The sequence below is a fragment of the Loxodonta africana genome, chromosome 14 (genome assembly GCF_030014295.1).
Source record: "Loxodonta africana isolate mLoxAfr1 chromosome 14, mLoxAfr1.hap2, whole genome shotgun sequence".
Classification (NCBI taxonomy): domain Eukaryota; kingdom Metazoa; phylum Chordata; class Mammalia; order Proboscidea; family Elephantidae; genus Loxodonta; species Loxodonta africana.
In genome coordinates this window covers 44,338,971-44,627,328 of record NC_087355.1, presented here as the reverse complement: position 1 = coordinate 44,627,328, position 288,358 = coordinate 44,338,971, and the positions used below count along the sequence as shown (strand labels likewise).

Genomic DNA, 288,358 nt, shown 5'->3' with positions numbered 1-288,358 from the left:
TCAGTGGGACAAGAGCAGAGGGGTCGATAGTACAGGACCTCTCTGTAATCTCTCCAGTTTTTTCACCCTGAAAAATCCATCATTGATTTCAATGCCATTAAAACAAAAAAATTAGTCCTACCATTGAATACAGAACATAAAACTCACCTGTAAGTATATTTACAAAGTTGAAGCTACACCTCAAAGACATAGCACTCTTGAGAATTGTTAATGTAAAAGTTAGGTTTTAAAAAAAGAGGCCTAACAAAGTCCATCGAGAATGGTAAGTTGTGAAACATTCATACAGTGGAATGCTAATTCAGTAATAAGGAACAGGCTACAAATACATTCAACATGAATGAATCTCAAAATACTGCTGAACAAAAGGCCCTACTCAAAAGAGTATCTATGATTCCATTTACATGAAGTTCTAGAACAAGCAACACTAATCTATGATGACAGAAGTCAGAACAATGGTCGTGTGAGGAGAGATTTACTAGAAAGGGGCATGAGGGAATTTTCTGTGGTGACAGAAATGTTCTATATTTTTACTGGGGTGGCTTTTACTGAAACTCAAAAGTAACTTAAAATCTGTGCATTTTGTTGAATATAAATACGTCAATAAAAAAATGTAAAATATTATTTGTCTACTGGATCCTTAAGTTAAATATACCACTACAGAAGGCACCTATCATTTAAAAAACCAACACAGGCATTCAGAAAGCAGATATGAAGCTTTAATTCACTGTGGGCATTTCTATGACCATTCTCTTTATTATATACAAACATACATGTCTACACACAAATACATCTTTTATAACACAGTGTTCCTACCTAGTACTGTGTACCATACCAATATTCCATTTAACAAGGGAATACTATAAATACCATGAACCACTGATTAAATATAAATACGGAAGTTGAATACATACACTAGAAAGTTTAAACAATAAAAAATTTAAGGCTAAATACAATGAAAGTTTACATGTATTCTTTAATCTAGTTATTACATCACAGTGACAACCAATTACAACAAAATCACAATTGCTTTTAGATGACAGTACATTTGGATTCTAATACGCAGTTATTCCCATTTCTACAATGACGCCATCCACACTGCGCATTTTCATTGCCACAGATAGTAGACCAGCTTTCAGACTGCCCATCAAGTTTCTTGTGTCATCGTAAGACCTACCATCTTGGTCATGACCACAGGAAACCAATGTCTATGCACTGTATGATACAGATGAGACTTTATTAAGAACATAATATGGAACTCTTCTGTTCAAGAGGAATTCGAATAGTAGCAAAAAGGGGGTCTTAATTGCTACCACAGTCCACATACATTCCATTAAAAGATGGAGTCTCTGTCAAAACACCTACAAGTAAATATATAGTATAGCCTTTACTCCTTCCAAAATATTGCCTGGAAAAAAGTTCCAAGCTGACTTAAAAAAATAAAAATAAAACTCAGTAAATAAACAATATATGATGCTCTGAGCTGCAATCTTCCTGAGTCTATTTTCACTTGGAAAAAATCAGCAGCTAGTAATGCATTGCTTCAGTATCCACAGCCCAGAGGCAGCCCTCGCGTATCTAGTGCATATTCTACCAAAACTCTGAAAGGGCTCCTGAACACCCCCCAGCTAATTACACAACGGATGGCTGATGTTTTATATTAATATCTATATGAATATCAAACACGGTCTTTTTTTTTTTTTTATCAGTAATGCTAGAATAAGCAAAGAAAATAAATGCACAGCTGTACACAGATCACCATTAAACACAGGAATACCACTTGCTGCATATCAAATAAGCTCCCAAAAAGCCAATTTGAATATATTTACTTTCACTGACTTTGATAAAGCATCTAGAAGGGACTGCATATAATTAGGGAGACTGCTGCAAACACTTGATGCCATTAAGTGTTCATTTAAGCATCAGGCATGCACAATAGTTACCTTTAAAAATTTTTCATGTATTATCTTAACATTCCTATTTATAAGCTACACTATGTTTAAAGCACTTAGCAATTTTGAAACCAAATGTTTTAACTGACCTAGGGAAAAAATTAAAGCTCTTCCTCCTCCCCTTCTCAATACTGGATGGTAATATTAAATCTTACTCCCCAAACTAATATTTAAACGTGTGTTTATGTGTGTTTGTGTGTATATATATATACACACATATACATACATACACTGTGTGTATGTGTATATATATATATGCCATCCTTAAAATTCCAAAAGGGATGACAACTGTTATCATTACTAAATTAGAAAGTATGATTTCCAGCAGCAGTCTACCCACCCCACACTCCCATCATGCCACGGCTTTGGGGATTACATGACAGGAGCAATCTGCTGGTGGCTACAGACAGCAATAATGGAACATACCAGTCTCCTCTCTGTATGCTGCTATCTTTTTATTTCAAACTAAATAAAGCTTTCCATTAATACAAACTAAAAACGGTTTTCTTTAACATCAATGTAAGAGTAGATAAAACTAAAAATCTTTATTATCTTCAAGTATGTGGCAAAATAGAAAATGTTTAAATTACATTAGGAAATCAGAGGTGGGGAAGGAAATAGAGCTTGTTCTTGCATGTAAGGAGCATTTCAGTAAAATCATCACTAAAACTTATGGGTTCAGACTGCTTGGTTTTTGGTCATTTATGGCTTAAGTACTGGATTAGAAAACCATTTCAGGCTAAAATAAATTTTGATGAATAATGCATAGATTGTGTATCTCAGAAATCACGCAATAAATAAATAAATGTTATTGTCTGCAATAGAACCTTAGCGATGAAAGGGGTCTGCAGGTGGGAGCAGTAATGTTTCTTCCCTTTTACCATGAGAATATGCCCAGTAAAACACCTGTTTTTGGACTATTTAAAATCCTATTTGCCAGGTCATCCTGATTTTCTCAGACTGGTAAAAGTCAATGTCTTGAGACACCCGCAATAAGGGGTGCCTCAAGTGCAGGTCTGGGAAGTCCAAGCTAGGCAGAATTAGACCCTCGCGATCCTGCCACCCTCCTGCAAAGTCAATTTGGAGTACTTGACTAGCTACATTATCAAACGGGTAAATGCTTAGAATGACCCATGGCAATGTTTATGATATCCCGTTTCAATCTATCTGCCCTTTAAACGTATTTCATTTTAGAATTGCCAGGGTAAGATACATTCACTATTCTTGGTTTTGATATGCCCCTACGACATGAGAATTGAACTGAACAACGATGATTGTAATGTCATCTCTGTACATCCGAGCAAGCTCTTCAGGAAGACTAAGCATTTTGGAGAGGCGCTCGTGATCAACTGCTCCAAACTCATTGTTGCCCACAGCATGGCGGATGAGATGGGTTGCTGCATTCTGATCCTCAAATACTGAGGACATCTTGGCTCTCCTTTCTGTTAAAAGGCCATGCATCTGTCCCAGAGTCACCTTGTAGCCACCAACAGCTATTGGCTGTTGGTGATGCATGCCAGTTAGATACTCACCCACAATTCTAACCACATCCTGCCTATGCATAGTCTCCCACAACCCATCAGTAGCCAACACCAGAAACTTATCCTGTGGCCTTAATCGGTGGTAAGTTACCTCTGGCTCAGCAGTGAGATAAGGAGGTGTGTAGTAATTAGGAGGGATAAACTTGGTATATTCATTATCATTCAATTGGTCTGGGCCAGATTCTATCACTCTCTTTTGAAGGTCAATGCTCCATTTGAACTTGACATCTCCAAAAGCCCTAAAAGGCATCAGCAAGCCAAGCAGCCGATCCTGCTTCACCACACTCTTGGCCTCATTCTTCGGGTGTTCCAATTTCAGCCGTTCCAGTTCTCTTTGATTCTGAGCATTGTGGTCATTAGAGAGAGTAACTGCTGACCAAGAGCCGTCCTCTTCCTGCACACCCAGCATGGCTCTGCTATCACCCGTATTGGCCACATGAAGGTCAACACCATCCACATGGGCCACACAAGCGGTGGCCCCAGAAAATGCCACTCGAAGCACCAGGTAGTTGAGGAAAGAATTGGGATCACCAACTTGGGCCTCCAAGGAGATGTCATTATCAAGCCTCTTAAAAGCATTAATCAAAGCTTCCTTAACATCAATGTCGGCTGACTCCCCAGTATTGAGGTCTATAAGCTCTTGCCAGTAAGTCCTTAAGCTGTTGAAGTACAATTTGGATGCCTCCTTACTGAAGTAATCATTAGGGTGCTTGTGCCACTGGAGAATGGGTAACAGTGCTCGACCACTCTCCACTGCATTTTCAATCTCTAACAAGGTCTCGTGGGGCAACAAAGAGACAGCGATATAATAAAAGAGTCTTTCACTGACCGCCTGGGAACAAGCACAGCCTGCATGGCCATCGAAAACCCCCAAGAGCATCCCTCTGGTTTGCAAGCAGGTTGCTGCACTTCGCCGGTCCTCGATAGGTGCATTTGCAGGCAGCTGGTTGCTGTCAAACCCAAGGATAGAGCTGACATTTTTGCCATCAAATTCTGGCACCTTGAAACTATATTCATTAGCTTTAAGAATGCTGTTGACCTGTGGAGGCGTGAGGTAAAACTTCTGTGGTGTGGAAGCATATCTCCTTCCTTGGGTGTACTGCCACCAGTTCTCCTTTGGCCTGCAAAAGGTAGCATATGCTGGATGGGGTGTGCATCTCAGGCGGCTCTGAGGAACGTGGGGTGACGAGCAGCAGAAGTGCTTGTGGTGACAGTAACATACAGTGCCGTAGATTCTGCTCAGTTCACAGTTACGGATCAGGGGAAAAAACAGTTGAGTTGGTGCTGGCATGGCATCCGAAAATAACGGCAGGCTGGAACTTCTGACTGGGATTCCTAGACATCAGATTAGACAAATACACACAAAGAAAAAAGAGTTACAGTTGAGATCACTTCATCTATCCTTGCTTTTAATAAATATTTAGAAGGTAAATCTAAATGCTAAGTCCTTTGCTAGGAGGCACTATGTTTTACACACATATCATGTACTATTTCTAGAAAATACATTCTGCTAAGTGCAACTCTCAATCATTTATGGAGACAGGACTGAACCACAGTCTAGCTTCACTTTTCTTTTTTCTTCCTATTCCTTTGTGCAGTACAAACTGCAGAATGTACAATAAATTTGGCTGGGGAAAGGAGAAGAGATGAAGGTTATATAACATTATGCAACAGCAGTCTACCTGGCCAATCATCCTTCTCCTTTTATATCCTTAGAAAAGGCCTTGGATCTCCCAGGTTACAAAGGGATTTCTCTTATTTATGAAGATCTTGTTTCTAGGCCCGGGGTCAGTCATTAGCATTTGATTACACATGGCTGTCAGAGTGTTAAGATGCACCCCCAAATAAGCATATTTATAAATTATTTGTGAATGATATTCATATTAAAAACAAAAAAACAAACCAGCTGCTGTCCAATCAGTTTCCACTCATAGCGACTCTACACTGCTGTATTAATGTAATGTTCATTATAACACAAACAGAAAATAAATTTTAAAATAATGAAATAGCAATAGAAATTCCAATTTCCTTCCTGTACCCCAGTGGACAGTCTTGCAAAACCCTATTTCTCTAGACCACTGCACCAATCTGGCCCACTGAGGGATTCAAATCTGCCACCAACTCGCCAAATAACCCTGGAAAGCCAGCTCACTTCTTTGAACCTCAGTTTCCTAAATTTAAGTGAACAGATCAGAGTAGATACCATCCAAGGCCTCTTCTAACACTGTATGCCTTTAGAAGGTTTTTATTTTTGTGAGTCTCGAAATCAAATGCAGATTTCATTTACTCACTGTTTAATTTTACTGTGGCCTTTATAAAAAAAAAAAATTAAATATTTGTGTAACTCTAAAACTTTGTTAGTAATGTAAACGGTCTCAGTTCTAGAATTTAATTTACTTGCGAGCGCTGTCCCTGTTTATTAGCCACAAGGGAAAACTATGGAAATATTATTTCCATCTGCTATGAATCTCAAGTAGAATTCTCTACTAGAAAAATCTTTTCCACTAAAAAAAAAAAAAGATATTTGCCCTATGAAAGCAATGAATAATTATAGAATAACAGTCTGAAGTCTGGATTAAAAAAGTACAGCATTGTTAGTGTGAATAAAAAAAATTCTCATCACTCATGATACAACATTGAAAATATTTTGCTGGGCAGTTATATGGAAAACTTGAAGAATATGTATCATTAATCCAGATAACTCATGCAAAAAAAAAATTCCATCTCCCTCAATAACATATATTTCCCCTTAATTTTTTAGGTACTACCTCAAAGTATTCACTTGGCCTATAGAGAAACAAGTTTTAGAAATACTTTAAATAAGACAACAAAAGCAGTGAATAAAAAGGAATAAGGAAAATAAAACCATTTAAGTCTTAATACCAACAATTCTTCTCCAAGCTAAATACATAAGAAAAAAAAGTCATGAGAGTGTTAGCTATATACTAATTTTCACATATCCTTTTTTGAAGAGTAAAGTAGAAAAGAAGTGCTAAGCGGGGTTGGGGGTGAGGAGCAGAGAAAACCAAACACTGAGTTCACCAATGCTTGTTTGCTTCTGAAATAAGCACTGCGTAAGCAAGCCTTAAAGGACCCCTTTCATAGGGATAGAACTGCACTTATTTTAACTGCACTAAGAGAAGATTAGGCAATAAAAGTGATAGTTAGGTTTTTGGAAATAAGAATCACAACTAAATAAACTTCCTGAAATACAGTATAGAAAAATACAAATTCCAGAACAAGAGGAAATTTATCAGGACTAACCAATTAAATAACAGCACTTCAAACTGAATACCTGAAAGTCATCCAAAGGTTAAGTGTACATGACTGGGCCAGGAGATGTGCTCAAATGTTGAGCCACATGATACTGGCTTCTGGAGATAAATCAGATCTCTTTTTAGGTCTGCTTGCAGAAAGCTCGTCAACTCTATGCATAAAGATTTTCTATTATTAAAAATGTAAACATACGCTAATCTTAGTGAAAAGAAATTTTCTTCCCAATTTTATGTAAGTTTGCATTTGTTCTTACTTTAAAACTTAAAAATCTTACAGTAAACAAAGTATTTCTGTCTGTAATGCAGACTGAATCTAAGTACCGTTTGTGTGTGTGTGTGTGTGTTGGGGTGGAGTTTGACAGACAAATACATAACAGGGTTTGAGTATATGACAACCTAGCCAAAGTGTAACAAATCCAGGAAACCTGCACTTTCCTGAAATTCCCTTGTTTTGACAATTTTTTTTTTTTAATTTTTGTAGCTGACTGCAAAATGAATGAAATCTTTAGGCAAAAGAGCTAATGATTCATGGATGAAGTGCTCTGAATAATACTTTAAATGGCGAGCAACTCAAACACTCAAATAATAACCTACCATTTTCCATCAAGGTAAAAGTTCTTAAAATTAAAAACAAAAAAGCAGAGTGAATTTTATCAACTCTACCTTTCAGCTGTTCAGGGGCTCAGCATATGGACTGAGATTGTATCCCAATCCTCCAGCTCCCAACATGTCTTCAAAAGACACATTCTTAGAGAAGGTGGAATTCATGAAAACCTTGCTCTGTGATTAGTGAGTACATCATCATCACTGGTATAAGTGATATATTCTCTCCACCAGGCCAGATACCCTCCGAAGTCAAAGTATTTTCAAATGTTTTCATAAACAATAAGTGAGCATTCAAAAATTGAATGTCTTTCTGAGTATCCTGTGATTCAACAATGAAAACAACCCTATGAAATCAAAACTTTTGCTGACAAACTTACTAAATTAATAAACTAGAAGGCTCTTGACTAGGCAAAAAGAACAGCAACCAAGGTACAGTTGTTAGTAAACTGGAGCAGTGTCAAATTTTCAAGTTATTTCTGAGCAGAATTTCACTGAGGAGCTCCTGCTCTCTGATGGAGATGCAGCATCTCAGTCCCAGGCAGATTCTGCCGATTTTGCCAATGACTAACAAAGGTGCGCTGCAACCAGAAACACACACAGGAACCCATCCTTTCTTACTGATGTGCTTGGCAGAGCCTGTGCCGAGAAATGATTCCACTTCATCATCAATAAATCTGCAGACCAAATTTATTAGAAAATGCCGTTACTGCACCTACTCCGGATCTCTTCAGCTTTGCAAAGCTTTTGGGGTAAATGAAAAAGGAAATGCTTATATCAGTCATTAAATGTGTGTCAGAACTCCAATTTATGTAATCCGATTGCATTAAGCATCGTGCATAAGGATTCTTCACGATTTTTCAGCATTTTCTAGCCATTTCACAGCTCCTGTTATCTCTGCCTGAAAGAAGAAACCGATTTCCTTTGCAGTACAAGAAGCATCAAGCCAGCACTTGTTTGATTAGTTTCCCTTGTCCCTACCTGAAAAGTGTACTCCCTAAGCCATCAAAGCTATCCCGGACCGGGACACCTTTGTTCCCTTTTCCTATCTACCTCACCCCTAATTCCACACCAAACCACCTAAAACTAACTACACACGAAACCGGTCAGCATCCTTCCTGGGTACCCAACAGCAGGTAGTTAAGTGAATACCTACCAACTCGTCTGGGCCCGGGACACACACACATTCTCCTGTCATCACGACACGGAGCCGACAACATCCACAACCCGCGCGGACAGCAGCAGCGACAGCGGCACCGGCCCATTGAAAGCAAGGCAGAGATGCTCATTAGAGGAGGCGGCGGCGGGGGAGGCGGGAGCGCAGGAGGGGCGGGGGCTCGCTCCAGCCGGGTGAATGGGGCTGGGAGGGGGAAAAGGATGGAGGCGGCAGAAAGGGGTGGGGAGGAGGAGGAAACCAACCACATAAGCCCACCCCGCGGGAGAGGCAGAGCCACCACCGCAGCCCGATTCGGCGGGGGCCCTAAGCGCGGAGCCCACGGCGCGCTGCATCTCCGCCCGCTGTCCGCCCCCACGCGGCGCGGGCTTCAGTCCAGACAGCGGGGGCCGGTCGGCGGCGGGCTGCCCGCGCGGTTACACCGGACCCCCGCTGTGTGAAGGGAACCCCCGGAAGGGACCCCCGCACCTGGAGCGCCGCCGCCTCCCCGGAGCTCTCCCTCCACCGGGTCCCCATGGCGGCCCCGGGAATGACAGCGGAGGCGGCGGGCCCTGCGGAGGGCGGCGCGGCTGCCCCCTAGCCCGCCCGCAGCCCCCGCGCACACCTGACCCTCCGGAGTCGTCCCTCCCCCGCCCCGTCCGCCGACGACCCACCCTGTGCACGCCTCGAGGCCACAGCTTCCCACACGCACGGGACGCCCCGAGCCAGCGCCCTCCTCACAACTTTCGGCGGGTGGAAGGAGATCCGAACGGGGCGGCTCGGTGCCCTGAGCAGGGAATACGAACCGGGCTCGGCAAGAAACGAGCTGCTTCTTTCCCGCAAGGCGACGGCAGCAGTGGCAGCAGCCCCCGGCACTTCTTCCACCCAGCTCCACGCGCGTCCTCCGCGCTCGACCCCTCACCCCGGGCCGGCCCACTCCGCACCCCTGTCCCGCGGGGCCGCCACCCTGCCCCGCCCGCACGTTCGGGCCGGAGCACTTCCCGTCTCCTGATTGGCTGCGCAGTGGCGGGTGGGTGGGGAGCGAAGAGCGGGCCGCGGCCGGGAGGGCGGGGGCGGAAGAAGAGCACTCTTCCCACCAGCTTTGTGACGTCATGGGGGTCAGACAATCCCTTCCATTCGGTGCCAGCCGCCCATTGGTTACACGGGTGGAAGGTGGGGCTGCGCAGCGCTCGGAAGGCGCGGTCGGCGGGATGCGGCGGGGTTGCGAGGGTTGGCGGCGGGCGGGGAGGGAGGAATCTCATGGGCCGGCGCTTGCCTCTCCACGCGCGTGGGCGCCGAGGGCAGCCAGCTTCCCCCGCCGGGCGGGCTTCCGCGAATCCCTGGCACCTTGGCTGGGGGCCGGAGGCGTGGTTGGCCGGCCTCAGTGACCGAGCCTGCCCCACTCCTCACTGGAGGGCCCCCGGCTTCCTATGGTGGGCTGCAGGGCGCCAACGGGAAACCAAACTCCGTGCAGCTCACCCTGGCCTGAACTGTAATGCATGGCAAAGAGGCTCGGGAGTTTATTGCTTCTGATAAGTGCTCTGTCTTTTTCTGGACACCGCTTAGATCCCAGAGAGAGGAAGCAGATCTAAACAGCAACAGGAAGCTTGATGAAGGAATTCTTTTCCCTTTAGAGTTGGACTTTCTCTTATTCCTCTTGAATAGTTAAAGGAAAAGGGGTAGGGTATAGCCTGCGGAAGTGGGAAGAGCTCTGGACAAGGAGTCAGAGGACGTTCACCCAAGTCAGTCCCAGGAAATCATTACCTTCCAGGAGACTGAAGTCTCCGCAGTTGTAAGATGCGGACTGGCGTAATGACTCTTAGCATCCTATGATTATTTTAACCAAAGGCATCACAAATGCTTCTTCACTTTTCTCCATCCACACATAGCCCCTCTTTATGGGAACTGAGGCACTGGCTTCCTTGGAGATGTCAGGTGGATCATTGCACCTGTCATCCTGCCTAGTGTTAACGAGTTTGATTTATTCAGCATCTGTGAGCTACATATAAAAACTGACATGTTAACTGAAGTTGTCTAGGTAGTGTTGTGGAGTTTTCCTTATTTTCATTAATCCCACGTTATCTGATTTTTCTGTAATGAAAGAAAGACTTTGCACCCCCACACACAAAAAAAAACCCCATCTTTATTCTTCTTAGTGCAGAACCTTATTTTTCTCCATCCCCAGGCTGCCCTTGGACTCTCGTGGCTGGTCTCCCTGGCCTTCATTCCAGTTTATATGTGTCCTCTACTTTTCAGATGAGCTGTAAGTATGTTTCGTTGCTCATTTTCCTGTGGGCTTTATGTATCTGGTTTTCTCGTCTCAGAGGCAGTATAGGGTGGTATAGCATAGTGATTAAGAACACAGTGATTAAGAACATGGCTAGAGCCAGACTGCCTGGGTTCCAGTCCCAGCTCTGCAGTTCACTGTGTGGTCTTGGGCAACCTCTTTGTGCCTGATTTCTTTCATATATAAGATAGGAATAAAATTAGTATTAACTCGCATTCTATCCAAGACCATCTCTTGTGTCCCTGGTCAGAATGGCTATTAGTGGTAGCTGGGTACCATCTAGTTCTTCTGGTCTCTAGATAGATGAGGCCATGGTTCTTGTAGGCAGTTAATTCTATAGATTCTTCTCCGAGTCTTTAGTTTCCTTCTTTCTTTTTTGCTGCAGACGAGTAGAGACCAACAGTTGTATCTTAGATGGCAGCTCACAAGCTTTTAAGACCCTAGACACTATTTCCCATACTAGTATGTAAAAGATAAACTTTATAGACTATGTTGTGCCAATTGACCGAGTTGTCCCATGAGACTATGGTCCTCAACCTTCCAACCCAGTAAACGTATCTTGCAAGGTGTTTGATAATATCTAGGAGGTAACCATGACTGTGTCTCCTCTGTGCTGTTATATATGTGAATATATGTGCAGCACACAAACACTTATATATGCATGCCTACAGATACGCCTATATATGCGTGTGTATATACACACATACTCCTTGCTGTATACATATGCGTATATGTACGTACACACACATATATGTAAAACCAAACCCATTGCTATCAAGTCAATTCCAACTCATAGTGACCCTATAGGACAGGGTATTTTTTTTTTTGCCCCATAGGATATATATATATATATAGCCCTGGTGGCGCAGTGGTTATGAGCTCGGCTACTAACCAAAAGATTGGCAGTTCGAATCCACCAGAAGTTCTACTCTGTCTTGGAGGGTGGCTGTGAGTCAGAATCAACTTTATGGCAATGGGTTTGTTTTGGTATTTTTGGGTTGTTACTGATGTTGTTGCCAAATTATATATGCAATAGCTTATTTACCATAAGGCCCCTTAATCTTGTATATTTCTTATTGTCATCATTTACCTTGGTTGAGCTGTGCATACTTCACACAAATTAGGTATTGCCTTTCCCATCATTGAAAATGCCACGTATCCACTGTTTAAAGAGCAGACTACCACAGAATGTTGATTTCTATATGTATACCAATTTTTGTCTATTTATATAAGGGATATTATACAATATTTGTCCTTTTGTGCTTATTTCATTCAGCATAATGTCTTTCAGATTCATCCATGTTATGCTTTTCACAGTCCCATCATTATTCTTTATAGTTTTGTAGTATTCCATGGTACGGTGCAGTGAGTTACTTAATATGGCCCTTCTAGCCATAGTCTTTGTAACTCCCACCAAATGACTGGTGAGGACTATGCAACTGAGATACTTGTGGCCCACCAAGAGGGTTAGATAGCTTGATAATAATGTAAATAAGGTGCATGGCATCCTTGTGGGGATGGAACCATGCAAAAAAGGTGTATGGAACCCTAAAGAGGAGATTGATTGGTTTTGCCATCCTACTAGGCTTAAAATGAGGCATCCCAGAGGCAGAAAGAGAGGATCTTCATCACCACCAAGAAAAAAGAGCCAGGAGGAGAATGCCTTCTTTGGATCCAGGATCCCTGCATTGAGGCGCCCCTGGAACTGAGAGAGGGAGCTGTAACACCAAAGACAGCAAAAGGCTGCAGCTCAAAATAGCAGGAATCAGGAGACCAGCATGAGATGAACGCGATGGGGCTTGCCAACCCACCACAGAACTAAGAGCTGTAATGCTTGCCTGAGAAGGCCCCCAGCAGGGCCCAGCAGCAGAGGGTGAGAAGAAGCTGTCCTGATTGAGGAACTGCGTCCCAAGTTGTTCCTGTTACTTCCAAGTGGATCCCAATCCTGAGTTGTACCCTGCTACTTCCATAATATACCCCATAATGGTATTATCTGTGAATTCTGTGTGACAATTGCAATGAATTATCGAACCTAGCAGAGAAGTAGAGTGTCTCATAGGAATCAGCCTTGGGCAGTTCATCTTTTTTTTGTGCGTGGGTGCTTTAGATGAAGGTTTACAGAGCAAATTAGTTTCTCATTAAGCAATTAATATACCTATTGTTTTGTGACATTGGTTGCCAACCCCACAACATACCAACAGTCTCCCTTCTTGATTTGGGGTTCCCCATTACCAGTTTTCCTGTTCCCTCCTGCCTCCTAGTCCTTACCCCTGGGTTGGTATGCCCATTTATTCTTGTTGTGTTTTATGGGCCTGTCTAATCTTTGGCTAAAGGGTGAACCTCAGGAGTGACTTCAGTACTGAGTTAAAAGGATGTCCAGGGGCCATACTCCAGTCTCTGTCAGACCAGTAAATTTAGTCTTTTTTTGTGAGTTAGGATTTTGTTCTACATTTTTCTCCAGCCCTGTCCAGGACTGTCTACTGTGATCCCTGTCAGAGCAGTTGGTAGTGGTAGCTGGGCACCATATAGTTGTACTGGACTCAGTCTGGTGGAGGCTGTGGTAGTTGTGATCCATTAGTCCTTCAGACTGATCCTTCCCTTGTGTCTTTGGTTTTCTTCATTCTCCCTTGCTCCAGAAGGGGTTGAACCAGTGGAGTATCTTAGATGGCTGCTCACAAGCTTTTAAGATCCCAGACATGACTCACCAAAGTAGGATGTAGGACATTTTCTTTGTAAACTGTGTTATGACAAGTGAGGTAGATGTCCCCCAAGGCCATGGCCCCCAGCCCTTATGGACTGTTGATCTTGATTTTCCTTTTTCCTTGTAAAGTTAGAGGAGGTCAGAAGCCCCTGCCACACCATTTTTACACACCATATGTATATAACACATTTTGTTTATCCCTTCATTCATTGATGGACATTTACGTCGTTTCCATCTTTTTGCAATTGTGAATAATTCAATGAACATAGGCGTGTATTTGTCTATTCGTGACACTGCTATTAGATCTCTAGGGTATATTCCTAGAAGTGGGATTCCTGGGTCATAAGGTATTTCTACTTCTAGCTTTTTAAGGAAGCGCTGTGTTGTTTTTCATAGTATACCATTTTACAATCCCACCAGCAGTGGATAAGGGTTCTAGTCACCCCACAACCTCACCAGCGTTTGTTATTTTCTATTCAGAGCTCTTTTGAAATTCCATTCTCAATTTGATTTTGGAACTGCACAGAGAATGCCAACTTGTTTAACCATAGCCAATACCTGCTTTTGTACCAAAATAGTATTGATTCCCCATCTTATTCTCCTTAGTTCTGAATGACTTGGCTATTTCTGAAAATAACTAGTACTTACCCAACCAAAACCAAACCCAGTGCCGTCGAGTCGATTCCGACTCATAGCGACCCCACAGGACAGAGTAGAACTGCCCCATAGAGTTTCCAAGGAGCGCCTGGCGGATTCGAGCTGCCGACCCTTTGGTTAGCAGCCATAGCACTTAACCACTACACCACCAGGGTTTCCAACTAGTACTTAAAAAGTACTTACCACCACTAAATATAATCAAAAGAATTTATCATACATATTGATGACGTGCCAAGGTATTTCTGGAACCAGAATAAAGTGACTGAAATAAACTATCTCATTTAGAAGTGTAAGTTTTATTCTGTAATTGCAAAGTTTTAAGATTCAGTCATATGGATATTTTAAAGTCACGGTCCTTCTGCAGAGCCACTGACTGTACCACAGGTGGATATCCTTTAGACTCTCAACCTTGTCTACCCTCTGGCCTGGCTTCGTTCCTGTATCTAGATCAAGTTTCATTTGGCCACCCAATAGGGTTGTTTTAAAAGTGCTGTTTGATATCACATGGCCATCTGGCCAGGGCTTGGGCTGGTCCTTGGGCTTGCCGCACTGACCCCACAGACTGTTTTAGCCACCAGAACACCTGATGACACTTAGACACAGGAAGGTGTTGTAAGTGGCACCGAAACCACTCAGGATTGTTGTGGAAAAAGACAGTCAAGGCGAGAGGAAGCAGCTTCAAAAATAGTATCGTCTAAAGAAAGCACTGTACAAAAATCCTTGTTTTGCCTACACAAATGCTTTCTTTGAAACCAAAAATGCAAAGACAATTCCTGAATGTGACTGTTAATACTTAAGTAGCTTTCCTGTACTGGAATAAACCAGATAATGAGCAAATGTATGACCAGGTTGGCCTGGTGTTCTTGTGGGTGGATGATAAGACTCTAGGGGATATTCATGGTTAGCTATGATCCCTTAGAGATGGTCCAACAGAGTCTAGGCAGTGCCAGCCGGGAAGCTTAAAGTAGATCTGTACGTGGGTCTGAGATGCCGTCATCCTGATGGTTCCAGACTCACTGCGGCTTTTGCCAAAATTAGCAGTCAGTGGGCATAGAGACTGGCTCTTAGCACTCCTCTTTAGCTCCTGCTTCCTACAGGTCTTGGATAGGAAATCTGGCAAGTAGTTACCAAGTACTAAAGCAATAGGTACCTGTTGTATTGCCACCCTAGTGTTGATAATTGCTTCTTTGAAATTGGGTTATTTGGAGCTATGCACTGAGATCAACAAATGATGTGTAAGAAAGAAACAGATTCAGGTGATATAAAACGTTTGGAAATGGGTAGTGATGATCGTAGCACAACATGGTGGATGTAATTAATGCCTCCTGAGTTGTACACTTAAAAATGTTTAAAATGCAAGGCACAACAATTGGTCTCTATTCACTTGGAGCAACAGAGGATAAGAGAGAGTCAGGAATAAGAGGAGGATATGGAGTGTGTGACTAGTTGCCTCCATGAACAACTGCCTCCTTTGACGTGAGACCAGAAGAGCTGGATGGTGCCCAGCTACCACTACTGAGCATTTTGATGGAAGATTCCATAGAAGAATCCTGATCAAAAGGGGGAAAATGCAGAACAGACTTTCAAAGCCTTATAGACTCTAGACTTTCTGGAGCCACAGAGGGTGGATGAACCCCTGAAACTATTGCCCTGAGATAATCTTTAAACCAAAAATATCCCCTAAAGTTATCTTAAAACTGAACAATTGTTCAGCTTAACTAGTAAAAAAAGGTCTGCCTTGAGCATTATGCTCTTTTAAGAACTATATGGGATCAAATTGACAACAGCAACTCATTAAATAGGAACCTTAGGGGGCAATGAGTTTATGTTAATGGAGGAGGAACAGCTTAGTAAAAGAGGGTGATGATGGTTACACAACGCAAAGAATGTAATCAGAAACAGTTGAATGTAGACACGATTGTATGTTTCACTGTGTATATTCTCAACAACAGCAAAATAAAATTTAGGAAAAAGTGAACTGAGAAAAAAATGGTTAAGGTGGCAAACTTTGTGTTATATATATGTTTTACCATAATAAAATTTAAAAAAGAAAGAGAACATGTGTTGTAGCATTTGGGCCAGAGACTGTGCTAGATATTTTCACACTGTTCTCATTTTACACTTTAAAAGTACTCAGTTCTTGAATCTTGAAAACATTATGCTGAGTGAAATAAGTCAGTCACAAAAGGACAAATATTGTATGATCCCACTTACATGACATGGGCAAATGTATAGACACCAAAGCTTATTAGTGGTTACCAGGGACGGGACCCCCATCCGTCTGTCAGTTTGTCCTACAATGGGGCTTGCCACCAGTATTCAAATACCAGCAGGGGCACCCATGGCAGACAGGTTTCAGCTGAGTCTCCGGACTAAGACTAGGAAGAAAGACCTGGCAACCTACTTCTGAAAAGAATTAGCCAGTGATAACTTTATGAAGTGCAGCGGAGCATTATAAGGATGGCACCGGACCGGCAGTGTTTCATTCTGTAGTTCATGGGGTCGCTATGAGTGGAAACCGACTCCAGGGCACTTACCAACAAAGAGCAGGAGGCAGGAGAAAAGGGGAAGTCTTTGCTTAGGAGGCACTGAATTTCTGTTAATGGTGGTGGAATAATTTGCAGATGGATAGTCATGATGGTTGTACATGATGAATGTAATCAATGTCACTGAATTGTACATGTAAAAAGTGTTGAATTGGCAAGTGTTTTGTTATATACATTTCACCAGAATAAAACAATGAAAATAATTCTGAGAATTCCTGGGACAATAAAATGTTTAAGGGAAAAAAATAAGCCTTCATTCTCTTGCAAAATTAGAGGACAAAAGCCTCCTGGCTTTTAGCATGACAAAAAATGTGAAGGGTAAGCCTCCTTAATTAGAGATTTTGGTGCTTTTAGCCAGAGGGCTGTAGGTCTTTGTATGCAGACTGGCACATACTCCAAAAATCCCTGTTAGTGGGCTATCTTCAAGTATCAAGAAGGGTATTCATGAGAGGGGTCGAGGGAGCGGGTACTATTGTCTAGCTGCCAGCAGATCAGGATCAATTTTTCATTCAGTGTAAATCTGTAGACGGAGTTCCCAAAGTACAGAGGTGAAAGGTAGGGGAAGGGCTTCAGCGGAGCTCGGATGATAGGGTGGGCCTAGAGCCCATTCCACAATAAGTGCCAGGTCGCAGGTGCTTCCGAAGCAGGCACTGCTGATAAGCAGTCTTCCACAGAGTCCCCAAGCTGTGAACTCGAGAAGAATAGCTGCTGATTTATACACTTCTTAAAAGCTATAAATCCACCGTAATTACTAGAGTATAGGCTTTTCAAGGGCAGGGACCATGTCTCTTGTTTGCATATACCAGTACAAACACAAGGCCTGACACAGAGTAAAAACCAACGGGTGGTGAGTTCGTACTTTATACCACCCCTGTTCTAAGTGCATTGTCTCATTAATTTCCCTTAACACCCATACGAGATAGATACTATCATTATGAGCCCTGGTGGTGCAGTGGTTACATGCTCGGCTGCTAACCGAAAGTCGCGGGTTCAAACCCACCAGCTGCTTTGAGGGAGAAAGATTTGGCAGTTTGGTTCCCTAAAGATTTCAGCCTTGGAAACCCTACTGGGTTTGGTTTTTTTGATACTGTGTGTAGTGGTTACTACAGCACAGCGCCTTAAAGTGCAAGCTGTGGGGTAGATGGTTCCACTACTTCCTGCTTCAAATGACTCTGGGGCAAATTAACCCTTTTGTGACTCAGCTGCTTCTTTAAAATGGCTACAACAAACATAAACCAAAAAACCAAACCCGTTGCCCGTCGAGTCGATTATAACTCATAGCGACCCTGTAGGACAGAGTAGAGCTGCCCCATAGAGTTTCCAAGGAGTACCTGGTGGGTTTGACCAGCTGACCTTTGGTTAGCAGCCATAGCTCTTAACCACTACATCACCAGGGTAGTAGGTGCTCGATAATGAACGTATGAACTCAGTTCAAATGAGAAAAAGTGACATGTGCAACAGGTGAGTGCTTTGAGAATTTTCATGAATGAATGAATGTGTCATCTTTCATTCTACTCCTCAGGTTTCCAAAACGGTTTTGTCGGAATTAGGATTCAATTAATTATAGCTTTGTGAGAAGTAAAGAAAGTTTGCATTTTCATTATGGATTTGAGAGCAAACTATCATTATTATTACATAATTTCTACCCATGCTTATTGGATAAGCAATGAATTTTGTACTGCAGGTATATCAATAGCCACTCTCGTCAGAGAACTGCAGGGTTTGGTTGTGATATTTCAGGCGAACCAGTTGTGGCTTATAACAGCACATTTTTTATTGGAAACCAGGTGTTATAAATATTTGTGGATAAATACCTCACATACGCATTTCCCTATGGGGCAGTTCTACTCTGCCCTATTGAGTCACTATGAGTCAGAATCAACTGGACAGCAATGGGTTTTTTGGAGCCCTGGTAGTTCAGTGGTTAAGAGTTTAGCTGCTGACCAAAAGGTTGGCATTTGAACCTACCAGCTGCTCCTGGGAAACCCTATGGGGCAGTTCTGCTCTGTCCTATAGGGTCGCTATGAGTCAGAATTGACTCCACGGAAATGGGTTTGGTTTTGTTTGTTTATATTCATTTCACATTGTCAACGAGAAAAAGTAATAATGACAGTTTACTTTGATTTTAAGTTTTTTCTTATCCAGGAAATCAAATATTAAACATAAAAATTCTTGATCCCAAATTAATCCTGCCAGCAGCTTTTTTTTTCACCTGTATTTTTCTTAATTTAAATTTCACCTGTCTGCAGGTGGGTGGAGGACCGAGGATCACCTTGTGACCAGACAACAGTTGATATCAGTAAAATGAGGAGGGTAGAATTCAGACAATCATGTTAAGATTAGCCAACGGGTGCTCTTCAGTTCTTCTCCCTCCTCTTCTCTTTATTAAAAAAAAAAAAAATTTTTTTTTTTTTTATAAGCTTCACTGAAACTAGCCTACTTGAGCCATTTGCTTTTTTTTTTGGAATTAGAATGGTCTCCCTATGTGTATATAGAATAACTGCTGAGAATAAACCTAGGTTTTAATTTCTTTGAGTTTTGATTATTTTTAACAACATCCTATAATTAAAAGAAACTAGTAGCAATTTTTTTTTTTTTAGTAGCAAAGCTGTAGTTGATTACATGTTGTTGATTACATGTTGTTGTTGTGTGCTGTCAAGTTGATTCCGACTCATAGCGACCCTATAGAACAGAGTAGAACTGCCCCATAGGGTTTCCAAGGAGCAGTTGGTGGATTCGAACTGCTGACCTTTTGGTTAGCAGCCAAGCTCTTAATCACTGCACCACCAGGGCTCCAGTTAACTACAGGTTATGAACAATTTGACCTATCAGAAGCAATAAGTACATGTAACTTTACACAGAACTGAAACCACTTCAAAGTCCACCTTTCAGACAAAGATTAGACAGGCCTATAAAACAAAAAAATAACAATCAAGTTTATGAGACTGAATGGGCAACACCTACCCAGAAGCAGGAAGGGACAGGAAAACTGGATGAATGAACATGGCGGGGCCGGGGCAGAAAGGGAGAGAGTGCTGACACATAGCTGGGATTGTAACCAATGTCACAAAATAATTCATGTATAAATTTTTGAATGAGAAACTAATTTGTGCTGTAAACTTTCACCTAAAGCACGACAAAAAATTTTTTAAAAAGTAACTTTATTTTTAAGCAGTATCAACTGGAGAGATTAAAGTTCAAGAAGAGAGAAAGAAGGCAATAAAGAGGTATGTTAATAATGTGTGCCATCCAGTCAGCCTGACTCACAGCAACCCTGTAGGATAGAATAGAACTGCCCCATAGGGTTTCCCAGGCTGTAAGCTTTACGGAAGCAGATCGCCAGATCTTTTCTCCCAAGGACTAGGTGGGTTCCAACCTCTGATCTTTTGATTAGTAGCTGAGCGCACGACCATTGCACCACCAGGGCTATTTATGTTAATAATAGCTATCCAATTATGCATCCTGTTTCTGCTAGGCACGATGGGCTCTGGAACCTCTAAGCAGAAAATTTAGAGAATTATGTCGGCAGGGCTGCCTTTCCTTCTGGAGGCTCTAGTGGAGAACCTGTTTTCTTGTCTTCTCCAAGGCTATCCTTATTCCTTGGCTCGTGGCCTCTTTCTCCATCTTCAAGGCCAGCAGCATAGCATCTTCCATTCTGTCTCTGACTCTGACCTCTTTTTCTGCCTCCCTTTTTAAAGGACACGGGTGATTAAGTCCACCCAGAGGTGTCTTAGAAGAAAAGCCTGGCAATCCGTTTCTGAAAAATCAACGATTGAAAACTCTATGGAGCACAGTTCTACTCTGACACACATGGGGTCGCCGTGAGTCATAATTGACTTCATGGCAACTGGTTTTATTGTGATCACATTGGGCCCACTGAGATAATACAGGACAATCTGATGTGAAGGTCAGCTGATTAGCAACCTTAATTCCCCTTGCCATGTAATCCAACATACTCACGGGTTCTGGGGATTATGACTGGGCATCTTTAGGGATGGGGGACATTATTCCAGCCACCACAGCACTTTCCTCCCTTAATACTCCTTCATTCATTCATATACTTATGGAGCACTTACTGTGTTCATGACATTAAAGGAAAATATGAATAGTAAAAATATCTTTACCTTCAAGAAATCTTCTGTTTAGGTAGAGAGCTTAGATATACACACAAAATTAACCAACAATACAAGGCAGCATGTGCAAGCCCCATTATGAGCCGTTCAAGTTTGTGCTACAGACTTTTGGGGGAGAGATCACTTAGATATGTAAGATAGAAAGAAAAAAAAAAAGAATCAGTAGAAGTTTTGATTGTAGGCAACAATGTAATGAGGGCACTGACCTCCCTGTCCCCAAAAGGTAAATATGATCTTAGGCTGCAATAAGAGAAGTTGAGAATAAAGTTGGTGACAGCCTTCATCCATTCTGCCTTGGTGAATACCCACCAAACTTTGAAGGACAAAAAAACTCTGCCAGTGTAGCCAGAGGAAGGCAGACAGCACAGTGAAGAGCCTAGAATCAGCACATACAAGGAGCTACACAAGATAACGGTGTTTAACCTTAAAGAGGAGTCCAGGTTATTCATAGCATTGTCTTCAAATACTTAAATGGCAGTCATATGAAAAGAAACCTAGATTTCTCTTTGAAGGCTCTGGGATTTGAGAAAACTAGAATATATGTGTGGAAGTTAGATTTAACCTCAATATGATTACCTTAAGGAGCCCTGATGGCTCATTGGTTAAGTGCTCGGTTGCTAACTAAAAGGTCAGCAGTTCAAACCCGCCAGACACTCCGTGGGAGAAAGATGTAGCAGTCTGCTCCTGTACAGATTACAGCCTTGGAAATCCTATAAGGCAGTTCTACCCTATCCTATAGGGTCACTATGAGTTGGATTTTTTTTTAATGTGGTTTGAATCCACCAGGCACTTCTTGGAAACCGTATGGAGCAGTTCTACTCTGTCCTATAGGGTCGCTATGAGTCGGAATCAACTCGATGGCAATGGTTTATGGTTTATGTGGTTATAATTTTCTGATAACAGAATGAGCTACCTTTTTAGGTAATGAGTTTCCAATGACTAGAGGTATTCAAGTAGAACCTAGACAACAAGTGACAAAGAATGTGTGTGCACAGCACTTTGTTCACGTCTTGAACATTGTATTTACCTTCATGTAATCATTTGCATACTGGTCTCCCTGTATAAATTGTGACCTCTTTCTCAGCTGGAACCCTATCATATTTATTTTTACTTGCTTAGGAGGTACCCAATACACGTTGGATGAGTGAGTGGATGGAAGGCTGGATGAGGCTGAGGGGTGGACTCAGTGCCTCTAGAGATCCTCCAACTCTGAGACTGTCAATTCTCTGAGTGAGGGTTTGAGCTAGATTTAAAGAATGGGATGGGAACCCATAAAGGGAGTGGTGGTGGTGCTGTCCAGGTGGGAACCACAGAGTAATAAAGGGCCCAGAGAGGAAAGTTGGTAAGGTGTGAGTGGAGGAGCTGTGTTGGGTGAAGAGCAGGAGTTAGTACTGGGGCAGAAGACTGGATCTTAATTCTTGAAAGTCTTCAATTTCAAGGATGTTGGACTTTCTCATCCTGCAATCTACACTCGGGCTGACATTTGACTGAATCATGATGAAAGAGTGCTCTGATGATCTTAGGTATCATGGCTCTGTTGGGAAGGACAAAAGGCAGGAGACCAGCTGAGGCTATTGCCTAAATACAGGAGTAAAGAAATTAAAACTCAGAGCTGGCCAGCAGCAGCAAGAATGTCAAGGAAGGAACAGAAAAAAAAGTCAGGACTTGGTGGCAAGGTAAGTAAGAAAGAATGAAAGGGAGGAAGGGAACAAGGAGGACCAAAGGTTTGCACGTGGGAGATCATGAAGATGGACATTCAAGCCCACTGAGTTCTTCTTCTTTCTTATTGAGTTAGAAGAAATATAGGAAATATATCCAGGACTTTCTAAAATTGTTTCCATTAAATACATAGCTGAAAATGGATGTTTTTAGTGTTTATGAGAATGGGAAGTCATGAAAGTGCAGTGAATTACTTACTATCGTCCTTTTAGCCATAGTCTTTCTAACTCCTACCAAACGACTGGGTGGGACTATGTGGATGAGGTGCCTGTGGCCCACCAAGGGGATTGGATAGCTTGCTAAAAATGTAAATAAGGTGCATGGAACCCTTGTGGGGGGGCATGCAAATAAGGTGTGTGGAACCCTAACTAGGGGATTGGTCAGTTTTGCCATCCTGATAGGCTTAAGGCGATGGGGGAGGGGGAGGGGGCAAGGAGTTGTAACATGGAAGACAGCTGTCTTAGTCATCTAGTGCTGCTATAACAGAAATACCCCAAGTGGATGGCTTTAACAAAGAGAAATTTGTTTTCTCACAATCCAGTAGGCTAGAAGTCTGAATTCAGGCCATCCGCTCCAGGGGAAGGCTTTCTCTCTCTGTCAGCAATGGAGGCATGTCCTTGTGATGCATCAGTCTTCCCTTGTTTTGGGAGCACCTCAGCGCAGGAAGCTCAGGCCCAAAGGACATGCTTTGCTCCAGGCACGGCTTTCTTGGTGGTATGAGGTCCCCATGTCTCTCTGCTTACTTGTCTTTTTCATATCTCAAAAGAGATTGGCTTAAGGCACTATCTAATCTTATAAACCTCTTCAATATAACTGCCACTAATCCATCTTATTACATCATAATGATAGGATTTATAACACATAGGGAAATCACATCAGAAGATAAAATGGCAGACAATCATACGATCCTATAAGGGAATCATGACCTAGCCCAGGTGACAGATATTTGGGGGAAACACAATTCAATCCGTGACGACAGCAAGAGTCAGCTGCACAGCAGTAGAAAGAGCGACAGGAAGCAGGAGACCATCGCGAGACAGCTGCGATGGGGCTTACCGACTCACAGAGCTAAGAGTTCTAACACGTCCCCAAGAAGTCCCCGAGCAGGGCCTAGTGGCAGAGGGCAAGAAAAAGCTGTCCTGATGGAAGAACTGTATCCTGAGTTATTCCTGTTGCTTCCAAGTTGTACCCTGTTACTTCCCTGATAAGCCACTTAACTGTAAGTACGGTTCCTGAGTTCTGTGAGACGTTGCAACGAATTTTGGAACCCAAAGACGGGAGGGAGAGTACTGAGGGGAGGGGGAGTAGTCGATGTTACAGATGTTGAAGTGGGGCCGCAGCTTGGAAAAGTTGGACATTTGGGATCTTTTTAACCTCTGGCTCATAGGATCAGCTTTGTGCTGATCCTTGTAAAAGAAATTATTTGTTTAATGACTATTAGTCCCTGAAAGAAAAACGTTTTTCAGAGTTGAACTGTAGTGCTGGTAAAACCTTTCACTAAATAGTAACAATGGCAGGCACTGTTTTTCGAGAGCCATTGTGTGATGCACAAAATGAGACACTTTGTCTGTATCATCCCATTTCATTACATGACGAGTGGGGTGAAGGCATTATTAGCTTGTACTCCACACGGTGTCTGCTTTAGGGCGGCACCCAAAGAGAAGTACCATCCGTGTGAGTGCCAAGAGTAATTATGTCTCTTAAGTAATTGGATTTTCTTTTTTTAACTTTTGAACTCTGAACTGACTAATTAGCTGACATGTTTCTCCGTGTGTGTTGGGGGAGGAAGAAGTTTGGAGGAGTTACTCAAAGTTTCAGAGCCAGAATTGTGGCCTAATTACAGGGTATGTGTAATATATTTATTTTTTAGCCTCTTTCCTATTTCCACTTTATATCCTTACCCTTATTTTTCCTTTCTCCCTGTCCTTTTAACTTTATGCTATCTTGTATTTCATGCATTCCCGAAAGTAGCCATAAATTCATTCTGAAATGAAGGAGAGAAAAAGCATATTTCCCTTTACCCTCACTATATAAATGACAGATGAGAGTAGCCCTAGTGGTACAGTGGTTAAGTGCTCTGCTGCTCACCGTGAGATCAGCAGTTTGAATCTACCAGCTGCTCTGCAGGAGAAAGATATGGCAGTCTGCTTCTGTAAAAAAAAAAAAAAAAAAACCCTACCGGGCAGTTCTACTCTGTCCTACAGAGTCGCTATGAGTCAGAATCAACTCAATGGCAATGGGTTTGGTTTTTGGATTTTTTATATAGATGAGGAAGGACCCTAGTGGCACAAGGGCTAAGCCCTCGGCTGCAAACTGAAAGATTGGTGGTTCAAACCCACCCAGCCGCCTTTGGGAGAAAGACCTGGCAATCTGCTCCTGTAAAGATTGTTGTGAGGTGCCGTCGAGTTGATTTCGACTCACAGTGACCTCAGATGACAGAGTAGAACTTCCCCATAGGGTTTTCCAGGCTGTGATCTTTACGAAAGCAGACCTAGAAAACCCTATGGGGCAGTCCTACTCTGTCGCATGGGGTTGATAACAGTCAAAATCCACTCAATGGCACCTAATAACAATAATGTAGTTGAGGGAACAGAGGCTCAATTGAGTTATCTAATTTACTCAAGATCATAGTAGGTGTATTACCTATCGTTGGGTAATAAATCACCCCCAAAAGTAGCAACTTAAAACAACAAACATTATTTCACAGTCTTGAGGGTCAGGAACCTGGTAGCAGCTTAGCTGGGTGGGTCTAGCTGAAGGTGTCATAAGGTAACAATCAGACTGTCAGCTAGAATAGCTCTCAGTCATTTGAGGCTTCATTGTGTCTGGAGAATCTTCCTCCAGTTCACTCACATGGCTGTTGCCAAGAGGCCTCAGTTCCTTGCCAAGTGGACCTTTCTATAGGGCTGCTTAAAATATGGCAGCTGGCTTCCCCCAGAGCAGTACCCTGAAAAAGAGAGACAGACAGAGATACCAAGATGGAAGTTGCAATGTCCTGTATAACCTAATCTCAGAAGTGATGTTGTATCACTTCTGTCGTATTCTGTTGGTCACACAAACCAACCCTGGTAAAATTTGGAAGGGGACTCTACAAAGATGTGAATTCCAGGGGCAAAGATCACTGGGGCCATCTTAGAGGCTGGTGGCCTCCGTAGATTCTGGAGCTGAGCCTACATAAAAGCATGGGATAGTTCATCTAGGTCGTGTTGTTGTTGGGTGCTGTAGAGTTGATTCCGACTCAGTGACCGTATATAATGGGGGTAAAACTGCTCCACAGGGGTTCCTAGGCCTGGTGTCAGAGTGGTTAAAGTACTTGGCTGCTAACTGAAAGGTTGGCGATTTGAACTTATGAGCCATTCCACGGGAGAAAGATATGACAGTCTGCTTCTGTAAAGACTTATGGCCTTGGAAACCCTGTGGGGCAGTTCTACTCTGTTCTATAAAGGTCTCTATGAGTCGAAATCAATTCAATGGCAATGGGTTTGCGTTTTTAATCTTTACAGGAGCAGATCACCAGGTCTTTTCTCCCACAGAGTGGCTGGGTAGGTTCAATCCATCCACCCTTCAGTTAGCAGCTTAGCACTTAAAAATTGCTCCTAGATCCTAAGGCCTACAAAAATGAGCAGTTGAAAAAAATTTAGCCATTGGCTTGAAACATGCTCAAGTTTTATCTTGACATAGGGAAATGAGCACCAGCAAGTGACGGTGTTCTGGGTTTCCAGTTTTCTTCCTGAGATCACAATCGCCAGTGCTGCCACAGTTTCATCCACAGAGCTTCATGTGTCTCCCTGTTCTACTTAATCACAACTAAAGGTAAGTCCAAATTTGAACCTTAAGTCAACACTAAACAATTGCACTTTTGGATACCACTAAAAAAAAAAAAAAAATTTTTTTTTAATCAATGCTCATGGAAGCGGCACTCAAAAAATCAAACCACATATTGCATTGGACAAATCTGCTGCAAAAGACCTCTTTAAAGTGTTAAAAAGCAAAGACGTCACCTTAAGGACTAAGGTGACCCAAGCCATGGTTTTTTCAATTGCCTCGTATCCATGCAAAAGCTGGACAATGAATAAGGAAGACTGAAAAAGAATTGATGCCTCCGAATTATGGTGTTGGTGAAGAATACCAAATATACCATGGACTGCCAAAAGAACGAACAAATCCGTCTTGGAAGAAATACAGCCAGAATGCTCCTTGGAAGCTAGAGTGGTGAGACTTCGTCTCATGTACTTTGGACATGTTATCAGGAGGGACCAGTCCCTGGACAAGGACATCATGCTTGGTAAAGTAGAAGGTCAGCAAAAGAGAGGAAGACCCTCAACAAGATGGACTGACACAGTGGCTGCAACAATGGGCTCAAGCATAGCAACGATTTTGAGGCTGGTGCAGGACTGTTGTACATAGGGTCTCTATGAGTCGTAATTGACTAGATGGCACTTAACAACAACAGTAACAAGGAGTTAAAATAACAGCTAACACAGTGTTGATGTATGCTTACATTCTCTGAATTTGATAGTGTAAGAAACAATTGATTATAATTTTAATTCCTTGTACTTTTATGCTCTTCGTTTTATGAGAAATGTGCACATATAAAGGATAGAATTTTTTGTTGATTGCATCCCTGTAAGAAAAAATTGTCAGTGTAATGAGAAAATCCATAAAGATATTTTTATGGAAAATATTTGTGCTGCATTGCTGAAATTTAGTCAGATTTTGCCAGGGAAATACATTAGGACGTGTTGTTTTCCTGGTCTCAGGGAACTGCTGGCTGACTCAGTGTTCAGTATTCAGACCACAGATCCATGACTCACCAATAACCAACCTGGGGAAATGAATACAGAGGTTGTCATTTGCTGCTGGCTATTGTTCTACTTTTGATGATTCTCACCCTGTTCTGCATCTGGAAATCCCATTTTCATTTGGAGTATGTATAAATCCAATGCCACAATCAGTGTTTCAACACCATTGAAAACGAACTTCTTAGCAAACAATGATGTTCACTAATTATTTCATCTTCAATTTAAATCTGCAAGCCATTGCAGTTGAATGTTTTGGCAACTTTCTTTACTTCCCTAGGCCTTCCCTTCAGGGCGTTTTGTTGTATGCCAGCTTGCAAATAAGGTGAGCAGTCTTGTCTTCTGTTTATATTTGAATTATTTATGTGCAGATCAAGTTGATAAACACTGTTGGTGCTTACTGTGCTCTAGACTTCCGTGCTCCGTTCTTGAAGCAGAAAAATAAATGACACAATCTTTATACCTTTAAGAACTTGTGGTCTAATTACTGGATAAACATTAACAGGAATAATAATGAAGCTATGTGATATAGCAGAAGCATTCACAAAATGCTTGTGGAGGAGAGGGGGACTCGTTCTGTCTGGGGGTAAAAGAGGGAGATGTCAGTTAAAACGTTCTCTTAAACCGTTGCTGAGGAGTCGATTCCAACACATCATGACATCATGCGTGTCGGAGTAGAACTGTGATCCATAGGGTTTTAAATTGCTGTTTTTTCAGAAGAAGATATCAAGCCTTTCTTCCAAGGCACCTCTGGGTACCTCCAGCCTTTAGATTAGCAGCCAATTGGTTAGCCATTTGTACTACCCAGGCACTCCTCTCTTAGATCAAACCCAAAAAAACCTCCTAACCTAGTGCTGTTGAGTTGATTCCGACTCATAGCGACCCTACAGGACAGAGTAGAACTGCCCTATAGAGATTCCAAGGAGCGCCTGGTGGATTTGAACTGCTGACCCTTTGGTTAGCAGCCATAGCAATTAATGACTACGCCACCAAGGTTTCCTCTCTTAGATCAGTGGTCCCCAAATGTGGGTCCCAGGGCCTGAGCTAATTTATAATGGAATTTTCACTGACTTATAGCAGAATGAGAAAAAGAAGAATAAGGTGGTGATTTTTTTCTATAAATAAACTAAAATTCATAAACTAACTTTAAGGGTTTTTTTTTTTTTTTTCAATTTTTTAGCCTGAAATTACACACTTCATTGTTTCTTCTGTTATGTTGTCCTTTACTTTATGAAGTCATCATGATAATATGCATTATTGTATGTTTTCCTTAGTTGCAAAGTGACACTTGGCAACTTCACATCAGTCTACCTTTTCTTGTTTTAGTTCATTTATTGGTCCTTGAAATCCCAAAGCTTAAGAGCCATTGTTAGGGGTAGTTCCATTTGAACTGGAACTGGAAGAGACACATGCCTATGCAAAGGAGTTCCTGATACTTGCCTGTCAGCTGTTTAACCACATCTGTATTAAAGGGAAATAAATTTGAGAGAAAGAAAATATATATGCTTTTTTTTAATTTTAATTTTACTGTCTTTATTAGAAGGAGCCCTGGTGGCACAGTGGTTAAAGCAATTGACTGCTAACTGAAATGTCGCAGTTCGAAACTACCAGGGGCTCCACAGAGAAAGATGTGGCAGTCAGTATGCTTCTGTAGAGATTTACAGCCTCGGAAAACCCTATAGGGTCGCTGTGGGTTGAAATCAACTTGATGGCAGTGGGTTTTGGGTTTGAGTCTTTATTAGGATACAATTTTCATATAATTTAATTTTATTTTTGTTGTTGAAAATATACACAGCAGAACATATGCCATTTTAACAGTTGCTGCATGTACAGTTCAGTGACATTGATTACATTCTTCCACCTTTTCTGAGTTGTTCCTCCTGGATTAATATAAACTCACTGCCCCCTAAGGTTCCCAGCTAGTCTTTTTAGTTGCCCTTGACCATTTGACCCCATATAGATCTTGTAAGAGTATATCGCTCAACGCAGACATTCTTTACTAGTTAAGCTAAGCTGTTTTTTGGTTTTAAGGAGACTTCAGGGCATATTTTTGGTTTAAGGTTTGAAGATTATCTCAGGGCAGTAGTTTTGGGGATTCATCTAGCCTCCATGGCTCCAGAAAGTCTGGATTTCATGAGAATTTGAAATTTTGTTCTGTATTTTCCCTCTTTTGATTAGGATATACACTTGCTTTTGAAGACCGGTTTTTGAATGTTCATGTATGTGGCTGTGGGCATGTAGGGTAGGGTGCGGGGTGGGAGCTTGGAGGCAGGGGGAAATGAGTAGTAAGAGAGAAAACCTGTGCCCACAGTGCAGCAGAATTTGAACTGCAGCTTTGTAAAGTGGCTGTTGCCAATATGAAAAGCAGTTTTAGGAGAACTTCCCCCCGCCATAAAATCTTGTAAAGTTTCAATAAGATTAAGCTGATGAATACAAACCTTTTGCTTATTTCTAGGTGTTAGGTTAGAAAATAAAAAGAAACCTTTGTATATACGTGCTTTTCCCTCCTAATTTTTTGCAAGGGGAAAGGGAAGGGATGAGCCGTTTGGATCTGTGTGTGTCATGGATTGAATTATATCCCCCCAAAAATGTGTATCAACTTGGTTAGGCCATGCTTCCCAGTATTGTGTGGCTGTCCTCCATTTTGTGATTATAATTTTAAGAGGATTAGGGTGGCATTGTAACACCACCGTTACTCAGGTCACCTCTCTTATCCAGTGTAAAGGCAGTTTCCCTGGGGTGTAGCCTGGACCACCTTTTATCTCTCAAGAGATGAAAGGGAAGCAAGCAGAAAGTTGGGGACCTCATACCACCAAGAAAGCAACACCAGGAGTAGGGCCCATCCTTTGGACACGGGGTCCCTGCGCCTGAGCAGCTTCTCAACCATGGGAAGATTGAGGACAAGGACTTCTCCCAGAGCTGACAGAAAGAGAAAGGTTTCCCCTGGAGCTGATGCCCTGAATTTGGACTTGTAACCTACTAGAATGTGAGAAAATAAATTACTCTTTGTTAAAGCCGTCTACTTGTGGTATTTCTGTTATGGCAGCACTGGAGGACTAAGACAGTGTGTATAAGAAGGTCAGCAGAAATAGAATCTTTAACTCGGCCTTGGGGAAGGCTGAGTCTGCCAGAGTCCCGTGATCAACTCACCTGCGGTAGCAAACCATTTCATCTATTTGCAAATGGGTGCCTTGCAGGAACTGAGCAATATCTATTACTTTAGCAAATGTGTCATTTTTGGAGAGGGATCCAAGGAAGGCCACAAAGACAAGAAAAGGACTGGATAATGCAAAAAAGATACTTAAAGAGAGTACAGGGAACCTCACTCTGAACTCTGGGGCTTATCTGCCTCAAATTCCTCCCAACATAAGCACTTTAAGAAATGATCAAAGATTTCCTTGTAAACATGCCAAACAATCCTTGTAAACAGCAATCTTTTGTCTCTACTGTGTACTTGGAAGCATTTCCTGTGTATGACAAAGTAAGAGGGCTGTGAGGTCAGAGATGCTCGGCTCAAATTTTTGTTCTACCCTTTACTGGTAAGTCAGAGCATGCTAAGCCTCAGTTTTCTCCTCTGTACAATGGGGATAATACTTAGCCCCTATTTCATAGGGTTGTTGTGAACAGGATTAATAAACATGCAATAAGCACAAAGTACTACTCTTCTTATATTTTAATTTTTATTATTGCTGCTTTCTTTTGGGGAGAGAGCCTCTTTCTGCCCCCTTTTTCCTTCTCTACGGTGCGCCATCTACCATCTTTGAGTCTGGAGGATCCTGGTTCAAGGGAACATATAGTCTGCTTGGTTCTTTCAGGTTACCTGAAACCAAAGCAACTACACGTGAGTAAAAAATACACTAGTATAAAAATGGCACGGTAGGGGCATCTGACCTCTTCGTCTAACTTCACAAGGGGGAAGGAGAATCAAGATCAACAGCCCAAGGCTAATTCTATGAGGCAGAGGTAAGACATACCTCCTGTCTCCAAACTTTTTACCAATTCTGATACCAACTGCTCCTCCCACGGCACTCTCTTCTTCTCCGCTGGGTTCGATAATTTGTGGTAGTGGCCACACAGAACTCACAGACCATACTCATAGTTAAGGGGTTTATTAGGGAAATAACAGGTTCCAGTTCAGGTTCAGAAACACTCAGGATACAGTTCTGTGATCAGGACAGCCTCTTTTCAGCCGTGCTTGGAGGCAGGCCTCTCTGGCCCTTAGCTCCTTGGCCTGGCCTCTGCCCTGCTTGGGCAAGTGTTACAAAGCTCTTTTAGCTCTGCCAATAAGTGCCCAGAGGCACCCCACTCCACCAACCAGCCTCCTGCCTGAAGGTGCTTAGCTTTCTCGCTCCATAGGTCAGGAAGCCCACCGTGCTGTCTCCTGCCGGTCTCCTGCTGGTCTCCTGCCTCTGCTGCTGCTGTTTCTCTGCCACTACTTCTCGCCATCTTTGGTGTTACCCAGTCCCCTGGCTCCAGGAGCTTCTCAGCTCAGGGATCCCAGATCCAAAGGACCCTTCTACTCCTGGCTCTTCTTTTTTGATGGTGGTGAGATCCTCCCTTCCTGCCTCTGGGATAGCTCCTTTTAAGCCTAGCAGGGTGGCAAAATTGACGAATCTCCTCATTGGGATTCCATATGCTTTATTTGCATGGACCTACTGGCACACAAATGCCATGCACCTTATGTACATTCTTAACAAGCTATCCAATCCCACCGATAAGCCACAAGCACCTCATTTGCCTCGTCCCACCCAGCCATTTGGTGGGACTTACAAAGACCATGGCTAGAAGGGCCAAATTAAGTAATTCATTGCAACGCAATTAGTGTTTCTAAAAACCAGTCGTTGGCAAGTTGATTCTAACTTATGGCAACCCTGTGTGTATCAGAGTAGAACTGTGCCTTTAGGGTTTTCAATGGCTGTTTTTTCAGAAGTGGATCACCAGGTCTTTCTTAAGAGGCACTTCTGGGTAGACTCAAACCTCCAACCTTTCAGTTAGTAGCTGAGTACATTAACCATTTGCACCACCCAGGCTGTGAAGGGCAGTGCCTTCGATGGCACCATGAACCGCCCTTCAGGCACAGCTATGGTGAGGGGGCTGGCAAGGGCATCAAAGACGTCGAGTGGGTGGTGGGCAAGGACAAGCCCACCTACAATGAGATCTTCTACACCCTGTCGCCCATCAACGACAAGGCCACGGGGGCCAATGCCAAGAAAGAGATGGTCAAGTTCGAGGTGCCCAACATGGTGCTGGGTAAGATTTGGAAGCTGGCTGACGTGAGGAAGGACGGCCTGCTGGATGATGAGTTCACCGTGCTTCCTCAGCTCTTGAAAAGGAAAACCACTGTCTTTCTTTTAAGTCTGTTCCTGGGCCAACAGGGGAGGAAGGGGTGATACGTATATGTGAATGATGGAATTTTGTGCGCAGCAACTATGGATATTTTTAATATATAACATTAGAGGCATTAAAAAAAAATTAGGGACTCCTACAGTTTACAGGGCAGATAATTTTGATTAACCACCACGGGTTTATGTAAATTAACCAAAATTTTATATCACAGTGCTTGTACATGAAGTCATGCAGATAAACAATGTTAAGTATTCAAGCAAATTATGCATTCTATTGATAATCCTCAGACTTCTTTCTCCCCATGACCTTTAATAGCTCAGCAAAGGCAACATTGGAAGGAGGTAAACACACTAGTGATGATGGCACATTTCTTCCTGGTTCCTGCTTTGCAAAAAAAAAAAAAAGAGTGACACGTGGCCTTGAGGGGTTGAATTGTGACTGACCTGACTCACAGAGGTGTGCCTGGAAGCCTGCTCTGCCTCTAAATGACTGGCTGAGCTGTTGGAAGTTGAGAGAGAGAAACTAAGAAGGCCCCCTTTACTCACACTCCCAAAACACAAGTTTTGTAATTAAAAGGAGATGAAAGTTCATGAGGTTACATTGCTTGCTTGGAAAGTACAGGGAAATGTTGAATTGACTTGATCTTGAAGAGTACTACTTTTAGTTATTAATTCATTCAACCAGTAATTATTGGACATGCAATGTACAGGGCCAGATAAGCAAACTCTTGTTCTCATAGAAGTCCCTGGGTCGACTACTATCTGAAAGGTTGATGGTTCAAATCCACCCAGTGGTAACTCAGAAGAAAGGCCTGGCAATCTGCTTCCAAAAGGTCACAGCCTTGAAAACCCTATGGAGCAGTTCTACTATGCAACATATGGCATGGCCATGTGTTGGACTTGACTCTATGGTAACTGGTTTGGTTTACCTTGGTTCTCATGGAACTTACAACACTGTGGAGAATAGAAGATTTCCACAGGAGTCCTGGCCCTCTCATGGCACAGGAATGGCATGAGGATGGGCTTTGCATACATTGTGCAATGTGACCACCATGTTTAATATGCTAAGAGACTTGGGTGTGCTTTTCAGTGTTGGAATACTAATTACCAATGCAGCATGTTCTAGTTAAAGCAGCAAGGATTTTTGACCTCTCAAAAATGATTGACATTGGACTCTAGACTTTCTGGAGCCATGGAGGGTGGAAGAACCCCTGAAATTATTGCCCTGATATAATCTTTAAACCTCAAACCAAAAATATCCCCTGAAAGTCAGCACAAGTGGACTAAACCAAAAGTTAGGAAGTTTCCTGAATACAACCAAACACTTCAAGAGACAGAGTAGCAGGGGCAGGGGTCTGGGAACTATGGTTTCAGGGGAGTCTAGGTCAATCGGCATAACAAAGTTTATTAAGAAAATGTTCTGCATCTCACTTTCGTGAGTGGCATCTGGAGTCTTAAAAGCTAGCGAGTGGCCATCTAAGATGCATCAATTAGTCCCAACTCACCTGGAACAAACGAGAATGAAGAACACCAAAGACACAAGGAAAATATTAGCCCAAGAGACAGAAATGGCCACATAAACCAGAGACTCCATCAGCCTAAGACCAGAACTAGATGGTACCTGGCTACCACCAATGACCGCCCTGACAGGGACCACAACGGAGAGTCCCTGATGGAGCAGAAGAAAAGTGGGGTTCAGAGCTCAAATTCTAGTAAAAAGACCAGACTTAATGGTCTGACTGAGACTGGAGGAACCCCGGAAGACATGACCCCAGGTTCTTTGTTAACCCAAAACTAAAAACAATCCCAAAGCCAACTCTTCAGACAAAGATTAGACTGGACTATAAGACATAAAATGATACTCGTAAAGAGTGTTCTTCTTAGTTCAGGTAGATACATGAGACTAAATGGGCAGCTCCTGTTCAGAGGTGAGATGAGGAGGCAGAAAGCGACAGGAGTTGATTGAAGGGACATGGGAAATCCGGGGTGGAAAGGAAGAGTGTGCTGTCACTTTACAGAGAGAGCAACAAGAGTCACATAAATTTTTGTATAGAAACAGAACCTAACCTGAGCTGTAAACTTTCACTTAAAGCACAACTAAAAAAAAAAATCCATCGACGTCATCTTAAAACTGAATAATAGTTTAGCATAACTAGTTAAAAAAATATGCCTTGAGCATTATGCTCTTTTATGAACTATCTATATGGGATCAAACTGACAACAGCAACTCGAAAGATTACATTGAAACCTTAGGGGGAAGTGAGTTTATGTTCATGAGGGAAGGACAATTCAGAAAAGGAGGTGACAATGGTTGTACAACTTAAAGAATGTAATCAACATCAGTGTTCAATTGGTGTGTTTTGCTGTGTATATTCTCAACAACAACAAAATAAATAAAATTTAGAAGAAAAAAAAATATTGACATGGCTGTGGAGATCTATTTTTGTCCTGCTTTCTCAAGTTCATGTCCTTTGTGCTAGCCAGCAAAGAAAATACCACCCTGCTGCAAGTATAATAGAATAAGCTCTATGTTATCTGTGATACTTCAGCCTTTAAGTACTGAGAAGCAAACACTGGTTTACCTAATGTAATTTTGTGTTTTAAGCATTGGGATTACCTACCTAGGATGTTGTTGGTCTTTGATAAGGTTAATTTTTTTTTTTTGGTACAGCTTCTTAAATTTCACTGTGAATTTTAATAAGGGCCAGAAAGCTTGAACGAGGCCAAAATCCTGTATAATAGCAGATGTGCTGGAAAGCCATGAGAATGACCTTCGGATTTCAGCAGGCTGGTGGTTTGTAAAGGAGGAGGGTTAGTTTAATCTTTCCCCCTCGTGTAAAAAATGTGTGGTAAGTCAAGCAGGGCATGGGAGGTGTTGCATTTCAGCTGTGGGGTGATATCTAATATCAAGTCAACTTTTTTTTTTTTTTTTAACTCTAGCTGCACTGCATTAAGTAATTAAGAACAAGTCTTCCCTCAAAATATTCCCCCCAAAGCTTATTCATTCATTACTATGGAAAAGGATACCTTGAAAATGGGGAGTCCTGGTAGATACCGCCTTAACCAAGTGATGGGACATCATCAGTCATGGTGAGCAGTGACTAACATGTGCCTCCCAATGAGATGCAATTGGCAGTACACAGCATCACTATGTAACTCTTACCAAAAATGTGTAGTGTGAATCTAATCAAGAGGAAAGAAGCAGACAAATGCCGATTTGGGGACATTCTGTAAGGCAGCTGGCTTGAACCCATCAAAAATGTCAATGTTGTGAAAGATAAGCAAATTAAAAATAAAATAAATAAGGCCAGGACTGTTCCAGATTTAAAAAAAACTAAAGTGACATGACAGCCAAATGCAACAGCTGGGTGAGTGGGTGCTGGATCCAAAAATGAAGGAAAGGAGAAGAGAGGGGAGAGAGGTGAGGAAGGAAGAAGGCAGCTATAAAGGACATTTTGGGGACCATTGGGAAAATTTAATGATACTCTATTTTTTAGGTAATACTTTTGCGTTGGTGTTAAGTTCCTTGCATCTATCTGACAGCTATGAAGGAGAATATCTTTGTTCTTAGGAGACACATACTGGAATACTTTAGGTGTGAAATGTTATAAAGTCTGCAACTTTCAAATGGTTCAAGAAAAATGTATGTGCATATATGGAGGCAGAGAGAGAGAAATAGACAAGGCAAAAATATTTATTGCTCAATCTAGGTAAAGGGACTAGGTGTGTTCATTGTTTTATTCATTTAATTTATCCATAGGTTTCAAATTTTTCAAAATAACCCAAAAGCAAATAGAAAGGAAAAAAAGAAAAACCTATCTGAGGGAAATTATTATAATAAAAATTCAGGATGAAAACAAAAGATGTAAGAAAACATATATACATACAACTTATGTGTGATGTCTCAGAGGAATAAAGCCCAGGACGGTGGTGGACAGAACTCTGGACTGGGAACCACAAGGCTAAGTTTTGGTGTTGCCACTGCCATCACCAGCTTTACGATGGTGGGCAGTTTGCTTAAACTCCTTTTTTTTAATTGTTGAAAGTATACACAGCAAAACGTACACCAATTCAACAATTCTACATGTACAATTCAATGACACCGATTACATCCTTCAAGTTGTACAATTCTCACCCTCCGTTTCCAAATTGTTCTTCCCCTATTTTCATGGACTCACTGACCCCTAAGCTTCCTAGCTGACCTTTCGAGTTGCTGTTGTCATTTTGATCCCCTACAGATAGTTCTTCAAACGAACACGATGTTCAAGGCAAACATTCTTTACTAATGACACTACCCTATTGTTTGGTTTAAAGAAAACTTAAAGGGATATTTTTTGTTTAAGGTTTAAAGATTATCTCATGGAAACAGTTTTGGGGGTTCATCCAGCCTCAGCGGGTCCAGAAAGTCTGGATTCCATGAGAGTTTGGAATTCTCTTCTGGATTTTCCCCCTTCCAATCAGGATTATTCTATAGAAGTTTTGATCAAAATATTCAGTAATGATAGCCAGACAGCACCCTGTTCTTCTAGTCTCATGGCAAGGGAGGAATTTTTTCATGGGACCAATTAGTCACGCATTCCGTTTCCTCATTTGCCTAAATTCTTGACCCTTGTTCTCCAACTCCCAAATGGGGCTTGGCAATGTGGTGGTGGGGCTGGTGAATCAAAATGAACTCTGAAGTCCCTTCAGCTCGGGGAGTCTGAAGTTCTGCATGTCGTCGTTCCAAGTTCACGTTAGTCGTCACCCTTGGGCAACTAAGGAGCCCTCATGGAGCGGAGGAGGTCTCCAGATCATTATAAAACATAAAAAATAAAGTGGCTTTTGGAAAACCTGATTCACACGAATTCTTGGCACAGCACGCTGTTTTATTTTGCTCATCATAAGTCATCCTCTTTGTCCTCATTTTTATTTGTTTGAATGATTGTTAGTCAAAAAGTTTTCTAAGCTGAATTCCCTTCCTGTTGCTCATAAAATTACATAAGATGAGTTGTTAGCCCCCCCCCCCAAATAATTGTTACAGCAGAAGTGATTTCAGATGTTGGACAGGCAGCCAGCTGGAGCAGATTAACAGGGAAAACCAAGACTCTTCTCTCAGTCTTTGTCCTTCAGGTTAAAAAAAGGCAAGATGAGAAGAGAGAATGTTCTGTAATGAATCAGGGCAGCTGCACCTTCAAACTGGCCAGGGCCCCTCCTGCTGGGTCTCCTCTGGGTGTCTGGAGCAGTAGACCCTTTGAACGCTCAGGGGAATTGCAGGCAGAGGAAGCAGGGGGTGGAGGGGGGATCATAAATGGAGATGAGAATCTATCCAAATTCTTTCCTGATGTCCCTGTGCTTCAAAAAGAGAACTGTGTTGAAGACAGGGAAGGGGGAGAGCACTGAACAGAGCTGAAAGAGGACATCTTCCCAGAACCCCAGGCCTACCATCCATCCTTGGTGAGGACGCGTTCTATACAAAGATGTTTCCTCCACCCCCTCCTGCTTTCCCCACCACATGACCGGAGGTGGACATTATATAAACCAGGACAGGGTAGTGTCCCATTGGAGAAATCTCTGACTTGTGAGCAGGAGGCAAAAGCCTTAGAGAAATGGAATCTTACCCAAAATTAAATAGTGTACTTTTCCCTGATTTTTAGAAACTATTTAACAGAAACCCTGGTGGCATAGTGGTTAAGTGCTACAGCTGCTAACCAACAGGTTGGCAGTTTGAATCCACCAGGCGCTCATTAGAAACTCTATCGGGCAATTCTACTCTGTCCTGTAGGGTCGGTATGAGTCGGAATCCACTCGATCGATGGCAGTGGGGTTGGTTGGTTGGTTATTTAACTTAACAATTTGTAACTTAATTAAAATATTGTCATTACGAAAGCCTGTTCTGTCACTTGCTGCCACACTGGGAATTCACACTGGGTTATTATTATTCTGGTCTTTTTTTTTTTTTTTTTTTTGCCATTCCTTCAGCAGTGGGAGTTATGGGTTTGTCAGCATTTCCGTTATTACCTCTTATTTTCTAATGCATTTTAAAATTGCGTTGTATTGGATGGAAGCCTAGAAGTAATTTCCTTTAGTGTTATAGCAGCTGTGGTCCTTTATGGCTGTGTGTGACTTTGCAAGTGATTTCAATGTCTTTTTATTTAAAAAAAAAAATTGTTTCATGCCTAAGTCCCAACTCTTTTTCTTATGCATATATGTCTTATCCAAGATTGAGATACGAATCCTGTGAAGTAAATATTTACAAACAGTACCAAAGTTAAGACAGGCTCTGCCTTGTGGCAACAGAGTATAGCATGACCAGATCAGCGTGTGTATGATAATCAGCCTTAGTTCTCTGTGGTCATACATTATGTGTCTCTGGGATTTACAATATAAAAGAGTGGGAGAAAAGAAGACATAGTCATAAATACTAAATATAAATTATATCTATTACGCATCATGCTTGGTAAAGTAGAGGGTCAGCAAAATAAAAGGAAGACTCTCAATGAGATGGATTGACACAGTGGCTGCAACAATGGGCTCAAACATAGCAATGATTGTGAGAATGGCACAGGCCTGGGCAGTGTTTTGTTCTGTTGTACGTGGGGTCACTAAGAGTTGGAAGTGACTTGATGGCACCTAACAACAACTACAACAATGCTTTTTGTAGACATTGAGATTTTATTATCAAATCATAGAATTTCAGTATCTGAAAAGGACCTTAGATCTTATCTCATCCAACTTCCCTTCAGATGCTTATTTCATCCAACTTCCCTTCAGATGCTTATTTCATCAATTCCACATTCTGTCGTCTGTCCTCCCAAAAATGTGTCAGTTATCTATCGCTGCATAACAAGTCAGCTCAAAACTAGGTGGCTTAAAATACAATCACTGAGTAGGTCACGATTCGGGGTGTCAGCAATTTGGACTGAGGTCAACTGAGTGGTTCTTTTGTTGGTTTTGTCAGGGCTCACTTATGTGGCTACAGTCAAATGGCTGGTCATCTGGGGGCTGGTTGATCATGGATGGCCTCACTCCCATGTCTGGTGGTTGGCTGTGGTGGGGAGGCAACTGGGCCATGTGTCTGCAGTATATAGCGGGCCACTCCAGGCTTTTCATTGGCTGTTGGGTTCCAAAAGCAGCAAAACAGGGCAGACCCCATTGTACAAACTTTTTTCAAGCCTTTGTGTCACATTTACTGTGTCATTGGCCAAAACAAATCACATGACCAAGCTGACATGCAAGGAGGTGAAGAGATACGACTATACCTCTTAATGGAAGAAATGTTGTTGTTGTTGTTAGAGGCTGTTGAGTCGATTCTAACCCATAGTGACGCTATGTACAACACAGCAAAACATTGCCCGGTCCTGCGCCATCCTCACAATCGTTGTTATGCTTGAGACCATTGTTGTAGCCGCTGTTGTCGATCCATCTCATTGAGGGTCTTCTCTTTTTCATGGATCCTTTACTTTACCAAGCATGATGTCCTTTTCCAGGGACTGATACCTCCTGATAACATGTCCAAAAGTATGTGAGACATAGTCTCAACATCCTTGGCTCTGAGAAACATTCTGGCTGTATTTCTTCCAAGGCAGATTTGTTCGTCCTTCAGCAGTATATTCAATATTCTTTGTCAACACCGTAATTCAAAGGCATCAATTCTTCTTCGGTCTTCCTTATTCATTGTCCAGCTTTCACGAGCATATGATAAAATCAAAAGATGCATTGCATTGCATTGGCAAATTGGCTGCAAAAGACCTTTTTAAAGTGTTGAAAAGCAAAGATGTCACCTTGAGGACTAAGGTGTGCCTGACCCAAGCCATAGTGCTTTAAATCACCTCATATGCATGTGAAAGCTGGACAAAGAATGAGGAAAGCACCACTACTACCACCTTCACCATTATACTCACATACAAAGCTTTCTTTGACCAGCTTGCCCCATTGTCTCTCCTTTTCTTCCACATTTTTTCAGAGAGTATTTTATACTCCCTGCATTGGTCTTGTACCCCACTATTTCTCTACCCTTGGAAATCTACTTTTATTCCCATGGAGCAGGAATGGAACTAGCGGAAGAGCAAAGAGGCCAGTTGGGTTGGAGTAATGTGAGTGAGGGAGAGAATGGGTGGAGATCAGGTGTGAAAACATGCCTAGGAGTCTGCTACATGAGAAGGTCTTTGACAGTATGGTGAGTTCTATTTGGAAAATGTCCCTGAGTGGTGCAAACAGCTAATGCACTTGACTGCTAACCAAAATGTTGGAGGCATGTCAGAAGACAGGCCTGGTGATCTACTTCCAAAAAATCAGCCACTGAAAACCCTAGGGAGTACAATTCCATTCTGACACAGATGGATCTCCATGAGTCAGAATTGACTCAATGGCAACTAGTATTTGGAAAATGGAGGTATGCATCCATTTGCCTTTATTTTGAAGCCAAAGTCCTATCCTGACAGCCTAGGCTGGGCCCTCCCTAGTATTCAGTCTTCCCTGAAAAAAAAACAGAAGAGGAGATAGTTATGAGCCTATTTGCATAAAGGACTAAAAAGTTTCTTAAGGGAAGTGAGAATTCACCTTAGGGAAAAAGAGAGTGGAGAGTCACAAGGCTGTCCAAGGACTCTGAGTCGTGATAAAGGGTGGGATTGTCTCAGTACGACACTAGTCTATCCCTCTGATGGCCCCTGCCCTGCCCCTATGATCTGTGCCCAAGGCCAGAGAAGACGTTGCAATAAAAAGAACAAAAGAGGGATTCAGTGAAGTCTCTTAGAAAGGGTGATAGGAACATTCCCCATTTGGGTCCCATTTTAGAACTCAAAAAAGGCAGAGCAGTTGAGGGTGGAGCTGAATCCAGCCTTCCTCTGGACCAGAGATGATGTGGGAGAGGAAACCAGCCTTGGACATGCGTCCGAGCCCTTGACACCAGCTTTGGTGCAAGGTCCAGGAGGACTCACTGCCTCTGGGGGTAAGGCAGAGGACAGGATTCATTCTTAAGTGACACCTTCTGAGGGTGTCACTAGATACCCTCTGAGGCCTCCCGTAACCAACTGTAGAAAACTGAAAAAAAAAAAAGAAATTTTTTTTTTTAGAACTGAAATTCCTACAGAGACAGCAAGGCTGGAGCCAGAGAAAGGTCTTTTGGCAGCTGGTATCCTGACCCAATTTTTAGTTTCAGTCTGTCCTGGCCTGAGCAACAGGGATTATAGTTGTCCCCTTTCGGTGAGCCCTGTTTGTTTTTTTAACTTGGCCTTAGGCAAAGCTGTAAATTGTAGTTTTTGACATGTCTTATCCTTCCACATAGATTCTCTTTTTTCTTTCTTGTCCTGTCTCCTCTATATTTTATTTACCGTAACAAAGGGCTTTTCCTTTCCGTTATTTGACAGTTAATTCACTCTAGGCTTAGATTACTTCCCCCACCTTGGAATATTTGCCTTTTGATAGGAGATTCCTGATGACCAAAAATTCCCCTTAGATCCCCTTAGAATAAATCCTTAGCAGCATCCCTCCGTGGTGCAAATGGTTGGAAGCTTGAGTAAAAAGGCCTGGCAATCTCCACCTGAAAAATCAGCCATTGAAAACCCTATGGAGCACAGTTCTACTCTGATACACATGGGGTCTCCATGAGTAGGAATTGACTTGACAGTGTCAAAGAGAGAAATTGATAACAGATATTTTGCTTTGATTTTGGGGTTTTCTTACCCATGAAACCAAATATTCGCTTTAAAGAGATCCCTGACCAAAATTAATCTGCCAGCAGGTTTTCTTTCACGAAGTTGTAAATCCTTTCTTTCCTATTCAAAGCCAGGCTTAATAACTTTGAATCTCAAAAGATATGGCTGAGTGGAAGAGCAAAGGCTGTCTTGTGAAGTAATATCCTTTGATCTCAGTAAAAGGGGAAGGGCAGGGTTCAATTATGTTAAGATTAGCCGAGGGTTAATCTATATTTCTCCCTCCTCTTTTCTTTATTAGCCCCATTGAACCTAGCTTCTTTAAGCTATTTGCTCTTTCTGGAATCAAAATCATCTCCCTATATGCATATGGAAGCCCTGGTGGCATAGTGGTTAAGAACTCAGCTGCTAACCAAAAGGTCAGCAGTTCGAATCCACCAGGTGCTCCTTGGAAACTGTATGGGGCAGTTCTACTTTGTGCTATGGGGTCGCTATGAGTTGGAATCCACTCAACAGCAATGGGTTTGGTTTTTTTGGTTTTATATGCATACAGAACAACTGCTCAGAATAAACCTTATGTTCAAATTCTGGTGAGTTTTGGTTATTTTTAAAAACAGCAACTGGTAAAAACTTTCAGGAGTTGCAACAGGAGAAGAGGTGGGGGATGTTGAGCAGAAAAGAAGGCCTCTGGAGTCCCTCAGATAACACCATATAGGTATCTCTAGTCACAAGGCTGTCTCTATACCTCCAGGAACTGGGAGACCCAAAGGAAATACAAAGCGGAGGATGGATGCACCAATTTTGGAAGATGAGAGAAGCTAATGAAGTTTCATTTAATATTCTGTTATGAAAAATTTTCAAACATATAGAAAATTTGAAAGAATTTTACACTAAATACTCATATACCCATCACCTAGCTTCTATCATAATATGTTACTAGGTTTGTCACATATCTACTAGAAATTTCTTTGTTCTGCCTTCATTACTGTTATCTGATGAGATAAAAGCCAATTAATTCTAATTGTGCTAGGTAGCAGAATATGCTAAAGTTTAAGTTATCATTGCTGTTCTCAAGTTAGTAAGGTAATTATATAAAAAAAATTATATATGTATTACTAAATGATGATACACAAGTAATAATTGATATCTAGATACGAGTGCCATAGGAGGGAAGCTGAGGAATCCTAGATTAAAGCGAGACTTCAGAGAAAAGACTAAAGTTTGGTCTCAAAGACTGGAGAGTATTTAGATAGACAGTGAATACTACAAAGAGTAATACCCATGAAAATAAATTAATATTTTAATGAGAGCCTTACTCTTTTATTAAAATTACTTTGTCTTAGATCACTATGGCTGAGACACTAGAGCAGGAACATTTGGAAAATTTTAGGACCAGGGGAAGTTGCGAATGATGTTCACAGGTGCCCTTGGAATCTCAATACTCAGAATCACTAGTGAAATTAAGTTACCTTAGCAACGGTATTTGTCTTGTCAGAAATACCACAAGTGGATGCCTTTAACAAATAGAAGTTTGTTCTCTCACAATTTAAGAGGCTAGAAGTCTGAATTCAGGGTGCCAGCAGCAGGGGAAGGCTTTCTCTTTTTGTCAGCTCTGAGGGAAGGTCCTTGTCATCAATCTTCCCCTGGTCTAAGAGCATCCCATCACAGGGACTTGGGGTCCAAAGTACATGGCCTGCTCCCAGCTCTTCTTTCTTGGTGGTTTGAGGTCCCTCTCCTAATCCTGTAGATTGAGTCCAGCCTCATTAATATAACCACCTCTAATCCTGCCTCATTAATATTGTAGAGGTTAGAATTTACAACACAGGATAATCACATCAGATCACAAAATGGTGGACAACCACACAATACTGGAAATCATGGCCTAGCCAAGTTGATACACATTTTGGGGGGACATAATTCTATCCATAACAGCATTGGTAAACTATTGCCAAAGAATAAATGTGTGTGTGTGTGTGTGTGTGTGTGTGTGTGTGTGTGTGTGAGGAAACCCTGGTGGCGTAGTGGTTAAGTGCTACAAGCTGCTAACCAAAGGGTCAGCAGTTCAAATCTGCCAGGCACTCCTTGGAAACTCGATGGGCCAGTTCTACTCTGTCCTATAGGGCCACTATGAGTTGGAATTGACTCGACGGCACTGGGTTTGGTTTGGTTTTGGGGTGTGTGTGTGTGTGTGTATGTGTGTGTGTGTATGTGTGAAATGGGAGCAAGAGGAAGCAGAAAGAAGAAAGAAATAGGATTTTTGGATAAAACAATGAACATATAACAAATTTCTTGACATATACTTATTTATCATATTTATACATACCCCTACTTTGATATGTGGGGCAGTGGTGGTTCGGTGGTAGAATTCTCACTTTCCATGTGGAGACCTGGGTTTAATTCCAGGCCAATGCACCTCCTGCTCAGCTACCACTCATCTGTCAGTGGCGGAACTTCAAGACTCAAATGGACTTGGAAGAAAGGTCTGATGATCTCCTGAAAATCAGCCAATGAAAACCCTACAGGTCTGTCAACGAGTAAGAACACATACTCTGTGAACAATAAAAGCAAAGAGATTCTTTGAAGTTTCAAGACAGTTCCAACTAAGGACACGTCTAATCTCACAAAGTAAAACTAAACTCCAAAATGGTGGAGTTACAGAGGCATTTTTATGAGGTAAAATGCAACGTTCTGACTGGAAGTTGCAAGATTAGGTAAGCAGGAGGTGGGACAACTTGAAGGGGGTGGAGGGCTTTACAGTGATTGGTTGGAAACACAAATATGGGCAATTTGGATTGGTTAGTTTAAATACACGACTAAGGGGGATTTTACAGCGTGGTCTGAGTGGATTCCTAATAAGGGTCTTGTGTCAAGACGCTACCTTAGGAACATTCTTCAGTTTAACCACAGAGAAAAAACATTATTACGTACTTAAGTCCATCTAAGGGTTTGAAGGTTGCAGGGGAAATAAGCAAAAGCTGAGATGGAGTCAGGGCTCAAATTGGGCCGATAATTCTGACATGAGACTAGCGCCTCAATTTTGGAACTCTCATACAGATTACAACGGTCTCATCTGCAATCCGTATTTAGGATGGCTCTGGACTGGGCAGTGTTTTTTTCTCGTGCATGGGGTAACCAGGAGTCAGGGGCAGATTCAACAACAGCTAACAACAACCTGTTCAGGAATGAAGTTAAAAAAAATAAGGTGACTTAAATGGAGACATATACGATAATGAGAAGGCATATATTTTAAATGGGAGAAAAGAATTTTGCATGAGTTTTTTTCTGTATCATTTTATTAATAGTTTTGAACTGGTAGGAACAATTGAGTGCCAGAATTGACTCAACAGCAATGGGTTTGGTTTTTTGGTTTATATTCTTCTACCTACAGGTGTCTGACTATTATGCATCAGTTTTGAGAACAAATTCTGCAACCTCATCTAGCTTAAGTTAAGAAATAGGTTTTACTGGGCAAAGGGAAAACCTATAAGACCAGGTCACAAGGGAAGAGAAGACATGGGTTCCCTACCTTCCATAACCCACAGACAAGCCAGGGTGCTCTGTAGGACATGTAGAATGTGTCTGCTTTCCAACAGAGGAACAACATCCCTCCTCTTATTCTAGCTTTTTTATAAGGCAAGTATGAGAAAGCTACCTTATCAGTGGGAAAATGCCCAGGCAGCTTGGTTCAGGCTGCCTGGATTTGGGGGCCAACTGTTTACAGGAATTGCTGGGAAAGCCACCGGCCTAGCACCTAAAGACCTTGGCATCCATGGGATGCTACAGTCCTCCTTTGGACGGGGGAAGGGACTACCAGTCCCATGGGAAGCTAAGCTTAGGTGCAGCTTCTTCCATTGGAAGAGGAAGGCCTTTGGTCCCTGCTAGCTCTTTGTCCAGGTAACCAGAGTGAGCTTCCAGGGCCATTTTCGAACTATCTCATTCATCAGACTACATCTACTGAAGCATCTAGAGCCTAGAAGCCTAAAACTTGCTATGTAACCTTAGCAGAGTCACTTCACCTCTGTAACTCTAATTAGAGGGGCTTGTTAGGGAATCAAATATGGCTGACCAATAGCCAAAAACTAAAATGGGAGACCAGCAATATTTTTCAGCACTCTCCTTTTAGAATTAAGAAGTAAATTATAGCCAAACAAGCAAATGTTGGTAATTGTTTAAAATGTAACTTCCAAAACACCTCCTAGGAGCCAACATAAATTCAGTTAATTATTTCCAACTTCCTAGTCCTAGGCTCCAATATAATGAAAATTTGATGCTTAGAATAGAGAACTGGAGCATTTCAATACCCTCAATCATTAAAAAAGAGGAACGCGGGTAGGCCAACACACATGAGAAAAAAAAAAAAAATAGGGTGGCTGTGGCAGCCCCCTTCTTCCTTGCTAATACAGCCCTAATTTTTATTAACCTTCATGGGATTAGGAGAGTCCTTCACAGCCCAAGGAGTAAATCTTTATTGTTCTTAGCCAATCATGGTGATTCTAATGGTTTATGCACAGGCTTATGATACGATTCTGACACGAGAGAAGTTCTGTGGGGACTCCTGGGACAGGGTCTCCTTGCTCTTGAAAGTGGATGAATGCAGAGAATTATTTGGCCTTTAGACTTGCTGTGTGAAGAGGTGGTGCCTGGGGTTGTGGTGTTTTTTTGCAACTCAGGAAATTGCTGAGAATGAAGCCAGCTTTCTGAGGATGTCACAATAGAAAGATACAAATAACTTGGATTCTCAGTGACATCAATGAACTCTGGAAACCCTGACACTGCTCAAATCTGAGCTCATGTTATGTAAAATAATAACTTTCTTTTTTTTTTTTAAATCAATCGAGTCATGGTTTCTCTTACTTGCAGCCAAATACATTCCTAACTGATGTACTGGCTAAAGTTTACTTTTTAACTAGAAAATGTTAATTAAAATACTTCATTTTGTTACATAAAGGTTTTATGGTGGTAAGTATGAAAGAATCTTTTTTTTAAATTAAAAAAGTAAGATGTAAATTACTAGGATATCTTTTTAAAAATCTAGTTCTTTGTATAGTGCCATTCTTTCTGCAATTATTTTTAAACACTTCCTTTTGCAGTCTACTGCCCAATTCATTTTAGTGAGTAACAGAAAAAAAAAAAAAAAAACACTGATTATCTTGGAGAATTTTGCTATATCCAACTAGGTTGTGCTGCGGTAGAATTATGTTCAACGATGCATGTTCAGAATTTCCTGTGGTATTCCACATGCCAACAGAAAACATAGTAGCCAGCTGTGGATTGAATTGTGTCTCCCAAAACATATATTGAAGTCCTGGGCCCTGTACCACGGGATGTGATCCTGTTTAGAACATAGAGTTTTTCTTTTGATATGTTGAGGGCATACCAGAGTTATGTGGGTCTAAAACATAATCGTTTCTGAGTTATAAAAAGAGAAGAATAGACACAGAGACACACACAGGAGGAAGATGGGCACCAAGGAATGCCAAGGAACTCCTGGGACTACAGGCAAGGAAGAACTTTCCCCTAGAACTATGCCCTCAATTTGGACTTACAGCCTCCTGAACTGTGAGAAAACAGATTTCTGTTATTTAAAGCCACCCACATATGGTATGTTTTGTTACAGTGGCACTAGGTAACTAAAATACAAGCTCATGGCCAAATGGTTCATGAAAGCCCAAATTCACTGAGAGGAAGTTCAAATTGAAGACAACCTGTGTTGGAGTCCATTCATTTTCTAGTATAGAGGCGGCCTCAAGAACACAGGTATAAGACAAAGAAGATGCAGAAGATAACACCAAAATTGTAGTTCTCTTGCAACTAAGAAAATACAAGCATGCACAACAGCAGGAGCTGAGGGATTTAAAACAGCTGTGGCTAGAGTTAAGCAACTGCTTGGAGTCCTTAGAAAGGGGAATGTGGAAATAGCGAAGGTCCCTGTTTGATTAAAGGGAAAGCTGAAGTTAAAGGAGGCCCATGTCCCACTTCCAGTTTGGTCTTCTAAGAAGAGCCCACCTCACCAGGGAAAGTGCAAAAGAGCAGAAATGGCGAAGTGGCATAGGTAAGCAGAGGGCCTGAGGGAAGATTCCAATTTCCCGGGGCCTGCACATTTCTCTGTCCAACTGGAGAAATGCAGAAGTTTGAGTGGACAAGAGGGACCTGGGGTTGTAATAAGGAAGGAGTGCAGTACACAGGCAAAAGATGTTGGTGCACACTCAAAGGCTAGATGGGCCCAGTTGCATCAGATTAAAGGCCAGGTGGGCCCCAGAGGGTGGTAAACGTACCAGTGGCCCCTTCTCCTGTGAATGGGTTAAAAAAAAATTAGATGTCTGCTAATAGCTCATTAGCCAGGGCTGTCTCACCCTTGTAGCTGAGCACATTACTACCCAGAACAAATTCAGAAGAGGAGGAAAATGGATATTGGAGAATACCCTTCACTATGATATTAACACACTCTTCCCCTGTGCCAGATGCTTCCAAAGCAAAGAGAAGGAGCAGGAAAGGTGAAGAATCTTGAAAGATTATTTTTCCCAAATATAGCTCAGCTTTAAATAGGACAGTGACTGAAAATCACAGTTGAATTGTGCTGGGGAAAAGAAATCACTGGTTGGGATAATGATAATAGAATAAGATAGGCTTAGTTGTCTGCTTTAAATAGACCAGGACTGTCCGAGAGGGGCAGCCATTAGCTACATGTGGCCATTGAGCACTTGAAATGTGGCTGTGCAACTGAAGAACCAAATTTTTAATTGTATTTAATTTTAACTAAGATTAAAATTCAAAAACTGATACTTAATTTAGTTATTGGAAACCTTTGAAGTATGCTTGGAATTCCTTGGATATGTGAGTCTACGTTTTCAAGTGTAAATTTTATAAATCTTCGAACAGATCAAATATTCCTGATGACAATATGTAACAGCTGAATTGAGATATGATGTAAGCATAAAATATACACCAGGTTTTAAAAACTTAGTATGAAAAAAAGAATGTGAAATATCTCATTAATAAATTTTATATTGATCATATATTAAAGTGATAACAGTATTTTGGATATATTAGGTTCAATGTAATATGTTCTTAAAATTATTGTTTTTTTTTAATTCTTTTTATTTTATTTTTTCTAACTAGCAAATTTTAAATATTATAGGTGGCTCACATTGTTTTTCTTTGAACAGCATCGAGATGGACATGACTCAAAAGCAAAGTTGAACTTATAAAAAAAAAGAAAAGAAAGTCACTCTTGTGGCAATATCTGAATTATAGCTATAAATTCTATGAGTGTATTAAGCATTTACCATGCCCTGGTGGTGCAGTGGTTAAGAGCTTGGCTGCTAACCAAAAGGTCTGCAGTTCGAATCCATCAGCCGCTCCTTGTACCCTACGGGGCAGTTCTACTCTATCTTATAGGTTCTCTATGAGTTGGAATCAGCTCGATGGCAATGGTTCGGTTTGTTTTTTGGTACATTCCAGGTACTGTTCTAGACACTAGGAATATTGAAACAATAAGGTGCAAACTCCTCTCCGTAGTTACAAATTTTTAGTGAGAAACAGACAAATTCACCATGGTGGAGGAGCTGATTCTCAGCTTCATATGACCTGGAATTTGATCTTGTTTGTTCCTTAGGAAAAAGCATCCTGGAACACTGACTGACAGCTACCATGCTCATGAGAGACTGGATAAACCACAATGCCACTGTTTATTTGTTTATAATGAGATCTGTAATAATAAGTTACTGTTATCGAGCACCTCTGTACCAGGCATTCTACATGCGTTATATCACTAAGTTCTCACAACAACCTTTTGAGATGGGACTATTATCATCCCCATTTTGCACATAGTCCACTCGTACCCATTGCCGTGGAGTTGATTCCGACTCATAGTGACCCTATAGGACAGAGTAGTATTACCCCATAGAGTTTCCAAGGGGCGGCTGGTGGGTTAGTACTGCTGACCTTTTGATTAGCAGTCAAACTCTCAACCAGCGCACCACCAGGGCTCCGTATAGTCCACAGTAGGGTCAAAATATAACACTGCATAATGGGACAATTGAATTTGGGGGAACATGGAGCCTCTTCCCCTAGATACTGCCAGGTTCTGCCTCTGTGATTATGTTTTTCTTTTTAACTGTTTCTGGAAGAACAACGTCTTTTCCATTGATACATTCCTTCTTCCGACTGCAGATTATCTGCAGTTAAGTTCTTGCTCTTTCTGTTTGTGGCCTAGAAAAATATTTTGCTTTTATTCTGGCCATGGTTTACTGTACTCCTCCAGTGGGTGTTGGCTGATTAGTCAAAGTAGCAGACTGAATGGCCACATTCCATCTTCCCATCCCTTCTCATATCTAATCTACTGCTTCAAGTCCTGAGAATTCTCCACCACCACCACCACCATGCATATCCCAATACCTCAGAGAGTTGATTTAGACTCATAGTGACCGCATGTGACAGAGTACGACTGCCCCATAGGGCTTTCTAGGCTGTAATCTTTACAAGAGCTGATTGCCTGATCTTTCTCCCATGGAACCGTTGAGTGGGTTCAAACCTCTGAATTTCAGTTAGCAGCTGAGCTCTTAATCATTGCACCACTAGCGCTAGCCTGGATTAAAACAATAGAATTTCACCTTCTTGGCCTCTCCCCCCTAGAACCTTTTTGTTTCTTGTCCAGCCTCCACATGCTACCATGCAAAAGAGCTCCAATCTTGACATACTCCTTAGTGGGCTTCCTTTAGACTTCAGAATAAAGCCCAAGCTCCTTATCATGGCATTCTAGGCTGCTCATGCTCTGCCCACACCCTCAGCTCCAATTCTCCTCCCATCACGGATCCTATGTCCTTCAGCCCCTCTCCCTTTGCTTTTCATAGTCTCACCACCTAGAATGTCTTGTCATCATCCCCCCTTCCCCCCACATGTCAAAACCTGTGCCCCTTCCTTTGAAGCCTGTCTCGTATAAGGCTATATGGTCTCTTTGACTGATCTCCTTCCACCCCTGTCAGCATTATTTTTCACTTCTCACTCTTTTCCTCTCTAGTGTAGCCTAAGTTATGTTTAGCTCTGTGGTGGTGGAAGAACCATGGGCTCTGGAGTCCCACTGCCTGAGGGTGCCCCCAGGACCCTAGCTGCCTATTTTAAAGGCAAAATATCTTTATACCACTATTCTGTCATAATTTGGTTGCAGTCTGTTTCCCCTTTTGACTGTGCCCCACCCCAGCCCTGATCACCACTTTCTTCTCAAGCCCAAGCCCATTGCCATTGAGTCTATTCTGACTCATAGTGACAGTATAAGACAGAGTAGAACTGCCCCATAGGGTTTCCAGGGAACGGCAGAGTTGGACTGTTGACCTTTTGGTTAGCAGCTGAACTCTTAACCCCTGTGCCACCAGGGCTCCATGGTCTCCTCAGGCTCTAGCAAAGTTCATGGCATCAAAAGCACCCAGTAACTCTTTCCTGAAGGAGTCAGACAGTGAATTAATTACTACGAATAGCTTTCCTGTTGGAGCCCTGGTGGTGTAGTGGTTAAGAGCTTGGCTGCTAACCAAAAAGTCGGCAGTTCAAATCTACCACCTGCTTCTTGGAAACCCAATGGGGCAGTTCAGCTCTGCCCTATAGGGTCACTATGAGTTGGAACCGACTACACGGCACCTAACAACAATAACAACAACAGCTTTTCTTCCAAACAATATGATCTTGGGAAAGATACATAACTTGGCTGTGACTTCGTTTACTCACTTATAAATTGGGACAATAACACCTACTTCTAACGCTTACTGAGGTAATGTATTTTAAAAAATAAAAAACTAAAAATGAATCAGAGGGAAGATCCCTGTTACTTGACATGGGTAAGGAACAAGTCACATAATAAGGATAATATAATAGGTAGAATTTTTTCAATAGCTGTCACATACTAAGTGCTTATTATCCCATTAACTCCTTACAACTCTTGAGGATTAAATTGAGTTTTATCCTACAGGTGACAACACTGAGACTCCAGGAAAGGAATGTCCATGTGTTGGAGCTGGGATTGAGAACAAACCTTGCAGGCTAAGCTTCAGCATGCCTGTGCCCTTCTCGGGTGAGAGCTGGTAGCTGGTTCCGGGAGGTGTGAAGGGGAAGACCTGGTTTAGGCTGTCCTCATTTAACATCTATTCTTAATAACCAGAGGATGAAACCAAAGCAGATGCTCAAAAGAGCTTGTACAGAACAGGAGTGGAAGATGGAATTCAGTTTGGGGAAGTACAAACCAAGGTAGCCACAGGGAGCTAAAGCACAAGGAAGATAGAGAGGTCAGGAGAGAAAAAAAAGGAGAGCTGGAGGGTGAAAAGCAGCTGATGGGGGCGATGGGCAGTCAGCAAGATACTGTTCTGTAATGTGATGAGGCACGGAGAGGCGAAGGCTATTCTGGGCAACGCTGACTGGAGCTGCTGAAGTACAGAGAGGTCCTAGATTCCCTTTCATGTTCACAGAGGTAAATCCATATTAGAGGCTAAGGACACACTCGGACACACACACAAAAACACCCCTTGATACTGAGCCCCAGGACACCTGATGAAATCTTTTTTAACTCTCTGTTTTCCAATAGTTGCCTATACATCTCCTAAAGTTTCTAAGAGAAATTGTGGGGATGTTGCATCGGTAGAATATAGGGTATAGATAAGAGTGGAAAGGGAGACAGTGAGAAAGGAACTGAAACAAGCAGCACTAACACACTGAATGAGCTCTGGTGGTGCAATGGTTAAGTGCTTGCTGCGAATTGAAAGGTTGGCAGTTTCAAATCCACCCAGCCGCTCCATGAGAGAAAGGCCTGCTGATCTGCTCCTGTAAAGATTGTTGTTGACGTTGTTAGGTACCATCGAGTTGGTTCCGATGCATAGCAGCTCTATGTACAACAGAACGAAACACTGCCTGTTCCTGCACTATCTTCACAATTGTTGCTATGTTTGAGCCCATTGTTGCAGCCACTGCGTCAATCCACCTTGTTGAGAATCTTCCTCTTTTTCACTGGCCCTCTACTTTACCAAGCATGATGTCCTTCTCCAGGGACTGGTCCCTTCTCATAACATGTCCAAAGTATGTGAGACAATATCTCACCATCCTTGCTTCTAAGGAGCATTCCGGCTGTACTTCTTCCAAGACAGATTTGTTTGTTCTTCTGGCAGCCTGTGGTATATTCAATTTTTTTCACCAACACCATAATTCAAAGACATCGATTCTTCTTGGGTCTTCCTTATTCATCATCCAGCTTTCCCATGCATATGAGGCAATTGAAAATACCATGGCTTGAGTCAGGTGCTTGAGTCAAGGCGACATCTTTGTTTTCGAACACTTTAAAGAGGTCTTTTGCAGCAAATTTGCCCAGTGCAATATGTCATTTGATTTTTTTCACTGCTCCTTCCATGGGTGTTAATTGTGGATCCAAGTAAAATGAAATACTTGACAATTTCAATCTTTTCTCCATTTGTCATGATGTTGCTTATTGGTCCAGTTTTGAAGGTTTTCGTTTTCTTTATGCTGAGATGTAATCCATACTGAAGGCTGTAGTCTTTGATGTTCATCAGTAAGTACTTCAAGTCCTCTCTACTTTCAGCAAGCAAGGTTATGTTATCTGCATATCATGGGTTGTTAATAAGTCTTCCTCTAAACTTGCTGCCACATTCTCCTTCATATAGTCTAGCTTCTCAGATTATTTACTCGGCATACAGATTGAATTAGTGTGGTGAAAGGATATACCTCTGTGATGGTTAAAGCTGTGTGTAAACTTTGCTGGGTCATGATTCTCAGTGGTTTGGCAGTTATCATGTAGTTTGGCAGCTATGTAATAATGTAATCACCTCCATGATAAGATCTGTTACCAGCAGCCAATCATTTGAAAGGGAGTTTCTTTGGGGTTGTGGCCTGCATCCAATATAGGTGAACTTTCTGGCAAAGCTAGTTGGATCTGGCTACCTCTGGATCCTGCAGCTGGCTCCTGTTCATTTGACCCCCGGTTTTTGGGACTTAAGCTAGCAGCTTACCTGCCGATCTTAGGGTTCATCAGACTCTGCAGACTATGAGCACGAAACCTGCTGTCTGACCTGCCGATCTCGATTTTCCCAGCCCCTACACCTACGGGAGTCAAGAGAAACCTCCAGCTTGACCCACAGACTTGGAACTTTCCAGCCTCTACAAAATGAGCCATTTCCTTGATATAAATCTCTCTCTATATATATTTACACATTTTACTGGTTTTGCTTCTCTAGAGAACCCAGCCTAAGACAACCCCTGATGCACATCTTTCCTAATTTTAAACCACGCAGTATCCCCTTGTTCTGTTTGAACGACTGCCTCTTGGTCTATGTACAGGTTCCACAAAAGCATAATTAAGTGCTCTGGAATTCCCATTCTTTGCAATATTATCCATAATTTGTTATGATCTACACAGTCGAATGCATTTGCATAGTCAATAAACACAGGTAAGCATCTTTCTGGTATTCTCTGCTTTCAGCCAAGATTCTTCTGAGATCAGGAATGATATCCTTTGTTCCACATCCTCTTCTGAATCCAGCTTGTGTTTTTGGCAGTTCCCTGTCAATGTACTGCTACAACTGTTTTTGAATTATCTTCAGCAAAATTTTACTTGTGTATGATATTGTTCAATAATTTTCACATTCTGATGGATCGTCTTTCTTTGGAATGGGTACTAGGTCTCTTCCAGTCGGTTGGCCAGGTAGCTGTCCTCCAAATTTCTTGGCATAGACCAGTGAGTGCCAGTTGCATCTGTCTGTTGAAACATCTCAATTGGTATTCCATCAGTTCCTGGAGCCTGGTTTTTCGCCAATGATTTCGGTGCAGCTTGAACCTTTCCTTCAGTGCCATCAGTTCCTGATCATATGCTACCTCCTGAAATAGTTGAATGTTGGCCAATTCTTTTTGGTACAGTGACTCTGTATTCCTTCTATCTTCTTTAGATGCTTCCTGCATCTTTCAATATTTTGCCCATAGAATCCTTCAATATTGCAACTTCAGGCTTGAATTTTTTTTTTTTTCAGTTCTTTCAGCTTGAGAAATGCTGAGCATCTTCTTCCCTTTTGGTTTTCTAACTCCGAGTCTCTGTACATTTCATTATAATACTTTACTTTGTCTTCTTGAGCCACTGTTTGAAATCTTCTGTTCAGCTCTTTTATTTCATCATTTCTTCCTTTTGCTTTAGCTACTTGATGTTCAAGAGCAAGTTTCAGAGTCCTTCTAACAACCATTTAGGTCTTTTCTTTGCTTCCTGCCTTTGTAATGCTTTATTCATGTATGATGTCCTTGATGTCATTCCACAACTCATCTGATCTCTGGTCATTGGTGTTCAATGCATTTATTCTTGAGATGGTCTCCGAATTCAGGTGGGATATACTCAAGGTCATACATTGGCTCTTGTGGACTCATTTTAATTTTCTTCAGCTTCAACTTGAACTTGCATATGAGCAATTGATGGACTTTACTGCAGTTGGCCCCTGGCCTTGTTCTGACTGATGATCTTGAGATTTTCCCTTCATTTGTTTCCACAGATGTAGTCAATTTGATTCTTGTGTATTCCATCCAGTGAGATCCCCATTTATACTGTAGAGTCTCCATTTATGTTGTTGTAAAAAGGTATTTGCACTGAACAAGTTGTTGCTCTTACAAAATTCTATCATGCAATCTCTGGCATTGTTTCTGTTACCAAGGCCATAGTTTCTAATTACTGATCCTTCTTCTTTGTTTCTAGATTTTGCATTCCAACGTAATTAACAATGCAACTTGACTGCATGTTTGATCAATTTCAGACCCCAGAAGTTGGTAAAAAGACTTGGTAACACTATTCAAATAGGACTTAGCTCTCTCTCTCAGAATACACATCATGGCTGTGAGGGGGAAATCTCTGGGAGTTTCTTTTTCCCCCTTTATTTGGGGACTTACAGAGAAAGACATATCTGGGCACTCTCAGCTGGCTAATTCCCAGGAATAGAAAGGGGCCTCTCTTCTACCTGAAAGGGTTGTCTGGGGTCATCCAGTCCAGCCTCTCAAAGGCTTGAGTGCTGACATTTCTTGCCTGAGTCCCTTGCCTAGGCAAGTGATAAGCAAGTCCACCAAGACTCCCAAGACCCCTTAGCCAGGGCTCTTCCACTACAAAGTCCTGGGTGAGTGGGGACCATCCAGGAAATTGGGGGAGAGAAACTAGCAAGGAGAGTCTCTCCTTTTCAAACCAAAAGAGGTAAAAATCAGAGAAAGGCAAGTTGTATGACATTACATTTTATCTGCAGGACTAACTCAGCAAAATTATGAAGAACAGGGCCAAATGGATATTTCTCCTAGATCATAAACTTAAATTTGCTCTTCTTGTATTTTATTTATTCAATTAATAAAATATTTACACTCTCTGTTTTGCCTTTAAAATAAACAGATAAATTTCCTCATAAAATGTCCTAAATGACTGTTTTTTGATTGAATATGACACTCCGTGATGATTTTGTGCACATTTGGTTGCCAATAGTTTGACAAAGGAGCCCTGGTGATGCAAACGGTTAAGCTCTTGGCTGTTAACAGAAAGATTGGCAGTTCAAACCCACACACTTGCTCTTTGGGAGAAAGACCTGGCGTTATGCCAAGAAAATATTACAGCCAAGAAAACCCTATGGGACTGTTCTACTCTGTCACAGGGGATCATTATGAGTTGGAATCAATTTGCTGGCACCTAACAGCAATAGTTTGACAACCCTAGTAAAAATGGTTATTGATAAGGCTTATAATGGTTGCCATTGTTAGCTGCCATCAAGTTGGCTCTGATTCATGGTGACTCCAGTGCAATAGAATGAAATGTTGCCTAGTCCTGGACCATCTTTGTGATCGTTGGTATACTCAAGTCCATTTTTTGGCCACTGTGTATCTTGAGTGCCTTCCAACCTAGGGGGCTCACCTTCTATTACTGTATCGGACAATATTTTGCTGTAATCAATAGGGTTTTCATTGGCTAAATTTCAAAAGTAGATCATCAGGCCTTTCTTCCTAGTCTGTCTTAGTCTGGAAGCTCTGCTGAAACCTATCCATGATGGGTGACCTACTGGTATTTGAAATACTGGTGGCATAACTTCCAGTATCACAGTAACATGCAAGCCATCACAGGATGACAAACAGACAGATAGGTGGTAGATTATAATAGTATCTCTCTTGTAAGGACACTTTAACCTAGAGAGTCCTCAAAAAAAAAGCAAAAAACTCCCATAACAGTATTTAGGAGATTGACAAGTAATTAGATATAGAGAATGAAGGGAGAGTCCCTCACTCCCTTGCATTTGTTCAGCAGGTCTGCTTGAGAAGCTGACCTTGTACATTCTTCTTTGAAAAGTTTGCTTTGCTTTGTTTTATCTGATAAAGATGCTGAAGTGTTTTTGCCCATTTCCAAAGAAGGCAGAGTTGCTGCTTCTGAGACACAGTGGTAGGAGTATCTAGCTCCCTCACATAGCCAATAAGGATGGCTCTCTCTGGTGTAGTGCCTACCCTTTTTAACTGTGTAATCCCGAGCAAATCGCACAACTTCTCTGGATATCGGTTTCCCTATTTAAGCAATGGGAATATTAACAGCTGCCCTACCCATCTCGTTAGGTTGCTGTGGGGATGAAATGGAATAATGTACAGGAATAAGGCAACATGCCATACCTGTGCATGGGAAATTACTATGCTCTTACTGCTGCCTGCCTTTAACTGGAGCCATTCTGGAAAATTTTATTTCCCCAGGTGAAAATGTCTTTGTTTCAAATTTAAAATGGTTAAATTCCATCAAGGACTACAGTGTAAATCCATTGATCTTCCCGCTCTCACTGACAATGGAACAGTATCTCTTGGAGACAAGTCTAAATTTTATCTGTTTACTCACTAGTAGTGTCAATGAAGAAAATTTCATACTCTTTCAGGGGTGAAAGAGAAGAGTTTTATTGAGGAATAATACAGCTCAAGCTGGGCAGCACAAAGTAAAAAATACAAAGCACTCCGATGTTGACAAAGGAATGCAGAGTTTTTATATAAGAAGCCTAGCGTTACCGCAATCAAAAACAGAACTTCCTCATATCAGTTAATCTGTTTTCAAATGCATTCTTCCTGAGGCAAGCATCCCCTCCCCCGCCCAACCATCGCACAATCTCCACACACTTCCTGGAATCATAGTCAAGCAAATATACCACATTTGTTTGCAAAACAACACTTGTTTACCCAAAAGCAATGCCTATACTTTACAAGCAGCAACAGGGGTTAAAACGAAATGGAGTCTGATCCAGACCTGTGCCGGTCATTTAGTTATGCCAAACATCTCAGTTTTACGGTGCTTTGGGATTTGGAAATCATTGCCCAAAAAAGTCTTTTTTCTTCACAAATCTGCATAGGTATTCTGCACACACAGAGCTGGCCAGGGTGGGGCTCAAGCTCTCTTCATTAGAATGTCAGGAACAAGCACTTGCTTGTGGTTGAAGAATATTTCAGGAGAGATGCAGGGACTTGAGGGAATGGAGCCAAGTGGGCTTCACTATACTGACCAGTCTGTTCTTGTCATAAATACCGAGGTCATAAAATTATGTGATCTAAACTCTTCATTGTAAGGTGAGGAAATTATGACTCAAAATAGGTTAAATAACATTCTAAGTAGTTATTTTTGACAAACTTGGTTTTTGTGACTTCCAGGCCAATACTTTTCCAGTTTATCATTAATAATCACAACAGCAGCTGCTGTTTATTAAACAAGGACTACGTGCCAGACATTGTACCATTTACATATATTCACTCATTTAATTCTTAGAAAAAAACAGTGAGGCAGATATTATTCCTATTTTACAGATGAGGAAAGTAAAGCTCAGAAATACTACTTGCCCAAGGTCAGGATTCTGATATTTATACCAGTCTGCAGCATAAAGACCAAGAAGAGGTGTGTGTTGTGGTTGTCGCTACTGGTCAGTGATGTGAGAAACCACCGGTGGCGACTGACGCAGGCAGCCGCTGGATGGCAGCTGGGCAGAGCTAAGCTGCTGTTTTCTCTCACTGATGGCCCCAGTGCGACTACACCGATCTGAGGATGTCTCGGCATCATTACAGGGGTTGATGGACCACGCCCCTGGACACACCCTGAACATGCCTTGAAGAAGAGCCCACCCCTTCCCTGCTTCCTTCCCCTATATAAACCCCTGCGCCTGCCGATGGAGGAGCCGTCTTGGCGACGCAGGTCTTGGTGTTCTCCTCTGCTTGGCCAACCAAATAAAGTTTTCTTCTTTTACTTTCACCCGACTCATTTCTCAGTGTCATGCTGAGTGAAACCTGGAGAGACGGTAACACTTAAGTACAATATTGTAGCTACACTTTTTTTTTTTTAATTTAGAGATGAGAAATCACTCTTTACCCTAAATATCAAAGGGTCCCAGAAAGTATGCTCTGAATTGAACTGTCACACAAAACTCACCCTGGAGTGCAGCCTGACTTTATATCGACAGGGGTTAACTGGAAATGAGGATGTGCATCTTCAGCTTCCACCTGGCAAGCTTCTAGAACTTAGCATGGAGATGAGAGAAATATGCAGGCTTTGGGCCAAGCATCAAGGCCAACTATTTTTGTGTGATAGAAATGTTAAAAGCATTTTTCAGTCTTAGTGTTGCTTTTAAAATAATTAAACCCATCTTTGCTTCTCTTGCTCTGTGGTTTCATTTAAAGACCCTGTGCTCAGGCTCTTTCTCTTGCTTTTTGGGTGTTAGGATGAGAAAGTCACTGGGCCAACCATCATCAGGTACCAGAATAAATTTGCCTGCTCTTTAATCTCAACATCGCATTTTGCTGACTTTGTTAAAAAGCACAATTCCTCTATTAAGTACAGAGCTTGAATGTTTAAAACCCTGAACATGTTTTTAATTGTAACTCAAAAGATCAAAGAACCTTTTTCAGAAAGAAATTTTATACTCCCTAAAAAACTTCACATTAAACAATGCTATGAACAAATGTTCTAAAAGCACCAGAATAGTTCCTGAAATTTCTCAAGTACAAAATAAAAGCATGATAGGTATTATGCATTGAATTGTGTTCCCTCAAAATATGTGTTGAAATCCTAATCCCTGTACTTACAAATGGAGCCCTGATGGCCCAGTAGTTAAGAGCTCAGCTGCTAATCAACAGGCTGGCAGTCTGAATCCACCAGCCACTCCCTGGAAACCCTATGGCGCAGTTCTACACTGTCTTATATTGCTATAAGTCGGAATTCGCTGGATGGCAATGGGTTTAACCCTATTTGGAAACAGGAACTTTCTTTTGTTATATTAATAAGGTCATACCAGAGTTGGGTGGGTCCTAAACCTAATCACTCATGAGTTATAAAAAGAGCAAAATAGACACAGAGACATACACCAAGGGGGAAGACAGACACCAAAGAATGCAAGAAATTCCAAGGAATGTGAAGGAACACTGAGAAATTCCCAGGGCTACTGATAAGGAAGACTCTTCCTTAGAGTTGATGCCCTGATTTGGACTTCTAGCCTCCAAAATGTAAGACAATAAATTTCTGTTCTTTAAAGTTACCCACCTGTGGTATCATTTGTTATGGCAGTACTAGGTAAGTAAGACAATATGAAAAAAGAACAACAGTGTGGGGTTTACATTAACTTTACCCCAAGAATTTGGTCTTTGTCCTTGGTCCTGAGAGATAACCTCTAAAACCTTGGAATTTCCCCAGTAAATTTGTGTCTTTGATGAGGGCTCCAGACCACACCTAACCTAACAGGATATTCTAATGAGGTGACTCTTAGGTGAGGGCTGGCCAAGCCAGAAGGATACACAGGGTGATATCAACCTTGGGATCATCTCGTGATATTGACCATCCTCAAGAGAGAGGTGCTGGAGTTCAAATTACCTAATGAGACCCCAATAAAGGCTCTGAGCAAGGAAGCTCCATGGGCTTCCTGGTTGGAGAGAGACATCTATGCATATGGGAGGGTTGCACCCTGCTTTTTGGGACATGGAAGATTAGCACTGGAAACCCTCCCAGACCTCATCCTATGTGTCTCCTCATTTGTGTCCTCTTTGCTATAATAAAAGTATAATCATAAGTTTAGCATTTTCCTCAGTTCTATGAGTTGTTCTAGTGAATTATTGAACCCAAGGTGGTAGTGGGAGTCAGCAGGTCAGAAGTGAGGGACCCTGGGGAAGCTTTTGGTTATGGCTGCCATCCTATAGGGGTAGAGGGGACCCCTGAATTTATAGCCAGCAAGTCAGAAGTGAGGGTGTTGTGAAGACCCCCAAGGTTGTGGCTGATGTCTGATATATTAGGCAGACTTGGTATTCTGGAGGACTGTGTCCTATAACTTGTGAGGTCTGACCTAGCTCAGGGTGGTTAGGTCAGAGTTGGCACTTGTCCTACTATATTTTGATAGTAACAAAAGCGGTTCACCATTATTGAGCAGTACTTTGTTTAATCCCTGTAACAACCTTTGGTGATAGGTACTATGACGGACCCCACTACACTGATGAGAAAACTGAAGCTCAGAGAGAGAAGGTAACTCATCCACAGCCACAACAAGTAAGTAGTAGACACAGGATTCAAAGTGAGGTGATTGGGCTTCTAACTCTGGGCTCCTAATCACGCACTACACACTTAAATTTCTTTCCCATAGGCCATGTGCATTTTAAGTCATTGAGCGCTTCTTAATTTGTACTCCACAGCACCTGGCACAGTGCCTGGCATATAGCAAAAAAAAAAAAAAAAGAAACTGTTGAATGAATGAATGACAGTGAATAAGTGGTAGAAAAAGAGTAAATAGTGGTAGGTAGAGGGAAACACAGAATTGAGGGGGAATTTGTGTGTGTGTGTGTGCATGTGTGTGTGTATAGATTGAAGAAACTTAATCATGCTGGTTGGTTAAGCGCTTGGCTGCTAAATAAGAAGTCAATGGTTTGAACCCACACATCGTCTCTGAGGGAGAAAGACCTGGTGATCTGCTGTTGTAAAGATTACGGCCTAGAAAACCCTATAGGGCAGTTCTTCTCTGTCACATGGGAATGCTGTGAATCAGAATCAACTCAAGAGCACCCAACAACAACAAACAATCACGCATCTAGGCTAGAGAAAAGGAGCCAGTGAAAATGGAAAGACTGAGACATAGAAGAGAAAGAGCTTCATTCTGTGATGGCTTCCAGATTTCACACAAACAGATGGGATCAAGCTAGCATCTTGAATAATTTAAGTTAGCCCTTGAAGATCATTCGCAAGTTTTACGTTCAAATTTTCACTTAACCACTTAACCTTTTTTAAAGGATGTATCTTCTTGAGGTTTCCATTTAGAAACTGCTTAATATTTGTTGACTGAGTAAGTGAATGAAGTAAAAATCATATTAACCTAATCAACCTGTTTCTTCGCATTTGCAAGCTATTCTAAAGGTCAAGTTTGGGACATACTAGGATAGGAGTAGGCAGGCCACAGAATGTGAGAAAATGAAGAGGACTTCAAGAACAGATAGTCGAAAGCCCTTGTTGTACAAAGGAGGAAAATGTGAGGCCCAGAGAGGACAGATAAGTGACCTGGGACCACACAGTTCCTAAGTGACAGCAGAGACATAGCGGGGCCCTGAATCTTTGGCTCAAGATTGTCACCTTTTGTTCTGTTTGGCTTGGCACAGTGAGCAGTGCACAGATATGGAGTCATAGAATTGAGTGCAATCCTTAGCTTTGAAATGTATTGTGATGATTAAAAAATAGTGTGTGTCAAGAACCTCATGCATAATAGATACTCAATAGAAGGCTGTCTACTGTGACTCCACATTGAATTGCACCATAAAGATGTGTGTTTTTGTTCACCTGCATCAAGCCAACAATTACCCAGGCTAGTTCCATTTCAGAGCCCCTGGGCGGTGCAAACAGCTAACACACTCAGCTGTTAACCAAAGCATTGGAGGCTTAAGCCTACCAAGAGGCACCTCAGAAGAAAGGCCCGGCAATATGCTTCAGAAATATCAGCCACTCTGTGGCCCACAGCTCTGTTCTGACACACACACGGGGTGGCCATGAGTCAGAGTTGACTCTATGGCTACCGGTTTGGTAGTTTCATCCTATTCCATTCAGTCATGGAGGAACGTATCTTTGATGACTTGGAAAATAAGTTCAGCAGTCCTAGATTTCGTGAGCACAAACTGAAATAGTAAAGGTTTAATGCTTATTCTGGGAGCAGTGATACATATGATTTTGCTGACAAAATCCGTTATCTGAATCTGTATAATTCAGGCTCAGATCTTGGACGAGTGTTTCACCAAGTCTGAGGCCCATGCATTGAGGAACCCTGTCCTGGGCCTGGCAAACTCACCAAAGTAATAAATACTTCCAGGCTGCTCTCCCCCCACCCCCACCTGGAGGTAGGCTTCCAAGAGGTAGGCTGGCCAGCTTTGCATTATCCATTCTCCATTACAGGCCTTCTAAAATCTGCCCCCAGGAGGAAAGAGGCCTGAGAAGGGCTGCAAAAGAGGCATGGTGACCTTTGCCCATGACTGAGCCTGGCCAGGAGAAGTTGGGGCTTTGGTAACTTAAGAGGTTTAGTACACATTTTCAGAACCTTGGGGCCCAAACCTCCATGATCTATGGACCCTCTGTGTTCCCTTCTGCCCACACAGCCACTCGTTTGTTCCCTGTCCTCACTGAACTCCATTTCATCTGTGCCCAGGGCTCTGGAGCCTCACACAAAGCCACAGTGGTGCCCTTTTCTCTGTTGGCGCAGGACTTGCTCCAGGCCTCACTTCCCATCCTCTGCTTCAAACCTTCTCTTGTTCTTGACTTCCTAGTCTCCACCCTGTTGCTATCATTCCCATATTCTTCCTGTTTGACTTTAATCCAGCTTCTCCTGAGTGCAATGCCTTTGGATCAGTCCCCTCAGTACCACACTCGGAAGCCTAAGGGCAAGCGAAGTCCTGCTCTTGGGGCCAACCCAATGCCCAGGCCTAGGCCAGGCCAGGCCAAGAGCCCAGGCTTGGGGGAGCCAGGGGGTGTCTTAGTCAGGATTCTCTAGAGAAATGAAACCAGTAAGATATATATATAGAGAGAGAGATTTATTTTAAGGAATTGATTCATGTAATTGTGGGGGGCTGGCAAGTCCAAAACCGGGTGACTGTCGGGAGATTCCTGCAGTCTTGTGTTCCAACATCTGTAGGTCAGGTGACAGGAAGAGCAAAGAGTGAGGAAGTTCTGGCAAAATGTCTACTAATAGTGGAGAGGCACTTACAGTGTCAAGCGATTGACTATCAGCCAAAAGGTTGGTGGTTTGAACCCACTCAGAGGCTCCTCAAAAGACAGGCCTGTTGGCCTGCTTCTGAATGGTCACAGCCCTGAAAGCCCTATGGAGCAGTTCTACTCTGCACACTTGGGGTCGCCATGTGGAATTGACTCCATGGCAACTAAAAATAACATAGTGTGGAGGCAGAACACACTCTAGAGAAAATTCTCTTTTTGCTCTTAAGGCCTTCAACTGATTGGATGAAGCCCACCCACATTATGAAACCAAAAAAAACAAAAAACAAAAAAACCCAAATCCGTTGCCAGTGAGTCGATTCTGACTCACAGCGACCCTATAGGACAGTGTAGAACTGCCCCACAGGGTTTCCAAGGAGCACCTGGTGGATTCCAGCTGCCAGCTTTTGGTTAGCAGCTATAGCTCTTAACCACTAAGCCACCAGTGTTTCCACATTATGAGGGCGATCTGACCCATTTAAGGCCAACTGATTGGATCACATGAAACTACTTCATAACAGAGTCTACAAACAACTGGGCACCATAACCTAGCCAAGTTGATTTAAAAAATTAACCATCACAAAGGAGGTTCAAGTAATGTCTAAATTCTATTTCTACTGCAGACATTGTTAATGTCCTCAACCCAAGCCACCCCAGGAGCCCTTGGACAGTAAAGTTGCAGTGTCTGCATCTCTGAGCCTGAGCGCTTTTGTCCCGACTTTGCTCAGAAGTACCACAGCCCCCAGAGCAGCTGATGGGAGTTGGTGTATAAATACCCTAGGCCCCTCGCCCTTCAGGTGGTATAATTCTGAGGTGTGTTTTTCACACACCTTGGAAAGCTGGCTTAATAACTCATGCGTTATTGGCTGCCTTCCCTTCCTTGTTACTTCCCTACCAGTGGTTCCTGCAGCTCCCAAATAAACTGTTGTCATTAGTTGCCATAGTCAATTCCAACTCATGGTGACCCCGCGTGACCCCACATGGGCAGAGTAGAACTGCTCCATAGGGTTTTCAAGCTGTGATCTTTCAGAAGCAGCTTGCCGGGACTGTCTCTTGAGGACACTGGGTGGGTTCGAACCTCCAATCTTTTGCCTAGTAGCTGAGTGCCTAACTATTTTCACCATTCAAGGACTCCCCCAAATAAACTACTTGCACTCAAATCTCTGTCTCAGAGTTTGGTTCTGGAGGAATTATACAAACTAAGACAGTTGCAAAATTCTTTCCTTGTGGGAGACTTGGAAAGAGGGCCGGGACTAGGGCAAGGCAAGTAAGGCACCTAGGGCATAAGATTTAAGGAGATGCTCCCTCTCAGGGTCATGAAAGTGCTGACCCTACCCTCCTGTGACCTGAAAGAGTACCTCCTTCCATGTTTTGCCTTAGGCCACTCACTGACCTCACTCTTTGTCCTGGCCCTTCTTGGAAAAGTATTTCAAGTGGGAACTGGAAAAAGGAACTCCTATTGTGTATAATGTCTTAACAGTCTAGGGTTGTTTAACCATTTTATATCCACATAATTGTTATTTACATAAATATCTTCCATTTTTAAATGTAATCTTCGAGACAGCCTGTGCTGATCTGAATTGCTTTTGGATTATGCAGTATAGTACCATATGTTTAAGTATCTAACACTCTTGTTTTCATTCATATGTTCATTCATTTATGCATTTCACAAACATTTAAAGAACATCTGTAAGTGAGTAAAGGGTGGTGATGCTTTATTTAAAAGCATTTATTTATTTACACATAAGAATAGACACTTTTCCAACGCTGATTCAAAGGTCATGTCATCATCAGTATTATTTTGTGTGTGTGTGTCCTTTTTTTTTTTGACATTTTATTGTGAAAGTTTACACAGCAAATTAGTTTCCCATTCAACAAATCATACACAAACTGTTCCTTGACATTTGTTGCTGTCCCTGCAATGTGTCGGCAATCTCCCCATTTTCACCCTGGCTTCCCGTTTCCATCCCTCCAGTTTCCCTGCCCCTCTATTATGGTTTGAATTGTGTCCCCCAGAAATCTGGATCAACTTGGCTAGGCAATGATTCCCAGTATTGTGTGCCTGTCCACCATTTTGTCATCAGATGTGATTTTTCTACGTGTTGTAAATCCTACCTCTATAATTTTAATGAGGCAGGATTAGAGGCTGTGTCAATGAGGCAGGACCCAATCCATAAGATTAGGTTGTGTCTTGAATCAATCTCTTTTGAGATAAAAAAGAAAGAAGGGAACAGAGAGACAAGGGGACCTCATGCCACCAAGAATGACGAACCAGGAAAGAAGTGCATCCTTTGGTCCCAGGGTTCCTGTGCTGAGAAGCTCCTAGACCAGGGGAAGATTGATGACAAGGACATTCGCCCAGAGCTGACAGAGAAAGAGAATATTCTCCCGGGGCTGGCACCCTGAATTCGGACTTCTGTCCCCCTAAGCTATGAGGGAATAAATTTCTCTTTCTTAAAGCCATTTACTTGTGGTATTTCTGTTATAGTAGCACTAGATTACTAAGACACCCTCTTTGCCTTCTCATCTTTGCTTTTGGACAAATGTTGCCCATTTGGTCTCATATAATTGATTATTCGAAGGAGCACATTTCTTATGGATGCCATTGCTTATTTTATAGGCCAATCTATTATTTGGCTGAAAAGTGACCTCCATGAGTGGCTTCAATTCCAGGTTAAAAAGCCCTCTTAGGGTGATAGTCTCGGGGTTGCTCTAGTCTCTATCAGTCCAGTAAGTCTGGTCTTTTTTATGAATTTCAGTTTTCTACATTTTTTTCCCATTCTAACCAGGACCTTCTATTGCGTCCATGGTCAGAGTAGTCAGTAGTGGCAGCTGGCCCTCATCTAGTTCTGGCCTCAGGCTAGAGGAGGCTGTGGTTCATGTGGGACATTAATCTTTTGGACTGATTGCTTCCTTGAGTCTTTGGTTTCCTTCACTCTCCTTTGCTCCAAATGGGAAAAGACCAATAGTTGTATCTTAGATGGTCTCTTACAAGGATATAGAACATTATCTTTATGAACTGTGTTATGCCAATTGACCTAGATGTCCCTGATACTATGGTCCTTAGCCTTCAAGCCAGTAATTCAGTCCCACAAGGTGTTTGGATATGTCTAAGAAGTTTCCATAGCTGTGCCCCCTATGGGCTCTATTATACATATGAATATACAAGCAGCACATACAAATATGTATATATGAATAACTAAAAATAAAAATGAATACCCACAACTATATCTATATATGCACTCGCATCCCTTCTCATACGCCCTCCTCCATCTATATAGCCTACTTATCTACCTAGGTAATCACTCACAAATTTTGGTTGTTACTACTGTTGTTGAAGACCTGGTGGCTCAGTGGTTAAGCATACAGCTGCTAATCAAAAAGTCAGCAGTTTGAATCCACCAGGCTCTCCTTGGAAACCCTATGGGGAAGTTCTACTCTGTCCTATAGGTTCACTATGAGTTGGAATTGACTCAACAGCAGTGGGTTTATTACTATTGTTGCAGAATTGTATATGGTATAGTAGTTACCATTGTTATAGTTAGGTGTCGGTTCTGACTCATAGGGACCCTATAGGACAGAGTAGAACCACCCCATGGGGCTTCCAAGGAGTGCATGGTGGATTTGAACTGCCAACCTTTTGGTTAACAGCTGAGCTCTTAACCACTGTCCCACGAGGGTTCCAAGCAGATACCATAGTTTTCCTTTACTCTTGCATGCCTTTAGTGTCTTCATTTGCCTTGGTCACATTATGCTAACTTCCCCCATATCGTGTATTGCCTTTCCCTTCACCAGAATTAACACGTATCTCTGCTATTTTTTTTTTCTGCTATACTCAACTATATTGCCTAAAACCCATTGCCATCCAGTCGATTCCAACTCATGACAATCCTATAGGACAGAGTAGAACTGCCCCATAGAGTTTCCAAAGAGCACCTGGTGGATTTGAACTGCCAATCTTTTGGTTAGGTGCTAAACTCTTAACCACTATGTACACCTTGTTTATTTAGGCAGATTACGAAGCTACTGCTACCATTTATTTAGCTAGTTCACTAAAACAATAAATTTCATGTGAGAAAATGTGCTCTGTATTTGGTCCTTTAGGATGAGCTTGACACTTAACAATACCAATTAAAAAGGAACAATTGAAATTGTCTTTGGACACTGCATCTTCCTAGTTAACTTGAAATATGTCCCCCATAAAGGCCAGTGTTGCCATTCAGAAGGTCCCACTTCAGACCCATCTCTCACTAAAATGGAATGCCTTGACTTATGCTTGAGTTTTGTTTGTCTGTTTTGTTTTTGTAATTAGTGCTATTAGACCTGCCTTTTAACTCAAAACTATGAGATAGCATCCAATTGACTCAATCAGCCAAGAACTTCAGGGTGGGTGGAAGTTATAAATCCTCTCCCTCACCATTAATTTCTCATCTGTAAATTGGAAGAACATTATCTTCTTATAGAGGTGAGAGTTAAATGAAAAAACAAAACAACAAACCATATGTGAAAAGGCTTTCAGTTTTCAAAATATATCACTATTATAAGATCTTTAGGCAGGAAGCAAGTTATAAACCATTTGACGTCAAAGATAAAACACAATAGCAATTGTGCTAGAGCTAGCAGAGGGAGAACTTTACAAATAGAAGGGCATTCGTATATTGTTTGACTCTCAGGGACGGATGACTACCACAAAGCAGGTACAATTCCAGCACGCCACGCCACTGCACAATTTCCAGGAGTTCTACCACACTGCAAGTCCTCTTAGAGATTATCTGCATCCATCTCTTTCCCTAGAGGGGAAAGAGAATGGAAAGGCAGCTAGTCAGGGCTGGTAAATTCCTGTTCCAGCTAACGTGTGAAGTCTTAGTACATGGGAGAAGGCCTCACACCCCAGGCCCCAAATAAGGAAGGTCACACAACCAAAAGCTGGGAGTCAGGAGGGACAAGATCAAAGCAAATGGAGATGAGAACAAGAAACAGAGATAAGTGGGAAAGGCCAGTTCTGAGGAATTTCCTCGAATACACTTAGGGCCCACAGAGTACATAAAAGTGGCATGGTTAAGAAAAACACCTACCTGGACCATATGGCAAAATCTTCAAGTGAAGGCTGACCTACCTTGGGATCCCTCTCCTTCCCATGATTCTGACTTTAAGCAGGGCTTACTGCTACAGGGAAATAACCTTGTGTCTTTTTTGAATACCAGTGGTTTTCAATCCATATGCCTTGGGCAAGGAGCCCTGGTGGTGCAGTGGTTAAGTGCTCGACTGCTAACTGAAAGGTTGGCAGTTTGAACTCTCCAGCTTCTCCACGGGAAAAAGATGGGGCAGTCTGCTTCTGTAAAGATTACAGTCTATAGGGTCAACTAGGAGCTGGAATTGACTTGAAGGCCACGGGTTTGTTTTGGTTTTTTTTGCCCTGGGCACAAGTTGTATACTTCAGGTACAGCACAAACTCACCTTGAAGGTGAGGGCACAAAGGAGAGCCAAGATGCCACCCACACCAGGCTCATCGGGCCTTGCCCAGGAGTAGGGCTGCATCTGCATCTGCCTGGAAGAGGAGGCTCATTCTTTGCTCCAAAGCACCTGCAGGGTGGCCTCCATCACAAAGCATCAGTGTGGGATGGTGGAAGTCCTGGCCTTGCCCTTGTGTGCTGCAGGTTCCCAAACATTATGATTCCATTTCATTTAAAGACCATTTTAAACTAAATTTAAAATTGTACTCTTAAATGCCCTCAAGGGTATTATATATCAATTTTAACTTATTTGGGACCATCAAACCAGGCTATCTTGTCTGGGGACAAAGAAACCTTAGAATAAAATTTCTTGCCATTCTAAGCATATATCTGAACTCTCTGTCATTGTGTTATTTATTCCAACAGTTATGGCTCTGCACTGGAATTTAATAATATTTGAACCTGCATGTAATTCAGCAAGTGATCAGCATGCAGCTAGAAAAGGGGAACTTATAAGATCGTGATGGGTCACTGACTCTAGTACCTTTGGGGTGGGAATGGAGAAAATGTGGAGGCAGTGATTCCGATCTGTCTTGTTCGCCGGGCAAGGAGATTCCTATCATGGAGGTGAGGGCCTCAAACTACACATTTTTACATTAAATCAGGAAATAGTATCTCCTTGCTCTGTCTCCATATTCACCAAGGAAGCTTCTAAAGATAATTTAGCTTCCCTGAAGATTCTCCTAGATAGAAAGAATGTGGTGACCAGAGAACCCATTGTCAGTGAATGACCTGGCATTCGGTCTTAACACATCAATCCCTTCAGAGTTTTGTTAATGTCAATCAGGACACAGAGCCTCATCCACCACGAGGACACAAGCCAAACTGAGTCTCTGGACATAAAAACCTGAGGGGAAGATATCGAACTGTGATGATTTCACCTTGTGAGACTGTCCGAGTGGCCCCTTGGCTTTGCTACATGACCTCTCCATCTCTTGGCTCTCTGACTTCAATAGTTGCTAGACATTTTAGATATTCAATGTTTTTTACAAATGCAAAAAATAGTTTTGTTCATAGAATCAACAGTTTCTCTCTCACCCTTTCTCTTTCTCTCCCTCTCTCTTCCCTTGTTTCTCTTTCACACACACAAAAACACATGCACTCTCACTCTCTTCCCATTCTTTCTCTTTTGACACATTAAGAAAGTTTACAGTGTCCATGATTAACTAGAGGTTAATCCTGTGGAGAGCTCTGGAGCTTTGGAAAGCAATGCAGAACACACGTTTCAGAATTATCCTCCCAAGGGATGAGAGAGCTGGGGTTATAGATACCTCAACTTCAATCAGCCTCTGTTTGAGGGCTGCTCCCAGGTGTTAATTCCTCCCCACTTCCAGCCTGCCAGAGGACAGGGAGGCTCCCTGGGAGGTGCTGTAAAAAGCCCTCAGGTGCAAAGATACAGAGAGAAGTAACTGAAAGTCTGTCAGATTACACAGAGATTACAGAGTCTGAGGGAAGTGGGCAGGCACTGACAGTTACGCTGCATAGGTACTTGGTATATATCATGGAACAAAACAGATTAACCTCTGGCCTAGTGGAGGTTACATTCTACTGGACCTAATTTCTGTGAACTGGGTTATCCACCATCATGGCCCGTAACTGCTCCATATACTTGAAGGAAATGTGGTGAGTCAATGTTGGTCATAGACGTAGAGGATTGAACCAAATGACCTCTAAATTCACCGAAAGTTCTTAGATTCAAAATCCTTTTCACAGTCAAGCCCCAGCCTAGTCAAAAGTATAATCCCAAACTAAATAAGTGATATCATTATCTAAGACTCCACTTTCTGCTGTCTTCTTTGAACCAATCAAATTCAAGCTTTAGTGTTTTGTATTTTTACCTTGAATTATCTGACTTGAGAAAAATTCGATGTCAGGTTACTGAAACTGTAAAGGCATATAAAGGAGTGGTTTTGGGTCATGCCTGATGTGATTAGGAAAACATTCAAGCAATATCTCAAAATAAAAAGGAATAAACAATACTAAAGCTTGGTAGGCCAACCCATTGAAAATCATTTATTGTCTTGCAAAACAGTTTTTGTTTTTGTTTAATTTACTTGAAACCTAGGAGTGAGATTGCTGGCTTATATGGTAATCATATGTTTAACTTTTTAAGAAACTGCCGACTGTTTTCCACAGCAGCTGCATCACTTTATATTCCTACAGCAATGTATGGGAGTTTCATTTTCTCCATATTCTCTCCAACACTCATTATTTTCAGTTTTTTTTTTTGTTTTAATTACAGCCATCCTAGTGAGTATAAAGTTGTATTGTATCTCATTGTGGTTTTGATTTGCATTTCCCTAACGACAAATGATGTTGATCATCTTTGCATGCGCTTATTGGTCATTGGCATATCTTTTTTGAAGAACTTTTATTCAAATCCTTTGCCCATTTTTTTAAACTGTACTTTAATGAAGGTTTACAAAACAAGCTAGTTTCTCATTAAACAGTCAGCACACATATTGTTTCATGACTTTGGTTAACAACCCACAACATGTCAACACTCTCCCTTCTCAACCCTGGGTTCCCTATTACAGCTTTCCTGTCCCCTCCTGCCTTCTAGTCCTTGTCCCTGGACTGGTGTGCCCCTTTAGTCTCATTTTGTTTTATGGTCCTGTCTATTCTTTGGCTGAAGGGTAAACCTCAGGAGAGACTTCATTACCGAGCAAAAAGCATGTCCGGGGAGCATACTCTTGGGGTTTCTTCAGTCTCTGTTAGGCCAGTAAGTCTGGTTCTTTTTTGTGAGTTAGAATTTTGTTCTACATTTTCCTCTAGCTCTGTCTGGGACCCTCTACTGTGATCCCTGTCAGAGCAGTCAGTCTTGGTAGCCAGGCACCATCTAGTTGTATTGGACTCAGTCTGGTGGAGGGCGTGGTAGTTGTCGTCCATTAGTCCTTTGGTCTAATCTTTCCCATGTATGTTTAGTTTTATTCATTCTCCCTTGCTCCCAAGGGGTGAGACCAGTGGAGTATCTTAGATGGCCACTTACAGGCTTTTAAAACTCCGAAGCTACTCACCAAAGTAGAATGTAGAACATTTTCTTTATAAACTGTTGTTGTTGTTAGGTGTGGTGGAGTGGGTTCCGACTCATAACAACCCTATGTACTATAGAACGAAACACTGCCCAATCCTGTGCCATGCTCACAATCGTTGTTATGCTTGAGCCCATTGTTGCAGCCACTGTGTCAATTCATCTCTTTGAGGGTCTTCCTCTTTTTTGCTGACCCTGTACTTTACCAGGAAACCCAGGTGGCGTAGTGGTTAAGTGCTAGGGCTGCTAACCAAAGGGTTGGCAGTTTGAATCCGCCAGGTGCTCTTTGGGAACTCTATGGGGCAGTTCTACTCTGTCCTATAGGGTTGCTATGAGTCAGAATCGACTCGACAGCACTGGGTTTGGTTTTTTGGTTGATACTTTACCAAGCATGATGTCCTTCTCCAGGGACTGATCATTCCTGATAACATGTCCAAAGTATGTGAGGCATAGTGTTGCCATCTTTGCTTCTAAGGAGCATTCTCATGGTACTTCTTCCAAGACAGATTTGTTCATTCTTTTGGCAGTCCATTGTATATTAAATATTCTTCGCCAACACCACAATTCAAAGGTGTCGATTCTTCTTTGGTCTTTCTTATTCATTGTCCAGCTTTTGCATGCATACATGAGACTGAAAATACCATGGTTTGGGTCAGGCGTTCCTTAGTCCTCAAGGTGACAGCTTTGCTTTTTAACACTTTAAAGTGGTCTTTCGCAGCAGATTTGCCCAATGCAATGTGCTGTTCGATTTCTTGACTGCTGCTTCCATGGGTGTTGATTGTGGATCCAAGTACAATGAAATCCTTGACAGCTTCAATCTTTTCTCTATTTATCATGACGTTTTGCTTATTGGTCCAGTTGTGAGGATTTTTGTTTTCTTTACGTTGAGGTGTAATCCACACTGAAGGCTGTAGTCTTTGATCTTCACCAGTACGTGCTTCAAGTCCTCTTCGGTTTCAGCAAGCAAGGTTGTGTCATCTGTTTATGCAGGTTGTTAGTGAGTTTTCCTCCAATCCTGATGCCTCATTCTTCTTCATATAGCCCAGCTTCTCAGATTATTTGCTCAGCATACAGATCGAATAGGTATGGTGAAAGGATACAACCCTGATGCATACCATTCCTGACTTATACCACACAGTATTCCCTTGTTCTATTCGAACAATTATCTCTTGATCTATGTACAGGTTCCTCATGAGCACAATTAAGTGTTCTGAAATTCCCATTCTTTGCAATGTTATCCATAATTTTTTTATGATCCACACAGTAGAATGCCTTAGCATAGTCAATAAAACATAGGTAAACATCTTTATGGTGTTCTCTGCTTTCAGCCAGGATCTATCTGACATCAGCAATGATATCCCTAGTTCCATGTCCTCTTCTGAATCTGGTCCGAATTTCTGGCAATTCCCTGTCAGTACACTGCTGCAGCCACTTTTGAATGATCTTCAGCAAAATTTTGCTTGCATGTGATATTAATGATATTGTTCAATAATTTCCACATTTGGTGGGATCTCCTTTCTTGGAAATAGGCATAATTATGGATCTCTTTCAGTCAGTTGTCAGGTAGCTGTCTTCCAAATTTCTTGGCATAGACAAGTGAGCACTTCCAGCACTGCATCCATTTGTGGAAACATCTCAATTGATATTCCGTCAATTCCTAGAACTTTGTTTTTTGCCAGTGCCTTCGGTAAAGCTTGTACTTCTTCCTTCAGTACCATCCGTTCCTGATCATATGTTACCTCTTGAAATGGTTGAACGTTGACTAATTCTTTTTAGTATAATGACTGTGTATTCCTTCAATCTTCTTTTGATGCTTACTGTGTCATGTAATATTTTCCCTATGGAATCCCTCACTATTGCAATTGAATTTTTTCTTCAGTTCTTTCAGCTTGAGAAATGCCGAGTGTGTTCTTCCCTTTTGGTTTTCTATCTCCAGCTTTTTGCACATGTCATTATAATACTTTTCTTTGCCTTCTGGAGCTGCCCTTTGAAATCTTCTGTTCAGTTCTTTTACTTCATCTTTTCTTCCTTTTGCTTTAGCTACTTGACTTTCAAGAGTAAGTTTCAGAGTTTCCTCTGACATCCATTTTGGTCTTTTTTTTTCTTTCTTGTGTTTTTAATGACCGTTGCTTTCTTCATGGATGAGGTCCTTGATGTCATTCCACAACTTGTCTAGTCTTCGATCATCAGTGTTCAATGCATCGAATCTATTCTTGAGATGGTCTCTAAATTCAGTTGGGATATACTCAAGGTCGTACTTTGGCTTTCATGGACTTGTTCTAATTTTCTTCAGTTTCAACTTGAACTTGCAAATGAGCAACTGATGGTCTGTTCCACAGTTGGCCTCTGGTCTTGTTCTGACTGATGATATTGAGCGTTTCCATCTTCTCTTTCCACAAACGTAGTCGATTTGATTCTGGTGCATTCCATCTGGTGAGGCTCATGTGTATAGTCGCCATTTATGTTGGTGAAAAAAGGTATTTTCAACAAAGAAGTCGTTGGTCTTGCAGAATTCTATCACGCGGTCTCCGGCATCTTTTCTGTCACCAAGGCTGTATTTTCAGCTACCAATTCTTCTTTGTTTCCAACTTTTGCATTCCAATCCTGATTGCATGTTCAATCAATTACAGACTGCAGAAGCTGGTAAAAGTCTTCAATTTCTTCATCTATGGCCTTAGTAGTTGGTGCATAAACTTGAATAATACTCGTATTAACTAGTCTTTCTTGTAGAGGTATGGATATTATCCTATCACTGACAGCGCTGTACTTCAGGATAGATCTTGAAATGTTCTTTTTGATGATGAATGCAACGCCATTACTCTTCAAGTTATCATTCCTGGCATGATTGTCCAATTCAAAATGGCCAATACCAGTCCATTTCAGCCCCAAATGGCCAATACCAGTCCATTTCAGCCCAGCAATTCAGTTCCTCAGGGAGTTTGGATGTGTCTGTGGAGCTTACATGGCCTTGCCTTGTACAGGTTGTGCTGGCTTCCTCAGTATTGTGTACCCTTCACCAAAGTTACCGCTTATCTATTGCCTCATTAGTGTTTTTCAGTCCTCACCCTCCCCTCCCTTGTAATCATCAAAGATTCTTTTTGTGTGTGAACCTTTTCATGAATTTTTACAGTAATTTTCTCATACAATATTAGTCCTTTTGTGATTGACTTATTTCACTCAGCGTAATGCCCTCCAGATTCATCCATGTTATGAGATGATTCCCAGATTTATCATTGTTCTTTATCATTGCATAATACTGCATTGTGTTATGTACCATAGTTTGTTTATCCATTCATGTGTTGATGGGCATCCAGGTTGTTTCCATCTTTTTGCTATTGTGAACAATGCTGCAATGAACTTTGGTGTGCATATGTCTATTCCTGTGACAGCTCTCATTTCTCTAGGGTATATTCCTAGAAGGGCATTTGCCTATTATTTAATTGGGCAAAGAATTTCATTTGGTCTTTTATTATTGAGTTCTAAGAGTTCTTTATTGTGGATACTAGAACCTTATTAGATAGATGATTTGCAAATATTTTCTCCCATTCTAAGCCTGAACTCATATTTTTTTATTTTTGTTTTTGCACATGTTTTGGTAACATGTTTACAATTTATTCATAAATACAAGCATACAAAATATTAGGGAAATGGGTTAAAAAGTGTTTTACTGATACCCAGTATTATATCAGTGTGTCCAGTGCTATATAAGACAAGGCAATGGATTGGACTATAATGATCAGATATGTAATCCTATGCGTATCCATTGATACAGAAACAAAGATGTTTACTTTGCTTAAAACTAGGAGTCTTGGGAGAAAATGAGTTCCTGTCACTGGAAGTCATTGAAAAAGAGGAAGACCCTCAACAAGATAGATTGACAGAGTGGATACAACAATGGGCTCAAACATAGTGCTATGGATTGAATTGTGTCCCTCCAAAATATATCAACTTGGTTAGGCCATGATTCCCAGTATTGTGTGTTTGTCCAGTATTTTGTGATCTGATGTGATTTTCCTATGTGTTGTAAATACTACCTCCATGATGTTAATAAGGCAGGATTAAAAGGGGCAGTTATATTAATGCAGCATGACTCAATCTACAGGATTAGGTTGTAAATTGAGTCAATCTCTTTTGAGATATAAAAGAGAGGAGAGGGACAGCCAAGAATGAAGAGCTAGAAGGGGAATGCATCCTTTGGATTTAGAATCTCTGTGCTAAGCTCTTAGACCAAGGGAAGATTGATGGCAAGGAAATTCCCAGAGCCAACAGAGAAAGAGAAAGTCTTCCCTTGGAGCTGGCACCATGAATTTGGACTTCTAGCCTCTTAGACTGTGAGAGAATAAATTTATTTTTGTTAAAGCCATCCACTTGTAGTATTTCTGTTATAGCAGCACTAGGTAACTAAGACCCATAGCACCTGAGGATGGCGCAGGACCAGGTCGCTATGAGTCGGAATCGACTGCTGCCAACAATCACTGAAGCTGTTCAAACATAGATTATATTGTAGAGGAGAGTCAAGTAGCCTTTGGAAATTAGACTGGATGACTTTCAAAGGCCTTTCAACTTGAATTCTATACTCCTGATTCTTCTGTGTTTCCAACGCATTTTGGTTCAACTTCTTCCATGGCATTTATCTTGTTCTGCCTTTTATTATATTTATATATGTATTTGTCTCTTCTGGTAGATTAAATTCTTTGAGGGCAGAGAGTGCTTTGTATTTATCTCTGTATCACCAAATTATCTGCAATGATCCTTTGTACATTGGAGGCATTCAATAAATGCCTGTTCAAAGGACAAATATTGTATGATCCCATTTACATGAAATATCTAGAATAGGCAAGTGTATAGAGGCCAAACTTTATTAGCGATTACCAGGGGTGGGCAGGAGGGAAAAGGAAAGGAGGACTCAGTGCTTAGGGGACACTGAGCTTCTGTTAAGGGTGATGGAAAACTTGGTAATGGGTAAGGGTGATGGTTGAACAGCATAATAAACATAATTAACATCACTGAACTGTACAAGTGAAGATTATTGTTATGGCAAATGTTTTGATATGTATATATTTACAACAAAAATCCTTGTTCATTTAAATTATAAAATGTGATTGTTTTTAATTTTTAAAAAAGCAAAAAGTATTGTTTGACTACTTGGGGAATAAAACCAAAGAAAGCAGTGGAGGAAGTTGTTCACAGGCTACCTCCTCCAATCATTTTTGGCATTGAGTATACCACCATTTATTAAAATGTTGTCCTTGTTGCAAAGACTGTAGGACTACCACATCACAAATAGGTCATGGCACTGCATGGGGTTTCGCTCCTCCCAATGATGGCAGCAGTTATCCTGTGTCAAGAGCTGTGTTGTGCCCTGTGGGGTTTATATCATAAGTATTACTATGTTTTCTGTTTTTAAAGAGACAAGAATTCAGTTCAGAAGATAAAGGAGAAGGGGCACTCATGAAGCAGAGAATGCTGAAATACTAGATATTACAGCAGCATAAATTGGTTCCAATGGAATGCTCTAAGATTCCAGGGCCAAGAGGATCCCTCTGGACCTGACAGATTGGGCAAGGCTTCTTGGAGGAGATTGATTCAACCAGGACTTTGAAGAGACTGACTGCTTTGTTAGCTGGTGAGAATGGTATGCCACTTCAGGGTATCAGCACTCTCTTTGTGATCCATCTGAAACATTTGCTGCTAGAATTCTAGGAATCTGGGCCACAAATTAGAGAGCTTCTTTGTCATCAGCATGGTCAACAATAAGCCTTTGTCTGCGGCCGTGATAAAAACCCAAACTCAGTGTTTTTATCTATAAATGTGGCAAAATATGATTGGGATGATGTCAAAAATTCCTTTCAGCTGTAAAAGTCTGCAATTTTATAAGAAAAAATAATTTTCTGAGAGAGAGATCAATGATGGAACTTAGTCTTGTCAGATGCTCTGTATAGCCTGAAGAAAGAGCAAAGCCTTCGAGCTGTGTAGGTAGAGCTACACCATGTGAGGAGACCGTAAAGCTTTAAGCACGGGCTTCACAATGACCTGAGCTGCCGAGTGACCCTTGTGTAGGCTCCGTTGCCCTGCTGTGCTGTGGGTGCCTCTAGGATGGCTGGCCCTGCTGAAGTGGTTAGCAGACTTGTTCTTGCTAACTTGAGCCTGGTTGTCACCTGTCCCTACAGTAGTTGCTGCAGTCACAAAGAGAATTGATTTGGCTTCAAACCCATCTCTGTTGCTAAGCACAAGAGCTGAGCTCTTATGCAGAAACTCTAAAATGACAGCTTCTGGAGGGATGCGTTTGCCATTAATGGGTCCAGAGAGCAAGCTATCATGAGCTCAACAGAAATAGGACAAGCGGAACTCAGGCCATCTTTATCATTTTTGTATCTATTATTTATATGGGATGAAGATGGCTACATAAGAAACCAACTGTCAGAGACATTTGTATTTTGCCTTTTGTATTTCATTTAACAAGTATGAATTGAACAATATGAGTCCCTGGGTGGTGCCAACGGTTAAGTGTTTGCCTACTGTCTTAGGTTGAGTTCTGTAGCAAAGTAAAACCAGTAAAGAGTATAAATACATACATAGAGAGATTTATATCAAGGAAATGGCTCACATGGTTGTAGAGGCTGGAAAGTCCCAATTCCACAGGTTAGGCTGGAGACTTCTCCTGACTCATGTAGCTGCAGGGGCTGGTGAACTCAAGGTTGGCAGGTCAGACAGCAGAGCTCTGGCTCATAGGATGCAGAAACCAGTGAATCCCAAGACCACCAGGCAAGATGGCAAGTAAGCTGCTAGCTCAAGTCCCAAGCACTAAAGGTCAGATGAACCGGAGCCAGCTGCAGGATCCAGAGTGAGCAAAAAGCACTTGAGCCTTGCCAGAAAGTTCACCTATATTGGATGCAGGCCACAGCCCCAAGGAAACTCCTTTTCAACTGGTTTGTTACTCAGCAGATCCCATCATGGAGGTGATCATATTACATCAGGTCTCATCCTGGAGGTGATTACACCATTACATGACTGCCAAGCTACATCATAACTGCCAAACCACTGAGAATCATGGTCCAGACAAGCTGACACACAACCTTAACGATCACAGCTACTAAAAAAATGTTGGTGGATCAAATCCAGCCAGCGGCTCCTTGAAAGAAAAACCTGGTCATCTACTTTCAAAAGAGCATAGCCATTGAGAACCCTATGGTGTGTAATTCTACTCTGAAACACATGAGGCCGCCAGGAGTTGGAATCAACTTGATGGCAACTGTTTTTCTGCTTGTTTGTTTGTTTTGTCAATTGAGCAAAATCTATTCATTTATGTAACTGTTCATGAGTTCATTAATTCAACAGATTTTTCTTGATGTTCCAGCATGCCAGGCACTGTGCTATGTATGCAATGTAGGGACCAACAACACCCTGTCCCTGCCCTCTAGGAGCTAACAGTTAATGGGGAGACAGGAGAGAACCACAGCGAGTACAATGCATGGTGACAAGTGGATAAAACAGCTGCGTGCTGGATGCCCAGGGAATGTAGAGAATGGAAACTGAGAGCTCATGGTTGGGAATCAGGGAAGAATTCCAGGGAGCTGAAGTTTTGATTAAATGTGGAAAGTCTGAAAGGTGGAATAGGAGAATTCCAGGGGAAAGATTGGTTCAGGCAAGGGCACAGAAGCAAACACAGAGGCAAACCGCATACTAGTGCAGTTCTAGTATGAAATGCACTTGTTCAGCAAATACTTAATTGAGCACCTATTATGTATCAAATACTGTTCGACTTAACGGCACTGGGTGGGGTACTGTTCCAGGTGCCGGAGATAAAACACTGAGCACAACAAAGAATCCCGCCTTCATGGAGCTGACATTCTGGCAGGGCAGACTTACAAGAAAGAGTAAACAGAACAAGTAAGTCAACTATGCGGCATGCTACAAGGTGAGAAGCACATGAGGGGAAAAAAAAATGAAGAAGAAAGAAGGGTAAAGGGATGGGGGATGTCAAACCAAACCAAACCCACTGCCGTCAAGTCACTTCCAACTCCTAGCAACCGTATAGGGCAGAGTAGAACTGCTCCATAGGGTTTCCAAGGCTGTAATCTTTTACGGAAGCAGACAGACACATCTTTCTTCTGCGGAATGGCTGGTGGGTTCGAACTGCCAACCTTTCGGTTAGCAGCCAAGCACTTAATCACTGTGCAACCAGGGCTACTTGGGGGGATATCAAGGGTAGTTTAATGTTTCAACAGGGCAGGATGCAAGTAGGGAGACTGTAGGGGACCACACTGAGTTGCTTCTCTCCTTATCTTCAGAGGTCCTCCTCCTGAGCCCATCCTCCAAACTTTTGCCTTAATGATTATTCTGAAATTGATCATGTCATTCTTCTGATTAACATCGTTCAGAGGCGGTTCACTGGTTTCAGCATCAGTGCCAACCTTAGCATGGCAGAAGTGGTCAGCCTCTGCCCTCCTCCAGGATCACTTCTCCTGGGCTTGTGTATTTTGGTTGACTGCCTCCCCACCATCTATTTCCCCCTTCATGTTTCCCCTTGAGATTCAGGTGATTCCAGAGAAATTGGAGTCACCTCAGCTTCAAGTAAAACCCAATCCACATATTCCACCCAGAGCAGTTTACCAAACCCATAAATTCCCTTTACAGTTTAAGTCAGTTCGAGTTGGGTTTCCTGTTACTTGTGTAACCTGTACTTTGGACAAGTAGGACTAACATGGTGTAAGGCAAATGGGACTTCATTTGTGTGTCTCTCTGTTCCTTTAATCCTGCTCAATGGGGGGAGTACTGGCCAGAGTAACTGGTATAGAGGGCATCAGATCTAAACAGATCCAATTAGTCTTGTGCCTGGAATGCTGGGACAAAGGCCTTTTCTCCTCCTCTGAGCCATGTGGTATGCAGATGTGAAACCTGGAAATGGGGGAGACATTTTAGCTGCCATGGGGAAATCAGCCTGCAGATAAGTTGAAAGAAGGAATAGAACCAAGGGACGGGCAGAAGACCAGAGCCAGAGCCCTGATGACATCTGGGTTCTCCGTCAGTGGTTCTCTGAGCAACCTCAGCACCACCTGGCAACTGTTTAGAAATGCAAATTCTCAGGCCCCACCCCAGACCCACTGAATCAGAAGCCATGGAGGTAGGGCCCAGAAATCTGTGTTTTAACAAGCCCTTTAAGTGATTCTGATATTTTATTAAAGTTTGAGAACCACTGACCCAGAGTGGTTACCAAATCCAGTAAATTCCCTTTATAGTTTAAGTTGGTTTGAGTTGGGATTCCTGTTACTTGTGTAATCTGTACTTTGGACAAGTAGGAATAATGTCATTTGTGTTTCTCTCTGTTCCTTTAAATCTGCTCATTGTGAGCATTCCTACCACTGGGTGAAAATTTGGGCATGCCCTATAATTTTTCCATCCCCTCAAGTAATAGAAAATGTCTTCGCCACTCTAACATGAAACACAGTCTGGATTCAGAAATTAGAAAGCTCATTCCAATATATCAACACTGCAATCTTTATTGAAAGACAAGACTTTCTAGAAATTGGGCTACCGCCACTCCCAGCCAGGACCTCAGCTCTCTGCAGTGAGGTAAAAAGGAAGAGGGAATAGGCAGCTTCTCCTCCTCTTGCTTCCCCCACCCTAACATCACTATTTGTGACTCCTACCCTTAACACCCCCCCATCTCAGGACTAGAGAAGGAAAGAAGGAGAAGAGGGAAGGGAGATCAAGAGGTTCGTCTTTAACGGGCTTTTTTTTATCGTATGATGGCTTTGCACTATCTAGACCCAAGAGATGTACTAGGACATTTTTGTAGATTCATCAGAGACTCTCAACATTGGAACCGCCTTTGAAGCTCCTTCTAGCAGGCAGGTTCTTTCCTGATTCTGCGCAGCCTCTGCCTCTGGGGTACATCCCCCAGTCTCTTACCCCTGAGTGTTCTCTTGGTCAGGACCCCTTTTAACAAAGCCTCTGGCTGACATCTCTACTTCAGATTCCATGTCTGAATGAACATGCGCAGGGCTTATTAAAACATAGATTGCTGGGCCCTAACTGCATAGTTTCTGATTCAGTGAGTCTGGGGTGGGACCCAAGAATTTGCATTTCTAACTAGTTGCCAGGGGGTGCTGAGGCTGCTTGGAGAACCGCCGAGGTAGGGGCTCAGATGTCATCAGGGCTCTGGCTCTGGTCCTTCGCCCATCTCTTGGTTCTAATTTCTTCTTTCAACTTATCTTTAGGCTGATTTTCTCCAGGAGAGCTAGAATGTCTCCCTCACTTCCACATCTCATATCTGCATACCACCTGGCTCAGACGAAGACACTCAGCCTTCTGCCTGGTGGCCATGGGCAGCCTTGGCTCTCTCAGGCAGGAGCTAAGTGCCAGTCCACCATTCTAACCACTTTGAGAAACACACGTTGAACACTTCTCCTTGGACCATAGTCAGGGCTCAGAGCTAGCCCAGGTTTCTCCAGAGAAACCCTTATTGCCAATCCACTTACAAATCCTCTCTCACTGTCTACTCCCTCACCATGGGGTGAGGGCTCTTTAGAGTCCTGAAATGGGTTCTGAATACTTAGAATATTGTACTGCTTGTATATTAAACCCTCATTCAAAACATCCAACTCAACGTCCTGTTCTACAACTGAAAACACATGAACTGTTGCCCATCCTTTGTGATAGTTTTTCAAGTATGAGTCACAGCCCTATCCTCAGAGAGGAAGGAAACCCACATGTATTTAGAGATTACTGAGTGCCCGGCCCTGGAAAGGGGTTTACTTTTTTATCTTTTAATCTCATTTAATTCGTGTAACAAATCGTGCCAAATGAGAATTCTTACTTTCATTTACAGATGAGGAAACTCAGCTTCGGAGAAGACAAGTAGCACAGTCAGAAAATGGAATCCAAACACAGGTCTGCTTGTCTGCTAAGCACTTTCACAAACTTTCCATTCTGCTGCAGTTCAGCATCTAACTAGAGAGACAAAACCGTGTATAAGTAAATTGTAGAGTATGGAGCATATGTCAAGCCTCAGAAAAGGGGAATACCAGTCATAGGATGCACTAGAATAGTCTGTTAAAAATGGAACTTGGGTCTTGAGGAATAAGCAACATTTAGATAAGCAGAAGTTAGAAGGAAGGGCATTCCTGGGGTGAAGGCTGTTCGTTTGACTAGTAGGCAAATGTTGGGAAGAGGAAGTGAGTAGAGTACGTGAGGGACGGGAACTGGACCTTGGTGATTGATAGAGGGTGCCTGCTGGAGAGCAGTAAAGGATAATTTTAGGTCAGAAGGTTTCTCGCTCATTAGAGCAGAACCGGAAGTCCAAGCAGCTTTTTAAAAGCAGCATTATGTTAGTCTTGGTCATGAATTTTTGCCAGAAACACATAAAACAAGGTTACTTATTGATCAGTTGACAAAAATGTTGTGACCAGAGCGTAGCAGGAACATAACCCTGTATTTTGCCTCGTGGCAGTGGTTCAGTATCTGTTAATTCGGTGTTTGTAATGTCTTTATAGAACATAACTACTGTGAATGAGAATCAACTGATTAAGGAGAGGAAAAAGTCCACATCACCAAGCTTTCACCTCTAAGTTAAGGAGGAGGATGAGAACACTTGTGTCGTGAACTAAAAATGAGGAAGGAGAGCTGAACGTTTGGGGAGCAGAGATGCTGCAGGGAAGCTGCTAAGGTCAATTATAGGAAATGGTAGGACGCTAAAATAAAACAAAACTTTTTTTTTTTTTTTATGGGGTTAGTTGGAATTGATATAAGAGAAAATGGATAAAAAACAAACAAACAAAAAAATAGAGTGCCCGAGAAATAGAACAAAGCAAGAGTATTGATGTGGATTGAAAGAACTGACATTTCTCTTCACACAAAGAATTGCCATTATTGAAGATGTTGTTGTTAGCTGTTGAGTCGGTCCCTACGATTAGACCATTGCAATCCATAGGGTTTTCACAGGCTGATTTTTCAGAAGCAGATGGTCAGGTCTTTCTTCCTAGCCTATCGTAGTCTGGAAGCTTTGCCGAAACCTGTTCAGCGCCACAGCAACACACAAGCCTCCACTGATGGACAGATGATGGGTGCACGTGAGGTGTAGCGGCTGGGAATTGAACTTGAACCTTCTACACGGCAGGTGAGAATTCTACCACCGAACCGCCACTGCCCTACTAGGGGCATAAAAAAACATTGCACTTGTTTTTACTGAGGAGAAAGTCCCAGAGACCCAGGAGCCTCAAGATTCTGCATGGCTGCCCTTTGCTTACTGAGCCTACAGCTATTACTTGGTTGGGCAAAGTGCCAAGTGGTCAGTGCTTATAGCTAAAGGGGGGAAGGAAGGCAGTGTGATAGAAAGTTGCACATTTCTACTGCTGGGGAAGTCTGATCCTTTGTCTATGTATACCTCATGTGTCAGATAATACAACATGAACTTAATACAACAGCACTGATGCTAATGGAAAAATGGTGACATTTATGTTCTCCTTATGTTATTTCCACACACTTATAGGTTGCTAGGATACTATTCAGAACTACCCCTGGATCCCCACTATTTTAACTGTTGACTATTACTTTAAAAAATTAAAATGTAGTTTATTTGATTTAATAGTGTTCACAAGGTTTTTGTCCTTAGCTTTTAGAAAATGTCTTATTTCAGCAAGAATTGGCTAATGCAAGAGTTATTCTCAGAGTGAAGGGTTCCTTTTGATTTTGAATCATATCTGATTATTTCTATGTAAATCACAGTGTTGATGATTTCTCCAAGGAACACAAGCATCAGAATGTAGGTACATTTATTATTTGGATGAAATGGCACGCATCATTTGTTGAATCCTTGATGTGGGTTCCATCTTACTGCTATTCTGAGTTCAAGCAGATATTAAATGAAAGCCTTTAAATTTTACACATGTAATACAAGGATTCAGAAAGTGTCTTCCCAGTAGGAGGGAGGTGGAAAAAGCACTTTTATGTTGGTCTTTCTTGCTAGGTGTTATGGATTGAATTGTGTCCCCCCAAAATATGCACTGAAATACTGATTCATGCACCTGTGGATGTGATCTTGTTTGGAAACAGAGTTTTTTTGTTGTTGTTGTTGTTATGTTCATAAGGTCATACCAGAATAGGGTGGGTCCTAAACTTAATAATTTCTGGATTATAAAAGGAGAATAGACACAAAGGCACACACAGGGGTAAGAGAGAGGCCAAGAAATACCAAGGAACCCCAAAGACCTCACCAGGCCACCAACAAGGAAGAACTTCCCCCTAGAACCAATCCCTGAATTCAGACGTCTAGCTTCCAAAACTGTGAGACAATAAATTCTTGTTCTTTAAAGTCACTCGCTTGTATTTTTTGTGATGGCAGCAGTAGGTAATTGAAACACTTGGCTACACAGATACCCAAACTTCAAACCTGAAGATTTCTGTAAAAATGGCATGGAGGCGGTATCTGAGCTCCTTTCTCTTCACAAGGGGGAAGGAGGATCAAGATCAGCCCAAGGCTGATCCCTATGATGCAGAGGTCAGACTTGCCTCCTCTCTCCATCACCTTTACCAATTCTAACACCAACCATCCCTCCCACATCGCTCTCTACTTCTCTGCTGTGTTTGATAATTCATTGCAATGGCTACACAGAACTCACGGACCATACTCATGATTATGGGGTTTATTAGGAAAGTAATGGTTACAGTTCAGGTTCGGGAACACTCAAGATATAGTTCTTCCATCAGGACACTCTTCCCAGCAGTGTTCACAGGCACACCTGTCCCTGGCCCTCTGCCTCTGCCCAAAGGCACTCAGTTTTCTCACTCCATAGGCCCAGAATCCCACTACGCAGCCTCTCCTGCCAGGCTTTCCTACCATTGCTTCTCTGCCACCACCTCTTGCCATCTTCAAGGTTACAGCTCACTGTCTCCTGGGTCCAGGAGCTTCTAAGCATAGGGATATCGGATCCAAAGGACGTGCTTTTCCTTGATGGTACTGGAATCCTCTCTTTCCCATCTCTGGGGTGGGCCACTTCAAGCCCAGTGGGATGGCAAAATTGACCAGTCCCCATGGTGGGCCACAATTACCCATCTGCACAGTCCCTCCCTACCACCTGGGTTGGAGTTACAAGGTCATGGCTAGGAAGGCCACACAAAAGTGATCCATCGCACTGCAATTTCATATTACCAGCTTTTTTGTTTGCACATGTTGTATTAGCAGAAGCTGGTCGGAAAAAAAAACCAAAAAAACAAATCCAGTGCCGTCGAGTTGATTCTGACTCATAGTGACCCTACAGGACAGAGTAGAACTGACCCATAAGGTTTCCAAGGAGCACCTGGTGAATTCAAACTGCCAACATTTTGGTTAGCAGCTATAGCACTTAACCACTCTGCCGCCAGGGTTTCCATGAGCTGAGCCCAGGTGAAATAGGTCAACCATATGCAGAAACTTCCTGATTTTTTATTTGTTGTTGTTAGGTGCCGTTGAGTTGATTCTGACTCACAGTGTCCCTATGCACAAAAGAACAAAACACTGCCCAATCCTGAGCCATCCTCACAATTGTTCTGCTTGTGCCCATTGTTGCAGCCACTGTGTAATCCATCTTGTTGAGGGTCTTCTTTTTTGCTGACCCTCTACTTTACCAAGCATGATGTCCTTCTCTTTTTATTTATATAATTTAAATAATAAAATGAAAGATTTACCAGTGGTGTCACTCCTATTTTACCCTGACATTCCCCAGCCTCGGCAGACTGTGGTGTGATTGTTTGTTTTTTAGTTGTCTGCTCCATTAAATTGTAGGTTCCATGAGGAAGAGACCAAGTCTACCTTATTCACCATTGTATCCCCAGGAGAGTTTTCTGCCAAGATGCAAGTTGCACGCAATACATATGTGAATATATAAATGCATGAATGGCGGCAATTAGATAAGCTAGTTTTTCGACTTTAGATACACACTGGAATCACCTACAAGCTATGCAAAATACGGATGCCTAGGCACCACCCCCCGAGATTCCAGTGCAATTGGCCTGGGATATGGCCCAGGTATCGCCAGCCTTAAAAGCTCGCCAGATGATTCTAATGTGCAGCCAAGGTTGAGAAACGCTCTTACATAGCAACCTTTTTATTTTGCAGATAAAGAAATTGGGGTCCAGAAAGGCTAAGCAACTTGCCCCATGTTATCAGCTAGTTAGTGGCAAAGGATGGAAACCTAGGTGTTCTGGCTCTGAGAGCAATGTTCCTTCCATTATACCTGGATTTCTCAATCTTGACTCATTCACAAACCTCTTACTCCATCATTTAATATTTTCCTTTAAATTGACTCCCTTTTTAGAATTAAACATATTTATTTTAAGAGGAAACTTTCTATGGTTTGGTAACTGGAAAATCTGTTTCGCTTGCTATACATACGTAAGTAAACATAAAAATAAGGAAAAGAAAATGTTACTAAATTCTAGCTAGATAAATTTGTTTGCTGAACATTCTCAGCCTGAAGCTTGTTCTGTAACCAAAATCAAACTCATGGCCTGGCCTTCTCGAGTTGATTTCAACTCCTAGCGACCCTACAGGACAGAGTGGAACTGCCCGCAGGGTTTCCAAGGCTTTAACCACTTCACCCCAGGGCTCCTCTGTGTTCACATAGCATCTACAATTACCTCAAGTGCCACAGAGATGCACGTCACATACTTTGTAAAGTGCGCCGCTGCACGCACAATTAGGGGCTTGATTGTTTCACTGGTATCTTTGGAATGGGCATCTAACCCGAATGATCAAAGATCAAAAGATGTTAAAGGTAGAATTCTGGCATAAAGAGGTCTGTATACTCTGGGAAAGAAAATCAAACAGAATGTGCTTTTGATATGCCAAAGAAAGGAAAAAAAAAACCTTCACCAGGGACTTTTTTTCTTTTAAGCTTAAAGCTCTTTACAAACTATTAAGTGATCAAGTTCTGATGCCAGTTACAAACCAATACAAACTGACTAAGTACTCTCTACAGACAGAAAAAGCAAAAATACTGGATGGAATGAAAACAGGAGATAGAAGGGATAGAAGAACCTTTTGTGACTCTTAGCTAAATAAAATTCCATTACGCCACATTTCCTCAGGCAAATTTTTATTTTCTGAGGCAAAACTTTTTTTTTTTTTAATCAGACATACCTCAACGGCATGGATGAGTGGTATACGACAAATTGTGAGGGTCCCAGGCCTGATGTATGTTACCCTAAACATTATTCAATAACAAGAAAACATTTGCTGGAACCATTTTTATACTTTCCATAAAATGCAGACTTATTGGCACCTATTCAGTGTCTGGTTTAGAGACTGAAATGGCTTTATCTACTTTGTGCTGCTTGAAAGTTGCCTAATCAACGTTGGCCTAATGCTCTTTTCCTTACTGCAAAAAGCCAGCTGGGATCCTTGTTCTCTCAGGGAGCAAGCTGTAATGTAGCCACTTTCCTTTCAACACATGGGCTAGGAAATCTCCCCTGCCAGGAACTTAAAGGCATTAATTTTATGAATATCATCAAAGCTTTTTTTTGTACATGGTGTAGAATAACCTTTTCTTTTCGAAAGTTCTAATCCAATAGCCTCCCAGACCTCAGGATGCCACCAAGTGGCATGTGCGTGGTGTGCCAGAACAAAGGAGAAAGCCATTCAAAGGCCACCTGCATATTGCATAACACCTTGTATTAGAAAATCCATGACCCATAAAACGCTTACCTACTTTGTGGAGTTTAAATAAAGCAGGGTGGTGTTCCTTTTTAAAGAACTGCTTAATGGTTATCTTCCTGTCAGAATTCCAATTATATGACTCAGTGAGTATGTCTCTAGCTTTTCTAAAACTTTCTTTGGGTTAAGAATGAGAAGCTTGTGAAGGAAAAGTTTATATAATAATGCTGAGCAGCATTAGATAAAAATAGCTTTTATTTTTTTTAAATAAAAATTTTTGAAGTACAAGCATACCTCTTTTTATTACACTTTGCTTTATTGCACTTCACACATATTGCGTGTTTTACAAATTGAAGGTTTGTGGCAACCCTCTGTCAAGCAAGTCTATTGGAGCTGTTTTTCCAATAGCATGTGCTCATTTTGTGTCTCTGTGTCACATTTTGGTAATTTTTGCAATATTTCAAACTTTTTCATTATTATATCTGTTACGGTCCTCTATGATCAGTGAGCTTTGATGTTAGTGTTGTAATTGTTTTGGGGCACCAAGAACTGCACCCATACAAGACAGCAAACTTAATCAATAAACGTTGTGTGTGTTCTGATTGCTCCACCAAACAGCCGTTCCCCTGTCTCTGTCCTTCTCTTTGGAACCCCCTATCCCCTCTATTCCCTGAGACATGACAATATTGAAATTAGGCCAATTAATAACCCTATAATGGCCTCTAAGTGTTCAAGTGAAAGAAAGAATTGCACGTTCCTCACTTTAAATCAAAAGCTAGAAATGATTCAGTTTAGTGAAGAAGGCATGTCAAAAGCCCAGACAGGCCAAAAGCTAGGCCTCTTGAGCCAAATAGTTAGCCAAGCTGTGAACGCAAAGGAAAAGTTCTTGGAGGAAATTAAAAGTGCTCCTCCAGTGAACACAGGAATGATAAGAAAGTGAAATGCCCGTATTGCTAATATGAAGAAAGTTTTAGTGGTCTGGATTCAAGATGAAAACAGCCATAACATTCCCTTAGGCCGAAGCCTAATCCAGAGCAAAGTCCTAATTCTCTTCAATTCTAGGAAGGCTGAAAGAGGTGAGGAAGCTGCAGAAAAAACGTTTGAAGCTAGCGGAGGCTGGTTCATGGGGTTTAAGGAAAGAAGCCATCTCCGTAACATAAAAGCACAAGGTGAAGCAGCTAAGTGCTGATGCGGAAGCTGCGAGTTACCCAGAAGGTCTAGTGAAGATAATCGATGAAGGTGGAGACACTAAACAACAGAGTTTCCACATAGACGAAACAGCTTCCCACTGGCAGAAGACGCCATCTAGGGCTTCCATAGCTAGAGAGGAGAAGGCAGTGCCTGGCTTCAAGGCTTCGAAGGACAGACTGACTCTCTCGTTAGAGGCTAGTGCAGCTGGTGACTTTAGCTGAAGCCAGTGCTCTTTTACCATTCTGAAAATCCTAGGGCCCTTAAGAATGATGCTAAATCTACTCTGTGCTCTATAAATGGAACAACAAAGTCTGGATGACAGCACATCTGTTTACAACATAGTTTACTGAATATTTGAAGCCTACTGTTGAGTCTTACTACTCAGAACAAAGATTTCTTTCAAAATATTACTGGTCATTGAAAATGCACCCAGTCACCCAAGAGCTCTGATGGAGATGTACAAGGAGATTAATGTTGTTTTCATGCCTGCTAACATAACCTGCATTTTGCACCCCATGGATCAAGGAGTCATTTTGACTTTCAAGTCTCATTATTTAAGAAACACATTTCAGAAGGCTGTATAGCTGCCATAGATAGTGATTCTTCTGATGGATCTGGGCACGGTAAATTGAAAACCTTCTGGAAAGGAGTCACCACTCTAGATGCTATCAGAAACATTGGTGATTCATGGGAAGAGGTCAAAATATCAACATTAACAGGAATTTGGAATATGTTAATTCCAACTTCATGGATGACTCTGAGGGGTTCAAGACTTCAATGGAGGAAGTAACTGCAGATGTGGTGGAAATAGCAAGGGTGCTAGAATTAGAAGTGGAGCCTGAAGACGTGACTGACTTGCTGCAATCTCATGATAAAGCTTTGGCAGATGAGAAGTTGTTTCTTGTGGAAGAGCAAAGAAAGTAGTTTCTTGAGATGGGGTCTACTTCTGGTGAAGATGCTGTGAACATTGTTGAAATGACAACAGAGGATTTAGAATATTACATAAGTTGATAAAGTAGTGGCAGGTTTGAGAGGATTGACTGCAATTTGGAAAGAAGTTCTACTGTGGGTAAAATGCCTTCAAACAGAATTGAGAAAGGAAGAGTCAACTGATGAGGCAAATTTCACCGTTGTCTCATTTATTTATTTTTAATTTTTATTGCGCTTTAAGTGAAAATTTACAAATCAAGTCAGCCTCTCACACAAAAACTTATATACACCTTACTACATATTCCCAGCTCTCCCTCTAATGAGGCAGCCCACTCCCTCCCTCCACTTTTATCTTTTCGTGTCCATTTCGCCACTTTGTCTTATTTTAAGAAATTTCCACAGCCACCCAGCTGTCAGCAACCATCACCCTGATCAGTCAGCACCCATCAACATCAACATAGCATTTTTTAGCAATAAAGTATTTTTTCATTAAGGTATATACAGTGTTTTTTTTAGACATAATACTATTGCACACTTAATAGGCTACAGCATAGTGTAAACATAACTTTTATATGCACCGTGAAACCGAAAAAATTTGTGTGACTCACTTTATCGCGGTGGTCTGGAACTGAACCCTCAATACCTCCAAGGCATGCCTATATGGTCATAGTATTTGTACTGCCATTGATCTGAATCTGGTTGTATAACAGGAGTTTCAGAAAACTGAGTGCTCTTTAAATACCTCTACACGGCCTAAGAATTTACACTGCAGGAGCCCCTAACACCCACAGCCATTTTTCTGGGAAAGGATAATTTATTCAATCAACAAGCATTCGTCAAGGACTTAATTCTAAACCAGGTGTTATGGACAATCTACCAAGATCAAATACAAGGTCTCTCTGCCCCGGATGAGTTCAGTCTAAAGGACCAGAAAAACAAATTGCACCAAACAGTGTGATAAGAACTAAGATCATCTTTAGTCGGTCAGTCCTATAGTTGGTCAGTCCCTGGAAACTGTCAGCTTTGGAGAGGTTAAAAACGGGGGGCAAACTAGGCCAGATGCCAGAGAGAGAACGGACAAGGGGCCAAAGCTTTGCACGTAAAATGAGCATAGCACTGGCGTGGAGCTGAGGTCATAGCTGTCAAATTGCTGGAGTTGGACCATAGGGCTGGCAAGTTGGAGCAAGGGCAAGCTAGGGGGAAAAATATGACATCAGCAGAGGCAGGGGGCGGGTAGAGGCAGGGCAAAAACCAAACCCATTGCCTACAAGTCGACTCTGACTTACAGTGACCCTATATGACAGAATAAACTGCCCCATAGCATGTTCAAGGCTGTAAATCTTCAAGGAGGCAGACTGCAACATCTTTTTCTTGTGGAGTGGTTGGTGGGTCCAAACCACCAACCTTTCAGTTAGCAGCTGAGCACTTTAACCACTTTGCCATCAGGGTTCCTTTTGAGGCAGGACAAGAAGACAGGAGAGCTTGAAGCAGGAGACCTGGAAGAGTTTGTGGGAAGGGCATTCTGTCATTGTGGGGGCTCTCTCCTCTCTCGAGGACCTATTGGCCAACCCCAGGGGACACTCCCAGTACTGATCTTAAGGGCTGCACCATCCAACCAAGTATCTAACTTTAGAGGTGAGTACAAAGTGTGTGTGTGGTGGGGGGAGTCACAAATTGGGAATGTTGGGACTTGAAGGGTAGACAATGGAAAGGAGACAGTGCAGGACAAAGCTGGTAAATTGGTATCAACAGCCAACATTCATCGAGCACTTTCTATGGGACAAGTAACGTGCTTATACTTCCCATGCATAATCTTATTTAAGCCCCACAGTCACTGTGGGATAGACTCTATTATTACCCTATTATTATCAGGTTAAGAAACAGGTTTAGAGAGGTTACATAATTTATGCAAGGTTTCACACTAGAATGTGGGTTTTAACTCCAGAGCTGGATTATTAGCAACGTAGAAACTTCCTTGGGCACCATTACAAAGAGCCTTATTTGAAATGCTGAAAGGGTTTGGACTTTCTCTTATAGGCAGTGGTGAGGAATTGAAGGTCTTAAAGCCAGGGACAGATGTGTGTTTGGTATAGTGATTTAATGTTACCAGCATATAGAGTCCGCAGGTCTGGGTTCAAATTCCAGCTCTACTATTTATTAATGGTCGCTACTCAAAGTTAAACTCATTGCTGTTGAGTCGAATCTGACTCATAGTGACCCTATAGGACAGAGTAGAACTGCCTCAAAGGGTTTCCAAGAAGTGGCTGTTGGATTCAAACTACTTACCTTTTTGGTTAGCTGCCTTAGCACTTAACCACTACGCCATAGGGCTACTATGGGTTGGAATCGACTCGATGGTAACGGGTTACTCAAGGTAGGAGTCCCTGCATGATGTAAATGGTTAAGATGCCTGGCTGCTAGCCAAAAGATTGGAGGCTTGAGTCTATCTACAGGTGCCTCAGAAGAAAGGGCTGGTGATCTACTTCCCAAAAATCAGCCACTGAATTCTCTGTGGAGCGCAGCTCTAGTCTGACACACATGGGATTGCCATGAGATGCAATCAACTCAATGTGAACTTCTTTTTTGTTTGTTTCTTTGTTCTTTTTGAAATCAAGGTAATTTTCTTAAGTCTCAGTTTCTTGTTCTAAAGTAAGAATAATAATGTCTTCTTGCTGGAATATTGTGAGAATTAAATGCAATAATGTACATGAAAACAGTTTGCTAACAGCAAAGCTAAAATAAATATTAACAATTGTGATTTTTTTCTGTATTTTAGAAAGACCCGTAAGGCAGCCATGGGGTGGAGTGATATGAGAGTCATTTGGAGACTATTGTAACAGTCCAGGTACAGGATGGTCACAAGGGCCATACTAAAGCAGTGGCAGTGAAGATGAAGAGGAAGGATGTAAAAGAGACAATTAGGACATTTTATAAGCAGGACTAAATGACTGAATATGGAGGGGGAGAAAAGAAAGCGGGGGCAGAATGATTCAGAGCTTTATGTTGGGTAATCAGGGGGATGGTGATATCATTAATATAGGAAGAAGAGTAGGTAGGATAATACGTTCTATTCCAGGAATATTGCGATGGGGTGACTATGAGACACCCAGCAGGAGATGATGAAATATGAGTGGGACTGTGTGTGGGAGACCCAGAAAAGAGATGTGCTGCAGATTCAGATTCGACATCATTGGGTACCTGTATAGCTAAAACTATGTCCAGGTAAGACATATGAAGCAATGGTTTGTAACTCTATAAAGTCGAGGAAACCTCCCTGAACAACATGTCACACACGCAAAAATAAACACTTATGCAGGAAGCTCAATTTTCAAAACAGACCAAAATGAAATTCTTCCAGCTTCCAGTTAAATCTGGAGCCAGGAGCCCAGAGCCTACTTCCTGAAACAGCCCCTGACTGGGTAACACTGAGCCCAGTTTAAGAAACCGCCAACACGGAACAAGAGAGAAGAAAGAGAAGGTATAGTTGTCATTTTGAGTCTGGAAGAAAGCTGCTTACATGAAATCAGATTGGAATTTTAGATTTTTTTTTAAAAGCTGTTTTGAAACTCTAATTCTTCTGTGAGCCTCACCCAGTCCTATGCAGTACTAAGGCTTTTTCTGGCCTGCTCTTATACATGCCTGCTACTGTGTCATGATGCCCATGCCCACCTGCTGAAAGTCACAGTGCCATTCAAATAAAGATAATTGGCTGAGTGCTGAGGGTAATACCTTCAAGTTCATCCACACTGGTTTTCCTCCTTTTCAGAAAATGGTTGCCAGGCACCCATCAGCTGGGTCATTAGTGCTGAGATAACCACATTTGTGACAATCACCACAAGACTCTTATGTGATGTCTAAACTACATAAATGTTGCCCACCCACTCAAGCAGTTGTTTAAGGTAAATTATCCTCAGTGTTCAACTTGCAAAGTTTTTTAAAAGTTGAACTGGCTGCACTTTATCTCCCAATTAAATTGAGTCTGCATGTTATTTCAACGTTGTTAAGACAATCACGAATTCAATAAAGGCAGTTTGGTTTGGTTAGTAAATCAGAAAGACCTAGTCATATGATAAAGAAAGACAGGCAGGGAAGAAAAGAGAACAGAGGGACACAAAAAGAAGAAGGGACAATGGCTGATGCATTAGTAGCTACAATTAAAAAAAAAAAAACACTCCAAAATCTCAGTGATTTAAATAATTAAAGTTTATTTCTTGCTTATTCAAAGTTCAATGTTGCGAATGTTTATGATTGACACCTGGCCTTTCATCTTGACATTAGTAACCCCTTAAGGGCCTCAGGGTTGCCTTCTGGATTTGAGATCCAGTGAACTGACCAGAGATGAAAGAGAAGCCTGCACACCGGAGGTTTTACGGGCCAGGCCTGAAGGTGAGCGCATCACTTCGATCCACATTCCCTTGGCCACAACTAGTCACATGACCATACTAATCTGCAAGGGGGACTGGGAAATGTAGTTTAGCTCTATGAAGAAGGTGAAAGTGGGGGTAGTGACCTGCTAGCCAGTCGCTGCTACAGATGAAATAGAAGGTGCCTGTGCACAGGTTTTGTAAAAATTTAGAAAACGTGAATCCCCTGTAAATACCAAATTGACAGCCTGGTTCCTCTTCTTGTCTAGAAGTCTTAACCTAAAGGCTGGAGAGAGATAAACATTGAATATCCTCCACTCTGCCATAAAAATAGATATCAGTTAATTCTTGAGCAGAGTGGGTTGTGTTTCCAAGGTACCAAAGAAAATGTTCACCACTTTTTATAGGTAAGGCCCATTTCTTAAAACATTACAGGCATACCGAGGAGATATGGCAGGTTTAGTTCCAGACCACGACAACAAAACAAATATCACAATAGAGCAAATCACACAAATATAAAAGTTATGTTTATACCATACTGTAGTCTATTAAGTGTGCAATAGCATTATGTCTAAAACAAAGTATATACTTTAATTAAAAAAATACTTTATTGCTGAAAATGCTAACCACATCTCAGCCTTCAGCGAGTCATAATCTTTTTGCTAGTGGAGGGTCTTGCCTCGATGTTCATGGTTGCTGACTGACTGATCAGGGTGGTGGTTACCGGAAGCTGGGGTGACTGTGGCAATTTCTTAAAATAAGACAATGAAGTTTGCCACATCAATTGACTCTTCCTTTCTTGATTCTGTTTGATAGCATTTTATCCACAGTAGAACTTCTTTCAAAACTGCAGTCAATCCTCTCAAACCCTGCCACTGCTTCATCAACTAAGTTTATGTAATATTTTAAATCCTTTGTTGTCATTTCAACAGTGTACACAGCATCTTCACCAGGAGTAGAAACCATCACAAGAAACCACTTGTTTGCTCATCCACAAGAAGCAACTCCTCATATATTACAGTTTCATCATGAGATTGCAGCAAGTCAGTCACGTCTTCAGGCTTCACTTCTAATTCTAGCACCCTTGCTATTTCCACCACATCTGCAGTTACTTCCTCCACTGAAGTCTTGAACCCCTCAGAGTCATCCATGAAGTTGGAATTAACATATTCCAAATTCCTGTTAATGTTGATATTTTGACCTCTTCCCATGAATCACCAATGTTCTTGATGGCATCTAGAATGGTTACTCCTTTCCAGAAGGTTTTCAATTTACTTTGCCCAGATTCATCAGAAGAATCACTATCTATGGCAGCTATAGCCTTACAAAATATATTTGTTAAATACTAAGACTTGAAAGTCAAAAAGACTCCTTGATCCATGGGCCGCAGGATGGAGGTTATGTTAGCAGACATGAAAACAACATTAATCTCCTTGTACATCTTCATTAGAGCTCTTGGGTGACTGGGTGCATTTTCAATGACCAGAAATATTTTGAAAGGAATTTTTTTTCTGAGCAGTAAGTCTCAACAGTGAGCTTCAAATATTCGGTACACCATGTTGTAGACAGATGTGCTGTTACTCAGGCTTTGTTGTTCCATTTATAGAGCACAGGCAGAGTAGATTTAGCATAATTCTTAGGGGCCCTAGGATTTTCAGAATAGTAAATGAGCATTGGCTTCAGCTTAAAGTCACCAGCTGCATTAGCCTCTAACAAGAGCGTCAATCTGTCCTTTGAAGCTTTGAAGGCAGGCATTGACTTCTCCTCTCTAGCTATGAAGTCCTAGATGGCATCTCCTTCCGACAGAAGGCTGTTTCATCTACACTGAAACTCTGCTGTTTAGGTAACCACCATCATCAATTATCTTCACTAGATCTTCTGGATAACTTGTTGCAGCTTCTACATCAGCACTTAGCTGCTTCACCTTGTACTTTTATGTTATGGAAATGCCTTCTTTCCTTAAATCTCATGTACCAGCCTCTGCTAACCTCAAACTTTTCTTCTGCAGCTTCCTCACCTCTCTCAGCCTTCCTAGAATTGAAGAGAGTTAGGATTGTTAGAGTTGTTCTGGATTAGGCTTTGGCATAAGGAAATATTGTGGCTGGTTTCATTTTCTATCCAGATCACTAAAGCTTTCTCCATATCAGCAATAGCCATTTTGCTTTCTTATCATTCATGTATTCACTGGAGTAGCACTTTCAATTTCCTTCAAGAACTTTTACTTTGCATTCACAACCTGGCTAACTATTTGGCCCAAGAAGCCTAGCTTTTGGCTCACCTGGGCTTTTGACATGCCTTCCTCACTAAGCTTAATCATTTCTAGTTTTTGATTTAAAATGAGAGATGTGCAATTCTTTCACGTGAACGCTTAGAGGCCATTGTAGGGTTATTAATTGGTCTAATCTCAATGTTGTCGTTCGCAGGGAATAGGGAGGCCCGAGGAGAGCGAGAGAGAAAGGGCAACGGCTGGTTGGAGGAGCAGTCAAAATACATACATTTACTGATTACGTTCACCATTTTATACGGGTTTAGCTCATAGCGCCCCAGTTACAGTAGTAACACCAAAGCTCACTTATTACAGATCACCATAATAGATATAACAATAATGGAAAAGTATGAAATATTGCGAAGTGAGCACATGCTGTTGGGAAAATGGTGCCAATGGACTTGCTTGACACAGGGTTGCCACAAACCTTCAATTTGTAAAAATGCAATTACCTGCAAAGGGCAATGAAGTGAAGCACAATAAAATGAGGTATGCTCGTGTGTGTTTCTTTTTCACCAGAATATAAAAGCACTCCACCTATAAAAGTTTTCCTTATTTTTTTCTATTACATATTGGTAGGTTTTTATAAATTTGTTCATGTCATCAACAGTCTATTCACTTCACTTTATTCTTCACATTTTCAAGGTTAACTCTTTGCTTTTACCAAGTACCTGGTTTATACCAATCTCTCATTAAATCCTTTCCTGTTGCCATGGCGTGGATTCTGACTTACAGCGACTCTGTAGGCTGAGCCACTGAGAGGGCTATACGAGGAAGGACCGCTTTCCTTAATCGCCTTCTCAGATCCATTACAGTGCAAACCAGATAAACAGGGAACTCAGTATCTCAAAATCGGAGTCAGGAGAACTGCCCAAGCCCGCCAAACCCGCTGCCCACCAGTGGATTTCGACTCATAGCCACCCCACGGGACAGAGTAGAACTGCCCCACAGGGTTTCCAAGGAGCCCCTGCTGGATTTGAACTGCCCACCTTTGGGTTAGCAGCCGTAGCTCTTAACCACTACACCACCCCAGGGTTTCCCAGGGGACTGAGTATTTCAAAATCAGAGTCAGGGGTCTGAGGAAGAAGAACCTGGCTGGGGGCAGGGGGAACAGAGGAGGTGGTGCAGATGTGAAAAAACACAGAAGGAAGGAGGGGAACCCATCTGTGGGACCACCTGTCTGGGCGCCCCACCAGGATGCAAGCAGACTGGAGAAAGGAAAGCGCTTTCTTTCGCCACCTTCTGGTCTACACGTGTATGTGCGCCAACTAGAAAGGTTTCCTGCTGCGCAGCGGCTGTACTTCCGATCTTCTAAATAGTTAGAACATAGTTAAGAGTTTACAACGAAAAAATAATCAAAAGGTCCAACAAAAGAAGATAGCTTGAGAAAATTTTTATTGAGGATTATTAACTAACGTGAAACAATCTTCACAATATATTGTTGAGAGAAAAAAAGGTTACAAAAATGTGTGCAGTCTTATTTCTGTAAAAAAGAGTTCCCATTTATACACATATATGTATGTACCCAGCCACAAAACCAGAAAAAAATATGGAATGGTGTACTTCAAGGTGTGAACAGAATTCTAGGCACTGGGGATAGAAACGGCGGCAAATAAGGCAGACAAGGGCCCTAACCATGAGCTTTCATTCTAGCGAGGAAGTATATAACAAATAAGTTAATAATAGATAAAATACGTGCCACAGACTGCTTTCCGTGTTGGGAATATAATTTGTGAACGAAATATATATGCTCCCTGTCTTGACAGAAGTCTCTCAGTCTTTCTGTGGAAGCAGCCTAGAAAACAGCTCAAGTCAATGTCATGATAAATGCTACAAAACGGGAAATAAGTAGGTTGTGGCAATGTACAAAAGGACACCTGACCTGTTCTCAGGGGTTCAGGGAATGTGTCCTGGAGAGTGAAGTCCAAGCTGACACCTGAAAGATGAGGTAGGAGTTAGGCAGCTGAAATCAGAGCGAGCTTCCAGAAAGGTCATCCAGGTTTGAAGGCCTGAAGGAAGGGTGGAACATAAGAGAGCTGACAGACAGGCCGACTGGCTGAAGAATCAGCTGATTCATTCCAGACACTCAGTTCCGTGTCCTTGGCACTTCGAGTTTGAGGGTAAAGAAAGGAATGAGGAGAGAAGAAGCTGGGGAAGTAAACAAGGGCAGTTCCTGAAACCATGTTAAGGAGTTTGAACTTGATGCTGAATGTTCTCTTAAAAGTCATTATGAGTGGTTCAAGGGATCATTAAATGGGGTCAGCCCTGTGTATACCTCTTCAGGAAGAAATCATTTCAATGATGACAAAAACGATATTAATAACATCTTTAAAATCAATTTTATGAAAAATACGTAATCACATGGGGAAATGCATACCCTATAAAAAAATTTTTTTATAGTGCTAAAAGAAAGCAGGTTATAAAACAATGTATAGTATATAATCCCGTCATGGAAAAAAAGCATAAATAGAGTATATATTATAAATACTACAAAGAAAAAAGTCTTAGGTAAATACATTAATGCCGAAATGTAATCTGTGCTTATTTCTAGTGATAGAATTAGAAGTAGTTTAATTTTCTCTCCTTTATGCTCTTCTGTATTTTCCAAAATTTTCACAAGGAATATATATTAATTTTATAATCAGAAAAAATATTTAAATATATAAGTGTGCTTTAGGGACAGGTAGTACAGTCTTATGGGTCAGAAGTCACCAGGCATCCTAATGATATGAAAGAAATAAAGGCAGCTATTTTTTTTATTCAGTGGGGGAAAAATTCAGACTCAACAATGAGACCAGGATGGGACTAAAGGGACAGTAAAATTTTACTCGTATTTTTTTCTATAACAATTTGAATTGCAATCTGAGCAGCACTAAAAGAAGTGCTATCTTTTGACAATACAACATAAATTTCCCTGTTGGCAGACAAGTTTCACCTGTATAACTAATACATATGCACATATTTTTGCATGTCTAATCATACTGTTTGCATATTATTTAAACCCCAAAGTCATGTTGACATGAATTCTGAGCTACATTGGTTGCATTCAACAAGCAAGGTGAACCACCTAAATTCTATCTTGTCTCCATTAAACTACTATTGCACCGGCGGTGGCTGTCCTGAGGTGGCTTCTCTAGTCCCAGCTCTCCACTGAGTGGCTTGCCAGGGAACTTAGGCCTACCATCGTCTGCTCTGACCTTGGTTTTCCAATCCACAAATGAGAGCGGTGAGCTACTAAAAAAAAAAAAAAATTGCTAAGGCCCACTAAATTCTACAATTTGAGGATCCTCTCCCCCATGGCAAAATGTGACAAGATCCTAAAGTCATAATGAAGACTGAACATTTTGAATACCAATAGTTTTTATTCTGTAAGTTTTACAGAGAATTCCTATTTTAAAAAACAACATCTGAAGTTGCTTTCACATTCCAGAAGGTGGAAGAGACACCACTTTCTTTGTGCGTGTGCATGTGTGTTTATGTATGTGTTTTGTTTGAAAAAACATCGGAAGGGGACTTTAGGTTATAAAAGGTGAGTTCTGCAAGGCCTGTTCTGGAAAGAGAGGGGTTTGACAGAGAACTAAATTGTTCTGTAGGTAAAGCACAGAGATTGTGGATTTGCAGTGGTAAAAGGAGAGGGTAGCCATGTCAGTGGTTGGGGCTTTAGCCCTTTTTTATAACCTCCATTAACCAGTTCCATTGAGCTGATTCTGATTCATGGCAACCCCACGTATGTCAGAGTAAAAATGTGCTCCACAGGGTTTTCAATGGCTGATTTTCAGAAGTAGATCTCTAGGCCTTTCTTCCGAGGTGCCTCTGGATGGCCTTGAAACGCTAACCTTTCAGTTAGCAGCCGAGTGTGTTAACCATTTGCACCACCCAGGGACTCTATAACCTCCGTTAGACCACCCCTACCCCATCCCCTGGACCCCAATCCATCCCCAATTAATCTAAGTAAAAACACTGTGCTTCTAAGAGGACTTCAAGGTAAGTCCTTTAGCACCGACTTCCAGTCAAATTGCTCTCCCGAAGCCCCTTCTTCTGTATAGTTTTAGAGATTCCCCAGCAGAAGGAGAAAGGTTTAGGAACCTTGGGGACTCTGAGAAGAGGATAAACTGGAGACGGATTAAGGTGGAAATGAAAGCAGGTCCCAGCAGTACATGAGGGCAGGACCTAAAAGAAAAGACAAGAATGGAAATTTTCTGTGGTGGAGAGTTGGCCAAAGGACTTTGAGAAAGGCAGGGCCTGATACTCAACTTGAAGTTGTTCTCTGGTCTGTGCTATGCAGTCACTCCCCCTCTATGATTATCCCAGCAAAAGCCCAAAGCATACATTGTTTAGTGTCAATAGTGCTTTAGGAACTGAAGGACAAGGGGTGGGGTCCCCACAGGGCTGAAGTGATAGGAGCAAGGGCTGCAGCTGCAGGAGACAAGATGGGAAACAGGAACCTCCCAGAGCCATCCATAGTGAGAGGCAACTTGAAGAACATAAGCCAGCACTCCTCCCCACACACTTTGGTCCTCTGTGGCAACATACACACACGTGCACACATACACACTCTCTCATTCATGTACACACCCCCACAAACACATATGCACGTGTACACACACTCATACACCACATACAATTGCACACGCACACACAGTTGTACACACACCACACATACATGCACACACAAACACACATATGTGCACACAGTCACCCACAGTCTGCCTGGAATCCTCAGAAATACTGGAAGGAGACAGGATTTCTCGTAATACATGGGTTAGGGGTGGAGGTTCATCATTTAATTTGGATATTATAGGACAAGGTATTTTCAGGAAGTTGGAAGACTGATGAAGGGATTTCATTTGAATGTATGATTCTTGACAGAAAATGTTCCTGTTAAATTAATAAAATTGAAACTCAGTTGGCTGGATTGTTTTTCTTTAAAAGAGGTAGTAATTTCCATTGTAATAGAAATAACTTATCCAATTGTTGGCAACGTTTTCAACAAGTTCACCTTCTATTTTAACCTCTTGCTCAGTCAGCTGAGCTAAATTCACAGCTTGTACTCACATGTGCTCCTTATCTGGCCATTCCTTCAGCTCTGAGGACCCTAAATCCCTTCTGAGATCCCTTCACTGAGGGAGCCCAAAGAAGTGCCTGCTCCACACACATGGGCCATCTCCCCTTACTTGACATTGAGATGTTTTCATTAAATGACTGCATTTTGGCATTAGATGCTTCATACACTCCCTCATCTGAAGTGTGTAAAACTGGGAAAACTGTTTGCGACTGTAACAGAAGTAAATATACCAGATGTATGGAGGACCCATTTTCTCCTGCCTTACTCTGTTTTTTTTTTACTCTGTTAGCTCCTCCGACCTCCATGGGCTGAAGAGAGGTCCAGACCCTCTGCTTGTGCTCTCATTGCACTTCCATCTCTAAAAACAAAGTTCAAAGTATGAGACCGTGAAATGATTCTGGGAAGCCAGAACCTTCGTTGGTTACTCCTGAAAGTACGTGAGCAAATGCCTCTTGTGTATAATGATTTTCAGTGTAACAAGTTGGAAAGAAATATTCTATTAGCAACTGGTACAAGGATTCCTCCTTGGGAAAGCTTGCTTTTGTGATGAAAATACTACTCCTACCTGGGGAAAAGCTGTGTTTACAGAGGCTGTGACTGGCTTGTTGTACCAAGAGGAGCTCCTGGGGGAATCTGGGAAGGAGGAGGAAGAAAGAGAAAAGGTATCATGGGTTGAATTGTGCCCCCAAAACTATACATTGAAATCCTGGCCATATGGTGTTATCATTTAAAAAAAAAAAAAGTGTTAAATTAGCTGGCCTTGGGTAGAGTGGATTCCTTCTGTGATATGATGTGATGTGATATAATGATCATCCATAATGCAATCTAATGTCATAGAATTAATCAATCAATCAGTTGAGGTCATCCCAATGTAAGGTGAGTCCTAAAACTAATCACTTTTGAGTTACAAAAAGAGCAAATCAGACATAGACACGCACACACACACATGGGGAAAGACAAATGCCATGTGAAAACTGCCAAGGAACCAAGGAATGCATGGGGCTACCAACAAGAAATGAACTGACATGGCCAAGACGCTGATTTAGGCTTTTAACCTTCAGGATGGTGAGAAAATAAATTTCTGCTGTTTAAAGCCACCCACTTGTGGTATTTCTGTTATAGCAGCACTAGGGGACTAAGACGGAGAGAAAGTAAGATGGTGGAGATGTTAGATCTGTGCCCAAAAGAAAAATACATATATATCATAGAACGCTTGGTGTGACTGAATTTCTTATGGAAACCCATAGAAGAACTGAGGAGCCGAAGAGCTATAACTTGTGCAATTACAGGAACAAGAAGCCCCACAGAAGGACAGCCAAGCGAACAAAAGTTGAGGAACTGTAGCAAGCATGCGTTCTAGGGACGTGGAATGGGTTGGTTATTGAAAAGATACAGAAACTTATAAAGAGCAGATAAGGAAAATCTCACAATTTTGAGGGAAGGCTCAAGTGCAAGAGCTGCAAGAAAGAAACTTGTCCTGTCCAGCAGGCACATTTACAGGAAGAAGAAATATGTGCCTATTGTCTGCTTTTAAATGTAGTGAGGGGATTCCTGAAAACCGCATCATAAATGTGCTGCTATAAAATAGAGCAGTAGGAAAACAGAGCAGTAGCATTCTGACCAAGAGCTCAGCATCAAATAAATCATAAATATAACCAATGCTATGTCATAAAAGCAAAATTATAAGTATAAATTTCTATAATCACTTATAAACATACAATTATTCAAGTTCTATAAAACAGGCATACATGTAATATACAGACAATTAGATAAGAGGCTCCCAAACACTATAAAGTATGTAATAAATTTAACACGAAATACATTAGTTATAAAAAAAAAACTACTGCTGTCAATTCCAACTCATCGCGACCCTATAGGATAGAGTAGAACTGACCAATAGAGTTTCCAAGGAGCGCCTGGTGGATTCGAACTACCTACCTCTTGGTTAGCAGCCATAGTACTTAACCACTATGCCACCAGGGTTTCCAGTTACGTGTTAATTAAACAACTACTAATAATTGTTTGCCTTCTTAGCATTTAAAGTTTTACAGAATGATAAGTATAATACTTAGGAGGGCTACTTAAGAAAGTTTGCTTTTTTGAATAGTTTCTTTTCTCTTGATAAACGTTCCTGTATTAATCCATGCTGCTTAGGCAGTTAATCAAGAGTTCCTTAAGGTACATAGTAGATGCTCAGGACTCGCTTGTTATCTTTTTTGTTGTTGAGGGTGGTGATGATGGTAAGGAAGGTGTTCCTCTCTGAAGACACTGAACAGCATATGTAGAAGAAGAAAGAAGGAAGGTAGAAGAGGAGGATTCTCCAACGTGTCATTAAATATTGGCTGACTGACCGTTACATGCACATTTAAGAGGTAGGACATTCTGAAGGGTATGAGGTGCAATTAATTCCTACTATGGTGTATCTACAGGGTCCTGGTGGTACAGTGGTTAAGAGCTCAGGCTGCCAATCAAAAGGGTCACCAGTTCGAATCCACCGAGTGGCTCCTTGGAAACCCTATGGGGCAGTTCTACTCTGTCCTATACGGTTGCTATGAGTCGGAATTGACTGGATGGCAACAGGTTTTTTGTTTTGTTTTGTGGTATACCTAGGAGTTTCTGGGTGGTGCAGTTAAGTACTTGGCTACTAAAAAGTTGGTGGTTCGAGTCAACTCTGACCTAGAGGCACCTCAGAAGAAAGGCCTCTTGATCTAGTTCCAAAAGTCAGCCACTGAAGGCCCTATGGAGTACAATTCTACTCTGACACAAATCGGGTCACCATGCGTCAGAGTCGACTCCAAGGCAATTGGTGTATTATCTGAAAATTCTTTTCTCTCCTGGGTGAAAATCCACCATCTCATAACTTCCATTGATTGATCCTAGTTCTACACTCAGGATCGATATGGATAAGCTAACTCCCTCATGTTGCTGGTTAATCTCTTATCCAGTTCCTTCTATTATTCTCCATGGGGCACAGTCTCTAGATCTCTCTTCATTCAGATCACCACCCTTTGAATAACATCTGATATATCAAGGCCCCAGAGAGCCAGAAACATTCAAAACTAGACACGACAGTGTGGATAGGGTTTGAGCTATATCTTAATTATCTAGTGCTGCTTTAACAAAAATACAAGTTGATGGTTTTAACAACAGAAATTTATTCTCTCATAGTCTAGGAGGCTAGGAATCTGAATTCAGGGTGCCAGCTCATGGGAAATGCTTTCTCTGTCAGTTCTCGGGGCAAGTCCTTGTCATCAATCCTCCCCTGGTCTAAGAGGTTCTCCATGCAGGGACCCGGGGTCCAAAGGACATGCTTCCCTCCTGGTTCTTCATTCTTGGTGGCATGAGGTCCTTCTCTTCTCTGCTTGATTCCCTCTTTTGTATCTCAAAAGAGATTGACTCAAAATACAACCTAATCCTGTAGATTGGGTCCTGCCTCAGTAACATAACTGCCTCTAATCCTGCCTTCTTAATATCATAGAGGTTAGGATTCACAGCACATAGGAAAATCACATCAGATCACAAAATGGATGATAACCATACAATACTGGAAATCATGGCCTAGCCATGTTGACACGTTTTTAGGGGACAATCTATATAACACTCTATTAATGTGGCCTGAAGTTACATTCCAGTGAGTGTCGCTCCACACCGAGCTAGTGAGTCACTTGAAAGGATTATTGTTTTTCTGGAGACTTGCTGCTGGGCCAGGATTGCCAGAATTACACTTAGGTATAAAAAATACCATAGAAATATTTTAAGAAATAAATGTCATGTTATTTTGTGGTTGTAAAAATAATAACTCAGGCACAATAATATACTATATTCATTGTATCGTGACCTATCCCAGGCACTGTGATAAGAACTTTATTATCGCCTTCAATCCTCGTAAGACAGATATTATTCAGTTTTACAGATGATAAAACAATCCCATTGTGGTTAGAGTTTGCTCTAACACTAAGTAGAGAAGTTATCAGAATTCAAAGCTTTTGCTCTTAGCCACAGTTCTACTCTGCCTCCTTATCCTAAGCATACAGGGGGTGGGAGGGAAGGTGATTAAGTCCAGCTTTATAATAACCAGAGAGGACAGGTAGAATAAGGGGAATGGCTTTGGAGTTCTAGTTTGTTTAATGCCTAGGGCAGATGGTCTCACGCATAACATCTTATAACTCTTTACCCCCTGGGGGTTACAGCTAACTTGGACTAGTCACTTAAGGAGATACCATCTAAAATACTACTTTAACGAACCTTCATGGCAGCTGGCATTGGTGTCTTGCATAATACAAGGAAGCTAAAAAGGATACATGGAATGGTGCGTAAGTATTTATTAAAATATTGGGAAGCATTGTGCCATGCAAACATTGGCTACTATTATTTCTAATCAGAGTTGGCTTGAGTTTTAAGGCTCAATAGTGACAAAAGGTGGAAAAAAAGCTACGTGATTCATTTTAAAGCCATTTTTTAAATGCCCTGGTCTGCTAACACCTGTTTTTTCCTGCTGCGTCAGTTCTGCTGCTCAGCTCCTCACGGAGAGAGTGGCTGTGAGTGAAAACCGCCAATGTGAAAACATAATCAGAATAATAGCCAGCCCACAGCAAGAAGCAGACCTTGACCAAACAAGATTAGATAAACTGGCTCTGGCTTTGTGCTCTGAGCTTGGTCTCTTCCCTTCTACATAAGGATCCTTTGAAACTGCGTGTAATGATGGCTTGGAGAGAGGCTCCATAAAATGAGAAGTGTTCAGTGGATTGAACCACACGCAGCCAGCTAATAAAAACTTGCTCTGGGAGCTGCAGTGGGGAAGGCCGAAAACATGAATTAGATGGAATAAGACACTTAGGTTTTTCTTGCTATGAAACTATTTGCTTGACTTTAAAGCAAATCCTTTTCTTCTCTGTTGCTGGTCAGTTCTGTCAAACTGCCGATTCAGAGCCTCTGTAGGCAACGCCTGCTCCCTCCTCAGGGCCTATGCACATGTTGTTTTTCTGTCTCTCCAGAAAATAGATGAAAGGAATTATCTTTACATTTTTTCATTCACTTTCCCAAACTAAGTTAGAAAAACTCAGTACTAGGTATAGGGTACATTTTAGTCATTCGAGCTGCTGACCACTCTGGTGCAGAAAAGGGAAGGGATAGTAGAAATTAGGGGTGGTGATGAGGTAGCAAAATGGGAGGAAGAGGACGGTGTTTCTCTTGCTCTGCAGTCCTGTGAGCACAGCCTCCTGTAGGGATGATGCCATCAGAAGAGCTGCCGCCTGTCCTGAAAGCTTACTGAGCACTCTACTGCCATCTGCTGTCACCCACGGGTCTTCACGTCTTTAACATACAGAAAAAAAAAAAAAAAAAATTCACTGCCATTGAGTGGATTCGGACTCATAGTGACCCTACAGGACACAGTAGAACTGCCATAGGGTTTCCAAGGAGCAGTTGGTAAATTTAAACTGCCGACCTTTTGGTTAGCAGCTGAGCTCTTTACTACGCCACCAGGGCTCCAAAATACTGCAGTTTAAAGTTATAAAAAAAAAGTTATAGTTAAAGGCAAATTCCCTCATTTAACATAATAGAAGATACTGTTCTGGGTGACTGCATTTAGTAACTCATCTAATCTTCACAACTCTATGAGATAGGTTTTATTATCCCTATTATCTGGTAGCACAGTGGTTACACACTCGGCTGCCAATCCAAAGGTTGGCAGTTAGAACCCACCGGCCGCTCTGTGGGAGGAAGATGTGGCAGTCTGCTTTCCTTAAGAAACAGAAACCCTGTAGTGTAGTTCTACTCTTCCTTTTTTTTTGGTATTATCTCCATTTTACAGATGAAGTAACACTCCCGGAAAAGACCAGATAACTTGCTTAGATGGCTCATTAGTGAATTAAACCTTAGTCCACTGCTTCTCAGACCAGTGCTTTTTTCACTACTCACTTTGCTACTTCCTTGAACATTGAGGAAATAAGAGAGATAGAATGACTGTGCCTGGAATAGTGATAATTCTCAAATAGAACTGTAGCATTTTAATAAAGATTTGTGATAAACCTTACAGTTCATAAAATCCTTTAGCTATATATTGTTTCTTCCACTTCCTGCAGCCTCAGGAAACTGACGTTCAGTGAGGATAAGCGCTGGCTGTCAAGAAGCAGGGCCAGATAATCACCCCAAGATCTCTGACTCCAGTGGAAGATGGTTACTATGCTGAAGACCCTCAGACCAGTTTATGAGACAACCTGGCCCATTCAGACAAGCTCTGCTGCTCCTTGAGGTAAATCGCTTCAGCCTGGCTGACTCCTCAGTTCCGGTGAATGTGCCATACTTTCAGCATGGACCTCCATGCCCTTGCTCAAGAAGAAAATTAGTAACAGACATCTTAGTCTGATTTTAAGGTTCTTCTTACTGCAAAACCAAATATTAACCATAAAAAGTCTGACCCAAACTGCAAAAGCCTGCCAGAAACTGCTCTATAACAATGTAAATTTGTTCTATCCTGCTAGACAGGGCAGCCAACCAAAACAACAACAACAACAAAAAAAACCAAACTCGTTGCCATCGAGTCAGTTCCAACTCATAGGGACCCTGTAGCAGAGTAAAACTGCCCCATAGGGTTTCTCAGGCTGTAATCTTTACAGAAGCCAATTGCTCTTTCTCCCAAGGTGCAGCTGGTGGATTCAAACCACCAATCTGTTGGCTTGCAGCCAAAGGCTTTAACCACTGTACCACCGGGGCTCTTGTGCAGGTGGATGGAGGGCCAAATTATTAGCAGCCAGGCCAGAAGTAAACTGATACCACTTGATTTCAGTAAAAGGGGAAGGCAGGGTTCAATCAATCATTCATATTCAACATTCATCAATTAGCCAATTGTTGATCTTCTATATTTTCCCCTCCTCTTTATAAGTTCATTGTACCAAAAGAGCCATTTGCTTTTTCTGGAATCAAAATGGTCTCCCTATATGCATATAGAGTAACTGCTGAGAATAAACCTTATGTTCAAATTCTGGTGAGCTTTAATTATTTTTTTTACACCCTTTACCCTGGAGATGTCTTCATTCTGTTCATCCAAGTATCTAAGTATTTCCCAAACCTCACGCTGTTTTAACTCAGATTCATCCTGCACCAAGGCTACTTTCCTCCCCAGCAGCTTCATTCTCTTCTAACTGCCTTCTTTGCTGAACTCCTAAGAACTTCTGCTTTTAGTATTCCTTTTGGCATTTGATGGGCGCCCTGGTGGTGTAGTGGTTAAGAGCTTGGCTGCTAACCAAAAGGTTGGCAGTTCTAATCCACCAGCTGCTCCTTAGAAACCCTATGGGGCAGTTCTACACTGTCCTATAGGGTCACTGTGAGTCAGAACTGACTCGATGGCAACATGGCACTTGATATATTACTGTGTAAACCTCTAGAACCCAGTTATCATGCCTTAGTTTTCTATGCACTTTCCCCCTCTCACTATCAAGACTGGGAGAAACAATTTAATTTGGAGTTATGGAAATGTCTTCTTTGTGTGTCATAATGGATGTTCTTTTGTATTTTAAGTATTAAAATAGTGTAGTTTAAGGATACTAACTTCATTTCATTAAAAAACCACTTGGCTTTACTATTCTTCAAAGTATCCAACATGTCTACAATTAAATAAATATGCCCTCAAGTACTTGAGAATTAGCGTAACATTAATACATGCTTTTTCATTTTTAAGGTGGAGCAAACAGTTGAGCGCTCAGACTACTAACCTAAAGGTTTCTGGTTCAAATTCACCCAGAAGCTCTGCTGAAGAAAGGCCTGGTGATCTGCTTCTGCACAGATGACGGCCAAGAAAACCCTATGAAGCCCAGCTCCACTCAGTAACACACTGGTTGACATGAGTCAGAATAGACTTGATGGCAGTAAGTTTGTTTTTTTGTTTTTGCTGGCTTCGAGAATAGTCTGAACTGTAAAAAGTAAAGTAAAATAAATTACTCCCGATGTCCTTTAGCTGAGAGAAGAACAGTTTCACTCCCAAGGACTTACTAAAAAAAATGAAAAGAAAGCTAACAGAGTACTGATCACAGCTCTCTAAGGCAAGAGTTTTTGTCCAGGGCACTCCAGAGGCACAGTGGGGGGAGGGGAGGGAACCGAGAGGGACACTTGCCCCCGGGCATAAGTCTAAGAGGGTGCCAGACAAGGTGCAAAATGACATTCTGAGGCACCACAAATATGAAAGGCGCCTGACTCAGAGGCAGCCGGACAAGAGAGGGGAAGGTGCTTCTGCTGACTCGCAGCTATCAACGTCTATTCATCTTGAAATTGGTGGGGAAGGTGCAATTTAAAGATTGCCCTGGCGCTCGTTACCCTCACTCTGCCCCTGGTGCACTCCCCTGGCTCAGGGGGCTTTAATGAGCTACTTGGACTGCCCACTCTTTTAAGGTTAAGGCTGCATGGTCAGCATTCATTTTTTCATTATACATTAAATTTCCTGTGGGCAGATTCCAAGTACTTTCATACTATATTCTGTCACCCCTGCCTTGAGGGTCTTAGTAGTCCTTGTATGCAGCAAGAACTCAGTAAATGACTGCTCCATGAAATGTATATTTATTTGAAGAGATTCCTTTAATCTATGGCCATGATGCTCCTTTTAAAATCTGTCTCTGTCGTTCTGTTTCTTGGCATTCTTAGCTTTGTATAAAATTCCTTTGTTCAGAAAGGTCATTCTTGCACATGCTATGACCCACACACAGAAAAATATCTGATAAAACATATCCCAGACCATTAAAAGTAGATACTTCTGAGGGACAGAAGAGTGAGATTAAGAAGCATATTCCATTTTTATGCCCTGTACCAGAAAAAAAAAAAAAATTTTTTTTTTTTTTTTTACCAGATAGTTTCTGATTTACAACAGGGCTCTGTTCCGATGACTCTGTCACAAGTCAATTTTGGCGTTAACTCGAATACCTCATTTTTTTTTTTAAGTTTTCATATTATTGCCTTTTATTATCAGTATCTTGATAGATCAGATCTTTATTTGTCTTGGGGGTTGGAAATATTACATATAAACTTACAAATATATTTTAATATATACATAAAAAAATACACAAATCATAAAAAATTTACCCTGGCGATGAAGAGGAGTTGGATGATGTTGGCATTTTGTCAGTTGGGGTAATAACTCCACTTGTGGAAGGTTCTGGATTATCTGGATTATCCCTGGGAATGGGGATGGTGCTTCTAGTCAGAAAATTAGTGAGAGCTGTCTGTATGATCACAGTGGAGCCCTGGTGGCGCAGTGGTTAAGAGCTTGGCTGTCAACCAAGAGGACGGCAGTTCGAATCCACCAGCCTCTCCTTGAAAGCCCTATGGAACAGTTCTACTTTGACTTATAGGGTTGCTATGAGTCAGAATCGACTCAATGGCAACAGGTTTGGAAACCCTTGTGGAGGAGTGGTTAAGTGCTACGGCTGCTAACCAAAAGGTCGGCAGTTCGAATCTGCCAGGCGGTCCTTGGAAACTCTACAGGACAGTTCTACTCCGTCCTATAGGGCGGCTATGAGTTGGAATCAGTTTGATGGCAGTAGGTTTGGCTTGGTTTTTGGTCTGTATCAACCTTTTTTTTCCTTCATATATTTCGAGGTAACATCTCACCGCTTCCCAAATCTGCCTATCAACTTCAGCAAAGCAATCAGTGTTTTAGTCCACGATTTTAAGCAACCGAAGCCCCTGATTTAGTTTAGAAAAATTATCAGCTAATCCTCTCTCATTATTTCTTTCTTCTTCAGCAATTCTTTCCTCTTCAAAATCCATTAAATCCTGATCTGTCAATTTCCCGTCTTCGTGATCTATGAGCTGTTTCCCATTGGCTGGTGATAGTAAGTTCTAAATTCAGCGTTCTTACCATATGGACTTTTCCACCCATCTCTTCCATCATACTATCCTGATCAAAAGCTTGGAGCGTGTTCACATAACTCAGCAATTTCTTCCATATCCCCTGCATGCCTCTTCCTGTAACTTTCTCCCAGGAAGAGGCAATGTTCTAGATACACTGAGAATATCATAATTCTTCCAGAACTGTGTAAGGTTACCGTACATCTCCATCTGTATGTTGGCTGGGCAAACGTAGTCCGAAGGTAGCATGCACTGAAGGTGGCAATTGTACCTTGACCACAGGCTGAATCCCAGCTCTGGCATTGGGAGGCAGATACACCACTTCACATCTCGATTTAGATCACGTACGTCAGGAGAATGTCCTGGGGTATTATTAAGTAACAGCTGTCGGGCACTGGGACAGTTTAACTACATGTCCTTAGAGATGAACATTATGGAAACCCTGGTGACGTAGTGGTTAAGTACTACAGCTGCTACCAAAAGGTTGGCAGTTCGAAACCACCAGGTGTTCCTTGGAAACTCTGTGGGGCAGTTCTACCCTGTCCTATAGAGTCGCTATGAGTCGGAATCGACTACAGCAGTGGGTTTTAGAGTTGAACACTGTCCAACTACCTATCCTTTATGACTTCTGACGCCAGCCTGTTATACAGCAGTGTTTTGAACAGTAAATAATAATAACGTTGAACATCTGCGAGTGACATCTGAGAATAACATCAGCAAGTTACCCGTTGCAACACTGTCTGTAGTACATATTACTGTTGTTGTTAGGTGCCGTCAAGTCGGTTCTGACACATAGAAACCCTATGTACAACAGAACAAAACACTGCCTGGTCCTCCCAGTCGTTGTTATGCTTGAGCCCATTATTGCAGCCACTGTGTCAGTCCATCTCCTTGAGGATCTTCCTCTTTTTCACTGACCCTCTACTTTACCAGGAGCCCTGGTGGCATAGTGGTTAGGAGCTCAGCTGATAACTAAAAGGTCGAAAGGGCAAACCTACCAGCCGCTCCTTGGAAACACCATGAGGCAGTTCTACTCTGTCCTATAAGGTTGCTGTGGGTCGGAATCGACTCGATGGCACCTAACAACCACCTTATCAAGATTACTAACTATATATAAGAAAAAAAAAACTATATAAGACATACCAAAAAAAACCTGATGGTTTTAAGTTCATTGTAACTCGAATACATCGTAAGTTGGAGACTACATGTACTTTCTCACTTTGTATCAAAGGTACCTCTTCTAAGTATTCTACATATATTAAGTCATTTAAACCTCACAACTATCTTATTATCAGCCCCAGTCAACAGGTGAGGAAACCAGAGAGACACAGGGCAGTACAGTAAGTTGCCCAAGGTTACCAGGCTTGGGGAGCCAGATATAATACAGCCGCTTTGACTCCAGGGCCCTGTTCTTAAGCTTTCTTCACCACGTGGAGTCTGGTGAGCTTTTCAGGTGATTGTGTCTAATGCGTTTTGACAGCAGACAGGTCCTTTTGTGAAAATGCAGAGAAGACCTATCAAGGAAGAGACCTCATTAGCTCAGTGCTTTTGACGGGCCCCAGCACTGTGGAACTTTCTCTGCCTCCCCTATGAGTCCAACAACCCATTAAACTTGGATTTCAAGTCCTTTTCTGCCCATTTCTATTCTTGGAACAGTTTTTCTCAGATCTCTCCACCTTCCTTTAAATCTTTTCTCCTCTTCTTCCTTTCCCTTAAACACATTCATCCTGTGTGTACTCTCAGGGGCAGGGTATGTACACTCAGGAGTCAGGGACTTGATTGGCAGGGGGATATGGATAAGGTGCCAGTTCCTGCAGCTTCCTTGGACTGCAAGAATGCCCCCTGCTTGGGGACAGTAACAAATCACATTGTTTTTCAACAGAAGAAGGGGCACACTGATGTGTATTTGTCTAATGTGTGGATTTTTTTTTTTTTTTACAAAGAACATGTATTACTTTTTAAATGATACTTTAATTGAGGCATAACATATATGCCAAAAGCTCGTACTTGTTGCCGTCGAGTCGATTCTGACTCATAGTGACCCTATAGGACCGAGTAGAACTGCCTCATAGGGTTTCCAAGGAATGGCTGGTGGATTCAAACTGCCGAACTTTCGGTTAGCAGCTGAGCTCTTAACCACTGTGCCCCACGGCTCCAGCATATATACAGAAATGTACAAATCATAGATGTAAACTTCCAGCAGTTTGCACAAAGTGAACACATCCGTGTAACAAGGGTCCAGATGTGGTAGGCAGAATTCTAAGAGAACATCCAATAGACCTGTATCCTTCTATAATCCCCTTCCCCTGAGTGTGGGTGGGACCAGTGAATAAGATCGGCTATCACTCCCATGGAGCCCTGGTGGCACAGTGATTAAGAGCTTGGCTACTAATCAAACACCTGGCAGTTTGAATCTACCAGCTGCTCCTTGGAAACCCTATGGGGCAGTTCTACCCTGTCCTATAGGGTTGCCGTGAGTCAGAATCGACTCGACAGCAACAGGTATAGGTTTTTATCACTCCTGTGATTAGGTTACTAGCTAGTTGACTTTGAGCTAATCAAAAGAGAGATTATTCTGGGTGGGCCTGACCTAATCAGGCAGTGCTTTTAAAAGAAGGTCATTCATCAGAGATGCTTCCCTGCTGGTCTTGAAGAAAAAAGCAACCAACCCTATTGCCTATGGAACTGAGAGAGACCCCAGTCTGTTTCTGGACTCTATTCCATTCCATTGGTTGTTTACCCAACGGTCACAGTCATATGTTTCTTTTGTACTACAGTTATAATGGAAACAAAATTATTTTTTTTCCTAAATTTATTTTGTTGTTGAGAATATACACAGCATAACATATAGCAATCCAACAGTTTCTACGTGTACAATTTAGTGACATTGATTACATTCTGAGTTGTACAACCATTCTTACCCTCCTTTTCTGAGTTGTTCCTCCCTCATAACATTAACTCACCACTCCCTAAGGTTCCCATCTAACCCTTCAAGCCGCTGTTATCAATTTGATCCCATATAGATAGTTCTTAAAAGAGCATAATGCTCAAGGCAGACCTTTTTTACTAGTTAAGCTAAACTACAGTTTGGTGTTAAGATGACTTCAGGGGATATTTTTGTTTTAAAGTTAAAAGATTATCTCACAGCAATAGTTTCGGGGGTTCTTCGGCAGCTCCAGAAACTCTAGAGTCCATGAATATTTGAAATTTTGTTCTACATTTTCCCCCTTTTGATCAGGATTCATCTATAGAATCTTTGATCAAAATGTTCAGTAATCGTAGCCAGGCACAATCCAGTTCTTCTGGTTTTGTGGTAAAGGAGGCAGTTATTCACGAGGCAATTAGCCACATATTCCATATCCTCCTATTCTTGACTCTTCTTCCTCTGTTGCTCCAGGCGAATAGAGCAATTGTTGTGCCTTGGATGGTCGCTTGCAGTCTTTTAAGACCCCAGGCACTACAAAACAAACTAGGAGGTAGAACAGAAGCACTAAACACGTTATTAGGCCAATTAACTGGGATATCCCATGAAACTATGACCCTAAACTGCCAAACCAAGGAATCAGATCCCATGAGGTGTCTGGTTGTACATACGCAGCCTCAGCAGCTACCTTTTTTTTTTTTTTGGCACTGTTGTAAATATATCTATCACACAACTTTTGCCACTTCAGCTTTTTACAGGTGTACAACTTATTGCCAGCAATAATCGGCTGTGCAACCCTAAACTTAATCAATGTAACTTTTCCATCACCATTAACCCCACTTTTCCCCCTCCCTCCCACCTCTGGTAACCACTAATAAACTTTTGTCTCTATACACTTGCCTTTTCTTGTTTTTTTATATAAGTGAGGTCATACAATATTTGTTCTTTTGTGATTGGCTTTATTTGCTTGGCATAATGTCTTCAAGGAGCCCTGGTGGTGCAGTAGTTAAACGCTCACCTGCCGGCAGTTTGAATCCACCAGCTGCTCCTTGGAAACCTTATGGGGCACTTCTACTCTGTCCTATAGGGTGGCTATGAGTTGAAATCAACTCGCCAGCAATGGGTTTTGGAATGTCTTCAAGCTCCGTCCATACTGTAGCACATATCAAGACTTCATTTCTCCTACGGATGAGCAGTATTTCACTTTATGTATGTACCACATTTTGCTTATTCATTCATCTGTGGATGGGGATTTAAGTTGTTTGCACCTTTTGGCTGTTGTGAATAGTGTTGCAATGAACCCTGGTGTACAAGTCTCTTTTTCAGTCTCTGCTTTCTTTTGGGTGTGTATCCAGAAGTGGAATTGCTGGGCCATATGGAAGCTCTATTTTCAGTTTTTTGAGGCACTGCCACACTGTTTTCCACAATGGCTGTACCATTTTGCATTTCCACTATCAATGGATAAGGATTCTAATTTCCCCACATCCTTGCCAACATTTTATTATTTTATTTTAGCCATCCTAAAAAAAAAAAAAAATTTTTTTTTAATGGGAGTGAAATGGATCTCACTGTGGTTCTGATTTGCGTCTCTGATGGCTAATGATGCTGAGCAACTCCTCATGTGTTTGGCGGCCATTTGAATGTGCTCTTCAGTGAAATGTCTATTCAAATTCTTTGCCCATTTTATTATTGGGTTGTCTTTCTGTTGTTCAGTTGTCATAGTTTTATATATATTCTGATTATTAAATTCTTGTTAGATATGTGGTTTCTGAAGATTTTCTCCCAGTCAGTAGCTTGTCTTTTCACTTTTTTTGGTAAAGTCTTTTGATGAAGCGAAGTTTTTAATTTTTACAAGGTCCCATTTATTTATTTTCTCTTTTGCTATTTGTGGTTTTGTTAAATTATATTAGATAATCCACTGTTGAAAGCTAAGCCTGACAGTGTTGCCCTTGCTTGTTCTTATAAGGCCACACAAAGTGCTCTGTGTCAGTGTCAGGCACTTTGCCTACTGTTACTTTTAGCACTCATAGCAATGTGACATTGTCTTAACAAAGGCTTCAGTGGGACTAATCCTGGTCCCTCTTTCAGAATTAAATATTAATGGGCAAGGTTTGGGGGAAGTAAGAAATGAGAGTTATTGCTAAAGCGGCACTGAGTTTCTGTTTAGGGTGATGAAAACTTTTGGAAATGGACAGTGGTGATGGTAGCACAACACGGTAAATGCAATTAATGTCACTGAACTGTACACTTAAAAATAGTTAAAATGGCAAACTTCTTGTTATATATATCTTACCACAATAATAATAATAATAAAAGACATTAATGGGACTAACTACCTCTACTACTGGTAACAGTGATAATATACAGGTAATACTTATATATAAGGTAGGTACTATTAATCCCATTTATTGATGAGGAAATTAAGTGACTCGCCTCAAATCACACAGCTCAAAGATGCCAAGTGACTTGGTTCAAGGTCCCAAAGCTAGTAAGCGACAGGACCAAAATTTTAATACGAATCCAGAGCTTCTATTACTAAATCTGGAGCATTTTCCATTAAACCACCCTGCTCCTTGACTTATATTTATTTCCTCTCAGCTTATATTTGTCAATATTTTCTGACACCAGAAAGGATACACATTTCCTTCTAATACAAGAAGCTTGCAAGCATTGTGTTAACGGTCACTTAATCTAGGCAACCAACAGAGCATTCTCAAAAGGCAACTTGTTGTGAAGCAGTGGCAGAGAAGTAAGCATTCATGAACACAGACACTGGTCTACAGAATTATTTCAGGGCCTATGGAGTCTATAAGTCAGAATCTACTCGATGGCAACGGGTTATATACTTCTAGGAGCCCTGCTGGTGGAGTGGTTAAGTGCTCAGCTGCTAACCAAAAGGTCGGCGGTTCGAACCCACCCAGTGTCTCTATGGGATAAAAGACCTGACAATCTGCTCCTGTAAAAATTACAGCCGAGAAAATCCCATGGGGCAGTTCTACTTTGTCACATAGGGTTGTATGAGTCAGAATCAACAGCACACAACAACATGTACTTCTAAGGAGGACACAAAATACTGAGTGCTGTATTACTAAATGCCATTTCATGAGATCTACATCAGTCAAACAAAAAACAGAAACACCAAAAGTTTATTATACATTTTCAATTCAGAAATATAAACTATATTTACATAGCATCACATTGAAGTATTTATACAACATTAGGAGAGAAGGCAGTAAAAATATTGGTTCTGGGGTTAATGACCATTACACTTGAAATATAAAGCGTCTTCCAAGTACATGGTATAAAATAAAAATGATTATTAAAGAGTATGTTGAAGAAAAACATATCATGGAAAGTAATTAGCCATGTGGCTCAGAACTTACATTAATTATATTTTGGACCCTAATGTTTTTTCCTTATTTAGAAAAAAATGCAAGCCTATCGACTTATGAAGTCTAAGTTTGCTTTCAATAAATCATTTTGTCAACATAACAAGATAAATGTACATACATAATGGGAAAACAGTATTTTCAGTTATATCACATTATATACTAACAAAGCAACTTATGTATTCACAAGTAGTAAAAATAAATCTTTCTGTGGATAAAAAAAAACCTAAGGATAATGTATATTACAAGTTTTAAAAAATACGGCAAACTAACCTGATAATCACATTTTGTTGTTTGCCATGATTATATTGTCTTGAAGTTATCCATTCCATAAATTAAATCAGAAATCTTTGATCCACTAATGTTTTGGATGCCAAATTCCTCTGTCCTACTGTATTACGAATAAATCTAAAAATCTGGAAAAAATTAAAACAATTCAGGATGAAAAGAAATATAAAGAAAATTATATATGTGCATCAATTAAAATATCTAAATTGCTTAAATATCTAAATTAAATTGGCTAATTCGCTTAACTACTCTCATATATCAGACACATGAATTCCATGGTAATACACAATATTTTAAATACTCTTTAGATCATCATCATCTTTCTTAATATCAAAGAAGTGCATGTTCCTATTCAGAATATATTTTTATGAGTTAATAATACCAATTCTCTCACAGAGGAATCCACTTTCACATATCTGTCAAGGTTATTTTCCTCTAAAAGCTATGAAAACATCAGCAGAAGCTACTTGTTAAAAACAGAATCTCTTCATAATTTTAGGTATCTCTATCTCGATGGCACTGGGTTTTTTTAATCAAAACCAAACCATACCCACTGCTGTCGAGTTCAACTCCTAGCGACTCTATAGGACAGAGGAGAACTGTCCCATAGAGTTTCCAAGGAGCGCCTGGCGGATTTTAACTGCCGACCTCTTGGCGAGCAGCCGTAGCACTTAACCACTACGCCACCAGGGTTTCCATCTCCATCAAGGACTAATAAATTCTATCTGACTCATACTTCCTAGACATTGTGGGAAATATTCAGAAGATATTAAAAACAATATTTCAATAGATTTTCCATTTCTTGAAATCACCACTTCAGACTCCACTACCATCCATGCATTTTCTTCATCCACATTGGTGGAGAATGTGTGAGAGTCAGAAGGTAACGGGGCTTTTCAGTGTCTGAGCCCTGAGCCGGAATTCCAGTGCTTGTTTTTTTGTTATGTTAACATCTGGTACAGACGGTAAGTGGGGCTCTTATTATTGCTGACTCTGGCTTCTAAGAGATTGGCATTTTAAGTGTCTTCCTACTGGATTCCCTTCATACTCAAGCAACTTATGTCTTCCACTAGACCCCAGGGTTTCACTGACCCTAATGGACACAGTATAGAAAAAGGTTAGTTGAAATGTTATTCTTTCTTTTGGTATTCTAAGTGTCTACAAATTTCTGGTGAAAAGTAGACATTGTTGCTTTCAGCTATAAGAATAAGTATCAATTTCCAATATATTTCATGCAAAAGATACCTAGAAAAAAATTGAAAAATTTACCTCTTGTTGTAAGTATGTGAGGAAGGCTGCTAAAATAAAATTTCGGCAAGCCAAATCCACAACACAGAAAAAGAGTAGATCAAAGATAAGCAGGGTGGCTTCGTTTCCATAATACAGAACACTGCTGAAAGAATAACCTTCATCTATCAAAAAAGGAAAATGGGAATTTATAAGATAGAAATTAGAAATTTTAAAATAGAACAAATTTGTGATGAATTTCTGGTAGTAAAATTTGGATACTTAAACCGGTACGTATAGCACTCCACAGTAAAAAAAAAAAAGGGTATAAACTTGCTAATCTAAAGATTAGTGAACGAACTCTGCTCATGGAAAAGTTTAAACATTAGCATCAAGGGTTGGTAACTGCTAGTAATAGTTTAAGTATATTGTCAATCTCTTTGAAAGATCAGGTAGTGAATATCCTTTCTCTATTTCTTTATATAACTAAAGGCTAAATTAATCTCTGAAAGATAAAGTAAAAACAAAAAGGCAAAGTACAGAAATAGCACAAAGTGTGCTATAATTTGTGTCTCACACACACACTATACATATTTAAGTGTGTATCCGTGTGTATGTACATAAATACACAATCATTTGCTTCTTTATGGATGAAATTTCTCTGGAAATAAAAAGAAGACTGCTAACATTGACTGATATCACTGACTGATAACACCGAGGGGGAAAGAGACTGGACAGTCAGGGACAAGGAAGTGAAACTTTCCATCATACAATCTATTTGAATTTTGAATCATGTGAATGTATTACCTATGCAAAAACAAATAAGATTAAAAATAAAACATAAAAGACTAATGTAGGCTCTAGATCAAATGTCACAAAATGAAACTTTCATCCCTCATCTCAAGTCCTCCCACTCCCAGCCAATGACCTTCTTCAAACACGACAGAGAGCACTGAGCACCTGCCATATATAGTTCAGCACCTCCTTTCCTCACACCAAGAAGTGCCCCAGCCATTCAGGTCACTTGGATTCAACAGCATCCAACAGCAGAGCACACGAACCTCCCCTCTGCACTAGTTCCCTCTGGGTCTTTGTTCCATCAAATATTATTCCTTTCCCTGTTTTTCAACTTTTCTCTAGATTGGCTCTTTTCATTTTACTAGAAATATGCTTAAGCTTCTTTCACCTTTAAAAAGAATTAAAAAACAAAAGCAAAAGCCAAAAACAAAATGTAAAAAAGCCCATTTTTCTTGATAATCTTCTCTGGTTACAAATCTCTCTTTCCTTTCCTTCACAGCCAAACTCCCTTAAAGAAAAGTTTACATTCACTCTTTACTTCCTTATGTCTCACTCAGTTTTCAATCAGAATTCTGGCCCTAGTACTCCATTATTTGGCCCTAGTACTCCATAATGATAACCTTCTGTTTAGCTCTCATCTTCGTTGATTTCTTTGTGGTGTTTGATATGGATAATTCTTTTCCCTTAAGATGTTTCAGTAACCACCTATCTCTTTCACTGTTCTTTCTGAAATGCTTTTGTAAGCACCCTCAGCCCACTCTAATAGTCCTGTAAGGTTCTGTTTTAAAACATTGTCTCACTCCAAAAGAATCATCCTTTTTGGGATATGAACACCTTTTTACGATTCTGATGCAAGCTATGGACCCTTTTTACCAGGAAAAAAAAAAAAAAAGAGTTCATGTATACAAATCTTGAACAGAACTTCAGGGAGGTCCAGAGAACCACTGAAGCTGTTCATGGATACTCAACTAATTGAGTATCCCTGTTTCACACAAGGAGCTAATTCAAAAATAAGAGAAGTCTTCATTTTCGTCTTTTCACCATAGCTTCCAGTCCTTCCAATATGCTTTTTTGTACCCCGTTCCCAAATAAGCCTGGAGTTGGTTTAGTAATGGGTAAGAAATTAGCTTATTACCTAATTGATTTTGCTAAATAAAGTAAAATAAAATACACATTAATAAACACACACACACACACACACACACACACACACAAGCCTGCTTTATACACTTGCCTGGGTGATTGTTCACTACAATTGCTCTAACAACAATCTCACATGATGACGACTCCCAAGCTTATTGTGTGCCTTTACTTTCAAGTCCTTTATATTTAATACTTACTGGATATTTCGTCCTAGATATCCCAAAGGTATCTGAAGATAAAGCATACTAAAAACTAAATTCATCCTCTTTCCCTCAAAACCTGGCTCTCCACCTGCATTCTCTCAGTGAAAGGTACCACTAAACACCTCGTCATACATGCCAGAAATCTGGATATTTCTGAATACTCTCTCTTCTATCCCCTTTTTCCTTAACATCTCTGGAGTCCTTTGTACTTCTTCATCCTCACTGCTACTTCCTTAGTCCATATTCCCATCATCTCCTACCTGAATGATGATCATTAGATTATTATAAAAGAAATAGTAACAACTTCCCTTTGCTGAGTACCTACTACGTGTCAGGTACTGTACTAGGCTCTTTATACATGATAACCTCACAGCAACCTTTAGAGGGTTATATTTAATTTTACATAGAGGACATTAAAGTTCAGAAAGGCTAAGTAACTTTCTCAAGTTCACAAAACTAGTAAACGGTAGAGTCAGACTTTGAATCCAAAATCAAATGACTTGTGAAAGCTGTATTCTTAATGACTAAGTTATACTGTTACAGTCTTGGATCCTCTTAATTCAACCAAAAACACTACTAACAGAGTAATCCTTCCAATTTACAAATCAAATCTGCTTAGCATTCTTCAGTTAGCAGTGGTTTCCAAACTGTTTTGATCATGCATCCCTATCAAAATAAAATGGTGAGATGCACTCCCCAAATAAGTATAATTACTGTTGCATATATTATAAATTTTTTGAAATATGCATTAAGAATGATGGAATTGGAAATATACAAATAGACATTTTAACATTATCTTCTCACACCTCAATGGATCAACTTGCACACCTCTTGTGGGGGGAAAAAAATATATATATATATATATATAAAACAAATGGTATACAGGATAAAGTGAAACTCCTTAGGGTATCAGATAAGGTCTTAGGGACTTAGTCTCTGCCCTCTTTGTCTTTCAAATATACTCTTTCTCAGTGTCCTACTTCATACCAGTCTTCAATGATGGAGCTCAAACAAGGCACTTTTCACACTTTTTTTGAAGGCTTTTGTCCCTTTCTGCACAAAAGTCTTTGCCTCTTTTACTTCCATTGACTCCCCTTGTTTGACAAACATCTGTTTATTTTTTAAGACCCAGTTCAAGCTTCTCCATGTTGCCTCTTCTGGCTTCACCCTACACACCCAGTTAGATTTTCTACTCTCCTTTCTGTCCTTATTGTAACCTATGCCTTTATATCATTTCCATTCTTACCTACTTATACAACAGATTGGCTGTTATATTACAAGTGACATGTATACTTCCTTTTTAGTGGTAAGAAACTAGGTTTAGTCACTATTCCTGTCACAAATATCAGTGATTTTAAAGAATTTGCATAAAATGAAAATTAGATATTAATGATTAACCACAAATATTACATTTCTCTATGCATTTCACAAATGCGCCATTGGATGAACATGCCAATAAAGTCTGAATTTTATGTTTTTGTTTACTATCTCTTCTATGTGTATTGTTGATTCTGAAATTCAACGTTTTTGATCCCCAATAGAATAGCTATCCAGCTACGGTCTTGTGACTTCCACAAAATAATTTAGTGAACTATGCAAATAATGTGTTTGTGGCCCACAAAGGGGATTGGACAGCCTACTAATAATGCAAATAAGGTGCATGGAAACCTTACGAGAATGGGACCATACACATAAGATGTATGGAACCCCAATGAGGGAATTGGTGAGTTTTGCCATCCCAAACCCAAAAAAACCAAACCCAGTGCCATCAAGTCAATTCCAACTTACAGCGACCCAACAGGACAGAGTAGAACTGCCTCACAGAGTTTCCAAGGAGCGCCTGGCAGATTCAAACTGCCAGCCCTTTGGTTAGCAGCTGTAGCACTTAACCACTACACTACCAGGGTTTCCTTTGCCATCCCACTAGGTTTAAAATGAGCCAATTGCAGAGGCTAGGAGGGGGGACCTCACTACCAACAAGAAGAATAGCCAGGAGTGGAGCACATCCTTTGGACCTACAGTCCCTACACTGAGAACCTTCTAGACCCAAGAGACAGAGTGACCAGTAACACTGTCGGTGGCAGTGGCATGAGACGGCAGGAACCAGGAGATTGGTATGGAACGGTGCAGTCGGTTTCCCAGCCCACAGAGCCCGGTGGCTACAGCAGGCATGCTGATCCATGGAATTAGAGAGATAAGCACCTTCACGCAAGAGGCTTTCTGGCAGAATGGGGTGCTTCTGGGCACTTATCAGAGGAGCTGAGGAGCTGTGTGACAGGGCAGAGGCCAGGCCAAGGGCCAAGGGAGAAGCCTGCTTGTGGTCATGGCCAAGTAGAAGCTGTCCTGATCTAAGAACTGTATCCTGAGTTATTCCTGTTACTTCCAACTTGATTCTGATCTTGAACTAATTGTAGCCTGTTACTTTCCTAATAAACCCATAACTATGAGTATGGTCTGTGAGTTCTGTGTGGTCACAACAGTGAATTATTGAACCCAGTGGAGCAGTACAGAGTGTTGTGGGAGGGACTGCTGGTGTAAGGACTGGTAAATGGTTGGTGAGAGGAGGTATGTCTGACCTCCACCTCACAGGAATCAGCTTTGGGATGATGCCGATAATGATCCCTCCCCTACCTTGAAGTCACAGGCACTCTGGAGCTACCACACCCTTCTTACATTATCTTTTATGTATTTGTTTCCTACTATATGGCATACTAAAATGCAACATACAGAAAACTACCATAATTCCATGAAGTTAAATTTCATTACTTCCTTTGTTTCTACATAAAATTAAAAGAAAAGTAGTAACTACAAGTATTTCCCCCCCCAGACTTTGCATGGTAATCAAGTTCATCAAAAGAATCTGAAGGATACCATTGTAGAAGATGCTCTTGTCCATCGGTTCCATGAATTCCATTCCAAGGATTCTTTCAAGAAGCAACTTGTCTTTTATAAAGTAGTCCATTTCCTTATGAACCTAATAGAAAAACAGAGTCCTTTAAAAACAACAGTGAAATAAATACATTCTCATTACTAAAAAATCAGAAGAGTAAATAAAAAACGAGTAGTACACAGGGAAAATCTTTTCTTCAAAAAAGGCTGAATTTATGACACTGAACGTTATAACAAAGTTCTCTTCAGTAAAGTTTTAAATTTTAAATGCCCATGAGTAAGTAAGTACTTGGGGCTAGATATACTGAAAATCATTTTACAACAAGTTTTTCAGGAATTCCACCATAGCATAACACGAAAGATTTGAATAATGTAGTACGCTAATATTTTGGTAATTAGCTAAGAAAATTCCAATACAGATACACTTTAAGGAAATCATAATTGTGTTAACAGACATACAGCATTTCATCTTATTCTTATATAACCTAACTATGTCTGAGCCATATTAGGTAAATGAGTCCACTTTTTAAATAATATTTTCTTATTATTTATAATGTTATTTATGATGTATATTATTTCTAAAGAATATAAATATAGGCTTATTTATATTGTTTAGAAATATCTTTCTCAAAAATCTCATTCTAAAGTATTATATTTGATAGCTGAAAAAGGGTTTTAAGGCCACTGACTTAACTGACTTAAAGAAATAATTGATGTTCTCACTTAACTTTTTAAAAATAACATTTTTATCCTAGCTTCATATGTTGAGATACATACATGATCGATGAAGGAGCCAAGAAATTTATTCATAGTATGATATGCTTTTATACTCTGTTCAAAAGTACTTGCTGATGAACTCAACAGTCTAGCAGGGCCATTTTTCTAATGGGAAAAAGAAACAAGAATAAATGGAACGGCTTATGCTCTCGGTATTTTAACAGCATGAAATACTGGCAAAATACAAACCCTTGTTAGTGTCTCGTGAATTCTGTCATAGTGTTGTCTCATCTGGCTAGAAACTGCAATCTGAAAAGTCTGACCATCTGTGTTGGGTACCAAGCCTCTCTGGCTACACAAATTTTCCTGAAAAGTTAAAGAATTTAAATTAAAAGCAAGATTATAAAATTTTTGCCTACCTTAAAAACGAAAACAAAAAACTCAGCATTTTTTTTGGTTGGTATTACACATTACAAGATTCTGAAGCTAACTGCAATTTTTACTGAAATATATTTGAGAGCAAGAGATTTTATCATTATCCAAGATCCCCCCTATCATCTAAAAAAAAAACTAGGTTTGACTAATTTCTACTTTGTCTTAATTCACACTTCTCTGCAGGTTTTTATGTCATCCCCTTTACTCTGCTCTATTAAAAAAAAAAATCTCATAGTTCATTTTACACCCATATTCTGAGCCTTCTTTATGATTAACCTTATTTGTTCTTTAATGCATGCCAAAAAATCTAAGAATTAACTACTTTATTATAATTATAAATGGTCTTTTTTGTTTTTTTAAACATGTTTTAAAAGCTTCCTTAATTAATGCCAATAAAAATGTAGTGATATGTGACTCAACAGTTGAAGTTTTAGACCAGATATGCTTGCCAAGAATTGAATTCAGACAATCACAAACACATAAACTTTTGCCCTCCCCTATGACCTATCCAATTTGCATGGATGCTTCAAGGCTCAGCTCAAGTTCTCTTACACCTCCACTGAGCCTATTCACTCACTCTAGAGCTTAATACTCTAGAGCTTAATTCTCCTTCTTTGTCTAAATCTAATCTGCAAACACAATACAGCAGTTCGCTTTCTACAGACTCAAAGAAAGTCTACAGGTACTGAATTACTCTATTAAAAAAAATTCTCTATTACAAAAGTACATGCCGTTGTAAAAAATTTATAAACTATGGAGAGGTACAAAAAAGAAGGAAAAAGAAAAAACCTCAACACCCAGAGATATAGATACTTTAAGGTATTTCATTTGCAGTCATCTTCCTAGATATATACATATAGGTAGGAAACCCTGGTGGCATAGTGGTTAAGTGCAACAGCTGCTAACCAAAGGGTCGGCAGTTCAAATCCACCAGGACCTCCTTGGAAACTGTGTGGGGCAGTTCTGCTCTGTCCAATAGGGTCGCTATGAGTCAGAATCAACTCTACGGCACTGGGTTTGGTTTTCGGATTTTTATACATATAGGTAGAATAAAATTGTAATCAAACTGATTTCTAAAATTTTCACTTAAAGTTATATTCTGAGCAATTCCCCCATGTCATTAAATATTCTATAAAACTTGATTTTTAACATTTACCTAAGATTTCACTGTAAAAGAAAATCAGTTTATTTCACATTCTCTCATTTTTATGTGCTTTTTTGCCATTATAAATAGCCCTGTGAAGAACCTGAACCTTTAATTAGCTGTTTCCATTGCTAATTATTTTCTCGACTTAGATTCAAAGCATTAATGAATCAAAGTATGAACTCTTAAAAAAATCTCTTCCTATATATTGTTTTCCTTTTACACTTAAAAGTTTATAAAAACTTACCCTGACACCAGTAGTTTTGTGGGTACTCATTTCACTGTGTCCTTATTGTTATAAAGTATTGGCTTTTTGAATAAGTTTGTTAATTTGAAGAGAAAAAACGTATTTCTTTATTTGTGAGTTAAACATCTTTCAGCAGTTTAAGTCTCTTCTGTTTCATTGTTTATGCATTTAAAAAATATTTTGGTTATTTCTCCATTAAAAAAAATTTTTACACAAAACATTGCTCCTAATGTTTTAAATTTAATGTCTTATTGACTTGTATGAGCTTTAAAATTGTTATCAATATCTTTGCCACTTTTGTTACAAGCATTTTACCCAAATTTGCTTTGTCTTATTTATACGATTGTTGGATATGTGAATGTTCATTAATAAAATAATGTATTATTTTTGATGCTTTCTATTCCTTATGCTTAGAATATCATCCCACAATCTGAAATATTCTTTTCTAGATTTTTATGGTTTCATTTTTTACATTTAACTTTCCAATCCAGGGGTAATTTCTAATAGTGAATCAACTGATCCAGTTTAACGTATTAAATAAATAGTACTTTTCTGACATGCCATTATTACGTATTAAATTTATAACAAATCATAGGTATAGCCCCTTATCACTAAATCCTCTTGGTTTTCCTCTTAAGTGTATCTTTTTCTTTTTAAAATTTTATTATGGAAATTTTCAAACATATACAATAGAGAGAATGTTAAACCACCCATCACTCAGCTTTAACAATTACCAACATTTTACCAATTTTATTTCATCTATCCTCCCAACTTTTTTTTTCTCGTAGCAATTTAAAGCTTACCTTTTAGCTTAGCCATTGTTATTTCATCTGTAAATACTTTAGTATACAGTAAGTCCCCAGGTTACAAATGTCCAAGTTATAGACAACTCAAACTTGTCCTTTAACGTCACACAAATTTGACCTCACTTTGAAGTAAGTGAACCAACCTCTACTTGCAACAAATCTTTTATCAGAATCACCTTCACTTGCTGAGTGTTGGTTTTTAGAGCCAATACGCTGATTAAAAGGCTTTGGAGCCTTTTCTTGTACTAAAACCAAAAAAACAAAAAAACCCGTTGCAGTTGAGTAGATTCCTATTCATAGCAACTCTACAGGACAGAGTAGAACTGCCCTATAGGGTTTCCAAGGCTGTAAATCTTTACGAAAGCAGACTGCCACATCTTTCTCCCACAGAGCAGCTGCTGGGTTTGGTTGGCAGCTGAGTGCTTTAACCACTATGCCACCAGGCCTCCTTCTTACACTAAAAAAGAAAAAAACTCATGTTGTTGAGTTGATTCTGACTCATAGCGACTCCATAGGACAGGGTAGAATTGCCCCATAGAGTTTCCAAGGAGCAGCTGGTGTATTTGAACTGCCGACCTCTTGGTCAGCAGCTGTAGCTCCTAACTACTATGCTACCAGGGCTCCTCTTAAAGTAAGGCTAAATAAGAGCCATACACACCTGTTCAAACTTACCTACAAATCCTAAAGGCCCAGTTAGAAACAGATCTTGTTTGTAACTCGGGGACTGCCTATATATCTCTAACTAATAAAAAAAAAAAAAACCCAAAAAGTCATTGCTGTTGAGTCAGTTCCGACTCATAGCGACACTATAGGACAGAGTAGAACTGCCCCCACAGGGTTTCCAAGGAGCGCCTGGTGGATTCAAACTGCCGACCTTTTGGTTAGCAGCCAAACTCTTAACCACTAAGCCACTAATAGGGACTTAAGAAATAAATAAATAACCACTATGCCCTACCATACCTAACAAAATTAATAATTCCTCAATACAATCTAATATTTAGTCCATTAAATTTTGCAGACGTTTTCAAAGATTTTTAAAAAGATAGTTGTTTGTTTCAATGAGGATCCAAACAAAGTTTACATATTGCATTCGATTGTTGTTTTTTACATCTGTCACTATCTAACAGTTCTCTCTTCTACCACCACCATCCCTCCTTTTCTTTTCATGTCATTGATTTGTTGGAGACGCCGGATCTTTGTGCATTTGTAAAACATCCTACATTCTGGCTCTGGCTGATCGCTTCCTCATGGTGTTAATTTGCCCTCCTATCCCCCTGTATTTCCTGTAAACTGGTGGTAAAAACTAAACATTTGATTATATTTAGGTTCAATTTTCTTAGGCAAGGATACTTCATGGTCGATGCTATATACTTCCTACTACATTATAGCAGGAATCACATAATGCCAAATTTTCCCATTTTCACTTATAGTAAGATTGATTCAGTGTGTTCAGGTTATGTCAAACGAAGCCCTCATTATAAAGTTCCCTGCCAACATTCACTTAATTGTTTTAGCATCCACTGATGATTGTGGCTTATATTCATGAATCCATTAAACAAAAACCAAACCAAGCCTACTGCTGTTGAGTCAATTCCAACACATAGCGACCCTACAGACAGAGTAGAACTGCCCCATACGGTTTCCAAGGGGTAGCTGGTAGATTCAAACCGCCAACCTTTTGGTTAGGAGCCAAACGCTTAATCACTGCACTACCAGGGATCCATTAATCCATTAGGCATTGCAAAATGGTGATTTTATAACTTATAATTCCTTCTACTTTCTTCTATAAAGAAGAACTTTCCCTCATGAGTTATTTGGTTACTCTAAAATATAGTCCATATAGGAGCTGGAGGATAAAATTTTATTTTTTCCCTTTCTCAATGTTCAGGGTAATGAGTTGGTAGCCTAGCAACTTTCAAAAGTGATCAATAAAAATTATTTTTAAAGTAGTATTAAAATTTTTAGATTAAGAAAAGAGACCCCATCTCTCAAATTAAAGACAAAAACGTAAACTCCATTCATACCGCTTCTCTTTTCAGATTCATATTCATCTCTTCCATGTTAGTGTCTGCATGCCCATGTACTGATCTACCGTGGACATAATACCCAAAACATCTGTGGGACAGAAGAAACACTGATATCTATGAAAAGAAAAAAAGGAGCAATTAGTAACCTACCTGTAAAACAAACAAAAAAATTAAGTTTTTCTTGAAATTGTTTTCTTTTTCCTTAAATAATAAGGACTGGATTCTTGGAAAATAAATGAAGAGGGTAATAAGGCAATAGTGAAATTTTTAAAAAGTTGATAGAAAGGGAATAGAAGATATTTTCTAAGAAAAGAAGAAATTGGGTTGATACATGAAAAATTTTCAGGGACCCTGAGCTGAACTCTTTGGGGGCATAAGGAATTCATAATTAAGAAACTACGAATAAAAAAGGAAAAGCTAAGGTGGCAAGTATTAACTTGGAGCTGATTATAACTATCTCTGGAATTAACAGCCAGTGGAAAATGAGACTAAAATCCAATCATCCCAAATCACTTTTAAAGCCTCTTTTAACATACTCATAACCTTTAAAAAGGGAAAAATAACAGTTGCAAGACAAAGCCAGAAAGTACTTACATTGCTCATACAGCATAAATCAACGAACTGTCGAATTTTATCTTCTATAAATCTCTCATAAAAAACAGCAAAGAACATGATCTGAAACATTAAGCCAAGTTCATGCTTATTAGCTTTTAGGATTTTAATTTTCTTTTATAGCCACACTGCAGTCTCTTAAAAAGAAAAAAGTTCCAACCAAGAATACAGGGCCTCTCTAATGACTCCTGTGGGATAAAATCCTACACATCATTTCTGAACCCTCAGCCAAAGGAAGGAGAATTTTGGAACTGTGTTAAGATTCATTTAGAGAACCTATTTTTAATTTTAAAAACTTTTCTGTATCATTAAAACAAAATAGGATAAACATAGAGGAAGAAAGGAAAGGGCTTTAAAAAATGTAGAATAAACTAACATATTAACAGTCCAATTTATATCTGATTTTGCAATTTTATCCATCTTCTAAATTCCAGGAGGTATTAGAAAAGTTTCTGCTTTTCAAATTAATCTCCTGTGACAGAATAGCACATGACAAGCATATATTAAGTATTCTATTTCAACTACAGATGTGTTAAATGTTCAAATGGAATGGTTTCAAAAGTTTTCTTAGACAGTAATACAAAAATGGAATTTTATTAAAAAAAGAAAAAAAAAAGTTTGCATCATAGACCTTCCCTCTCAACTATGCTTCTGAAAAAGATGTTCTGTAACCACGCTATTTAAAGCTGTCCCTGCTGTTGCCCCTATTCCTAACCTCCACTCCCCTTACCTCCATTTACTTTCTATCTCATCTCTGCTGATTCCCTTCAAAGCACTGTCATAGCCTTTAACTTGTTTTTGTTACAGCATATGTGTGAGCATGAGCTCAGCAGTGCCTGGTATATAAAATGGACTCAAATATGTGAATGAATAAATAATGAACCTACAGCAGCCAGAAACCCTGGTGGCATAGTGGTTAAGAGCTACGGCTGCTAACCAAAAGGCTGGTGGATCTAACCCACCAGGCACTCTTTGGAAACCCTATGGGGCAGTTCAACTCTGTCCCATAGCGTTGCTATGAGTTTTATGGCAGCCAATCACTGAAAAATTTTCTGAAACACTGTGTCTACATTTTTCTATCTATCCGCCACTAGGATGGCTGACATTAAAAATAAGTAAATAAAAATAAAAACTAAAAAGAAAAAAAAAAAAGGAAAATAACAGGTGTTCGAAATGATAAGAAATTAGAACCTTCATCCATTGCTGATGGGAGTGCAAAATGGTACAGTTGCTGCAGCAAACAGTTCAGCGGTTCCTTCGAAAGTTAAACACTGAACTTCCATATGACCTAGCAATCCTAATTCTAGGTATACACCCAAAAGAATTTAAAAGAAGGAAGGCAAACAGAAACTTGCACACCAGTGTTCACTGCAGCACTATTCACAACAGCCAAAAGGTGGAAATAACCTAAATGTCCATCAACAGATAAATGGATAAACATGTGATATATACATAAGTGGAGTATTACTCATTGATGAAGAGAAACGAAGTCCTGATACACGCACAACATGAACCTTGAAAACACTATGCTGAGTGAAATCAGTCAGTCACAAAAAGACAAGTATTGTATGATCGCACTTATAAGGAACAGACAAACATGCAGTTACCAAAGGTTATGGGTGGTTAGAAGTGGGAGGGAGTAGGGACAGTGGAGTCATGGTCTAGGAGGCAATGAGTTTCTGCTAATGGTGGTGGAATAATTTGGAAAAGGACAGTGGTGATGGTTGCACAACATGAAAGACATAGTCATTGCCACTGAATTGTCCGCGTAAAAATTGCTGAACTGGCAAATGCTTTGTTATATATATTTTTATCACAATAAAAACCGAAATAAATAGGCTGTTTTAGGCAGATATTTATTAGTCAGGCTATGGGAAAGTTAACCTGGTCTCTCTAGAAGTCCCTTCACTGCCAGTTTCAAAAGTTTAAGAAATTTGTGATCAAACAGGTTTTTTTTCCTTTCATGCTTCTTTCTTTTCCTTTTATTTTTAGCTTTTAAAAAGATAAGAAAAGTAAGCATAGGAAAGATACTCTCCTACAGCCATGAGACCTCAGGCTGAGAAGATTTATTTTAGTTTCAGTCATTTCAGTAAACATTTCAAATAAATGTTCCCAAGGGGTACTGACAATTTGAACGAGATTTTATGATACATAAGTAAATGCAAACAGAAAGTTATGTTTCAAAAAGAAAATATGAAAGGTAGTTCAGTCATCCCTGTAGTTAAATATAAACAAGGAGTCTTTCCTATGACCAAAAAGCTAAGACTCTGAAAGACTCTTCATAGCCTCACTATCGATAAGGACATGAACTCTGAAATAAGACTGTCTATATTCAAATTCCAGTTCTACCAAAGCTGCATGACTTTGAGTAATTTAACATTTCTGTGCCTCAGTTTCATCTGTAAAATGAGGGTGCTTGTAGAACCTATCTCTAAGGGTTGTTATACAGATTATGTGTAAAGCAATTAATTAGCAAGTTACTGGCTTATAATATTATATAAGAATTAGCTATTACTGTCATCCTTGTTACAGCCTTCTTTCTGCTACAGAAATTAGAATTTGGTCAATATTTGAGGTTAATTACTATGTAAACAGGGTTATAAATAATCTCTTCCTACCTGTATAATGCCAATGACTAGCCAAAGAGCAGAGGACACTGCATATCTCAAAATGCGGCTATAAGGAGCTATGTAGCTGGACGGGCTTCTGGAAAGACTAGAGGATGGGTCCATTAACGCTAAGTTCTTGAATCCCACAACCTGGAGTAAAAAGGAAAAATTATGACTTAAACAGACATGGATAAAGAGAACTCCTCTAGACTGAAAATGGGTTACTCTCCCCTACTCCTCACCTTGAAAAACTATGAAGTATTCAATGAGTACATACAGAACATCTAGATAAAAATCATTATTATCCAGTATTTTAATTCCAAAGTATTTAGTTTTTTTTTTTTTTTAGTTACAGAACCTCAACAATCTACGTAGTTAATTAATTTGGTATTCTCATCAATGTAACTAAGGACCAAATATTCGACGGCAATGGTTTTTTTTTTTTTATCATACATGTGGACAAAGCAAGAGAGCTCAAAAAGTTCTGTCAAAAGAACAAAGCTTTCTCCTTCAGTAAACTAGCAGTGAATCTAACCAACAACCAGTATTTCATGAATATTTAACACGTGCCAGATATCATGGTAAATATGCTTTTATACTTTTAAAACAGTGTTTTCCAAAATTTCTTCTAAGGGAGGTACCTTCTTTGATAAAAGGGAGCCACGGTTAAATAAATTTGGTTTGTACATTATTCTACATGCCTCCCTCCCCTCATGGGGCAACGGCTCTGAGAAGCCTTCACAGTAAGGGAAACTTGCTGACTTTATTTAATACAATGTTTTCCAAATTTACGTGATTGCAAAATTTCTTTTTTCATGTAACAACTTTGCAAGTTCCACAAAATACCCTTAGGGACTATTACTTTGAATGAATGCTTAAAGTATTGCTCAGAATATTTAAAATCCCCAGGGACAAATTTTTCTCCTGGTTGAAAAAAAAAATGGTGCCGGGGAAGAGCGTGAAAGGAAGGAAACAGAGACAGAAGAAGTAAGGAAGACACATAAACATTTAAGAGTTAATAATTCATATTTAACCTTATTTAAGCAGCCAATTCTTGACAAAACCTGTCACCCATATAAACGATTTCCATGTTTTAGTCTACACTCAGTACTGAATACTTCCTTCAGTAATTCCAACCAGGTTCCTAACTGTAAATGTATCATAAGCATGTATCCATTTATTTCATCTTGTTCAGCTGAGGTCCCTGCTATTAGCACAGAACACACTCCATAGTAGATGTTCAATAGTAATTTGCTAAAATATTTCAAGCTTATAATAGTTTTTTTTTTTTTTGGTAAATAATAGTAGTTCTAATGCAGGGGTGAGAATATGAAATATGGAGAGAGCTTTTTCAAAACAGAAACACCTGGGCTCGTATCAGAACTACTCAATTAAGCCCAATCTCTAGGGGTGAATCCAGGCAAGGGCATTTTGCAGAAGCTCTCCCAGAGATTCTGATTCAAACCAGTGGTTTAAAAGACACTTTTTTTTTTAATTTTAACAGTATGATAATAGTATTTTAACCTTTAGAAAACTCATCTGCTGTCATGGAAACTGAGCTGGAATTCTATTAAGTCAATATTTACGAGGTACCCATATATTGCATATAATTACATCGAACCATTTATACCTCCAAAAAGAAGATGACAGTAAGTACTTGAAAGAGTGGATTAATTTTTCTCACAGTCTGAATTTCATTCCATTCATTCGCTACAAAATACGTTCTCCATATGCTTACGGGAACAGTAGCACTCCTTACACCACCCTCACCTGGTGAGAGAGAAAAATGAAAGGATTCCACCTTCTTTGCTTTGCAAATGTAATGAAAGAATTTTGCTAAAAACGGTTATTTCAGTTACCTTCAACAGCTTTAAGAACCTTTCCTTTAGGTCGCTCCCAGTCAATAAAGAATATGTCTATGGTAACCTGGGATATGAGCTTCTGCAGAAATTGTAGAGCCTGCAAAGGACAATAAAACAGCTGAAAAGTATCAGCATTATGTCTGCTTATGAAAATAGTATTGATTCGTTTGGAAACAAACATAGTGTAACCACAAGAATATATAATTTTCCCCAAATTCACAGAATTTTCACACACATATTAATTCGCTACCCCTTTCTCCTTTTCTTAAAATACAGATATGAAAGAAGAGATACACTACCTCCTCCTGACACAGAAGGACTGGCATAACTGCTCTCCTTCCCAAGGTTTCCAGAAGCATACTTTGTTTTCTAGATCAACTGGCATTCTTTCTATGGAAAGATGTTTTCACTGTAACTTGCTTGTCCTAAATAAGGTTCTAGGGTGCTCTCACAGTCTTTTTTTCTATCTATGGTATTTTTTTTTTTTATGGTATTAAGACTTCAGATTTTTTTTTTTTAAATGTGTTGTTGAAACACATCTTTTTCATTCACAGAAGTAGTGCTATGGATAGAATTGTGTCCCCCCAAATACGTACTGTAAACTCTAACCTCTCTGCCTGCGGTTATAATCTCATTTGGCAATGGGTTGTCTTTTATTATGTTAATAGCTAGGATTAGTGTAGAATGTATCTTGAGTCAATCTCTTTTGAGATATAAAAGAGATTAAACACATGGGAAAAAAAAATTTTTTTTTTAGCAAGCAGAGATGGGGGAAGAGATACGCCAAGCCACATGAAGATCAAGCAGGAGCAGAAGCTCAGCCAAGACAAGAGGCGACAGAAGGAAAAAGCCTTCTCCCAGCCTCCTAAACTGTGAGAAAATAAATTTGTTTGTTAAAGCCACCCACGTGTGGTATTTCTGTTACAGCAGCACTAGATAACTGAGACAAGAATTGTGTATAAACTGAGGCATGCTACCCAGTAGATGCACAACTGAGCAACAAGGACAAAGACCTAAGTACGAGATGATTCCTCTTCTCAAGGAGCTCAGTTCAGACGGAAAGCAGACACCTAATAATAACAACACAATGCAATGAGTGCTACCACAGAGGTGTGTAAAGGCTTCACATACATTGATGGGGGGTCGCTGAAGCATGGGGAGGGGTTGCCTTGGGAAGAAGAGGAAAGGAATATGGAAAGAGAGAAAACAACTAAGATTTCACTACTTTACCCAGGTATTTGCCCTCAAATAACACACATAAAAGTCATGCCTGAAGGCATTTTATCCCCATTGTGACTACATCATCAGGCTTTAAAGAACAAAGTCATACAATAAAATACTATTTTATCAAATTGGTTATAACTCATGTTAATCCAAACATACTTATGGCTTCTTTGGAAAAATTATTTAAGGCAGATTTTCAGAATGAGACAGCTACTACAAATAAAAGTAGACTTTCCATGTAAAATAAAATAATTCATGCTTTCTTTTAAAACCAAAGTGATTTTACACCAAAGATTCTGAAAGCACTTTGAAGACTTATTAGTTTATTAGCAGGCCTCTTTTAAATTTGGTAACCTGTCCTCTGAAAACTTACCTTCAGAGCAAAAGCACATCCCACGTAAGTAATAAAACGTTCTTCCTGAGCTGGCGTTGGTAGCAAAACAGAGACAGACTTCTGCGCCTACAGTAAAAATTACTTGGTTAAATATAATCATACGACGGCTGTACTGAGCACAATTTATAAATCAAAGAAACTGTAAGAAAGGGAGATGATGATACACTTAATAAACATAAGACACTTGGACCAGTAAATTTAGCACTTGCCTCAATACACTATTGGAACCAACCAAAACCAAACCCACCGCCATCAAGTCGATTCTGACTCACACGACCCTATAGGACAGAGTAGAACTGCCCCATAGAGTTTCAAAGGCTGTAATCTTTATGGAAGCAGACTGCCACATCTTTCTTCCATTAAGTAGCTGTTGGGTTTGAACCTCTGACCTTCCAGTTAGCAGCTGAGTGCTTTAATGGCTGCGCCACTAGGGATCCCTCTAGATTGGAAATGCCCCCGAAATAAAAATAGTTCAGTTTTAAAGAGAGCTTAACACAGTTATTCAGATGTTGGCATTTAGATTACATTCAGAAATTTACTTACTTTGAAGAAAATAAGCCAATAAAGACCCATTCCTGCTGTGATGATAAAGAAAACATTGGCCAGATCGCCAGCATAGTACACTAAGAATTTCATAACTGTCTGCAATTAAGAAAAAGAGTTACAGCTGTTAAACTTACTAAAGACTCATTTATACTACCATTTTAAATAATGTATCATTCACTCAATTTTTCAAGCTTGAAACCTTGTTTAACGTATCCATGTATCATCCAGTTATAACACCAACTGAGTTCACCCCCTAAATACCTTTCTGATCCTTACCTTTTGGTCCATTTCCAATTGCCTATGTCTTATTAAAGCCTGTCTCATCTTTCACCATCTAAGGTTGTTCGGACGGCTTCCTAATTTTCTCCTAGTTTGGAATCCTCCCACCCTAATATATCCTCCATACTACCATCAGCGTCAGCTTTCTAAAATGTAAATTTGGTTAAGTTACTCCCCTTCTTACTAACCACAAAATATAAATTCTGACCCAACAGGTCCTTCACAACATGGATCAAAATTAACTTTCTAGCCTCTTCTGCCAATTCCAATCACTTATCCAAAGCTTAACCACTCTGTACTTTCATCTCCAATACTTTAAGAAACGGGAATTGTTCTATCAAATATTCTTTCCTTCTCTCTGGCAAATTCTTGTCAGCTCTAAGAGCAGAAATCATGTCTATCTTTACTCACCCCCACCTGTGCTTAATATAGTGCCTAGCACTTACACAGTAGGTCCTCAGTGACTAGTTGTGGGATAAAGAGATAACCCAGCTTAAAGTTCACTTCTCTGGGAAGCCTTTCTTGTTTATTCCAAACAATAAATCGAGCTCCTCCCCTCCTACACACACACACACATACTTGATTCCTTAGCACATGGGCTTTGGGGTCAGGAAGCTATCCCAACAAAAACAAATTACTATGCAGCCTTCCTTATGTTCCTATATCAACAAAATTAATACCTGCTACCGACTTGCTATAACAATTAAATGAGTAGAAAATTTACTTCTGCCTCAATTTCACCTTGTGAATAATAACAATAAAACCTTCATGGGGCTATTGTGAAGGTTAAATGAACTATAAATTTAAAGCTTTAAAAAGTGTCTGGCAATAAATGTTAGATTAAAAATATACATACATATATATATACACACAGAAAGATTAAAGGAGAAGGAAACTATAGTTAATAGAATAAAATGCAGGAGAAAATCTTTGTAATCTTGAGACAAAAAAGGCCTTCATAAACAAGATGCTAAAAACACATCAAAATTCTGCTTAAATAAAGGACCATTTAGATTAAAAAAAAGATGGTCATATATTTGGAGACAATATTTCTTCATTAAAAACCAAAAGGGACTGATATTTAGAATATACAGGAAACCCCTTCAACTAAACAAGAAAAACTGGAAACCTAATAGAAAAATAAGCAAGGGATTATAAATAACTCACAGAAGGGGAAACCCAAATGATTAACCAGTATATGAGAAGTAACCAGAGAAATGAAAATAAATTAATAATGAAATTCTACTTTATATCATCAGATTGACAAAAATTGTAAGGCTAGAAAAATATTAAGTGTTGGCAAGGATGTACAGAAATGAAAACAGCACTGTTGCTGGAAGTGTAGACTGGTATACAACAGTGTCGGAGGGAAATGATGTAGGCATATATCCTATGACCCAGAAATACCTCCCCTAGTCCTACACCCCATTGGAAACCCTGGTGGTGTAGTGGTTAAGTGCTACAGCTGCTAACCAAGAGGTCGGCAGTTCAAACTTGCCAGGTGCTCCTTGGAAACTCTATGGGGCAGTTCTACTCTGTCCTATAGGGTCGCTATGAGTCGGAATCGACTCGACGGCAGTGGGTTAGTGGCAGTCCTATACCCCAGAGAAACTTAAGTCCTCTAGCTGTGTCTTATGAGAGGGATCCAGAAGAGTTAGAAGATAAAAATTAGCTTAAAAACTCCTGAGATCATACCTGTAAATCAATCATGGGACTTCCAATGCGCCTCTTCCATCCTGCTGTCTTCAAAAGAGACAATAAAACAGCTAGCCCACCCAGCACACCCAAAGCAATCTAAAAAAAAAATTTTAGAATTTATATAATTTGTCTCATAACTGTTCAAAGTTACAGTAAATAGAATGTAAGAAAATGCTCAAAAAATGATAGTGGGGGGAGTGGTATATGGAAAGGACACAGGAGCCAAGGTGAAGAAATTCCCAATAGCTAAACGTGGGACAACTTGAGGAAGAAAAAAGATAGTGGATTATAACTGCTACAATAAAATAAATATCTGTGAGTTCCTACTGATTTAAATACTTGAATGAATAAATAAATAAATGGGGGAGAGGGGATAGCTCTTTCTTACAACAGAATTCTAATGAATAAATATAGAAGGAATGATGGGAATAGAAAATCACCATCAAGCAAACATCACGGCAATACTTTCTATAGGCAAGAATCATCATTTTAGCATGACTGCTAAAATTAGAGGACAAAAGGATGATGAGAAACAGGTATTTGCAGTTTCAAAGTATCTCCCTACAAGATACTTATTAATTACAAGGGGAGGCTTAACCGTGGAGCAATCTACAGACACCACCTCAGCCGTGTGCTAAAAATTAACACGACCCGTAAATCAGCCATACTAACATCAACGTACCTCCTGATATGACGCACCGAGAAGGGCACAACATCATCTCTGTGCTATCTTTGCCAAAACTACATGAACGCAATCTAATCATGGGAAAATATCAGGCAAACCCAAATTCAGGTCCATTCTACAAAGTAATGAACCAGTACTCTTCAGAAGTGTCAACGTCATGAGAGACAAAGAAAACCTGAGGAAATGTCAGATAAGAAGAGACTAAAGAGACATGACAGCTAAAAGCAATGTGGAATCCTGCTTTGGGTCCTGAAACAGAAAAATGGTGACGGTGAAATTTAAATAGTGTGTAGATTAGTTAAGAGGACTGTATCAATATTAATTTCCTGATGTGAGAACCGTACTATGGTTATGTAAGATGTTAACATTAAGGGAATCTGGATGAAGGGTATATATGGGAAATTGCTATACTATTTTCCAACTTTCCAGTAGACTTAAAGTTTTTGTTTTTATTTAAAAACATACTGTAAATATTTTAACAGGTTAAGATAAACTCACATCTGTCTGGACATGTGCTTCTCCTTGATTCATTTCATAGTTGACTGAGAAAGAAACCTGGTATTTAAAAGAAAGCAAATTAGCCATACTTAAATTATGTAGCACAAACCTACTCTCATTATAAAAATACATTTGGAGCTGGATCTTACAATAAATGCCTCATTTTTTAACTATCAATATTACTAGAGCAGACTTTTACTTATGCATAAATGGATATGCTTTTGGGAATTACGCATGCTGCTTTAAATAGCTCTTTTGAACACACATTAAAGAGAGGGGTTCATGAGAAGCTAGGTTAGGTTCATTAACAGCAATTCAGGCCAAACCAACCATACATCATTTTCTGTTTCTGTAACTGAGGACTGTGACTGATCTTGTGTCTCAAACGCTTAGCAACTGGATAAACAATCATACCCTTAGAAGGCAGATTAATCAAAGGGCATCAATAAGATTAATCCAAGATTAATTAATCAAAGGGCTGAATAAGAGTCTTATGGATATTTCTACATTAAGGGACAGAAAGAGAAAGAACCAGTGAAGGGTAAGAGAAGTAGGACTGCAGGAGGTAAGAGAGGCAAGATGCCTAAGTCTTATCAAGGTCATGGAAAAGGGAGTTTCATGAAGGCGGAGGTTATGAGTACAGTGTACTCATAATATTGTAAAAATGTCAAGTTAAAGAAATAAAGACCACTGTATGTATAAGTCATAGCTGATTCATAAAAGAGGTTTTTCAAAAAAATAAAATGGCAAGTACCAGACTTCAAATGATGAAAGAGTGAGTGGTTGGAAAATGAATAGAATAGCAGGTTGAAAAGCTGTCGGAACTGAGGGAAGATTTTGTTTGTTTGGTTGACTTAGTTTGTTTTTAAGACGGGGCAACCTGAGAGCTTGTATAAACAAAGGAGAGGGACCACAGAGAGGCTGGCTAAATAAAGAGTTGGGGTGAAAAGGATATTGGAGAAAATAATGTAAACAGGTAGGAGCTTAACTTAAGAAAGGAGAAAGGAATCTTGCTTTTTAGAAATAGGAACAGGAGAAGGGAAGGATAATGAAAATGGAGATTTTGAAGTTTAAAGAGGAAATCTGAGGGAATTCACATTGTACAGGCTTGATCTGCTCAGCAAACTAGGAAGCAAATTTATATGCTCTTGGCCAGACAGCAGAGATGTAGCTGGATGCTAATATAGCTTTTTGCAACAGCTGTCATGAGACATTAACAAGAAATGATTAAACAGCTGTATGTTTTACAGTTAGAATAAATTAGAGGTGGGTCTCGTCAGCACAGTTCATGATTCTCTCAACTCTTTTTTTATTTCTTATTTTCCAGTTTGTTAAGGGTTAATTCGGAATAGTTTAGACGAGGATAATATTCAAAGAAAAGACCCTGAAGTGTTCTACATTAAAAAAAAGAAATACTCTTCATGGAAAATTTGGGGAACAGATAAAGATGATGGTTAAACAACATGATGAACAAAATTAATGTCACTAAACTGTACATGTGAAGATTGTTGAAATGGCCACTGTTTGTTATATACTTACCACACAGACACAGACACACAAAAAAACTATACATATACACACACATACACTCTTGGCTACCCATGACCGCTCCAGGCAGCTTTAAACCAGGCAGTCTTTTGTTGTTACTAAGCATGTTTCTGGATTTTCTTCCCTTCTCATTACAGGGCATACAAGCTCAGGTAGTGGAAGCTAATTTTAAAATCAGATTAAGTAACACAAATGAGGAAGGAAAAACTTTATTAAAAGTTATATTATTTTTTCCTTAATTAAACGCTGAATCGAATGCAAATAAGTGCAAGTATGACAGAGATACAAAAAGCACTAGCTGATGGAACTACAACATTAAAATCCAAGAAAGTAAACTGGTAGAAATTAAAAGCTATTAGTAAGCCTTGGAGTAACCAAATCAAAACCAAACTCTCGCTGTTGAGTTGATTCCGACTCACAGTGACCCTAAAGGACAGGGGAGAACTGCCCCATAAGGTTTCCAAGGAACGTCTGGTGGATGGGAACTGCCAGCCTTTTGGTTAGCAGCTGTAGCTCTTAACCACTATGCCACCAGGGTTTCCAGCCTTGGAGTAAGGAATGCTTATCTCCCACTTCTCATGTTTCTAGAGTGGTGGGAATATCCACTCAATGTTTAGGAATAAAACCCACAGAAGGATAACCTCCGGTTTTTATCTGTATCCTTCCCTGATTATCCCTCCTCACTCTGACTAGTAAGGTTCAGAGAAGGAAAACTGAACCTGTGTGGCTCAATTTTGTCCAGGCTTCTTCTCTTGGGGACAGACCATCTTCATGGTGTACAAGGTCTCCTGTGTGTGTACAGGCCCTCCAAAGCAGGAGGCCTTTAGTTCTGTGGGCAAGTTTAGTTCAGGTGGGGAAGCAGTAGGAAGTCTACCTAGCTTCAGGTACAAACTACATTCTCTACTTGACTCTAGCACTACTAGTTATGAAGCTGATCATTTTAATTTCCTGCCTATCAAGTGGATCGTGGATTGGTGCAAAAAGGACATACATACTCAATGTAAAGTTTAGGTTCCTGGTTTAATTAGGCAAGGAGTTAAAACCTTAACAGAAGCAAGGTAACCAAAAAGGACAAGAGTAGATGCTCCATATCTCAGCATACACCGGGTCACTAACAGGGAAACCTGACTGCTGGTGATATCATCTACTAAAAAATTTAATTCTTGCATTTGTATACTTAGAATTCATACCATTACCTGTAAAAAAAAAAAAAAACCTAAGATGATTACATCTAGGGAAGGATTTATTTGAAACTTGAAACTTGAAAAAAATTGTGTTTTGACATATAAGGGCACTGAAATAAGGGAAGAACTCACTTTCATGGACTGGAGGTTGGGATCGTTGATATCAATGTCGCTGTAGGCAATGGTAATTAAGGGAGGGTAGATGTTTCCATTTTTTGTGTTGGGTACCAGGTGGATGCTACTTAAATGAAAACACATTTCTAGTTATAAAGACATCTAGGTACTCAAACATAATTTTATATCTCATTCCTTCTGAATTTAATATGGATTGTCTTGATGATCTCAGAACCAACCAGTTAATAAGGACTAGGGAAGATTAAACATAAGCTAATGATAACAACATAGGCTATCTTAAGTAGTCAAAACTTGAATGTTAAAATCTTACACCCTCTGAAACAAATTAGAAGCATTTCTTGATCCAGATGCTACGAAGCTTACAAATGAAATCGCTGAGCACTGTGAATCACCTCTGAGGAATTTTTGAAAGAGATGTGCTATAGGAAGCCTAGGGAAAGGCAGATAATATCCTGATTTTCAAAAAAGAAAGATGAATTCTTAACAAAATAATATGTGTAAGATCTAGTACTGTTTCTGGCACATTGTAGGTTACATTTTGCTCAGCTTAATCCATTAGTACTGTATAACTTGTGAACTCGGAAAGGAAAGGGTCAATCACTAGGGGCCAACCTGGTTTCACAAAGATCAAATCAGGCCTGATTAGGTTTTTCCTTTTTTTTGCTAGGGATACGACATTGGCAGATTGAGGGAATTCTGAAAACACAGTACATTTAGATTTCAACAGGATATATTATAACACTTCCGTACTATGTGCCTTGTAAGATTGGTATGAGAATCAAAATGAAATAATGAACAGTGGGAAAAAATCATGTATACTGAAGTGCTTCAAAGTTCCAAACTAATGCAAGACGGTGGTGTTGATTTTCATCGGTAAATTCAAGGAACACATCATAAAATACAGGTGTAGGCAAGTCAGTCGACACCTTAAGAGATAGGAATCTCACACTAGAAAAGATAAAGGACTATATGGCACTACCTGGAGTAGGGTCATAGTTAAGGTATTATCCTAGAAAAAGAGAAGTATCTATAAAGAATCTAGGTCAATCTAGAACAGAGGCTCTTAAAGGAGGTGAGGAGGGGGAAGGTCTGCCTGTTATAATCACCTGGAGCAGGGAGGTGAGGAGGGGGAAGGTCTGCCTGTTATAATCACCTGGAGCACTCCTTCTAAAGTACTATTTCAACCCACTGGTATTCATCTTCCCTCCACCTTTCAGCCCCATTCTCATCCCGCAGGTCTAGAACGGGGCCTAGACTATGAATTTTAACAAAACTACTCAGGATATTTTCATATAATTCTCCCCTTGGCTTCTCACCTCTCCTGGTGTATGTCAGTTTACACAGAATCTTTAAAAATTGTTCCAACTCAGTTGTTCTTATGTTTTCATCTAATAATTGATGGTAAACATTTTCATTACAATATCTTCCCATATATTCCAAGCCTATTTTAGTGCATTGGACATTTGTTTACCTCAGTGATATCTGGGTAGCAATTCGAATTACTCTTGGCTGACCTCGTAAGTCATTTTCTCGTCCACTTACTGCATCCACTAGGAAAATGCGCCGAGTCAGGAGCCACTTGGCAGAACTACTATCTTTTATTATAAAAAAGAAAAAAAAGATTGGCATTAAGGGAAAAAAAAAATACCCTTGCTAAGTACCCAAAAGAAATAAAAACATATGTCCCCACTAGGACTGATACGCATGGATGTTCACAGCAGCATTATTCAATATAGCCAACACTGGAAACAATCCAGATGTCCACCAACTGATGAATGGATAACAAAATGCAATGTATCCATACAATGAAATACTTTTCAGCAATAAAAAGGATTGCTACTGATACGTGCTATAATATGGATAAACTTCAAACACATTAAGCTAAGTGAAAGAAGGTAGATGCAAAAGATTACATATTGTATGCTTCCATTCATATGAAATATATAGAAAAAGCAAATCCATAGAGACAGAAGCAGACTAGTGGTTGCCTGGAGCTGGGGGTGGGAATGAAAATTGACTAGAAACAGTTATGAGGGATATTTTGGGGGTGATAGAAATGTTTGAAAATTGGATTGTGGTGAGAGTTTCACAACTTTGCAAATTACCAAAAATGGCTGAATTGTCACTTTAAAATTGGTTATGTTTTATGGTATGTAAATTATACCACAAAAAAGCTGTTTTAAAAATCTAAAAAAAAAAAAAAAAAAATCCCTAAATTATTCAAGATGGCTCACGAGGAGTTTATTGAACAAATTTAAAATACAAAGTTAATATGTTTTGTTCTAGATAAGATGGCTGCAAAAATGAGCTACTGCTGTCAGGAATTCCTGTTAATGGTTTTCTCCACCTCCATAAATGTTTTTGGATTGTTTAGACTTTTCATCATTTGGAAGAATTCTCCCCAAGAAAAGATTAGTCCAAAGGACTAATGGACCACATCTACCACAGCCTCCACCAGACTGAGATGGTGCCCGGCTACCACCACTGACTGCTCTGACAGGGATCACAATAGAGGGCTCTGGACAGGGCTGGAGAAAAATGTGTAACAAAATTCTAACTCAAGAAGAAAGACCAGACTTTCTGGCCTGATACAGACTGGAGAAACCCTGAAAGTACGGCCCCTGGACACACTTTCAGCTCAGTAATGAAGTCACTCCTGAGGTTTACCCTTCAGCCAAAGACTGGACAGGCCCATAAAACAAAATGAGACTAAATGGGCATACAAGCCCAGGGGCAAGGACTAGAAGACAGGAGGGGCCAGGAAAGCTAGTAATAGGAAGCCAAGGTTGAGAAAGGAGAGTGTTGATATGTTGTGGGGGTGTTAACCAATGTCATAAAATGATATGTGTACTAACTGTTTAATGAGAAATTAGTTTGTTGTCTAAACCTTCATCTAAAGTATATATAGAAAAAAATTCTTCACAGTTACCTGAAAGCAGGATTTTATAATATAGAAAACAGTAAAAGAAATGAATTTGTCCAAAAAGCAACTCAAGGACAGCTAGAAGCAGTACCCCAATTTACAGTTCTATTAATTTTTCTCAGAATATGAACTTTAAAAATAGCTTAATTTCTTAGCAATATTTCAGACATATTTAGTAAAAATACCTAAATATACCAGCAATTTTATTGTTTTGCTTTTGAGCACACTGTATAAAACCATACAGTAAGAGAGAATCCATGACCTTCATCATAATCCATAGTTAGTCTAAGTTATCGTACTGGCTGATTTACCTATTGGTTTCAGCTCAGAAAAAGGAGTATGGATGTCTTACCTTGGTTCACAAATAATTTATTGTGTTGAAGATTTAGGTTTAATACCGGCACAGCCCAAATATATTCGTGTTGATTTTCATCAGTATACTCAAGGAACACATCATAAAATACAGGAGTGGGAAAGTCAGTTAAGATCTTAGAGACAGGAATTTCACACTGGAAAAATAAAATTAAAAATAAAAGCACCACAAGTAGAAATTAGAATTCATATTTATTATCTTAAAAAAAATTTTTTTTTTTTTTAATTTTAGTTTTGTAAAATAAAGTATCTTTAAACTATCTCATTTATATATGCATTTCCATGTGTCTTCCAAAACATGGGAGCCCTGGTGGTGCGGTAGTTAAGAGACTGGCTGCTAACCAAAAGGTTGACAGTTAAAATTCACCACTACTTGGAAACCCTATGAGGCAATTCTACTCTGTCCTATAGGGCTGCTATGAGTCAGAATCAACTCAATGGCAATGGGTTTTTCCAAAACATGAATACTGCAAATATTCTTTTATAAGAGCCAAAAAAAAGTAACAGTAAAGAACTGCCTGGTCTTGCCAAAACCAAAGATAAAGAGAGACTTTAAGAGCAGGGATAAATGAAAAGTCACCTACAAAGGACAGTCAATAAGAATACGCTTGGACTACTCAGCAGAAACCACACAGGCAAGAAGGCAGTGGGAAGACTTATATAAAGCACTGCAGGAAAAATCATATACCCAGCAAGAATCATATATCCAGCAAAACTGTCTCTCAAACATGAAGGTGAAATTAGGACATTTCCAGATAAAGAGAAGTTTAGGGAATTCATAAAAACCAAACCAAAACTACAAGAAATACTAAAGAGAGTTCTCTGGTTAGAAAATCAATAATATCAGATATCAACCCAAGACTAGAACACTGGACAGAGCAATCAGATGTCAACCTACATATGGAAATCACAAAAATAAATCGATTAAAAAAAAATGCTCAAAACTGGGAAACAATGTCATTATGTAAAAGAAGACAACATTAAAACAATAAAGAGGGACTAAGAAATGTAGTCATAGATCTTTCATACGGAGGGGAAGACAAGGCGATATGAAGAAATAAAAGTTATGTTTAAACTTAGAAAAACAGGGGTGAATAATAAGCTAACCACAAACGAGACTAACGATCCTACTCTTCAAAATAAAATACAAGAAAAAAACAGAGACTCGGCAGAAACAAAATCAACTATAACAAGCAAAAGACAATATATAAAGATAAGCTACTCAGCACAAAAAACTAAGCGGCAAGAAGAAACTGTCAAAAACACACTAAAAAAGACATCAAAATGAAAGCACTAAAAAAAAAAAAACAAAAAAACTCATACCTATCCACAATTCTGCTGAATGTAAATGGACTAAAGGTACCGATAAAGAGACATAGAGTGGCAGATGGATTAAAAAACACAATCCGTCTATATGCTATCAAGAGACACACCTTAGACTTAGAGACACAAATAAACTAAAACTCAAATGATGGAAAAAAAATATACCAAGCAAACAACAATCAAAGAGCAGGAGTGGCAATATTAATTTCTGACAAAATAGACTTTAAAGTTAAATCCACCACAAAGGATAAGGAAGATTAAAGGAACAAGACACCAGAAGGAAACAACCATATTAAACATTTATGCACCCAATGACAGGGCTGCAAGATACATAAAACTCAAACAGCATTGAAAAGTGAGATAGACAGCTCCACAATTATAGTAGGAGACTTCAACACACCACTTTTGGTGAAGGACAGAACATCCAGAAAGAAACTCAATAAAGACACGGAAGATCTAAATGCCACAATCAACCAACTTGACCTCATAGACATATACAGAACACTTCACCCAACAGCAGCCAAGTATACTTTCTTTTTCAATACACATGGAACATTCTCCAGAATATACCACATGTTAGGACTTAGCAGAATCCAAAACATCGAAATATTATAAAGCATCTTCTCTGACCATAAGGCCATAAAAGTAGAAATCAATAACAGAAAAAGCAGGGAAAAGAAATCAAACACTTGGAAACTGAACAATACCCTGCTCACAGACGACTGGGTTATAGAAGACATCAAGGATGTAATAAAGAAATTCATAGAATCCAATGAGAATGAGAAGACTTCCTATCAGAACCTTTGGGACAAAGTGAAAACAGTGCTCAGAGGTCAATTTGTATCAATAAGTGCACAAATACAAAAAGAAGAAAGGGCCAAAATCAAGAATTATCCCTACCAACTGGAACAAACAGAAAGAGAGCAACAAAAGAAACCTTCAGGCACCAGGAGAAAGCAAATAATCAAACCTAGAGCAAAATTAATGAAATAGAAAACAGAAAAACAATTGAAAGAATTAACAAAACCAAAATCAGGTTCTCTGAAAAAATTAACAAAATTGATAAACTGACAAAAGAAAAACAGGAGAGGAAGCAAATAACCCGAATAAGAAATGAGATGGGCAATATTACAACAGACCCAAAGTAAAAGAATCATATCAGATTACTACAAAAAGCTGTAGTCTAACAAATTTGAAAACCTAGAAGAAATGGATGAATTTCTACAAACACCTACCCAAACTAACACAAACAGAGGTAGAACAACTAAATAGACCCAGAACAAAAGAAGAGATTGAAAAGGTAATCAAAAAACTTCCAACAAAAAAACGCTCTGGGTCAGACAGCTTCACTGCAGAGTTCTACCAAACTTCCAGAGAAGAGTTAACACCACTACTACTAAAGGTATTTCAGAGCATAGAAAAGGGCAGAATACTCCCCAACTCATTCTATGAAGCCAGCATATCCCTGATACCAAAACCAGGTAAAGACATCACAAAAAAAGAAAATTACAGACCTATATCCTTCATGAACTTAGATGCAAAAATCCTCAACAAAATTCTAGCCAATAGAATTCAACAACATATAAAAAAAAAAAAATTCACCATGACCAAGTGGGATTCATACCAGGTATGCAGGGATGGTTCAACATTAGAAAAACAATTAATGTAATCCATCACATAAACAAAACAAAAGACTGGAACCACATGATCTTATCAATTGATGCAGAAAAGGCATTTGGCAAAGTCTGACACCCATTCATGACAAAAACTCTCAGCAAAATAGGAATAGAAGGAAAATCCCTCAACACATTATATAAAGCCAACAGCCAACATCACCCTAAATGAACATAGAGTCTAAAAGCATTCCCCTTGAGATCGTGAACCAGACAAGGATGCCCTTTATCACCACTCTTATGCAAAATTGTGCTAGAGGTCCTAGCCAGACCAATCAGGCTAGATAAAGAAATAAAGGGCTTCCAGATTGGTAAGGAAGAAGCAAAAGTATCTCTACTCGCAGATGACATGATCTTACACACAGAATACCCTAAAGAATTCTCAAGAAAACTACTGAAACTAATAGTTTAGCAGAGTATCAGGATACAGGATGTTGTTGTTGTTATTAGGTGCTGTCGAGTTGGTTTCCGACTCATAGAGACCCTATGCACAACAGAACGAAATGCTGCCTGGTCCTGAGCCATCCTTACAATCGTTGTTATGCTTGAGCTCATTGTTGCAGCCACTGTGTCAATTCACCTCATTGAGGGACTTCCTCTTTTCCACTGACCCTGTACTCTGCCAAGCATGATGTCCTTCTCCAGGGACTGATCCCTCCTGACAACATGTCCAAAGTATTTAAGACGCAGTATCGCCACCCTTGCCTCTAAGGAGCATTTTGGCTGTACTTCTTCTATAACAGATTTGTTCGTTCTTTTGGCAGTCCACAGTATATTCAATATTCTTCACCAACACCACAATTCAAAGGTGTCAATTCTTCTTCGGTCTTCCTTATTCATTGTCCAGCTTTCACATGCATATGATGTGATTGAAAATACCATGGCTTGGGTCAGGCGCACTTAGTCTTCAAGGTGACATCTTTGCTCTTCAGCACTTTGAAGAGGTCCTTTACCCAACGCAATGTGTCTTTTGATTTCTTGACTGCTGCTTCCATGGCTGTTGATTGTGGATCCAAGTAAAATGAAATCCTTGACAACTTCAATCTTTTCTCTGTTTATCATGATGTTGCTCATTGGTCCAGTTGTGAGGATTTTTGTTTTCCTTATGTTGAGGTGCAATCCATACTGAAGGCTGTGGTCTTTGATTTTCATTAGTAAGTGCTTCAAGTCCTCTTCACTTTCAGCAAGCAAGGTTGTGTCATCTGCATAATGCAGGTTGTTAATGAATCTTCCTCCAATCCTGATGCCTGTTGCTCATCATATAGTCCAGCTTCTCGTATTATTTGCTCAGCATACAGATTGAATAGGTATGGTGAAAGAATACAACCCTGACACACACTTTTCCTGACTCATAACAAACTACAGATAACACTGCGAAGAATGGGATTTCCAGAACACTTAACTGTGCTCATGAGGAACCTTTACGTAGATCAAGAGGTGGTTGTTTGGACAGAACAAGGGGATACTGATTGGTTTAAGGTCAAGATACAAGATAAACATGCAAAAATCAGTTGGATTCCTCTATACCAACAGAAAGAACATTGAAGACGAAATCACCAAATCGATACCGTTTACAGTTGCCCCCAAGAAGGTAACATACTTGGGAATAAATCTTACCAGAGATGTAAAAGACTTATACAAAGAAAACTACAAGACACTACTGCAAGAAACCAAAAGAGACCCACATAAGTGGAAAAACATACCTTGCTCATGGACAGGAAAACTTAACACTGTAAAAATGTCTATTCTACCAAAAGCCATCTACAGATACAACCAAATTCCAACGACATTTTTTAATGAGATGGAGAAACAAATCACCAACTTCACATAGAACGGAAACAGGCCCTGAATAAGTAAAGGACTACTGAAAAAGAAGAACAAAGTGGGAGGCCTCGCTCTACCTGATTTTAGAACCTATTACACCGCCACAGTAGTCAAAACATCCTGGTACCGGTACAACTACAGAGACATAGACCAATGGAACAGAATTGAGAATCCAGATATAAATCCATCCACATATGAGCAGCAGATATTGACAAAGGCCCAAAGTCAGGTAAACAGGGAAAAGGGTCTCTTTAACAAATGGTGCTGGTGTAACTGGATATCCATCTGCAAAAAAATGAAGCAAGACCCATACCTCACACCATGCACAAAAACGAACTCAAAATGGATCAAAGACCTAAATATAAACTCTAAAATGATAAAGATCATGGAAGAAAAAATAGGGACAACGCTAGGAGTCCTAATAATGGCATAAACAGTATACGAAACATTATTAACAATGCAGAAGAAAAACTAGATAACTGGGAGCTCCTAAAAATCAAACACGTATGGCTCATCCAAAGACTTAACCAAGAGAGTAAAAAGATTACCTACAGACTGGGAGAAAGTTTTTAGCTATGACATTTTCCAGCAGCATATGATATCTAAAATCTACATGATACTGCAAAAACTCAAGTACAAAAAGACAAAAAAACCAATTAAAAAATGGGAAAGGATATGAACAGACACTTCACTAAAGAAGACATTTAGGTAGCTAACAGATACACAAAGAAATGCTCACAATCATTAGCCATCAGAAAAACGCAAATCAAGACTACAATGAGATTCCATTTCACTCCAACAAGGCTGGCATTAATCCAAAAAACATAAAATAATAAATGTTGGAGAGGTTGTGGAGAGACTGGAACACTTATACACTGCTGGTGGGAATGTAAAATGGTACAACCACTTTGGAAATCGATTTGGCACTTTCTTAAAAAGCTAGAAAAAGAACTACCATACGATCTAGCAGTCCTACTCCTTGGAATATATCCTAGAGACACAAGAGTCTTTACATGAACAGATCTATGCACACCATGTTCATTGCACCATTGTTTACAACAGCAAAAAGATAGAAGCAACCAAGGTGCCCATCAACTGATGAATGGATAAATAAATTATGGTATATTCACACAATGGAATGCATCGATAAAGAACAACAATGAATTCGTGAAACATTTCATAACATGGAGGAATCTGGAAGGCATTATGCTGAGTGAAATTAGTCAGTTGCAAAGGGACAAATATTGGATGAGACCACTTTTATAAGAACTCAAAAAATAGTTTAAACAGAGAAGAAAATATTCTTTGATGGTTATGAGAGCGTGGAGGGAGGGAGGGAGAGGGGTTTTCACTAATTAGTAGATAAGAATTATTTTAGGTGAAGGGAAAGACAACACAATACAGGGTAGGTGAGCACAATCGGACTAAACTAAAAGCAAAGAAGTTTCCTGAATAAACTGAATGTTTCGAAGGCCAGAGTAGCAGGGGCGGGGGTTTGGGGACCATGGTTTCAGGGGACTTCTAAGTCAGCTGCCATAATAAAATCTATTAAGAAAACATTCTGCATCCCACTTTGGAGAGTGGCTTCTCAGGTGTTAAATGTTAGCAAGTGGCCATCTAAGATGCATCAATGGGTCTCAACCCACCTGGAGCGAAGAAGAATGAAGAACACCAAAGACACAAGGTAATTATGAGCCCAAGGGACAGAAAGGGCCACGTAAACTGGAGACTACATCAGCCTGGGACCAGAAGAACTAGATGGTGCCTGGCTATAACAGATGACTGACCTGACAGGGAACACAACAGAGAATCCCTGAGGGAGCAGGAGAACAGTGGGATGCAAACCTCAAATTCTTGTAAAAAGACCAGACTTAATGGTCCGACTGAGGCTAGAAGGACTCCAAAGGCCATGGTCCCCAGATCTTCTATTGGCCCAAAAGTCATCTCTTCAGACAGGGATTGGACTGGACTATGGGATAGAAAATGATACTGGTAAAGATTGAGCTCCTTGGATCAAGTAGACACATGAGATTATGTGGGCAGCTCCTTTCTGGACAAGAGATGAGAGGGCAGAGGGGGTCAGAAGCTAGCCAAATGGACATGAAAATAGAGAGTGGAGGGAAGGAGTGTGCTGTCTCATTAGAGGGAGCCCAACTAGGAGTATATAGCAAGGTATACAAAAGTTTTTGTATGAAAGACTGACTTGATTTGTAAACTTTCACTTAAAGCACAATAAAAATTAAAAAAAAAAAAAAAAAAAAAGAACTGTCTGGTTCTTGTCCTACAACTGAGCTGGAGAAGGTATGCCTTCATTCTCAATATTAATTGTATATTAGTGAAAAGGTTTAAAAACCGTCCTACATGATGAGATCCAAATTCCTTCTCCTGAGGTACAGTACCATCTATGATTTGGCTCCCGTTAACAGAGCCAGGCTTATCTTCCACTGCCCTCTACCAGTTCAGTCTATGGTCCATTCACACTAATCTACTTACAGTTCCTTAAATGTGCTATGCTATTCTATGTTTCTCTGATGGTGCAAATATTGTTTCCTCTGCCTGACTTTCTCCTCCTCCACTATGTTCTCCTGGCAAACTCACATTGAGTCTCTAAGCCCAAGTATCACTCATTCTGTGAAGCCTTTCTGTATTTCCTCAGGAACTGCTGATCACCCCCTCCTCCGTACCAATACGGTACCTTCTACGTACTTAAAGAACAGTGCTTATTAAGTACTTTGCAATTATTTGTTTATATAGCAGTTTTCTCTACTAGGCTGTGAACTTTGTGAGAGGCAGCCAGGTTCAATGGAAAAATTATTTTTGAACCTAACAGAACAATGGCTCCATAATTTACTTACTGTAAGATCTTGGGTAAATTACCTAATCTTACTGAGCACCATATCTTCATCTGTGAAGTAAAGATGATATGTACTTCACATAGCTATCTTAAGGATCAAAAGCAGTAACACTGATAAAATGTTGAGCATAAAGCAGCAGGTATTTAACGTGTTGATTCTCCTGAACTATGATTTCAAAACGGGTTACCAGTGGAAGGAGGGCTGGGTAGAGACGGAGAGAGAAAGTATGGAGGGAGAGAAAAGGAAGCATTTTTATTTGCTATTGGTAGGGGGGTGGAAGAAAGGAGTAGCATTTTTATTATTCACTGGGAATAAAGTAATATCTTTAAGAAAGTAATATTTTTATTTTATTCCAAAATGCTCAAAACCAGGCATTATTTTTAAGGCCTATAATTCTAAAAGCAAATAAACAACTGCTTGTGAAAATCTAACACTATATTTATGTTTAGTACTTGGGTGGCACAATGGTTAAGCACTCAACTACTAGCTGAAAGGCTGGCAGTTCAAACCCACCCTGGAAGTTAGGCCTGGAGATCTTCTTTTGAAAGGCCACAGCCTTGAAAACCCTAAGGAGCAGAACTGACTCGATGGCAACTACCAACAACATCATTATGTTTAAAACTCTAGATAACAAGGTATGCTCTTCAAGGTGATTAAGGTAAGATGTTCTGTGCCCAAATATGTTCTGCACCCAAATAAGAAAAAATTGTATCAATCAATGAAATCATTCATTTCTATTAAAAACATTTCAAATTTCAAAAATTCATATATTATTTCTATTATTGCTGATATTTTAAAGAATGAAGCTGAAATAAGACTGTCTAATATAGTTCACACTTACGTTTTGTTGATAGGTTGTTCCAAAAGAATATGCAGCATTTAGTCTTGTCTCTGTGTCTGGACAAAGCTACAGCAGAAGAGTAACACTCATAAATATCTTTCACAAGGATATAAAAATGTTTTCTTTACTTACAGCCAAGAACTCTCGAGTCCCAACATGGATATATGTTTTGTGTACTTCTTATTTATGAAAGTTAAGGGGGCATCTTTGTTAAAAAATTAGTCATAATTTAAAGCAGTTTTAAGAAATTCCGGCTTAAAGCACAAGAAAAAATCAACTGTAGCATGCTCTATTCAAGCAATAATCTAGTCGTTTTATCTTTGCCTCAGTCAAAAATAAGACACATTACTATTTCTTTAGCTAGAATCATGCTCACCTGTAAAATACCTCCTTCTAAAGTTTGCCACTTGAGAAAATGTCCTCTTATATCATAAGAAGCAGCAACAAATTTCAGTTTTGTATTCTGATTAAAGAAAAACAATATTACATACTCCAAAAGCAAAATAATATTCTATAAAGAGATTTTCGTTGTTGACTGATCCTTTCTTTTTCAGTGATAAAATACTAAATTCAACTATATTTTGAAGCTAAATTAATCTATCTCTATGATCAGTCACACCTAAGAGAACTGGTCTAGTTTTCGCATAAAAACTATTAATTCAGAGGTCAGGGGAACTGCTAGTGACAGAGAACCTCCCTTTGAACCTGTTAAATGGTGGAGGAGGAGGTTAGGAGGAATAATCCTATTCCTTTATCCTTTATTCTAGAAGGTCAAAAAATTGGACGTGACAAGTTGGACCTGTGAATTACTGGGAAATGTCAAGAGCCCCAATCAATCACTGGAAGGCACTTCTTAAACATGTGGAGATACAGAAGGACAGAGATCGTTTTACATTTGGTAATGAAAACTACCTTTCCTGATCCCTCGAGCACTAATTTCTATCATAATCACATAATTCACAGGTATTCACGTACTCAACAAAAGATGTAAACTCTATATTGTTCAGATCCTATAAGCAGCTAACATTTATATTTAGTTTAGAAACCAACATTCTAAACAACCTAAAGAAGTAAGAATTATAACTGGAAACTTTCTTACTACCTGTTTAAGTTATAAATCAAACTGTAGTTATTCTTTAATGACATAGTGACTTGTACCTGGTTTTGCCCTTTAAAACTGAAATTTGTAGGAAGTGGTGTAGTACTGAGTACTTGAGGTGCTAATCCTAGCTGGTCTCCATAGAACAGCCATGGAAGATTCTGTCTCCTATAAACAATTATAATTGTTTTAATAATATAACGAGGAAGCAATATTTCTTATATTCGTGAAAGTAACATTTTGATTGAACTCAGTCAAAATGATGGTTCGCCAATCAAACTGTCCTTACCAAAACGAAACAGAATGAACAGTCCTTAATCCAGCAGTGTTTTCAAAGATAAACTGAAACAGTCGACATGCATCAAAAGTTGCAAGGTCATATGAATTCATGTTCATCACACACATATTCCCCAGAGCTTGGCAAGATGTTAGATTGGCATATACCTACAAGAGGACAACGGCAAATAAATGTAACACAGATCTTACTAGCCTAAACAAAAGTTGATATGAAAAATTATGCCTGGTTTTAATTTTACCTATTACACAAATTCTTTTTTGTAAATTCTTTTGTCTAATACTTTTCTTCTAGCTTAAGTAGAAAAAAAGCCTTTTCATAAGGCAGGGAAATAATGTGTATATTTTAATTGTAAATTTCATGGTCAAATGTAAAGCCAACCTAATGAAAAAAGAACTAAATAAAAACTTAGCATGACATTTAAAAAAAAGTTATAAAATAGAATATTTATATTTGAAAGAAATAATTTATTTGCACATTAGATTCTATACATATAAATCTACTCCATTTTGTTCAAGTAATTTGTTAGGTGAACAACAAAATAAGATCATTTGTTGCTTGTGCCCCTCAAACTTTTCCTTTTTCAGGTTTCTCTATCTTAGGAAAAGGCAACTGTCATTTTTCAGTTACTCACGTCAAAAGCATTGGTGTGATTGTCTTTCTCTTCCTTTCCATATCTAACTCATCAGCAAATCTGGTCAGCTCAATTTTCAAAGCATATCCAGAAGCTAAACACGTCTCCTCATTTCCATGGCTACCACCCTGTTTAAGCTGTTATGACCTCTCAGTTGAACTATTGTAATATTCTCGTAACTAGTCTACCTGCTTCTATCCTTGACCCAGCAAAATCTATTCTCCATGCTAGTGACCCTTTCAAAACCATAATTTAGACCACATCCTCCTTTGTACAGAATCCTTCCACCTCTCTTAAACTTCAGGTCCCTGCTACATCTTCTCATCTCCTCTTTCCCTGACCTCATCTCTTCTTTCCCTGCTAACTCTGCTCTAGCCATTCCAGTCTCCTTGCTGTTCCTTAATCATGAACAAGTCAGCAAGCTCCTAACTTGGGACCTTTGGTCTTACTGTGTGGCCTCTGTTAGAATATTCTTCCTCTAGATATTTACATGGCTCTCTCTCACTTCCTTCTTTATTCAAATATAACCCTTTCAGAGATGCTGCTCCTGATCACCCTATAAAAAAATAGCACCTCCTCCCATTCTCTATGCTTTTTCTCCTGATATTACTTTTCTTCATAGCATTTAGCACTACCTGACATTTAAAAAAAAAAAAATTTTTTTTCTTTGACATTTACTTAGAATATAATTCCATAAGGGATGTTGTCTGTCTTTTTCTGAAATATATAACCTGATTTGAGAACAAGGCTTGGCATGCGGTAGATAATCAAGAAAACATTTACTAAATAAATATATGAAACCGTTTCCCCTAGCAATTTCAGTGGAATAAGACTGGAGACATCCACTGTACCTACAGGGAATAACATTTTGTGTATTCTCTTCCAAACCTCTAAAAAGGATTTACTCTTCTTAAAAAACATGATGAAGGAGATATACCTACTTGGTTAGAAAACTTTCCTTATCTAGGGAAAAGTGGTATCATGGTTCTTCAAAATGAAATAAAATATTAAAAAAAATTCAAACATACCCAACAAGCAGCTGCTGATGATTGCAAATACTTTGAAAACCATTCTGAAGTTAAAGACATGCCCTATAAATAAAAAGCTTAATTTTAGCTTTAAATTCAAATGAAGATTCCTTAACCCCATACTGCTTGGGAGATGTTAATATGTATACTGTTGAATTGGAAAAGAGCAAGATTATTCTTTAAGAAAAATCACCTATAGGAGACCAAATGTCAAAAATGCTCTAAAGTGAAGTTAAGAAGGTAAGGCGGGCAGGGAAATTAGAGTACTGGAAATGGTATAGCCAAAACAGAATGAATGAGATTAAAGACACATTGTGAAAAATGTAACCAATATTCCTGAATATTTTTGCAGAAATTGTTAAACGGGAATCTAATTTGCTGTGTAACTCTCACCTGAAACACAGTAAGATATTAGTTAAAAAAAAGACTAACATAATTTTCTCAATGTTAGTAGAAAAAAAAATTCTTATAGAAAGAATTCTTAACAATGTCAATTACTACAAATAGGAATGCATTACAAACAAATGTCACCTAAGCAATAAAAACAAGGAGAAAAAGTGGGTCAAAAATCTAAAAAATGTTTGCCCATTTCACTAATACACAAACAAGACACACACACACAAGAAATACACCCTGACTTAGTGTTAAGTCGCTAATACCGACTGATTGTACTGCTTATGATTATGTAAATACTGTATAAAATTGTCAGGTTGAGGGTCCTCCTATAGACTATAAGGCCTGTACTCTTCAAAACTGCCAAGGTCATGGAAAACAAGGAAAGGATGAAGAACTGTTCCAGGTTGGAGGGGACTGAAGGGACATGACCTTTAAATAACTGGGGATCCTGGACCAGATAGGGAAAAGAGATATGTTGGGGCTTTTGGCAAAATAATTTCAAATTAAATTATTAAAAAAAAATGCAAATTAAAGGCCTGTAAATTTAATAATCATATATAGAAGTTCACTGTAATCCGACATTGAGGAATGTCATGGATAGACTTGTGTTCCCAAAATATCTGTCAATTTGGCTAGCCCATGATTCCCAGTGTTGTGTGAATGCCCACCATTTTGTCATCTGATGTGATTTTCCTATGTGTTGTAAATTCTACCTCTATAATGTTAATGAGGTGGGATTAGCGGTAGTTATGTTACAAGATTAGGTTGTGTCTTAAATCAATCTCTTTTGAGATATAAGTAAGAGAAGCATGCAGAGAGACATGGGGACCTCACACCACCAACAAACAAGAGCCAGGAGAACAGCACATCCCTTGGACCTGGGGTCCCTCCATTTAGACACTCCTACACTGGGGAAGATTGATGACAAGGACCCTCCCCCAGAACTGACAGAGAGAGAAAACTTTCCCCTAGGGCTGGCACCCTGAATTTGGACTTCTAGCCTCCTAGACTGTGAGAGAATAAATTTCTCTTTGTTAAAGCCATCCACTTGTGGTATTTCTGCTGTAGCAGCACTAGATGACTAAGATAGACAAGAATCCTCCAGAAATCATACATCTTATTACAGTTAAGTTACTGAGCCAAATTTGATGGTCTATGAGCTCCTTATATATACATCTATTTCAACATTTATCTTGCTGTTGCAATTACCTGGTACTTGTCTGTCACCCCCACAAGACTATACAAAAGGAGATGTATTTTTGTCACGTTCATCAGTATCTCAGATTCCACTTTCATCATTGCCATCCTCACAGCCCTCCTAATCACACCTACTTATTCAATGATGACATCAGCAACCAGATCACGGCCTGTCTATCCTAATGCTCACATGGAAATTTCTTCAATGTTCCTGTAAAAAATTCACCTAATCCCTATTCTCTCTGATTTTTGACCCCAAAAAGATATCTTCATCAAGTCCTAACCCCTCGTACCTGAGAATGGGACCTTATTTGAAAAAAGGGTCTTTGTAGATGTAACTTGGTTAAGGATCTCAAGAAGAGATAACCTGGATTAACAGGGTGCACCCTATATCGAATGACAAGAGAGAAGAAGAGAAGACACAGAGACACAGAGAGGAAGGCCACATGAAGCTGGAAGCAGAGATTGAAGTCACGCAGCCACTAGACAAGGAACGCCTGGAGTCACCAGAAGCTGGAAGGAGCAAGGAAGGATTCTTCCCTAGGGCCTTTGGAAGCAGCATGGTCCTAGTGACACCTTGATTGCTGATTTCTAGCCACCAGCACTGACAAATTAAATTTGTTGTTTTAAGTTACCAAGTTTGTGGTAATTTTTTTACAGCATCTACAGGAAACTAATACAAGTTCCAATTCATCCACTATTTTCAGTTCTACATCTCAGATCTTGTCATTACCTGTATTTGTTATAAAAGCTCTAACTCCATAAGGCCTCAAATGCTCCATATACAAAGTAAGGAACCTGGCAATATATTAATAACCCTCATTTCTCCAGTTCTTACCATGAACAGGCACTGTGAAGTAGACATAATTATTATTACATCCAATTTATAAACAATAAAACTGAAGTTTAGAAATGTTATGTAACTTTTCCAAAATCTAAAGACACAGAACTAATAACTGGCAAACACTGGATTTTAAATCTAGAGTATTTGGTGCTCTTAACTATACTATATCGCATTCTTTATAGGACCTATATAAGACCTTTCCAGCTGAAACATTCTGTGAGTCACTGAAAAAGGAACAAGTAAAGGTATAGAAAACATTACTGTACTTAAAAATTATAATGCTGAGTTTGGGGTCTTTAAACACTAGCAAGTGGCCATCTAAGATGCATCAGTTGGTCTCAACCTACCTGGAGTGAAGGAGAATGAAGAACACCAAAGACACAAGGTAATTATGAGCCTGAGAGACAAAAAGGACCACATAAACCAGAGACTACATCAGCCTGAGACCAGAAGAACTAGATGGTGCCCAGCCACAACTGATGACTGCCCTGCCAGGGACCACAACAGAGAACCCCTGAGGGAGCAAGGGAGCAGTGGGATGCAGACCCCAAATTCTCGTAAAAAGATCAGACTTAATGGTCAGACTGGGACTAGAAGGACCCCAGGGTTCATGGTCCCCAGACCTTCTGTTACCCCAAGACAGGAACCATTCTCAAAACCAACTCTTCAGAAAGGGATTGGTCTGGAGTATGGGATGGGAAATGATACTGGTAAAGAACAAGCTTCTTGGATCAAGTAGACACATAAGACTATGTTGGCATCTCCTGTATGGAGGGGAGATGAGAGGGCAGAGGGGGCCAGAAGCTACCTGAATGGACACAAGGAAATAGAGTGGAGGGAAGAACTGTGTTATCTCATTAGAGCGAGAGCAATTAGGAGTGTATAGCAAGATGTATGTAAATTTTTGTATGAGACTGACCTGATTTGTAAACTTTCACTTAAAGCACAATAAAAATTAATTAAAAAAAAAATTATAATGCTGAGTTGTTAGTCTAATGTTTCTTAGATTGATTAATTTCTGTTTTAAAGTGATTTACACACAATTGTGTCTTATTTTAGTCCCGATGTAATTACCAGATGAAGAAAGGTCTTTATTGGAACAAAAAAATTAAAGCATACTCACAAGCTCTCCATAACGTGCGGTTGAAATCACACGTGGAGGAAAATTTCCTGTGCTGCTGAAACATAATCCCCCTGTCTTCATAAACAAATAAGAAAAAGAATCAACTTTATGGAAAGGTATAAGCAATCTAATTTAAAAATACATACTTTATCAATTTAACTAGTCTTACTAAAATGTTAGGTTCTGAACATGCACAGGACCTGCTGGTATTGACAAATGTTGGCTCACATCGAACACACCTGTTAAATAAAACAAAAGTAATGTTTAAAACATTAATGAATTATACTAAGTCTAGTCCAATCAAGACTTTATTTTCCTAAATGCTGGATCAGACTAAATTAATTCAGCTAAATAACGAAATAAATTAAACAAATTTAAAATATTAACACTGCTCTGAATAGCTTTATTATCGCTCGTTATATTACAAGGCAAAATATAAATAAATACATTTAACCAAGAGGAGAATATTCTTTTGTAAAAGAGCCCTGGGGTGCAGTGCTTAAGTGCTCAGCTGCTAACCAAAAGGTTGGTGCTTTGAACTCACAAGCAGATCTGCAGGAGAAAGATGTGGCACTCTGCTTCTATAAAGATGACAGCCTTGGAAACCCTACGGGGCAGTTCTACCCTGTCCTGTAAGGTCGCTATGAATCAGAATCCACTCACCGGCAATGGGTTCTTGTACTCTTTTGTAACCACATGGAATGTATACGATGAATACTGAACAGTAAACTGTAGCTGCGTCACTCAATTAGCATAAAAGCCTGAGAAGCTCATATAAATGATATGAAATCAGTTTTTATGACGAGTTTGTATCAGATATATCTTCCTTATCTGCCACACAGCCAAAAGACAGCATCAACAGAAAAGATATGTATCTCTACCTTCTTACCAAACCTACATCTTCCATTGATAAAGTCTATCATTGATCCTTTTTTATTTCAGGAAAATACTTCATAGTTTTCATTAACAAATGAGATATAGGCAGCGAGGGCACTCAAGTAGGGGGAACGCTGATGGGTTCATATGGGTATTCATTACTTGCAAGATAAAGCAGGTAGGACGAGGGGCCCAGGCAGGCACAGAACTCACAAACTAGGCTTGGGGCGGTTTTAGAGGGGCAAACTTGAGAATCAGCCCAGTCTTTGGTATTTGGACACCGCAACCCAGGTTCAGCCTGAAAGAAAAGATGACCCAACACAGGAAAACCAAACCAAAAAAAACAAACCCTCCACCATCGAGTCAATTCCGACTCATAGCGACCCTATAGGGCAGAGTAGAACTGCCCCATAGAGTTTTTGAGGAGCACCTGGCGCATCTGAACTGCTGACTTTTTGGTGAGCAACTGTAGCACTTAACCACTACGCCACCAGGGTTTCCCAACAAAGGAAATGACAAGAGAATAAGGCTATAAATCAGAGTACCTGGGTTATTTATCACTATATTTATGAAAATATACAAAAAGGACACTGTGTCTTAGAGTTGTTATGAGGATTACATGAGTCAATGTATAAAAAGTACTAAACATTGTGTCTAACACACAGTAAGTGTTCAATAAATGCTAGCTATTCTTCTACTTTTTTTTTTATTCTTCTACTGAGTCCCTAGGTGGTGCAAATGGTTAACATGCTTGGCTGTTAACCAAAAGGTTGGAGGCTCAAGTCTACCCAGAGATGCCTCAGAACAAAGGCCAAGCAATCTACATCCGGGGGAAAAAAAAAATCAGCAACTGAAAACCCTATGGAGCAAGATTTTACTCTGAAACAAGGGGTTGCCATAAGTTGACTTTGACAGTAACTGTTTTTTTACTGGTTATATAACATTATAAGATATATAAAGGTTTTAGCACCGTATCTGCACATAGTAAATATGCTGTCTCGAAGTTACTATTATATACTATATAATATTTTACAGATTATATACAAATTACATAATAACAACCAAAAATTGCCACCATTAACTGAGTACTTACGATGGAGCACTATGCTAACAACTATACATATGTATTTCTGAGTCAATCATAGCCTATGAGATGGGTGTTGTATTTCCATTATAAAGACAAGGAGACTAACTTATTGAGCTATCCAAGGTCAAACAACTAATAAGAGACTGAATCAAATTTGAACTCTGTTCTGTTTTGCTCTGGGTTTCAATTTCCCTGTTTGTTAATGTCTACTTGTGTGTTACTGTGGGGAGCAAGGGATGTAACGGATAGGCAGTATTTTAAAAAGGTAAAGATTCTACATAAACAGATTCTATATTGCTTACCTGTTTCCTAAAGCATTTGCTATTGTAAAAGAATTTTCATTCCCATCACAGAGCTTACAAGTTGCTTGAGACAACAACGTTCCATTAACATCTCTTTCCACTAAACAATTTAGAAACAAAATTAAAATGTAACCCATAGTTATCATATAAGCTCATATATACTTAGAAAGTGTTTAATAAAATCTACTTGTAATTACTATTCTAAACGATGCCCAAAACATTTTATTTGCATAAAAGGTATGTCAAGCACCTTCAAAATAAATTGTAGAAAAGTGGAGCCTTTCCCATCGCCACATAAAAAAATACAGAAACTAATTTTCTAAGTCACCATAATATTTTTCCTTAAAAATTTCTTTACCTATGTTCCTGCCACACTTAATGATAAACTACTATAATTTCCATAACGGCATAAAAACCCATTCTGAATCAACTCGGAATCGACTCAATGGCAGCGGGTTTGGTTTGGCTGTAACTGCACAAACACGTCTATGTTTTCAGAGGACTGAATGAGAACTTCATACTACTGAGTTGACGAAATCATTGAAGTTCATCATTCTATTAAAAGAGTGGTTTCCTTTGAATCTATAACAATGTAGGTTATGAGCATCACAACAAAAATAAGCTAAGACTATAAACTGAAAATTCATAAAAGAAGAAATACACTGGCCAAAATAAACATAAGAAATAATTTATGAAATAATGGTCAACCTCACTAGTAACCAAAGAAATATATATTAAAATAAGATTGACATTCTTGTATTTCAAATTAACGAGGCTTTTTTTTTTTTTTTTTTAAAGATAATTTCTGTTGGCACAGGTTCAAGGAAACAGGTAATCTCACATTGCTAAGAGGAGTACAACCTTTTGGGAGACCCAACTTGTAAACAAGCCCCCAAACTTTAAAAAGTTCATATCCTTTAATCCTTTAATTTCACTTCTAACAATCAGAAATTTCCACTAAATAGAAGAAAAAATAATTGCCTTGCTCAAAAGAAATGCAAGATAAAACCAAGATACCATTTCTTTGTGTGTCAAATTGGAAAAATTAAAAAGTTTGATTATGCAGGGAAGCAAATATTTTCAAAGACCGATGATGAGTTTTGTTGTTCAACTTGGGGGACTTTCAGTAGTATCTATTAATATTTAAATTTCACACATCCTACGATATAAAATTTCATTTGTAGGTACAGAAAAACTTGCACATTTGTACAAGGAGGCAGACACACGGATATGCATTGAAGTATCATTTCTTAGAAAACAACTTGAATATTTTAAATCTTTTAAATAGAATGGTGGTATATCTACGGTATGAAAATACAATGGAGTAGATTAAAAAAGAGGAGCCCTGGTGGCGCAGTGGCTAAAAGTACTTGGCTGCTAACTGAAAGGAACTGATTTGATGGCACACAACAACAACTAATTTATAGACCAGGTGGTGCACTGGTTAAGTGCTACGGCTGCTAACCAAGAGGTCAGCAGTTCAAATCCGTCAGGTGTTCCTTGGAAACTCTATGGGGCAGTTCTACTCTGTCCTATAGGGTCGCTACGAGTTGGAATTGACCCGACAGCAGTGGGTTGATGGGGAGAGCAGAGGACATTGGCAGATCAATGGCAGAAGTCTCGCCTTCCATCCAGGAGAGCCAGGTTTGATTCCTGACCAATGCGTCTCATGTACAGCCACTGCGCATCTGTCAGCAGAGTCTTGCGTGTTATTATGATATTGAACAGCTTTCAGAGGCACTTCCAGACTAGGAAAAAGACTTAGTGGTCTACTTGCGAAAATTTGCCAAAGAAAATCCCCTGGGTCACTATCATGAAATGAGACAGGACAAGGCAGTGTTTTGTTTCTTTGAGCACGGGGTCGCCAGGAGTCAGAGTGGACTCAATGGCAGCTAACAATGTTGGTAGAGTGGGCCTTTTTATGATATTTAATCTTCCCATCCAAGAATGATGTATGTATTTTCATTTACTAAAGCCTACCTTTGTGTCCCTCAGTAGGATTAATTTATCTTACACATTTCTTCTAAAGCTTATGCCCATGTATTTTTTCTTTTTTGTTGCTACTGTGGATGAGTTCTTTTTTTTCATCACATTTTCTAAATTGTTTTTATTTGTATATAGGAAGGCTACTATTTTTTAATACTAATTTTGTATCTATAAGAACCATTACTACTTACAATAATTTTTGGTGATTGCTTTGGGTTTCCTAAATAAAAATCAAGTCATCTGCAAATAATGATTTTTACCTTCTCCTTTCCAATAGTTATAGCATTTATTTCTGTCTCTAACAATAGAATCCTGACATTCATAGAAATGCTTATCATTTTCCCTATGAAATATCACGTTGGTTTTTGAGTTCAGGCATACATATTTTATCAGGTTAACATGTTAAGGAAGTATTCACCTAATCCTATATTATTAAGAATTTTTTTTTACATCAGGCAGGCCTTTTTATTTTCAATGTCCTTATCAAAAACAAACACAAATGAAGATTCATCAGTAATATTTCATAACCTACTTCTTACCTAAAATATGGCCAGTGGGACAGCTGCATTTTCCTTCTGCAGTTAAACCACCAGGGCAAGAAATGCAATTCCAGCCATCTTCGGTAACACCTTTCTAAATTAATTAAAAAAAAAAAAAAATTCTCCTTCTTAATTAACTTTCTCCTTAATGAATCATGTTTAACTTAAAAAAGCCACAAGAGTGTACAATTTAGAGTGGATATTCAACTATTTCATACAAGTGTGAGCTATATAAAAATTCCCCAGATAGCTCATTTGTGCTTATATTTTAAATTAAGCTACACAGGTTTCCCCCACTACCTAAAAGTACAGCATTCCTATGAAACCTCTCGTAAGCTGAAATGACGAAAAGCAAAGAAGCAATTATCATTAATTTATATGGGAAAATTTTTTGAGCATTACCAGACACAAGAAAATAACCCACCAAATCATACCAAATAACACATAAAACCTAAAATAAACATTAACGTGTAGTAAAAGCAGGAATGCTGAGTGTAGTTCCCAGGGAATGAGCTCGGGGATACCACTCTCTCCGCTCATGGTGTGCTCTGCCTCTTTTAACGGCTCACTGCCAAACAAACGCTGAACATTATTTCTTCTTTTTTTTTTATAAAATGAGAATCCATAATAGATTTGACTAAACTATTGTCTATTCATTGATTAAACCCTATTAAATTTTGTTTTATCTTTGTAAACAGAAAAATTGAATGATAAAATTATAAAAGGATTCATTTGAGTGAAAGATCATGAAGAAGAAAGAACTATTACTCAGAATTAATCTTTTAATAGTAGTCAGTACATAGTAATAATGTGCAAGTATCTTCCACTTTTCAAAAGTTTGTTTTAGACCATTTTTATGAAAAATCTACATTAGTACCTGTTTTCTAAGAACTAGAATAAAATTACTAGACATTATGTATTTAAACTATTGATGTGATTGCATTTCATGAACACACAGATTGCTATTTATCTAAAATGATGAGAAAATGTATTTTTGTTAATTGAGAATTATTACATGTAGCAACCATTGATTTACTGATTTTCTAAGAATTAGAATAAGATTACTAAGAGTAATAGACATTATGCATTTAAACTATTGATGTGATTGGCATTTCATGAACTTATCATACCTTCAGTATCATTGTGAACATCAATTATTATAAAAAATTGATGAAACACTCGGTCTAAGACACTGAACTCATCCTGTACCAACCAAAAGACATAGTCCCCCACCAAAGTGCTTACAAAATGACATCCTTTATGTTAGCTTCTATGTATATGTATCATTCATCTAGTTCTCTTTATACCTGAGTTACTATGTAAGGGAAAATAAACAAAAAGAAATCTTCACAGCTTTGTGGCTGTTTGGATTTCAGATTAAAAAGTAAATATATTGTGTGTATGTACCATAATTTATCCACTCGTCTTTTGATGGAATATTAATGCAACGATAACAAACAATGATGAATCTGCAAATCGTCTCACAACATGGATGAATCTGGAGGGCATTATACTAAGTGAAATTAGTCAGCTGCAAAAGGACAAATATTGTATGAGACCACCATTATAAAAACTCAAAAGGTTTAAACACAGAAGAAAACATTCTTTGATGGTTACAAGGGTGGGGAGGGAGGGAGAGGGGAATCCACTAACTAGATAGTAGACAAGAGTCCTCTTAAGTGAAGAGAATGACAGCACACAATACAGGGCAAGTCAGCACAACTGGATTAAACCAAAAGCTAAGAAGTTTCCTGAACACAATCAAACACTTCAAAGGACAGAGTAGCAGAGGCTGGGGTCTGGGAATCATGGTTTTGGGGGACATCTAGATGGCCTAACAACGTTTATTAAGAAAATGTTCTGCATCCCACTTTGGTGAGTAGCGCCTGGGGTCTTAAAAGCTAGTGAGCAGCCATCTAAGCTGCATCAATTGGACCCAACCCACCTGGAACAAAGGAGAATGAAGAATATCAAAGACACAAGGAAAATATTAGCCCAAGAGACAAAAAGGCCACAGAAACCAGAGACTCCGTTAGCCTGAGACCAGAAGAACTAGACGGTGGCAAGCTACCATTAATGACTGCCCTGACAGGTAGAAAAGTGTGGAGCACAACTCAAATTGACACAAAAAGACCAGACTTAATGGTCTAAGACTGGAGGAACCCCCAAAGCCATGGCTGCTGGATGTTCTCCTAACCCAGAACTAAAACCATTCCTTAAGCCTACTCTTTAGACAAATTAGATTGAACTATGAAATATAAAATAATATTTGTGAAGAATGTGCTTTTTAGTTCAAGCATATACACGAGACCAAATGGGTGGTTCCTGTCCAGATGCAGGATGAGAAGGCAGGAAGGGCCAGGAACTGGTTGAAAGGACACAAGAAACCCAGGGTGGAAATGGAGAACGTGCTGTCACATTGTAGGGATTGCAACTAGTGTCACATAACAATATAAATTTTTGTATTAGAAATTAACTTGAGCTGTAAACTTTGACCTGAAGCACAGTAAAAAAGTAAATACATTCCAGTTTTTTCCCAAATTTGCATAAAATTTCACTGATGTACCAAAATTTACTCTAGTAATTTTTGGTACATCAAAGTAACCATAATACTTTCAAAGTTTGTGGGAAAATATCAAATATTAATTTTAGTTTAAAAAATAAAGACATTTTATGTACTTTTTTTTTTTTTTTTTTTTACAGTAGAATGATTTAAAAATAAATACTCCATACCATGTTTTCTGGGCACTTTTTACAAATAACGACAGATCCTCCATTATTAGAGATCATCTGAAATCCTGGTAAACACACACATGAAGTTCCTAAAGAAAAAGAGCCAATTTTGCCTTTGGTAAATAAAAATAAAACTCCAAGATCAGAGAACTTTTAATAATTCTTAAAATCTTGAGAAGCAGTATAGTGGTTAAGAGCAAGACTCTGAAATAATACAGCCAGGGTGCAAATCCAGAAACACACTCCTTAGGTTCCAATTTTGCTTCTGCTACTTAGCAAGTTACTCAACTTCTCAGTGCCTCAGCTTCTTCAGTAAAATGGGGATAATAACAGTACCTACCTCATAGAGTTAACATGAGTGTGTCTGGCACACAGGAGGTATTGTGTTGGCTACCATCTTAAGTGCAAAAATCCATTCCCGTAGAGTCAGTTTCGACTCATAGACACCCTACAGGACAGAACAGAACTGTCCCACGAGGTTTCCCAGAAGCGGCTGGTGGATTTGATCTGCTGACCTTTCGGTTCGCAGCCGAGCTCTTAACCACTGTGCAAGCATAACTAAACTATTATGCTATTGAACTATTAAACTAATAATCAAACTACTGATTAACTGATCTGGGAAAATTTACATTTCCGTCACTCAAGCATACACATATATTCAATGAAATCAAATGTACTTTGTCAAAACAAACCTCATTATTAGGAAAGTTGCCTTGATTCAACTCAGACACTGTTTCACTCTGCTTGGGCACATAGTAAACATTTTAAGATAGTCAATATTCAACTTCCTGGTTAGGTTAAGTGCAGCATTCTCTAAGTAGATGGTAACTGGAAACAGCACCCATAGTAATTAATCTATGTACTACAATGCATACAATATCTGGATTTATGATTACAAAGCTAATACCTTAAGACTATACCCAGCAAAAAACCCTTAACACTAGTCTCTGAAATGCTTTTTCATTCATTTTTCCTTGCCTGAGTGGCCTGACCCATCTTGTGTGATGAGCAAAACCAGGATGTATTCAACTTGAAGATTTGATCATGAATTTAGAAGATGTAAGACTTATTCAGAGCAGTTTCAGTAAGAACTCGGACCAAATGATGGACGTTTCAGGGGGATTTATTTCTTTTAGTTTAACTTAAAACGACTTTAAGAGCAATAAGAAATATTCAACAACAGAAAAGGCTAAGTACTAAGGAAATTTACAATATTAGGGTCACACTGTATAGTGGACATACACAGTTCCACACTAAGAGCAAAGAGACAAGAGTTCTTCCATTTCCCAATTTAGGTAACACAAAAGACGTTATAACCTCCTCTGGGTTTCAATTTCTTTATCTGTAAAATGAGAAGAATGGATCTGATCATGATTACAGTCCCTTCCATTTCTAAATTACTGGGATTTGAAAAGCAAGATAAAGCGCTTTAAAAGTTTACAAATGCTAATCTGCATCCCCTTCCCAAACCTCCGCATCTCAGATTATTTCTCTACAATGCCTTTCCTTCTCTGCGAGCCGCTATCCAGGTGTTGCCCTAACGACCCCCGGGTGAGGAGTGGGGGACTGGAGCCGAGAAATGAATTACTGGGAACCGCTCAGGAGATAGCGGACTCGGGGTTCTCCAACCTCATTAGTGTGCTAAACGCAATCCTCCGAAGAAACTGTTCCCTCAGCCGTCGGCAGTTACTTTTTCTGAAACATCCCTATAGCAGCTGAAAAGGCGTTTCAGCGCTGCCGGGGTCTGGGGGTGTCACCAAGGCTGGCGCGTTACTTTTGCCAGGGCACAACCCAGACCGTCTCACCTCCGGCGTCCTGCCTCTGGTTGGCTCCACACGGAACGCAGGAGAGGGCGGAGATATCGAAGTACTGGTTATGGCTGCACGATTCTGGCTGCCGGAAAGGTAAAGAGAAGGTCTGGGCTTGTAAGACTCGAGGGAGGGCCAACAGGAGGAGCGCCGTCAAAGCCGCAGCGGACAAAGTGGGCCAAGCCGCCATTGCCACCCCACCACCACCGCCACCCGTCGCCATGGTTCCGACGCCAGCGGCCGCTCCGGCCCTGGGGCCCCATCAGCCTCCGCGGCGACTCCGCCCAGCTTATTGGACAGCTTCCCCAGCACATCCCACCCAGGCCCCGGTCCCGGAAGAGTAGGCCTCTGCTGCCTGGTTACCAAACCCGCGGGAAGCTGGCGTGTCTGGGGCACGGTAGGTTAGAAAAAAAAGCAGGGGCTATTTCAAACAGTGTGGTTCAAACTGATTTAATAGTGAAACGTGAAATCAGTTTATGAGATCAAGAAATAGAATAGCACAGGAAAGAAATTATCTTATTGTGTCTTATACATAAGGTCGTCATGAGTAGGAGCACACTGGATGGCAAACATTGTTTCATAAAACCGTTAAGTTAAATATTAATTTACACCCGAATTTAACCAACCCAAACCAACCCGTGGCCGTCTAGTCGATTCCGACTCATAGCGAACCTATAGGGCAGGGTAGAACCGTCCCACAGGGTTTCCAAGGAGTGTCTGGTGGATTTGAATTGTTGACATTTTGGTTAGCAGCCTTAGCTCTTAACCACTACGCCACCGGCGTTTTCCAGAACTTATCCAGACTGAGTAATTTTCATGTGGAAGAAGACATTCCAACTATGCATTTATTACTATGGATAAGATCAAAAAAGTATCAATAACATTTAAAATATGCAATGCTGGAAAATTGCTATGCCTGAAGCACGAAAAAAACAAAACAAGGGAAAAAAAAAAAAAACCTGCCAGAAGTTTGTTTTTTTACTTCCCTTGCTTTGAGCATTGGAAATTGTGTATATGGAATGAGACCCTCTTTATACCGCTGTGAATAAAGTAGGAATCTAAATTTTTATCAGATTTGCACATATATGAATGTTCTTTCAAAGTAGTCACCCTTGAGGCAGTTACCTGCAACATATTGGAATTACCTTCAGAGCCAGTGTACGGGACACAAAAGAAAAACTCATTTCTTTATTTTATTTTTTTGGCTTTAACCAAGAGAAATTTATTTTCTCACAGTTTAGTAGGCTACAAGTCCGAATTCAGGGTGTCAGACCCAGGAGAAGGCTTTCTCTTTGTTGGCTCTGGAGGAAGGTCCTTGTCGTTAATCTTCCCTTGGTCCAGGAGCTTGTCAGTACAGAAACCCTGAGTCCAAAGGACTCGTTATTCTTCTGACTCTTGTTTCTTGGTGGTATGAGGTCCCTCATTTCTTTATATTTAAACTGCATTTCTGTTTTTGCTGTTTTTTTGACTGCTGTATTTTGTCTCTTCAATAAAATCATCCTAGCCTATTTTTAGCCACCTTTTCATCAGTGGTAACTTCAAATGATTTTTGACTTTTTCAAAAAAAACAAATTTTGTAATAAAAATGGTTTATCACTATTAAGATATGGATAATGCATTTAAGAAAGTTAAATAACTTTACTAACCACCATTGTTGTTGCATGCTGTTGTGTTGATTCTGACACATAGTGACAGGATAGGACAGGTAGAACTGCTCCATGCGTTTTCCTAGGCTGAAATCTTTATGGGAGCAGATTTCCGGGTCTTTTCTCCACAGAGCCGCTGGTGGGTTTGAACCGCTGACCTTAAAGGTAGCAGGCCAGCACTTAACCATTGTGCCGCCAGAGCTCCATTACCATTACCCCATGTGGCCTTCCCCAAAAGACCAGCATTCACCCAGTTCTAATCTCTGGCACAGCAAGTGTATGTTTTGAAAACTGTTTCTAAGAGGAACTCCAAAAATGTGTTTGAGGTTAGAATTAAAAAAAACATGTGACCATGCAACAAACCCATGTGACCACAGAGACTCAGAAAAGGCATGGTTAGAATAGTTAGAATAGTTGGGATTAATCTGCAAAAGCTTCCTATGGGTGAGTTTTAAATCTAGGCTTCCCTGATGAAGTGCATATTGCTCATATGCTCTGTGGCAGGGATTAAAGCAATATTTGCTCATTGTCTACTATATAATTTAATAATAATAAAAAGTTCCCATTTATTACTGACCTTCTTTGTCTTCCACACTGTGCACTGTGCTAGTCGCTTGGCACCATTAATCTTAACTGTTCATAACAACCCTTTGAGGGAGAACTACCCCTGTTTATTAAAAAAAAAAAAAAATAGACAGGATCAAAAAATGTTAGTAGTTCCACTGTTTTAGGAATTAGTGAAACTAGGATTTATCTCCATTTGGCCAACTGCAAAACCCACTATGTTTTCACAGTATTAAGTGTCTTCTTTGTGGAATAAATGTAAAAAATTTTGGCATATTCCACATGTGGAATAAACCATTAATCTTTAGCTAACAAGGTGGTACTGCCATTATATACCACAGACAGCGGCACTATGATTGTGTAAGAGCTTTGAACACTGTACCTAACAAACTGCCCTAATAACTACATGGAGAGTTTATCTGTAACAGAAGCACTTGAAATAGACAAACACAGTTAAGTTTGCGATAACTGCAGATACTATGAGTTCATCTCTGTAAAGTGGCTCTGTAAACTGGCAGAAAAGAATGTTAGCTAAAATTGTTTAAGCATAAGTTGGGGCTGTATTGTTAGGGATTTTTTTCTTTTTTTTTTTTTTTTACTGTGTATTTTGAATATTATAGAAGTACCATTCATAGATAAATTTCACTTTATAGGAAGTATTTAACCAAAAAATTGTTCTTATCACTGTTATGGTAATATAATTTTCGACATGCAGTAAGAAACACAGTGACTTTTATAAAATAAAACATGGTGGAATTTTTAAAAATTGGTAATTTGGAGTTGGAGGGAAGAGTGAGCTTGTCCTTTTAGGTTTTTGATGGGGAAGGATTAAATTAAAAAAAAAAAAAATCTGTTGTCATTGAGTTGGTTCCTATTCATGGCGACCCTAAAGCACAGAGTAGAACTGCCCCATAGAGTTTCCAGGAAGTGCCTGATAGATTTGAACTGCTGACCTTTTGGTTAGCAGCCATAGCTGTTAACCACTGTGTCACCAGGGTTTCTTGGGGAAGGATAGATGCCTACAAAAAACTGATGAGCAGGGCATGCCTAGAATCATATAGCTGATGATGCTGGAGAAAATACCAGAAACTGTTCTTGCCCTAGAGTAACATGGCTCAACTCCAGCACAACCTTCCTAAAGGGCACTCATTAATGTGCATTTAAATAATATTTAGACATATTTGTTTTCCAATAAAAAGTTTAAATTTGACCAACTTATAAGAGTATTACTTCTAAGGCCTACGAGCTGAATCTGAAGTTCACCTGCATGCAGAAAAGAAAAACAAAAAAAATTTTTTTTAGGTAAGAAATTGATTTTGAAGTGATCAAAATACTTATGTTAAATATCCGTAGTTAGAAACAACCAGCATGTAATTTAGCAGTTGGAAAAAATACCATTTTGAGCTAGAAATACGGAGAGTTGATATATTATTTAAGAATGCAGAGCCATACTTGAAACACACTTGAACTGATTATTATAATAAAGAGTAACAGCAGCATTCAATGATGATAAAGATATTTTTTTTTTTATTTAGGGTTGCTATGAGTCAGAGGAAACCCCAGTGGCATGGTGGTTAAGTGCTATGGCTGCTAACCAAAAGGTCAGCAGTTCAAATCCACCAGGCACTCCTTAGAAACTCTATGGGGCAGTCCTACTCTGTGTTATAGGGTCGCTATGAGTTGGAATAGACTCAACCACAATGGGTTTGGTTTTTTTCTTGGATGAGGTGGAATGGACTCGATGGCAACAGGTGTGTGTGTGTGTGCGTGTGTGTGTGTATGCGTGTGTGTGTGTATTGACACCATTGGAAACCCTGGTGGTGTAGCAGAATTTGAATTGATTTGATGGCAATGAATTTGTTTGTTTTTTGTTTTTTATTGTCACTATTTGATATCAACATCTGATTTTCATTCTGATATATGCAAAAAAATTTTTTTTTAACTTTTTTCTGACATCCAGTCTTTGAGTAACCAATGACACAAAGGGAAACACTTATTCCACAAATTATATGTACATTAATCAAATCATTCTGTGATATTTTACTTAGCCTATAAATATGTATTTATTGTTTAATTGCCTAGATTGAAATCCACCTCCTATCAATATCATAAAGGCTTTCCTTGTTGATGACTTCATTTTTAACAAAGTCAGGTAACTGTTAAAACTTCAAAGCTTTTGAAGGTTCTATTTTGAGACTACCACTGGAAAACATTGCTAGCAACTTACTGATTCTTTGTGAACTTAGGGAAATAATTTTCTGTTGAAGTGTACCTCTCAAAAACAGATAATCTAGAACAAAATTTATAGCAGCATGGATCCAAAAAGTGATTTTTTAAAAACTCTGTTGCTAGGTGTCATCAAATCCAAAGTCTGTTCCAACTCATCGTGACCCTATCGGGCATAGTAGAACTGCCCCAAAGGGTTTCCAAGGAGTGACTGGTGGGTTTGAACTGTGGACCTTTAGGTTAGCAGCCTAGCTCTTAACCACTACACCACCAGGGAATCATTTGAAAAGGGATCTTGGAAAGAAACCTAATAGTATGTAATGCGTATTTATAAATTTATGAGTTTATCTAAATTATCTATCAAAAATAACACACATAAATATACGTGAAATGTTTATAAATTCTCAAGACCGAGGACCAAGTCAACCGTGGGAATAACTTTCTCTTAAAAAAAAAAAAAAATCCCTGAGTTTGAAGCCTTTCAGTAGTGACATAGGAGACACACAGTTATAAAGAAAATGTATGCCTTCATCTGTCAAAGTCAAAACTACAAAATTTGCTGACTTGGTTGCCTTCTGCCCCTCCATTCCTCTATTCCTACCTGCCTCACTTCCCTCCTCTCCCTCCTCTTTCTCTCCCTTCCCCTGCTTCCCTCCCTTCCAAAGGTTATTATGTAACAATTCAGTCAGAGCATCTCTTAGGCATTATGGTGGGTACAAAGGAAAGTTCAAGAAACTTGTAATCTCACCAAGTTAAGGTAACATAAAAATCTTATTTCTTAAAAAAAAAAAAAAAAAGTAAAAAAATATCGCCTTCAAAATATGGAATACTTAATTCATCTTTACTTTATAATTGTATTGAAATTAAAACTAATATGTTCAAATATTTGGTTTTTCACTCCAAGACCAATAAAAATGAGAATGCCACTATGAGAAAATGGCATGTATTATAATGATATTGTTTATTGCTAGGCAACTGAATTGCTTCAAGGGAAATTTAACCCATTTGACTTTTCGAAAGTTCTGTGTCTCAGAGAGAAAACAATGTATTTGATAGATGTGAGACAGAAGGCAGGAAGAAATTTAAAAACTGGGTTTTGTTGTGAAACACTAATAATTTTTACCTTTTTATGTAAAACCAAAAAACCACATCTGTTGCCCTCAAGTCACTTCCAGTTAATAGCGATGCTATAGGACAGAGTTGAACTGCCCCATAGGGTTTCCAAAGCTGTAATCTTTTTTTTTTTTTAATTGTACTTGAGATGAAGTTTTACAGAACAAACTAGTTTCTCATTAAACAATTAGTACACATACTGTTTTGTGACATTGGTTACCAAGCCCACAACATGTCAACACTCTCTCTTCTTGCTCTTGGATTCTCAATCACCAGCTTTCCTGTCCCCTCCTGCCTTCTAATCCTTGCCCCTGGGCTGGTGTGCCCTTTAGTCTTGTTTTGTTTTATGGGCCTGTCTAATCTTTGGCCGAAGGGTGAACCTCAGGAGTGACTTCATTACTGAGCTAAAAGGATGTCCAGGGGCCATACTCTTGGGGTTTCTCCAGTCTGTCAGGCCAGTAAGTCTGGTCTTTATTGTGAGTTAGAATTTTGTTCTACAATTTTTTCCAGCTCTGTCCGGGACCCTCTATTGTGATCCCTGTCAGAGCAGCCAATGGTGGTAGCCAGGTACCATCTGGTTGTGCTAGACTCAGTCTGGTGGAATCTTTGGTAGTTGTGGTCTACTAGTCCTTTGGACTAATCTTATATCTTTGGTTTTCTTCATTCTCCCTTGCCCCCAACAGGGTGAGACTAGTGGAGTATCTTAGATGACTGATCACAAGCTTTGAAGACCCTAGATGCTACTCACCAAAGTAGAATGTAGAACATTTTCTTTATAAACTATGTTATGTCAGTTGAGCTAGATGTTCCCCAAGACCATGGTCTCCACAGCCCTCAGCCCAGTAATTCAGTCTCTCAGGGAGTTTGGATGTGTCTATGGAGCTTCCGTGACCTTGCCTTAGACAGTTGTGTACTGTCTTACCCTTCACCAAAGTTAGCACTTATCTATTGTGTTTTTCCATCCCCACCCCTCCCTTCCCTTGTAACCATCAAAGATTGTTTCTTTTTGTGTGTAAACCTTTTCATGAGTTTTTATAGTAGCGGTCTCATACAATATTTGTCCTTTTGTGATTGACTTAATTCACGCAGCATGATACCCTCCAGATTGATCCATGTTGTAAAAGGTTTTGCAGATTTATCATTATTCTTTATTGTTTCATAGTACTCCATTGTGTGAATGTACCGTAGTTGGTTTATCCATTCATCTGTTGATGGGCACCTAGGTTGTTTCCATCTTTTTGCTATTGTGAACAATGTTGCAATGAACAGGGGTGTGCATATGTCTATTCGTGTGACAGCTCTTATTTCTCTAGGATATATTCCTAGGAGTGGGATTGCTGAATCATATGGTATTTTTAGCTTTCTAAGGAAGTGCATATCATTTTCCATAGTGGTTGTACCATTTTGCATTCCCGCTAGCAGTGTATAAGAGTTTCAGTCTCCCTGCAGCCTCTCCAAAATGTTATTTTCTGTTGTTTTGATTTGTGCTAGTAATGTGGGGATGAAATGGTATCTAAGTGTGGTTTTGATTTGCATTTCTCTAATGGAAACCCTGGTGGTGTAGTGGTTAAGCACTATGGCTGTTAGCCAAAAGGTCGGCAGTTTGAATCCACCAGGCACTTCTTGGAAGCTCTACGGGGCAGTTCTACTCTGTCCTATAGGGTTGCTATGAGCCGGAATCAACTCGACAGCAGTGGGTTTGGTTTTTTTGGGTTTTAATGGCTAGTGATGCAGAGCATTTCCTCATGTGTCTGTTAGCTACTTGAATGTCTTCTCTGGTGAAGTGTCTGTTCATTTCTTTTGCCTGTTTTTTTTAATTGGATTGTCTTTTTGTTGTACAGGTGTTGGATTTTCCTGTAGGTTTTACAGATTAGACCTTTGTTGGATTTGTAATAGCCCCCAACTTTTTCCCAGTCTGTAGGTTCTTTTTACTCTTTTGGTGAAGTCTTTTGATGACCATTAAGTATTTAATTTTTAGAAGATCCCAGTTATCTAGCTTAATTTTTTTTTTAGCTATGGTTTGTATCCTGTTAATGCCATATATTAGGGTCTCTAGCGTTGATCCTGTATTTTCTTCTATGGTCTTTATAGTTTTTGGTTTTCTGTTTAGGCCTTTGGTCCATTTTGAATTATTTTTGTGTATGGTGTGAGGTATGGGTCCTGTTTTATTTTTTTACAGATGGACATCCAGTTTTGCCAGCACCATTTCTTAAAAAGACTGTCTTTTCTCCATTTGATAGACTTTGGGCCTTTGTCAAAGATCAGGTGACAACTGTACTTTTTGCTTCCCAATGTTCAGGATTAGGCCATCTGGTCTCCTTTCAAAAAACCTGAGGGTGGGAACAACACATTTATAAAGGCACTTCTTCATGAAGTTATTAATGTCTATAAAATTGACTAAACACGCACTTATTAAGCCCCTGGATGTTGGCATTGTACCAGGCGAACATGTAAGGTAGTAAGACTAACATTCCTGTGGCCTTTTACAGTTTACAAAAAGCGGCTTCAGAAGATGCTTATGTTGCACGGTAACAACAGCACTGAAATGGCAAAGATAGCGGCAACTTTTCTGTTTATTTGCATCGCTTTCCTTATTTTTATTTTATTTTTTTTCCTTAACTCCCGGACACCTCGAACGTTTATCTCCTGTAGTTTGGCAGTTATTTGTTGAAGTTTCCAGTACTCCAGTCGCTTGACCCCTTGTTTCTGAATTCTGCCTTTTCCGGGTCAAGGCTCAAGGATTGGGAGTAATATGAGCATGCGCATAAACTCAGGAACGCGGGACCGCTTGGCGCGTTCGCCAGGCCCAGCCTCCCGCCCCTTAACGAGCGGAAGCGGGTTGGCGACAGTGCGCGTGCGCAAACGCCGCTGAGCCGCTAGGGTAGTTGGTTATTCCTGGAGAGCGCATGGGCAAACTACGTCCGTTTGTCCGGACCGGAGGGGTGAGCGGCGCCATTTTCTTCAACGCTCACTGAGGTCCCTACGCGTTTTGTGGAGGCTGCTGCGACGGGGAGTGTCCTCCTCATACACAGCCTTGTGTGTCCAACTCGACAGCAGTGGTGTGTGTTTATTGTCAAGTGCGAAGCAGTACCCTTTGGGCGTCGAGGGTGGGGGAAGGATTGGCGACTAGACGGAAGAACAGGGAAAGGCGGGGCCGGGGGCCGCGCCAGACCTAGAGTAGCTTCTGTTGTGAGGGCACTTACTGTTTTTGCCTAACGTCGACTCTCCCGTCAGCTTGCATGTGGTGGTGTTTGTGTTCGTGCGCGCGCTTCCCAGCGATCTTGAGATTGAAGATTTCGAAGGATTTTATAGGTATTTTTTTATTTGCTATGTCATCGTCTGTGGTGGCAGAAAAGTGCTGAAGGACCGGTTCGTTAGGCTTCAGAGGGACCAAAATGTTTCAGTTCGGTTTGGGGGCAGTTCACCCTTCGGCGTTTTAGGGTGGTAAATATGCCGTGTGGACGGTGTAACAAAGGCACGGAGGTTGGGCGGTCCGGGTTGATTTGAAGGATGATTTTGGCTGAAGGCCTGGCGACAGCGGCGGATCCCACGTAGCAACTTTGGCCTGGCATGAAAGAATGAAGCTCTAACCCCTGGGAGTGTGGACAAAGGCTTTGGGCTATAGAATCGATGCCTTCGGATGATCCACGCTTGAGGATGATGAATATTATGGGAAATCTGTACCGTGTGGAATCGGCTTCGTTTACAGTTCCTCTTGGGGACTATGAGTCGGAATCGACTCAACGGCAACGGTTTTTTTTTTCTTTTAATTGGGGGCTGTGGTTCTGTGTCGTCATGCCTACGTTATAAAAGGCACATCATCAAAAAGAATAATTGTGGGCTGGGTAGATTATTCTTTGCAAGGGAAACACGTTTATAATTTGTGCTTCATCATAACTTTGGGTTTTACGGCAAAGAGTCGCAGGCAAAGAGTAGGAGATTTTTCCTTCACCAGGTCTGGAAAATAACTTATTTGCGAGTTAAGAGCAAATGGATCTGAGATAATATTTAAATTAAGGCCCCCTCCCTCGTTTCTGTTTAATCTTGCTTAGAAGATACACATATTGTTTAGTAATAACGGTAATTGAGATGAACCCATGGATAAAATCAGGAAAATTATTTAAAGTGAGCTTATTAATTTCAGTAACTTACCCTTAAATGAGATTTGAGGGACCCTCTTTTTTTTCCCCGTAAGTTATAGCTCTAGCAGCTCACTGTGTCTAAATCAACACAGAGTACTTACGTTGTATTTAAAAGTAGAAAATTTTTAAGTGCAGGACTTTAGATATTTTGTGTATTTGGCTTTATGTGTAATTTAATGTTCTATGAATAGAACTTCTGAGAAATTTGCTTAAGGAAATAGCTAATGGGAGAATCATAGGAAAAATGCTCATATGGAGAGCTGGTCTCTTATAGATGGTCCCCTACCATCTCTAGGTCAAAAAACGTTTAAGCATTTGATTTGACTGGTAAATTAGAACAAACTTTATATAGTTTGCTTGAATTGGAATTCATGAGATTTGTACTCATGGGACTACTTAATTAAAAAATAGTTTTTAAGTTAGGATAAATTTTTAGAGATTTTTTGAATTCGTTGTGTAATTACTACTTGAAACATTTGTCCCCAGTTTCTCTTATTTGTAGATGCATTTATGTTCTTAGAATAAACGCCTTTTCAATTTTTTAAGAAGGATTTAGGAGGGACAAAATTATCCTAAACGCTGCTTTTTAAAATATTTTATAAGTTGTAAAGTTGCTAAGGCAACGTGTATAGGAAGGAGTTTTGAAACTTTAGTGTGGACAACTGTTCAGAAGCCATTTACAGTTTTTGAAATATTGGTGTGGATTTTGGATTGTCGAAGACACTTTTTTTTTTGATACCGTGATATTTTTATAGTAAAATTAAACCCCAGTAATTTGGCATTGATGATAATTGGGATGTAGGATTTCCCACGTAACTTCTTGATACATTAGTTTAGCTTGTAGTTTAAAAAGCTTAGGCTATGGACCCATTTTAAAGGAAAATAAACCTTTCAGACTACGCTTTGTGGAACAGTACTATTTAACTGGAAGTACTGAATTAAGCAACAACATTTGCACATTAAAAACATAAGAATGTACCATTACTAATTTAGCAGGTTTAAAAGCTTAAGTATTGTTAGTTTGGGTATCCTTGAAAGTATTAGATATAGTTTTCTTAAAAAGCAGAGTTTTAGATTTTTAAGTTGTTAAAGTTGGTAACCTCCAAATATGCCAAATTAATGCGTTTTTGCTTTTCTACAGTGTCATTTAGGTTTCCTCAGTAGAGTGCAGGCTAGTTGTTTGAAATGAAATAAACCTCTTGGCATAATAAGATTCTGTATTTACTGCACAATTTTCTATTTGGCTGGAGATGAATTCTAATATTAATTGTTTTAGGAATTTAAGACAAGGAGTGATGTTGAGATATTTGATTTTGGTTAAAGCACTTAGCTGCTAATGAAAGGTTGGTGGTTTGAATCCACCACCTACTATGGAAGGAAGATGTGGCAGTCCACTTCTGTAAAGGTTTACTGCCTTAGAAACCATATGGGGCAGTTCTTTGCCCTATTAGGATAGCTGTGAGTTGAAATCAACTCAATAGCAGTGAGTTTTGGGTTTTTTTAGTGGAAGAAAAGGCTCAAAGCCTTTTCAGTGATTTCAAAGCAGCACATGCCCTAGTGAAAGGTGATTGTGGTGAATTTGTTTTGAGTTGGCAGGGGTGAATTAACCACTAAGCAAAGCACTGCGAAGGCTTACATTAGCAAGGTAGCCTAGGCTTGCTTGTGTAAACAGGTGAAATTGTGCACTACAGATTAGTAAGTAAGCCCATGTGTCTACCTTGCTTATTGGGTAACCAGTTCCTGCAAATAGGGGTTGGTTCAGCCTAGTCAAATTGAGGGGAAATTTATATAAAGTTTGTAACCCCAGAACATCTCTACAATGAAGAGTCAGGAAATGGAGTTTTATGTTTGGAAGTGTGAGCTGTATTTAAGCAGAACTTAACAACGTTGTATCCAAATAATAGCCATTGATCTGAATTTGTTTTAAAAATGATTTTTGAATTTCAAGTGTTGGTGTTTTATTATATAATTTTAAATGGTTGCCTTATATTTGATTAGTCTTAATGTTTTGAAAAGGAAGAGAATGGCAGAGGAGTTGGACATCAGGGCGAGCTAGACGTTTGGTCTTTTCATAAGTGGAAGTAATGGAAGGTTTTTTTTGGAATTTTTGGTATTCTTAAATTGAGATTTTACTTGTAAAGCAGTTTGTTTTTAATGGACGTAAAGTCTGTATACAGTGAAATGCACACACCTTATGAAGGATGGAATTCAATGAGTTTTGATAAATTTATGCAGCCATGTAACCAACATTCCAGTAAAATATAGAACATTTCCATCACCCGTCTTACCACTTCCAGTCAGTGAACAGTCTTTTTTTTAGTGTTCAGGAAGTTTCTTGTTTTTAAATAATTTGCAGATGTCTGCTTGGATTTTGCATTTTTCCCATACCGTTTTGCTAAAGGATAATTAATTTTCTCTTGAAACAAAGTAAGCCATTTTGTAATGTCCGTAATTATGGTTCCTTGTATTGCTTTGGTTGGTCCCTGGGTGGTGCAAATGGTTTGTGCTTATCTACTAACCTAAAGGTTGGTGGCTGGAACCCACTCAGCAGAGCCGTGGAAGAAAAGTCTGGCAGTTTGCTTCCATAAAGAGTGCAATCAAGAAAACCCTATGAAGCTTTTCTACTCTGTAACACATGGGATCGCCATAAGTTGGAATCGGCTTGACAGCAACGGGTTTGGTTTTTTTTTTTTTTGGTTTATATTGCTTCACTTTCGATAGGAATTTTGAAATGGATATCCTAATTTGGTGTTGTTTAAGATCAATTACAGGGTCCAAGGATTAATTATATTTCATTTTCTTTCCACAGTTAAGTTGATTTTACAGAATTAACAGGTCTCCAAGAAATTAAAAAAGGTAAGATACCAGAGCTTAAGGCTTTTCACAGAGGCTTTAAAAAAAAAAAAAAAAAGTAAAGTAGAATAGTACATGCAGGCATACACGGATTCTGTTCTTTATGTCTGGCCAGTGATGTGCTAGTGGTAGACAGTTTACTATCATGAACAGTAATTATATACTGACCATTGATGGCCTTTCTAAATATTTAAAATTCATCATGGTTGGTAAACTAAAACAAATCTCTCATGGTTCAGTAGAAGATACGTTGTTAAGTGAATCTGAAAATAGCTTGGTCTTGTTGTGAAGCAACATTTGGCAGATTTAGAAGGGAAGATTTGATATTTTTGATGTTTATACTATTTAGGATAGGTGATATGTTTTTTCAAAGTAGTTGGTTTATTTGTATGTTTAGATGGGAGTAAGTTTATTCTTTGCTTTCTTAAGAATTAGATAGGGTCATTGTCTCTGTGAATTTGTATCTTGTCATTTATAAATGCTGAAGGAGGTAGGAAACAATTATTAAGCTTAGTTTGGGCTAAGGTACTTCAAAAATAAGATTTGCTATTATGTGTACCTTTTTGTCTGCAGGTCATTATTGCTGTTGTTTGAGCTCAGCATGGCTGTAGTCATCCGTTTACTGGGGCTTCCTTTTATTGCGGGGCCTGTGGATATTCGTCACTTCTTCAAGGGATTGACTATTCCTGATGGAGGAGTGCATATAATTGGAGGGGAAGTTGGGGAGGCTTTTATTATTTTTGCCACAGATGAAGATGCAAGACGTGCCATAAGTCGTTCAGGAGGGCTTATCAAGGATTCATATGTAGAGCTCTTTCTTAGTAGCAAGGCGGAAATGCAGAAGACGATAGAAATGAAAAGAACTGATCGCACAGGAAGAGAGCGACCAGAATCTGGGGGATCAGGGGCTGGCAGCCTATCTAATTTTGCTGGGGCTGTTAAGGAAGAAGCAAGTAATTCTGAATATCAAGATGCTGAGTTTCACACCAATGGTACAGGACGTGGTGATTTAAAGCCAAGAAGCACAAGGCCAGCGAGAGCCAAAAATCCTTACTTATTTCTACGGGGTTTGCCTTACTTAGTAAATGAAGATGATGTTCGTGTTTTTTTTGCTGGTTTGTGTGTGGATGGAGTAATTTTCTTAAAACTTCACGATGGCCGAAATAATGGTGATGCCATAGTAAAATTTGCTTCGTGTATTGATGCTTCAGGAGGTCTTAAATGTCATAGAAGTTTTATGGGTTCAAGATTTATAGAAGTAATGCAAAGCTCAGAACAACAGTGGATTCATTGTGGTGGTAAGCAGGATGACGTTCCAATGAGAACTGAAGAACATTCTCCAGCAAGAGGAATCAATGATAGACATTCTCGAAAACGGTCTCATTCAAAATCTCCTAGAAGAACACGTTCTCGTTCCCCTGTCGGACATTATGTTCATTTAAAAAATCTGTCTCTAGGTATTAGCAAAAGAGATTTAAAAAGTTTCTTCAGAGATACTGATCTGAGTAATGAACAGATTACATTTTTATATAAAAATGAAAAGAGAACAAGATACGCCTTGGTGATGTTCAAGACTTTGAAAGACTTTTATACTGCTCTGGCTTTACATAAGACTATCATACAGTATCGTCCAATTCATATTGATCCAATTTCTAGAAAAAGAGTGCTGAGATTAATGGAATATTATGAAACGAAAAGACCAGGGTCAGTAGAGAAAGAGAGGCCTGGACATGTTTCACAAAAATATTCTGAAGAAGGCTACTCTGGCCAGAAGGTATGCATATATATAAGAAATTTTCCATTCGATGTCACAAAAGTTGAAGTACAAAAGTTCTTTGCAGACTTTTCTCTTGAGGAGGATGACATTTACTTGCTTTATGATGGCAAGGGAGTTGGTTTGGGAGAAGCACTGGTAAAATTTAGATCAGAAGAACAAGCCGTGAAAGCTGAACGTTTAAACCGGCGAAGATTCTTGGGGACAGAGGTATTGTTAAGACTTATATCTGAGGCACAAATGCAGGAGTTTGGTGTAAATTTTTCCTTGATGTCCAGTGAGAAAATGCAAGACCATTCACAGCCACATGATAGAGATGACCATTCCCATTCATTTGACTCAAAAGAGCCACAAGTATACTCAGTTGGCACTTCTGAAAACTTCAGGCATCAGCTAGAGGATGTGAAGAAGTTGGACAATTTTAAGCATCCCCAGGGAGATTTCAGACAGTCTGATAGGCGCCCTCCAGAAGACTTCAGGCACTCTCCAGAGGACTTCAGGCGCCCTCCAGAGGACTTCAGGCACTCTCCGGAAGACTTCAGGCACCCTCAGGAGGAGCATTTCAGGCGGCCTCCTGAGGAGGACTTCAGGCACCCTAGGGAGGAAGAATGGAGACGGCCTCCTGAAGAGGATTGGAGGCGACCACTCAAGGAGGATTTCAGGCGGCCTCCCAAGGAGGACTGGAGGCAGCCTCCTGAGGGAGACTTTAGGCGACCACCTGATGAGGATTGGAGGCGACCACCTGAAGAGGACTTCAGGCGGCCTCCCCAGGGGGACTGGAGGCGACCACCTGAAGGAGACTTCAGACGGCCTCCTGAGGAGGACTTCAGGCGGCCCCCTGATGAGGAGGACTGGAGGCGGCCCCCCGAGGAGGACTTCAGGCATTCTCCTGAGGAAGACTTTAGACGGTCACCCCAGGAGCATTTCAGGCGGCCACCTCAGGAACACTTCCGGCGGCCGCCCCAGGAGCATTTCAGACGGCTGCCCCAGGAACACTTCCGGCGGCCATCCCAGGAGCATTTCAGACGGCCGCCCCAGGAGCACTACCGGCGCCCACACCAGGAGCACTTCCGGCGGCCACCGCAGGAGCACTTCCGGCGGCCACCCCAGGAGCACTTCAAGCGGCCCCGAGAGGAAGATTTCAGGCACCCACCAGATGAAGACTTCAGGGGCCCTCCGGATGAAGACTTTAGGCACCCTCCTGATGAGGACTTCAGGAGCCCCCGAGAGGAAGACTTTAGATGCCCTTCTGATGAGGACTTCAGGCAGCTCCCTGAGGAGGACTTCAGGGGAGCTCTGGAAGAGGACCCCAGACTTTCTGATAATTTTAGACCTGCTGGTGAGCAGTTTAGGAGTCCACCTGATGATTTTAGAGGTCATCATCGCCCTTTTGTGAGTTTTGGTCGCCCAGAAGGTGGCAAGTTTGATTTTGGAAAGCGTAATATGGGGGATTTTCCTGAGGGGAGATTTATGCCTGATCCAAAACTAAATTGTGGTTCAGATAGAGTAACTCCTATTAAGATAATGAATCTTCCATTTAAAGCTAATGTAAATGAAATTTTAGACTTTTTTCATGGTTATAAAGTCATACCGGATTCCGTTTCAATACAGTATAATGAGAAAGGATTACCTATAGGGGAAGCCATTGTTACAATGATAAACTATAATGAAGCTGTGGCTGCTATTAAAGATCTAAATGATAGGCCAGTTGGGCCACGCAAAGTGAAGTTAATTTTGCTCTAGAGAGCATTTGTAAATTCAGTACCATCCCACAGTATTGACGCAGTAAAATGCATTTGTTTTGTTTTTTTAAGTTTATTTTTAATTATCTAATGGAAAAAACATTTTAATTTGACCTTTGAATAGAACAAATGTAAATAGTAGAATGTTAACCTGGTTTTCTTTTGCTTGCAAATTGTCATTCACTTTTTCTAATTTAAAATTACATTTTTTTTTTTTTTTGGACAGTGGGAGAGCTAATTTCTTGAGTTCATTCTTGTCGATGTGTTGGGTAAATCTCAAGATTTGTATAAAGTAGAGTTGTATTTGGGGAAGATAAATTTTATATTCACTTTTGTTTTTCATTCTGTAGTCTATGTCGTTTACTCAAACTGTAAGGAAATGGTCAGTAACTGATTGTTCAGGTTTGGCATTTTCTTTGCTACCTGTCTGCAGACCTAATGCCCTCTTGCCCATCTGGGATATTACTGTGTTAAGCCTTCTGTTAAATATATGATAGTTCAAAATAAACAGACTGTGAACCTGAAATTTCTTATGTAAAAAGCATAGTAGGATTCTTAAAGTTTCCATGTTCATAATTGCAAAGTTTTATAAAAATAAAAAATTGCAACTGAATAGATAAACTAATTAGCTTTACTACTTGTATTTGACATTTTCAGCAGCTACATTAAACAAAGCAAACGTTCTGTAATAGTGTATAGTGCTATGTATAGTTCTGTGGCTTCAACATCTCATCAACCAAATTGACAAGATTAACTCAAAAGACTTTTTTAAAACAATAAGAATGTAATTATAGGCGCAAAGGGACTTTCAGGCTTATGCTGGGAAGGATCAGACAAACGGATAGTTTTTGTTTCTTGTAAGGATTTACTGATAGTTTATATAATTTGTATGTTACTGAGTTTTCATTTTGTAGTTTCAAAACTTTATCCATCTAAAAAGTTTCATAAGATTTTCCTGAGATTGCATTTTGTTATCTTTGCTATTCAGTATCTAGTGTAGACATTTTGCAAATGCTAGATTTTATTTTTCTACTCATAATATTTATTGGGCACTTACTACGTGCTGGGTACTATAAGTGCTTTACAGGCATAATCTCAATATTTCCTAAGAAGCATAGGGCTTATTATTTACCTCACTTCACAGATGAGGATCGTGACATTTAGAGGGGTTAAGTCACCGTAGGTAAACCATGGAGCCAATTTCAGCCCACACAGACCACTGACTCCAGTTCACGCCCTTAACCTTTTTGCTGCCTCACTTTATTAAACAGTATTTTAAATTTTAGTGAAATGTTAAGTTATTTTTAAGGGGAACATATATGTATGTTCTTTACCTCCATTGTTGCTTTAGCAATAGCATTGGAAAACGATAGTGCTCAAAAATTGATAACAAAAGACGAAGTAACCTTAAAAGTTCTTGAATACTCAGGGTCGCTTGGATACTCACATATATTGGCTTCTGATTCACATGGTACAAAATTACTCATTTTACCAAGCATTTGATTCTGGTTGACCTTTTACAGTTTACATAAAGTTACTGCTCTCCATTCTTTGATCCAGAGATATTTCACACTGAGCAAACAGGAATAAAACTTGAGTTTAATTATAGTGAATATTCTGATTATTCTGCGTGCTAATAGAATGAATAAACTGTTAAGCTTGGCTCTATAAAGCTCTTTAATAAGGCTTTTTAAAGTAAGCTTATAAATAGGGGAATTTGAAATATCCAAATGAAACACAATGAACAAAATAGAGGAGGTGATATTTTTAAATGTTCAAAGATTATGTCGATCATTTGATCAGCCTTCCTGAGGACTGTATGGAAGACTTAACACTTTTCTACTGCATATCAATAAACCTAAGCTGAAGCTTAACATCACTTTCTGTGGAACAACTACTCAAACTGGAATGGAGTTGGGTGGTGGTGGTGGTAAGACACCAACTATAGTAAACACCTAGGACCCCCTGGTGGTGCAGTGGTTAAGTGTGCTTAGCTACTAAATGAAAAGTTGGCAGTTCAGACCTACACAGTGGCCCCACAGGAGAAAGATTACAGCCTAGAAAACCCTGTAGGGTAGTTCTCTTGTCACACAGGGTCACAATGAGTTGATACTGACTTGATGGCACCTAAGAACAACCTAATAAATAGTATTTTGATTTTAAAATTAATTGATACATCTCTTTCCAGTTCTGCCTTCATTGATAAATTGGCTGTGACAGGAGCACTTAAACCATGGAAATTACCAAATGGAGCAAATCAGGGCTTTTTTACCCAGAGAGCTGATTTTACCAGCACACCACCAGTTTCAAACACAAAAGAGAATACACCTATTTCTCACTTGGTTAGGTTCCAAAAACCAGGTGGTTATGCGAAAGTCGGCATTAAGTGAAAGTGGAGGGTTTTTGTTTTCAGACCATTTGTCCTTTTTTTTTTATATATATATAATCATAGAAATAACAGGTAAGGTTTCCCGATGGGCTCATTGCGGTGAGTCCAGTTACAGAGTATTCCTCTGGAGAGGAGGTTTGGAGGAGACCAAGCTGGATAAAGCCAGGCTGTGTGACTAGAGGGCCCATGGCTTAAACCACTTCACTTTCATCTGGTGCTGGATCAGAGCATCCCTGCCTGAGGAGCCGCCTCCGGGGCTCCACTCCCATCCCTGTAAGCCCTGCATCCTGGAGCACACTCTGCCCTTGAAGGAGCTGGGAGCCTGGCTGCACCTGTCCCGAGGGGGTAGGCTTCACGTCCAGTTGAGCTGACTTTGAGATGTCATTAAACTCGTATGCTGCACACGTTTCTTCCAAACACCCTCTGCGATGCTGCTTTCCTTTCTCCCACCCCAGAGAGTTTTGAGCTGCAGGGCCTCATTCAGCACAGGAGCGGAGGACCCAGAACAGGCACCTGCTGGCTAGGTGCTTTCTGCGCATCTGCCCATAGACTGGTTTTGGAGGAGGCCAGACGCTGGGTGTGGTGCCCATACCAGCAGGAGGGAGCAGAAGATGCAGAGCAGCGAGGCCCAGCTTCCTGGAGGCTGCTTGGAGACCCTCCTCGAGGGTGGGGTCACTCTGCAGCTGTTGCCACCATGTCTGCCTCCTTGTCAGTGTGCAGTGCCCCCTAAGGACAGGTGTCTCTGCTTTTGGCATTCCTGCTATCACCATTGACTGCTGTTTGGCCCTGGTTGCCGTGGCTCTGCCTCTGGGCCCCTTACAGGCCTCTTCAGTGTTATAGCCCTTGATTCATGTTACGGCTTTCAGGAGGTTCCTTGCCTCCTGTTTTCTGCTTCCTGCTGCTCTTTGTCTGGAAGACCTCTTGGGGTTAGCTGAATATATACACCTAACGATTTTAAGGCATGGCCTCGGGGTGGGGGGGCGGCAGCAAACTTGATCAGTCCCCTCAGTATATCACAGACACTTCATTTGCATAGTAGGCCTGTGATCTCATTGGCCTAGTCACTTCAGGAGCCCTGGTGCTGCAGTAGTTAAGTGCTTGACTGCTAACCAAAAGGTTGGCAGTTTGAACCCACCAGCTGCTCCATGGGAGAAAGATACGGCAGGCTGCTTCCATAAAAACTCACAGCCTTGAAAACTCCTTGGGGTTCCACCCTGTCCTGTAGGGAAGGATGAGTTGGAATGGCTGTGGGTACATATGGGTAGTCTATTTGCATGAGTATCTTGACCAATCCCTACAAAGTGCATACTAATCACTGGCAGGCTTCAGCCCAGAGCTGGGCAAAGAGTATCAAACCAAGTAGTTTATAGTTTACCCAGGAAATGTAACAAACCCTCTCCTGGGTTACAAAACTAGGGCAAAAACTCAGGGTTTAGGGGTAAAATCTAAAGCGTTTTTTTCAAAGAACCAAGGCAAAAGGCCACATCTCATTTCACCATAATGATCCATAATTATGTGTGAATTAACTATATAATACGGATAATCCTAATAAAGTTGTTACTCCCATTTTGGAGATAAATTGAGGGCTATAGGGTAATTTGTCAGGACAGCTGCCCACTTCCTTTTGTCCTTAACATTCTTTAGAGATAGGCAGAACATAAATTTTATTTCAGAATTATTTGGTGATTGCTTAGTGTGCCAGGCACTGTTTCAGCTGTACAGGTAAGGCAACTGATGCTCAAGAGTAGTGAGTTAGTAAGCAGGCGTAGTGGTTGAGTACTATGGCTGCCAACCAAGAGGTCAGCAGTTTGAATCCGCCAGGCGCTCCTCAGAAACGGGGGGGGGGGGGGGCAGTTCTACTCTGCCCTATAGGGTCGCTATGAGTGAGAATCAACTTGACAGCAGTGGGTTTTAAGAGAGATACTAAAACACCTCAGTATTTCCCCAACTGCAACACCAAACTTAAATGCTGGCTGAGAAAATAATAAAGCAGTGAAATCCTAAGTTCCTTAATATTTAGGGTTTGTTTTAAAATGTTCTGAATATTCAAGTATTGTAGTCATTTTACCACTTAAGGATTATTCTCAGGAAGCAGTGCCTTGTTAAGAACAGAATCATTCACGAGTCAAAAAGCTTTCTAGAAAGTTTATTTTTCTGTTATTTTTCAGGTTATCCCAAACAAGTTCATAAACCTCAGGATTTTTATATGCCTGACTGGAATCTATGAAATATCAAAATTATCTCCCATCCTAAGAAACAAAAGCATCAGACGTACCAAAATACTGATTAAATTGTTTTATATTTTCAGGAATAAGTGACTATATACACCCTTTCATTAACTAGATGGCTGCCTAGTAAAATTTTTGGAGAATTTTTAATGATTAGTGATCTTCCAAGTATGCTTATTTATTGTTTTCCTTAGGCAACATCTCACCACACAACTACCTTTCGAAAAGCTGTACCACATATAAGGCTTTAGCTTGACAGCAGCTTTGTTTTAAAACTAGAATCAAGTTGAATGTGACTTTTTTTTAAAGCTAAAATACATGCTTTATGTATTTTTGCAAAGCATTCATATCTTGGTGTCCCATTTTTTAAAATTCTGTTTGATTCCACTATTGTTGAAAGGTAAATTTATAGATCAAATGATGACACTTCAGGTTTTAGTAAAGGTTAAAAAGAGAAACTTTTTTTTTACATGAGGCTTTAGCATATACTTTGTATTTAACCAGGAGAGGTGGTTTTGTAATGATGAAAGCATGGAGTCTTAACCGAAAAGAAGCCAGGTAGAATTGTTAGATTTTTTTGGTTTTTGTCGCCCACTTACAGCAACCTCTACCAGGTATAATACCATTATAATATGAAATACACTTAAGTATATAATCTTAAAAAAAAAAAAAAGGAACTTACACAAAAAGATCACATAATACTAGGCAGGACAGTGAAATCACTGATGTGTAGTATTTTTTAAAACCATTTTTGGCAGCATAAATTTCCTTTATTTTTACACTTCCAGTGGCATTTCATTTTGAGGTTTAATGTATCAAGCTAGTAGAAAGTTTTACAGTTCAGTAATCCTGGATTCTGAGTCATTTTAAGATAAAAGTAGAAATGTGAAGTGTACTTAAGAAAATTAATTTTCTTCTTCTGTAATGTCTAACTCTTCATCATCATCATCATCTGCTTGTTGATCCTTTCTTAGTCGACAGGTGGATACCTGTTAAAAGTTAACAGTTTTAAAAATCTAAAGTATTTTTATATACTTGGTGTATCTTTTTATATGCCCTTATAGGAAAGTACACACAGAACAAAATATTTCATAAAAATGTTCACATGAAGTAATTTTTAGTAATGAAAATTCCCTATGAATTATTAATTTTAAGGTTGGAAACAGCCGCAAAGCTTTTTCATTTATCATATATTATTTTCTGAATAAAACTATGAACTTAACCGTTTGATTCCAGTCAGACAGTCGTCAGTGCTTCAATAACATACTTTGTTTCAGCAAAAAGTATAGGCTCAGTATATTATAAATGCAAAAATATTTTAAACAATTCTTGGGTAATAAAAAGTATTTGAATGAGACTCATCAAAGGGATGGAAAGATAAGCATATTTCAACTAGGCAGTGAGACAAATACTGATTTAAAAGTAGTGTGATTTAAATGGAGTAAGTTGATCTGAATCCACTACTTAGCTTTTAGGCCTGACTGTTGCCACTTGGGTCATCTTAAAATTTCTGAGTGATTTTAACTCCCAAGGGACATACGGCAATGTCTGGGAACACTGCTGGTTGTCACAGCTAGGGGTGGTGTGTGTGCTACTGGCATCTTCTGGGTAGAGGTAAGGGATGCTGCTTAACATCTTTATAATGCATAGGATAGCTTCCCTCCCCAACAATTCAACAGGCCCCAAATCTCAATAGTGCCAGGGATGATAAATTCTGAAGTGCTCTATAAATGAAAAACCTCGGGATGATATATTCTGAAGTGCTCTATAAATGTTAACTCAGGTAATGTTGTGTCTGGTGAGTCCATTCCAACTCACGGTGACCCTACAGTACAGAGAAGAACTGCGCCATAGGGTTCCCTCGGCTGTAATCTTCATGGGAGCAGATTTTCAGGTCTTTTCTCCCATGGAACTGCTGGTGGATTCAAACTGCTCACCTTTTGGTTAGTAGCTGAGCACTTAACCACTGTACCACCATGGCTCCGTTTAGGTTAACATTCCTAGTTCTAAAGAGTCAAAACTTAATGCTGGAATAATGAAAATACAATTTGGTTAGGGGGACAGATGCATATACATAAAATAAATAAATAAATGCTTAGAAAAGACTCAAGATGGTATTGGGTCAAATTTACCCTAAAAGCTGTATTTTGAAAATATTTTGCTCAGTTTTTAAAATTTTGAAAGGTAAGATAATGATGCTAAACCAAAAGGTTGGCAGTTCAAACCCACCCATCAGGTTCATGTGAGAAAGACCTGGTGATCTGTTCCTATAAAGATTAAAAAAAAGAATTACAGCCTAGAAAATTCTTATGGGGGCAGTTCTACTCTGTCACATGGGGTTCTTGTGAGTTGAACATCGATTTGATGACAACAACAGATATGAAGGGGCATACCTTCCTAGATCAAGGGTCAGCAAGCTATGTCCCTTGGGCCAATCCAGCCTGCCTTCTGTTTTTGTAAATAAAGTTTTATTTGGGGCACAACCATAGTGATTATGTACTGTCTATGTCTGCTCTTAAAGGTGATGAAGACCATATGGGCTACAAAGCCTAAAATATTTACTCTCTAGTCCCCTATAGACAAAGGTTGTCGACCCCTCCTCTAGAAGTCAGGCTTTCTAGATGTAGAAAAAAAAGAGAAAATTGGTTTTTTCTCTAAAGTTTTGTGCTTTTGGGTCTATAATGGTCAGCAAAAGCTTCTTTTAGGTATAATTTCTGGGTACAGCAGTAAGTCGTTAGAGATTTAAGCCTAAGGGTCTGACTTGAGAATCTGCTTTTCAGATTATACCAGAGAAAAATCTAGCATTCTCCTGCCTTTTCCACCTCTGTTCTCAAGTGTTCTGCTTTGGAGAGTAATATGTGATTATAGTATAAATGATACTTGATATAAGAGTTGGCACCTTGCATCACCTTCATTTTACAGAGGAGGAAGTAGGCCCAGAGAGGATAAGTTATATGAGGTGATATGGCTGAAGGGAAACACTTTTAGTACTGAAAATCCCAAAGGTATAGGCGCCCATGTTGCTTTAAATTATTGTTTCTAGCTCACCTGTCCTGTTCCAGATACACACTTAGCTGACAGCGATCTCTGAAGAGGTGACTTTGAATTTGCTCTTACGATATCCAAACGAGAGGAATAATCAGGTGGATACAGAGAGTTTCGGAAAACCTATTGCAATGATAAAACAGCATCTTACAAAGCAGGTACTAAACAATGGAAATCTCTATAAAGCCAAATTAGGTTCCTCTTAGTTAAGATTTTTTTTAAAGCAAACCTCCAGGACCGCCCCCCAGCCGCCCAGGGACCAAAATCCAATTATTTATTGCAAATTTAAAGGGAAAACAAAAGAAAATAGAAAAATAATGTTACCTGGAAAGATGAAGGTTAAAAAAATTCTATTTGAACCATATACGATGATGATGCAGTAACTAAGTCATGAAACAATCACTTGAGTGCTTTTACCAGGGAAAACGCAAAGGCAAACATGAGTTCCTACCCTGAGTCTGCTAGCTAGCAGGGATGTTTACAACTCATGCTTCTGATTCGTTCTGTTCTGCCAGTCCTCAATTCTATCAATTTAACTTCATTGCAGCACTGCTATAGAAAATCCAATAACAGTAAATTGGTGCCGCTGTAATTTATGGATTCCAACCTCATCTAGGAAACCCTGGTGGCATAGTGGTTAATCTACCAGCCACTCCTTGGAAACCCTACGGAGCAGTTCTACTCTGTCCTGTAAAGTCGCTAAGAGTTGGAATCGACTCGACGGCAACGGGTAGTAGTAGTGGTAGTAACCTCATCTAGGATCTGGAATGTTGTTACTTGTCAGTTCTCTTTCCTTAAAGCAGTAGTTCCAAATCTTAAACACTCCTATCTCTTGCCCCATTTCTCTCTATAGAAATGAAGTAATAGGTAAGGTTATCAAGTGTGAATTCCTTTAACTTCCCTCCTTTTTCCCTCACTCCTTCACCTCATCCTTTCCTTTTTTTTTTTTTTTTAGGAAACATCATTCTGATCCTTTCCAAGATGCATTTTTCCTTTATTCAAAACTTCAAACCAATAAACAAAAGCTTCCTTTTTCCATAGGTTTCCTCCTATAACCTACAAACAAGCTCAAGATAAAATTTTTAAAATTACATTGAAGTATAACGTTCAAACCAAAACCAAACCCACTGCCGTGGTGTCAGTTCTAACTCATTGCAACCCTACAGGACACAGTAGAACTGCCCCAGAGGGTTTCCAAGGCTGTAAATCTTTACAGAAGCATACTGCCACGTCTTTCTCCCGTGGAATGGCTGGTGGGTTTGAACTGCCAACCTTTCAGATGGCAGCCGAGTGCTTTAACCTCTGCCTCACTAGGGTTCCTTAGTATAACATTAGTCCTTTAAAAAGTCTCTAATATTCTATGTTGTCTCCGTTCACTGCTCAACACACTACACTGAAATTGCTCTTGCTTTCATCACCAGTCTTTTTTTCCCTTCATTTTGACTGACCCGGTCCTTGAAACTTGTTTTTCATGCCATCATAGACTCTCAATCTGCTAAAACCAAAAACCAGACCTGTTGCCATCGAGTTGATTTGGACTCATAACAACCCTGTAAGACAGAGTAGTACTGCCCCACAGGGTTTCCAAGGAGTGGCTGGTGGATTAGAACTGCCAACTTTTTAGTTAGCAGCCGAGCTCTTAACCACTATAGCACCAGTCCTCCCTCATTGTGCTAGTTGCCCTATTCTCCACATCTCTTACACCCTGAGTGTTTTTAAAGGGTTTCTTTTACACTACTTTTTTTTAAAAAAACATGTTCCTCTGAAAGATCACACCTACACACAGTGCTTAGTGGTTACCCTTCAACCAATCCTCTTCTGATAGCCATATTCATGTTTTGAACCACCTGTTCCCGTGATGTCCAATAGAACTTTGAGGTGATGGAAATACCTGCTGTTCTGCACTGTTCAAAAAGGTAGCCACTGGCTACATGTGGCTACTAAGCACCTGAAATGTGGCTCATGTGACGGAAGAACTGAAATTTTACTTTAATTGAAACAGCCATAGAAGCCTAGTAGTGATTTACTTTTGCAATTACCCAAATTACCATACACCTAGAACACCAAGCTAGAAGCCTAAGCATTCTACCTAAATTTCTTACCTGGGGTGCTTGTGTTTTGATTTATTGACTCCACATACCTTTCTTTATAACTTACTAAGAATGATCTTATTTAAGACCAAAATCTGATGTTATTTCCTTATTCAAAAACTTGTGGCTCCTGAATACCCAGAGTCCAGTGCCGTAGGTGACATACAAGGCTTAAGACCACCCTGAACTACCAACTACTCTTCACTTACAGCCTCCAGACCTATATGTAGAACTAATGTTATACTAGGCCTTTGCAGTGCTGGCTCCTCAGCCTAGAATTCCAGCAAACTTACTCATTCTTCAAGAGCCAAGTCAAGTGTCATCTTGTATTTTTCCCTATTCTCTAGCGAGTTGCTCCTACTATTCATACCCTCAGTACACTATTTAATGTTTTATAATTGATTACATCCCTGTCTCCACATCTAGTTTTAAGTTCCTCTAGCAAGGAGCCCTGTTTTATCTTTACAACTCCTAGTTTAAGACAGTAATCTGGCAAATAGAAGGTGCTGATTAAATGAATTAAAATAAATGGTGTTTATTATCCCATGTGTGGGAGACCCAAACTAGGACATCTCTCTATGTATTTGTTTAAACTTTAGGGAGCTGCCGAACACCAAAGGAATCAAGGATGAAACAGGGCAACTCAAGAGGTGGTACTTTCATTTAGAGCAATTCAGCATCCTAGTACGATAGAAAAACTGATGACTCATTGATCTAATTAACTGATATTTGGGGAGGATATATTTTGGTTAGAACTATCCTTTTTAAACTCTTCTAGCAAAGATTAAGTTCCAAGTGGAAAATGGAAGACAATATACAACTCTTGGGATAAAAGTCTAACCAGCTAAATATTAAAATTAACATCCTGTTGCAAAATGTAATAGATTTCCAAGAATATTAATTTATTAGCTATAGTGTAATTTCCAACATGGTCCAAGATCTCTTCTAGGAGTGAGTCTCAGATTTCAACATACTTTGCAGTGACCGCAGAGGGGATCTTTTGAAGGAGAAAACTGGCCCGACAGTACTTTTTATTTGAAAAACAAAGTAAGATGCTTTGTGATATTACTAGAGTGCCTAACTGAAAAAAGTCAGCTGCTTCCTGAATAGGTCTCAGCTGTTTTCATAAAGCATGGAATAGCTATAAGAATAGCCAGGCTATTTCTCTGTTCCTCTCTGTATATTTACTTATTTCCAATAAACTTTATATTTACCTGGTACCCCTTGGTACCTGCTTGATATAACTTTACTTCCCTAGGTCCCCTAACTCTCCCCAGACTTCTCTGCTCTCCTTCTGGGTATTTATTGATTGTTGCATGGCATAACAGTAATGGTTCATGCCTAAAGTTCACTGAACAGTTGCTTTGTGTCCTGCAATATGTTAATTGCTTTATGTACATTGCTCTTTATTCACAACAGTTCTGGATCTGGACTTCTGGATATCCATACAAGATTTTGCTGGGCTTTATCCTACAGATCCCTCAAAATTTTAGTCAAGAAATCATTCCTTGATTCTCTATAATATTTCGAATGCTCCATCACACACACTCACAGCATATTATATTTTTTCCTTTAAGGCACTGGTCACATGGCAGTTGTAAAATGGGCATTTTATGAGGTAAGTACTGTATGTATCTACATTTTAGAGATGAGAAAGCTGAAGTGTGAAGAAAACCTGTTCAATAGTACCCCATTAAAAAAAATAGGAAGCTGATATTCAAAAGCACATCTATTACAGCCCTGAAACCTCAAGTTTTTCATGGATCTCTCCAACAAGCTACCTACCAAGCCAATTAAGAGTAATGGTAACAGAAGTTAAAGGAAGTGGTATGACAAAGAGTATCTAGGACCTCTGGAATGAGAAGGAAAAACTTGGGGACCAGAGGGCTTGAAGGAACTTTAATATCAGATAACAAATGATGTGTCAAGGGTAACAGAAAAAGGAAAATAGGAATATTTTTAAAGGGAACTCCAGTCTTGTAGGAAAAGGTTCATCTCACCTATCAGAGCCATGCTTCTAGCAGTATTGTGTAGAGAAAGGTAAAAAACATCATCGGTAGTCAGACTTCCAGGTTTGGCTCCCAGCTAAGCTACTTACTAGCTTCCTTGGCGAAGTTTCTTAGCCTCATTGTGCTTCACTTTTCTCATCCATAGAAATGAGGATTTTTATCAAAGTTGATGGGAGGATTAAATGTTTTACTATAGTTAAAAAGGTTAGATCAGTAGCTGGTCCAAAGTAAGAAATATGTAAGCACTTTCTATTTTATTATTTTACAAATGACAAATAAAAGCTTGATTATTTAAAAACAGGACATGAAAAGTAACAATTAAGAAGTCTTAGCATTAGTACTTGAAGGAGATACTCTTAGGAAGTCGTCTATTGACAAGCACAGTAAAGATAAATATGATCATGCATGCAGAACTGACATAAAACTGACTTGGCTTTGGAAGCATATATACACATACCAAGAACCTTCATTTTAGTCAAACTATTTTCTGGTTTTACTGAATAAAGTTTCCTGGAGCCAGCAGAGAAGTGGAAAGAAAAGGCCCAGGGAACCTCTTTATGGATATTTTTATTAAGTTAATAAAAACTGGAAGCGAAATTTCAAAATTGTCAAATGGTAGACAATTATCTCATTTGTTAATACAGAATTCTGGTTATATCTGGAAAGCAAACGGCCATTTTCACTTCTACTACAGAGATAATATGGACAAAAGATGTCTTGCATATCTATTTCAGCAAAACTACTTTTGTGCCCATTTTTCTCTTGGAAGGTAAGAGGGCAGGATTCTTATTCTTCAGATGTATTTACTGAGGCTTAAACAAAAACAACAACAACCAAAAAAAAACCAAACGCAGTGCTGCCAAGTTGATTCTGATATTTAATTGCTCTCATGTTAGCTGGCCAATCAGGACTATTTGCATTTAACTTTATAAGCCTACACTTCCTTCACAGCTTACTGATTAAGTCGTACAAAACCTGTCAGAATCCCAATTCTGCTATTTAATAAATAGCCAAGTGACCATGGGCAAGCTAAGTTATTTAAAGCCTCTAAGTCTGTTTTTGTGGCTGTAAAATGGAAATCACAGCACCTAACTCACAGGATTGTGTGAAGACTAAATGAGAAAACACATGTAAAGCTTTGGGCACTGAGCATGGCACAATGTGAGCTTATCTTGAGCACACCTTTGTAAGCTTATATCACGAGTCAAAATGATAAACTTGTTTATTTCATGTAATGGTTTTATGTAGATTCTATTTTATTAGCTATTAATAAATTAAGTGTTGGAACTTTACCATGGTTAATGTGAAAAGTTAAAACATAAATAGAAAATCATAAAAGTTTAGCTATTCAGGAGCACACAACAACAAACAGCTGCAGTGTTCTAAGTTAAAGTTTTCACGCACAGAAACTAGCGCTCTCTTAAACATTTCCATATTAAAAGAACTAAGCTTAGATAGACAATCCTACCTCTAAATCTTCTTCCTCATCAATCTTTTGTATATTTTGGTAAGCAGCAGTGTAGACCTCTAAAGCTTTGCCGTGAAATAACATTTCAATAGTGATAAATTCTGAAAATATATTCTAAAAAACAAAGATTTTAAACCATCAGTTATGTTGCTTTGTGAATTTAGTAAATTTTTCTTCACTATATTCTTAGCATTTTATGAAATACAGATTTTTCTGTTTTTCTACAGGACAAATGAAATCCAAAAGATAACTGGAATAAAAACAGTTGCAAAGGCTTTCTGCAGCAAAACCTTCATATTATACAAAGTTTTTCCTATATCACCATTCACTTCCCTCTTATTTTTATTTCTCCTATTTACATCTAGTAATTGACTTTGTGATCAAAAAAAGATCTGACTAAAATGTATGCCATTATGTACTCTGATACCACGCAGCTTAAGTATTAGAACAGTTCTGAAGCTGATATTTTAGCAACTCCAGGTGATGTTTAAACAACAGAAAACTGATTAGGCAGGAACCACATTCCATCATATTTGTGAGTATATGCTACTTGTATTCTCTAACCACCAAGGATTATTTGGTAATAATGATATTCCTACCACTAATAACAATACCATACATTTACATAGAGCTTTTCCAGTTTACAAATTTATGACTTGCCTAATGTTGCTCACAGAATATAAAACCTAGACCTGATTCTTCTAAGGTTCTAGCTCTTGCCCACTGCACTGTGCTGTTCTTGCTAGAATCATTTTCTTCACAAACTGTGCAGGTACACTTCTTAAGAGTGATAAAGACTTGTGACAAAGAAGATCATGAGCAAAGAGAATGAATGAAGATATGCAAGTTGATATAGGCAGGGGTAAGATAGTCAGGTAGGGAAAGGATACAAACCAGAGACATTTTCAGTAAAATAGGATCTTATCCTTTTGTTAATTTCCTTGTTCTATATGAAAATCAAAGCCAAAGCATTAACATAGAGCAAACTGGGCAGAATGAGAATGGGAACAGGGAGAAAATACCCAAGTACTGTCCTTAAAAAGACAAGATGGAAGAGAAGGGCTAAGTTAGAAGGCAATAGTCAAATACCCATTTCTCTTCATCCCTGCTCTCCTGAGACAACCACCTAAACAGGAGTGGTCCTGTACTTTGAAATAAAGCTATATAGATATCTATCCGGGTTCTGTGATTTCTCCATCTCTATTTATTCATCAGGGTGGTGTAGTGGTTAAGTGCTATGGCTGCTAACCAAAGGGTCAGCAGTTCAAATCTGCCAGGCGCTCCTTGGAAACTCTAATGGGCAGTTCTACTCTGTCCTATAGGGTCGCTATGAGTCGGAATTGACTCGATGGCACTGGGTTTGGTTTGGTTTATTCATCAGGAAAAACCAAACATTAGAAGAGAACACTGTGTTTGGTAGAGGGACGAAGAAAGGAGGAAAACTCTCAGTGACACAATATCCACAACGGCTGACTCAAACATGCCAATGATGATGAAGACGGCACAGGACTGGGCAATGTTTCACCCTGTTATACACAAGGTCACCATCAGTCAAAGCTGATTGACAGCAACTAATAACAATTCTTTCCTAAACAATTAGGAAAATAACAAGCTTCTGATTGTTACTCAATGGAAACAGGTATGTAGTTGAAAGTATCTTTTCTTGGCTGCTAGGCACTTTGAGTATGACCAACAATGACCCTTACTTTCACTTCAGATAGGTCACAGAGGACTCTAGTGTAATGGGCTGACAGCCAATTATTATAATAAACATTATGCCAAAACACTATTTTGGATTTTGTAATCAATCTCCAGATATCCAGGAATATGTTGGAATGGCTATTGACCAGGGCTGGAACTTACTCTCTTAGTTGTCAGCCTCCCTAAGGCAGTTGCTAACCAGAAAGGAGTCAAATGCCTTTTAGAAGTGCCGAGGCTCTCAAAGACAAATGGAAACACTGAGGACCTCTGTGTGGTTCTTTGAAGCCCATTTCAGGTTAACAGGAAAAATCAAGAACAGGCTTACATCTTTCCTTCTGAATATTAAATCCAGATGTTCTCCATACTTAGTGAATAATCAATTATATAAAAAACAATACAGAATTATTTTGACTTTCTTTTTATCCAAGGCTAGAATGGAACATTTTGTTTTTCAATTACTTAGGCTTAAGAGTAGAATTACTGACAGCTTCTACAACAAATAGTTGCGCTACAGCCACAGAATAAGCCCCCAGACTTGTTTCGTTTAAGGTGAGGTCAGAGGGAGATGGAAAACACACATTTTAGATTGTCAGTAAACTCCCTGTTTCAGTTTCTCTGTCTTCGGTGGATATTTAGAGATCGTTTATTTAGCCTACGTGGAGAGAGAAGGGGAAGGTACAAAAGTACCTGAGCAGTAAGTACAATAGCTTCAAAAGAAACTGAAAAAAAAGCTTCAAAGGGTTAAGTCTAAATCACTCAAGGAAGGTGGGTATTATTCCTAGTCTTAAATATTTGTTTCATTCATTGACATTCTATTTAGTAGACTGTCACGCTGTTTAATAACCAGTGAAGTTCAAACATTTGTAACCTCATTAAACCTAAATCTGTAGGTCTAGAATTAATTCAAATCTATTCAACTCTGGTAACTCTGGAACATGCCAAAATTTCAAAATACTCAATATTTTTCAGATATTTGAATATAGTTATTCCTGATGCTTACAATCTGTCATTTCTAAACTAACATAACTTTTTTAATACTAGCATTTTACAGGAGTTTTAGTCATCCCCTTAGCTTTTAGGTAAGCCGTGAAAAATATGCAAATATATTTGCCAATGAAGAAAGGTACATTATTTTTGTTTATTTATATCATCTGAAAGGAGATTCTACTATGTGCTCATTTTTAAAAAGACAATGATCAACTTTGACTATGTTAGCATTTTCCACTCTTAAAATTCCATTTTTTATAAAATACCTTTGTAAACAGATATTTTTACACTAGTACTAAAAAGATATGAGGGCGGAATCACTCAAACTTTGTGATACTTTTTTTGGCTTCGCCCTTTATGATTTGAATTTTTATTTCTTTACAAATCCTAAATCATATACTTATTTAATACAGGAATGGCCTTGTTAATTTTTATATTGTTTATTTTTCTGTTAAGAACAGGGAATTGGTGGTACTGCTAAGCTAGTATCCCAGACTTGGGAAGATTATTTGGAAGAGCGAAGACCCGGACAACAGTAGGGGAGGGAAAGCTGCCAGTTAGATTCTTTTCCTTCTAGCTACAATTTCATAAAGTCTGCTGAAAACAGGTAGGAGGGAGGCAAATAACAGCAAAGAGCAGACAAGTTTGATGACAACTGGTATAAGGAAAAAACATAAAAGCATCATTCCAGCTCTGGCCCATACCAACATTGGAGCAATCATAGTTATCTTCCCAAAAAGCTGTTCCTATGATCAAATTTTCCATAAAACCAGAATAAAGCTCAGTTACTGAAAAGTTTTTGAAATAAAATAATTGCAGTGAGTTGCCAGAAAGGGGTAGAACTTTCTAGGACCCAATTACATTTAGAAATAATTTTCCTCAAATGTAGCTAACCTTCAACGATCTCATGTAATCTCCTTATGTGAACAGGTCAATACAGTCAGGTGCAGAGGCATTAATGAGTTATTTTTCTTTTTCAATATGTTGTTGTTAGTTGGAAACCCTGGTGGCAAAACGGTTAAGCCCTACGACCGCTAACCCAAAGGTCGGCAGTTCAAATCCACCAGGTGCTCCTTGGAAACCCTATGGAGCAGTTCTACTTTGCCCTATGTGGTTGCTTTGAGTTGGAATTGACTCGACGGCAACGGGTTTGGCTTTGGTTTTTGTTCGTTGCTGTTGAGTTGACTCTGACTCGCAGAATCTGAAATTCTGTATATAACCATACATAAGGCAGGGCTGCATCATAGCTAAGAATACGGGCTTGGATTAAGACCTGGGTTCAAACCATGAACTGACATACTAGCTATGTAACGTTAGGCAGCTTATCTGCTCTTTGCCTCATATTCCTCACCTGTACAATGGGGATAACAACAGTATCAACCTCATAGGTCTTGATTAAATGAGATAATTCAAGAAAAAATATAGCTTAGAGTAACTTTTCAACAAATGTTAGCTATTTTTGGTGCTCAAGAAGTAAACCAGCCAAATTAGAAAATGTTCCTTCGTCAATAATTTTAAAGTTTCTATCTGGTTTGATTAGCAAGCAAGCAAGATCCTTAATGAAAAAAGTTATAAAAAAATCCAGTTAACATTTTGGCAAAGAGAGAAGAAATGACAGCTCTCCAAACTTAACTCAGAGTAGAGGCTTTTTAATAAATGATGTCTGGAGAACTTTCTATCCATCTGGAAATAATTAAGTTAGGTCCTTTACCCTATGCAAAAGTAACTGCCAAATAAAATAAGTATTTAAAACATTAAAAAATAATACAAATACCAAAAGATATAAGCAAATATCTATATAATCTTGGGAGTGAAAACAACCTTTATAAACATGACATCAAAAGCACAAACAAAAAAAGAACAAGAGCTATGGCAACAAAAAAAAAAAACTTCAAGGTGGCAAAAACTCACCATAAGCAGAACATGGGAAAATGTATTTGCACCATATCTTCTCTTTAACATAAAGATTAATTTCTCAATATATAAAAATTTTTTACAAATTAATAAGAAAAATGCCAAACTCCAATAAATATACATGCTAAGGAGAAGTGTAAGTAATTTACTAAAGAAGAAATAAAATTTGTCATTAAAAATAAAAACAAAAAAATGCCCCACCCCAACAATAACAACAAATTAAGATGAGATACTGTTTGTTCACCTATCAGATTGGCTGTTAACAAAAATACTATTACTCATTGCTGTTGCACTGGGGCACTCATGCAGGGTTTGGTAGGAATGTCAACTGTTGGAATCTTTGTGGAGAGAAGTTTAAAAATAAGTATCAAAATTTAAAGTGTGTATGCTCTTTTGAACCAGCAACTCCACTTCTGGTAATTTATCCCAAGAGAATAACTGAACAAGCCCAAAGACCAATGATTAAGGATGTGTAAGGATGCAATGATACCTAGTACTGCAAAAATAACCTAGACGTCCATCATTGAGGACTGGTTAAATAAATTAATATGTCCATATAGCAAAATACTATGAGGATAAGAAAAAAGATATGGTTCTCCTTTTCTGAGTGCAGAAGTATGTCCGTGACATTAAATTTTAAAAAGAGAAATGCTACATTCAGTGTGGCCTATTTAAATATAATATGGGAGTAATAACAGTACCTTCCTCACAGAGATGCTGTGAGGAGTCAATGATTTCATGCACATAAAATGCTTGGAAGAATGCCTGGCACATGGTTAATATTTAAAGAATGTTATTATTACCCATGTTACCAAATCTCTGTGTTTATGTGCATAGAAAAAAATGTCTAGAAGGATATAAAACAAAATGCTGGATTATGTTTGAGGGGTAGAATTACATTTTTCTCCATAATTTTATAAAAAAATTTTACGATGATTTCATACTTCTTTTGTAATAAAAAAAAAAGCCATTAAAAATTAAGTTTAGAAGATGTTTCTTGCTCGTGTTGACTACTTTATGACATACTGAACTCCTATTTTCATCTGTTCCAGGAGTAACCCCTGATCAAGATCCTCTTTATAGGTCTGAAGTTCCCTATCACATGGGACACAAACGTTCTTGTTAGCTGCCATCAAGTCAGTTCCGACTCATAGTAACCCTATATACAACAGAATAAAACGCTGCCTGGTCCTGCACCATCCTCACAATCATTGCTATGCTTGAGCCCATTTTTTAGCCACTGTGTCAATTCATCTCATTGAGGGTCTTCCTCTTTTTTGCTGATCCTCTATTTTACCAAACATGATGTCCTTCTCTAGGGATGGATCTCTCCTAATAACGTGTCCAAAGCATGTGAGACGTAGTCTTGCCATCCTTCTTTCTAAGGAGCACTCTGGCTGTACCTGTTCCAAGACAGATTTGTTTTTTCTTTTGGCAATCCATGGTGTATTCAATATTCTTTGCCAACACCATAATATAAAGGCATCAATTCTTCGGTCCTCCTTATTCACTGTCACATGCATATGAGATGACTGAAAACACCATGGCTTGGGTCAGGCGCACCTTGTCTTCAAGGGGACAGCTTTGCTTTTTAACACTTTAAAGTGGCCTTTTGCAGCAGATTTGCCCAAAGCAATGCTTCATTTGATTTCCTGACTGCTGCCTCCACAGGTGCTGATTGTGGTTCCAAGTAAAACGATATCCTTGACAACTTCAATCTTTTCTCTGTTTATCATGATGTTGCTCATTGGTCCAGTTGTGAGGATTTTTTTTTTTTTTTTTATGTTGAGGTAATCCATACTGAAGGCTGTAGTCTCTGATCTTTATCACTAAGTGCTTCAAGCCCGCTTCACTTTCAGCAAGCAAGGCTGTAGCATCTGCTTAACACAGGTTGTTAATGAGTATTCCCCCAATCTTGATGCCCCGTTCTTCTTTATATAGGATTAATGTGATTTTTCTCCCTTATTCTGTACACCAAATTACATACCAATTCTTTCTTAGAAAGACAAATTATTTGCAAGGTTCTATGCAAAATCTTTCTCTGAAAAAATCAGGCTACTTTGCTAGTTAATGCAACTACCAAAATTCAGATGGACTTGTCCATTAAACTCACCTTAAACATGGTAATGGAATTACGAGCAAAGCTCACCACTGCTAATCATCTCTGCCCCTATCTAAAGCAATAGCCTGATTACAGGCAAGAATGTTGTTTCTACCAAAATATAAGTGGGATTAGAATTTTTGATTTTTTGAAGGATTTGTCTCACAAACAGAGGGCTGAAATCCTCATGGCAATATCTAAATATTTTTATTAGAAATAAGTGGGGCGGCCCTTTTTGATTGCTCTTTGGAGATATTCATTTCATGCGATTTCTGCCTCCCCTCAGTATCATAAAAGATCCCCAATGGGGTCTACCTTGAAGACGACACAATTTGACGGTGAGGAGGAAAGAGAGGCAGACCAAATTCAGAACCCTAACAGACAGATTCTGTGGTACTGACTTCGGGAGCTCATATTTATGGGAGTTTGCTAGAGCTGTGGGGGTGTGCATTAAAAGTGTAGGTTGTCACAGACGATATGATCTCGTGTATAAAAAATCCTAAGGAATCTACTAAAAACTGTCAGAATAAACAAGTTCAACAAGGCAGTAAGATGTAAGATCAATGTACAATAATCAATTGTATTTTTATACAATTGCGATAAACATCCAAAAATGAAAATAAGAAAGCAATTCCACTTAGAATAACATCAAAAAAATAAGACTTAACAAAAAAACTTTTACTCTGGAAACTACAAAATGTTGTTGAAAGAAATTAAAGATCTAAATAAAAGGAAAAATATGCCATGTTCACCAATGACTGCCCTGACAGGGAACACAACTGAGAACCCCTGAGGCAGCAGGAGAGCAGTGGGATGCAGACCCTAAATTCTCATAAGACCAGACTTAATGGCCTGACTGAGACTAGAAGGACCCCAGTGGTCATGGCCCCCACACCTTCTGTTGGCCCAGGACAGGAACCATTCCCGAAGCCAACTCTTCAGACATGGATTGGACTGGACAATGGGTTGGAGAGGGATGCTGGTGAGGAGTGAGCTTCTTGGATCAGGTGGACACTTGAGACTATGTTGGCATCTCCCTGGAGGGGAGATGAGAGGGTGGAGGAGGTTAGAAGCTGGCGAAATGGACATGAAAAGAGAGAGTGGAGGGAGAGAGCCGGCTGTCTCATTAGGGGGAGAGTAATCGGGAGTGTGTAGCAAGGTATATATGGGTTTTTGTGTGAGAGACTGACTTGATTTGTAAACTTTCACTTAACCAAACCAAAACCAAATCCAGTGCCGTTGAGTCAATTCCGACTCATGGCAATCCTATAGGACAGAGTAGAACTGCCCCATATAGTTTCCAAGGAGCGCCTGGTAGATTCAAACTGCCAACCCTTTAGTTAGCAGGTGTAGCACTTAACCACTACACCACCAGGGTTTCCAACTTTCATTTAAAGCACAATAAAAATTAAAAAAGAAAAAAAAAAGCCATGTTCACGAATGTAAGACTTACTTTGTTTGGATGGCAATAACCGCCCCTCCACCCCAAAACTGATAAAAAGTCAGTGCGATGCCTATCAGAATCCCTATTAGAAATTGCCACGTTGGTACGGATTTGCAAGGGATCCAGCATAGCTACAATCTTGGGAAAAAAAAAAAAAAAAAGCAGGACCCGATTTCAATACTTATTACAAAGCAGAGGTAATCAGGCAATGTGGACTGGCATAAGAACAGACATACAGATCAATGGAACAGAACTGAGAGTCCAGAAGTAAACCCATGTCTCCGTGGTCAACTAATTCTGACAAGGATGATAAGGTCATGCAGTGGGGGCGAGGGGAGGGGAAACACTCTTCTCAGCAAATGGTGCTGTGATAATTGGATAGTCACGTGCAAAAGAATAAAGTTTGGCCCTTACCTCACACAATAACTCAAAATGGATCAAAGATTTAAGTGTATGTGCCAAAGCTATAAAGTTGTTAGAAGAAAACAAAGGTTTATGACCTTGAATTTGGCAATGGATTCATAGATATGACACCAAAATCATAAGAAACACAAGAAAAACATAATAAATTGCACTTCACTAAAATTAAAATTAAAACTTTATGCATCAAAGGACATTACCAAGAAAGTGAAAAGACAACCCACAGAATGGGAGAAAATACGTGCAGACCATATACCTGACAAGCAGAGAACTCTTAGAATTCAATAATAAAAAGAGCCTAATTTAAAAATTGGCAAAAGATATAAACTGGTATTTCTCCAGAGAAGATATACAAATGACCAATAAACACACGAATAGACATCATTAATCATTGTTGTTTCTGTTGTTAGGTGCCACCGAGTCAGTTCCGACTCATAGAGACCCTATAGGTCAAAGTAGAGCTGCCCCATAGGGTTCCTGTGGAGCGGCTGGTGGATTTGAACTGCTGATCTTCTGGTTAGAAGTCAAGCTCTTAACCACTGTGCCACCAGGGCTCCTCATTAGTCATTAGAGAAATGTAAATCAAAACCACAACGAGATACCCCTTCACACTCACTAGGATATAATCAGAAAGACTGATAACGTGCTGGCATGGGTGTGGAAAAATGTGAACCCTTGTGGACTGCTCGTGGGAATGTAAATGGAATAGCCACTTGGGAAACAGTATGGCAGGTCCACAAAATGATTAACCACAGGATTACCATATGACCTAGCCATTCCAGTCCTAAGAATACACCCAAGAGAAAGAAAACATATGTCCACACAAAAATCTGTACACGAATATCTGTAGCAGCATCATTCATAATAGCCAGAAAGTGTAAATCAACCAAATGCCCATCAACTGATGAACGGATAAACAAAATGTGGTACATCCAGAAAACGGAATATTAAGGAAATGAAGTACTGATATCTACTACAATATGGATAAACCTTGAAGATACTAAGCTTAATGAAGAATGCCAATCACAAAAGACCACATATTATATGATTCCCCACGTTATATGATTCCATTTATATGGAATGTCCAGAAGAGGCAAATCTATAGAGACCAAAAGTATATTAGTGGTTGCTTAGGGCTGGGGACAAAGAGGGAAATAGGAGTGTAATAACTGAAGTGTAGGGGGGTTCTTTTTGAGGTGAAAAAACTGTTCTAAAATTGACTGTTGTGACGGTAGCACATATCTCTGAATACACTAAAAATCATTGAATTGTACACTTCAAATAAGTGAATTACATGGTATAAGAATCAATGCCCATGGAAATAGCAATCAAGAAATCAAATGACGTATCGCATTGGGCAAATCTGCTGCAAAAGACCTCTTTAAAAGTGTTAGAAAGCAAAGATGTCACTTTGAGGACTAAGGCCTACCTGACCCAAGCCACGGTACTTCCAGTTGCTTCATATGCATGCGAAAGGTGGACAATGAACAAGGAAGACTGAAGAAGAATTGATGTCTTTGAATTATGGTATTGGCGACTAATACTGAACATACTGTCGACTGCCAGAAGAAGGAACAAATCTGTCTTGGATGAACTACAGCCAGAATGGCTCCTTAGAAGCAAGGATGGCAAGACTATGTCTCACATACTTTGGCTATGTTATATGGTGGAACCAGTCCCTGGAGAAGGGCATCACGCTTGGTAAAGTAGAGGGTCAGCAAAAAAAGAGGAAGACCCTAAATGAGATGGACTGACACAGTGGCTGTAACAATAGACTCGAACATAGCAATGATTGTGAGGATGGTGCAGGACTGGGCACTGTTTTGTTCGGTTGTACACAGGGTCCCTATGAGTTGGACCCAACTCAACGGCACCTAACAATGATGGTATGTAAATTATACTGCAATTTTTAAAAAAGTGTATGGTGTTTCCTGTCTTCCTTTTTTGGCGGGGGGGGTGGGGGGGGTGGGGCATTCAAGAGACTTGCCTCTTCTAGAGGCATGGAAAAGTAGGCAAGGAAAGAAGCTTGGGAGAACTTTTCTTCTCTCTGCGCCCTTCATTGTACCTCCTGTTACTCCATCTCCTATTGCTGCAGATATCCCAGGCAGTAGGAATTGTAGTTTGGAATTCTGCACTCATCCTCCTCAGCCTCAGTTTTGCAAATGATGTTCAGGGAATTAAAAATGCCTATCAAGAAGCAGCAAGTAGATGGAACACAGAAGCGAGCCTGAAAGATCAGAAAGTAGAGACAAGCTGCCATGTGAAAAAGAAAACGAAGCAGGCATGAGAACAGAGGCAGAGTGAGGAATCAAACTCCCCTCACTATAGAAGCCCTTAGGAGCCAGTGGAACCAAGCCTATTTACACAAGACTCCATTCTCATTTTTCAAGTTAAAGTTATTCATAACCCTGCTACCTCTCTCCCTCAATTTAAGAGATGTTGTCAGCAACTATAAGCTTTATTCCCTGCTCATACTCTCCCAGCTCCAGAAGAGGTTTGTCTCGGGGCAGCCTCCTGAGATGCTCTTCTGTGAGGAGCAATCTACTGTCAGAAAGTAGACAGGAAATTAAAAGAAAATAAAAGGTGCAAATGGATGTTGTTTCATGGATTTTAGAAACGTATGATATAATCGTGGCAATACATTGCTTGTTTTATTTAAATGAACACGGCTCACAAAAGCAGGTTTCTTTGTTAACAGTAGTAAAATGACGCAAAACTTTATCTTTAAAGCCTGTTCCAGTAAAATTTTGGTGAGCCAGGGAGACATCCTTAGGTGAGTTGTTTTAAAGGATATAAAATGGTCATAAGCAATACTCCAAATCTTTCCAAGATGCCTATGAAAAAGTCACTGAAGACCGTTTGAATTCCATGATCCTAAAGAAGGTTTCAAATTTACTGATTTGTTACAATGGAATAAAGCAATTCTTGTGATTTTGTTGACAAAGACACCAAATCATGGTGAATGAAAGTTTATACGTGGTTGGTTACTATTATCATTTACTTACTTGATAAGATGTAGTTATTACAAAGTGCTATGCTATGAAGATTAATGATAGTGTATTATAATAGCAAGTACAGATATTTAAAAATACCTAATTGGTTTATATCTTATTTCTGGCTATGGTACTCCGGGTAAGTTACTTTATATCTCTAAGACTTAAAGTCTTAATTTATAATGTATAGATAACACTGCTTGATTCTTACAGGGTTGCTGTGAAAATTAAGATGATTTATGCAAAGAGCCTAGAACAGCGCCTGATACATAAAAAACATAATAAATGTCACTTCCTCTAGATTAAATAGTATTCCTAACAAAAAGCTGAATATCTGGCCTCTGGTTGGGAATGTAACCCCTTTACAGACCATTGTTTCTATAAGGAAATAACACTTGATATATTTCAATCTATAGTATTTTTTTCACAAAGATTGTTTATGGGTTAAAAAATTCAAAGTCATTAAAAATATTCATAATCTTAAACACAATGAAAAAGAAGATGAGAAAAACACATTTTTAACCTTAACAGTGACTTCATTACCTTTATGTCCTTTATTTTCTGTTTTTCAAAGTTGTCAATAGTTTCCTCCAGATGACGTGTTGTTCGAGTAGCATCCATGGTAGCTCTCTGTAATTCGGTTTCTGCCTACAAGTGTATTCCCCAACCAAAGACATAAAAAAATCAAATCAGAAGCCATTCAACTGAGTCTATTAGAGAAATGCTACCATTGCGGTATTGGCTTTCAGCTGTAAAGCTGTGGTTGTTTAATATTGTATTTTACCACATATAATACAATGATCCACGTAACAAGCACATGCACAATACATAACTTCAAAAAGATTAAGTGACATGATTGATGATCTCAAAAACAAAACCAAATGAACAATAAAAACTTCCCTGTCTCTCAGCAAAACCATTTCTCCCTACGTCCTTTGACTTTTTGTATTTCCTAAATGTTTTCACCAATGTCGCTGCCCGTGCCACTTATCTGCTATCCTTTTTCTTCTTACTTTCTCTTAAACTCATTCTCCCCAGAAAAGAAAGAGACTTAGTGACTTATTAGCAAGTATTTTTAATCCTCTCAAACTCTGTCTCCTAATCAGCAAAATATAATTATGCTTATTTCATAAGACTGTTGAATGGAATAAATGAAAGCGTGCTTGGGACACAGGTACACCAATAACTATGACAATTTCCACAACTGACAGTCTGTGATTTTTATACCATTATAACACTGAGATATTCTGGGCTATCAAGTCTGTAAATGAAGTCTCCTATTGTTATCACCTTGCTTACTTTTATTAGCTTTCCAAATACATTAAACATTTCTAATTCTATAACATCCTCATCAGGTAGAGAATATACACTACAAATTTTTATTACCTCAGCATGGAATTTTTAAGTGCAAGTTTTTCTTACAAGCTAACAATACAGCACCGTCTTGATTTAATTAATGCTTATTACGAAATATACACACTAGTAATGAATAAATTAGATGGCAAGTTCAATGCTTTGCTTCATATGCACTAACGACAAGTACTCATACTATCTAGATCTAGGTACAATATTGTACCTACTAGCTACATGTGGTTATTTAAATTAAATAAAATTTAAAAAATTTTCTCAGTTACTCTAGCTGAATTTCAAGAGGTCAACAGCCACCTGTAGCTAGTAGCCACAGTGTTGTAAAGGCAGAGCATTTCCAATCTAATCATGTCTTTCTCTTAAAAACTGTCTCTTCCTTTACGGCGACTGTTGCCCAAAAACATTTAAAATTCTTTGTTAAACAGATGTTAAAAAAACATATTCCAATTCTTTAATTCTTCTTAATAAAGTTTTGTTTCCCATACTCTTTTATGTACTTAAAAATATCATACATCATCATTTAATATTTAATCTGGGAAAAAACTGCATCTGTTTTCAAAGTTTTGTTACATTTAAGATTCTAAAATTCTGACAACTAGCCCTCGCTTTTTCAAGAAAATATATAAATTGAAACAAGTAAAAGGGATTTACTATAAGGATCCATCTCTTGGCACTCCACTTTATTACCCACCTGTGACTGAAATTTTTCATAAAGGAAAAAATACACTTGAAAAGAATACAACAGTTCTTTCAACAAGTTAAAATCATTTAGTCTTCTATAACTCTACACTCTTACAATCAGGTTATATTTGGTTTATAACTCTATTAACTATATATTTTTGCAAGTAGGTTAAGTCAAATACACAAGATACTAAGCATTTAAATATATTCACCTATACCTCAAAAAAGCTGTTAAAGTATGTGTATCCATTTGTTATGTAGGGTGTGAAGTTTTTTTAAAACAATGCAAGCTTTAAATTATAACCAGTGATAAAAAACAATGCTCTACATTATTGGGCTTGGAATTAACCTCATTACCAAAAAAACCCCACTGCCATCCAGTCGATTCTGACTCATAACAATCCTATAGGACAGAGTAGAACTGCCCCGTAGAGTTTCCAAGGAGCGCCTAGCAGATTTGAACTGCTGACCTCTTGGTTAAGAGCCGTAGCACTTAACCACTATGCCGCCAGGATTTCCAACCTCATCGCAGGAAATTCAAAAATAAAGAGAGTTTTTAGAACATCTGTCAGTATGAAAAAATTCCTAACAGTTATTTGATGCATGTTAACCTTTTGCTAATGAGAACATTGCTAATACTGTTTATTACGTGTAAATGATGCAATTCTTATAACTCCTTTGCTTCATGTCTTTCCCCTCCCCATTTACTGATACTTTCATTTTAAATTTTGGAAGGGTTGGAAGAGCTGGTAAAACTATGAAAAAGAGTGGGGAGGAAGATGCAACATCTGAGACACCCGTACTTTTATCTACCACCCTTCAGCAACTACTATTCATTTCTGAAAGTTTGAAATCTACTTACCGGGGCACAGCAACTCACCCAAAGTTATACAACTATTTTTAGCAAAATAAAGAGAATACAGATATCTAATGTTTCTTCCTTTCATTGACATATCTTTAAAATCCTAAAATACAACAATGTGAGCAGGAAATGCTTTTGATTAAAATACTAAAGACCGAGAATATCAGTATACCTAATGAAATTAGTCAAGAGTTCAAAATGATTTATAAAGGGGTGGGCCAGACTGCTGTTTTTCCAACTGTGTCGCAGGGAACTTGTTCAGAGGCTACATGGGGCCTTGAGGGGTGAGCAGGGAGGGCCCAAAGATTCTTCTTTACCCCACCCCCATCTACCAGAACGACTCTGTTTTATTTTACACACTGAACGTTCATACACTTCATTTGAACAAAGAGTCAGAAGATTTTTAACGGTCTACCCCTGGTGATGCAGTGGTTAAGAACTCAGCTCCTTTCTAAAAGGCCAGCAGTTTGAATCCATGAGCTACTTCTTGGAAACCCTATGGGGCAGTTCTACTCTGTCTTACAGGGTCGCTCTGAGTCAGAATCAGCTCGATAGTAATAGGTATTCTGGTAAAAATTCAAGGATGCAATGATTCCAAAAAAAACCAAACTCGTTGCGATCGAGTTGATTCCGACTCATAACAGTGATTAAGTATATTTATATTGAATACATTTATATACAAATTGTGCTTTATTTTCTAGTCTCAGATTGTCAAAATCTACTGGAGTCATATATAGCTCTTTGCCAGTGAGCTATGTATGTTGCATTTATTTCCCTCCCACGTGAACCCACGGACTTGATTCATCTATACTCAGGCCACCTTCTCCACAGCAGTGTTCAGAGAAAAGCACCTAAGTCAGAAAAATCTCTGTCTTAAGACTAGATCCATTTCCACATTGACTGCTGATACCAATAGCCCTGATTCAATCTTGCCAACTCTTCAGGACTCCAGATGTTCCATTTTCTCTGCCCTCACGCTCCCTCTCCACCAAAAGACAAATTTTTTTTTATCTCTGACTGAAATTTTTTTTTTTTTAATTGCACTTAAAGTGAAAGTTACTGGCTTAATTCTTAAACACTGGTAACATTTCCTGGTCTCTGCCTCAATCCATTTGTCAGTTATGCATTTTCTAGCACTCTCTGGTTTGTCTGACTTTTTTAAAAAAAAAAACAACACAGACTCTCTATAATTTGTAGTTTGAAGATCTTAAGCCTCAACTTCCATCTAGACCTTCCTATCCCAGCCTCCAATGGACAGTCCCAGCCCTCTGGCTGCTCTCTTTTGTTTTGTTTAGTACAAGGTTGGGCTTAAGTACCTTTGGTCCAAAGGAAGAAGGACCAGGCAACTGGTGCACCCCATATATCACTGCTCAAGGGACTCCCCTCAGGAATGGAGGTACTCTGGAACCTCAAGTGCCCCCAAAGAGCCACTCTTCACATGGTTCCTGGTGAGCTGGGCAGTGACAACCTTAAGGAAGTAGGAAGGAGACACATATAAGAAGGAACGGGAAAAAGAGGCAGCAGGGATAAGTTAGTGCTTTCTAGACAGTCCCACCTACCCCAGGTGCTGGCAACTAGCCAGGCACTATTTGCTATTCTTTTTTCTAGTTTAAGAAAATAGTCATGTTTCATAGAAACTTTCTTACAGTAGTCACTCCCATCTAGATCCCTTTGTGTCCAGCTGAGGATCTCAGTTATACTCTGGAATCTCTTGAGGGTCTTTTGCTGAAAGTCATAAATGTGGTTTCATATTTTTTGTTTTTAAAGAATGAAAGGAATTATGGGAAATTTTTTCCTTCCTTTTCTCAAAAGTGGGGCAGAGAGGGCACTGTTATATCAGGCTTAATGATAGACTTTTAAGTTAATTTTATAATTAATATTTAGTCATCATCACTACGTGGAAAAAAATCTCAGAATTCTGAATTTACCCTTTATAATTATAAAGCATCTGCATTTATGAGTTTTTTTTCCTTTGAGGGGGATATCTATTTTGGGGGCTAATATAAAGGGACTGAAACTTCAAAATTAGCTAAGTGCTACAGTGAGAATTCCTAAACCTATGTGTTTCTTTTTAACCTTTATATTCAAATTCTCCACACATTGGAAAACAGAAATGCATCATTTCCATACTTGCTGACTTTTGTATGACATACCTTACAACATACTTTAAAAAACCAAAATTCAAAGGATACAATAACGTGTCGATCAGATGGGTTTCTCTGCCGTGTCCTTTCTAACTGGGTTAACTGCTTAGCTTCTCGATTCCTTGCTGTTAATGTTGCTTTGAGGTCATCCTACAGATATGCATTTTCTTTGTTAATATAAATTTTGGATTTAAGAAATAAAGTACACACACTCTGTTTTAAGACTAAGAGAAAGCTGCTTGTTTGCTCCAGGTGCCATTACTACAGGAATTATTAGTACTGCGTAACAAATGTGTATTTATGGGTGCATACGTCTGTTTCTTTAAAGTCCTTTAAATGAGAGAGACAAGAAAGATCATTTCAATGCAAAATTATAACCATAAATATATAAATAAATAAAAACGTATACAATACTGATTGTGGCTGCACGGGCATACACATTAATCAACTCAGTAAACAGTTAAAATGTGAGAATTTTATTGCATGAAATTGCACCCCAATAAAGCTGATTTAAAAAACAGAACTCCGTTACACTCATTTCTAAAGTCAAAATGTTATCACCAATTTAAAACAAAAATATAATCTTCTATTCATATAGTAAAACAATTTCTGTCGATATATTCTTTCTGACTACAAATATTAAATATCTAAAAGTTTCCATAACAAAAAAAAATAATATCTTATGTTGCTAGAGTAGTATACAGGCAGTCCCCAGGTTGCAAATGTCTGACCAAATAGACATTTGCCCTTCTGTGTTACATAAATTTACCTTCACTTTGAAACAACTCAATTCAACATACAACAAATTCTTCATCACAATCACCTTCTCTTGCTGCAAGTGCAGATTTTAAATCATTAAAAAGGCTTTAAGCCTTTTCTCGCACTAAGCAAAACCAATTTTTTTTTTTAAGCAAAACCAAAGCAAACCCACTGCCGTCAAGTCGAACTGCCCAATAAGGTTTCCACGGCTGTAAATCTTTATGGAAGCAGACTGCTACATCTTTCTCCTGCGGGGTGGTCGGTGGGTTCAAACTGCCGGCCTTTTGGTTAGCAGCTGAGCGCTTTAACCACTGCACTACTAGGGCTTCTTTATTGCACTAAAACCCCAAAAAACAAACCCCTTGCTGTTGAGTCCATCCTGACTCACAGCGACCCTACAGGACAGAGTAGAACTGCCCTGTAGGGTTTCCAAGGATTGCCTGGTAGATTTGAACTGCTGACTTTTTGGTTAGCAGCAGAACTCTTAACCACTATACCATCAGGGTTTCCTTCCTGCACTGAAGTGAGGCTAAATAAAAACCATATGCACCTGTTTCGACTTACCTACACACAAATTCGACTTAAAGACACCGTTAGGAACAGATCTTGTTCATAACCCAGGAACTGGCCTGTCCTTAGTAAACTCACAAAAAAACATTTCATTATTTTCAAAGTTCTAAGAAACGATCTTTCAAGGTATCTAAAGAGAATGACTAAACACTGCTTTTTACCTTTTATTAAAAGGACAATTATTAGAAACCTCATACGCCTTCTTAGAATACTTAACAACAGGAGAAAAAAATAGATTTACTCACCCGCTTCATTTTTACAATGGTTCCATAAGCTTTCAAAGGTTCAACTACTTTGGCTTCAAGTCTTTCAACCTAATGAAAATTATTATAAAACATAACTGAAAAGAAACACAGACATATCAAAATTTAAATTCTGAAATAAAACCTGTGTTTAACCTGAACACAATTACTACAGAGTTCAGTATTTTTTTAAAAATTTAAGTTAAAACACTATTGTTTAACTTATTTAAATAAAAGGATTATCACCAGAAATGGGTAAGATTAAAATTCTAAATTCAAGCACATTAAAAATGGTTAATCTGTACAGTAACAGTGAAAACACAAATGTACCTGGTATGCAACATGATCAGAGAATGTCCCAAGGAGCTCATCCCTGCCAAACCATCAACTGTGTATGGCTTTTCAACCTTAAAGTTGCAGCTTTGGGGGCAAGTTTTAAGACACCTCAATTTTAATACAGCTACCATTTTCAATGTGTTAGCACAGTGTTGGATACTTCATATATGCTATTTCTGAAACATAAAAGCCCACCTTCCAGATAAGAAAATTGAAGCTGAAAAATATAGAATATCGGAAATATTTAAAGCTGCTCAAAAGCAAAAAAGGCCTAGGAAATGCTGTTATTAGCTGCAATTTTTCTGAGAAGTCATTTGTGAATTAGCAAAGCCTAGAAAATAAGATAAGTGGTCTCTGTTGCTGAGCTGTCGAACTATGCGGTTGATCTCTCTTCTTCCCCTAGTATACACTGATTCCCTTTTTCGTTATGCATTAAACAGTTTTTCTTAAACATTAATTTTTATCACATTTTGAGTAGCTATTTCTCTTACCATTACCACTAGTGGAAGGCACTGAAGAAAAACAGATTAAAAAAAGACAAGTAGGTAGCATAAGAAAAGTGTATCACGGGAGAAAAATAACTCTCTCAGACATTAAATTTTTTTTTCTCTCAGTAGAGATGACACATAATTGTTTAAAATGAACATGTATTATTTTTATAACAGGTAAAAGGCTTTTTTGATGACACATTTATATAATCAGTGAATACATTTCATATTGATTTTTCTTTAGTTCCTATAAACAAAATGTACAGAATATTTCCTTTTAGGAAAATAAAAAAATAAAAAGAATGTTTCATTTTAGGGAAAAAAAAAAAAAAATCCAGTCCCCACCAAGCATTTAAATATCAGGAATCCTAGAATCAAAACCATAACTACTCAGGATAGTTTAAAGTCTATATCATTTCTAATAACCCATACTGATTATCTGTTCTGTTCTCCTTTTTGTTGCCTACCTTTTGTTCATTTCATTTCATTGTTCATTAGCAACTCCATCATTTTGTAAGCAAGGGAAATAAAAGGAGAACAAACGTAAATCAGTTCACTTTGCTATTTGAGAAATAGCATAAAGGTTTTCTAGAAAAGGGTATTGAAATTATTGGCCAAAATGGGATGTTAGGACCATGTGAATATAAATTATTTTTGAGACAGTAAGTCCCCAGCTATCATGTATAACTGAGTGACTTGTTTATTACAGAAGACATGTCATAGAATAAGAACGCAACATTTTCCCAGAAAGTACCCCCAAACGTAATTAATTACTTCTTAAGTCTCTGAGCTTCTCTAGTTTCTAGTCTAGTTCTGTATGGATAGCAATTGTAGGTTCAAAGATTAATATTCTCATTTTACTTATCTTTGATCACAAATGTGTTCTAGGTTTTAAGAAAGGACAAAAGCACCAATAAAAAAGTACATTAAAAAAACAAAAAACAAAGCAGCTGTAACTGGGCAACTTCTAACAAGTTAATCTGTGTCTTGGAAAACTAAATAAACATAACAAAATTCTTATGAAGTATTAAAGGAAAATAAAAGGCTTTTAGAAAGAAAACATTTACAGCACCATCTTCTACTCTCCACTGCCCCAAAAAAGGAAAAAACAAACAAACCCACAAATAACTACTGGGTGGTACAAATGGTTAACAGGAAAGGTTAATGAGAAAGGCTGGAGGTTTCAGTCCACACAGAGGCACCTCACAAGAAAGGCCTGACCAACTACTTACAAAAAAATCAGCCACTGAAAACCCTGTGGAAAACAGTTCTACTCCAACGCACATGGGGTCTACGTGAGTATGGATCAACGTGAGTATAAGTCTACTAGTTGGCAAGTGGTTAACTACTGGTTTCCATCAGTGCTTTTTTCTTTTTCTGTCAATGAAACATTGGCCAAACTCCAGAGCATGGAAGCATCTTGCCTATTTATTACTTATTCACATACCATTCCCAACATCTTGAATCTCCAGACACACTTTAAAATATGCTTACATGCACACCAGACATAGTCATGCTTCTTTTCTTTCCCATGGATACTAAGCTTACTATCACCTCTAAATGGCCACCCCTTGGCCAAAAACTGGCAGTGGGGAAATTCAAGACTTCAAGAAAAGACTCTAACGTTTGACTTGAAAATGGTAAAATAAATCCCAGAAAGGTTCCCTTCAACAGACTCACGCAGGGTAACGGACATGGAAATCTGTACGTTTATCAAGAGTGTGTTCACCACTGCAGTTAGGGAGATAACACGTGCACGTCTTCCCGGTTCCTTTATCCACTACTTCACTGCTCATTCGTAACAATGACGCTGTGACCTCACGCCATACCTCTGCTTGGCGATAATCCTGAAGTTTGGCAAACTCATCAGCAAAGTTTTTCAGGCCTTGCTTTAAATGTGGGGTCTCTGTGGAGGCATACACGTTGATTTCATTCACCAGGAGGTCTGCTTTGTCTCTCAGTCGGGCAGTTTTCCGCACGTAAGCAGCAAAGATTTGGCACAGTTCTCCAAAATGCTTCTCCACATTCGTGACAGCATCTTGCAGTTGTCTGGTCTGAGCGTCCCTAGAGAAAAAGGTGACACAAAAAGCAAAACATTCTTGTTAGAGACGAGATGCCTTCATCGTTATGTTAATTCAATATGCAAACATTCCCGGGCGTCTTGCAGCTTCGAAGACGCAACCATCAACAATCCAACGATCTCTCGGGGCGGATTCTCACCGCAATTTTGCGGATAATTGTCTCTTCCGCTCATCCAGGACCCCATTCCCAGCCTGGCCTCAATATCCCGACAGGGTAGGTCCAAGAAGAGGCCGGGCCCGGGCGGGCCTCGCACTGCGGGGTGCGGGCTGCGGGGCGTGGGCTGCGGGGCGTCTCCGCGTTACGCGGCCTGGGCGCCAGGAGAGGCGTGGGCAGCCGACTGCCTCTCAGGCTTCTGCACGGCCCGCGGCAGTGCCGGGACCAGAACCTGGGGAGCGTGGGTATGTGGCAGCCAGCCCACCCCCGGGCTCCCTTCGGCCGCCGGGGCTCCCTCCGGCCCAGGGAGGTAGGCCCCAGAGAGCCACGGGTCGGTCCAGCCTCCTGCCTAGGCCGGAATTCGGCGCGGAGGCTCCTGGAGAGACGCTCCACGTCCCCTATTCGAGCCCTCGCGTGTAGGGCCTCCGGGCAGCGGGGCCCCGGGGTTGTTACCGGTTTTCCAAGCTGCGCCTCAACATCTTGCCTCGCGCAAGGCAGAGGACCCCGGGCGGGGACCCAACGACCAGGATCCGAGGGGCCCGAACGCGCGCTGCGGCGCGAGCCGCCGCCTACGTCGCCAGGAGCTGGAGAGCCCGCCCTGCGCGCCGCCGCGCGGACCCGGGCGTTTCTATGGAAACGCAGCGCGAGTCCCCGCGGCCGCGGCGTTCTCTGGCCCTGCAGTCAAAGCTGGAGTCACCTGGAGCCACCCCCACGCATTCTTCCCCTCGGAGTTTATCGCAAGCAGAGGGAAAGCCCGCGGGGCCATTCGTCGTCTTTCAGAGCCTCATTTACCAAACACCCAATCCAAGTCTTTCCAGACTAGAAAGGAGAAAAGGGACAATTAACCAATCACTCGTTGCCGTCCAGTAGATTCCGACTCACAGCGACCCAGTAGACCGGAGGAAAATGTAAAACTAAAAGCAAATAGGTTCTAGTCTGTGCTTAGGCGACATTTAGTTTTATATAAATATATGTCAAATTGTCTGCGTCTCTGTGTTAAATCTGAAAATGTGGGCTCTTGGAGGTTGCCTTTGGAAGGGGCGTTTATTCTACAAGTATCTGTTGACTTCCTACTTTCTGGAACAGATTGTGGTAGACAATGGGAATAATACAAAGATAAAAAGAAGGTATCCCTACCCTGAAGGGCCTTACAGTGTAATGAGGACTTGTTAGTTGCGGTGGGGTGGGCTCTAACTCATGGTAACCCAGGGTACAGGAGAACCAAATGTTGCCTGTCCTGTGCCATCTTCACAATCCTTGGTAGGATGGAGTCTATTGTAATGGCCACCGTGCATTTTGAGTGCCTTCCAACCTATGGGGCTCACCTTCCAGCACTGTATTCGACAATATTCTGTTGTGATCCATAGGGGTTTCATTGGCTAATTTTGGCAAGTAGACCACTAGCCAGTGCTTTCTTCCTAGTCCATCTTAGTCTGAAAGCTCCTCTGAACCCTATTTAGCATCATAAACCAAAAACCAAACCCACTGCTGTCAAGTCGTTTCCAACTCATAGTTGATCCTATAGGACAGAGTAGAACTGCCCCATAGAGTTTCCAAGGAGCACTTGGTGGATTTGAACTGCCAGCCTCTTGGTTAGCAGCTGTAACACTTAACCACTACATCACCATAGCAACGCAAGAACCTCCACTGACAGATTGTTGATGACTTTGCCCTAGGTGAAATGGCTGGGAATGGAACCTGGGTCTCCTGCATGGAAAGTCAGAATTCCATCACTGAACCACCCCTGAGATAAACAACAGGAGACATTTCTTTCTCCTTTGAACAACCATGTCCTTTTAGGCCTATTGGCTTTTACTTGTGCTGCTCTTCCATGTAAACACCTATTTACCTTTAGGAATAAATACAAGTTTTAACTGTCAGGGAGACTTCCTAGGCTCCACCCATCCTTCTTTCATCAAGGCAGACTTAGGGGTCCCTTTCTCTCTTATATACAGGTTTTGTACTGTCTCCTGTGCACTAGACTTTGGGCTCTTGTAGGCAGAGAAAACATGGTCTTGGTTTTCTACTCCTCGGGGCCCAGTGCTGTTCAATAAAAGTTTTTTTTTTTTTTTTAAACAAATGCATTCCCCAGTCCTTTGTTACCTCTCTTATGGAGCTCACCTCATTCTCTTATGTTACAACATGTAACTGTCTGCTCCCATTGCCTGGTATGTCCCAGGTGTTAAAATTAAATAACTCCCCAAAAGAATGGACAATGCTCCAAGACTTCTGGGCATGTTATCATTAGATATACCCCTGCCAATCAACCTCATTAATCTCCCAAGAATACCCCTTTTTTGTTTTCCCAAGGACCTTGATCACTTCATAACGGATGGTAGATGTTTAGCTTAAAATTTTCTTTTTCCCAAGACCTGTGTCTCTAAGACTTTTGTGTATTTCATGTGACTTGTTTTTTGCACTACTGTACAACCTTCAAAGGACCAACAGTACATTCTTTCATCAAGAGATTGTAAATGGCATGTAAGCAAAAAAACCACTTCGCCATAGCTGCACCAGTGTCTCTCAGTTTGCCCATTTGCACATCTCCCTCTTTCTCTTAGCAAATAGTTGATCTCCTTAATTGTCAGTCTTACTTATTTTAAAATAGGCATTGTGTTGGGCTCTGAGCATGCATTGGTGATAAGCAAAAAGCAGAAAAGTCTTTGCCCTTATAGAGCTCACAGTCTCCTGGGGGGGGGGGTTGGGGGGTTGGCGGGGAGGGAAGTGGGGAAGAGACTGATAAACAGCTATACCTTAAATTGCAACTGAGGTATGTACTACTGTATCAACTTTTGCTGTGTAACAAAGTACTGCAATATTTGGTGGCTTAAAATTATCCTTTAGCTAGTGAGGAACCTTTTCATTTTCCTGAAATCCAGAGTTCTGGAACAATGGAGTTGGGGTGACCTTCCCAGGACATTTATCCTGGGGTTTCCTTTTGAACCTTGAGCCTTGGAGGAACTGGTTCCTGGATATGGCCTTTGAGTCAAACAATGATCTGGATAAACCAAACCAAGATAAAACTCACACACACAAATCCATTGTTGTCGAGTCAATTCAGAGTCATAGCAACCCTATGGGACAGAGTAGAACTGCCCCATAGGGTTTTGAAGGCTGTAATCTTTATGAAGGCAGACTGTCAAACCTTTCTCCCACAGAGCTGCTGGTGGGTTCAAACCACCGACCTTTAAGTTAGCAGCTGAGTGCTTAACCACTGCACCACCAGGACTCCTTACTAGATAAACCAGTAAGACCATTTTGCCTTGGGCATTGTGCTCTTTTGAAGAAATCAGTCAGTTTCGGGAAACAGACTCCAAAGATCAGATTGGGAGCTATGTTTAGGGTACATTGGTAATTATTTTAATTGTTCCTCCAGACAATGCTGTATGAAAATCCTTCCTGACCATAAATTAGTTTATTGGTTCTGTCCTGACCCTTTTTTCCACGGCAATGCCAATACGATTTCATGTAAGAGTGTTTGAAGTTCTCTCATGTTCAGAACATTTTTGATTCTCTAGGATTTTGGGTTAGTATAAATGTTATCCCAATTGGCAAATCATGTATTAAACAAACTTAAATCAATTCCTATTATTGGCTGAATATGATTTTTGTTTTAATACTAGTTTAAGATTCTGAGTTGTCTGGGTGTCTCTCGTACTTTGACTCTGCTCAGCTGGGCTGTCATACCTTTCTGATCAGCTGGCAGGTCTGCTAGTGGCTGGATGATCTAGGATGGTCTCATTCATTTGTCTGGGAGTGGGGACAACAGGGGTTAACATGTTTCTTGTTCTCCCTGCAAGTTATCCAGGCTTCTTACTGTTGAAAGGGCTCCAAAACAATGGGAGAGGACAAGCATCCCTGCTCAGGTGTCTTTCAAGTCTCTGCCCATGTTGCATTTGCTAAAATCCTATTGGTCAAAGCAGGTCATATGACCCAGAGTCAGCATGGGAGAGCACTCAAATTTTTATGGCTAGGGGGCAGTGAGGCGCAAATGGTAAAGCACTTGACTACTAGCTGAAAGGTTGGGGGTTCGAACCCACTCAGAGGCACCTTGGAAGACATGCCTGGTGATCTGCTTCTGAAAGGTCACAGTTATCGAGTAGTTCTACTTGATGGCCACTAACAACAACAACAACAATAGGGGTGGTGAGTAGGTAGGGGGAGAACTGATGGCCACTTTTGCAATGGAACACAATATGTACTCTACCACAACCAATACAGAAAAGTATGTGGAACCAAGAGAGCATATACTTTCCACTGCCGCACTGACAATTTCCAACTGTTTCACCTCTAAAACCTATCCTGAATAATTTCTTCTACATTATCAGAATCCAAACGACCTTCATCATTTACCCCTACTGCAAAAACTTCCTTACTGAAAAGTACCCTTACGGCAAAAGCCTCCCCATGTTCACTGTTACAGGCTGCAATGCAAAATCAAAAATGTAAATCAGATCATGCCAACCCTCCACAGCCTCCCGGTGTGCTTAAAATAAAATGAAAAATCCTTATCCTGGCTGTTAAGGCCGTATCTCACTTCTGCCTACCCATCTATCTTCTCTGACTCCCCTACTGTGCTATAGCTACACCATCTTCTGCTCTGCATATATCAAGCTCATTTCAGAATCAGCTGTGTGTTTGTTATTCTCTCTGCCCCAAATGCTCCTTCCTCAGATCTTCACATACGTGGCTACTTCTTGTTATATGGGATTCTGCTTAAAAGTGAGGCTTCCCCGATCACCCAGAATACACTGTGTTTCCTTTGAAGCACATAACACTCTCTGAAATTAATCCATTTTTTTCTATGCTATTTCTGTCTCCCATGACTAGAATATATTCTCCATGAGAATACCTTTTTCACCATTATATTTCCTGTACCACCACTGTGCTTGATGCGTTGTTGCTAGCTGCCACTGAATTGGTCCCTGACTCGCGGTGACCTCATACACAACAGAATGAAACACTACCTGGACCTTCACCATTGCCTTGATTGGTTACAAATTGGATCCTTGTGATCCATAGTGTTTTCATTGGCTGATTTGTGGAAGTAATATCCAGGTCTTTCTTCCTAGCCTGTCTTAGCCTGGAAGCTCCACTGAAATATGCCCACCATGGGTGACCCTGCTGGTATTTGAAATACTGGTGGCTAGCTTCCAGCATCATAACAACATGCAAGCCGTCACAGTACAGCAAACTGGCAGATGGGTGGTGGCAGCATCGTACGGTAGGGGCTCAATAACTAGTTGAATTTATCAATGAAAAACCGAATGAATAAGTGAAAGCCCATGACCAAGGGAGCATGGTGTGAGTAAAGAAAAAGAAGAAAGCTAGTGAGGGTAGAGTGGAGGGTAGAGAGATATAGTTAGGGGCACTTCTTTTCTTATATGTTACACTTCCTCCTAAGATACACCATCTCATAGAAGAGGAGCTGGAGGCCCAGGGAGGTCAAGTGTCTTTGCCAAGGTCACATGATGAGATAGTAGGAGAGCTGGAGTTAAATCTTTTGTCTTCCATCTCCAATGGTCTTTCCACTTTACCAGAATCTCTTTCTCTCTCTCCCTTTTTCTTCTTCCTCCTCTTATTCTTCTCCTTCTTCTTTTTCTCTCTCGAGAATTATAATGTTTTGAAAGTTCTGAAACATAAGTTATTTTAATTAGTAAGTTGTCTTAGGCTGCGTTCTCTGGAGGAACGAAACCAGTAAGGCATCTACATATATATATGTAGCAATGGGTTTGGTATATATACACATATATATATGTATAAAAACCCATTGCTGTTGAGCCGATTCCAACTCATAGTGACCCTATAGGAATTGCCCCATAGAGTTTCAAAGAAACGCCTGGTGGATTTGTACAGCCAACCTTCTGGTTAACAGCCATAGCACTTAACCACTATGCCATCAGGGTTTCCAAATATATATAGGGAGAGATTTATATCAAGGAAATGGCTCACACGGTTATAGAGGCTGGAATGTCCTAAGTCTGTGGGTCAGGTAGCCACAGGGGCTGCCGAACCCAAGATCGGCAGGTCAGAGAGCAGAGCTCTTGCTCACAGGCTGCTAAGACCAATGAATCCCAAGATTGGTAGGCAAGACCTCAGGTAAACTGCTAGCTCAAGTCCCAAGAACTGGAGGTCAAACAAACAGGAGCCAGCTGCAGGATCCGGCAAGAGCAAAAAGCCCACAAGCCTTTCCAGAATGTCCACTTATATTCGATGCAGGGCACAAACCCAAGGAAACTCCCTTTCTGCTGATTGGCTGCTCAGAGGAGATCCCATCATGGAGGTGATCGTAACATCATATGACTGCTGAAGCACTTAGAATCATGGCCTAGTCAAGTTGACATACAATGTTAACCATCACATAAGTGAATGTCATTCAGTATTTTGAGAAGAAGGAGGGTGTGTGTCGTAGGATCAGTCAATCTTTGGGGATAACATTACAAAATTCCTGAAAATTATTGTCCCAGGTTACAAGCAATACATGTACAGACTTTCTTAAACTACTATATCATATTTGTATATTTATTGTGAGAACGGCATAGTCTTATTTTGCATAATATTGAATGAATTCCAATTTATTTAGGATGGGTTAAGAGGGGGTCCAGTGGAGTCAAAGAGTTATATCACCTTTATTCACTCATTTAGGTTTATGTCTAAAAAACATAACTTCAAATACAGTTGTTCCATGTTAAGTAACTTGAGCAAGTTGTTTTAATGCTGATACATAGAAATAATACATCTCTCCAGCAAAAGATTTAGGTAGGGGTGTGTGTGCTTCGTCTAGTTTATTTTTTTTAAACACTTTGGAAGGTTCAGTATTTGAAGATCTGTAGGGACTCCCTCGAGGAGCCCTGGTGGTGCAATGGTTAAGAGCTTGGCTGCTAACTGAAAGGTCAGTGGTTCAAACCCACTAGGCGCCCAATGAGAGAAAAGAGCTGAATTCTGCTCCCGTAAAGATTGAAAAATAAAACCAAACGGGTTGCCATCGGGTCAATTGTGACTCTATATAGGACAGAATAGAACTGCCCCATAAGCTTTCCAAGGAGTGGCTGGTGGATTCAAACTACTGACCTTTGGTTTAGCAGCTGAGCTCTTAACCACTGTACCACCAGGGCTCCCCTGTAAAGGTTACAGCCTAGGAAACCCTATGGATTAGTTCTACTCTCTCTTTTACGGTCTCTATTTTTTTTTTTTTTTATGAGTTGACTCCACACACAAGAACAAGGGACTCCCTCTAGTGGTTAGTTTAGTAGTTAAAATGATTTGGTCAACGCTAGAATCCAAGGGTTGGAATGAAACTGGCCCTGAAATCAGATAGTTTTTTTTGGCAGGGTATTAAGTAGAAATCACCTTTAACTAGTAGACTCTGACATCTTACAACTTGGACATAAAACCTGTCTCCATTACTATATCAAGCTTTAACCTGCATCAGAATAATTTTTAGAGCGTGTTAAAACACAGCTTTCTACCAACTCTTCAGACAAAGATTAGACTGGACGGCACTGGGTTATAAGACATAGAATGATATTGGTGAGGAGTACGTTTCTTAGCTCCAGTAGACACATGAGACTATGTGGGCAGTTCCTGTCCAGAGGGGAGATGAGAAGGCAGAGGGTGAGAGGAGCTGGTTGAATGGTCACAGGAAATACAGGGTGGAGAGGAGGAGTGTGCTGTCACATCATAGGAAGAGCAACTAGCGTCACATAACAATGTGTGTATATGTTTGTGTACGAGAAACTGACTTGAATTGTATGCTTAAAGCATAATTAAAAAAAAAAAAAAAAGGAGGAGAAAAAACAAACAAACAAACAAAAAACCCCACAGCTTTCTAGGCCCCAGGCCCAGAAATTCTAATTCAGAAGGTCTGGAGTGAGGACCAAGAACATGCATTTGTAACAAATTCTCAGCATATTGATGCTGTTGGTTCAAGACCACGCTTTGAGAACCACTGTTCCAGACTCCTGTAGTGACGAAACTCAGCCTCGACTTCCTTACCGTTTAGCCTACTTTACCTCATAGGATTATGTGAAGATTAAGTGGAATACTGGATGTTAAGTATGGTACCTGACACAGTAAGTGCGCCACAAAAGTTAACTGCTATTAATATCATAGTAGAGCTGTGAGTGTTTTCTAATTTGGAAAATTGAAAAAACAAGGTAGAACTTCTTAATAATATTGTTGTTGAGCTAATACTCTAGCTAAGTTATATCAGTTATTTATCATTCAGATCTTTGTTCTTGACATTGTGCAAAGCACTCTTAAAATATCTATTAGCATTTCCCTAATTATTAACACTATATTTAACATACGGTTTTTGAAAAGATGATATAAAACAAAAAACTTATGTTGAGGGGAGTATGTCAAAGGGATATAGGAGCCAACTGAAAGAGCTTTACCTTTCTAAAGACGGACTGTAATTCCTTACTCTTTAAGCGTGGGCTGTACATAGTGACTTCCTTACAGAGTACAGTATAGAAAGGTGGAAAAATGGAGAAACTTGACAACACTACCTCAGATTATTAAGGTCAACATCAAAGTGATAAATCATGTTACAGTATGATAAATGTAAATTTACTTCTGGTCTTTCTTCCAAAAACCCCAACTCATGGCAACTTCATGAGTAGAACTGCTCTATAAGGTTGTCAGGGCTGTTACTTTTCAGGAGCTCAGAAAATCTGAATAAAGTATGGAAAAAAAAAAAGCAAAAATATTTGACTTCTTAGAAAAAAATTGGTATGTGTAAAACAAAACAAAACAAAATCCAATGGCATCATGATAAAATATCCATAATCAATATTAGGTGAACATTTTTCTCGGTTGCGTGCTCTCTCTTTCTATATGTATGTGCTTGTGCGTAAATTATACATAAGTAAAATACAGGAAGATAAACAATTTTATAAAAAAAGGATGTGTGTGTGTGTGTATGAGCTCTTTTCTTTCTTTTTACTCTGGACATTCTTTAATTTTTTACATTGTGATATATATTAAATATATATTAATATACATTATTTGCCGTAGAGATTTTACCATGTTTGTTTCCGATAGTTTTGATAAAATTTCCAGAAAAGTTAAAGCCCTACCCCTTCATCTTGTTCCCTCCTTTTTTTTCCCCATGATAATCACTATCTTTAAGGTGATGTGTATTCTCTCTATGCCTTTTTTTACTTCCACTTTATGTGAATGTACCCATTAATGACATAGTATTTTAAAACTTTATAAAAAAATTGGTAAAATATTTTATATATCCTTTTGAAATGTACTTAAAAGAACATTATGTTTTAGAGATAACCATGTTGTTACACTTACTACTACCATTTAGTGCTGTGTAGTTTCTATTGTGTGAATAAATCACAGTGGTTGCATTCTTCCAGTGAATGTTGGTTGCTTTCAATTTGTGCTATTTTAAAAATGTTGTAATGTATATGTACTGATTTTTCTCTAGAGCGTCTATATAGAAATGACTTGTTCTTTCATGTTTTCATAATAACCTCTGTAGGACAGAAGTTTTTAATTTTAGGTCTTCAGTTGGAATTTATTTTATGTATGTTGTGATATAAGGATCTAATTTTTTCTTATGCTACATGGATAAGTATTTGTGCCAACTTAATTTATTAAATTAACCATTTTACCCACAGTGATTTTTAATACTATCTCTGTCATATACTAATTTCCCATATATAGAGTGTTTCTGGGCATTCTATTCCATTGACCTAGTTGCCTATTGCTGGACCAAAACTAAATCATCTGAATTGTATACTTTAATGGCACTATCAATACTTAATTTCCTTTAGTGTGGCCCAATACTATTCCACTTTCTGAATATACCACATTTTATCCATTCTTTGTTAATGGACATTTGGTTTGTTTCTCCCTTTTGGCTCTTATGAATAATTCTGCTGTGAATATTAATGTGCAAGTTTTTGTGAAAACATATTTTTCATTTCTCTGGGATATATACTTAAAAGTAGAATTTCTGAGTCATAGGATAATTTTATGTTTAATCTTTTTGAGCAAATGCCAAATGGTTTTCCAAGTGGCTGCACCATTTTACACTCTCGCGTGTAGTGTTGAGGGTTATAATTTCTCCACATCTTTGCCAGTTGTATAGTGTGTAAATTATATCTCATTAAAGCTATTCAAAAAGTAGACTAGGTAAATAAATTATGGTTGCATCCATTAAAAAAATATGCAAGATAAAGCCAACTCGATTTATCTTACAAGTCTACAAACAAGTTCTTTTTGGTGTGTTATACGTTGAATTGTATCCACCAAAAAAATATTGAAGTACTAACCTCCACTAATCACCTGTGAATATGATCCTGTTTGGTAATAAGGCTTTTCTTTGCTAGGTTAATGAGATCATACAAGAGTAGGGTAACTCCTATACCGAATCCCTGTGGCATTTTATAAAGCAGAATGCAGACATAGAAAGAAAGATACACAGGGGGAGACACAAAGTGATAACAGAGACAGATGCATCTATAAGGAGCAAAGGAACCCCAAGGATTGCTGGCAGTCACCAGAAACGAAGAGAGAGACCCACAGTAGGAATTGACACAGCTGAGACCTTGATTTGGACTTTTCACCCCCAGAGAAAATAATTTAAAGACACCTGCTGTCATTAAAAAGACAAGAAAGAAAGAAAAGACCAAAATGGGTGTCAGAAGGGACTCTGAAACTTGTTCTTGAGCATAGAGTAGCTAAAGCGAAAGGAAGAAATGATGAAATAAGAGAGCTGAACAGATTTCAAGGGGTGGCTTGAGAAGACAAAGTGAAGTATTATAATGAAATGTGCAAAGACCTGGAGTTAGAAAACCAAAATGGACGAACACATTCAGCATTTCTCAAGCTGAAAGAGCTGAAGAAAAAGTTCAAACCTTGAGTTGCAATATTGAAGGATTCTATGGGCAAAATACTGAACAATGCAGGAATTATAAAAAGAGGATGAAAGGAATACACAGAATCACTGTACCAAAAAGAATTGGTTGATCTTCAGTCATTTTAGGAATTAGCATTTGATCTAGAACCTATGGTACTGAAGGAAGAAGTCCAAGCTGCATTGAAGACATTGACCAAAAAACAAGGCTGCAGGAACTGACAGAATACCAACTGAGATGTTTCCACAAATGGATGCAGCACTAGAAATGATCACTCGTCTATGCCAAGAAATTTCTAAGACAGCTACCTGGCCAACCGACTGGAAGAGATCTGCATGTATGCTGAACAAAGAAAGGTGATCCAACAGAATGAGGAAATTATCAAGCAATATCATTAATATCACAAGCAAGTAAATTTTTGTGGAAGATCATTCAAAAGCAGTTGCCGCAGTACATGGACAGGGAACTGCCAGAAATTCAAACTGGGTTCAGAAGAGGACATGGAACAAGTGACGTCATTGCTGATGTCACATAGATCCTGGCTGAAAGCAGAGAATACCAGAAAGAGGTTTACCTGTGTTTTATTGACAATGCAAAGGCATTTGACTGTGTGGGTCATAACAAATTATGGATAACATTATGAAGAACTGGAATTCCAAAACACTTAATTGTGCTCATGAGGAACCTGTACATTGACCAAGATGCAGTCGTTGGAACAGAACAAGGGGGTACTGTGTGGTTTAAAGTTGGGAAAGGTGTGCATCAGGGTTGTATCCCTTCACTGTATTTATTCACTCTGTGTGCTGAACAAATAATCCAAGAAGCTGGACTGTATGAAGAAGAATGGGGCATCAAGATTGGAGGAAGACTCATTAACAACCTGCGTTATGCAGATGACACAACCTTATTTGCTGAAAGTGAGGAGGACTTGAAGCACTTACTGATGAAGACCAAAGGCTACAGCCTTCAGTATGGATTACACCTCAACATAAAGAAAACAAAAATCCTCATAACTGGACCAATAAGTAACATCATAAAAAATGGAGAAAATGTTGAAGTTGTCAAGGATTTTATTTTGCTTGGATCCATAATCAACGCCCACTGAAGCAGCAATCAAAACATCAAACGATGTATTGCATTGCGTAAATCTGCTGCAAAAGACCTCTTTAAAGTGTTGAAAAAAAAAAAGCAAAAGATGTTTCTTAAGGACTAAGGTGCACCTGACCCAAGCCCTGGTGTTTTTAATTGCCTTATATACATGCGAAAGCTGGACAACGAATAAGGAAGACCGAAGAAGAATCGATGCCTTTGAATTATGGTGTTGGCGAAGAATATCGAATATACCAGGGATTGCCAGAAGAAGGAACAAACCTATCTTGGAAGAAGTACAGCCAGAATGCTCCTTAGAAGGAAGGATGGTGAGACTTTGTCTCACATAATTTGGATGTATTATCAGGAGGGACCAGTCCCTGGAGAAGGATATCATGCTTGGTAAAGTAGAGGGTCAGCAAAAAAGAGGAGGACCCTCAAGGAGATGTATTGACACAGTGGCTGCAACAATGGACTCAAGCAAAACAACCGTTAGGAGAATGGCGCAGGACCCGGCAGTATTTAGTTCCGTTCATAGGGTCGCTGGGAGTGGGAGTCAATCCATGGACTTGAGGGTGTAAGGGAACATGGTTTTTGTCCTGTCCTATTATTAGCAGATGGAAATAAGACGGACACCACACCATCAGTTGCAGGGAAAACCGAAAGTGGCAATTTATTGTTTGCGCAAACATGGAGCAAGTGGGACCTAGCAGGCAAAAGACCACGTGCTACCTGTCTGAGGGGGTTAGGGAGCTTTTTATTTCCACTGGCATCTGGGGGTTGGGTTTGGTGCCCGAAACTCTCCACCCTTAGCTCTCCCATGTCCACATTTGGAGGTCTGGATGCTGAACGGTGTTACAAAGGAAAGGACCTTTTGCTTTGCAAATGGGCTTGGGCACCATGGTGTGCTGGAAAATATCTTCTCCAGCGATGCTCAGGTTCTAGGGCAGCCTGAGGACACAGCTCTTCAGGTCCTGCGCATGCACCAAAATCCTGGTTTCAGCAGGCTCAGGATTCTGGCGCCAATTTCAAACTGCAGTTAGGGCCACGGAGTGGTTGGACCAAACCGCAGTTAGAAGCTGCAGCTTGGGGGGCTGCAAGGGGGGAAGGGGGAACAGTGGCAGAGTGGGGGAAGCCTCGGGGAGGCTTCCAGGGCACTAACAACAATAGCATTCCTCTTTTACTGCTTTCTATTTTTTTTTTTATTGTGTTAATAGTTTCTAATGTAGTATTTTAATTTCTTTAATGATTTTTTCAGAATACATATATATATTAATTTTTCCTTGGTGGTTACTCTAGGGCTTACTGTGTACATTTTAACTTATTAGGCTCTGCTTTAGATTTACAGTAATTTGATTCCAGGAAGATATAGAAGCGCTACTGCTATATAGCTCTGTTTCCCTTTCCCTCTTTTTTGGTGTTATTGTTATATATATCAAGCCCTGGTGGCCCAGTTGTTAAAGCACTCAGCTGCTAACCGAAAGGTTGGCTGTTTGAACCCACCAGCAGCTCTGTGGGAGAAAGATGTGGCAGTCTGCTTTCTGAAAGATTTATGGCCTTGGAAACACTGTGGGGCAGTTCTACTCTGTCCTACAGGGTCACTATGAGTTGGAATCCACTTGACAGCAAGAGGTTTGGTTTTGATTAATTAAATACATTGTATTTATAAATGTTAAAAACCCAAAAATACACTGTTATGTATTACTTTTTATAATGTTATGTCTTTTAAAGAAGCTAAGAGGAGGAGAGCAAATATATATTTATAGATTTTGTTATTAAAGCTTCCTATTTATCATTTCTGGTTCTCATTTGTTCCTGTGAAATTGTGTGATTATCGGAAGCACAGGCATACTTCATTTTATTGCCCTTCACTTTATTGCACCTCACAGATATTGTGTGTTTTACAAATTGAAGGTTTGTGGCAACCCTGTATTGGGGAAGTCTATTGGCGCCATTTTTACAACAGCATGTGCTCACTTTGCTCTGTGTCACATTTTGGTAATTCTCGCAACATTTCAAACTTTTTCATTATTATATCTGCTATGGTGATCTGTGACCAGTGATCTTTGATATCTAGCTAAGGTAATTGATGAAGGTGGCTACACTAAACAATAGGTTTTCAGTGTAGATGAAATGGTCTTCTATTGGAAGAAGATGCCACTTAGGACTTTAATAACTAGAGATGAGAAGCCAGTGCTTGGCTTCAAAGCTTCAAAGGACAGGCTGATTCTTTTGTTCGGAGTTAAAGCAGCTGGTGACTTTAGGATGAAGCCAATTCTCATTTATTATTCTGAAAATCCTAAGGCCCTTAAGAATTTATGCTAAATGTACTTTGCTTGTGCTCTATAAACATAACAACAAAGTCTGGATGACAGCATATCTGTTTACAACACGGTTTACTGAATATTTTAAGCTCACTGTTGCACCTACTCCTCAGAAAAAAAGATTCCTTTCAAAATATTATTGTTGTTTGACAATGCACCTGGTCATCCAAGAGCTTTGATGGAGATGTGCAAGGACATTAATGTTGTTTTCATGACTGTTAACACAACATCCATTCTGCAGCACTAGATAACTAAGACATCTGAGAATCCATTTTGCCTTCATGTTTAGAAATATAGCGTCTTAGTCATCTAGTGCTGCTATAACAGAAAAACCCCAAGTGGATGGCTTTAACAAAGAGAAATTTGTTCTCCCACAGTCTAGTGGGTTACAAGCCCAAACTCAGGGCGTCAGCTCCAGGTGAAGGCTTCTCTCTGTCAGCTCTGGGGGAAGGTCCTTGCCCTCACTGTTCCCTGGTCGATGAATTTCTCAGGCGCAGGGACCCCGTGTCCAAAGGACGCGTTCTGCTCCTGCTGCTGCTTTCTTGGTGATATGAGGTCCCCAACTGTCTGCTTGCTTCCCTTTCTTTTTATCTCTTGAGAGGTAAAAGGTGGTATAGGCCACACCTCAGGGAAACTGCCTTTACCTCGGATCAGGGAGGTGACCTGAGTAAGGGTGGCATTACAATCCCGCCATAATTCTCTCAACATAAAATTACAATCACAATATGGAGGACAACTGCACAATACTGGGAATCATGGCCTAACCAAGTTGACACATATTTTGGGGGGCACACAATTCAATCCATGACTTGTAGCATTGCTAGCATAAGATTTTTTAATATCATTTGTACCACCCAGGGGCTTCAAAGATTTTGTGCACGAGGTTTTATAACTGGTTATCATCAAGTAGGTTGCAACTCATGGTGACCCGATGTGTGTCAGAGTAGAACTGTGCTCCATTGGGTTTTCAGTGGCTGATTTTTCTGAAGTAGATTGCCAGGCCTTTCTTCAGATGGATATAAGATTCTTGGTTGACAGTTTTTTTTCTTTCAGCACTTTGAATATGTTATCCCTCTGCCTTTGAACTCCATTATTTCTGATAAGATTATCAGCTATTACTCTTATTGGGGTTTGCTTGTAAATGATGATTATTTTTTCTTGGTGAAAAATCTCTGAGCCACAACCCTGGAGCTGAGAGTGAGGACAATGGTACAATTTTCTCTGAGTGAAGAGACCTATTTTAGGAACTGAACGCTTGCTGGAGGAGATGGGCAGTAGCTGAAGGTCTTGTAGGCTTGGCTCTCCCAGCATGGAACCACTTGCCTTATGAGCAAGGACAAGGGTGATTGTGGCCCTAGTATTCTCAGCAGCACCACGCCCAAGGTAAGTCTTCCTTCCCATGAGTGGGGGATAGGCAGAAGAAGGATCCCTACATCTCTCAGCTGTGCTCAGTTAGAACATAGCTTCAGCAACAGATAGCTGGAGGCAGGATGAGAAATGCAAATGTCCTGCCCCTCCTGGGAAGATATCCTTTCAACTGGGAGCTGTGGGGAGAGACAGACTTGCCATGTGTTCCTGACTGCACTAGTCTATAGTGGAGTTTTCATCTTGCTGAGATAAGAGGGGGAAGAGAGAGAGCAAATCTCGTTTCAGATACCATGGACTCCTGCTGTTCTTCCTGAGTTTTAGTAGATTTTCTTGAATGAATGTTTTTTCATTAGTTGTATGCTCTTAGAATCATTTCTAGAGACTTTAAATGTTTTCCTTTTTTGGAATTTTTTCCAGTTTCATTGTAGAGTGAAGAGCACCTCAGTTGCTGGAAGTGTATTCCTACTGTGTTTGATTTTTGTTTTAAATAAGCTTATTTTATTTATTTATTGTTGTTGTTGAGAATATACACAGCAAAAAATATACCAATTCAATTTTCCGTAAGTCCAACTCAGTGACATTGATGACGTTCTTCGAGTTGTGCAACCATTCTTACCCTCTGTTTCTGAGTTGTTCCTCCCTCACTAACATAAACTCACTACCTCTAAGGTTCCTATCTAATCTTTTGAATTGCTGCTGTCAATTTGATCCCATATAGATATATACTAAAAAAGCAAAATACTCAAGGCAGACCTTTTTTTAAGTAGTTAAGCTAAACTATTGTTTGGTTTTAAGAAGACTTCAGGGGATATTTTTGGTTTAAGTTTTAAATATTATCTCAGGGCAAGAGTTTCAGGGGTTCATCCAGCCTCTGTGGCTCCAGAAATTCTGGTTTCCGTGAGAATTTGGAATTCTGTGCTGCATTTTCCTCCTTTTGATCAGGATTTTTGTGTAGAATCTTGGGTCTAAACGTTCAATAATGGTAGCTGCACACCATTCAGCTCTTTTGGTCTCATGACAAAGGCGGTAGTTGTTCGTGGATAAGTAATCACAGATTCCATTTCATTCTTCTACTCCTGACTCTCCTTCTTCCCTGTTGCTCCAGGTGAATAGAGAACAATTGCTGTGTCTTGGATAGCTGCTTGCAAGCTTTGAAGAACCCAGACACTATGAAACAAACTAGAAGGTAGAATAGAAGCACTAACCACATTATTGGGCCAATTAAGTGGGATGTCCTTTGAAGCCATAACCCTAAACCTCCAAACCAAGGAACAAAATCCCATGAGGTGTTCGAATGTACATAAGCAGCCTCAGCAGCTGCTCCCTTTTTTTTTTTGGTTATTGTCTTCCGTGTTTGATTTTTGCTAGTTTTTACAAAATTTATTTATTTACTTATTTTGATAGATATTGGAAGAAAGGATTCTGTAATTCAGTTTTATCTTATCGTCTTTTATCCGGAAGTCTTTATCTTTTTTTTTCCTCTCATGGAATTCCTTTAATCCTCACAATAACCCTATAAAGTAGCTTCTACAAGTACTACTGCTGCTGTTGCTACAACAATGACTGCTATGGCTATGGATTTTCTCATTTTATAGGTTCCTAAGTTTTTTCATTTGCAAAAAGGAGACTATAATGATATCTACCTCATATTTTGTTGTGAAGATTAAAATAATGCATTTAACAGATTTTGTCTAACACCTGGAATATAGGAAGTGCTTCGTGAATGTTAATTAGTAATAACTGCACTTTATTAAGTATTATAACCTGTGAATATCAAGAGAGTAGTCATGTTCTTCCCATGGCCCATTCCTTTCATTTCGTGGTCGTATTAATTTTAAAAAATAAAATTAGAGATAAATTATCAATTTTGTTTCCTGAAAAATTTAAAAGCATTCAAATGACTGTATTTTGGATTCATTTTTATAACTTGTATATCTGTTCTTTAGACTGGAAAATCATCTTGTTCTCAACTAGGAAAGCGTGTGTTGGCAACCAAAGATGTTTCACGTTTTAGCTTCATGATCCTGTCCATATGGATTCTTTTTGCTTTACTGGTTTTTAGTGTTGGTATGAGTGTCTTCTTTTTCTGAGTCTTCACAGATATTTTTAATGAGCAGTTGGATTTTTACTTGGTCAATGTATTACAATTAATTGCACTCACGATGTTCCAATTTTCCAAGATTTGGCCAATAGGAGCTCTTCTAGCTGGCTCCTGTGTTTGATACATTCCCCTTTGTCTTAAATGCGTCCTGCGTTATTGTACAAGATGTCCCAGGCTCACCTGTGTCTTCTCTGCTCTCTTGAAATCAGCCAGTTCTCCAAGGAACAGCTAGGCATCATTTGAAACTGAAAGTTTTAAATTTCTTATTGACGCAATCTCTCTAGACTTTTTGGGAGTAGCTAGCCTGCAGAGTAAAGAGTTGAAAACATCTGTTTTGACCCTACCTGTAGTGGTCACTGAAACAATAAGTTTATCTTTTTAACAACAGAATACTACAGTTAAAATGTAGGGTTAAATCATGGCTGGTTGTGCTCTTATACTTTTGACTCAAAGTAGTAAAATTGTAAAATAATCTGATTGAGATAATACATTTTACCTGTACCATGGAAACTTTTATGCAGTTTAAAAAGTTAAAAAGTTTCTCCCTAACGGGGAGCAAGTGATGTTTCTTCACATTGCCAGTTTTTGGAAATACTTACCATTCCGATAGTAGAATCCAACAAACGTGGTGTTTAGGTGATAAATACAATGAAGTAAACATTTACTAGAAAGTGTCCAGATCTATATGCTGGAAGTAACTGAAAAACTAAAGCGTTCTATAATTTTCCGAAACATTTAATTTTTATCTAGATGATGTTACCATATCATAGAGAAAGAAATATATATTTTCATTAATAAAAGAGAGAATGTAGAGAAAAGCTACATTTCCTTTAAAAAAATTCCACATGTGTACTGCTTTTAAAAATTACTAGGTAAGTTTTTTGGAAACCCTGGTGACATGGCGGTTAAGTGCTAAGGCCCTAACCAAAAGGTCGACGATTTGAATCCACCAGGCTCTCCTTGGAAATTCTATGGGGCAGTTCTACTCTGTCCTATAGGGTTGCTATGAGTCGGAATCAACTCGATGGCAATGGGTTTTTTTGGTTTTATATATAAGTTTTTTAGATAACCCGGAAAATGCAGACTCACTGATAATCACTCTCTTGATACCCAGTACTTCTCAGTAGCGCTGATCACAATTGTAAGTAAATACCTGATTGGGCAATGAGTATTCTTTGGGAATGTTGACACACTGAATGCAGACACCAGGGCTACATCGCTTACCGTAGGTCCAAGAACTAGGAGGGTGGCTTACACAAATTTAGTTGAACAAATAATATTTGAACAAATAAAAATACATGTATTTTTTCCTAATTTGTAATTTACCTCTTAAATTAATGCTTTCAAACAAATGGATAATTACATCTATGTAGTCAAGTTTAGTGGTATTTTCCACCGTAATTCGATTTTATATTTTGAAAGTTCTTTCCCAACTTTAGATAAATTAAATACTCACCTTTTCTCCCATATCACTTTTTTAGATTTCATTTTATATAATTAACTTTTTAATCCATGTAAACCTTTTTCTTCCCCTCAGCTGGAACAGTGTAATATGATAACTCCAAACAGCGATTTTCCCCAGTTATCATTGATTTAGTAATCTATGTCTCCCATGATGATTTGGGGTCCCATGTATTTCTTTTCCTTTTCATTTTCTTAAGGAGGCTTCTCTGAAACACATGCCTAGAAATCACAAAAGTATTCTTCACCCCATCTCTGCCCTTCACTTTTGCACATTTTGCTCTGAGAATTCTGAATTTCCCTGAGCAGCAGAAACTCTGAGTTTTTGGCCAAGTCTGCACACCTGGCTAGTTCTGTGTGCCAAGGCTGCCCCGAAAAAACCATTTCAGTTTTTTAAATAGACAATATTCTTGTGTCTCTACGACAGGAAGTACATTTAGCAGCTGGTAAGAGGCGAGAGCAGCTTAGCCAAGATAGCAGTTTATTTTTCTTACACGTAAAAGCTGTGCAGAGTTAGGCAGTCCATAGCTTGCATGGAGGTCCCACAAAGTCATCTAGAATACATACTTATATCTTTCTTTGTCATGAGATAACTGTCCAGCCATTACATCTATATTGTGTCTTCCAAATATTTTTGGAAAGACTGAAGGGCAAAAAGGACTTTCCCTAAAGGTCTGCCCTCCTTCTGCTTACATGTCATTGGGCAAAGATTAGCTACTTGGCCATACCTGGCTACAAGGGAAGCTGGGAAATGTGGTCTTTTAGCAGGGAACATTACGTATCTGACTAAAATTGGGGTTTTATTAATAAAAAAGAAGGGGAGAATGAACCTGGGGTAAATGATAGTAGTTTCTGTTACACGTAAAACAAATAGCAAATTCTTTGGACAGCAGGTTCCTGAACTACTCAGCTGTGTAGGATTTTGAATTTACCTAGAATTTTCCTCCGAAAGCATCAAGAATTCATACAGATCACTTATAGTGGCTCCTACAACTTTGGTCTCTCCTCTCCCTTCCAGGCAAGAGAAGCCGTGGGAATATTACTGGACAGGTTCAGGCCACTGAGCTGTTGGTACTGTCCCAGTATTAAGCCTTTTGGCTTCACCACAAGTATAATCATCTGAGTCGCCTGGAGCAGTCTTAGATAGACACGGCCCTTAAAACCAATATCTCCCTTGACTCCTATTCTTCTTCTTTTTCATTGTGCTTTAAGTAAAAGTTTACAGAGCGAAGTATTTTCTCATTGAACATTTTATACACAAATTTTGTGACAATGATTGCAATTCCCACTATTTGTCATCACTCTCCCCTTCTCCACCGTGAGTTCCCTGTTTCCATTTGTCCCATTTTCCTGTGTTCTGGTCCTTTCTTTTGGGCAGGTGTTGCCCATTTGGTCTCATTCATATGATAGACTAAGAAGCACATTCCTCACATGTGTTATTGTTTGTTTTATAGAACTGTGTTATCTTTGACTGAAGGGTGAACTTTGGCAGTAACTTCTGTTCCGAATTACAAAGGTGCCCGGGGGCCGTAGTCTCGGGGTTTCTCCAGTCTATCTCAGACCAGTGAGTCTTGTCTTTTTTTTAGTGAATTTGAATTTTGTTTTACATTTTTCTCCTGCTCTGTCCAGGGCCCTCTATGGTGATCCCTGTTAGAGCGGTCAGTGGTGGTAGCTGGGAACCATCTAGATGTTCTGGGCTCAGGGTGGTGGATGCTGTGGTATTCGTGGCCCATTCGTCCTTTGGACTAACATTTCCTTGTGTCTTTGGTTTCCTTCATTTTTTTCTGCTTTGGATCGGATAAGAGCAGTAGATGTAGTAGTAGTCGCTTGCAAGCTTTTAAGGCCCCAGACGCTACTCACCAAAGTTGGATGTAGATCATTTTCTTTATGAACTATGTTATGCCAATTGACCTAGGTGTCCCCTGAAACCATGGTCCCCAGCTCTCAGACCAGCAACTTGGCCACTCGGTGTGTTTGGATGTGTCTATGAAGCTTCTATGACTTTGCCTTCATTACATTGTACTGACTTTCCCTAATGTGTACTGTCTTTCCTTTCACCAAAGTTACCACTTATTTACTGTCTAGTTAGCAATTTTCCCTCCCTGTCCCTCCCCTCTGTCGTAACAATCAAAGGTTATTTCTTTCTGTGTGTAAATCTTTTTTTGAGTTTTTATAATTGTAGTCTCGTAAAGTATTTATTCTTTTGTGATTGACTTATTTTCACTCAACGTAATGCCTTCCACATTCATCCATGTTGTGAGATGTTTCGTGGATTCATCATTGTTCTTTATGTTTGCATAGTATTCCATTGTGTGTGTGTGTACCGTAATTTGTTTATCCATTCATCTGTTGATGGACACTTAGGTTGTTTCCACATTTTTGTTATTGTGAATAATGCTGCAATGAACATGGGTGTGCATACGTTGATTCATATGACGGCTCTTATTTCTCTAGGATATATTCCTAGGAGTGGGATTGCTGGATCATATGGTATTTCTATTTCTAGCTTTTTAAGGAAGCTCCATATCATTTTCCATAGTGGTTGTAGCATTTTACATTCCCACCAGCAGTGCATAGGTATTCCAATGTCCCTGCAACCTTTCCAACATTTGTTATTTTCTGTTTTTATGATTAGTGCCATTGTTGTCCAGGTGAGATGGTATCTCACTGTAGTTTTGATTTGTATTTCTCTAACAGCTAATGATCTCCAGCATTTCCTCATGTGTCTGTTAGCCGCTGAATGTCTTCTTTGCTGGTGTCTGTTTATATCCTTTGCCCGTTTTTCAGTTGGATTGTTTGTCTTTTTGTTGTTGGGGTGTTGCTGTACCTTATAGATTTTAGAGATTAGATCCTTGTTAGCTACGTCATAGAAAAAAAAATTTCCCAGTCTGTATGTTCTCTTTTTACTCTTTTGGTGAAGTCTTCTGATGATCATAAGTGTTTAATTTTTAGGAGATCCTAGTTATCTAGTTTCTCTTCTGGTGTTTGTGCATTGTTAGTTATGGTTTGTATCCTATTTATGCCATATATTAGGGCCCCTAGCATTCATTGGAGCTCTGGTGGTGCAATGGTTGAAAGCTCGTCTGCTAACCAAAAGGTCAGCAGTTAAAATCTACCAGCCACTCCTTGAAAACCTTATGGGGCAGTTATGCTCTCTCCTATAGGGTCACTATGAGTTGAAATCGGCTCGATGGCAATGGGTTTTGTTTTGTTTGTTTTTATTTCTATGCTAAACGTTGGTAGATTCTGACTTCCACACTCCTATGAGATCTTAAAGTGGACAGAAACCCTTATGGTAATGATGAGCTAGGTCAGATCCTACATGGACGTTTTGAAGATCAGCAGGCAATGAATTCTTCTACCACATTTCCCCTTCCACAATATTGAAGGGGTCTCCTCCTCTGCTTAGCTTCTCCAAAATTCCTTGCTGTCTAAGATCCACTCTCATCTTCGGGACTCCACAGTTTCGATAACACTACTGTCATTCATTCTGCTGACTCTTTCCCTGTGACTTACCAGCTCTACATCCTTGATCTACTCTGTCAGGTACCTCTCCTGTACAGTACCTTGGCACCTCAAAGAGCTGTCTGCCAAACTGAACAACTTGGTTATTCTACCAGCCACTGTGTACTCATGGTCTTTTTTTTCACTTGATCTCACAACATTTTTTTTTTTTTGGGAAATCTTTCCTTTGCATTGGCTAGAGTTTTAGACAGAATAATTACCTCTAGTTGTATATATATTTTCTATGACTACACAAACATACAATGACACAACTTATGTGTCTTTTTTAAATGGGATTGTACTATATAGGCTATTGTGCAAATTGTTTAAAAAAATACTGGCAATTTATCCTGAAATTTTTTTTTATAACAGAATAACCACATCTTCTTCAGCCTATTTAGTGGCTATACAATATTCCATGGTATGAATGTTTGTTTATGTATTTAGCTATTGACCTGTTATTGGATATTTAGATTGTTTACCAGATTTGCTATTACAAATAATACTGAAGTGAGCATCTTATACCTTATCAGTGTGCATAAATGTATGCATTTCTGTAGGACAAATTCCTAGAAGTTGAATTGCTAGGTTAAAAAGTTTAAAGTATAGATTGGTAGTACCAAACTGTCCTCCAAAAAAGACTTGTCAATTTATATTCTTCTCAACAGTGTATGAGTATTGTTTTCGCTGTACACTTGCCTTTACTAGAAATTATCCAGCCTTTAAAATTTTGCCAATAATGCTATCTGAATAGAGATGAAGGTGGACATATTATTGAACACAATTTTTGTCCTCTAAAGAATTTTATTTGGAGGTACCTTCAAACTTACTTTGTATACCCTTTACCCAGGTTCAGCTATTGTTAACATTTTACCCCATTTGCGTTCTTTGTGTATGTATTTGTCATGGATTGAATTGTGTCCCCTAAAAATATGTGTCAACTTGGCTAGGCTGTGATTCCCAGAATGTGTGACTGTCCACCATTTTGTCATCTGATATGATTCTCCTATGTGTTGTTAATCCTTCCTCTATAATATTAATGAGGCAAGATTAGAGGCAGTTATGTTAATGAGGCAGACTTCAATCGACAAGATTAGATTGTGTCTTAAATCAGTCTCTCTTTAGACATAAAAGAGAGAAGCAAGCAGAGAGACAGGGAGACCTCATACCAGTAAGAAACAAGAGCCAGGAGAATAGAGTATCCTTTGCGGCTGAGTCCCTGTGCTGAGAAGCTCCTCAACTGGGGAAGATTGATGACAAGGACCTTCCCCTACTGCCAAGAGAGAGAGAACGCTCTCCCCTGGAGCTGACACCCTGAATTCAGACTTCTAGCCTTCTCTACTGTGAGAGAATAAATTTCTCTTTGTTAGAGCCATCCACTTGTGGTGTTTCTGTTATAGCAACACTAGATAACTAAGACAGTATGCATGGGTGAGTATGCATACATAATTTTTTTCTGAACCATTTGTGGCTTACGTATGTCATGGGCCTTTACTCTTAAATACTTCTGTGTGTATTTCCTAAGAGTGGCGATATTCCAAAGATTAGACAGGCCTATAAAACAAACAACAATACATGTAGCTCAACCATGTATATGAGTCTAAATGGGCACATCAGCCCAGGGCCAAGGACTAGAAGGCAGGAGAGGACAGGAAAGCCGGACGAATGAAAATGGGTAAAACCAAGGTCTAGAAGGGGAGAGTGTTGACACGTTGTGGGGTTGGCAACAAACGTCCCAAAACAATATGTGTGTTAATTGTTTAATGAGAAACTATTTGCTCTGTAAGCATTCACATAAAGCATGCATGCAAAAATAACAGGGATAGCCTCCTACATAGCTACAATAAAGCTACCAAATTCACCAATTTGCATTGATACAATACTTAAATCTACTGTTTATACTCCTATTTTGTCAGTTGACCTAATAATGTTCTTGAAGCACTTTTTCCCCCTCAGTACAGGATCCAGGCTAGGTAAACCCATAGCATTTAATTGTGTTTCTTTAGTAGCCTTAACATGGGACATTTTCACAGCCTTTCTTGGTCCTTTTGTGATGTTGACTTTTTTTTGAGAAATATAGTTCCTCTGCCCCACTTTTTCAGTATAATGTTTAGCATTTTGTGCTTGTCTGATGTTTTCTCATAATAGACTGAGGTTATGCATTCCGGACCAGAAGACTACGTAGTTGGTGCTGTGTCCTTCTCAGGATATCACATCTGGAGGCACGGTATTGTGATTTCTTCCTTATTGGCGAGGTTAATAGTCATTTATGAAGTCTTTACTTCGCCTCTTCTGTGTGACAGACGTATGCAAAGTACTGGGTTCAAAGATGAACAAGACACTTCCCTTGTCAAGGAGATTACCGTTTAGGGAGAAAGCAGGAAGGTCAACAGAAAAATGACAATAATATGTTGAATGGTGTGATAGAGATGTGGACAAATCTCCTTCAGGAGCAACTCTGGGAAGTTAGGGCACTTCACAGAGATGATAAGTTACTCAGGAATAGGGACCATGCCTATGGATGTAAGTATCCTGGTTAGCACCTTGCCTTACTCTCATTAAATAAGTACTGAATAAATGAGTTAAATCTTTGCACTGAGAAAGAAAATTGATGTCAAAATATAGTACATACATATATTTGATTTTCTCTGTCTTTATAACTTAGCATTGATTACAGAATTGGATTGCTTTGAATGTTTTAGACACTTAGGAAATATATTTACATGTTGAGAGAAAATGATCATGGTAAATTATGTGCAAAAATGTGACATATAAATTCACGATATACACTTTTCTAGAACAGATTCATATCCAATTAAAGACCTTGAGCACAAAATTGAAATATGTATAGAATCGTAGACCTTGATGCAGAAAAGAATTTCAAGAGTGCATCTCTTCCAGTCCCTTCTCTTTAGACAGAAGGCCAATTTTACAGATGAAGCCATGGCAACCAGAGAAGTTTAATGTCTTGACAAAGTCAAGGTTATATGGTTATAAAAGCGTCTGTAGCCTCCCTCTAATATGTATACCATTTTACAATTGTAAACCTGAAAATATTCTCAAGAGTATGTTTGTTGAAATTTCTTGCCTTTAAGCGGATTGAAATAAAAATCATCAAGGATACATTTCTACACGATTTGTAATATGATCAATCCGTGGAAAGTTATTTCATTTCCCTGCGACTGGATCTTTCCTGTGCCAATTAAAGTACTTGAAAAGGTTTAGAAATTCAATCAAGCAATTCATTATCTTGGGTAGAAAGTAACTGGTTTGAAAAATTTTGTTTTTGAACTCACTGAAACAACTGCCTTGCCTTGAGACTAGGTGGTGGTGGTTGTTGCTGTTAGGTGCCGTCCAGTCGGTTCCAACTCATAGCGACCCTATGCACAACAGAATGAAACACTGCCTGGCCCTGAGCCATCTTTACAATCGTTATGCTTGAGCTCATTGTTGCAGCCACTGTGTCAATCCATCTCGTTGAGGGTCTTCCTCTTTTCCGCTGACCGTATACTCTGCCAAGCATGATGTCCTTCTCCAGGGACTGATCCCTCCTGTCAACATGTCCAAAGTATGTAAAGATGCAGTCTCGCCATCCTTGCCTCTAAGGAGCATTCTGGTTGTACTTCTTCCAAGACAGATTTGTTCATTCTTTTGGCAGTCCACGCTGTATTCAATATTCTTCGCCAACACCACAATTCAAAGGCGTCAATTCTTCTTTGGTCTTCCTTATTCATTGTGCAGCTTTCACATGCGTATGATGTGATTGAAAATACCATGGCTTGGGTCAGGGGCACCTTAGTCTTCAAGGTGACATCTTTGCTCTTCAACACTTTCAAGAGGTCCTTTGCAGCAGATTTATCCAGTGCAATGCTAGGTGGCCGAGTAGTATTAGTTACCAGGTAGCTGGGTAACTAACATCACAAAGTCTCAGAGTTCCCATGGGTCAAGAGAAAAGACTGGATGTGATGATTGTCTAAACCCAGTGCAGGGATCAGTAAGATCACTAAACTCTGGCCTTCCTGTATACCGCATTCTGGGCATGCTTTCCTGGCCTTCAGGTACGTTGCCTGGTCTTTGAAGTATGCAGTACACACGTGCAGCGGTAGAATCTGCAACGCCATGCACGATGGGATCAGACTGTTGTGATCCATAGGGTTTTCACCGGCTGATTTTCAGAAGCAGATTGCCAGCCTTTTTTCCAAGTCCATCTTAGTCTGGAAGCTCTGCTAAAACCTGTCCAGCACCATAGCAACATGCAAGCCTTCACTGATGAATGGGTGGTGGGCTGGAGGTGCATTGACTGCGAATCAAACCCCGGTTTCCTGCATAAAAAAGGTGAGAATTCTACCATTGAAGCACTGCTGAACTCCACTGATGAGTTATAGACAATAAATATAAGACATAATACACAATTTAAGTATATAGTATGTTAGAAGGTGGTGAGTTCTAAACAAAAGAAAAAAATAGAGCAGGGTTAGAGAGACCAGGAGTCCTGGTGCCAGAATGGACAATTTCCTGGCCCCTAACTATTTTTTTTTTTTATCTAAGTATGAGATCTAATAATATTGATTTGAGCCAAATAGTCTAAGCACTTTATTAGCTCATTTAATTATCACACGAACTATATGCTGTTGGTATTATTATCCTTATTATCTTCGTTGTACAGGTTAGGGAGAGAGAAGAAAGGTTCAGTAACTTGATGAAGGTTCCACAGCTAGCTCAAGGTCAAGCTGGGATTTGAACTCAGGCAGTCTGATCTAAAAGTTCATGCTCTCAATCAGTATTAATCAGCACCCTGCTATCTAGGGGAGGTGATAAAAACTCCCTAAATCCTTCACTTCGCTTTTCTAATATCCATTTTTCTTTTAGAGTCATTTCATTGAAAGATAAGAACTCTCTTTACAGCCAGGGGGCAGCAAATGATTGCGTTTGAATTATGTATCACATTAATGAAAACATGCAGAGATGCCTTTTTTAACTGTTTTAGTTAATAAACCCTAAAAATGAGAAATGTGAGTTCTCCTTAAGATTTTCTTTATTGTTTTAAAATGAAATGAGCTATTTTAATGCTAAAAGCGTCATTTAAAAAGACTATTATCTTAAAGTAATAAATTTACACATGGAATATGTGATATCTTCATCTCAATCTTGATCGCAATATCAGCCTCACTAATATTTTCCACTTCTATTTTAGGATGTCTAAAAAATTTTACTTATTTATTTTACTTACTTGGTTATTAATTTTACTTGTTTATTTGTGTGCGTGTCTGTGTGTATGTGTATTTGCCCTTTCGACATTTTTTTATGTACAATTCAGTGACATTAATGATTCTTTAAGATGCTAGAATATATATGTCCTTTAAAAATATTTTAATTACTGTTTTCATAAATAGAGAATGAAATAAAATGAGTATGTATTTGTGCTCATATAATCTTAATTAGAAATGGAATTTGAAATTCACTTATATAAATATATATTTTTTCAAAGATTAAAAAAGGAAGAAAATAGTGTGGAAAAATGACCACCAACTTAAATATCAATTTAGGTTTTCTGAGCTGTATAAAAGATACATTTTTTTTGCTATATACTATTAATGAAGATTTAGCGATATCTTTAGAAATTTTGAATAGCAGAATGGGGGGTCTGGTCTAAATGGCAATTCACTGATTCTTAGATAAACTAATGGGAAAACTGAGACTTGGGTTTAATTTTTCTTAAATCAACTGGAAAGAATTGGAATTGCGACACAGGGTCTCTGACATTCTGATGGACATGAGTTCCAAAGCTGAAGTAATTTCTAATCCTTTATTAGCCATCACGCAGACACCAATCCAAAGTGAGAGATGTTAGCACTACCCTTGGAAAAAAAAAAAAAAAATTTTTTTTGGAGAAGGGCTAAATCCTGTTCCCTATTCTGAAGAAGATTATTGTTGTTGTAGTTGTGTGCCTCTGGCTCATCACAGATCTGTAGTGGCCAGTGGTTAAGAGCTCAGCTGGTCTGCAGTTTGCAGTTAGAATCTATCAGCTGCTCCTTGGAAACCCTGTTGGGTAGTTGTACTCTGTTCTATAGGGTCACTATGAGTCCAACAGCAAAGGGTTTTTTTTTTTTTTTTTTTTGAAGATTAATCAAGCAAATAATTTTCCTAAAGTGTTAACAGTGACTGGTAGCATGTGTTTTTCTTCAAGCGCAGTTACTATTTTTAAATATGATGTTCTTTAAAAAAAAAAAAAAAAAAGAATCTCAGGTTGTGGCCTCTTCAGAGGAGTTGCTTTGGAGTACGATCTTTAGGACCAGCCAGGAGGCCTACTTCCTAGTGATAACACTGGCTTGTGTAGGCCTGCCCACTAGATAATCCAGCCCCAGGAAGAGGCTACAGGGAGCTGTTACCCCTACTCTCACTCACTAGTCTAGAGGGTAAAATTCACCTAAATGTCAGCCCGCACCCTTTCCTCTGCACGGGCTGTTCTGGACTAGCCTATCTTCCAATGCTTACCGTCCAGGTCTTATCTTATAAACCCCTTGTTCCTCTACAAGCCTTCCCCTACTCCCCAAGGCTGCTTGGTGCTTCTCTTGTCTGCTCCCACATCCCGTGGGTGCTATCGTTTACCCCTTGTTTCCCTGTTTGTAATTGTTTATTTGTCTACTCAGCCTTTGCCATTGAGGCCAAGGACTGTGTCTTGTTTATAATTAAACCTCTAGACCCTAGCACATGCCTGGCACAGACTGAGTGACTGAAAGGAAGGAAGAGCAATATTTGATGTCAGGGACCCTCTTGAGGGAGGCAAGGCATCCATTCTGGAAGTAAGAAAGAGTGACAGGTGAAGTCAGAGCCCTCCAGCAGGCAGGTAGGGAGCCCTGAAGAGAAGTACAAATTTCAAGATATTGCTCAACACTTCTCTTTTGTTCAGCTGAAAGAAAGTATTCATCTGGACCTTTTCTGAAGCTCTAAATTAACAGCTCGATGCCATTTCCTACTCCACCTTAATAGCGCTTTGTATTTTACAAATGAACTTTCCACTTCTTTTTCTCAATTAACAAACAAAATAAGAGGCCCTTTAAATATATATATTTGAGGTGCTGGGGAAAGTTTTACGCACAGGGGAATGTGTATTTAGTATATGTTCAAACATATTATTTATATATATGTTACGTATATTATTTATATGTTGAATATGCATTTTATTTTTATATTATATAATGTACATTATATGATAATATTACATTTAAAAAAACCCCTAAAAATCCACTGCCGTTGAGTCGGTTCCGACTCATGGCGACCCTATAGGACAGAGTAGAACTGCCCCCATGAAGTTTCCAAGGACAGCCTGGTGGATTTGAACTGCCAACCTCCTGGTTAGCAGCCGTAGCACTTAATCACTACACCACTAGAGTTTCCAGTATTACATACACAAATTTTTTTCCCTTTTTGGCTCCTGTGTGTGCTGCTTCATTGGCCCACATGCTTTGTACAACCGTCCTCCTGTTCTTTAGAGTCCTTTCAGATATAAGCTCCTTTACGGAGTGCTTTACAAGACCCCTGGGTGGTGCAAACAGTTTGTGCTCATCTACTAACCCAAAGGTTGGCAGTTCAAACTTACCTAGCAGTGCCACAGAAGAAAGTCCGGATAATCTGCTTCCGTCAAGATTCCCAGGCAGAGTCAATTCTCACTCATAGTGACCTTGTGGGGCAGTTTTACTCTGTCCTATAGAGTCGCTATGAGTTGGAATAGGCTTGACAGCAACTGGTTTGTTTTTTGTTTTTTTTTCTGCTTTAAGGAGCCCCCATGGCACAGTGGGTAAGCACTTGGCTGCTAACTGAAAGGTCAGAGGTTTGAGTCCACCAGCCGCTCCAGGGGAGAAAGATGTGGCAGTCTGCTTCTGTAAAGATTACAGCCTTGGAAACCCTATGGGGGCAGTTCTACTCTTCCTATAGGGTTGCTACGAGTAGAACTGACTCAACGGCAATGGGTTTTCTGCTTTATTTTGTTCTTCTTAGCACGTAATGCATCTAACATTCTGTATATTCTACTTATTTATCTTGTTATTTTCTGTCTGGATTATAAGGGCAGAGGCTTTTGTCTATTTCGTTCACTACCGTATCCCCAGTGCTTGGCACACAGTAGGTATCCAATGAATATTTAACAAATGTAGTAATAAATAGATAACGACATTGAATAAATACAGTAGAAAAGAATTGGAGCATATAAACGTTGGATCTGAGCCTAGAACTGATGTCCAGGGAAATGAGTGATTCTTTCCAAAATGTGTAAAAGGCCACTGGCTAAATTAATTTACATTTACCTGGATCTGGTCAATTTAGGAAGAGCCAACTAACTGGTTCATTGATGTTTACACTTAAAAAAAAGTAGGTAGGTAAAGATTTCCACCCTATTTCTACAGACCAAAGGGAAACATAAGTCTTTGTCTCCTAAACTGCCGGAAAAATGATTATGCTTCAAAGACATCTGTTGCTGTTATCATTTTTGTTTTCTCCTGTGGTTACACAATTGAGCCCTTTAGTACGTATTTGTTTACATGATGTGGCATATGGTATCGGTCAGTTCTGGCCATAGAAATGTCCTGAAGATTTGCAGTAGCACTGGGCCCCGCAATGTGGTTTCGGTGATTGAAAAATTAGATTTTTATTCTGGTAAACAATTGAATACTGAGCATGTTCACAGGAATTTTGAGCAAAGATATACCGGTTTCCCACTCCTCTGCAAAGTAGTGAATTGCAAGAAGACTTAATGAGCTAATACTAAGGAAGTAATTCTTTCACTCCTTGAAGGAGATCTGGAATCTGATTTGGGGAACTTGATCATCCAGGATGAAACTTGGAAAACACTGAAAAGTTTAGTAAAACTTGTAAAAACACCCAAACAAAATAATTTCATTTTTCATTCATTGAATACATCTATTTTCCAGAAAGCGTATTGCCCTTGTAAAGTCTTGTGATTTTATTTCGGAGTAAAGAAAAAAAAAATGTGTTAAGTGTGAATACCATACCCTATGGACATTATATAGTTTTGCTTCTAGAGCATGATGATTTTATCCTGTAATCATAATCTAGGTTTTATTTAGTCAGTTTACTTCAGCTTTAATTGAAGTTCTTAGTTTTTATAGCTAGAATGATTTTGGTAAATATTCTGGCTCTGTTCTCCATTATCTATAAAAGGATTAAAATGCAAAAGATCTGATGTTTGCTAATTTTGACATTTGAAATTTCCTTTACAGGTAGGTTCTGGAAAAAAAAAAGATGAATATATGGAAAATATCTAATTAAAGTAAAAAGTTGCATTTGGAGCTTTCTACCTGCAGAGAAAGTACATATTAGGGGATGAAATTAGCTGGTTTGTATGATGTCTGACTTGCAGAGACATTGCACATTTAATTGTAAATGAGAATTGTAGGAGAAAAGCTTTCTTTAGAACATTGCTGGAATGCTAAAAAGACATTCAAAATTAATATTTAGAAATTTTACCATAAAGTTAAGCATTCACTTTATCCCAAGCTATTTGTTTTAAAAGAACTTAAAGGCTCTCTCCTGGCCCTCTAGGATGTTTTATTCTATGATGAACAACATCGTTTGGCATGAAGTTGCATAAAGATACAAGGAATTAAAGATAAAAAGCTAGGTGTTTAAATTACAGGCAAATTCAGTTCTGCTGGATGGTGTTAAAAAGACCATAAACAGAACAATATTTAGTTTTAAATCAGTTTGTTCTCTTCAGGAACAGTTCACATATTGTATTGAATACATCGACTTTGAGATAACTGCTTATTTTATCTTTTAGCTATGTATTTATGTTACAATCTGATTTTCCTTAAAATAGCTAAAAGAAAATGATGTCAAAAAAGCTTTTACATGAGGAAAACGTGTAATTTTATCAAGCTTTTGTAATTCCAAGCATATATAAAACAAATAGAAACAGGCTGGGGGTGGGGAATGCTTCTAGGAGCCTTTTGTCAGTGCAGGAAAATTTATTCTTACTGAGCCCAATCTCTGAGGAAACTTGGTATCCAGTCTAGGCTTTATCACTCACCAGCTCTGTGACCACCCCTCGCCGCCCCCCCCACCAAGTTCACCCAAATTTTCCTAACTTCAGTCTCCTCATCTGTTAAGTGCAGACTAGATGGTCTGTGGAGTCCCTGGGAGGCGCACACAGTTAATGCCCTTGGCTGCTAACCAAAAGGTTGGGAGTTTGAGCCCACCCAGAGGCTCTTTGGAAGAGAGGCCTGGCAACCTCTACATCTGAAAAACCAGCCATTCAAATCCCTGTGGACCCCAGTTGTACTCTGACACACATGGTGTCGCCATGAGTCTGAGTTAACTCCACTGACAACTGGTAGATGGTCTCTAAAGTTCAGCCTAACTTTAAAAGTTTACTGTATTGTCTTAAAGCCAGAAATTCCTTGATCTCTGAAAGAATTTCAAAACCTTGGATCATCAACAGATTTCCAGCTCTAAAAGATTTGTAGGAGGTGAAATTGGGGAGGAGAGCAGGAAAGGAGAGAACAGAAAGATGTGTAAAGTAAATGTCACAGGAGAGAGTTTTCCTCTGAAAAGAGCTAAGCGCTCAGGGAAAAAATAATTCTTGCTGGTGACACTTTGCCTAGTATCCCGGGCCTTCCTCCTGCCTCGGTGCAGCTCATCTTTGTCTCAGATCTTTCCAGGTTTACTATTACACCAAAATATCCCCCCCTCCCCCCCGCCCCGAGAATGCTCATCCTCTCACCACCCAAGGCTCGTTTTCGTTTCTAGTAGAAGCTGCACCACTGACAGCGTCACGGAAGGTGTATGAAACGGCTTCTGCTGCTATTCCCATTTCCAGACAGTAGATGTCGCTGGTTTACTATTAAAAAACTTCGTGGCAGTCAAGTGGTCCCAGGTCTTAAAAGTTCTGTGTTGAACCACCTTCAAGTTAGAAATTTTGGATTTTTACTTGTTTGTAATCACATCTTCTAGGCAGTGATTTCACAAATTTATGTAAAATACTCAAACAGTGCTTCCCCATTTTAGATTATATCTGTAGAAGAGTTATTTTTTGATTCTGATGCTAGTGGGGAGGAAACGAGCTCCCTGCCTCAGAGATCTTCATTATATCATGCCGTCCTCTCAGAGGTATTGAGATGCTGCCTTTTGGAAAAGGGATTTTTTAAAAACCCTATATAATTTATAATACCTTCCAGCTAGCTTTAGACGTTTGCTGTTCTAACAATAATTTTTTAGAAAACTTTTCAAATTGTAGCACATATTTGTTAAGCCTTTGTATAGTTCCCTTTCTTCTTTAAGCCGTAAGACATCCTTTAGTTTTAAAGGACACAGCGAAGAATCAGTTTTCTGGAAACGGTGTGTGCCAATGAGCTAAAGAGAGCATTACAGAGCAGCTACACACACCTCCAGGCTAGACAAATGCGTTGTTCTGTCATCGGAGTTATCTGCCTACCTTTTGTAAAAGTGTCAAGGATACCTTCATGGCAAGTGTACTAAGAATTTTCACCGAAGACAATTTACCTTAGCAGTAATCAACGAATAATTTTTGCCATGCTACTGACTGATGTTCCTAAATATAAAATTCCATTTATTTTACTGAGTTTACATTAAAAAAAAAATCCTTTTTTTTTTTTTGGGAGGGGGAAGGATATTTGACTAAATTCAATTAACACAAAAAATCTAAATGCATAAATTGGAATAAAGGGATTTTTAACTTCCTTGAGCCATATTGGCCTTTCTGAAACATATCTATTCGATTTTAAACATTCAACAATTTCTTGAGTGGTGTTGTTTAAGACAGCAACTTAAGTATATTTTAGGAGATCAATTAAGGCATTTTTGATGAACTCAGTAATTAGCATGAAAAATCCCCATTCGCTCTCAAATTGGGTGGTTTTGAACAGGTTCTAATCTAAAAATGGTCCCTGACGTCTTTCCACTGCTCCTTTCTTATTCTCCAAATTCCTGAATAACGCCGACACACTGAACCCAGTGCCTCCTGAGCCCAGTGCCTCCTGGACTTGAGGATGGATTTGTGTGGCTGTCAATTCTAGATTTATTGCTTAGTTGGGGAATGAGCTGCTTCAATAGCACGTGCCCTACAGATCTCTCAGAGTGAGCAGAAATGGTTCACCTGAAGCAAAATATCAGTCTACACCTCACATGCCTGTAAATCTGAGATTATGCAAGGCTTTCTTTTTTTTTTCCTAAATAAAGTTAGAAATCAAAAATGATAACAATAATTTCTTAACTTCATTCTCATTCTGAGATATTGCTGTCTGACAGCAGCCACAGCCAAACCCACGATTTAGATTTCAAACTTAGTAAGTGAGAAATCATCTTTAAGAGCCAGAATACACAAAGCAGCAGTTGCAACAATATCCTTCCACAACACATGTTAGAAAGAACCTCACAAACACATTGCCAAAATTATTAATTTTCTAGAAGAAAAACACATGAGGCAAATGTTCTTGTGCAACTAATACAGTGGATGCCTTGAAAATTGCTTGAACTAGCAATAATATACAGTTGTGGAATTACGTTTTCAAGACATTGGAATTCTTGTTAATTCATACTTTAACTGTTTCATAACTAAAAGCACTGGAGGAAATCAAACACCTTTAAAAGCTAAAGTTCTGATGGCAGCTGGCTTAACCTCTCTGAGGCCCAGTTTTGTTGTGTGTAAGAAATCCACTTGCTGATAGGCTGCGTAAAGATAACGGTGAAGTGTCTCATATGGAGCCAGGAATATGATAAGCCCTCAATAATGAAGAAATGGTAGCTAATAACTGCTATTTGCAGTCTAACTTTCAAGTTGGAAAAAAACGTGTAATCAACAGATAAATGGTATAAACATATAAAGAGTTAATATCAGCTTGACACTAAAGCTGTCAGGGAGAGTTTTTGGCCCAGGGGCATTTGGTCCTTCTAAGAAATCCCACACAGACCTTCATCTATCATTTTTCATCCTGAGGTCAGACTTGGTCCACTCCCATAAATATCATGAAAAAGTGTTTTGTACTCATAAAATTCTTTAAAAAAAAAAAATCAGGCATTGTAAATTAGAGAGGCTACATTGAGATGAACAAACATTTAGAAAGGAGGCACAAAAAAGCAGAAGTGATCCATGAGCCGAGAAATTTAGTCATTTATTCAGCAAAATTCACTTCAGGCCAGCAAACCTTTACCGAGTGCCTACTGTCCCCCAGAGAGTGGGAATGAAGAGATGCCGTGGAGCATGCTGGGGAACACGCACCCAAACAGATTATTTCAAAACAATAAAATGAGTGGCTTGATGGAGGTAGGCAAGGGGTCCTGTGGGAACTTAGAAGAGGGACCTTTTGCCTCACCTGTGGTCAAGGAAAGGCTTTCTGAAAAAGACAACACCTGAACTGTCTTGAAAAAGGAATCAAAATTGTCTGCAAAGAAAGATGGGAAGGGCAATCACTGCAGGCAGAATGAACTGCTCAAAGAGAAGCATGAAACGTTAGTGGACAGCAGTGAAGTATTATTAGAACGTTAAATGTGCAGTGGAGGTTGGCAGGAAACGAGTCTGAGGTATAAACAAAGGACCGGGTGTGCAGGGCTTGTCTACTGCACTAAGAAGCTGAGTCTTTTCTTCTGGGAGGGGCATATCGAAGGAAACTGAGGTGGACGGATTTAGCTTTGAGAGATCATTCTGGTTGTAGTGTGAAGAAAGACTTGGGGTTTGAGGTGAGGAGAGGGCACAGAAGTGGAAGCAGGAAAACAAATTAAGACTCTGTTTCAAAAATCTGAGACAGACAATGAGGGCTTGAGCTGGGCAATGCTATCAGGAGGGCAGATTTAAGAAAAACATTGGAAGTAAATTTATCTTAGCTGCCATTTCTCCATTTATTGAGAGCTTATCATGTGCCAGGCTCTGTATGAGGCACTTTATATTTATTATCTTTAAGCATGCTGGCACAGTGGTTAAGCTCTCAGCTGTTAACTGAAAGGTTGGCGGTTTCAAATCACCCAGAGACTCCAAGAGAGAAAGACCTAGCAATCTGCTTCCATAGAGATTGTAGTCAAGAAAACCGTATGGGGCAGTTCTACTGTGTCACATGGGGTATCTATGAGTTGGAATCAAATCAAAGGCACCCAATGACAAGAAGCATCCTATCAACAAATGCTTTCCTTACATACATTAAAGCTGGGTCTCAGAGAAGTTGAGTCACCCAAAATCACGCAGTGATGGGTCGCACAGTTAGAATTCAAACTCACGTGTGTCTAGCTCCAAAGCCCATGTCCTTTCCACTTAGTCTAGATACCTCCAGAAAAAGTGATTTCTGGAAGAATGAGCCACAAAGTAGGTAGATTGTGATAACAAGGAGGTAGAGAACAAGTAAGGCACAGTTGGGTATGGGTTGGAGAGGGCAAGCCTTGAAATAATAGATCATGATTAGCATTAGGAATCTCTGAGTGATGCAAATGGTTAATGCAAGCAGCTGCTAATTGAAAGGTTGGAGGTTTGAGTCTTCCCAGAGGCACCTTGGAAGAAAGGCCTGGTGATTTACTTCCAAAAAACTCAACCATTAAAAACCCTATGGAGCACAGTTCTACTTTGACACACATGGGGTAATCATGAGTTGAAATTCACTTGACGGCAACTGGTAACCAAGATTGGAGTGACAAAGTGTGTGTCCCTGGGGAGAGAAAGGCAGGCCCCCTAGAGGTATGAGAAGGGCACTGGAAAGGGAAGTGAGGATCTACCAAAGACAAGGTGAGCCCAGGCCTTAATTTTGCAAGTGACTGGTTCTAATGGGGAATATTTTTGGTGCTTACTATTTATCACATGAACTGGGAAAAATTACACTTGAAGGAATCCTTCTCCTGCCCCTAAGTTTTTTTTTTTTTTCCAGAATGCAATGAAAAAGGGGAAAAAGAAATTAAGGTAAAAGGAAAAAAGTATACCTAGAGAGAGAAAGTAATAAAGAGAAAAGTTTAGAAAATAAGAGAGCTAGGATTGATCACCAAGTAGTGTTCTAGGTAAGCATCAGATCCTCTTGGAGAAATTATTCCTCTGCAAAATATTTTGCGGGCTGAAATTATATAGACCACAAACTATTTTTTCAAGAAAAGCCACTTGGCTTGATTTTAACTTCAATATTTAGAAGACTTGCAGTAATCATTCTTTTCAATACTTCATGATTTTTTGAGGTTCCATTTTTTCAACATTTCACCAAACTATTGAAACAGAAATGGAAAAACACAGATTTTCCCCAAATGGTATGACCACTTCTTTTTAATCTGGTTAGCATATAGATAGAGGTGACAGAATGCTCTATAACTTTGTAAACTCTGAGTGTGGAGTTCAGTTTTAAAATGAACATCATTTGTGAAAGTTATTACATCACTTGGAATTTCTACAATACATTTATTTCTTCTCTTTTGTTGACATCGAGTTAAAACTTTCTGGCAGGTGAGTTTCTCCCAGTACGAAGGCAGATTTGCATCAGCAATCTTTTTGAAATGGAAAAAAATGGTAAGTGATAAATTATGTGTAGCATTGCATGGCAGATTATAATTTAAAACAGGCTTAAGTTTCATTATGTATATCCTTGTAAATTAGACTCCAGTGGATGCCCTTGCCTATAGCTACCTATCTATGAAAAATGGCTCATTTTAAAATAGTTCACTTGAAAATGAGGCAAAGCTTGAAAATTCGACTCAGAGGTAAATTGAACAATGAGGCAATGACAGCACTAGGGTTGGTGTCACCCAGTGCGGTGACTCATGGTGCCATCCCCTATGCTAATTACCACAATATTGTAGCTAAACCACCAGAAAACCTGATAAACCAGAGACTATGAAAATACCGCAGCAACGAAAACAACAATGTACGCTTGTGAGCACATGCAGTCAAAAACGTGTGATTTGAAGCATCATCGTAATTGGGTAACAGTGACAGCTCTGACCAGAGAGCATTAGAAGGCTCAAAAAGTAAATTAGCATACAGTTTTAGCCTTGTAGGTATGTTGATACACGTAAGCTGGCCTTATGAAAAAAATTTTTTTGTTGGTATAATTAACTACAGGGAAACACTGCACAAAAATTTTATAGGCAGTCACTTTTGTGTCACCTCCTCTGAAAGAGTCACCTGATGCAGTCCACACACCCTGAACCCTCCTGGTGAAGCCACTGCAATAGGAAGAATGAACTACCTTTGACCTGGGATAAATGAAAAAGTGATTTCAATCAAAAATAACGTTTCTCCCTGCACAGCATGAAGGTAATATATGGAGATACCTTTGCAGCATCCAGACGTGTGATTGCAGGATGCTGCCAGATGTTATATGTGCTCCAGGAGACCTCACAGAATTGGGTGGGAGGATGTGGAATAAGCTGCCTGAGCCACACTCAAGGAGGGACCACGAGCCAATAAGGAAAGACTGCTGCATAAATCAAGCCCAGCGAAAGCCGCTGTAAGAGGCAGCCTGGAGCCCCAGATGCTTGTGTTAGTTTATCCCCATCAAACCAGAGGCAAGGCTAGTTGGGGTAGGGAGACCCAGACCCAAACCTTCTCTTAATTCATTTTCTGCCCTCTTCCTCTAGAATGTAGGAGGAAACGGTGTGCAAGGAGGCAGTGCAGGTTATGTAGAATTCAACATAATTTTCAGGCTGTAATGACATGACTGTAATTGTTAGGCGTACCTGTTATCTTTGTCTTCCTTTTTGGCACTTAATTACAAATGGGCTGGTTTGTGCTTTCATTTATTCATTCATTTAGCTATCATTTATTGCCTTATCGTTTTGCTAGAAGCTGATGAGGAGCTAGGGCAGAGTGCCAGCCCACAAGGTGCTTGTGAAAGGGTATTAATATCCCTGGCTGATGGAACTCACAGTCTAGTTGGGGATTGTTGTTGTGTCCATGGAGTTGATTCCAACTCATAGAGACCCCAAGTGACAGAAAAGGACTGGTGCATAGGGTCAGAAGCAGATAACGTGGTCTTTTTCTCCTGTGGGTGGCTGGCTGGATTTGAACTGCCAACCTTTCAGGTAGCAGCCAAGCACTTTACCATCGTGCCACTAGGGCTATTAGTTGGGGATATAGTCAGTAAATTAATAAAAAACAAAAACAAAGAAATAAAAAAACCTCGATAATTAAAAATTGTGATGACTGCCGTGAAGGAAATGAACAGGGTCTACCGAAAGAAAATGGTGGGGGAAGAAACTACTTAGATAAGGGTGGTCAGGGACAGCATTTTTGAGTGGTGGACATTGAGGCTCAAACTGATGAGGGGAAGCCAGCAATGCAAAAAAGAGGGGGAAGAACATTCTAAGCAGAGGGAACAGCATGTGCAAAGGCCTTGAGGGGGGAAGGAGCATGGTATCTCCAAGACATAGAAAGAAAATGATTACTGTTTTTACACAGCTGGGCCGGAGCTCTTGGAAGGGGAGAGTGACACAAACTGGAGGGACAGGTAGGCATGAACCAGATCAAAAAAAAAAAACCAAACCCATTGCCATCAAGTCAATTCCAACTCATGGCGACCCTATAAGATAGAGCAGAACTGCCCCATATAGTTTCCAAGTAGCACCTGGAGGATTTGAACTGCCGATCTTTAGATTAGCAGCCATAGCACTTAACCACAACACTACCAGGGTTTCCTGAACTAGATTACAAAGGGTCTTTTAAGGTGAGGTAAGGAGCTTGGAAGGAGCCCTGGTGGTACAACAGTTAATCGCTTGGCTGCTCACCGAAAGGCTGGCAGTTCAAATCCTCCCAGAGGCTCTGAGGGAGAAAGACCTGGCCATCTGCTTTCATGAAGATTACAGCCTAGAAAACCCTATAGAACAGTTCTACTCTGTCACATGGGGTCATGATGAGTCAGAATCAACTCGACGGCACCCATCAACAACAACAAGGAACTTGGATTTTCCTCGAAGTGAAATGGAAGCTGCTAAAGGGGCTTAGGCAGGGAAGAAATATGAGCTAACTTATGCTTTAAAAAGACTGCTGGGACTGCTGGGTGGAGAGCACAGGTGGGTGAGAGAGGAAGCTAGGAGGCTGTAAAGAGGCTCCTGGGGTGGTCTGCGTGATAAGATGGCAGTTTGCATTGGGTTCTGTCAGTGGGGAGGGTGGGATGTGAACAGGTGAGGATCGGGTAGACTGTGCAGGGAATCAGCAGGGCTGAGGGCAGGAGTTGCTCTCTGCTGGTCCTTACCATCCACCTCTGTGGAGCCCTGTGGTTCTGTGAACAGAGTCTGAAAATCACTAATGCGTGACTGAAATTTTCAAAGACTCAACAATTATTCGACGGAGCTGCCCAGATTTTCTAGTTGTTCAACCTGTAGTTCTTCCAAAGCTGAGATTCTAGTTTGTCAGTCAGAAGCGACAAGGTAGTCTTTGATGATGGGAGTATATTTATTGAGGTATCTAAAAAAGTGTTTTGCATACATGTTTTATCAATAATCTTCTGTGGAGGAAAGATTTCCTAAATCCTTGACTTTCAGTTTCATGGTGGAAAGTCAGGATGGAGGGAAGAGCATAAACAAGGGAAAAGGCCGCACATAGAAAAAAAGAACAAAGATGGATTCAGCCAATGATTTAAAGGCACAAAAAGAGATGAATCTAGACCACGTTGTTGTGCTTGATCACAATTTTTAAACTATCCTCCTTCCTTGGATGAATGGTGTTTGGAAGGTTAAGACAATGCTTTTGTGGTTGTCAGGACTTAGGCAGGGTGTCTTCTGTATTTAATTTTGCAGCAGTAACACGTGCCCTGATGGAGCACCAGGCTTGATTATTGTAATTCTCTTTTAGTAGGACTTCCAGCAGGGCTTTTCTGTCACTTGCTGCTCATGCAGAATTCAGCAGCACATCTGCCAGCTCAATTGCGAACGGGCAATCATATTACCCCATCCTGGATAATTTGATATGGGTGGGTCACTGAGGACCCCGGGAATGTTTCTTTGTTTCTCTCTCTCGCTCTCTTTAAAGGATGAAAATTACATTTCCCTCGTGTTCACACCTATCTTTTTTCACAATCATTTGTCTTTTCTTCGGGAGAATTGTGTGGCATTTTATCTGCCCTCCAGGTATATGGCATTTCAGGTTGAAGGTATCCATGCTGTTTGCAACAAGAATGATAAGGAAAGAAAAGAGAGTGTATGGAAAGAGTATGAGGCACTGTTTAATAAATTTTATTTCTACTCAATCAAAGAGGCTTATTTTTGTGTTGTAAAAATATGGATAATTTAACATTTGCCAATTTAACATTTTTCTTGTGTACAGTTCAGTGCCATCAATCATGTCGTGTAACCATCACCAGGATCCGTTGCCAAATTTTCCATCCCCATATACAGAAACTCAATGCTTCCTTATATCTCACGGAGGGATGAAGAGTTATTCCATCACAATGCATTGCATTTTTTTACTCACCGATTTCCAAGCCTGGTAGCAGCCTAGAAGAGAGAGACAGCTATTGCTGAGGTTGCAGCTTTGCCTGTGGTCAGTAATGTAGTTTTCGCCTATACGTGTGGTGAATTTGGAAAAGCCGGGGATACAGAGGCAGAGAAGTCAGGAATCATGACCCTGCAGGCTTCTCTGGATCTCCAAGTATCTCCATTTTCCCATGGGGCATTCTACTTTAAGGAGTGCCTGGGCGGTGCAAATGGTTAAGTGCTCCACTACTAATCAAAAAGGTTGGTGGTCTGAACCCACCCAGAGGTGCCTGGGAAGAAAGGACAGGTGATCTGCTTCTAAAAGATCACAGCCTTGAAAACCCTACAGAGTATAGTTCTACTCTGCACCCATGGGGTTGCCATGAGTCAGAATCGACTGGATGCCAATTGGTTTAAAGAATTTTTTTTTAAATCCTAGTGTAAGGTTGTTCAGAATGGTGGGAAATTGGATTGCAAGTAAGATCAGCATTTTGTGATCACAACTCTGGGCTCCTACTCAAAGAGGAAATGCAAGACATAAACCAGAGGTAGGGGACACACATCCTGTCCTCAAGGCCACATGTGCTTTGGGCCTCTGGTTTCCTTTACTGGTGAGTCTATTGATGTTAATTTGGAAGTGGAGAAGGGATGAGGAGGAGGTTGGAAAAGGTGGCAGGCAGCTCAAATGGAGGTGCTCCATCCACCAAGAAGGTAGAGGTGAGCTGACCCTAGGGAGAGCAACTGAGGATCACCAATACTATTTCCTAATGATTCTTAATGATTTTCTGGGTAAGGGAATACTATTTATTCCAGTTTTTGGATACTTTTATAGTAACTCTGGTCAATGCTAGTCTAACTTTTCAAAACACAAGAACAAATTTTAGGGTAAAAATAGAGCCTAAGTGGAAACTGTCGTTTTCCATTATTAGATACAGGGACTACTCAAGTATCTGAAGGAGTACCTAGGTGTAGGCTGGGGTAAAAACCCCAGCGTTGAGTCCCTAATCCCATCCGCATTAGTTGTGTCTCTCCAGGCAGGCTACTTTCCGTCTCTGCTCCTCAGTTTGTTCATGTATAAAATGTGGATAATCATACCTGCCTTGGAGTGCTGCTGTGAAGATTAAACCAGGTAATATTTGGGAAGATCCTGGAATGTAGCAATCTTCAACACATGCTAGCACCTTCTTTTTTTAATTTTATTCTGTTTTAGGTGAAAGTTTACAGCACAAATTAGTTTTTCATTCAAAAATTTTATACACTAATTGTTTTATGACATTAATTGCAATCCCTACAATATGTCAGCACTCTCCCCCTTTTCCTTTCCATCCCAGGCTTACCATGTCCATTTTTCCAGGTTTCCTGTCCCTTCTTGCCTTTGTTTTGGGCAGGTATTGTCCATTTGGTCTCATATACTTGATTGAACTAAGAAGCACGTTCTTCATGTGTGTTATTCTTTGTTTTTTTAAAAAAAATAGGCCTGTATAATCTTTGGCTGGAAGGTAGACTTTGGGAGTGGCTTCAGTCCTGAGTTACTGGGGTGTCCGGGGGCCATAGTCTTGGGGGTTCCTCCAGTCACCATCAGACCAGTAAGTCTGGTCTTTTTTTGTGTGAATTTGAATTTTGTTCTACATTTTTCTCCCTCTCTGTCTGGGACTGCCTATTGTGATCCCTGTCAGAGCAGCCGGTGGTGGTAGCTGGGCACCATCTAGTTCTTCTGGGCTCAGGCTGGTGGAGGCTGTGGTTCATGTGGTCCATTAGTCCTTTGGACTAATGTTTTCCTTGTATCTTTGTCTTCATTCTCCTTTGCCCTGAACGTGCTGGGATCAATAGATGTATCTCAGATAGCTGCTTGCAAGCTTTTAAGACCCCAGATGCTACTTACCAAAGAAGGATGTAGAACATTTTCATTATGAACTATGTTATGCCAATTGACCTAGATGTCCCTTGCGATTGTGGTCCCAAGCCCTCAGCCCCAGTAACTCAGTCTCTCAAGGTGTTTGGATGTGTCTAGAAAGTTTCTATGGTTTTGCCTTGGTCAAGTTGTCAGCACCTTTTTATGCCTCCTTTAAGGTTAACCTTGAGTTCCAAATTCTTTGGAAAGCCCTCCTTGACTAATTAATCCCACAATGTGGTATATATTTTTTGTATATTGCTATAAACTACTGTTAAATATGTAGCTTATATTTTTAACTTTGAGAGCATAGCATGTAACTTGTACTTTTGCGGTGTAGGCTATTGAATCCAGTATTGGGCATGTTGTACATAAGCCACACATAACAGAAATTTTTTTATTGATAATTGGAGTTATTTATTGACTTTCTAAAGTCAGTAACTTGATTAATGATGTTATTAAAAAACAAAACAAAACCCGTTGCCGTCAAATCGATTCCAGCCCATGGGGACCCTAGAGGACAGAGTAGAACTGCTCCACATGGTTTCCAAGGAGCAGCTGATGGATTCAAACTGCTGACTTTTTAGTTTTAGCCAGGCTCTTATCCACCGTGTGGGATAGTCTTAGGAAACCCCATATAAATTACTGTGCAATACCTATAGACGGTCTCTAAAGGGTTCATTAGTTCTCTAACGACTGAAAAGGAGCCATATACCCAGAGAATAGTTTCCCTGGAAGGTTTTCCTCAAACACTTCATTACCTTTAGCAGTCCGGGTTCCAGCTGTAGTCTGATGCTGATTATGACGATGACGATAATGACAGCTATAGTAATAATAAAGGTACTGTCATGGATTGAATTATGTCCCCCCCAAAATGTGTGTATCAACTTGGTTAGGCTGTGATTCCCAGTATTGTGCGATTGTCCTCCATTTTGTGACTGTAATTTTATGTTAAGAGAATCAGGGTGTGATTATTACACCACCCTTACTCAGGTCACCTCCCTGATCCAATGTAAAGGGAATTTCCCTGGGGCATGGCCCACACCACCTTTTATCTCTCAAGAGATAAAAAGGAAAGGGAAGCAAGCAGAGAGTTGGGGACTTCATACCACCAAGAAAGCAGCGCTGGGGTTCCTGCGCTGAGATGCTCCCAGACCAAGGGAAGACTGATGCATCACAAGGACCTTCCTCCAGAGCTGAGAAAGGTAAAGACTTCCCCTGGAGCTGACACTCTGAATTTGGACTTTTAGCCTACTTTACGATGAGGAAATAAATTCCTCTTTGTTCAAGCCATCCACTTGTGGTATTTCTGTTATAGCAGCACTAGATGACCGAGACAGTGGCTAAGATTAGTGTGACTTCTGGAATCAGATGGAAGAGAGTCAGTGTCCCAGCTCTGCCACTTACGCCTGTGTGACCTCAGGGAGGTCACTTAGCATAAGGTTCAGCTTCTTCATCTACAAGTGGGAATAATTTATTTAATGAAAACTTACATACAAATATTAAGTTGTTAAATTTATTTTTGAATAGTCTCAAAACTGTACATGGTACAAATTTCAAAAGGCATAAATGGGTTTTCATAAATCTAGTCTTTCTCCTGTAAGTGTTTCCCAATCTCTCAGTTTCTCTCTTCCCAAAGGCAACCATTTTTCTGCTTTTTCAGATATCCTTGCAAAGATACTATCTTCTTTAAAAAAAAAAAAAAAAAGTATTTTTCTACACCATGTTTTTGGTTAAAAAACAAAAAACAAACTTTATTATGAGAAATTTCAAACATTTACAGAAGTAGAAAGAACAGTATAATTGTGACAGATAGGAGGTGTGTCTCCCAGGTACCCCTTTTGAGAAAGGCCTTGCCACCCAGGTTCGAGGAACGTGGTTAGCTGATAGCCTCTGACTGTTAGGATCCACCTCAGTGTTTGAAAAGATGTCAAACTCTTCTTGAGTCCGTCTCCTGGCCAATGATTAATCAAGAAGATGGTACAAGGACCTAATCATTTCTGCCCAGTGTGGAATAACTCTCGTGTGAAACCTTCGCTCCACGGCTTCTGGTTGGTCTGGCAGAGACTTCGTTGGGTCTGCAGTGCAGGCAGACAGCTCTCCATGCCCAACCCTGCTTCTTTTGCCTTTGTCTTCATAGGTGGTGTTGTTAGTTGCCATTTAGTTGATTTGGACTCATGACAACCCCATATGTGCAGAATAGAACGGCTCCATAGGATTTTCAGGAAGCAGATCGCCAGGCCTGTCTTCCGAGGCACTTCTAGGTGGGTTCATACTGCAGATCTTTTGGCTAGTAATTGAGTGGTTAGCCGTTTGCACAACACAAGTGTTACTCCCTATAAGCCCTTTTCACTCCTAACTCCATCTCAGTGTTTACTTCCTGTACAACCGAACCAACACAACAACAAATCTCCAAGTATCCATCCCAAGATTTAACAATTCTCAACTCATGGACAATTTTGTTTTTTGTCTACTCCCACTCATTTCCCCCTTTCCTCTATTTTTTTTAAAGCAAATCTCATCCTTAATTCACCTTTAAATATTTCAATATATTGTCTTAAAACAATAAGGACTCTTAATATAATCACAATACTATTATCACACCTCGAAAATGTCAGCAACACTTCTTTAATATCATAAATACCCAGACAATGCTCACATTTCTAATTAACTCATGGATTAATTTTTTAAAAATAAATTGTTAGAATCAGGATCCAAATAATATGTAAACATCAAAATTGATTAATACCTTTTTGAAGTTTTTTTGACTTATAGACAGTCCCTCCATTTTTTTTCCCTTTGTGACTTATTGGTTGAAGAAACTGGGTTGTTTCTTTTTTTTTTTAATTAACTTTTATTGAGCTTCAAGTGAACGTTTACAAATCAAGTTAGACTGTCACATATAAGTTTATATACACCTTACTCCGTTCTCCCACTTGCTCTCCCCCTAATGAGTCAGCCTGTCCAGTCTCTCCTTTCGTGACAATTTTGCCAGCTTCCAACTCTCTCTACCCTCCCATCCCCTCTCCAGACAGGAGATGCCAACACAGTCTCAAGTGTCCACCTGATATCATTAGCTCATTCTTCATCAGCGTCTCTCTCCTACCCACTGTCCAGTCCCTTTCATGACTGCTGAGTTGTCTTCGGGAATGGTTCCTGTCCTGGGCCAACAGAAGTTTTGGGGACCATGACCGCCGGGATTCCTCTAGTCTCAGTCAGACCATTAAGTATGGTCTTTTTGTGAGAATTTGGGGTCTGCATCCCACTGATCTCCTGCTCCCTCAGGGGTTTTCTGATGTGCTCCCTGCCAGGGCAGTCATCGGTTGTAGCCGGGCACCATCTAGTGCTTCTGGTCTCAGGATGATGTAAGTCTCTAGTTCATGTGGCCCTTTCTGTCTCTTGGGCTCTTAGTTATCGTGTGACCTTGGTGTTCTTCATTCTCCTTTGATCCAGGTGGGTTGAGACCAACTGATGCATCTTAGATGGCCACTTGTTTTTTTTTTTTTTTTAGATGGCCACTTGTTAGCATTTAAGACCCCAGACGCCACATTTCAAAGTGGGATGCAGAATGTTTTCATAATAGAATTATTTTGCCAATTGACTTAGAAGTCCCCTTAAGCCATAGTCCCCAAACCCCCGCCCTTGCTCTGCTGACCTTTGAAGTATTCATTTTATCCCGGAAACTTCTTCGCTTTTGGTCCAGTCCAGTCCAGTTGAGCTGACCTTCCATGTATTGAGTGTTGTCCTTCCCTTCACCTAAAGCAGTTCTTATCTACTAATTCATCAGTAAAAAACCCTCTCCCACCCTCTCTCCCTCCCCCTCTCATAACCACAAAAGTATATGTTCTTCTCAGTTTATACTATTTCTCAAGATCTTATAATAGTGGTCTTATACAATATTTGTCCTTTTGCCTCTGACTAATTTCACGCTCAGCTTAATGCCTTCCAGGTTCCTCCATGTTATGAAATGTTTCAGAGATTCGTCCCTGTTCTTTATCGATGCGTAGTATTCCATTGTGTGAATATACCACAATTTATTTACCCATTCATCCGTTGATGGACACCTTGGTTGCTTCCAGCTTTTTGCTATTGTAAACAGAGCTGCAATGAACATGGGTGTGGATATACCTGTTTGTGTGAAGGCTCTTGTTTCTCTAGGGTATATTCCGAGGAGTGGGATTTCTGGGTTGTATGGTAGTTCTATTTCTAACTGTTTAAGATAACGCCAAGTAGATTTCCAAAGTGGTTGTACCATTTTACATTCCCACCAGCAGTGTATAAGAGTTCCAATCTCTCCACAGCCTCTCCAACATTTATTATTTTGTGTTTTTTGGATTAATGCCAGCCTTGCTGGAGTGAGATGGAATCTCATCGTAGTTTTAATTTGCATTTCTCTAATGGCTAATGATCGAGAGCATTTTCTCATGTATCTGTTAGCTGCCTGAATATCTTCTTTAGTGAAGTGTGTGTTCATATCCTTTGCCCACTTCTTGATTGGGTTGTTTGTCTTTTTGTGGTTGAGTTTTGACAGAATCATGTAGATTTTAGAGATCAGGGGCTGGTCAGAGATGTCATAGCTGAAAATTCTTTCCCAGTCTGTAGGTGGTCTTTTTACTCTTTTGGTGAAGTCTTTTTTTTTTTTTTTAGATGAGCATAGGTGTTTGATTTTTAGGAGCTCCCAGTTATCTGGTTTCTCTTTGTCATTTTTGGTAGTGTTTTGTATTCTGTTTATGCCTTGTATTAGGGCTCCTAGGGTTGTCCCTATTTTTTCTTCCATGATCTTTATCGTTTTAGTCTTTATGTTTAGGTCTTTGATCCACTTGGAGTTAGTTTTTGTGCATGGCGTGAGGTATGGGTCCTGTTTCATTTTTTTGCGAATGGATATCCAGTTAGGCCAGCACCATTTGTTAAAAAGACTATCTTTTCCCCAATTAACTGACACTGGGCCTTTGTCAAATATCAGCTATTCATATGTGGATGGATTTATATCTGGGTTCTCCATTCTGTTCCACTGGTCTATGTGTCTGTTCTTGTACCAGTACCAGGCTGTTCTGACTACTGTGGCTGTATAATAGGTTCTGAAATCAGGTAGAGTGAGACCTCCCACTTCTTCTTTTTCAGTAATGCTTTTTTTTTTTTTTTGCTTATCCGAGGCTTCTTTCCCTTCCATATGCAGTTGGTGATTTGTTTCTCTATCACATTAAAAAATGACATTGGAATTTGGATCGGAAGTGCATTGTATGTATAGATGGCTTTTGGTAGAATAGACATTTTTACTATGTTAAGTCTTCCTATCCATGAGCAAGGTATGTTCTTCCACTTAAGTAGGTCCTTTTTAATTTGTTGTAGTAGTGCTTTGTAGTTTTCTTTGTATAGGTCTTTGGTAAGATTTATTCCTAAGTATTTTATCTTCTTGGGGGCTACTGTGAATGGTATTGATTTGGTTACTTCCTCTTCGATGTTCTTTTTGCTGACGTAGACGAGTCCAAGTGATTTTTGTATGTTTATCTTATAACCTGAGACTCTGCCAAACTCTTCTATTAGTTTCAGTAGTTTTCTGGAGGATTCCTTAGGGTTTTCTGTGTATAAGATCATGTCATCTGCAAATAGAGATAATTTTACTTTCTCCTTGCCAATCCAGATGCCCTTTATTTATTTGTCTAGCCTAATTGCTCTGGCTAGGACTTCTAGCACAATGTTGAATAATAATAAAAAAAAAAGAGCGGTGATAAAGGGCATCCTTGTCTGGTTCCCGTTCTCAGGGGAAATGCTTTCAGGCTCTCTCCATTTAGAGTGATGTTGGCTGTTGGCTTTGTATAGATGCCCTTTATTATGTTGAGGAATTTTCCTTCAATTCCTATTTTGGTGAGAGTTTTTATCATAAATGGGTGTTGGACTTTGTCAAATGCCTTTTCTGCATCAATTGATAAGATCATGTGGTTTTTGTCTTTCGTTTTATTTATATGGTGGATTACATTCATGGTTTTTCTAATATTAAACCAGAATTGCATACCTGGTATAAATCCCACTTGGTCGTGGTGAATTATTTTTTTGATATGTTGTTGAATTCTATTGGTTAGAATTTTGTTGAGGATTTTTGCATCTATGTTCATGAGGAATATAGGTCTGTAATTTTCTTTTTTTGTGATGTCTTTACCTGGTTTTGGTATCAGGGAGATGGTGGCTTCATAGAATGAGTTAGGTAGTATTCCGTCATTTTCTATGCTTTGAAATACCTTTAGTAGTAGTGGTGTTAACTGTTCTCTGAAAGTTTGGTAGAACTCTGCAGTGTAGCCATCCGGGCCAGGGCATTTTTTTGTTGGGAGTTTTTTGATTACCGTTTCAATCTCTTTTTTTGTTATGGGTCTATTTAGTTGTTCTACTTCTGATAGTGTTAGTTTAGGTAGGTAGTGTTTTTCCAGGAATTCATCGATTTCTTCTAGGTTTGCAAATTTGTTAGAATACAATTTTTCGTAATAATCTGTTATGATTCTTTTAATTTCTGTTGGGTCTGTTGTGATGTGGCCCTTCTCATTTCTTATTCGGGTTATTTGTTTATTTTCCTGTATTTCTTTAGTCAGTCTAGCCAATGGTTTATCAATTTTGTTAATTTTTTCGAAGAACCAGCTTTGGCTTTGTTAATTCTTTCAATTGTTTTTCTGTTCTCTAATTCATTTAGTTCAGCTCTAATTTTTATTATTTGTTTTCTTCTGGTGCCTGATGGATTCTTTTGTTGCTCACTTTCTATTTGTTCAAGTTGTGGGGACAGTTCTCTGATTTTGGCTCTTTCTTCTTTTTGTATGTGTGCATTTATTGATATAAATTGGCCTCTGAGCACTGCTTTTGCTGTGTCCCAGAGGTTTTGATAGGAAGTATTTTCATTCTTGGTGCGTTCTATGAATTTCCTTATTCCCTCCTTAATGTCTTCTATAACCCAGTCTTTTTTCAGGAGGGTATTGTTCAGTTTCCAAGTATTTGATTTCTTTTCCCTAATTTTTCTGTTATTGATTTCCACTTTTATTGCCTTGTGGTCTGAGAAGATGCTTTGTAATATTTCGATGTTTTTGATTCTGTAAAGGTTTGTTTTATGACCTAATACGTGGTCTATTCTAGAGAATGTTCCACGTGCGCTAGAAAAAAAAGTATACTTTGGAGCAGTTGGGTGGAGAGTTCTGTAGAAGTCAATGAGGTCAAGTTGGTTGATTGTTTTAATTAGGTCTTCCGTGTCTCTATTGAGCTTCTTACTGGATGTCCTGTCCTTCTCCGAAAGTGGTGTGTTGAAGTCTCCTACTATAATTGTGGAGGTGTCTATCTCACTTTTCAGTTCTGTTAAAATTTGATTTATGTATCTTGCAGCCCTGTCATTGGGTGCATAAATATTTAATATGGTTATATCTTCCTGGTCAATTGTCCCTTTTATCATCATGAAGTGTCCTTCTTTATCCTTTGTGGTGGATTTAAGTTTAAAGTCTATTTTGTCAGAAATTAATATTGCTACTCCTCTTCTTTTTTGCTTATTGTTTGCTTGATATATTTTTTCCATCCTTTGAGTTTTAGTTTGTTTGTGTCTCTAAGTCTAAGGTGTGTCTCTTGTAGGCAGCATGTAGACCGATCGTGTTTCTTTATCCAGTCTGAGACTCTCTGTCTCTTTATTGGTGCATTTAGTCCATTTACATTCAGCGTAATTATAGATAAGTAAGTGTTTAGTGTTGTCTTTTGGATGCCTTTTTATGTGTGTTGTTGACAATTTCATTTTTCCACTTACTGTTTTGTGCTGAGACGTTCTTCTTTGTAAATTGTGAGATCCTCATTTTCATAGTATTTGACTTTATGTTTGCTAAGTCATTACGTTTTTTTTGGTTTTTATTTTGAGTTATGGGGTTTTTATACCTCTTTGTGGTTACCTTAATATTTACCCCTATTTTTCTAAGTAAAAACCTAACTTTTGTTGTCCTATATTGCCTTGCATCCCTCTCCATATGGCAGTTCTATGCCACCTGTATTTAGTCCCTCTTTTTGATTATTGTGATCTTTTGTATATTGACTTCAATTATTCCCTGTTTTGAGCATTTTTTTTTAATTAATCTTAATTTGTTTTTGCGATTTCCCTATTTGAGTTGATATCAGGATGTTCTGTTTTGTGACCTTGTGTTGTGCTGGTATCTGATATTATTGGTTTTCTGAGCAACCAATTTCCTTTAGTATTTCTTGGAGCTTTGGGATTGGGTTTTGCAAATTCTCTAAGCTTGTGTTTATCTGTAAATATCTTAATTTCGCCTTCATATTTCAGAGAGAGTTTCGCTGGATATATGATCCTTGGCTGGCAGTTTTTCTCCTTCAGTGCTCTGTATATGTCATCCCATTGCCTTCTTGCCTGCATGGTTTCTGCTGAGTAGTCTGAACTTATTCTTATTGATTCTCCCTTGAAGGAAACCTTTCTTTTCTCCCTGGCTGCTTTTAAAATTTTCTCTTTATCTTTGGTTTTGGCAAGTTTGATGATAATATGTCTTGGTGTTTTTCTTTTTGGATCAATCTTAAATGGGGTTCGATGAGCATCTAGGGTAGATATCCTTTCGTCTTTCATGATGTCAGGGAAGTTTTCTGTCAGGAGTTCTTCAACTATTCTCTCTGTGTTTTCTGTCCCCCCTCCCTGTTCTGGGACTCCAATCACAAGCAAATTATCCTTCTTGATAGAGTCCCACATGATTCTTAGGGTTTCTTCATTTTTTTTAATTCTTTTATCTGATTTTTTTTCAGCTATGTTGGTGTTAATTCCCTGTTCCTCCAGATTTCCCAGTCTGCATTCTAATTGCTTGAGTCTGCTCCTCTGACTTCCTATTGCGTTGTCTAATTCTGTAATTTTATTGTTAATCTTTTGGATTTCTGCATGCTATCTCTCTATGGATTCTTGCAACTTATTAATCTTTCCACTGTGTTCTTGAATAATCTTTTTTGAGTTCTTCAACTGTTTTATCAGTGTGTTCCTTGGCTTTTTCTGCAGCTTGCCTTATTTCATTTCTGACGTCATCCCTGATGTCTTGAAACATTCTGTAAATTAGTTTTTTATATTCTGTATCTGATAATTCCAGGATTGTATCTTCATTTGGGAAAGATTTTGATTCCTTTGTTTAGGGGGTTGTAGAAGCTGTCATGGTCTGCTTCTTTATGTGGTTTGATATCAACTGCTGTCTGCAAGCCATCACTAAGATATTGTAGTGATTTATTCTATATTTGCTCACTGAGTCTTATCTTGTTTTGTTTTCTTTCAATATACGTGGATGGGCTACTAGATTGTGCTGTCTTGATTGTTGTAGCCCTTGACTTACTTATGACTTATTACTGGCTGGTTTGGGCTGTTGCCAGATATATATGCCTGAGTCTATTCACTATTCTTGTGTAGAATCTGATTTTGGGTCATCAAGTGTGTGCTGCACTCTAACACCTATCCACCTTGAGAAGTAGTGGTGATAGTTGTGTTCACCAGATTCTATTAGCAGCTAGGGTTCACACTCCAGGGGGGGCAGGATGCTGACAGGCTTCCCCCAAGTGTCAGTGAGGTAGGTGTGTCTCTATTCCTAAAGCACCTTGGTGGGAGGGCTCTGCAGCTGTACCTTAGGCCCCCAATGCAAGTACCTCTACAGATTGGTAGATGTCACTCTCCTTAGACCCCTAAGGCAAGAGGCTAGGTGGTCTGGGGGGAGCTTCAGCCCTCAGTTCCCTGTTGTGGGTCAGTTAGGGCTCTGTTGAATACGCAGAGATATCAGACCTGGGAAACTTGTTTTTCCAGTAAATCCACTAAAAAAATGCAGTCAGATCCGTATCAGAAATGCCTTTGCATTGTAATAGCCACCTTGTTCCCTGTAGGGATGAAAGCCCGAGATATGGAACATATATGCTTGGCTGGAGCTGGTTCTGTTTTTAGTCCAATCAGGGAAGGATTTTTGGTCCCTGGGTTTTTTGTGGTTGCTTCTCTCAGGCCGGAAGAATGGGTTAGGAAAAGACCAAAAAAAAAAAAAAGGGAAAAGAAAAGCCACGGAGCTGGAGCCGTTCTCCCTCTGGCTCAGGAAATTCCAATGTTAATGAAGCTGCCTGGGAAGGGGAGGGGAGGGTTCAGAAAAACAGGAGAGAGTAACACCCCGGGATATAGACAAAGTTGCTTATCTTGCTTGGGATGAGTATTTTATCTGAGATTCCCAAGGGGCCTGTCGCCTATGTGTGCTGGCTGGGTAGAGATTGCCCCGGAGGGTCTGGCCTGCAGAAGCCACGGTCAGTTCCTCCGCTGCCAGTCCATAGCCCAGCGTCAAGGTTCCCCGGCTGGGACGTTGCACTCCCGGCTCCAAAATCAGTCGCTGCCTCCCAGGGACTTCTCGTCCTGCCAGCCACGTCGCCGCGCCGCCCCCGCGGACCGGCTGGGCCCCCTCCCGGTGTTAGTTCAGGGGAGTAGGGCTGTGCCCCATGTTTGCGCCATGAGAGGATGCCGTGCTCAGCTCTCCCCTGTGCCCAGTCCTAAGCCCGGCACCAAGGTTACCTGACTGGGACGCTGGCTCCAGGCTCCGAAAACAGTCGCTGCTTCCCCGTAGTTGTTTGTTCTCCATCTCTGTCACTCAGGTCAACTCTTTAAATCTGTATTTGTTGCTCAGGGTTCGTAGATTGTAGTGTATGTGATCGATTCACTTGTTTTTCTGAGTCTTTGTTGCAAGAGGGATCCGAGGTAGCGTCTACCTAGTCAGCCATCTTGGCCCCCCACTGGGTTGTTTCTTTATAAAGATTTTGCTGACTAAATCCCTGTGGTGAAGTTTAACATGCTCTCCTGTCCTCTGGCAGTTAAATCTAGAGGTTGTCTCAGATTTGGTTTCTATATTTTTACAACACAGCTTCTTGGGAGATGGTGTGTTCTTCCATCAGTAGGCACATAATGCCCTGTTGTCTCTCTTTTTTTGATGTTAGAAGGTGCTGATGTTCATTAAATACCAGTTGCTGTCGAGCTGGCTCTGACTTATGGCGACCCCTTGTGTGTCAGAGTAGAACTGTGCTCCATAGGGTTTCCAATGGCTGATTTTTTCAGAAGTAGATCACCAGGCCTTTCTTCTGAGGCATCTCTTGGTGGTTTCCAACCTCAATCTGATGCCCATTACCTCATTAAAAATTGCAAAATAGTGGTATTCTAATTTGCACCAGGCTTTTAAAAATAAAAGGATATCTTGAAGATCTTCCTAAATATTTGGAGGTGCCTTCTTTTTAACGGCTATAAAGCAGCATGTATTATAGATGCTCCATAATTTATTTAACTCGCTCCCTCTTAATGGATATTTAGATTATTTCCAGTCCTTTGCTATTCAGACAATGCTCGTGTACACATGTGTAAGTATACCTTTAGGATAAATTCTTAGAAGGGCAATTGCTATTTCAAAAGATATGTTTAAAAAATTTTTTTTGTAAGGTGGACCAAATTGCATTCAGTAGAAGTTTTTACCAGTTTATACTTGTATCAACAGTATATGAGTGCCTCTTGTCTACTCCTCAACAGTGTGATTAAATTTTTCCATCTTAGATAAACTGACTGGTGAAAATGATATCTTTTTTTTTTGAACATTTTATTGTGCTTTAAAACCCATTGCTGTTGAGTCAATTCTAACTGAAAGTGACCCTATTGTGCTTTAGGTGGAAGTTTACATGGTAAATTTGTTTCCCATTCAAGAGTTCTTACACGAACTGTCCCATGACATTGGTTGCAATCCCCATAATGTGTCAGCACTCTTCCCATTTCCACCCTAGGTTCCTTGTTTCCATTCTGTGGGTTTTTCTGCCCCTTCCTGCCTTCTCACCTTTGCTTCTGGGCAAATGTTACCCTTTTGGTCTCGTATAGTTGATTGTTTTAAGGAGCACATTCCTCTTGGGTATTATTTTATTTTACAGGCCAATCTATTATTTGACTGAAAAGCGATCTATGGTAGTGGTTTTAGTTCCAACTTAGAAGGGCATCTTAGAGGTATAGTCTTGGTGGTTCCTCTGGTTTCTATCAGACCAGTAAGTCTGGTCTTTTTTATGAATTTGAATTTTGTTCTACTTTTTTCTCCCACTCTAACTGGGAACTTCTACGGCGTTTCTGGTTGGAGGGGTTGGTGGTGGTAGCTGGGCACCATCTAGTTCTTCTGGTCTCAGGCTAGTGGAGGCTGTGTTTCCTGTGATCCATTAGAACTTTGGACTAATTACTTCCTTGAGTTTTTGGCTTTCTTCACTTTCCTTTGCTCCAGATGTGAAGATACAAGCAGTTGTATCTTAGGTTGTCACTCAAAAACTTTTAAGACCCCAGGTGCTGTTTACCATAGTAGGATGTAGAACATTATCTTTATGAACTTTATTATGCCAGCTGATCTAGATGTCCCCTCAGACCAAGGTCCTTAGCCCTCAATCCCAGTATCTCAGTCCCACAAGGTGTTTGGTTATGTCTAAGAAGTTTCCATAAATGTGCCCCATATGAGCTCTATTACATATATGAATATACCCCCCAAACAAACAAACAAACAAACAAACAAACAAACAAACAAACAAACCCATTGCCATTGAGTCGATTCTGACTCGTAGAGACCCTATAGGACGGAGTAGAACTACCCAATAGAGCTTCCAAGGAGTGCCTGGTGGATTTGAACTGCTGACCTTTTGGTTGGCAACGATAGCACTTAACCACACCACCAGGGTACAGCACATATAAATATATATGTAGAAATATTCATAACCATACCTATGTATGCACATGGGTGTGCTCTTGTATGACTTCCCACACCTATTTAGCCTACATATCTACCAGCGTGTCTTACTCATAAATTATCATTTGTCATTACTGTTGTTGCAGGATTGTGTATGCTATAGTATTTACTGTTGTTGCCCCTTATTCTTGCATATCTCTCAGTGTCTTCCTTTGCCTTGGTCATGTCATGCTGACTTCTCCCATATTGTGTATTGCCTTTCCCTTAAGTAAAATTAATGTGTGTACTATCTAGTTGGAAACCCTGACGGTGTAATGGTTAAGTGCTACGGCTGCTAACCTAAAGGTCGGCAGTTCAAATCCGCCAGGCGCTCCTTGGAAACTCTATGAGGCAGTTCTACCCTGTCCTATAGGGTCACTATGAGTTGGAATCGACTTGACTACAACGGGTTTGGTTACTGTCTAGTTAATGTGTCCTCATCCCTCTTAACTACCAAAGAGTTTCAATCTCCCCACAACCTCATCAGCATTTGTTGTTTTCTGTTTTTTTGATTGGTGCCATTATTACTGGGGTGAGATGGTATCTCATTGTAGTTTTGATTTGCATCTCTCTAATGGCTAATGATGGCGAGCATCTCTTCATGTGTCTGTTAGGCACCTGTCTTAGTTATCTAGTACTAAAATATTATAGAAATGCCAGAAGTGGATGGCTTTAACAAAGAGAAAATTATTCTCTCACAGTTTAAGAGGCTGTAAGTCTGAATTCAGGGCATCAGCTCTAGGAGAAGACCTTCTCTGTCTGTTGGCTCTGAGGGAAGGTCCTTGTCATCAATCTTCCCCTGGTCTAGGAGCTTCTCAGTACACGACCCTGGGCCAAAGGACACGCTGCACTCCTGACTCTTCTTTCTTGGTGGTATGAGGTCCCGCTCCCCTCTGCTTGCTTCTTTTTTGTATTTCAAAAGAGGTTGACTCAAGGTACAACCTAATCCTTTGGATTGAGTCCTGTCTCATTAACATAACTGCCTCTGATTCTGCCTCATTAACATCACAGAGGTTAAGATTTACAACACATAGGATAAATACATCAGATGACAAAACGGAGAACAATCATACAACCATATGGCCTTGACAAAGTTGACACACAGTTTTGGGGAACACAATTCAATTCACAATACCACCTGAATGTCTTCTTTGGTGAAATGTCTGTTCACATCCTTTGCCCATTTTTTTATTTGGATTGTTTGTCTTTTTATTATTGAGGTATTGAAATTGTCTATAAATTTTAGAGATTAGACCCTTATCAGATATGTTATTGCCAATTTTTTTTCCCCATTCTATAGATTCTCTTTTTACTCTTTTAGAGAAGACTTATGATGAGCGTAAGTATTTTATTTTTAGGAGGGCCTGGTTATCTAGTTTATCCTCTGTTGCGCATTTTTAGTTATGTTTGATAGTCTATTTATGCCATAAATTAGGACTTCTGGCTACCTTTGTCCCCCACGTGTCTGTCAGTTTGTTGTACTGTGGGAGCTTGCGTGTTTCTGTGATGCTGGAAGCTATGCCACGGGTATTCAGATACCAGCAGGGTCACCCATGGAGGACAGATTTCAGCTGAGCTTCCGGACTAAGACAGGATCTGGCAATCTACTTCTGAAAAACATTAGTGAGTGAAAACCTTATGAATAGCAGTGGAACATTGTCTGATATAGTGCTGGAAGATGAGCCTCCCAGTTTGGAAGACACTCGAAAAATGACTGGGGAAGAGCTGCCTCCTCAAAGTAGAGTCGGCCTTAATGATGTGGATGGAGTAAGGCTTTCGGGACCTTCATTTGCTGATGTGGCATGAATCAAAATGAGAAGAAACAGCTGCAAATATCCATTAATAATCGGAACCTGGGATGTATGAAGTATGAATCTAGGAAAATTGGAAATCATCAAGAATGAAATGGAATGCATAAACATCAATATCCTAGGCATTAGTGAGCTGAAATGGACTGTTATCGGCCATTTTGAATTGGACAATCATATAGTCTACTAGGCTGGGAATGGCAACTTGAAGAGGAATGGTGTTGCATTCATCGTCGAAAAGAACATTTCAAGATCTATTCTGAAGTACAATGCTGTCAGTGATAGGATAATATCCACACGCCTACAAGGAAGACCAGGTAAAACAACTGTTATTCAAATTTATGCACCAACCACTAGGGCCAAAGATGAAGAAACAGAAGATTTTTATCAGCTGCTGCAGTCTGAAATTGATCAAACATGCAATCAAGGTGTATTGATAATTACTGGTGATTGGAATGCAAAAGTTGGAAACAAAGAAGAAGGATCAGTAATTGGAAAATATGGCCTTGGTGATAAAAACAATGCTGGAGATCGAATGATAGAATTTTACAAGACCAACAACTTCTGCGTTGCAAATACCTTTTTTCACCAACATAAATAGTGACTATACACATGGACCTCACCAGATGGAACGCACAGAAATCAAATTGACTACATCTGTGGAAAGAGATGATGCAAAAGCTCAATATCATCTGTCAGAACAAGGCCAGGGGCTGACTGTGGAACAGACCGTCGATAGCTCATATGCCAGTTCAAGCTGAAACTGAAGAAAATCAGAGCAAGTCCACGAGAGCCAAAATATGACCTTGAGTATGTCCCACCTGAATTTAGAGACCATGTGAAGAATAGATTTGATGCATTGAACACTAGTGACCGAAGACCAGATGAGTTGTGAAATGACATCAAGGACATCATACATGAAGAAAGAAAGAGGTCATTGAAAACATAGCAAAGAAAGAAAAGACCAAGATGGATGTCAGAAGAGACTCTGAAATGTACTCTCGATCATCGAGCAGCTAAAGCAAAAGGAAGAATTGATGAAGTAAAATAACTGAACAGAAGATTTCAAAGGGTGTCTTGAGAAGATAAAGTATTATAATGACATGTGCAAAGAGCTGGAAATGGAAAACCAAAAAGGAAGAACACGCTCGGCGTTTCTCAAACTGAAAGAACTGAAGAAGAAATTCAAGCCTCGAGTTGCAATGGTGAAGGATTCTACGGGGAAAATATTAAGTGATGCAGGAAGCATCAAAAGAAGATGGAAGAAATACACGAAGTCATTATACCAAAAAGAATTAGTTGGTGTTCAACCATTTCAAGAGGTGGCATATGATCAGGAACCTATGGTACTGAAGGAAGAAGTCCAAGCTGCTCTGAAGGCATTGGCAAAAAACAAGGCTCCCAGACTTAATGGACTATCAATTGAGATGTTTCAACAAACAGATGCAGCACTGGAGGTGCTCACTCGTCTATGCCAAGAAATATGGAAGACAGCTTCCTGGCCAGCTGAGCAGAAGAGATCCATATTTATGCCTATTCCCAAGAAAGGTAATCCAACTGAATGTGGAAATTATAGAACAATATCATTAATATCACACCCAAGCAAAATTTTGCTATGCCTATTCCCAAGAAAGGTAATCCAACTGAATGTGGAAATTATAGAACAATATCATTAATATCACACCCAAGCAAAATTTTGCTGAAGATCATTCAAAAATGGCTGGAGCAGGATATCAACAGGGAACTGCCAGAAATTCAGGCTGGCTTCAGAAGAGGACGTGGAAACAGGGATATCATTCCTGATGTCAGATGGATCCTGGCTGAAAGCAGAGAATACCAGAAGGATGTTTACCTGTGTTTTATTGACTATGCAAAGACATTCGACTGTGTGGATCATAACAAATTATGGATAACATTGCAATGAGTGGGAATTCCAGAACACTTAATTGTGCTCATGAGGAACCTTTACATAGATCAAGAGGCAGTTGTTTGGACAGAACAAGGGGATACTGATTGGTTTAAAGTCTGGAAAGGTGTGCATCAGGGTCGTATTCTTTCGCCATACCTGTTTAATCTGTATGCTGAGCAAATAATACACGAAGCTGGACTATATGAAGAAGAACGGGGCATCAGGATTGGAGAAAGACTCGGTAACAACCTGTGTTATGCAGATGACTCAACCTTGCTTGCTGAAAGTGAAGGGGACTTGAAGCACTTACTGATGAAGATCAAAGACCACAGCCTTCAGTATGGATTGAACCTCAACATAAAAAAAAAAACCAAAAATCCTCACAACTGGACCAATGAGCAACATCATGATAAATGGAAAAAAGATCGAAGTTGTCAACGATTTCATTTTACTTGGATCCACAATCAACAGCCATGGAAGCAGCAGTCAAGAAATCAAAAGACACATTGCATTGGGCAAATGTGCCGCAAAGGACCTCTTTAAAGTGTTGAAGAGCAAAGATGTCACCCTGAAGACTAAGGTGCACCTGACCCAAGCCATGGTATTTTCAATCACATCATATGCATGTGAAAGCTGGACAATGATGAAGGAAGATCGAAGAAGAGTTGATGCCTTTGAATTGTGGTGTTGGCGAAGAATATTGAATATACCATGGACTGCCAAAAGAATGAACGAATCTGTCTTGGAAGAAGTGCAGCCAGAATGCTCCTTAGAGGCAAGGATGGCGAGACTACATCTTACATACTTTGGACATGTTGTCAGGAGGGATCAGTCCCTGGAGAAGGACATCCTTCTTGGCAGAGTACAGGGTCAGCGGAAAAGAGGAAGACCCTCAACGAGGTGTATTGACACAGTGGCCGCAACAATGAGCTCAAGGATAACAACGATTGTGAGGATGGCACAGGACCCGGCAGTGTTTCGTTCTTTTGTGCATAGGGTCACTAAGTCGGAACGGACTCAATGGCATCTGACAACAACAACAACAACAACAAAAATAGAGTTTGATAGAAAGATTTGTGCAATATCCCAGCCTGTGGCTCATGCAGAACACGGTCGTGGGTGTAGTCTGGATAGACTCTGACAGCCACTGATATATATATATATATATATATATATATATATATATATATATATATATATACACACAAAGGAAGCATTTTCTAAAGCCAACCTTGACGGCAAAAAGTCATAAATGGTGATGGGACCTGAGGAAATTGCTTTTTCTTTGTGATCTGGAAAGGAGATGCCAGACAAGATAGGACAAGAGACTTGGAAGGGATGGGTGAACTCAGAGGCATCCTAGTTTCTAGATTGTTGTGATTGATATGCTCACCAGTCTTTACAAAAATACCTATAAAGATCTCTAAAAGAATTTATGCAGATCACATGGGGGTTTCTTTTAAATATACTTAACTCATGATAACCTAGATTGATCAGATCCATAAGACCTCTCAAATTATCAGTATAACCTTTTAGAAATAGCTGGACTCACAGAGGTTGTTTTTTGGTTTCGAGATTTTATGAGTGTTTTTATGAATATATGTGATTAATTTCATTTATTTTAGAAGATTTTGTTTTTGTGTGTGTTTGTGTGAGTTTTCCTTTAGGAAATTAGTCTAAGACATTATTGAAAAAAGAGAGTACAAGATGGCTTGACCCCAACCTACTAGTGGCCATGGGCAAGTCATTTCACTTCTCTGGCCCTCAATTGCTTCAATAATGCAATGACAGAACTGATGTATGTCCTTGGACTTGTATCTATAAAATGCATTATGCTGCTTTGTCTAAATATGCTTTTAATGTACATAGGCTATTGCTTGTTTTTTTTCCAGTTGTCACTATGACATGGCTAGTTACACAGCAGAGTGCAATGGGAGCTTGGATCAGGGATGAAGGGGAAAAATAACACAGGAGAGGCAGCATGGCATGGACTGATGACAATAGGGGACCACGAGCTGAGGGAGTGTTCAGTTCTCTGTGGCCACAGAAATTAAAACAGAAACAAACAAAATGAGAGAGCCGGACCAAGCGAGTGGTTCCCAGTCCTTTTAATCACATCAGCTAGCAATATTTCAAAAAATGATTTTTTTGGCATTGACAAATTTAATACGACATTCTAGTATGATGTATTACCTTCATTTTATAAATAAAGTGACATGCAAATATGTAAAATACAACAACAACAACAAAACAAAAAAAACAAACCCGTTGCCATTGAGTTGATTCTGACTCATAGTGACCCTATAGGACAGGGTAGAACTGCTCCAGAAGGTTTCTAAGGAGCGCCTGGTGGATTTGAACTGCTGACCTTTTGGTTAGCTGCAGAATTCTTAACCACTATGCTATCAGGGTTTCCATGTAAAATTTAGGAAGCATATATTATTGGAATAAGAGAGAGTTCTTGAAACTCTACAAATTTATCTTTTGGAGAACTCATTACTTTATCCTTATTTTTCTCATTTTTCCTTGGACTGGTGAAAAAAGTCATCCTGTATGGTCAAGGATCTTAGGACTGGCATTTCGAAACTAATGAGTCTTTTCCAGAATTACATTCTATGCTTCTTGTTTATGTTTTCCTGGAGAGAACCACTGGGTGTGTGCTCCCCAGGCGTGTTTAAAATCTCAAGAGTCTAATGTCTAGCAGCGTTATTAATCTAGGGACTGGAGGGGAAGAGCAACTCTTTGTTGACTTCTTAGGAGACTAGCTGAGCTGCTTCTGTGTGTGAGGAGGGAATGGGTATACGAGAGCCTGGGCCTGTGGAAGCAGTGGGGGGCACTGAGATGGAACCTTTGTAACCCTGCTGGGATTATCATCTTTAGATCCAGTTTTACAATTAGAGTGGTATGAATAACATAAATAAACTGGTGGTGATTTACCTTGCTTTTTTATTTCATATCCTGGAGTTTTATGACTGCAGTTTTGTGAAAATCTCCATTATCAGTCGGCGGGTAGTCTACCCATCTAAAATTATTTGTTGATTGCCTGAGAAATAATTTTTCCCCAAGGAAGTCCAGCATTGACATAGCACTGATTTAATTGTTATAGAGTTTTGTTTATTTTTCCATAGCCTTCTGACCATTTGTAGCCTTTAGGTGTTCTGAGGATGCTCAATAACACTGTGTGGCTCAGTCTACACTTGAGAGTCAAAGCCTGCTTTCAGGGGACTCAGTTTTCTAGTTTGTGTTTGGGAGGATGATAACAACCAGGCAGTTATCTCCCCGAGGTTTAGATGACAGCCTCCTGCCCTGTCATGATTTGCTAGTGTAACTGGTCTTGTTACTACTGCTGTGCAGTCAATTCCAACTCATAGTGACCCTATAGGACAGAATCAAACTGCTCTATAGGGTTTCCAAGGAGTGGCTGGTGGATTCCAGCTGCCGACCTTTTGGTTAGCAGCCAGGCTCTTAACCACTGTACCACCAGGGCTAACTAAGCTCACTACCAATGTATATTTAGCGTATAAGCTTCCCAATACTTGAAGCCGTGATTTCCTGTTGCAGAGTTGTAGTACATGTAATGGTGTAATAATAAAAGTCCCTTAAGAGAAACTCTTCTACCTGTCTGTCAGCTGTTGTACTGTGGTGACTTCTAAGTTTTTATGATGCTGAAAACTATGCCACTGGTGTTTAAAATACCAGCAGAGTGACCCATGGTAGATAGGTCTCAACAGAGCTGCCAGACTAAGACAGACTAGGAAGGAAGGCCTGGTGATGTACTTCAGAAAATTAGCCAATGCAAACTTTATGGATCGCAACAGAATATTGTCTGATTCTCTTGCTTTGGACATGTAATTAGGAGGGATCTCTTGCTGGAGGAGAACATTATGTTTGGTGAAGTAGAGGGCAAGCAAGGGTGAGGGAGATGGGTTGGTACAATAGTTGTAACAGTGGACTTGAATATGCCCGAGATTGTGAGGATGACGTTGTGGGCGACCTTTTGTTCTGTTGTATATAGGAGTCATGGGTAAGAGAAATATTTGGAGAGAAAATATCCTGCACTTAGAGAATGACTGGAGTAGGAGTCATCTGGATGGCAGCTAACAGCCACTACCACAAGAGGAAACTGGAAAGCACCTTGGATTATTTCTGTAAGCACTTGCGAGTCCTCTGAGCTTTGGATGTTTCTGGTCAATCCTTTTTGGCAGGCAAGAGGCCAAACTGGTCTTTGCCCAAAGGCACACCATAGTGTAGAGAGGATCGGTAAGGGACATGTCTCCCATGGGCAGATTAACTAGTAAGCAAGGTACACACAGGCTTAATTAAACAAAGGTGGTGAAAACAGATGAAATTGTGCACTGCAGATTAGCAAGCAAGCACAAGTAAGCTTGCGGGCACCTTGCGTATTGGGGAATCCATCCCTGATGTCTCCCCTGTTTAAAGTCACACAGAGACTTTAAAAGATATCCTTCTGGTGTTTACATCAGGCTGCTCTTCCCCTCAAAGAGGGATGTTAAGTTCATCAAATGGAAATTTTATTCTATTCATCTCCAATTGAACTTACTGTCTTTTTAAAATTCCCAGTAATGGAATGGTGTTAATGGATTAAATTGTGTCCCCCTCCCCCACAAAAAAAACTGTGTGTTGGAATACTAACCCCTTTACCTGTGTATATAATCCCCTTTGGAATA

At 39.7% G+C, this 288,358-nt stretch overlaps 4 protein-coding genes across 23 annotated transcripts; 1 reads left to right on the top strand and 3 right to left on the bottom strand.

Annotated features, from left to right (window-relative positions):
• Positions 1-1,680: 1,680 nt before the first annotated feature.
• Positions 1,681-9,449, bottom strand: PDP1 (pyruvate dehydrogenase phosphatase catalytic subunit 1). Of its 4 annotated transcripts, XM_023545868.2 has the most exons (3): positions 9,196-9,284; positions 8,525-8,559; positions 1,681-4,825 (listed from the first exon to the last, which is right to left on the bottom strand). In XM_023545868.2, the coding sequence occupies exons 2-3, from the start codon at positions 8,553-8,555 to the stop codon at positions 3,168-3,170; spliced, it is 1,689 nt and encodes a 562-aa protein (XP_023401636.1). In that variant the 5' UTR covers positions 8,556-8,559; positions 9,196-9,284; the 3' UTR covers positions 1,681-3,167. The 4 variants fall into 4 exon arrangements, with proteins under 4 accessions (XP_023401636.1, XP_064123968.1, XP_010586706.1 ...); XM_064267898.1 differs by lacking the exons at positions 8,525-8,559; positions 9,196-9,284 and adding an exon at positions 9,328-9,449; XM_010588404.3 differs by lacking the exon at positions 8,525-8,559 and having other exon boundaries at positions 9,196-9,433.
• A 95,432-nt stretch (positions 9,450-104,881) lies between these two features.
• On the bottom strand, positions 104,882-172,904 carry TMEM67 (transmembrane protein 67). Of its 9 annotated transcripts, none has more exons than XR_002785202.2 (29): positions 172,652-172,904; positions 170,847-170,935; positions 168,114-168,207; positions 165,589-165,688; positions 163,493-163,562; positions 163,324-163,398; positions 159,764-159,826; positions 158,096-158,250; positions 157,866-157,974; positions 157,084-157,170; positions 156,708-156,773; positions 148,172-148,328; positions 146,368-146,491; positions 144,894-145,002; positions 142,030-142,086; positions 140,844-140,942; positions 138,867-138,965; positions 138,303-138,389; positions 136,703-136,802; positions 136,474-136,613; positions 134,853-134,993; positions 132,217-132,297; positions 131,620-131,736; positions 127,213-127,329; positions 127,024-127,128; positions 126,229-126,331; positions 121,256-121,398; positions 119,972-120,114; positions 104,882-108,862 (listed from the first exon to the last, which is right to left on the bottom strand). XR_002785202.2 is itself a non-coding variant. In XM_010588401.3 (28 exons), the coding sequence occupies exons 1-28, from the start codon at positions 172,875-172,877 to the stop codon at positions 120,034-120,036; spliced, it is 2,994 nt and encodes a 997-aa protein (XP_010586703.3). In that variant the 5' UTR covers positions 172,878-172,904; the 3' UTR covers positions 116,742-120,033. The 9 variants fall into 9 exon arrangements, 7 of the variants coding, with proteins under 7 accessions (XP_064123967.1, XP_010586703.3, XP_023401630.2 ...); XR_002785201.2 differs by lacking the exon at positions 104,882-108,862 and adding an exon at positions 108,894-114,900; XM_010588401.3 differs by lacking the exon at positions 104,882-108,862 and having other exon boundaries at positions 116,742-120,114.
• An 84-nt stretch (positions 172,905-172,988) lies between these two features.
• Positions 172,989-217,468, top strand: RBM12B (RNA binding motif protein 12B). 7 transcript variants are annotated; one of them, XR_010317803.1, is made up of 4 exons: positions 173,058-181,515; positions 185,155-185,201; positions 200,044-200,084; positions 216,288-217,468. XR_010317803.1 is itself a non-coding variant. In XM_010588399.3 (4 exons), the coding sequence occupies exon 4, from the start codon at positions 185,800-185,802 to the stop codon at positions 188,713-188,715; it is 2,916 nt and encodes a 971-aa protein (XP_010586701.1). In that variant the 5' UTR covers positions 181,095-181,262; positions 181,438-181,515; positions 185,155-185,201; positions 185,772-185,799; the 3' UTR covers positions 188,716-189,240. The 7 variants fall into 7 exon arrangements, 3 of the variants coding, with proteins under 3 accessions (XP_023401633.1, XP_010586701.1, XP_003408437.1); XR_010317802.1 differs by lacking the exon at positions 216,288-217,468 and adding an exon at positions 202,171-212,393; XR_010317801.1 differs by lacking the exon at positions 216,288-217,468 and adding an exon at positions 201,120-201,952.
• CIBAR1 (CBY1 interacting BAR domain containing 1) lies at positions 193,235-223,746 on the bottom strand. Of its 3 annotated transcripts, XM_010588398.3 has the most exons (8): positions 223,642-223,746; positions 222,783-223,017; positions 220,133-220,201; positions 218,568-218,708; positions 214,047-214,151; positions 201,944-202,057; positions 196,380-196,499; positions 193,235-194,320 (listed from the first exon to the last, which is right to left on the bottom strand). In XM_010588398.3, exons 1-8 carry the CDS (start codon positions 223,665-223,667, stop codon positions 194,237-194,239), a joined length of 894 nt encoding a protein of 297 aa, XP_010586700.1. In that variant the 5' UTR covers positions 223,668-223,746; the 3' UTR covers positions 193,235-194,236. The 3 variants fall into 3 exon arrangements, with proteins under 3 accessions (XP_010586700.1, XP_010586697.1, XP_010586698.1); XM_010588395.3 differs by lacking the exon at positions 201,944-202,057 and having other exon boundaries at positions 223,642-223,742; XM_010588396.3 differs by lacking the exon at positions 218,568-218,708 and having other exon boundaries at positions 223,642-223,742.
• Between the last annotated feature and the right edge of the window lie 64,612 nt (positions 223,747-288,358).

What these genes read in the sequence shown, in the direction of transcription:
- PDP1 (XM_023545867.2), bottom strand. Translation starts at nt 8,657, where the DNA reads ATGAGCATCTCTGCCTTGCTTTCAATGGGCCGGTGCCGCTGTCGCTGC. An exon ending in TCCCGGGCCCAGACGAGTTG is followed by an intron (nt 4,826 to 8,524) that starts GTAGGTATTCAC and finishes TCTGATGTCTAG; the next exon opens with GAATCCCAGTCAGAAGTTCC.
- TMEM67 (XM_010588401.3), bottom strand. Translation starts at nt 172,877, where the DNA reads ATGGCGACGGGTGGCGGTGGTGGTGGGGTGGCAATGGCGGCTTGGCCC. An exon ending in CTGTCATCTTCTTTTTGGAG is followed by an intron (nt 134,994 to 136,473) that starts GTATAAATGGTT and finishes TTTTTACTCCAG; the next exon opens with GTTGTGGGATTCAAGAACTT. An exon ending in ATTTATGCTGTATGAGCAAT is followed by an intron (nt 131,737 to 132,216) that starts GTAAGTACTTTC and finishes TTCTTTTCATAG; the next exon opens with ATATCAGTGTTTCTTCTGTC.
- RBM12B (XM_023545865.2), top strand. Translation starts at nt 185,800, where the DNA reads ATGGCTGTAGTCATCCGTTTACTGGGGCTTCCTTTTATTGCGGGGCCT.
- CIBAR1 (XM_010588398.3), bottom strand. Translation starts at nt 223,667, where the DNA reads ATGTTGAGGCGCAGCTTGGAAAACCG. An exon ending in AGGCGCAGCTTGGAAAACCG is followed by an intron (nt 223,018 to 223,641) that starts GTAACAACCCCG and finishes CTTTTTCTCTAG; the next exon opens with GGACGCTCAGACCAGACAAC. An exon ending in GTGTATCTGGAACAGGACAG is followed by an intron (nt 194,321 to 196,379) that starts GTGAGCTAGAAA and finishes AACTTTTAACAG; the next exon opens with GTATCCACCTGTCGACTAAG.